At 38.9% G+C, this 288,358-nt stretch overlaps 1 protein-coding gene across 36 annotated transcripts; it reads left to right on the top strand.

Annotated features, from left to right (window-relative positions):
* The first annotated feature begins 64,576 nt into the window (after positions 1-64,576).
* On the top strand, positions 64,577-249,037 carry HIVEP2 (HIVEP zinc finger 2). Of its 36 annotated transcripts, XM_081294869.1 has the most exons (13): positions 66,175-66,274; positions 106,542-106,616; positions 125,285-125,418; positions 166,365-166,476; positions 184,437-184,667; positions 215,188-215,281; positions 223,904-223,948; positions 224,942-230,509; positions 231,684-231,838; positions 235,200-235,375; positions 238,966-239,067; positions 239,849-240,744; positions 246,556-249,037. In XM_081294869.1, exons 8-13 carry the CDS (start codon positions 225,326-225,328, stop codon positions 247,378-247,380), a joined length of 7,338 nt encoding a protein of 2,445 aa, XP_081150995.1. In that variant the 5' UTR covers positions 66,175-66,274; positions 106,542-106,616; positions 125,285-125,418; positions 166,365-166,476; positions 184,437-184,667; positions 215,188-215,281; positions 223,904-223,948; positions 224,942-225,325; the 3' UTR covers positions 247,381-249,037. The 36 variants fall into 36 exon arrangements, with proteins under 36 accessions (XP_081150960.1, XP_081150971.1, XP_081150961.1 ...); XM_081294834.1 differs by lacking the exons at positions 66,175-66,274; positions 125,285-125,418 and adding an exon at positions 64,577-65,423; XM_081294845.1 differs by lacking the exons at positions 66,175-66,274; positions 125,285-125,418 and adding an exon at positions 64,577-65,882.
* Positions 249,038-288,358: the final 39,321 nt, after the last annotated feature.

Below are 288,358 nucleotides of genomic sequence, written 5' to 3'. Positions count from 1 at the left end.
CCTGTCACTTCTTTTCTTGCTTTAAAGTAGTGACCTTAAGGTGGAGGCTGAGATTTCAGGTGGACCTCAGAGAGGGTGAGAAGATCTTTCGTCCATCAGGAAACTATCCGTGCATCAGCTTTGGTCATATTGATATTAAAAGAAATCTAGTGTATGCTTGAAACCACCTTGCTTTATTTTTCTACAGAGTACAGGACACAAAGAATAGACTCAATTGCAAATATTATATAACTATATTCATATACTTTAATTATAACAAGAATTAGATAAAATTGAAGGAAGTGTATATCTGATTACAGGACGTAAAGTACTAAGTCAATCCAGGGCTCAGATCTTGATTTGTAATTCTATCTTGAATAAAAATACCTAAGCTCCTTGGAGAGATGGCTAATACTAGGACAGGGACAAGAAACATACAAGACAAGCCTGGAGCACCGTACGGTATTATGAAATAAAGAAGTGCTCAAGAAAACAAAATAAAGATGGGAGTGTGTCAGAGGGATGCAGGAACCAACAGAAAGAGCTGCCAATGGCCAAGGCTGGAAAAATGTGAGCAAGGAAATTTTCATATTGATACACATACATGATTGAATAAATAACTAACCTTGAAAAAGAATTCCAAATAACTTACAGAGATACTGAATCCTCCAAGAGGTGAAGAATAACTTCCTGCCCTTACATATGTGCTGCTCATAGTGACTTCCTTCAAGGAGAACCTCATAAAAAGGAAGGGAAAAGTTACCTCGTGACCAACAGCTAATACATCGACATTGTCAATGTCATTTGATAGCATGTATCCTTGGTATAATGTTAAAAAGATGGTACTCCACCTCTACGTCCTTCCTCTCCTGAGTTCATAACTGCTGACAATCATGAAAAACAGAACATCGTACAAGTCCATGTTGAAGGAGATTCTTGACTAGTGTTCCTCACAACTGTCAAGGTCAACAAAAGAAACTGAGTCTTCAAAGCTGCCAGGGAACAATGATATCCTGGATGGGTTCTGGAACAGAACAATCGGTAAAAATCTAAGGATATTTGAATAAAGTATGGGCTTCAAATGATAATAACATATAAATATCGATTTATTAGCTGTGACTCATGTAGTATAATAATGTAAGATGTGAATAATGTGAGTGCAGGGATAAGGGAACCCTGTCTACCAGCTTTGAAACTTTCCTATAAATTTAAAACTATTTTAGAGTTGAAAGTTTAAAAATAAATTTCAAAAATAAAAATTTCAAAAAACAGTAGGCCAGGGCCTGTGCTGTACCACGGTGACAGAGTGCTTGCCTAGCAAGTGTGAGGCACTGGGTTCAATCCTTAGCATCACATAAAAATAAACAAAATAAAGTCATGCTGTCCATCTACAATTACAAAAAAAAAATTTGAAAATTAAAAAAATACTAGTATCAAAATAGGTATAAATCGTCATTCATAAGACTCAAATATTTCAACATGAAAACTAAAAAGTACACATAAAACTGTTTAAAACAAGATTAATGAAAATAACAAAAAAGGGGAAATTGGGGGAATATTAGAATAAAATAACAAATAGTCAAATGATGGCATATGAAGCAGTCATTTGATGATGTTGAAATTTTTTATTAGTTCATTTTAATTGTACCTAATATTAGGGTTCATTTTGACATAATTATATATGGCTAAAATATAATTTGCTCTAATTCAGTCCTTGATATTTTCCCTTTATCTCTTTTCTACTCTACTGATTTTTGTTCTACTTATTTATAGTTTTTTTTTAATTAGTCTCTTGAATATACATAAAGGTGAGATTCATTTATGTACAGGAGAAATTCTCTTCAGACTTCTCCCTCAATCCTCTTTCTCTACTCCAGTGATGATGATGTTGGAGGTTTTTTTGTTTTTTTGTTTGTTTGTTTTATATAGACACAACATAATGCCTTTATTTTTATGTGGTGCTGAGACAGGAACCCGGGTCCCACACATGCTAGGCGAGCACTCTACCACTGAGCCATAATCCCAGCCCTGATGTTGAAGTTTTAAAAGTTTAGTTGCTCAGGCAAATGCATGTGAAATACTATTGAATGAAAAAGATGATACCGAAATGTGTATGTAGTATGAACAACAAGTATATCACAAACACTTAATTAGAAAAATAGGCAAAGAACATAATTGGGCAAGACATCTTTTAATGACAAAGAAGATACATTTGAAAAGAGTTTATGTAATAATTCCAAATATGGGGCAACTGATACCATCCAACCTGGTTGTCGGGAGTATATTTTGTCCAAATATTTTGGAGGATTTTAGCATTATATTTAAAAAATTTTTCAAATAGGGTTGCAATATCATGCAAGCCCTGAGATGACAACCCCAAAGACAGTCAAAACCCTTCTTCCTGCCTTTCCTATATTGGGATATGGAAGTCTAAATTACTACCCACCAAACACGCTTGCAGTGAGAACTGTGGTACTGTGCTAGGAATGCGGGTAGCACCTTCCAGAATAAATGATAAAGACTCACAAGGAGAAAATTTTGGGGCTTTCCTCCTACTTTCGATCAGCAATACTAGCACAATAAGTATAAGTGCAGCAGCCGATTTGAAACACACAGGATGAAAACCAAATATGGAGAAAACTGGCTACCCAAAGATACAGTTGAACAACTCTATCAGCTTGACCATGATCTCAGTCTTCTTGTGGCATAAGACAAATAGGCCCTTTGCTTTTTAAAATTGATGTGCTCAAGTTTTCTGTTACAGCAGCCAGGTATAATTCCAATAGCTACAACAAATAGGGAAACAGAAGAGTTTAAGCTGGAGCAAATTTTCAGAGGCAGTATAGCAATATGTGACAAAAACTTTTGAAGTTCAATACATACATATTTCACCTATTGTGCATGTGCATACAAATTCATTATATGAATATGAATTTTTATTAATTTTATGTTTATAAGAAAAATAAACTACTTCATGTCCCAACAATATATTTATTTACATAAGGACTTTATAATATTTACATAAATATGGTGCAACCATCAAGAGAATAAAATACAGTCATGAAAATTGAAGTCATAATAGTTCACAGGGAAAATTTCATAATAAGCATAAGAAAGTGTTTTTTTCAAAGAAGTAGGAACCATCTGATATTGTAATAATATCAAAATTGTTAATTATAATTATTGCTTACTAACATAATTGTATAATAAAATTGATAAGATATAATTAGGTAAAAAGTATTACATTTATAAAATAATATAAAATAAAATTTATACGGGCAGAAAAATGTAGGAATTTTACAAACCAACATTAAATCATCAAAAATTTACTAACTTTAACAGTACTCTTAGTTTTTTTACTCTACATTTTTCATTTTTATATGATTTTAAAGACACTTACATGGACTGAGCCTGAGCTATAGGTTGGATGTTAAACATCTCCCAGTGGCCCATGTGTGGGTCCAATGCCCCACGTTGGAGGCTTAGTCTTGGGTTTGGAGCTCAGGTGCTCAGTGGAAGCTTTAAAGGGTGGGGCCTTAGGGAGATTTTAGGTCATTTAGGGCATACTCTGAAAAGGGATTGGAGGACCTTCCTCTCTTCTTTTTTTTTTTACTTCCTGTCCAGGAAATATGAATACTTTAGTTACTACTCACAGGTGGCTGCCACTATGTGCTGCCCCTACCCCGACAGAGGCCTAAAAGCAATGGTTCTGCCTGATTTTGGACTGAAACCTCCAAAATTGTGAACCCAGAGAAATGTTTATAGTTCAATAATTTCAGGTATTTGGTACAGTAATGGAAAGCTGACCAACATAAATTATTTTTTAAAGCAGAAAAAATCACAAATATCATTTTTAAAAATTTTAAACCATGCTTAAAATTCAGCCTGATATGAATGTAAAGTCAATCATATAACATTATTTTTAAAAATGGTCAGGCATAGAGTTACTTCAAACGAAGTCTCTGTCACTGTGAGATTAGAGTCCAGGAAGCTGTAATTTTGTGCAAGCATGAAGTGAGACCTTACACATGTTGTATTAACTTTCTTTGCTGTTCCATGGCATAGAGTGTTGGTAATGTTTCCATCCTAGTCCTTGGAATCTGAAAGTTTGAGTTCTAAATTAGAAATATTTACTTCTTTGACCATATGTCCACTGTCTCTCTACTCTTGGGAATTGTAGTTTCCTATATGGAAAAGGATACCTCTGGTCATGAAGTCTTCTGGGAAAAGGCGGCAGCCAGAGATGCTGAGCCTCTAGCCAGGAATGAACCGGGATGTGTTTCCCTTTCAGTTTCATGCACATCCCTCCCTCATCTCCACAACCTTCTGCAAGGCAGATAAGCAGCAGATGTGACCAGCTCTCACCTGAAGCCTTGGGGTAAACAGGCCAGCCGGATGAGGATAAATTGGTTTGCGGGCCACATGGAAGCAGCAGCTTTCAGAGTCAAGGATGACTCTGGGGTTGCAGTCTCAGGTAAAAATGTACCTGTTCAACATTCTGGAGGGGAACTCTTCCACTGCTTGAGTTCAAGGACAAGGTCTCCCAGGGTGAGAGCCTGCAGGGAGAGAAAATGACGGGCCACGTGGAAACCCAAGAAGAGACCCGCATCAGCACACTCTTATAGATCTCTTAGGTTTTCCCACTGCAAGAGGACTCGCCATCAGCACAATTCAGGCGCTTACTGAGTTCCTTATCCTGGGCAAGTCTGAGTTAACTCCAACCTGCCTGGGATAGGGATAGAGAGAGTCCTTCCACCTTTTTCTTTTCTCTTTTTCTTTTTCGTTTGTTTAAAGAAAACAGTTCAATAAAAACATTTCATCTAGAGAAAAGATGTGGAAATATACAAATGGATACAAGGTATTCCTAAAAAGATATGACTCTGAGCTTGCTCCCCCCCCCCCATTATCTCTGTCAATCTGGATGGAAAACTGTGGCAGTGTACACTGTCTGAAGATGTTTTCATTTCTACAAAATCCCGGAATTTATCCTAAGTATCTTCGTGATGTGGGCCAGTGTTAATCAACTTTCCAGGGGACAAAATACCTGAGATAAACAATTTAGAGGAGGAAAGGTTTGTTTGGCCTCATGATTTCAGTGCTTGGTCAGCTGGCTCCATTGCCTTGGACCTGAGGTGAGGCAGAGCATCATGGCAGAGGGGAGTGGCAGAGGAAATCTGCCAGCTCATGGCAGCCAGAAAGTGGGGGCTGGGGGTGGGGCAAGGCTGAGGACAAAATATAATGTTTCAGGGTATACCCCCAGTAAGCTACTTCCTCCAAATGCCCCCTCTCCCACAGTTTCCACCAGCTCCCACGAATGCCCTCAAATCAGAATCCTTAATGTATTGATCTCTTCATGAGGTCAGAACCTTCATAATCCAATTACTTACCAATGTCCCCACCTGGGAACATTGCTGTGGTGTTTGACACTTCATATTCAAACCATAGCAGCCACTTTCCAAGGATTATCTTCCCAGTTATACATACTAAGCATAATTTTCATTTTTGTGTTGAAAGATATGGAAATTATATTTGAAGACTGATGAATAACTCAGCACAATTATTCTGAAAACAGATTTTGCCAAATCACTAGGTGATAGTCATTTCTTTTAAATTATGACCAAGTCTTCTTTCTAGACTTTATAATGGAAAATATCTTTGCCCAGGTCCATTTCTCAGTGGAGAAGAGACTGGAGCGACTCTTGGATTCTCTCACAGGCAGAGGAGGTTGCACGTTAGCCAGGGCTCATCCACCTACCGTGCCTTCTAGAGGGTCACCTCTAGAAAATCGTCAGAGCAGGAAGTGGCTCCTTCACTGGCTACTGCACCTTGAGTCCCTTTCTGCTATGCACTGAGCTCTGAATATATGATTCAAATATTAGCTCTCTGGTGCTGTGTATGACCTGTCTGAGCCATTCTGTGGCATTCCTGCAAGACCTCACCTGACAGATTAACATCTCCTTGCCTGTCCCCATTGTCCCTTTTGACTTCAATATTAGTTTGACAAGGTGTAAACTACCAAGGGAGTATTTCAGCTGGTAAAACTGAAAGCCAACAATTTTTTACTTTGAATCCAATTGCTTGGATTGAAAAATAAAGCTTCTACATGTCTGTTGTGATCTTTCTAGGACCATCTACTATGCATACTGTTTCATAGACTGATATTGTAGAATTGATATAAATGGTACAAAATTAGTAGTTTTCATTAACATAACATTAAAGTATACTCTAATAAAAGAAAATAGAGCTCCAATGAGAAAGAGCTGATTCTAGGATTGTGACATACAAATTGCAAGATAAGTTTGGAATACTTGGAAAAATAAGGAGATACTCAAAAAAAGATGGGAATATGTCAAAAGAAAATTGGAATCAATTTGAAGAGGTTACTAATGGTGAAATCTGTGACAATTTGACCAAAAACAAATGATAATTATACTAGGTTAAAACCTATTGAATAAAATAAGTCACAAATCCATACTAACATAAATAGACAGTTAAAAAAATAAATGGTAAGAATGGAATGCTATTCCTCATAATAGAATTCCAACTAACAAATATAGAAGGAAGGGTGAAAATAGAAAGTAACCACATGGCAAACAGCACATTATTAATTTTTTTTAGGCAAGAATCATCCATGTATTGTAGAGTTCCTGGATGAAAATATGAGAAACAGGATTTTACATAGACTCAGAGTATCTCCCTACAAATCACTTTATTGATTACAACTGGAAAAATGGTGACTTTACAGAAAAGGATTCTGAAGACACCACCTTAACAAAGTTAAGTTTATCTCAGGTATCTTGTCCCCTTAATGGAAAGTTGATTAACACTGGCCCACATCATGAAGATACTTGGGTTAAATCCAAAATTAGCATCACCAGGAATAAGAAAAATCAGTAGCATGGCCTCTCCTGATATGTGGCACTCAAAAGAGCACATCGTTTCTTATTCCAAATAAATAGCCTTAATTTAATTATGAGAATATGTTCAATAACTAATGTGTGTGTGTGTATGTGTGTGTGTGTGTTGCTCGAGACTGAACATAAGGCCTTATGCATGCGAGGTGAGTACTCTACCAACTGAATTATATCCCCAGCCCAATAACTGTAAATTTAAGAATATTTATAAAAAATAACTGACCAATACTCTTCAAAAGTGACAATGACCTAAAAGACAAAGAGGGATTAGGGAACAGTTCCAGACTAAATCTGACTAAGAACACATGCCAGTTAAGTGCCACTTGTGATCAAAGAGACATGAGAGGAACAACTGATAAAAATTTGAATGTTTTGAAAATTGTACTAAGTAATTGTTAATTTCCTGAGTTTGATAATTTGGTAACATAAACTATTACTTGGGGAATCTGGCTAAAAATCTGGAGATTCTTTATTCCACAAATCTGAAATTATCTCAAAATGTAAAACTAAACAAATTTAAAATAACCATGCAAAATGAGTAGAAAATTAATTTTGCATTTCCCATTTCCCATAGAATTTGGAATACTTTTAGTAATCCTGTCATGCCGTAGCTTTATTTTTCAGATGAAGCAAAAGGACTAAGAAAGCTTAAATGACTTGCGATGGAGATTGCAGAGTTAGTACATGTTGACTTCAAGTTTGCTAAGGGACTGAATGTTCTTGTGTCCCCAAAATTCATGTTGAACCCTGATCTCCAATGTGATCGGACTCACACGTGGGCCTTTAGAAGGTGAGTAGGTCATGAGGGTGAGGCACTCATGAGGGGATTAGTGCACTTAAAAAGAGATCCAAGAGACCTCACATTCCCCTGTTACACCAAGGGAGGACACAGTGGAAAGATAGCAACTTTCTGAACCAGAGATTAGCCCACACCAGGTACGGAATCTGCTGGCACCTTTATCTTGGACTTCTAACCTCCAGAACTTTGAGAAATGTATTTCTGCTGTTCACAACTATTCAGTTTATAGAATTCTGTTATAGCAGGATGAACAGACTAAGACAAATTCCTTCTGACTTTAAGATTTAAAAGATAAGCGTACTTTAGAATTCATTACATCGTGTAATCATGTCATTATTACTTTCTTTAAAAAAATTCATCTTCATTGAAAAAGAGCTTGCATATAATAAATGCTATTTTAACTACCTTAAGGTTAAAATTTGGTGGGTTTAGGCATATATATGACAGTCTGTCACCCCCAAAAGTTCTCTCATGTATCTTCCCAGTCAGTGCCTGCTTTCTCCCAGCTGCAAGCAATCATGCTCTACTTTCTATCTCTTTGGATGAACTTGTCATTTAAAGGTCTCTTACACAATAATCATTTAGTTTATATTCTTTTGTAACTAGCTCCTCTTGCTCAGGATAATGTTTTTAGAGGTTGGTCCATGTTGATGTTTTCATCAGTAGCTGGTTACTTTTTATTCTACCCTTCCTTTTTATGTACATGCTACAATTTATTTATCCACTTCCTCACTGATGGGCATTTGAGTTATTTACAGTTTGAGTCATTATTAATAAAGCTACTCTAAGCATTCACATGCAGTTCTTTTTTGTGGAAATGTGTTTTGATTTCTTTTGTATAAATACCTTGGAATGGGATTGCTTGGTTTTATGGTAGGTGTGTGTTTATTTTTTGAGGAACTGTCACACTGTTCTCCACAAGGGTGTGCCACTTTATATTCCAAAAGCAATGAGTGAGAGTTCAGTTACTCTGCATCCTTACCCCCACCAAATTTAATCTATTTGGATGTGTATTTCAGGTGTTTGGAGAAGAATGCTTATTCTGCAGTTTTTGCAAGGATGAGTCTATAAATAAGTCAAGTAGGCTGTTGCATTGATCAAGTCTTTCCTGGTGATATCTATGTAGTTTTTTTTTGTGTGGGGGGGGTGTTGAGATTGGAGCATCGATAACTCCAACTAAGATGGTAGATTTTTCTACTTCTTTCAGTTTTGTGAGTTTTGTTTCAAGTATTTAAGATTGTTAGAGCATTCTGATAAACTGACTTACAGAATTTCCAGCAAAAGTATCTCTAGTTATTCTTTTATAGTTCATTTGTAAGTAATATGGTTGTTTTTCTCCTTTTTCTGATTTTTTTTCTTTTTATCACTGATCATTGGCAAGTTAACTATAAAGAGCTTTGGTATGTTTTATTCTTGTGTGTGTGTGTGTGTGTGTGTGTGTGTGTGTGTGTGTGTATGTGTGTGGTTTATCATGGAGTTTGTTGAAATTCTTGAATCTGGGTTTATAGTTTTGTTAAATTCACAAACTTTTTGTCCACTATTTCTTTAAGTAATATTACCCCTTCCTTAGGACTTGAAGTACACATGTGCTAGACTCCCTGATATTGGTTCACAGGTCACTGACGCATTATTCATTTTTTATTGCTTTATCAGAACCCATTGCAAAATATTTAAAACCAGTTGTTCATTTATTTTGTCCAGAGTTCTAGCTGTTTGGGGTGAAAGGTTGATTCTGGGAACTATTACTCCATCAAGGCTATATGCAAATGTCTACTATTCTTTTTGAGTCTTACAAAGTCATTGTTCCTTGAGCCCATTTTCTCCCAAATTGACCTGTGTTTTATAGTCTACATGGGGCTTTCTCCTTCACTTTTATGATTCAGTTCTTCAGTGAGAACTGAGATCATATCAAGCTAGTAAAATAAATAATAAATAAAATATAGAGGTACTCTCACAGTCAAAGTAGTATTAAATAAGCCTAAAAATGTGTTTCATCTTGGTTGCCCAATAGCCAAATTTTCCAGAAGGGAATGCTTTCATATTGTCAACTAGTATTTTATGAGTACCCATTAAACACTTTGAAGGAAAGAGCTAATTAAGTAAGATATGGTTTTGAACCACTTTGGGCTGCTAAGATTTCTAAGTTGTATCTAAAGATAACAACAGCCAAAGCAAGTAGACAACATACCATTATTCTGTGCCAGAAAAGGGTAATAATATATATTATGTCAGAGAATTGTGATCTTCATTGTGCTTATTTCAGTATGTGCTTGAAAATCATTTATAAATCCCCAGCGTCCTCAAGATAATTGGCATATGGACTCTTTAGTATCTGACTGCATCCTATTTTCCTGGATCTTTCTTTTAACTCACCTACACTGTCACTCCCTTGCTACCAACTAGAAGCACATCCTCATCTTCAGCTGATGAGCACTGACACATTACAATGACCCATCTCCTCTGGGCATCTTTTCCTGGTTCACTCAGATAGTTTGTTTCTTCCCCCTCGTTGCTTACATAGCAACTAGCACTTGTGTCTACCATGTTGTGTATTGGAAATCTTTTGATGAAGGCTGGAAACTTCTCCAGTTCAGACTTTTACCTCTAGGACATAATTCTGTAGCTGATGAATTTTTAGTTAGGTAATTAAAGTTTGCTGAAAAATCAATAAATTAATGGATGAGGGGATTAATCTAAAACGGCTTAATAAGAGACAAGGAATTTCAACCTTGGCTCAAACTTGAAGGATTTGCTACATATAAACTAGCGTGAGACAGAGAAGAATTAGGTAATGTTCTAGCAATCTAGCATTTTGGAGGAAGGAATTTAAAGAATCAATAATAATCATAAATGGCAATAATAATAGAATACATAAAGAAAAGAAAAACAGGCATCAATGAGGACAGGGAGCATTTTACTTGTGTCTCCACCTCATGGGGAATTACTTGGCTGGCTAAAGTATCTTTCCATGAAGAGTCGGTGTCATCAAGGGAACTTTTGTGGAACATGCAGAATTAAGGAACTTAGTTCTTATCATTGCAAGAAAAATAAAATGTTCAGAAATTTTATGTGGGCAAAGCATGAAAGAAATTATAGTAGAATCATTCTTTCTTTTTAAGTTGTTTTTTAATATTTTGGGACACCAAATATTCTGATGTGACTCAATAGAAGGCAACCTTAATTTTAAAAATACTGGTTTTATGCATGATCTCACTAGCCTATGAGATCTATAAATGATGGAACCCATAGAAGAAGAAAGAAGAATGATGGTTACCAGGGCTGAGTGGGGTGGAGGGAGGATTGAGGAAATGCTGGTAAAGAATTTGAAGTTTCACTTAGGAGGAAATAGGTCAAAATAGGTATTGTACAACGTGGAGACTAGAGTGAAAAACCATGTATTGTATTCTTGAAAATCATTAAAAGAGTAGATTCCAAGGGTTCTCAACACAAAAAAATGATAAGTATGTGAGGTAATGTGTGTGTTCATTAGCTCAACTTACCCATTTCACAATGTATATAAGTTTCCATACATAATATGGACAGGATAAAAATAAATGATGTTTGTCGATATAACAAATAATTAATTTTTTAAAAGCTATGAAAAAATGTAGGGCTAGTTTGTCCAAACAAAACTGGTTTTAAAAACAATATTTTCTTACTCTACTCACATCCTTAGTCACTTCTTCCATAAGCTGCCTACAGCTGAAAGGATAAAATTGTTATGCAGGAGAGTAATAAAAGGCATTCTCAGGAAACTAAGCAAGGCTCAAAAATTCAATAAAAATCTCTATTCATCTATGTGCCCTAATTCCTATATGACAACCCAGTAGGCCAAACAAAAAGCACAGTAGCATACAAATAGAAAAGTAACAGCATAAAATAAACATGTATAATAAATGCACTGATAAAACTAATTCTTCAGGAGGGAAGAGGAGATATTGACTGAGCAGGTTCTACTTTGGTCAAAAGGAAGAACTCGGGCAGTGCTCTACTGACATCAAATTAAGGTCTGTTTTCCACATCTTTTACAACAAGCTGTTCATATATTTCTTAAAATGTAAAAAGGGAAACCCACAATAACTTAATTATTATGTACTAATAGTTAATTTAATGAACACCCATGACACACCTTAAAAATCTATAAAAGCTTATCAGAAAAAGGTTTTAAAATATTTTATTGTAATTTCCCAGCATATTCAAATTTTTATTTCTCAATTCAAAGTATTGTTTCATATTGTCTAAATAAAAATATAAATCTTTCTAAACTATTTTAAAGTTAAAGATATCATAAAAAAAATAAAGGCACTCATTCCAATGGCTTCAGTATTTTGACTAGGATGTCAAGTCTTTTTAAAACTTTTTAATGTTTACAAGTAGAAACAAATTCAGTTATGGCAAGAATATTTATACCTATGTGTCTGTATAAGTGACAAAATTCCAAGTCTAATTGTATAAATGGAGTGTTGCATTACACAATTCTGCATTAAGAGCACTAGGGAAATGTTCTGATCTTTTACCAGTGATTGTCACCCTTTTTACATAATGTGACATCATGTCTTCTCAGAATTAGATGGGATTTCACCTGAAGTGAAAAAGCAGATGCATCTCGTCCTGAATGCCAGCATTAGACTGTTCCCTCTATTCATCAAATATGATAGAAATCATTGATTGTAAGTTTGTTGTCACTGAGCAGCAGAGAAAACCAGGACAAGATAAGGAAGGAGCCACAAGAAGGAAAGGAGCATCACATGGGAGTGACATAACCCCTAAGTGGCTTGTGTTCCCTTGAGCAAATCACACATGCCCTCGATTTTCAACTTCTGTGTGTAACATTTATGGCAGATCTTTAATGCTAAGATATCAATGGTACAAAATGCTCTAGTTTCTGCACACTAAAGACAAGCACACAGGACAATTCTCAAGTGTGATTGAAAGGTATATCTCTGGGTCGTTCATCTTTTTATAAGAGAGTTCAGTGAGATAGGCATCAGGCAGTGGGTTATAGGAGAATCCAAACGAATAAGATTCATTCTCTTTTCTTTGTATATATTTTATTTTTATATGGTGCTGGGGATCAAACCCAGTGCCTTCCACATGCAAAGTGAGCATTCCACCACTGAGCTACAACCCCAGCTCAAGACTCAGTCTCTCTTCTTAAGAAGGGATCTCTTGAGAGTAATCTCATACATTCAACAAGTACTTCTTTCTTCCAGGCATAGGACTATATTACTTGACTTTGTTACATCCTTAACAGGAACCCAGTGCTTAAGTTACTATTATCACAATGTTGATATTGAGGCAATAATTGAGGAAGGTCAATTGAGATGATAGCAGTCATTCCTTAAGTGTACAACCAATGGTTCAGAAAGCAGCAGCTCCTGACCCTGCACAATTGTAGCAGTATCCTTATTCGGGCATTGCAATACTTTAAGGCAGAACGTATAAGAACTAAGAGGTTCCTCCAGCAAAATGCTCAGCATTCCATGAGAAAGAAAAGACTTCCTCATTTCAATAACATTTAGTTGAATGTGATAAAGTAATGTCAGAACATTTTCAAATCAAAACATCTGGGTCAAAGTAGTTTCATACTAATCAGAAGAAAACTAGATGCAATGCACTGAAAGAACTGGGTTGAGTTTCCAGCAGGCAAGAGTTTGGGAACATGTACAAAATCTTAGATGTCATTGATTAGCTCCCAAATCCTGAGTCTAACAGAGGAAAGATTCTAAACCTTATCCGATAATAGGAGCAGAATTCTGTTTGACATCTGCAGATTAGTCATAACTGTACCTCTTTGCATTTTTAATGTTTTTGCCTCTATTTAAAATACCTCGCTTACTTAGAGCAACTAATATACAATTTATGCATTAATCTTATCCACCCAATAGAAACCGTATTTGCACCTGGAGAGTTTCCCAGTCTAACTTTCCTCTCCTAGGTCTTTCTCCTCTAAATAACCATACTTTTCTAAAAGAATAATTTTACATTTTCAGGAAAGTTACAAAGACATTACAAAGAATCCCTGTATGCCCTTCACTCAACTTCCTTCAAGGTTAACATCTTTTTTTTTCCTTCAGTGCTAGAAATCAAAACCAGAATCTTACTCAGGCTATGCAATTGTTCTACCACTGAGTTGCATCCCCAGTCCAAGGTTAACATCTTAAATAAGAGTGATATATTTGTTGAAACTAAGAAATTAACAATGACACAATACCATTAACTAAGTTATAGACTTATTTGATTTTGCTAGCTTTTTCCAATAATATTCTTTTCTGTTTCAGAATTTAATCCAGGATACTGCATTGCATTTAGTAATCATACATTCAAAATCTTGTATTATGATTTGCAACTCGTGTGTTGCTCTTTACCTTGTACTTGAGTAATTAGTTATACATCTGTCCATCTACTGTACTACCATCCCCTTGAAGGCAGGATTCACGGTAAGTCTATTTTGTCACTGTTAGGCTTTGCACTGATTGGATGCTTAACAGATATTTAGTAAGTTGTCATATATATTATAAGTTATTGATAATCATTTCTTCATTCTCCTGGATTTTCTTTGAACTCATTGGCCCTTCATTGACTGGCTGCTCTTCAATGTCCCCACTTCTAAATGTTTATGTGCCCAGGGCTCAGTCATTGTCTGAGCCACTTCTCTTTTCTTTCTCTGCTGTAGGTGAGAGCTAAGTGATCTCATCTAGTCCTGTGGCATTAAATACCTCCAGCATGTTAATGATTCCAAAATTGTGTCACTAGCCACAACTTCCCACCTAGTATATAGACTCATGTAGCAACCTCCTTCATAAATGGAAACTTGTATGTCTAATTCGTGTCTCAAAAGTAGGGCAGCCTGAATGCAGCCTCCGCTCCTCCCCTCCCCCTCAAGCCTGCTGCTCTAGCAGACATCCCTATCCCAGCATATACAGCTCTATTTACTCAGGTCAATCACCTGGGGGTCTCCTTATTTTATTATGTCTCATACCCCACATCTGCCCTTGTAGAAAACCTTGTTCAGAGGACTTTAATGTTTTGGATGATTTGTCCAAAGATCAGAGTGGCCTAAGCACTGGTCTCAAACCTAGGTTTTTTCCCCATTATCCCACAACTGCCTTGGGCATTAGAAGCCACAGCAAGAATTTAAGTTGGTACATATGGGTTCAGCTAGGAGCCTCAGGCAGAGGGGGTACTGGAGTAAGCCATTTATGTACCTAGTAGGTGAACAAAAGTAAGAGGACATAAACACCAGAAGGTGAAGCAAGATGGAAAATACTTAAGCTATTTAAACTGACTGGACAAGAAAAATGGAGACTAGATAATAACTGCAAGGCTTTGTGAACAGAGATCTCAATCAAGGCTCTTTTCCATATGGTAGTGCCCCCTTATCCCCAGAGGGTATGTTTCAAGACCCTCAGTGGATGCCTAAACCAGAGAGTAGTAAACCTTACATATATTATGTTTTTTATCCTATAAACAAATGTCTATAATAAAACTTAATTTATAAATCAGGAATAGTTAAAGATTAACAACAACTGCAATTTTAAAAATAGAAAAATTATAATACTATACTCTAATAAAAAGTTATGTGATGTGGTCTTTTTCTCTCCCTCACCAAAATATCTTATTGTATTGTACTTACCCTTCTTCTTATGATAATGTGAGATGATTCAATCCTTATATGATGAGATGAAATGAGGTGAATGCTATATACATTGTGATACACCCTTAGACTACTACCGGCTTCTTACTTGAATACAAGCACTGGGATACCCCTACAGTAGATTTGCTAATCAAGATGGTTGCTGAGTGACTAATGAACAGATCGTGTATACAGCGTGGATACTCTGGACAAAGGGATGATTTACATCCCAGGTAGGATGGAGTGGAATGACATGAGATTTCATTCTACGACTCAAAATGGCATGCAATTCAAAACTTAAAGTATTTATTTCTGGGATTTTTCCATTTAGTATTTTGGAATATGGTTGACAATGAGTAACTGAAACAGTGGATCATGGAAATGTGGACGAGGCAATTGTACATCCTGATATTCAATGATTTACTTGACAAATAGGTGGCAGGCACTGCCTTACTATGCTAGGTACAGTTCACACAGCAATGGAAAAGGAAATGAGGTTTACGTTCTCATGTTTTTACAGTTGAGCAACAGGAGATAGATAATAGACAAGTAAACAGAGAAAGAAAGAGTGTTTTTAGATAAAGATAAGTGTGATAAATAAGATGAGGTAATAGTGACTTAGAAGGCAAGGGAAGGCCACTCTGAGGAGACAGAATCTTAAAGATTGATGTGAGACCCTTCCCAATAAAATGATCAGCAAGTGCAAATGTAAAATACAAGATGACTTGGAATGTTGTAGGAAGACAAACCAGATCAGTGAGTTGAGTGTAGTAGGGGAGAATAGTGTGAGCTGAAATAAATGATGAAGGCAGGGGCCAGGTTGTAGAGGATCTCTGTGCCCTGGGAAGGCATTCGTCTTTATTTAAGGGGAGTGGGAGCCGTGATCTAATAGAATTTCATAAGGATTGTGTCTTGGCTTATTGATACTTTGTAACTTCAGTTGAAGATCTGGTTGAAGTGAGAATGAAGTGGATGAGGTGAATCTACACAATAACTGGCATATCTGACTGGAATAAATCTGAAAAGATAATGAGTCAGCCCTACTTCTCTTTCTGCGGGAGAGCATTTAGTCCCAGCAGAATTTTTTTCTTCATCCTTTTATCAGAACAAAAGGATTGGAACTTAAGAAAGTCTTTCTTTAGCTAAGGTGTTACCATTAGTAATGAAATTGCTGTTTCAGGCTAACATTAACTTTGTAAGTACTGGCAAATAAATAATTAGTACATATTTCTTAAATGGATGCATGGGAGTAGCTAGCTAGTAGTAGGGAAGGAACCACACTTTCTGTGTCTACCAGGAGAGTTAGAAGGTATCAGGGGAAGTGAGATACTGTGATTCAAAGTCCATCCTGAGCTGGTGGCAGCACACAGTATTTTTTTAAAAGATGTTGATGGATCTTTATTTTATTCATTTATTTATATGTGGTGCTGAGAATCAAACTCAGTGCCTCACACATGTTAGGCTACCACTGAGTCACAAACAACGCCAGCCCCAGCACACGGTATTCTTAATCTGCTACTTGGCTTCCCCCATTGTCCTCCTCTCCATTAACCCCCTAATAAAGTTAAAAAGTTAAAAATACCAATGTGTGCACAGGTACTCAATTTACACATTTGAATTCTGGGGAAAATAAATTTAGGAAGTGAATCAATTTAACAGAATTACTTCACTGCCACTTTAAAAATATTGCTTCACATTACTCAGATTTCAATATCCTAGTTTTCTCTTCAGTTTGTAATTACCATTAGGATTCTATCAACAACAGAGTTTTAGCCAAATATGCTACTGAATGCTGTGTTAAAAAAAAAAAAAACAATTGCAGATGGCAATCTACTTGGCAAATCTCTTCAATAAAAATAAAATAATAATAAAATAATTTAAATTGATTTGCTGGTCAGTCAGACAAACAAAGCAAAGGAGTTTTCCGTTTGTTTCTTATTTAGTGTTGGTCAATTGCGCACAAGCGAACTGGCAGGAGAGACTGCAGTATTTTCCGTTTTGTGAAGGTTGCCAAGTAGAGTCCATTTATTTCCAGGATAACCTTGAAAATGTTCTTCTAATTTTCAGCAGATACAGTTTGCTGGAAAAAAAATATATTTTTTTGTCCTTAATTGGGGTCTTTCATTGAAATAGCCTTCTTAACCTTGTTTCTTTTCAGAGATTAGTCTTTTTAATAGACCGTTGTAAGTCTTGGTTTCTATCACAGATCAGCATATGCAGAGTCACTTAATTCTATAGAGGATCTGATTTGGCAGGAAGGCAGCACCCTGATCTGAAATGCCCATTTAAAACATCACTGTCCACCCTTGTACGGGTGTTCTAGAAGCTCATTGGTCCTTTCCATAATTGTTTATCAAAGGATCCCCAAAGGGGACATGGACAAAGACTGTGTGAGAGAAGTATGTAAGAGGAATGAAACATCTGGGGTTGGTAAGGAGGAGCTCATACGTGACCACATTTAAACAAGGTCTGGTTGGAAGTTGAGTGTGTGGGTACATGCATGGGGACACGCATGTGCCTGTTGGTGGTGGAGTGCTTCAGTTTCGTGCATTTATCATTTCTTAGTCATAATGTGGAGTAGGCTTCTGAGAGAATACCATTCATTTGTTACCGAAGATTAGACTAATAGAACCATCATGGAGGTAACATGGGTATCGTTTGAGCAAATCTGTTACTGACTGAGCATTTTGAATTTTAACAGTAATCTTTATTAAACGTATTTGAAACTACCAAATTATCAATCTACACGTTGAATTTAATAATTTTAGTGATTGTAGGTAATGTATGGCTCTTTGAGCAATAAGCATCATGACCTATGTTTTGATTACAGTCAATTAGAGTCAATCCTTCCAACCACTTATTCTAGGCTGCGTGAATGTTACATTTCATATGGAAGTTTCTAGTAATAGCAAGAAAATCTTAAATGCATACCAAAAGCATTATTTATTTAGGGGGAGAAAAAAGCCAAACTGAAGTTTGTGGAAGAAAAATAAGTCAGCATTTAATGGATGGAACAGAGAGTGGAAACATCTGAGGGAACAGTAGGAAACTTTGTTCTGTTTTGAATGCCTCACCACTACTCATACCATCTGTCATGCATTTCTCATGAAATAAACAATTTTCAGAAATGTTTTGTCCAGGGAAGAGACATTTTGCATTTTATTGATCTATTTATCCTATGTGGACTAAAGGTAATAGCATTTAAGAAAATTGTCTTTGAAGGAGATTCTTTTATCCTAATAGCTAAGAGTTCTTTTATTTGAAAATATGTATGAAGGACACGAGACAGGGATGCATATTTTAATAGATAGATCAAATGGGAAATGTAGGGGGTGGCTTGGAGAGAAAAGAAGTGCTGCCAAGAGCAAACACTGAATTTCCTGCCGTTTTTATTTCCCAAAATCAGAGTGGCTGAGAAAGGGCAGGCAGAGAGCAGGAGCTGGGGGAAGGGAGAAGAAAGATGACTCTTCTCCACGGGGGGTCCCCTTCATACAATTTTTGAACTATGGCCACAATCTGGCAATATTTTTATGCCAGAGGAGAGATGACATTCTCCTCATTATTTACAGTTTTCGTACCATGTCTCCACTGATTGGAGAAGTCTCTCCCGAGGGTTCCATACGTGAACGTTGGCTTTTCTTAGTTCTCCTTTCCTTACGAGTTGAGGGCATTTCCCAGAATAGTCCAGTGACAACCTTCAATTTGACTGTTGGTGGCTTCATAGAATGTTTTTAACATCATATTTCTAGGATTCCCTCCTCCCCATTTCATGATCCCCCACCAGTTCTCCTCTTATTTCTTCTGTCCTACAAATGTTTTTTTTGTTTGTTTTTTTGTTTGTTTGTTTGTTTGTTTGTTTTTTCTCGAGGGGAAGAACATGAGTCATCTGGTGCTGGATACAGTCTTAGCTTCAGTGTAGCTCAGATTTCCCGGACAATTCCCTTAACCTCCTGTCCCTCCAGTTGTATGTTTGTTCCTCAGTGTCGTCGTAAGGGTTGAATGGGATAACGGATTTACATCATCTGGTTTGTATTAGGGAAATACTTGTTTCTTCCCTCCCCATACTTCTCTCCTTGTTGTCCCCATTCCTCTGTCCATCTTTCCTGACATGGCTTTACCCTTGGACCCTTCTTCCCCCTGATTTTACAGCACTGTCTCTGTCCTTTACATGAACAGAGACAACATCTGACAAGTTAGGGGCCTGCAGGCTGTTACACTGCGTGCAAAACAATTTTAAGGCTCCACAGTTTATATTTCATAGAGCAATAAAAAGGAGTAGGAATTAAGCCACCAGAACTATCCTGGCCTGACACTCGTGTCTTTTGACATTGACTTTATCTTTCATCTACACACTTCCCTATCTGCTGAGGTCCAGTGATAGTTCTTGCTCTCTTCCTTCACGCCTCCCCTGTGTCTGTCTGTGATTTCATTGTCCCTTTGACGTGTGTTAATTTTTTTTCCTCCCTCGTGACTACTCTCTAACTGGGTGTACACTGAGATTAATAGTGACTCTGGTTAAATGCAGTGATCCAGGGCAATCGTCCAATTGTTGACTGTCCCCCGAAAGTTTTTGGGCTAAAGGCTTGGTCCCTAGAGTGCTCTATTGAGAGGTTGTGGAAGCTTTAAGAGGTGGGACCTTGTGGGAGGTTTTTAGGTCACTGGGGGTATGCTCTAGAAGGGTACCCTGGGACCCTGGTCTCTTCCTATTTGCTCTCTTGCCTGGTTTGCAAAATGCGATGAGCTTTTGCTCTGCCACATGCTCCTGCCATGATATGCTAACTCATCAGAGGCCCAAAGAAATGGGACTGTTTCATCACAGACTGGAACTTTCACAACCTTGAGCCAAAGTAAGTTTTTTTATTTATAAGTTAATCATCTCGGTATTTTGTTATAGAAATGGGGACCTGACTAACATGTCTTGCATAGCTGATCTGTCTCCCTCTAGACTGGCAGTAGCACTAATTATCATGATTGGCACTAACCTGTTCTTCTGTGTCAGCCCTATTCCTTCACGCCTCACCCAATTCCTCTTCTTTGTATGTGGCTTAGCTTCAAATAATGGTGAATTTTTATCTAAAACACCTTTTGTAACCACTTCTTTTCTCTTTCTTATCAGGCACTAAAAGCATCCCCAAACTCTATCCATTTTCCTTGCTATTTGCTCCCTAGTCGTCTTCTTGGAAACTCCCATAGATCCTTCTAGTCTTTCCCCTCCCACATTTACTTATAATAGCAACTATAATTAAGTATTAAAATGCCTTTTTTAATTGTTACTACACTGTTCAGAAAATTTGTCTCTCAGTTGTCTGTTTCCTAAAGTTAGTGCCAAAACCAAGTTTCAAGGCTTCCCAGCCAGGAGAGCCCTGAGAACAAGCCCTGCTTGTTCTTCATTTTTCTTGGGATACACTTTTCCAGAAAGCATTCTACTTATGTAAAAAAGAATCTAGTACTGGACCCACTCCTCTGGATTCTCCTTGGCCAGTGGGAAAAGGTGTGGGAGCACACAGAATTATTAGAAATTGTAAAGGAGAAAGCAAATTTGTTTGTGGCGCTACATGATAATTGACGTCAAGGCACCAGCATGGTGACTAGCTTCTCTCAAAATCACAGAAATGTTTAGGGTTACTCAAAAGCACTAAGGTTATTAATTATTACTTTATGCAGGCAAGATAAAACCAGGCTCTGGCCAAAGGACAATAATGTAGGTTTCCATCTCTGCTTTTGTATCTCTGCTTTTTAACATCACTAAAGCCAAGTACTTGAAATCATATTTCCCACAAACACCATCTAGTGGCTTCCATTGCTGTTTGCTGTATTCTATTCAAGGAATGGTGACTTAGTGCTCACATTTCTAAACTTCTAATAGATGCAAATACCTACCCTGACATTTCCCTTGGCGTGTTCCACATAGTTTCTGCATTAGGACAAGACTAATTTGTCCATTTTCAACTAGCTTTCCTAAGTAGTGAGAGTCTCTCACCCGCCCCTCTCCCCACATAGATGCTCTCACTCACATCTCTCTAATACCCTTTCCTTTCAATATTTGTAGGGCACCATATTTGTTTCTTTTTTGTATTATGTTTGGAGTGTTGAAATCAGGTCATGCTCTTTAGTCCTGTAAAGACTTTAATCTACCCCACCTGCTATGCCAAGATTCGTTTTCCTAGGGCAGAGCTAGAAGTCCTGCTCTGAGACTGGAACTCTCTCCTTTCAGGATGGCATGAGTGGGGGTAGCCAGGGTCCTGCCCATATCCAGTGTTATGTCCTCAGTTCTAAATGAAACTTATGTTTTACAGTGACTCTGGCCTCTCATTTTTTAATTGGATCTTTACACTTGAAATACTCTACGTTCCTCCTGCCCTGCACCCTCAACTCAGTTTATTGAGACCCTACCTAGCTTTAAAAAAAAAAAATCCAGATAAAATTCCTTCTCCCCTGTGAGCCTTCAAAGCATTCTTTTAAAAATGGCTTCTTACTGCTTCGATTAATAATTATTTGTCTCCTGTGTTACAGAGAAATGTTATAGATAAATCTGCCAGGAGAGCTAATGTTTTATCTTACACTTAAAATCGTTTTCCCCTTACTTCAAGAATCTCCATCCATTAAATCTTCCCTTTTTATTAACTACAGGATTTGTTTTATTCTTTTCTAAAATGGTGATCAGGATATATTGGCATAGCTTTTAAGAAATGTTTTAAAGTAGATTAATGTATTGAGTTCACCTTGGCTCCCTAAGACGTGGAAGCTGGAAAGCAGGCAATGGTGGGGCTGGGGTTGTGGTTCAGTGGTAGAGCGCTTGCCTAGCACGCGTAAGGCACTGGGTTCGATCCTCAGCAACACATAAAAATGAAATAAAGATATTGTGTCCACCTACAACTAAAAAATAAATATTAAAAACAAAGAAAGTAGGGAACATGAGTGAGCAGTGTGTGATGATTGAATAAATATATTAAGATGATATACTTCAGGCTTGTTTCCTTTAATCCAGTCTCCACATCGTGGTCAGCATGATCTCTCATCAGCTCACCTTGCTTCTCAAGCCCTGGAAAGTCTTTCCATTACTCTTAGGATGTGTAAACCCTTAGAAGATCTTACCATGATCTGGTTCCTCTTTGCCTTTGTAGCTTCCACTCCATCCATCTCCTCACCTTCAACTTCTTTTTTCAATTTTTATGTGTTTGTGTGTGTGTATATATTAGTTGTAGATGGACACAATACCTTTGTTTCACTTATTCATCTTCTTTAAGTGGTGCTAAAGATCAAACCCAGTGCTCTACAAGTGCGAGGCAAGCACTCACTACTGAGCTACAATCCCAGCCCCCTCACCCTGAACTTCTTTTACCTCTTTGAAGAGTCCATATCCCTCTGGGCCTTTCTAAGTCCTGTTTCCTGGAAGGCATAACCTGCCTGCCCCTCTGCCACTGTCACTTCCCAGCAAATACCAACTCACCCTCGGAATCCAAGTTTAGAATCATGTCCTCTGCAAACTCCCTCCAACTATCCAGGACTATCATAGATGCCCTTGTGAGATTCTCCTAGAGCTCCTGTACTTCTCAAGAATGGATCTGTGTTGTTATTGCCCTTTTATCAATATGATTAGCTAATTAGATTAGCTCCAGGAGGGCAAGACTATGCCTGTCTTTGCATCTTGTATCCCAGCATACCCTAGGTCAGTGAGACCTAATTTCACACAAAGGAATGAATATTTTTGTATCATATCTGTATATGTGCTATATATTAAAGATATGAATTGTGTGTGTGTGTGTGTGTGTGTGTGTGTGTGTGTGTGTGTACAAGAGTTCTGGTGAGAGGATACTCCAGACCCTCAGCCCCAAAATATGCTGTAGACAGAGTATTCTCTAAGACCACCTCACTTACATCTTGTCTTATGATTCCCATCCTTCACTAATCTGTACAAAATGTCTTCCTGGTTCATTTCTGACTTCCTCCTTTAGAATTATTTTTAATACCACTATTCAACATTATTATTTGGTCACAGGGCATCCATTTTGCACATTATCCCAAGCAAATCTTGCTTTCAAATTTGTTTCAATTCAAAATAAACTAGACTTGTGTTGTTGCTGTTGTTTTACTTCTGCAAACTCTCTGAAGTCCGTCTGAAGTTCTGAGAAATCACTTATTTCCTCATAATCAGGAAAGGTGTGGAAGCTCTACCTGGGTGACTTCAGCACAGCCTATGTTGGTGTTCGTGTTGACTGTATGAAGAAAGACTTTCCATCACCAGCAGATACAAACTAAACAAGTAGCACAAAGTATTTTAAAATGTAAATAATGACTTATTTAGTGGCAGTGTTCAATGTTTTTCATTGATCTTCTGATCCATCAGCAAATAAACCTAGGACATGTTTGTCTTGATTCCTTTTTTTTTTTTTTTTTTTGGTACTGGGATTGAACCCAGGGGTGCTTAACCTCTGAGCCACATCCTCAGCCCTTTTTAAAATATTTTGTTTAGATACAGGGTGTTGCTAAATTGCTGAGGCTGGCTTTGAACTCATGATCCTCCTGCCTCAGCTTCTCAAGCTGCTGGGATTACAGGTGTGTGTGCACCACCAAGCCCAGCTTTGATTCTTACTTTATAGTGCTGGATGAAAGCTTTAAGGAACCATGCCACAGTATGCAGTATCAACTGGAGGCATGCAGACCTAGGTACCCAGCTCACATAACAGTGAGGTGCTGAGGCCAAAATACTTCCTCATTCTCATGGTCTAACTTACTACTTTGTCAACCACCTGCCAACACCTGGCTCTACCCCTGTGTCTCCGAAGTGTACTTGTATCTCTGGCTTCTTGCCCATCACTGCTACAGGCTCGTGATATATCTCTTGTGTTCTGGTTTGATAAGGTAGAAAGCACAACAAGATTATTTGATCTCTCTTAGTGGTGAAAGACCCTTTCTCATATGAGTTATTCTGGGATCTGTTGCCTTCCCAGGTCAGGCTTTGGAGGTACCAGTGTTGGCTGTTATCTTGAATGCCTATGATCCCTGTGGTAATGGAAACAACAAAATACTTGAATTTTTGCCAATGTCCTTACTCTACAATTAAAAGCATGTAATATAGAATTCACTGCACTTCACAGGAGTGATACTCCACCCTGAGTTTGAGCTGCAACTGAAAATATTTATGATCTCCTGTGCGAGTCTTCAACCTGTCGTGCCTTCTTTTGATGATAAATATTTTATAACATTCCTTTTATGATCTTGAAATAAAAGGGAGAGATAATATAATCTGTCTACACATCATTTCAAAAAAATCAATATACTACACAAATTTGAACAGAAAGGAAAATAATTGACAATAGGTGAGTATGAATTTCATGATAAAAATGCTTAGGAATTAGGATTCTAGAAGACATAATAATGTAGTCAGATGATTGTACCTATGCACCAAACCAACCTGTCACAACTAAAGGCAGATGGCTGGAGACATGTTTTATGTAGGTATTCCAATAGTGAGTCGTGCTGCTGTCAGAATGTAATTTTCAGAAAAATTGGTCAAGTCCAAACAAAACAAAATACAATCTCGAATGAGAAGGTTGGGAAGTGCTGTGTTGCTGTGTAAAATGGAAGCCACCTCTGGACTTGAACAGTATAAACAGGTTTTAAACTAAAACAAATATCTGTGGAACATTGAAAATTTATGTGGAATGCAAGACAATTCTTTATTGTCTGGCACTGGCTCATGTATTACAGGACATCTGGCATTCCTCAGCCAGTCTATGGATCCCATTAAAGCCAGGTGTTTCTTTATCACAGTGACAACCAAAAATTGTCCTCTCCCAGTTTCTCAAATGCCACCAAAGGGATGGTAGAGTCTAGTTGAGGACCACTGCCCCAATTAACCACCTGTCAGGGAATGTGGACAGAGAGAAAGAAGTGGCAGAGGCCGTGGAGGGTATGAACAGACATTTATTGGTACCTACTATGTTGCAATATCCACGAAGGAGTTTACATGTGCTTAAACTTCATCTCCAAATTGGCTTTCAAGGTAGGCAGCCTGGAGAGGTTCAGTCATTTACTAAAGGTCATACAGCCAGGAAGTAATAAGAGGAGTGGATTTGGATTCCATAGCTGGTAGCATTCTTGGCTCTCTGGCTGTACAGAAAATGAAGAAATGGTCAATACCACACACACAGTAGAGAGGCCCCTTCATGGAAATTTCAAGGGGGTTCCCAGCTGAGCCATGCCAGATGCATGAAAGCCCAGGCCAAGCAGAGAATGTCAATCAAGCTATTCACAGGCTCCAGCTGAGGGAGGTCCTGTCCACTGCTGTGCCTCAGAGTCTAAATCTTGGCCCGAGACCCAGCCCTGGAACAATGCCACTCTCTATGGGATTTTTTCTTTTTTTTCTTTTTCTTTTCCTTAAAAAAAAGAAAAATCATTGTTTTCCCTTTTATAATAGAAATAATAGATGCTAGTGTAAAACATTCCTCCAATCTAAAAATGTATAAAACGAGAAATGGAAATTCTGTCATCCCATCCCTCAAAAATAATTGTTGCTTGAATCCTTTTGGGTTTTTTTCCCCCTCTGTGCATAAAAATACTAATTTAAAATGAGATCACATTGTAAATACTGTTTTTAGCTTGCTATTTTTATTTAACAATATACTATGAGTTTTTATCCTTGTCAATATACAGAAGACTCTCTCTTTCCCTTATTTTCAATGGCTTCATAATGTAAAATGTTTTCGCACTAGGTCCATCAGGAAACATCCCCCAAGGCAAACAGACCACGGAAAGTTGGGCTTTTTTTTTTTTTTAAGATTTTTACCATCATACACAGTGCTATAATGGGCATCATTGGGCACATATCTTCATGCAAAGGTACATGTACTCCTGTAGTGTAAACTCTTAGAAATTGATTTGCCAAATTGCCCTCAGAAAGGTTCTACCATTTTACATTTGTACTAATGGTACTTGAAAATGTTAATTCCTCACACCTCAGCAAACTTGTAATTAACAATTCTTTCTTCTCTGTTGGTTTTGGAAAAACAATGCATGCTAACTATTTTTAAAATGCAGTAAAGCACAGGGAAAAGTAATAACCTTTTGAATTCACACCATTTAAAGATCCCCATTACAATCTTCTACTGTGGATCTCTAGCGGGACTCATGGTGCCACAGGGAACCTGTGAGTGTGACTTTTCTAGACACAGAATCTTTACAAATGTAATGAAGTTAAAGGTCTCAAGATAAGATCATTCCGGATTACAGTGGGTGGTGAATCCTATGACAAGTGTCATTACAAGAAAAAAGAGAAGACACAGAAGGAAGGTGGACACAGAACAGAGGCAGAGATGGAGCCATGCAGTAGTGGCCAAGCCTGCAAGGATGGCCAGCAGCCGCCAGTCGTGGGGAGAGGAGCACGGAACTGGTGCTCCCGCCCCACTTCTGCAAGGAAATGACTCTTCTGACACCTGGATTTTGAACTTCTGGCCTCCAGAGCTATAGGGAATACATTTATGCTCTGTTTTATGCCACCACGGTAATAATGTGGTAATTGTCTGCAACACCCTACAAAACCCACATCTCTCTGGGCATTTCTCTGTTCACATACACATGTACACTACCCAGCTTAACACCAAGAGGATCAATGTGCACATGATATTTTGCTTATAGCTTTTTTTTCATTCAACAATATATCCATGCTAATTACAAGAGAGCCATATAATCCACTTTTTAAAATTCAGATCAAAAATGTTTTAATGAGATCCCATTCGCATACCACAAAATTTACCAATTTAAAGCCTATGATTCAATGTATTGTATTTTAATCACAAGATTATGCAGCCATTACCTAAATCTAGAATATTTTTATTGTTTGTCCCCTGCCCCAAAAGAAACCCTGTACTCATTAGCAATTACTCCCCATATCTCTCTTCCCCAGCCTCTGGCTTCTACCAATCTATTTTATATCCCTATGGATTTGCCTATTCTGAACATTTTGTTTACATGACATCATACAATGCGTGGCCTTTTGTGACTGATTTTTATTTAACATAATATTCTGAAGACCCACTGAAGTTTAGCTTCAAGTATTTCATTCATTTTTTTCATGAATGGATAATATTCCATTGTATGGATATAGCACATTTTCTATCCATTCATAGTTAATGGCTATTTTGGTTATTTCCACTTTTGTATATTATGAACAACACTGTTATGAACATATGGGTATACCTTTTTGTGTGGACATGTTTTCCATTCTTTTTGGATATATACGTAGAAGTGGAACTGAGGATCATATGATAATTCTATGCTTCACTTTCTGAAGAACTATTTTCCACAGTGGCTGCATCATTTATCTTCCCACCAGAAATGTATGAGGCTTCCAATTTCTCACATCCTCATTGACACTTGTCATTTTCCAGTTTTTAAATCATCATAGTCACCCTAATGAGTATGAAGTGGCATCTCGTTTTGGTTTTGATTTGAATTTCTTTATGACTGATGATTGTGAGTACATAATTACTTTTAATGCTTCAGAATATTTAATTGTATGTGTGCACTATGATTTATTCCATAATTGATTTAAATGGTTCCCTACTGATAGGCATGTAGGATTTTTCAAAATCTTTTTGTCATCATAGATAATTTTCAATGTATCTATATACTTTGATCAATTAAGGAAGTTTCTTAGTGTAGACTCTTCTGATTAAGACTGCTAGTGAGAAAACATGCTCATTTTACTTTTTAGCCAAATAGTCCTTCTAAATGGTTTTGTTTATTTTCTGGTGGTTCAGGTTTCTCCCCAAGCTGGTTAACGTGAACTATGAAGCCAGGTATGAAGAAAAATTATATTTCCTTATTTATTTGAAATCCACTTAAATAAGACTCAGTGGTCTATCCTGATGTTAGGGAGGGTATTAAATTATTCCCTTTGCTATATTTTGAATGTGTGCCCCCAAAGTTAGTGAGTTGGAAACTTAATCCCCCAATTCATATAATAATGTTATTTAGATGTAGAGCCTTCAGGAGGTAAGTAGGATTAGATGAGGTTATGAGGGTGAGGCCCCCATGAAAGCACTAGTGGCTTTAGAAGAAGAGGAAGAAAGACCCAAGCTACATGCTTGCTTGTCTGGCTGTGTGTTACCCCCTGCCATGTTATCATCCGTGAGAAGGTCCTCACCGGAGCTGATGTCATGTTCTTGGACTTCCCAACATCCAACACCATAAGCCAAGTAAGCATATTATTTATAAATAACCTGGTCTTAGGTATTTTGTTATAGCAACAGAGAACAAACTGAGACACCCTGATTGGGGATCTCCACTAAACCTGTCCTTTACTCCAAGCCCACAAAGTCCCCAGTCTCAAAGTCTCAAAAAACCATGTCATGGAGCAAGGAGCTCCTTCCCACTTCCATCCACAAGCTACCACATAGATGCTATTTTATATAAGTTATTTGGTTGTTGATGATCATGCTATTTCCAAACAGTACTTAGGAATCTTTAAAGAGGTGTCAACTGGGGAAGGGTTTAGACACTACAGGATGCTGCTCCAGAGGAGGTCAATCAAGTCTGGGCTGCCTCATGACCCTTTCAAATTGAACTTTCTCCCTTCCCTCCATAAACTGATCCCTCTGCTTCTTTTTATCTCTCTCTCTCTCTCTCTCTCTCTCTCTCTCTCTCTTTCTCTCTCTCACCTCCCACCAGTCTATGAGCTGGCAGTGTGGCAGAGTATGGGCAGAGTATGTGCAAGTATATACACTGTGTGAATATGAATTGGTAAAAATTTAGGGAGGTCAACAAAAAAAAAATTCCCATATATATTTTAAATGTGCACTCACTCCAAAGATTTTTTTAAGGGGGAGGAGGGGGTGTTAGCAGAAACACTTAGTATAGCATATGCAAGGCCCTGGGTTCCCATCTCCAGCACCACACACACAAAACAAGTTTTGTTCTGATTTTATTGAGGTTTCTATTGTCTCCCATATTGATTATTAATTACTTTAATTTTGTGGATTTAATAGGTATTGGGTTAATGTCTATGTATTTTATTTAATGTGTTGATCATCCTTTCAAATTTCTATTATTCATTATTATTAAATTAAATTATCTTTTAATTTTACTTATCCATTTCTCAACAAGTGCTTGACATTTTCTTACTGATGTGTAGACACCTTTTCTTTTCTTTTGGAGACAGGGTTTCACAAGTTGCTCAGGGCTTTGCTAAGTTGCTGAAGCTGAACTTGAACTCCTCTTATCTCAGTCTCCTAAGTCTCTGGGATTACAGCCATGTGCCACTACACCCAGCCTGTGTAGATAGTTTTTAATAACAAAAATGTTCCACCCTTACACTGTATCATAAGTATTTTTTATTAGTCTTTATTTACTTGTCAACTTTTTAAAGGTTCTTTAAGTTTCTAATTTTTTATAATCAACTGTCAACACTGATTCCTTTTCAGTATTTGGACTTCCAAAGGTCACGACAAGTACTTTTTCATATGAAGAAATATTGTCCTAATTATTGTTTTAGCGCCACTATAACTTTTTTAATATTATTTATTATTCATGTATTAAAACTATCTGAATTGTGTGAGTGAGTGTGTGTGTGTGTGTGTGTGTGTGTGTGTGAGTGTGTTGCATGAGGAAAGAAAGCAATTATTTCCTATTTTGGCTATCAAATTTCACCAAAATTATTTATCAGTCAATCCATCAGTTATTTGCTGATTTCAATTGTTGTCCTTTCTACTCTATTATATTTTCTAATTTGTATTGCTGCCATATGCAATTAATTCTATGTATTTCCTTAATTTATAGCTATCTTACTAAACTCTAGTATTAATAAACAATCATCATTTTTTTGTTTTCCTATATTATAAAAATAATGTCATCATCAAAAAAAGATAGTTTTAACCCTCATATAAACTTCAATTAAATTTTATGGTTTTCTTCATATGCGCTTTACATGTTTCTTATTAAATTTATAATAGAATAGAATAGACGTGTGTGTGTGGATCTACTTTTCTTATTCTTTATTAGGAACTCTTGTTAATAAGAAATAATAAAGACGCATTTCCAGTGTTTCTGGTAACACCCCCTTTAAAAAAATCTTTGGAGTGAGTTCAAATTTAAAATATATATGGGATTTTTTTTTGTTGTCCTCCCTAAAGTTTTACCAATTCATATTCACACAGTGTATATAAGAATGTCTATTCCCTACTTGCATGCTAGGAAAAGGTCATAAAATGTAAAAATGCATCTAAGCATAAACCTAGTCTTTGAAAGAGTAAATCAGGTCATCCTGGCAATAGATTGGCCTATTTTTCTCCTGTTGCCAGGTTTTGCCTTCACTGTGTACCAGGTAAGGGCCCTATCCTAGCCATTCCTCTTGATTCACTAACTCGCCCCCACTTGCAGGAGATGGAGCTGGTGTGGTCAGTACAATACTGACCCAGTATGTGGAATACCTTCAGGATTAGTTCCCCAGAAACCAGGGCTGGAACTAAATTGTTTTAGTTCAGCTTTCTCCCTGATGTGACTAAAGGACCTGACCAGCACAATTATAGAAGAAGAAGAGTTTATTTGAGGGCTCACAGTTTCAGAGGTCTCAGTCCATAGAAGGCTGGCTCCATTTCTTGGGGCTTGAGGCTGAACATCATGGTGGAGTGTGTGGCAGAGGGAAGCAGCTCACATCATGGTGATCAAGAAGCAGAGAGAGAAATTCCAATCTCAAGATACAAAATATATACCCTATAGCCATGCCCCCAATGAACCACTTCCTCCAACCACACCCTACCTGCTTCCAGTTACCACTCAATTAATCCCATCAGAATCAATTCACTGATTAGTTTAAGACTCTCACAACTCAATCATTTCTCCTCTGAACTTTCTTGTATTGTTCCACACATGAGCTTTCAGGAGGCACCACATCTAAAACAAACATAAGTCAAAAGCACATGGTTAGAAGTATAGAAAATACTGTGTATGAATAATAAGAAGACCATGTGAATTACTGGATTCAAAATTTAAATCCCAGCACAGATCACTCCTGAGAATGTCAGGGTCTCTCTGACTTTCACCCAGTAACAAGTCTAGAGCTAGGATAGTGACTTGATTCTCCAGTCTTCAGAACACAGGCTCCTGTGACTCTCCCTAAAAGTAACTTTTTCCTGAAGCACCAAAATGGAGCCAGACACAGAGGCACATGCCTGTAATCCCAGAGACTTGGCTGGACTGAAGCAGAAACATGAGCTCCAGGCAAGCCTGGGAAACTCAGCAAAACCCTGTCTCAAAATAAAAAAATAAAAAGATATTGGGATGTAGCTCAGTGATAAAGTGCCTTTGGGTTCAGTCCCAGTACTAGCCCCCCAACACAAAAGAACCAAAATGGCACTCTAGTCATCCATCTTTCAGGTTGTAAGCAGCACATTGGAAGAAGAGGGGAAGAAGATGTGCAGAACGTGTGACAGTTGACGCCAATGGAAACTTGTTGGATGTGGGCACAGCACACTTTCACTTAAACCCCATTGGTCAGAACCTAGTTACTGGCTACCAAGTTGTGAGGGAGAATGCAGCCCTTCTTCGGTGCCTATGTAGAAATTCTTTTACTGTGAAAGAAGGGAAGAAAGATGATTATGGGTAATTTTTAGTTGCTGCCCTGAGAGTCCACAAAATTAGGTCATGAGTTGGGCTTTCCTTCAACCAACAAAGAAAGACATGTGAGTGAACAAATAAAATAAAGTCCTATCTCATGTCTGATTTGGGGTAAAATATTCAATGCAAGAATGGACTACAGAGGAATAGTTAATCAATTGCATGGGAAAGAGGAGATAGGGATGTGTCAGAGAAGAGAAGATGTTTTAACTAAGTCTTGACAGCTTTTTGCCAGGGGCTTTATAAGGAAGAACGTGAGGCTGTTGGACACCTAAAGCATAAATGAGTAAAATATGATGGTGTCTTCACAGATATGGATGCATTTCCATCTGAGTGGCAGGTGCAAGGAAAGTGGGTAGAACAGCAAGAAATGAGTCTGGAGAAGCAGGCAGGTACCATAAAAAGAATAGCCAGGTGTGCCTTACTTAGGAGCACAGACTTTGATCTCTAGGCAATATGGACCAGTCCTGTTTGCAGAATCACAAAATCAAATCTGAAACTTATTTTAAAGAGTATTTTTTTAAAATCATATAGAAGAGAAAGAGTTGAAGAAGTCTCTTATTTTTAGCCTGGATGTCTAGGGTGGATGGGGTATCAATCAGGATTCCCAAAGGGGGGGAAAACAGTACATTATCAAAGATAATCTCTTCAGTTAAAGTCAATAGATTATTGACTTTAAACACACAAGAGCAATGAAATACCTTTACAGCAAAACCCAGATTAGTGTTTATCTGTAACACTGGGTACAATAGCCTAGAAAAAAAACAACACAGAGTCCCGGCCATCATTGATGTTGACTATGAACTCTATAAGGGTTACAGAATAAGCAAATTTGGTGGTGAGAAAAGATTTGCTTGGCTTGAGACATGTTGAGAGAGAGGAGCTAACAGTACTATGGGAAGCCGGAATATTATACAGTGTTTACATATGTGTTCTGGGTTAGAAATTTAGATCAAATCACAAGTCGAGATGAAATTACACAGGATCAATATGGAAGGAATAGTTACAAATGCTCACTTATGTAATGAATAAAGTGATTGGGTCAGGGACTTATCGCAATAGGGAGTGGTGAGGACTATGGCAACAGGGGAGCAAATGCCCAATATGTATAGAGCAACCTCTATTTAGTTTAATAAATTAGTGCTTGTATAAATGTTGGTTGAGTTTGTCAGATCTTTCCATTTTTTTGGAAAGAACTTGGGAAATCCAAATGAACACATGCACAATTCTGATTTTAAGTACTGTTTTTTAAATTTGCCTGAAGGGTTCTCCAGCCCAAACTGAAGACATCTGTGGGTCCTACCCCGTGTGCAGGCCTCCACTTTGAAAACTCTGAAAAAGAATAAGTGAATGTAACAGATGGGTCTGTGAAAGTGTTTAAGGGCCAATAAGAGAAAATATCAACTGTATATAAAGAATAAAATGAGACCTTGAAGAATAAAATAAAATAAATGAGGCCTTGAAATATGTATGACAATTCGAAGTGCTCTGATTGGGTAAGTGCTGCCTGAAGGTCTCTGCATTAATGGCTCAGTCACCAACCTGTGGTGTAGTTGGGAGGTGGAAGTGTTAAGAGCTGTGGCCTGGTGTCAGGGGGTCAGGTCGCTGGGGCTTGCTTTCACAGGAGATATGGGATCCTGTCTCCTTCTCCTTCCTGCCTCCTCTCCCTGCTTCCTCGCTGCTATGAGGTGAGCAGATCTCCTCTACCACAGCCTCCTGCCATGATGTCCTGGGCTGCCACAGGCCCAGAGCAATAAGGCCAAGTGATCATGGACCGAAACCTGTGGAACCATAACCCCAAACACGTTTCCCCCCTTCACTTGATTGACTCAGGTATTTTTCAGTGGCAAAAAAACTAACCAGCACAGGAATTGATTGGCAGTCTGTGAGTTATTTTGCTAGTATGGTGGATGCAGAAGGTGAATTATCCGCGTTGAGGAAAGTTAAGATGGTTCTTTCAAGATTTTCCTTAGAAATAATTTTTTTCCCCATAAACACTGTAGTAACTCCTTCCCCTTAGCTCTTGAGAACACAGTGTGCATTTCCCACTCCTTTTGTGCTTATGTGCTCATGTTGAGGGAATATGTGATTCTATGTTCCTGGATTATTCTAGTCTTCCTGGTTCCTGAGATTTAAGGGGTGAAAATGAAAAAAAACAACAACAACAACAACAAAGAAGTCATAAATGAAATTTATTTTTAACAATAAATTATATGTAATTTTACACAAAGCAAATGCAAATAAAAATAATATATTGCTATGATTTGTGAATATTGCCCTAGGAAGAAATCATTGCAAATTTACATATTTGGTAAAAATAATAATATTTATACACAATTCTTATTCTTTTTAAGACTCTTGGACACCTCTGGAGAGCAACGGTTAATCAAAGACCAAGGATATTTCTGTCATCCATGCTTGTCAACTGATACCTAGAATCAATTAGGCCTTAGTCACACCTGCAGTCTATGTTTTACAACTAGAAAGAGGAACTAGTGTCCCATGTAATTTAAATTGTATTGTCTATGAATAAACAAGAAGTGCTGCCTCATATTGTGTATGTGTGTGTTTATGCACACACAGATGAAAACCTGTATTTCCTCATGGGTTTATGCCAATCTGCAGGACTCTGCAAGCAGTTTTCATGTTCCAAGCTGAATTCTTGGTGTCAATGGCAGCCAGAAGTGACTGTGCTAATCCTTAAGCAATGAATTTTTTTTTCCCCCCCACAGGAAAAACCTTTGGTTAAAGAGACTGGCCCTAATCAAAGGGCCAGTATGACAATTTGAAGTGCTCTGATTGGGTAAGTGCTGCCTGAAGGTCTCCGCATCAACGGCTCGGTCACCAACCTGTAGTGTAGTTGGGAGGTGGAAATGTTAAGAGCTGTGGCCTGGTGTCAGGGGGTCAAGTCGCTGGGGCGAAGTTGGCTGTTAAAGGAAAGAAGAAATGTCTGAGGCATATAGATAACCCTGCCTGGTAGTCTAGGTACCCTAACAAATTTCATGAAACATTTCACTAATTGTAAGATGAAGATGAGTTAACTTGCTTAAAATGCAAAGTCTCAAAAGGAAAAAAATAAAAGTGGTTATTCACTTTTTAGGGTTGCTTGGTTGGTTCTTCTCTTTATTGCATGCCGAGATAAACAGTTTTGAAAGGATGTCAGTCTGTTTGAAAGGAAGGTTGAGAAAAAAAGTGGCAATCATTCTGAGATAGGAGACCCTCCAGAGGAGGCAGAAGGCAGTGACCAGCTGAGCTGCTGCTATAGTTTAAATCTTAACTGACCCTCAAAGATCCTTCTATTAAAGGCTTGGTTCCTGGCCTGTGGTGCTTTCTGGAGATTGTGCAACTTTTAAGAGGCGGGGTTTATGGGAGAAAGTTAGATCATTAAGGGCATGCCTTTGAAGAGGATATTTGGATCTCAACCTCTTCCTTTCCCCTTCTTTTTCTTTCCTGCCACCATAAAGTGAGCAGTCTGTTCTACCATGCACTTCCTGCTATGATGTATTGCCTTGCCATAGGCCCACAAGCAGTAGGTCCATCTGACCATGGACCAAAATCTCCAAAGCAATCAGCCAAAATAAACCTTCCCTCTTTTTAACTTGACTTATCTCAGGTTTTGTTTTGTTTTGTTTCAGTACTGGAAAACTGACTAATATAACAGTGGACATAAAAACACCAGGTTCCTAGGGAATGGAATGTGGGATGGGGTGAAACAGAGGGTAGCAAAGACAACTTTCATTTACATCCAGTCCTACTGCCACTTGACTCCCCTTGTGATTGGCTGATGAATTTCTTTTCCTGGTGCCAATTTTGCTGGCATCTATGAGGGCTGGGTTGGGGAATGCTGAGGTTGGGCAAAGGGAGGGATGGATTCCAGCAAAGATGCTGGGCCAAAATGAGAATGAAGAAAATGAGGAAGGATCCAATTAAAATGTCTCACATTAGTTAAGAAACCATGGTAGAGGGGAGATGAATCATCAGACGACTGCCATGGAAATCACTTCTGATGTCTTCAGCTAGTGGAGAGGAATGTTTCTCACATTTGATTTTTCCATTTGGCTACACTTAAATTAACTCTGTGTGTGTATATGCATGTGTATACATATGTATATAATTGTCATCAGTAATAAAATCTAATTGCACAATTACTCTTACACAATGGCAACTTGACTTTAATTTGTTATTGATTATTTTGTGTGTGACCATAGTTGTGTTAGTTCTTGGATTTTGAATGTATTTTCCATAATTTTCATGGAAGAAGAGACGTTGAAAACCTGGTGCTCCATTATCTTCAATATTTTATATTCGCATAAAGATTTACAACTTTCTTTTTTGCATTGAACAATAGATCATATTTGAAAGAATATTTAACCTTTGTCTTAACACATTCCAAGGAGAAAGGCATCAGTATATATACTTACAGCACAAAAACTGAAGCTCAGAGAGGTAAATGATTAGCACTATACTCCCAGTATAGTGCTAACATCTGGAAGGCTCCAGCGTCAGGAAAGCCTACTTCTGTGCTTCAGGATCATTCTATCTCCAGAGGTAAGAACAGCTTCCTGCTTATATGCTGCTTGTGACTCTGTTTGGATACCTATTTCCATGAGCTATTGTTTAGAGAACTCAGAGGAGAGTATCATTAGTAGATGATAAGTAGTAGATTAGTAGGCAATTCAAATGTGAATACCACATAGAATGCCACATTAACATTATAACCATTAATTTAAAGGAATAAAGTAGAGGATCAGAGTCCTAAAGACTGTTTACGGGTCTTCCTATTAACTATGACTGAGTCCAAGCAAAACTTGGCTTCCTGTTTGTTTTGAAAGAGAAAAATTCTTATCACTCCCTTATAACTCTCTGTTTTGTTCTGAAGATGTAGTAAACTCTAACAAAGGAAAGTGTTAACTCAGTAGGACAGATAAAAATGGAGGGACCGTCAGACAGATACTCTAAAGAAGATGGATAATATTTGTGCATTGTTATTTTTCTTATGCTTCCCAGGGTATGCTAAAATTTTTGCAAGAAGTCAGGAGGTTTAGAAACCACACAGAGAAACATTCCTTGGAAAGGGGAACTCTTCAATGGTCTAAGATTACAGATCCTTGAATTGGAATGGTATGCAGTTGAGTTTTCCATTCACAGTTCCAGGAAAAAATGGGATTTTTCCCCCATTAAGAATACTGTTATTTAGTTATTTTGAAGTATGCAGTACATACATTTTTTTCCCCTAAAACCACTAGATTTCATAAGTAGCACATATTGGAGCATTGCAAACCTTCTGTATTGATTTTAGATCAGACCTGGGGCTCAGCTGCAGAAAAAAATTGCATTTCAAGTATAGAACAGAAGCTGAGGCATCTATCATATGGCTCATAAAGTACTTAAATTTACTATTTATTTCTTCAGAATGACTCAGCCATTCTTATTTATAATAACAAAATCTACACAACAACTGCCAATAAATGTTGGAAAGGCTGAATGTTCTAGATCCCACACAGTAATTATCCTACCTGACAGAACTTTTTTTGATTCTTGTAAGAAAGAGAAAGGTGCTTTAAAAGTTAAAAAAGAACTTAATTAAATAAAATATAATTAAAGTACTGCACATTAAGTCATTTTTTTCTCCCTATTGTCCAACTGTGAATCAAGCTATATGTAGGAGGCTGCTTAAATTCTATCTAAACGTCAGTTTTCATTCCCATAAAATAAGGAAAAAAGTCCAACCGAAAGCAAAAGTCTCTTTCAGCTGCAAATGAAAATGCTGAGCTCAAAATGCCAAAAGGATATTTTAAAAGAACGTAATGACACACATAGGTAAAAAATCTTGAGGTAGCCTGGCATCCGTGTGAGTAGACCCTGGTTCAAACAATGTCATTGGGACTCAGTCACCCTCTATGCCTTGATCTCACTTTCTTGAGTTCAACCCCACTCTCTGGAAAGCTCTCTTTCATGGGGCAAGATGGTCTCTAGCAACTCCAGGTGTATTAGCCTTTCATCACTGTGACAAAATACTAGAGATAAACAATTTAAAGGAAGAAGGATTTATTTTGATTCAAGGTTTCAGTCCATGGCCACTTGGCTCTGTTGTTTCTGGGCTGTGGTGAGGCAGAACATCATGGCAGGGAGCATGTTGCAGAGAAAAATTGCTTACCTCACAGTGGCCAGGAAGTGAAGAGAGGAGCAAGGGGTCAGGGTTCCAAGGATATACCTTCAAGGACACACTGCCCAGTGACCTACCTTCCTCTACTAGCCCTCACCTCCTAAAGTTTCCACCACCTCCCACTAATTCCAGCTAGCTGGGCTCCAACCTTTCAACCCACGAGCCTTTGTAGGACATTTCAGACCCAAAATATAATACCAGGCTTATGTCCACATAGCTTCAGAATGACGTCTACTTCTCAATCACTACATTAGTAGTTTAATCAATGACTACTAGTAGTAGTTATTGAACTAGTAGTTCAATAACAGGATTGACAGTGACTCCTGTTAGCATGACTTGGATCTCCATGTTTCTGAATTGCAGTAGATATAAGCTTCATTGCCAGGACTAGGACATAGCCCCACCCTCTAAGTTGGAGATGGAATCAGCTCCATCCAAACAGTAGGAATGTGAGGGTAAATATGGAGCAATAGCTCCCCATAGAAAATCTGGGTGTCATTATTGAAAAGTAAGAATATATCACTTTGTTATAAGGAAGGTGATTCATAGTAAGGTAGGGAGAGAGAACATGGGAGGAATAGACAAACTCTAGATAAGGCAGAGGGGTTAGAGGGGAAGGGAGGGGGCATGGGGTTAGAAATGATGGTGGAATGTGAAGGACATTATTATCCAAAGTACATGTCTGAAGACATGAATTGATATACTTTGTATATAACCAGAGATATGAAGATTGTGCTCTATATGTGTGATAAGAATTGTAATGCATTCCGCTGTCATATATTAAAAAATAATATATCACTTTGTATAAATGTCAGTTGTTATTTAATTAGAATATCTCCTAAAGACTTGATTTTTTTTCAATAATGATATTATTTTGGAACTTGAAACATCTGAGTTTTATATCTTTTGGGAATCTCCATTTCATCTTGACAAATTCTCCTCTATAGTCACTGTGGCGAATTCTCTTGCTGCTGATTGCACAAGAAAAGAACCACTAAGTATTATCTTCTGTGAAAACATCTGAATCCTCCTAAAAGAATTAAGCAAACCTTGGAATACAAATAACATAGCCTCTTAAGTGAGTAGAAGACAATGGCATAATCCTATTTTGCAATTACAGAATATGATCAGTGTTTATTCTGGAACAACAAGGCTATAAGGGAGCACAGATTTTGACTATTTTTATGGTACATTTATTAGTTAAGTGCTTACCTGACAACTAGCTCTCTGACTTTCAAGTGTTGTAGATACTGGCTAGAAGTTCATCAATCGTAGGTCCTATTGCTGGGCACAGATAGGTTCTAGATTTACCAGCTCCTTTGAATGGGGTTGAGACCACATGACTCTGACTGCTCAATGGAAAATGGGCAGAAGTAATAGGAGTCACTTTATTACCTTTAAAATTCCTTCCTTAATTCTTCAATCCTATCATTGTATGTGTTTTAGTTAGCTATTTCGTTGCTGTGATTAAAGACCCAACCAGAACAATTGTATAGGAGAAAAAACATTTATTTGAGGGCTCATGGTTTCAGAAGTCTTAGTCCATAGGAGGCCAACTCCATTTTTAAGGCTCATGGCGGAAGAGTGTGGCAGAAGAACTCAGCTTACATGACGATCAGGAAGCAGAGAGAGAGATTCCATTTGCCAGATAACAAATATATACCTCAAAGCCATACCCCCAATTCCCACATCCTCCAGCCAAACCCTACCACTTCAGTTACCACTCAGTTAATCCCTATTAGGGGATTAATTCACTGCTTGGGTTAAGGCTCTTACAACCCAATCATTTCTTCTCTGACACTTCTTACATTGTCTCACATGTGAGATTTTGGGGGATACCTTACATCCAAACCATAGCAGTATGTGACACCCTGCCTCTAAGATGGTAAATTTATAAGACTGTATGAGCCTGCATCTCTGAAACAGCAGGATATCTATCAAAAGGAACTCCCAGGTCCTCCTGGGAATGTTACAAAAGAGTAAACTTTTGTTGTATTAAGTCTCTGATTTTGGAGTTGCTCATTATGACCAAGTCTGGAAAAAATTAAATTTCACTAATTAGCATTACTTGGCAAGTAAGAATATACTTACATGAGTTGATGAGAGCAGCAAGTCATTCGGACTTCCCTAGACCTGAGAGGAAGATCTCCTTACTTTTCCTAACCAAAGGAAAAATAGCTGAAAAAAGAATTAACAAGTTTGAGTCCTTCACTTGTTTTGACCTGTATTGTATAGTTACTTCATGCCAAGTTTGTGTTAAATGCTTACTATGTGCCTACAGGCCCTTGAGCACAACAATGTCCTTAGACCCAGGCAAACTATCTTTCCCAATATATCTCTCAAACTTCCACTTCAATTCCCTGTCCCACTGAATACATCACTAGCTACCTAACTTCACAGGCCAAGACCTAGGAATCATTCTTGACTCCAAACTCTCTTTAAGTAGGTCCTATAGACTTTACTCTCACAACCTCCATTCAGTCCAAACCATCTACATTTATTACCAAGATTACTAAATTAGACTCATTCCTTGATCTCCTTATTCCAGGATTGGGTCTTACCACAAATTCACTTTGCAGTAGACTAATCTTTCTAAAATGCCAATCTAGGGGCTGGGGCTGGGGCTCAGCGGTAGAGCACTTGCCTAGCACGTGCAAGGCCCTGGGTTCAATCCTCAGCACTAAATAAAAATGAATAAATAAAATAAAGATTGTGTCCAACTACAACTAAAAAATAAATATAAAAAAAATAAAAAATAAAATGCCAATCTAATAATGTCAGCTTCATACTAAATGTCCTTGAGTATTTTCTCTGTTGCGCTCATCTCAGCCCAAACTCCATAGGACCCTTTATGATCAGGTTCTTTATTCCTTCTGTAGCTTATCTTTTGCCACTGCCCCCAATACAAAGAATCCAATCATTACCATGGGCAATTCTAATGTATCTGATTCATCCAAGATGGTATATTTGTTAAATTCATAGACACTAGAACATCAAAAGTAAGATGGATTGCCTTTTGATGATCCCCAATTCTTTCCCTGGACAATTTTTAACAGTTGTGGGGGCCTAAGGGAAAAGGCCCAATTACTATACATATAAACATTTAAAAGTTTTCACTAAACTACTAGTTAAGTAAAATATATCTTATCCTCCCATCTCACCAATATATTCACAACAACCTGTAAGGTTAGTCTTGAATTTTGAATCCTCTGTTTCTTCAGCTATATGGGAGTGGAGAAGTAGTATGAGGAGAGGTGGCCCTGATCAGAACTAGCTCTTAAGTATGTGTATGGACACTCAGCTCAAAATTTGGTCCACAATCTTTTAAAAGCACTTCTTTAGGCTTTCCTTACTCCTGGAAGCACACAAGTAGCATGATTTGTGCTCGAAGAATAGACACTCCAGAGGCCCACACAGTCACTTTGAGTGGTCCTGTACCATTTGGCCAGAGAAGTCCTTTCTCCTAGGTACTCACAGAATGATCTAGCAGTAGGGACTTCATGCTTTAGTAGAAAACATCTTGTTATTGCTAACAACTTCTTCCCTCACAGAGAGAGAAATAGTAGGAGAAGAGCCATATTTGAGCCAGTAAAGTAAGGGTCCAGTGGCGCTTTTTCCTGGACTAAGGACAGTGTCTGTCCCCACCTAAGGTAACCACTATCCTGATCCATATTAATAATTTACTTCTATTTTTACTTATTTAGTTTATTTCATATTTATGTAGTCCTGGAAGCATATCACTTATTTATAGTGTTCAAATCTTATAAAAACGATGTGCTGAAAGTATTCTTTGGGGACTTATTACATTTATCTACCTAGCTATAATTTTTATTTATTTATTTATGCATTTATTTATTTTGCTATCTCTTTCTAATATCCACCCATAATATGGTACAAAGCTGATGGGTCCTTCAATCTCAACACCATACAGTATTCCACTATTTTAAAGTTTATTGATGCATTCTCCTAACAATAGACATGTAGATTATTCTTGGATTTTTTGCTTTTTATAAAATAGCATTGCTACAAGTGTATCTGTATGTGTCCCCAGTTCACAAATGTGAGACTTCCTCTTTGGTATTCACCTAGGAGTGGTAGCTGGATATTTTCATTATGATTTCTTTATCTAATGAGTCACTTAAAAACATGTTTTTAAGTTCCAAATATGCAGAAGATTAGTATTTTTCATATTATCTTTTAACTTACTTGAGTTAGGGTTAGAGAATGTGATAAGTGTAATACCCATTCACAGAATCTTACTAAGGTTTACTTTTTGTCCAAATAGGTGATCAATGTCTATAAATGTTTCATGTGTAATTAAAAAGAATGCGTAGTTCTACTTCTTCTATACTACTATAACAAAATGCCTTAGGCTGACTAATTTATAAAGAGAACAAATTTATTTCTAACATTCCAGAAGATAGGAAGTCCAAGATTAAGATGCCTATAGATTTAGAATCTGACAAGGGCCCATTCCTCACTGATAGTGCATTATGTGTGTCTTTATTTATGAAAAGGACAGAGGAATCAAAGGACAAGGACCAAGTTAGATCCTTCCAGTGCTTTTATAAGGCACTAATCCATCAGTGAGGGCAGCAATAATTTCAACACTTCTCCAAAGCCCCATTTCTTACCACCACAATGGGGATTAAGTTTTAACATGAATTTTGGAGGGGACATATTCAGACCATACCAGGTATAATTCTATTTTGTTGGATACAAAATTTTATTTATTAATGGTGTTTTGAGATCATGTGTTTTGTTCAGAATTGACGGATTAGCATTTTTAAAAATTAGAGCAGTTTGACGAAATCACTCACTATGATCATGGTGCCATTTGCTCCCTTCTCAAGTTTTGAGGCTATTAAATTAGGTGTGTGGTAGTTAGAATTATTATAACTTCTTGTTGCATGGTTGGATAGACAGAGATCCTCTTTGATGCTAATGGTGCCTTTATTTTAAAATTGATTTTAGCTGATACACTTACAGCCACAAAAGCTTTCTTTTGGTTACCATTTGCCTTATTTTGTTCCATTCTATTATTACAATGTAGTGTATTAGATTTCATTACTATTCTCCTACTATTGTCCCTTCCATGTATTTTGTGAGCCCTTGTCATGTGACTTGGTTTAGCCAACAGAATGTTGGTAGACATAATGCAAACAGTGGCTTTAAACATGATTGAAAGGCTGGGCACATTCTCCTGTATTCCTGACTTTTACCATGATTAGAACCTGACTTCAGAAGCTACTGGTCCAAGAAAGACAGGAGGTGTTTAGAACAGACCCAGGCTTAGCCTACATTTGGAGTAAAATCCAGATAGACAAAATAAGCTGTATTACCTTATCTGCATCTGTATGACCCACAGATGCATAGGCAAGAATTTATATTTGCATGTCACTAAGATGATGTAGCTGCTTCACAGTAAAAGATGGCTGACATACTGTGTCTTTTGCTTTAAGTACATCTCTTACAGAAAACACATAACTATATATTTTTTTTAAATTGATTCAGGAAGTTTGATGGGTTTAATTCTTTTAGATTTGGTGGGATTGTTGGTATATTAATATCCACCAAGAGCTTTCATCAAGATATACTGATTACTGCTTTACTTTGGATTTTATCCTAAGCAAACCCCGAAATAAGGACTTGAGTGCAAGTTGTGAATTTGGGAGGTGACTACAGGAATGGAAAGACTGACAAAGTGAAGCTGGAAAAAAGAGCTATCTAAAAGAAGAAGGAGGAGTGGAGGAGAAGGGAATAAAGTGAAATAAGTGTGTGGCCACCACTCCGAATAAATGTAACATACTGTGGGGCATCCTTCCACTTGGAGATTTAAAAAGTAACTGCCAAGTCAATAGCTGCATATCAAGTATCCGAGGTTGTACTCATCTATTTAAGGAAAGATCCCATGTCCTGCATAGGAGTTATGATTGAAGCCATCCCTTGGTTACATTTCTAGCAGCACATTATAATCTACCATTCTCCACTTCCACCTGTCATGTTGCAGAGTCACAGTGCTGAGTTAAATAGAAACAGGAGGGAAAACATCCCTATATCCTATAAGTTTAGAGGACATTGTTAATATCTGCCTACCACCTAAAATGTGGTATTGCTTCCAATTTGCTTTTTTGGCTGAGAAGGCAGCAGTTTCAGGAGCTTCCACTTGTCCTTGTCTACAAGAACATCACTTGTCCCAAAGGTCAGGAAAACAGTAAGAGGGCTCTGTCAAAAGCTAAGTATATCCATCTTGTATCTACTCTCAGAGGCTGTGATAATGCGTGTAACTTATATAGATTGTGTCCCGGGACTCACTGTGAGATATATTTGGTCCAGTATTCCATTTGTACTCTGTTTATCCCCAAACTAACTGAGAACTATGATAATATTTGGGGACTTCTGATCCAACAGGAGGTTCTGGTACATTATTTAATTCTAGAGTTTCATCCTGAAGTTCATATTTCTAGATTCATTTCTTAGCCATATTAGATTAAGTCCTTTCTAAAGTAGATCCTGAGATTAAAATTGGAGTGCAGATGGTCCCAAGAAGAGTAAAGAGAAACTAGGGAGAAAAACAGGGTAGAAATGACAATAAAAGGTGTGTTGATGAGTATGTTAATGAGTGAGAAACTGGAGTTTAGTTCTGCTGGGAACCCTCTGAGAGTCTGTCTCAGTCACATCTTAGAACAGCTGTAATGAGGAACAAAAAAACTGGAGTATTATTTTATAACCCTGATCTCTTAGTAGTTGAAAGTTCCTCACTGGTGTGTGGACACTTAGGTAATCTGGTCCACCAGGTTGTGGATTGAACATGTTTTCACAGTTGTTCTTTAGGAAGAGAACACCCCCAATCACAGAAGAGCCACTGCTTAAGGTGGAGGTGGTAAGCCATTGGAGTATATAGGAATTGTTCACCAAAGCTGTGGGTGGAAACTGACAAACCTATCTTAAAATTCATGTAAAAATGCAAAGAATCTAGAATGCTCACAAGATATTTGAAAAAGAGCTAAGTTGAAGGACTAACACTTTCTGATTTACAATAACCAAAACAGGGTAGGTAGTACAGGCATCAAAAGAGATATACCAATGGAACAGAATAGAGAGTGCAAAAATAGACCAACATAAATAAAGACAACAGATCTTTGATAAAGGTGCAAATTCAATTTAGTGGTGACAAGAGTCTTTTCAATAAATGGTACTAGAACAACTGAATGCCCATATGTCAAAAAAAGAAAGTCAACTTGGATCCATACCCAGCACCATATTTTAAAAATTAACTGAAAATGGATCATAGATCTAAATGTAAAACCTAAAACGATTATATATCTAGAAGAACACACACACACACACACACACACACACACACTCACAGAAATATTCATGACCTTGGATTAAACAAAGATTTCTTAGATGACACCAAAAGTATTATCCATAAAAGAAAAAAATAATATATTTGTACTTTGTTAAAATTTAAAACTTCTCTTCAAAAAGGAAGGAAAGACAAACCTCTTGTAGACTTTATATCTGGTAAAGAATTTCTATCCATTATATATAAAGAAGTTTGAAAATTCAACAATAAAAGAAACTCAAATTTTTGAAAATGGAAACAAGATCTCAACAGACATTTACCAAAGGAAGTATTTGGACATCAAATAAGCATAGGAGAAGATGCTTGACATCATTAGTCATTAGAAAAATGCAAGTTAAAACCACAGTGTAATTCTATTGCATGCTATTATAAAGGAAATTAAAGGACTGACCATAGCAAGTGTTAACAAGGATGTGGTGGAACAGGAATTCTCTTAAACTGCTGATGGAATGTTTGGAAAACATTTTGGCAGTTTCTTAAAATGTTAAACATACACCAACCACATGGTCCAGCCATCTCACTCCTACATGTTTACTCAAGAAGGAAAAAAAAAAATCTATGCACCCAAAGATCCACACAAAATGTTCATAATAGCTTTATTTGTGAAAATCCAAAACTGCAAACAACTAAAGTGTTGACCAATAGGTTAGTGGAGATATATAAAATCAACAATAGAAAGAATTAACTATTGGTGCATGCAACAACACAAATCATTTTTTCTCCATTAAAAATAATTGAGAGCTTGTTAATATTCTATATTTCCTAACTTGTGGATAAAGACATCTCATGATAATGTGGTTATCATTTTGTGATGCTTACAGTTTCCACCAGGAGTTGGCAAACTTTTAATGTAAAGGGCTGGATAGTAACTATTTTAGGCTTTGTAGACCAGATGGTCTTAGTCACAAAGTATTCAACTGTGAACTTGTAGTACAAAAGCAGCCACAGACAATATGTAAATGAATGGGTGCAGCAGTGCGCCAACACAACTTTATCTGCAAAAACAGGTAGTGGCTGGTGTTGGCCCATAGATGTAATTTTCTGTCCTCTGGTTTAGACCATTGGTACTAGTGTTAGTCTTTCAACCTTTCTCTTATGTGAAATGTTGAATCTGGGTCCCATCAGCCATTTGCTTAATCCATTGATCCTGGAGTTCAGGGAACACATCACTGGAAGCAGCTATGTCTGTGGTGCCATGAAGCTTGAATATTCAGAGCTATCTGGGGGCTCCTGCAATGTCCATGAGCAGGTTCTTTGTCTCATAGGATGCTAAAAGTTCATGAGGGGTGTGAAAGATTGAACATAACTGCAAATTCTTTATTATTGCTCTTTCCATTATCTTCATGAAAAGATGGAGTTTATTTTTGGTCCCTTTGAGTCTGGGCTAATCCTTAAACCAAAAGAATATGATAGAAGTGCTGTTCTACCAGTTCTGGGCCTAAACCTTAAAAGGATCTTAGAAGCTTCTGATTTTTTACCCTTAGGTGCCCTAATCCAGATATCACATAGAGAACACAGGTGAAGATAGAGGCCTTGAGACTAGATGGAGAGAGAGAGAAGCCTAGCCATGTTACCACCCAAAGCTATTCTCAGCCTTTCAGTCATCCCTGCCAAAGTATCAGTGAAGCCCCAGCTAACATAACGTGGAACAGAAGAATTGCCTAGGTGATTCCAGTTAACCAAGATAATGAAATTGTTTTCAGCCACTAAGTTTAAGTGGCTGAAACAGGAGGTAAACAAGGAATGAGATTCTGTCAATGAAAAGATCGGTAGATTATTAGTTTAGTGATCCTCTGTGTAGATTTTGTGAGATGTCGATAGGTATGCATAAAATAAGAGTATAATGGTTTCCATGTTCAAATAAGATAAAAAACTTATTTTGTGAATCAAAATTTTATTTAAGTTAGACCTCCTCAGAGATTTTAACATGAACATTTAATAATAAACAATATGAAAACTCCAGGAGTAGAGGAACATAGAAGAGTTTGTAACTTTTTTTTTTTAAAGGTGCATTTATTTACCTCCAGAGGACTCAGAATTGCCAGAAGAGATAATGTCTAAGCTCTCTTCTGACCAAGAAGTAAAGTCTTGGAGATGCTGGACAAGATGTTTCTAAAGTGTATTTCTAGCTCCGCCGTGTTCTGATCTGGAACCCATTATAAAATGGTCTCCATCAGTACTATGAGATCTCTAATACAAGACGGAGAACAAACACATGAAGTTCTTGGTGGCTATCCAAACTTCTAACACAGCCTTCACCCCGGTCTTCTCATTATGGAGAAAGACTTCGGCTTTGAGCCACCTGAATACTTTGACTCTAAATCTTAATCAATGCCTCCAAATAAAAATATGTTAGGCAGTCCCCAGTCACTGAAGGTGAAATACAAAACAAACCCAAATTTTGAACTAGTGGGGTGAGACCTCAACAAAAACTATACTAACGAAACTTGTTTTCTCATATCTTTTTGTATCTGTCACATGATATCCTCCCTTCCAGGGGCTGGGGTTGTGGCTCAGTGGTACAGCGCTCGCCTAGCAAGTGCAAGGCACTGGGTTCAATCCTCAGCACCACATAAAAAAAATAAACAAATAAAATAAAGGTATTGTGTCCAACCAGAACTAAAAAAATATATATACATTAAAAAATTCCTCCTTCCAATGATTCTGACTCCTCAATTAAAAATAGGCTCAATGGTCTTTCTTTTTCTTAAACTAACTGAAACAGAAGTGAAAGAAACATAGCACTATCTACTGTCTTAATTGCTTTATTTGGATTCTCAGCACCCAACTCTTGAATTAGCTGCCTGCACAGTTTGTATTTCTCCTCTTTTTTTTTTCCTTTACTCCATAGTATACTGCAGTTTGGTCCCCTTCACTCATTCTTTCTCAGTTACTTTTAAAATGGCACCTTTCCCTAAGTGTTCACACTGAATCCTTTCAACTCTTTACCTACATAGAGTGTGACTGAGAGAAGAGAAGCTCCCAGGTCTAAAACTCTAGCCCATCTCCTCTCCTAAGCCCAATACCTGAACTCCAGGCCTATATTGCTAACAATCTCTTTCTGCCTAAATACTACAAAGTATAAAATAAACTTCCCCTAACCCCCAACAACATCATTTGTTCAAGCACTTATGGATTTAACCCATATTTGTTGAGCACCTATGCTAGATCAAGAGTTTTATGAAGCACTAGATTCCAACATGGGTCAGGACTCACCTTGAGGAGCTCATATTGTGGTCTAATGGTAGTGATTGACAAATAACCAAACAAGTATAGGGGAAAATACAAGTTTTCATGGGAGCACAGAGGAGGGACATGTAATCCAGCCTTGAGAGTGGTGATGAGGGCCCAGGGAGGATGGCATGGAACCTACCAATGATGAAAATGACCATGTTAAGTATTTAAGAATGGGTAGGGCATGTAATGGAGAAAGAGTGAGCACCCAGAAGGAGTACCAAGTGGGGGGACTCACAGCAAGGAGACTGAATCACACCCTCAGAACAGCAAGTCATTCCTATGACTGGATGGAGAAGGCTGGTGGGTGAGAAGCTTTGGGACAGCAGTGCAGACAGGGGAAGAGGGATCTTTACAGGATCCCAATTCACGGGCTCCTTCAGCACTGTGCAACAAGGATGTGCTTTGGTTTTGTCTTTTCCTTGTAGATGGAGTATTTTAAATGTGAATGCTATGTTTCTAATAAAGTTAAATAAGCCTTTACCTATGTTGGGGCATTTCTATTTTGGGATATTGACTCAAGAGAAGAGAAAACACATGACCACGCAAAGACTTACACAAGAACATTCAAAGTGGACTTATCCACAATAGCCCAAATGGAAATAACCCAACTGTCCATCAATAGGAGAATGAATAAACAAATTGTGGGATATTTGTTCAGTGAAATAGCTGTAATAAAACAAAACAAACCACCAATACAGACAACAACATGGGTGATCTTCAACCTCATGTTAAGCAAAATAAGACAGACACAAAAGTTTACTTACTCAGTGATTCCATTTAAATGAAGTCCAAGAACAGGCAAAATGTATTATGGTGATAGAATTCAGAAAACTATTGCTTTGGGAACGCAGGGTAGATGAGAAAAAGACTATTGGTGGGAAAGGGATAAAGAGAACTTTCTGGGGTGGTAGAAATATCCTGTCTTGTTTTAGATGATGGTACTTTGAAAACTCATTGAGCTGAACACTATGACATGTTCATTTTATTGTGTGGTAATTATACTTCAATTTTTTTAAATGCTAGAAAGAATGTTCTTTCAAGAATCTAAATGCAACAACATATTTTGGTTTGCCCTTACTAAAGCTATTCAAGCCTTAAAACACTGTACAATGAAATGTAATGTTTCTAAAACACATTTCTCAAGGCATAGAAGACAAAAGTAAGATGTGAAAAGGTTATTAAAAAAATTCGTAAGGCATTAAATACTTCATTTGAACTGCAGTTTGGATTTTTTATAACTTTTCAATTAAAAAAGTGAGAAATTAGTGATTACTGGTTTGGTTATATGTGAACTATGACTCTTTTGTCACCTATGAATAGATTTGTTAAAGAATTGAGAAAAAATTTAGATAAAATATATGAAAAATGTTAAAGAATTGAGAAAAAAATTTAGATAAAATTTATGAAAAATGTTAAAAGAGTTGATAAAAATTCAGATAAAATTTATTAAAAATGAAGAAAAAATGAGAGAAAAAACCATAGAAATTATTCTAGCACCAAGAATTAAATTATAGCAGAAATATTTTTCAGAGTATACAAAGAGTAATAATTCATAAAAAGGAAAATATAAAAATTGACTAAGCTCTCTATTGTTTATAATTCAATTAATGGAGAGGAATGCATCCTAAAATTCCCTGGAAATATTTTAAAATTTCTTTCAAATTTGATACACAATACTGACATTGACAGAGATAAAGATCAAACTAACAACAAACTAACAATATACTATTACAACAAGAACACTAATAATAAGCTGGTCAATGAATGTCATCAATGGAAAGAGTTCTTAAAATTATTTGTACACTAGAAAATTTTCTTATAGCTCTTATAAGAGCTATAGCTCATATACGAAACTTCACTGAGGTTTCTTTGCATTTGACACAAATCCTGAAAATTTACTTCTTAAAATTATTTATAGATTATGAACCAGAAAGGATATAAATTTTGATCCATCATACCAGAAGAATGACTGAATTAACATTCTTTTCTCTCAACAGAAAGGTGTAGAACAGAATTCTTGTGATGGGGTCAAAATCATGCTAATCAAAATGTAGGGCAAATAGAACCATAAGGCAGATCAGTAAATTAAATAGTAAAATAAAGTTTTCCCATAAATTTTATGATGTCTATCTTATATTTGCATTTTAATTTGTTGTGAGTACATTTCTCTTTGTAATAAATATTCACAATTGTTAATTGTGTATTGTTTTTTTCTTAAAATGCATCTCCAAAATCATATCTAGGCCCACTCTGCCTTCCTTCAGATTGTGTATTGCTTAAGGGAAGGGGCTGTGACCTTTCCTCTCTGTACCTGACAAAAAATAAGAACTTAACAAATATATTTGTAATTACATGGAGTGGGAACAAACAGTCTGATGCATATGGTGAAACTCTGGTGATGATGAAGCAGTACAGATACAACTGAATCTCAGAATAATATCTAATATCTAATAATATCTAATATCCTTTGACTTCTTGGGGTACCAGTCTGGCATACTCCAAGTTTTGATAAGGTATATCCAATCCAGCTTTCCTATAGTGTCCACCCCACTAAATACAGGAAGGACCCGGTGAAAATTAAAAATCAAATGTAGGATTTTCTATAACTTTCTGGTTCCTTTCTGGCTTCATAATATTTAGGGGCAGTACTACAAATGGATAATCTTTTGCTGTCTATTCTGAATAACATAATTACCTACCTTTGCATTGCAAATAATAATGAAAATAGTTTTAGAATAGAATGGAAATGATGAGTTCAATTCCAGTTTGCCAGGTGATCACAAGTTATTTGTTGTTACTCACAATCTGAAATAGAAATGGGAGAATGTCCAGGATATAGGTTTACCGAAGAAGCTGCCTGGTCAGGCTTTACCACCATTATTCCATCCAAACAGATGTGATCCTATTTTTAAAGACTTCTGGGAAAAGGGAGATTCCCTCACCTCCCTTAGCAACGCCTTCCCATGTTTGACAACACTTGCTGTCAGGGATGCCTGGCTGCAAGTTTTTTTTACATGTTTCTATGTACTGGTGTTTTTCTGTGTTCTCTTTTCCTCTTTTAGTACCATTTCATCCCCCTACTTCTTTGCCTTTTTCAGTTAATTTTGTTGGTAGCATTTTTTTTAAATTTGCAATTAAAAATGGAATTTGACATGACCCGAAACTAAAAATAAAACCAAATTTGTAGAATATTATTGGGATGGAAATGAGTTTTAACTTAGATTTTATACAAATAGTACAACAGGCATTTGACATTTTGTCTCTGTATCTGTGTCTATTATATATCTGTGACCTTGTATAAGATGAGAAAAAATATTTTGTTGAAGCACATTACATTGGGATTTTTCAATATTTAAGTATACTCATAATTTTGTTCTGATCTTGGATTTCTTCTTAATGCTCTCCCAATTGTCTGTATGTTTCTTATATTGGTAAATTCTCTATTAGTATGAAATTCTAACAGAGGTTAGAGAGCACTGAGCATATGGGGTAGAACACCTCTGTCATTTCTGTCCTGTTAGAGTGCTTGCCTCTGAATCCACCTGTATACCTCTGTAGCTGAACAATAAAGTTTAAACACCTAGTTGACCGTATCTCATATGAGAGATATACTGACAAGCTCCAAGAAAATTAAGTTATTTTGAAATAGTTCTTATTACTTAATTGCTAGAATCCTCATTGTCAGTGATTCATATAATTGGACTTCTTTCTTTTTGAGCTCTGTTACAATATAAGAACCTTCTGAAATCATAAGACTCGAATCAGATTCCCAGGTAAAGCACTGCTTTTCTAGTGAATGGCTGGAAATGGAGATAATGTATAAAGAGGATGACCATATATTCCAATGGGCCCTGGACTGTCTTGGTCCATGCCAACTGTTCAAATGTATGTATTTACAGCTTCCTCTTTACTCTCAAATATGTGGTTACCTTAGCATCCACCAAACAGGAAAATGATTACTAAGTGAAGCTGTGTAGAGTTGAAAATAGCTCTGGAGCCCTCAGACCAGAAGATGAATCCCTTCTCTCATATCTGTTGGCTGGGTGATCCTGGGCAGGTTAACTTCTGTTACTCTCAGCCTCCCAGTTGAAAAACACGGACTCTTTTGTCTTTTGAATACACCTAGTAATGATGCAGCCTTATTCTTGATGCTCCTGTTTTGCCCAGATCTGAACTATTCAAATTTACCAAGTTCAGATATTTTTCTACTCTAGAATTACTGTCTTCTTATTTGCATTTCATTTCCATTTTATTTTCTAAATTTCATGCTTTAAAATTCTCTTTCATTCCTGTTGTCTAAGTTCAGGCTACTGTAACAAAATACTATAGGTTGGGTGGCTAAACAACAGAAATTTCTCTCTCACAGTTCTGAAAATCGGAAGTCCAAAATCAGGGTGCCAATATTGACAGGTTCTAGTGCAGGCCTCTTTCCTGTTGCAGAGTGCTATTTCTTGTTGTATTTTCACATGATGGAAAGATAATGAGCTACTTCTCTGGCTTCTTCTTGCAAGGGTACTAATCCCATTCTTGAAGAGTCTACCCTCAAGTTTATGAATCTCCCAAAGATCTCACCTTTAAATATGAACATATATGGGTTTGGGGAGACACATTCAATCCATAATACTACCAATCTGTATAACTTTTTTTTCACTTTCATCTGTGTTACTGGCTGTTGTTCTCTCTGTGTTAATACTGTCCTTCCTCCCATATTTTCCATTTATTGAAAGAAGACTCATCTCGTATTTTTTGATAATCTAGCACAGTATGCAGAGCAATAAGGAACTGCCAGATTCATGTTGCTTCACTGAGCTAAGACTCCAGACCTGTACACTGTTCTCAGTTTCATTCTCAAATTATTCTGAGGATAAAAGGTGCTAAAATTATTGCCATCTTCTAAAGTGTGAAAAACAATTTTAAGAGGGATCCAAAGATTTTTGAAATGTGTAGGGATTACATCCTTCAGGATTGAAATCCAAAATAAAAACACTGATAGTGACAATTTCTGTGTGGCACAAACTAAGAAAATGAACCTGCCTTGAACTTGAAACTTCTGCAGGGCTGAGATCTATCTCCACGGTTCATTTGGTTCTTAGCCTTTTCGCCTGCCAATCAAGACACTTTGGAGAGTGCTTTTTTTGGCATATAAGCCCTGACTACTTGAAATGAGGCAGATATCACCAGTGCATTTCAGAGGCCAGACACCAGATGGTTATAATACATTTCAACTATTAGAAATTTGGATCAGAAAGCTAAAGGTGAAGGTCTTATCTCATTTATCAAATGATGTAAGTCATTATTAAATCAGGACAAACCAGCTACCATCTGAAGTCTAATTTGGTTGCTATTTTTAATGTATTCACCAGTTTGTTTGGCCAGGCAGGTTTATTTAATTGTGTATTGCGTGTCACATTCATTAAAAGCTCAGGGAGGGCTAGGAAATCACAGCTCCAAGTAAATGAAAACTTTTCTTCGTGTGCCAATTGAATGTTAGCATGCTCGAGTTACTTGATGAAATTATGTATTATTTAAAACAATTTTAAACAGGAAACCACAGGAAATTTTCCAGGTAAACTTAGTGAGCTTGGACAGCATGTGTGGGATTTGGAGATTACTTTTTTTCAGAATGAAAATGAACACATCTGGAGGCTCACCAAAAGAGAGAGTGGCCATGAGACAAATGTTTTCTTAAGACACTGATATCAGAAGAAGAAGAAAAAAAAAAACTTCAGTAGGCTAGGGCATCTGTACTGAGAAGTCATAATGTGTTTTGTACTGAGAGTGATGTCTTCAAGAACCTATAAGGGATAAAATATTGGTCACTCTGATACTGACTCTGGAAAGGAGAGATGACATGGTCAATTTGACATTGAGAATGTTTTACAGTGACCGCATCATTAGCCAGCTTCATCATTAGCAACATCATCATGGCTGGTACATTATTAAGTTTTTCCTATGTTCTAGGCACTAGTCTAAGAATTTCTGCTTTTCTTCATTTTATTCTCTCAGAATTTTTTTAATTTTATTTTTTCTATTTATTTATTTATTTATTTATTTATTTTAGAGTAGAAGGAATGCATTTTGACATATAGTACACAAATGGAGCACAGCTTCTCATTCTTCTGGCTATACATGGTTCAGAGTTACTCCACTAGTGTAATCAGATGTGTATATAGGGTAATAATGTCTGTCTCTTTCTACCATCCTTCCCATCTCCTCAGAAATTCTATGAGGTCTCTTATTATGCCCATTATAAAGGTGAGGACATTGAGGTCACATAGACTGGAGATGGAAGTAAGATAAGCACTTTGCTCAACTCTCAATTTGTAGATGAGAACACTTAGGCCCAGAGTTTAATATCTGCTCAGAGTAACATAAATAGTTAGTGGCTGACCACCACCAATATTTCTGTAAATAACCAGTAGATACAAAGTGCTTACTGTATGCAATCTAACCTTTATATAACACTATGAGACCAATACTACAGTCTCAATTTTTCCAGAAAATGAGGCTTCTAGAGATGTTGAAGTACTTAGACTAATGAGGGTCCTGGGATTTGAGCCCTGGCTTGTCACTAGACAGCCTAACAATATCAGCAGATTGTCTCTTATATAAGATCTTGTCTCCTCTCTATGCACTTTCCCCTGTCTCCTGTGGACTCTGACTTATGTCATAAACAACTGCATTTTAATCCACAACCTTATTGGATTTCATGTCAGAGAAAGCAGTTCATGAAATCCTGGAATTTCAAGAAAAAGAAAAAGCCAAAACAAGGGGCAGCCCCTTTTCAGTTCAGAAATACCAAAACAGTAAGAGACTTTCAGTATGCTAAAAAAATAAATAAATAAATCTGAATGATAAAGGAAATTGCTCAATCGAGTATCTTAATGCTTGCAGATATCCTGATACTGAAAATCATGAACATTTTCTTCATTTCTCCTTTGATTCAGGCTCATTGGGGGCATTTTGCAAACATTGTTATCATGTTTTTATAAACATGATAAACCTAGTGATGTAATCTCTTGTTGGAAACTTAAACCCAAATGTAGTTGTTTTGATTTTTTTCTCTTTGAATTTCACCCTTGCTATGAAATTTAATATTTCAAATCATGCATTATTTTACTGCTTTTTAAAATAATACATGGTTTATTTAATAAAGGGTGAGTGTTGAAGGTGCCAATTGGCTATTGGCTTCTATCATCTCTCTTAAGTTTATATATATGCATGTATCCGAAATAACGTTTAAATTGAGAAGCACACATGATATATGCTAAAAGATGATGAAGATATATCTAAGATTTTAGATACCCCTTTTTTTCTAGTTCCATATACCCAAATATTCCATTTTCTTTTTAAAAGAAAAACAATTTTAAAATGGGATTTTTAAGAGCAAAGTAAATTTGGGAGTTGCTTAATTAACATGGAGATGTGACTTGAACTTGTATCTCCCCATAAGAGAAAGGTACCCTTTATAGATATTCAGAAGGCTATTATTTTTACTCATCTACTCTGATAAGACAATGGATGTTCCAAGACAAGCTGGGGGTGGTAACTAAGGGCTTCATTTATCTGAAATTAGAAGTGTCCATAATGGGTTGGCAGGACTGTGGGCAGCATTGTGTGTTTCCCAGTTCTCTCTAATTAGCCATAAAAAATGTGAAGAATAGCACCCACATTATCCAGATTCTCTTTAGGGTTTGCTACCTTAAAAACTATTTTCCTTTTGTTACATTCAATATGTATAATTATGCCTTCAGAAAGTCCTCTGTTTTGGATTCTTCCATTGCTGACCTGCCACCCAGTTACATGTCACCCAACAGTCACTCCTTACTGACGTACTGAAGGTTGTTTCTGAGAAAAGCTTTTTAAAATTAATTAATAGGATATATCTAATAGATCGTTTTCATCCCCAACATCTGTCCCTTTCTTTGAAAACGACCTAGCCCATAAATTCATTTTCCTCTGGCTCCTGGTCGCCTCTTTCACATCTTCTCTCTGGACTTTCTCCTCCCTGTTCTGTACCTCCTTGTCCAGCCACACTGGCCTTTCAGTTCCTCATGGCACACAACTGCTTCTTGTCTCAGGGCTTTTGAGTTTTCAGTTCCCTCTTCCTGGGGCCCTCTTTCCCTGCTCTGCATCAGTCAGCTCTCAAACCAAAAGTCGACTCTGCCCTGCTCTACTTATTTCCTATCATTTACCTTATTTATTTTTCTTACCAGTTTTCACATTTTGAATTTGCCTTGTTGGCCCTCAGTTCCCCATTCAGTCCAGAGGCCTCATCTGCCTTCTCCCTGGTATTTCTAGGCACTCAGCATAGATAAGTTATGTGGGGTGGCCAGAACCCTGCCAGGGAAGTTTCCTGCTCAGAAGGTGTGAGAAAAAGAATCTGAAATAATTAGTAAAGAATAAGAGACACAGCCAGAAATTAGGTTTTAAGGGAGTGCCTGATAGGTCATCCAGTCCTCAAAGTTGCTGGCATGAACAACTAAGAAACAGCTCTGGTTCTTTATTTAAGGGAGAATACTCAAAGGCAGGGATAAGGTTTCAGTGGGAGGAGTCTTCCTTCTTGGTGTGGCAGAGGGTGTGGCAGGGGTCTTGCAGTAAACAAGTTGATTGGCATCTTGGCATACCACACCCATCTCAGAGAGGCTATGTGGTTCCAGTGGGTCACCCTATCTCCAGTGCAGTGCTGAACTTAGAGCCAGGTAGGAAGTAACATGTATTGGGCAGTCTCAAACCAGCAGGATTGCCTCTGGGAGTTCTTAGATACCAGACTTTCCTGCCTAATGGCTTCCAATGTCATTTTTAGTTCATGCACAGTTCATGATGGCTCCCAGCAATAAGTGTTTGCTCAAAATCCAAACTATGGAGATAGAAATTAGAATACAGATTGTCGCAGGAGTGTATTAACTGGAAAGGGGCACAAGGGAGCTTTCCAGGATGTTAAAAATATTCTCCATCTTCATCAGAGTAAGGACACACACGTATCAAAAATTAATTTAGTTGTATACTTCTGTTTGTCTACTTTAGAAACCTAAATAAAATTAGAAAGCAAAGCAAACAAACAAAATCAATATTGTTTTGTCAGTCCATGAAGCAGGAAACTCCATGCATGACATGTCATGAGCTTCAAACTACTGATGTTTGAGTTAGGCATCTCTAAATACTTGGCAAAAAAAAAAAAATCTTTTTTGGAAAATATGAAGGATAGATGTAAGTAAGATCAATAACAGATCAGGTTGTCTTCCCAAAGCCACATTTTTTTTTAATACAAATCTGTCTCAACTATGGCCTTTCTTATGTCATTACAAAAGAGTTTAGTTATAAGAGTCTCATATATTTCAGTGGCAGTGAGGTGGTTAATCCACAAAGCCCAGAAAAAAAGATAAGAAAGCCAGAATAAAATACTAACTTTAAAATTCAGTATTTATTCAACACAATACATCATTGGCACAACTCTCTGCTAGTTGCTCTCCATACTCCTGTCTAGGAGAAATGATTATGGAACAATGATGGATAAACTTGGAGGGCACTGGGGGAACATGGAACCTATATGTTTACTGGTACAGAAGTTTTGACAGATTCATCTACATATGCAAAAATGTCAGTGGGAAATGGCACACTGAGTATATAGTTCCTTTATGAAAAATCTTTTTTTAAAAAAAGTCATAAAACAAAAAATCAACTTGCTAATGTTGCTATATTCCATGAAAATCGCTGAGTAATTTTCAATATATGTAACCTTTTCAAATAATGAAATCTTAACTCTGTTCAACACAAAAGATTTTTAAATGATTTTAATTTTTTTGTGTGTGGAAGTCTTTCTAAAAAGGACATAAATTTCCTCTTCTTCTCATAAAAAAAAAAAGTGTACTACTGTAATACACCACCCTTGCTGAGATTTGGGTTGATGATGCTCATTGCCAATGGCATAGGATGATCTTAGTAGTTGCTCTGTCACTATTCCAGTAACAGCTAAGTGAACCGGCTCCTCTGTGCATCTCTAACTTTAGCATCTCCCTTCTCGCTGAGTGGTTTCCCTCTGGGTTTGAGATAATTCACTCCACTGGCATATCCTCTCTTTGATATAATGCTTTTAATTTTCTACCTTATTTTACATAAATTTTCTAGTGAAGAGCATAAATCATCGTACAAGCTTAATGACAACCATTTGATTTTTTTTTTTTTTCACCTCTTAGCTCAGGGTTCAAAGTAAAATGGAGATCAGACCAGTAGACAGCCTGGGAGTAGGCCATGTAACTGTTCTCAGAAATCCCAAAATTTTAATGAAGTATAAAAGACTTCATTGGTTAGATTCAAGAAACTCACAGTTTTTTCAAAATATTTTAAGGGTAATAATGAGAAACAACTTTTGTTTCTGAGCATATAGTATATCAAATTCATATTGCATAGGTTTAAGCCAAGATCTATCTATCTTTTGATCATCACCCAGTACTAGGCACTTACCTGGAAATACCAATTTCTTTGAAACTGGAAATTGATATTTTGCTCCAGGAAGATCTTGGAGGGATTGGAAGGTCCTTGATTAGCATAGTCCCTTCTTTTTCTCCTTTGTATTCCTGTTTCTTTCTGCTTCCTTTTTTCCTGTCTCTAATCAGTTGTTAAAAGCTCTGATTTTAGAGTTTTATGGTTGAGAAGACACTTGTCTTTATTTGGAGGCCCAGAGAGGGAACCCAAGTCTAGCTCAGGGTCAGACCTGGGACCTGTGTCCTCCAATGACAGAGTAGCCACCTGTTCCTAAGAAACATGGGTACTCAAAGGCACTGGGCAGAAGAATCCTTGGTGGTCAAAGATGTTGCTCTGGGGTTTGCCTCTCTGTCACTCCATCTTTCGACCATATTAGTCTGATGGATCTTTGGATCACTGTGTCTCACCTCCCGTAGAACCTCCTTATATTATCCCCAGTTCTATGTTTTGTTAAGATAAATCATGTTGAGTCCTAAAAGAGCTGTCACTATGGAAATCTAATAATCTAATAATGTCTCATGGAAAGTAATGAGTAATTAAGACCTTTAGTATAGATATCAAGAGCTTGCCATTATAGTTAATTTATAAGGGAAGATTTTTAAAGGTGCAAACCCTTAACCCAAATAGTAACTGTTAAGGGGAGGAATTTCAACTCTTTCAGGAGTTGAGAAAGGGTGAGGGAAGAGAGTAGAATGGAGGCGTGTGGTTATAAGTTGTTACTGTTTATTTTAAGCCTACATTTCCCTATATCAAAGGTGGCATTTCGGGCATTATTAATCCTGCACAAAATCTTATTCCCACTGGCTAGTTCTTAAAAGGTGACTTTTGCTTTTTAGTCTTCAAGAAGATTATCCATGATATATCATAGAACTCACCTTCTTCAGAATACAGATCTGATGTGAGCATACCTAAAGTATTCTCTAGAATGTGAGAAGCTAGTTTTACAAGCAGCTTGGTCTGTGAAATGTACAATGTCCTTTCATAAACTGTGGACAGGGATGGTCCCAAACTAAGCAGAAAATTTTCAAGGCTTTTTTTAAAATATTTTTTTTAGTTATACATGGGCAAAATATCTTTATTTTATTTATTTATTTGTTTCATTTTTATGAGGTGCTGAGGGCTTTACATGTGCCCATCTTCTGAAGCCATGAGGATAAGCACTTTATCTTTTAATCCTAACAGATGTCACCTTCAGTCTCAGTATGGCTCTGGCTGATGTGATGGTGCTTCATTACTACCACCTCCCTCCACTTCCCAACCAAAGGACATCAGAGTGGAATATATCCTGGTCTACATTATGATGCTTGGTCTTGTATTCAATGAATAATTCAACAGACAGGCACAGCTTTCCTCAAAATTCTTTTCAATTCATAGTAGAGACCTAGATATTCTTCACACCACAGGAAATCATGACACTGCTTGATTCTTCTCCATATACCAAAAACCAGAAAAACAAGAAGCATGGGAAATCCACCAGACAGGCAGTTCTAAGTTACTTTTTACTACAACCACAGGCTATATTCTGTGTATACATCAGGACCTCCAAGCAGGTAACACCTTTATTGTTGTACTTAACAGTACTATAAATCTATCTGAGAAAATGGTATATGCCAGTTAATTCATTTTACACAATTTTACAGAGGGATTTATTATAGCATTTTTATAAATAATTTGATCATAAGGCATCAGACACATCATCTTGACCAGCTGCCTAATTTTAAAAAAGTAGAGAAACCAAGGCCCAGAGAGTTAGAGACAAAGTAGACATCCATCCCCCAAGGCCATACAACTCCTTTTTTTGTATGACAGTTTCTTTCCTGAGTTCGTCCCCCCAGGTCCAGGCAAGACCTATCAAATCACCTGCCCCATGCCCAGTGAGTGGTTCATGTGTTAGGATATGGTAAGGCTGCCTTTAGAGAGAGGGTCTTCTTCTGCAAGAGTTGTTAATATAGAAAAACAGTAATGTGGGACGGCTGCCCAACACTCTGCAGAATGTTTGTCCAAGGGCAAAAGGAGCTAGAAAGGTAAGAAGAGCTGAAAGATGGAGAAAGACTTAACTAGTGTTAAGTCTTTTTAACTATTTGAGCATCAGTATCTCCTGAGTTGGAAGCTAATTCTTGATGTCTGGCTATGTGAGACAATGGAATTCCATTTTCCTCAATCTCATCAAAGTTGGGGATTTAACTGGAAAAGCCTTCAACTGTATGTACAATGTGTTTTGGTAATCAGTCCTCCTGCCTAAGTAGATAGTGCAGGCTCCAGGGCCTTGTGGTAGGTCTTGAGCTTTAGAACAACTAAGTATGGACTCTACTGTCAGTTAAAAACAGAGTCCTGGGCCCACAAATACTCAGATTCAGCAGGACTTTTTATCAAGTTTTCCCAGAGTGAGAGGCTATTCTGATCACCAGTGTCTTGAGGTTTATAAAAATTTCAGATCTTGGAATTCTAACTCAGCTGTTCCTTTTACCTGAAAAACTCTGTCCTCAAACATCTCCATGGTGAAAACTTTTCCTCTAAGCCTTCTGTCTTCTCAACAACTCCTACACTGACCTCCCTATTTAATACTGCAACATGCTATTTAGTTCCACTCAAATGTTTTATCCTACCCCGACCCTAATCTTTACCTTTCAAAGTCCTATACAAATGATTTTCCCTCTTGTTCCTCTACCTACCCTCCTCCCACTACAGTGCCAGTGCCAGTAAGACATGGTTAATCTGTTCACAGATATGTCCTAAGTGTCTTCAGCACATAGTAGGTACTTGACAAATGTTTTCTGAATGAAAGTGATTTCAATTCAAAGTGATTTTCTGAAAACACTCTGAAAAAACTCATACTTTCTTGTAGCCATTAATTATTTTACTTCTTCATAGCTCATAATCCAGATTACCAATTTATTCTCTTCCCTTTGAAACTGAGAAGTGGTAAAGATAAGTGATGGAAGTGCAGTTCTGCTTAGTTCCATATGATGACCCCATTGGATCAGCGGTGCCCTTACTCAGCGTCACTTCCCACAGGGTTTCATAGGGCAGCATGCACAGTTTTCTACCAATGCCAGTTGTGTTTGGGAGGGTTGTTTTTGGAAAAAGGAGTATTTCTGTTACTTTATTGTCCTTACGTGTAAGCAACTGAATAGTCACTAAATATGGATGGCATGTTTGGGATACAGACATAAAATATGTATTAAAAGGGAGATTTCCTTGGAGGGGAAAGGCACTGCAATCCTTCTGACAGATTTCCCAAAACAGCAGGCTAGTGGGACATATCACAGGAAGCAGCAGCTGCATCAGACAGTGCTTTCTAACAGGTGCATGGACATCTGACTCTGGAATAGCTGGCGTCCAATGGCTGAAATGGCTGCTTTGGAGGGGCAATGGCTCCCTGTCAACTCCAAGCAACTGTTAGGCACATCAGAGACAAGCAACAGTGGTGTATTTATTTAAAGATGTTGTCTCTTGGGCAGCAGAGGGATGTCACCTAGTTTACACATATTCAGATCCGTTTTTACTTCCTTTTAAAACTCAATCTAGGCTATGTTATTTAGATTTTAGTAATTTTTAAAACAAAGTAATAATTTAAAGAAGTGGCAAAGTTTGAATCCTGTTTTCAGGAATTCTCTTTGGCGGTAGATTCATATAATCAAAATTGATGTAGATTTGCTTTGCTTTTTTAATAAAAACATTTTAACTATCCAATTACTTGAATATTTCCATAGTCACGTTATACCTCCTCATCTCCTCTTTTAAGGAGGCTTTTAAGGTTTCAACTAATATTCATTCTGGTGAAGCAAACTGCTTACTTTATTTGCTCAGTTTCTGAGAGCATGGGCAGCTGCTGTGTGTGTTGAAGGGAAATTGGATTCTTAAAGAAACTGCTTAATCTTCTCTATTAAGCAATTAAATAAAATGGGCTCTGGGAGTATGTAGCAGGTGGGCTTGAAAGTGAAAAAACCTCGAAAATCACATTTGGAGTTTTAAATGAATGTTTAAAAAAGTAACCACACATATTTAAAAGAAGATGATAATTGGGGAGTCCCCCCCACCCCCGCAAGGGCTTCAAGTTAAGTCAACAAAGGATGAATATTAAAAAACCTGTATACAATAAAAGAAGTTGCCTAAGTGGAAGTAGGCCCCGAATTTAAATGGTTCCGATTTTTTTTCCCTTGAAAAATATCGATTAAAAAAAGGTATCGCCGTTTTGTTTTGGAGAGTCGTCCTTCACAGTAATGTTGCTAGTGCATGGGGATCCCCCAAATACCCTGATTATAGGTCGAAGCGAAACCAGAGGCGCTATTCTCCCAGTTGTTGAAGGGGCTGTCCTTGCTTTTGAATTGTATTCATTTTTAATGAAAGGGGAAAGGAATATTTTATATGTCTTGACATTTGGTTCCTTTCGGCGAATTCTGAAACTCGAGACGCAAAACATTCCGCAGTTATTGGTGAAATACCTGCCTTAAAAGCAGAACCACAGTTAATGTCTTTGGCTCGGAATTCCAGAGACTAATTTCCACCCCTCCCACGGAGTCACCTGCTCAGGGGGAACCCCGGCCAGAAAGCCGGGTCGCGCCAGGTCAAATCTTGCGCTTCTCTTGTTTACTCCGCCCGGGGCAGGGCGGCGGCGCGGCTGGGGGTTGGGAGCGGCGAGGGCTGCTACGGCCCGCGGCGCCCCGGGCGCCAGCTCCGCTTGGCGGGGCACAGCGGCTTGGGCACCCGGCAGGGGCGCCGCGTGGTCCCCGCCAGACTCGGAGACCACTTAGAGGAGGCACTCCGGCCGCCCGCTCAGCCCAGCAGCCGCTAATCGCTTTGGGGTACAGCGGCCTCCTGGGAACCTCCCTAGCGGGTGCACGGGAGTCCACAGGGAGGGTAACGGCCCAAGGGAACCCCGGTGTCCCCCGGGTGTCTCTGGGTGGGGGAGGAAGCCAGAACCCCGGGTCCCCCTCCTCGCTTGGGATTCCCTTCCCCCGCACGCACCGCTTTCCCAGGACTGGGTGTGATTTCACTCGGGTCTTTTCCGAGGAAAGGGAAGAGCGCGGCTGGTGGTAGCAGTTCGCCCCCAGCCCTAGGTCCCAGAGCCGCCCACCAGGAAACCTGCAGCTGCTCCGGGTGCTACAGCCCAAACCTATTTGAACATCCCAACATGGGCGGGTCGCGTTCCCCTAGCTGGGTGCGCCCAGGGCACCCAGGGGAGTGATCCCAGGGAAAGCAATTGAGGGGGATTTCGAGCGCATGAAAAGTTCGCGTTTCCTCGGGGACACGGAAAATGCTAGTGAAACACTTTGCAAAGCTCCAGAAACAGAGCCAGGAGTTATAGTTTCATTTTGTTTCTCTTGACCGATAAAATAGTAGAGCATGGGAGAGGCAAAGGATCAGGGGTACCTGGACAAAAATCTAAGGACAATACTAATTATATAATTCTGTTTGCTAGGAAAGCAGGGAACGCGTATATGTGAAATGGGGTAGATGGGAAGGGGTGGGAACGAAGGAGGTTTCCACATTCTTAAAGGAAATTCTCAGGCTTCTCAGCGCCCAAGTGTTTTTGCAAGACGTGCAGAGACCCGCTCTCCGGGGAGTTCCCCGCTCCCAACGAGCGGGAGCGCAGCGGCGAGCTTCCCGCGCCAAGTGGCAGTAGCCTGACCTCCCGGCCGCCTCCCTCCCGCTCGCCCAGCGCGCCGCACATCCCTCTCAGGTCGCCGGCTCCAGACTGGTTTTTCTGGTTCAGCCTCCCTCCCGGGGACGCGCTGGGGGATCCGATGACGTCGCTGGCTGAGTCTCTCCCTCTTCCTCCCTCCCCCCGCCTCTCCCCCGCCCGCCCTCGCCGCGCACTCCTCCTAGTAACTTCTGTTCGGGGAGGCGCTGCCAGGAATAACCCGGTGCGTCCACTGCCCGGGAGGGGAGGCGGCCGCTGCGGCTCCCGCACGCGGACAACTGCGGCCCGAGCCCCGCGGCTCCTGCCCCAGCCTGGCGGCCCCTGCCCCGGGCGGATCTTTGTATAGTGTCAGAAAAATAAATATAGGCAAGAGGAGCCTGGGCTGGCGGACGGGATCTCTTCCCTCCCTCCGCGCCCGCCCTCCCTCTGTCCTTAAGGAAATGCTACCAGACACCCCCCACCAGACACGCTCAGCCTTGGCGAGGAGCGGCCGCCGCGGCAGCGAGAACAAGGGCACCAGGGGGGTTTCCTCCCCTCCTCCTCTCCCTCCTCTTCCTCCTTCTCAGCGGTGACTTTCCAGGTGAGCGGCCACCGCGGCTGCGAGGATCCCCCTCGCTGGCTCGGGCTCGGTCGCCGTGTCGCACCCTCCTCTGGCCCCTGTCACCCAGCGGCAGCCGGGAGCTGACAGCCGCCCGAGGGGCTCGCGGCCCGGAGGCGGGCGGCCGGCGGGAGGCGGGCTGGAGGTGAGGGGGTGGAGAGCAGGAGAGCGGGGCGCCGCTGAGCGCTCTCTCTCCCCGGCGGCGGAGGAGGGTCTCCGCAAAAACATCTTCAGTGACTGTGGCACAAGTATTTGCCAAGTTGTGTCTTGGACGTTGAAGCTCCTCGGAGCCCGCAGTAACTTGGAGGGTCTCCTGGCTGGTTAACATTTTCCCTCCACGCCTCGACTCTGGGGTGCTGGGTGCAGCCCCGGGTGCGTGGAGGGCGGACCCGCTACTGGCAGAGAGCAGAGCGGCGGGAATCTAGGTCCCTCCTTGGCTCGGTAAGTGGCCTCGGCGCTGTGTTTTTCCTGTCTCCTTCAGCGTTAGAAGCTCGTTTCACTTTATACTGAAATCGCCGCCGCGGAACTCCGGCGCCCCCTCTTCGGCGCGCGCCCCCGGCCCCTTCCCGGCTTCCGAAGGGTGAGGGTCGGAGGGGGCGGGGATGGGAGAGACCTCGGGAGGGGGGTCCGGCGCGTTGGGAAATGCGGGGAATACCCTGGCCGAGGATCTATGCAGATGAGGGCAGGCTGCTTTGCGTAATGTCCTGGGGGGAGGGGGCCGCGCGGGAGCGCTGGAGGCAGGAATGTGCCTGGTTACTAATGAGGGACGTGCACCGGCGCGCACCGCCCGGCCACCGCTGCGGCTGCCGCGGCCGCCGGCGGCCCGTTGTCAGGTAGCGGGGGAGGGGGCCGGGGCGCGCTGCGCGGGTCGGGGGCGGCGCGGGCGGGCGGGCTGGCGGCGCAAGGGCCGGGCCGCCGGCCTGCGGCCGAGCGAGCGTGGGGAAGACTCTGGCTGTGGGCATTTCTGTGTCTCCTTTCTCCTCCCGAGCAAGGAAGGAAAGAGAGAAGGAAGGAAGGAAGCGAGGAAGGAGGGGACTGTCTCGATGGAAGGTTCAGGCGGAGGCGCCCTCGCCTTGCTGGTGCACCGGCCGCAGAGTGGCTCCAGCCGCCGCCGGCTGGACCCGGGCGCGCGGAGACGGGTGGGGGCGGTTTGCATGCGTGTTTGTCTGTGCGTCTGGCCGGGGACCGGGAAGGGACATGTGTGTTTGGGCTATGCACTGTGGGGAGCTGGGTCTGCGCCTTTATGTCTGTTCCCTGAAGTGGGTGGAACGTTGGCCCGTTCCGGGAATGTTCCATGACGTGGTGCAGCCACAGGAAGGGGGTTAACGAGGGGCTCTCTGCCGCGGCGGCTCTGCCGGTTGCTATCAAAGCAGATGTGCTGCTGCTGCTTCTCCACTGTCACCTCCCTTCACCCCCACCCCTTGCCTTTCCATTCTGTGTGCTGGTCCTGGTAGGGGTGAGACAGGAAAACACTGCGCTGTGTGTGCGAGTGTGTGTATGCGTGTGTGTGTGTGCTGTTGTGTGTGTGTGTTGTCTGTCGTACTGGGGGGGGGGGACTCCAGATCATCTCTGACACCCCAGCTGTTATCACAGATCCGTGCGCTTTATACGCATGTGCCTCCTGCGTCTTGTCCCTCTTACATAACACATCCAGTGCAGCAGAGGACGCGAGAAAATGCGACCCCAACCCTCCAAGCCCAAATTGTGAGGGGGACAGAAGGTCGGAAAGTGTTCCTGGGTGTTGTCCTTCAGGGACGTGGCTCACAGTGGGGAAAAAAAGGCAGAAGGAAAGGAGGTTTCTTCCAGTGGCTCCTCACTCAGACTCAAAGCATCTAACTAAAAAGGACTGCATGAACTAGTCCTCTCTAATGGGAAAGCTTTTTTACATGCTTCTTCGCCAGGGGGAAGTGGGCGCTTTAACCTCCTAGCTTCACAGAAGAGAAAGGGTCCTTAATAAGATGCTAGGAGGAGAACTGCAATAATGTGCGTTTGGGCGGGGGGCAGCAGGGACGGATTGGAGGAGACTGGAGGAATCTCCTGATAATAGGTTTCACCAGAAGCCTTAGGACACCTGTAATGGCTTAGAATTCACACAGGAAGCTGTGTGTGCAACTGACATTGCAAAACCCTTATTCTCTGCACAGTTATTTAGGCCTAAAACGAACGTAGGCTTGTTTCCGGTACTTTCATTATAATGGAAAATTTGAACTGATTTTCTCCTTCCTTTTCTGCCATTTTAAAAATAACTCAATTTATCTTAAAAAAAAATATTGGTGCTCTTCTTCCACCCCCATGGCTGGACTTCAATAATTTACAGGAGGACTGTGTTTTTCTGGCATCCTCAGAGTCCTAGTCAAGGGCTATTGATTTTTCTCTTCAATACAGTTGCTTCTTTTGCAGTGAATAATCAAGCCCAGAATTTACTTGAAATATTAATAAGATTCATTTTAATTAAATTTACAATGATCTGTCCTCCTTGAAAAAGGCCATTTAACTTTATTAGAAACATTTCCTTGTGTAATATTTGGTGATATTTGTCCTTGAGCCAAGCAAGTTATTTTAAATATTTGCATATATATATATGCAGATATATACATGGTACAATTTGTGAATGTCTGTTATTACGTCTTACAAGAATGCCACAGTAAAATCTTAAACAAATGGACTTTATAATAGTAGATTAGGTTTGGTTTTTAGGAGCTAGTCCATATAATTTATCAAAACAGAAATGTCCTTCATGTGAGTAAAGTGGATATCATTTTCAATGCTAAGAGAAAATTTCCATGGAATCCTGAAGAGTCATGATACCAGATTACAACTATACATTTTTATTTTGAGCTGAAAGGGATTTATCAATATCCACTTAATGACAGTGTGATTGGAGTGTCATAATCCCTTTTGACCACTAGTTTTGAAATATGCAGTTTATTTCTTATATTCAGAAAAACATTATATTACAATGGTGAATCTTTTGAAAATTGAGATAGTTGCTTGCTTTCAATATAGGTCAGGTATAAAACAGAATATACATTTTGGCATCTATATTTCTGTTACAGTGATTGTATTTTGTGACACTATTAGAGAATGCTTATATTTATATAAAGGTATTTAAGATTAAGTTGATATAAGATTGATTTGGAGACAATTTTGGGAGTGGTGTGTTAATGATATTACAAATTTAAAATTTAGCTGATGTTTTTTAAACTGTTAGATCCTTGTGGACTGTTTGGTAAAATACTATTAAAGTAGACTAAACATTTCTATATTTCTATGGAACATGGAATGTGAAAAACTTACTATGTGTGAGCTAGCACATAAGGAAAAAATGCTGTTTGACTATATTGCAAGATTAACCATCAGAATCTTTTGATTGATCAGTGTCCTTTTGCATGAGATGTGTTTACAAATGTCCTTGTTACTATGAAAACAAAACAGGACAGCATACATGCAGGCGTTCCCTGGGGAATAATGGTGCATGTGTCTGCTTGAGTTTTTGGCACTTTGACACTATTCAGAATACCAGGTTGAATCTTTTATGCTGACTCAATTTAAAATTAAGAATCTTATTTTAAAATGGCCAGTTTTTAAAAAGCAGAGCCAATTTCAGCAGCAACAAAAACAGCAAATACTCTTTTTTGTTGGTTTTAGACTTTTGAAGCAGCACCAATGATTTGCTGAAGTTCATTTAAAAGTTTTCAACACAGCAAAAGCAATTTTAAAGACCTATAGATAATATTGTTTGGCAGGGGCAAAAGTTTAATTCACTACGGCGTGAAATTATTGAATACCCTGTATGATAAATATTATAACAAGGGAAAAGTGGCTTAGATCAACCAGATTCATAGCTGTGGACCAAACAGGCTGCCAATCTGTTGATTAAAAAGGAGCAGTTTTCACAATGTAGTAATAGTATCAGCAGGACTCCCTTGGTCTATACATTAGTCCTGTAGGTGGAGAAATGGTTCACAGTTTAAAATTTCAATGATATGCTTCTAGTGTATGATATTATAGGTGAATTTGTCATGAGTTCATGTTTCGGCTAAACCTTTGGCAACTTTTAGAGTTATATTATAAAAGGGAGCAGAGGAAATTTGCTAACTCAACTTAGTGGACTTAAGATTTCTTGAGAAACTTTACACCACCCAGAGTATTTGGTTTGGCTTTAACCTGTACATAGGCAAAGTCTTCATTAATACTGTGTAAAACTTTGTTAATATTTCAAGTGGTGGCTGTACTGTGAAGTTGTAGGTGAATACAGAGGATTGAAGGAAAATGGGAGGGCTTCATGAAATTAAGGTTGTACATATTTGAGGGAAACTTTATGAGAAGTAATATTATTTTCTATTTGTTCCTGATATTTGATCATAATCAAAATTTTTGTTTCATATATGCTATTTATGACAACACAAAAAAGTTAAAAATCAATATTTGTAAGCTAGGAGATAGCTTTAAGAAATTTGGGAAAATATTTTAGTACTTTATTGTTGTGACACAACTTGGAAATCATAGTGTAAAAAAGGATACTGTGGGGCTGTGGCTGTGGCTCTGTAGTAGAGCGCCCACCTAGCATGTGTGAGGAGCTGTGTTCAATTCTCAGCACCACATAAAAATAAATAAATAAAATGGGGCTGGGGATGTGGCTCAAGCAGTAGCACACTTGCCTGGCATGCATGCGGCCCGGGTTCGATCGTCAGCACCACATACCAACAAAGATGTTGTGTCCGCCGAGAACTAAAAAATAAATATTAAAATTCTCATTCTCTCTCTCTAAAATAAATAAATAAATAAATAAAATGAAGGTATCGTGTCCAACTACAGCTTATATATATATATATATATATATATATATATATATATATATATACACACACATACATATATATATACACACACATATTATCCTTTTAAAAATATATACATATATATACATATATATTTTTTAAAAGAATACTATGTTTTTCTTGCTGTGTGCAATCTGTGGTGTGTTTGAGATGAACCATGGACACCAGCATTGGATTGACATAGGCCTATAACCTCTACATGACTATTCTGGAATAACACCAGAGCTGCCTGCCATGTGGGTCACTGTTATTCTGGCAAAGATGTTCCAATCTTAACACTCCTGTGATCCATCATTCATGCTATTATCTATTATAACATATGGCGTATTGTATAATTGTTCCTAACTGTAGATTTCCTATCTTAAAATTTGGGGTTCAACTATTTAGACCTATTTGAAGAAAGTGCTTTGAAGAGAAGAGATGAAAATGCTATTCATGTTTCTGAGAGTGATTCTGGCCAGAAAGCAGGTGGGATCTGTCTTACCACTTCTGGGTCACAGAATGGTTCAGTGTAGGATCTGGAATTAGTCAGGGTCCATGTCTTTGACTTGTCACTCCTATAATCTCAGTCCTCTTTTTTTTTTTTAACAACATTTATTTGTTTGTTTGTTTATTTATTTATTTAGTTTTACGTGGTTCTGAGGATCAAACCCAGTGCCTTGTACATGCCAGATGAGTGTGCCACCACTGAGCCACAACCCCAGCCCCTCAGTCTTCTTTTCATAATATGATGACAGGTGTCCCATTATCGTTGGTCAATACAATTTGTTCATCTAGTCATTCAGGAAGTATTTTCTATAGGTAAGGCCTTGTGCTAGGCACCAAGGGTAGAAGGATGACTCAAATCAGAAAAGGAGCTTATAATCTCATGAAGCTGACAGATATTAATCACACGATGAACCAATATATGTACAATATATGTTTTAAGTGCTATGGAAGAAACACAAAGAACTATATATAACTCCTGTCTGGGAGTGAAGAGTCAAGTAGAAAAAAGTGGGTAGAGAGAGGGAGAGCATTGTACAAGGGAATAATGCAAATACCTTAAGGTGGGGGAATGCACAGTGTTTCCAGGAGTTGAAAGCAAGCCAGTGGGACGGGAGGGCAGATAACCAGAGAGGTAATGCCAGATAAGGCTAGAACATGTGGGAAGGGCCTTGAAAGCAGGTTGACCATACAAATGATTATGTAGCTTGGCATAAACGGGTTGCTCTTGGCAAATCAAGACATATGTTGTCCCTATTTCTGGCCATGTTACAGCTTGATTTTTGCAGAGGGAATTTTGGAGAGTGGGGTCTAGAAGTTGCTTATGTATAACACGAGTCTGCACACTGCCTCCACATCAATTGCCACTGCCCCCGGGACATTTTTTTAAATATTTATTTTTTAGTTGTAGTTGAACACAATACCTTTATTTTATTTATTTTTATGTGATGCTGAGGATTGAACCCAGGGCCTCATCCATGCTAGGCAAGCACTCCACCTCTGAGCCACAAACCCAGCCCTGCCCTGGGACATTTTTAATGTTGCTGTGTGAGCTGACTTTAGTTTGATGGACTTACCCACAGGTTAGCTATTAGTATTTGCAGAGATATGTATGTACTTTTCTTATTCATTCATTCATTCATTCATTCATTCATTCTAATTTGTTATATATAATAGCAGAATGCATTTCAATTCATATTACACATATAGAACACAATTTTTCATGTCTCTGGATGTACACAAAGTAAAGTCACATCATTTGTATCTTCATACATGTGCTTAGAGTAAAGATGTCATTTCATCCCACCATCTTTCCTACCCCTAGGCCTCCTCCCTTTCCCTTTCTCACCTTTGCCCTATCTAAAGTTCGCTCAGTCCTCCCATGCCCTCCCCCTCGCCCCCATTATGGATCAGCATCCTCATATAAGAGAGGACTTTTGACATTTGGTTTTTTGGGATTGGCTTACTTCACTTAGTATAATATTCTCCAACTCCATCCATTTACCTGCAAATGCCATGATTTTACTATCCTTTGATGCTGAGTAATATTCTTTTGTGTATGTATACCACATTTTCTTTATTCATTCATCTACTGAAGGGCTTTTTATTTTTAAATATGTTTTAAAGATTTTTTTTAGTTGTACATGGACACCATGCCTTTATTTTATTTATTTATTTTTATGTGGTGCTGAGGATTGAACCTAGTACCTCAAACATGCTGGGCAAGCATACTACCACTGAGCTACAACCCCAGCCCTACTGAAAGGCTTTTTAAAAGAAGAAAAAGTAATTTAAATTAAAAAAAATACTTATTTGGGGTTCCAGCAAACTGAATTGGCCAGCATCATTGATTCAATTAATGAATAACTACCAATTGAGAAGTCTTTACAAGGTCGCTGTGTGAAGGAACCGATTAATCTTTGGAGCCCCACATGAGCTGGATCTATATGTTTCTAAACAACTAGTAAAAGAGTGAAACATTCAGTTCTCCAGATTATTTTTATATGGTTGCAAATATCAAGGTGTTTGGAGAAATTTAGATTTGAATTTTTACTTTCCTTATGATTAGGGGTCAGTGTAAGATGAAATCACATGATATGAAAGAGTAGAAAAAAAGGATTGTGGTAATAATATTCTTTTCCTTTGTCAACTGTATCATTTTATTAATTCATTTTCTGTCTTGTACTTTATATAATAATAAAATTAGAAAATTTAAGTGGCAGGGTCATTGCTATGTAGTGGCTCTAAGCTTGGGCTCGGTAGTCAAGAGTGACTGCAAGAGAAGATACAGGGCTTACAACTTACAAATGAGAACGCAGCATAAATGGAAGCTGGCTCTTTCTTTCCTTCCTTCCCTTTCTTCCTCCTTCCTTCCCTCCCTCCCTGCCTCCTTTTTCCTTCCTTTTTCAGCTGGAAAGTTTAGAGGGGCCTTATAGGAGAAAGCGATTTTTGATTGGAAACCTTGAAGGTTGAGTAAAACTGCATTAAGCAAAGAGAAGAGAGGGGCTCAGGATGCACTGAGCTGCAGTGATGAGGTATAGGGGCAGCGCCAAGGAGGGGAGGAGTACTGGTCTCCAATTCTGGGGAGCCTTAGAGCTCTGCTGAGAAAGCTGGGTTTCACTCAGTGATTTGGGGCAAAGAAGTAATACTGTGAAGTGTGTGTTTGGACAGATTAAAAGGGGTATAGGAGGTGGATATATTGTTGGTAAAGAGGTGGTCAGATTGCTATGGAAAGGAATGGAAGTTTACTTTGTTGCATGACAATGTGAATAGTTTTCTCTTGTTAATGGATGTGTTTTAAGCACCTTATAATGCAATAAATAAAGTGATTAAAATATTTTTTAAACACTGCCAAATATGTATGGCAGGTTTGAATAACATTTGAAGTAAAGGACAGCACTTTGACTATGTAATTATTTAATCCTGAAAATATTTATAAATACTTACAGGTGAAAGTGGACCATCAAACGCCAACTTATGAAAATGTTTATATTTAAAGTTACAGGGTATTAATACTTTTAGGTGTAAATACATGAGGAATTGATAGGTGATTCATTCAGTGGTTAATTAGAATACCATGTTTTAATCGATTCCCAGTTGCATCTAAATCAGGACAATGGACAGATAGTGGAGAACAGTGTATTTGACATGCACTACTTTTTTTGGCAAAGATTTATTTGGTGGTTTCGTTTTCTCTGAAAAGAAAGCAGATCATGAAGCTCTTATTTGCACTGTGGCAGATTCACTTGATTCCAGAAGCCCAGCAAAAAGGTGGGACTTTTCAAGTAGGCCTTAGGTGAACATAGACACACCCTCATTTATATTTGTTCAGGGATCCGTAAACGTGCATCTGTGTATAGGCATGCATGGGCTCACACAAGCATACACAAATCTTAGAAAAAAAATCGTGTTCATTGAGAGAAGATTTTGATGATTAAAATACAGCCTTAATTCTTATCTAGATAGTTGCTGAAAGTATTTCTCTCATAGTGGAGATTATGTCTAATTCTATATAAAGATGATTATAGGAAAGATAATTTAAATTGTAACTAGCTTTGTTCACTAAAATGCTAGATTCATTTGAAACAGCACTTTATTTCTTTTGGAAGCCAGACAACTAGTTTAATAGTGTACATATGAAACGCTAATTTGGCTTGTTAATTGGATGCAATTAAATTGAGGTTATTTTATACTGCTTAATTGTCTGAAAATTACATGTGTTGCCATGCCTGTGTAACTTGAGGCAAAAGCTGGGGGATATTGTGGGAATGGGGGTGGGAAGGACATAAGGTCTAATCGTGTCTTTGCAGTGAACTTTCTGTGAGAACTTGGAAGCAAGACTTTCAAGCTCCCTGGACCTCATTTGGAAATGGAAGAGACTGGAACAGATGGCTTCTAGAGCCTCTTCCAACTCATATTCTATCAGTTTATAAATTCTACTTTGTAGTTATAGAGAATTCAATGTCATTTTATTCTATAATTATGGTATTACCAGGATGAACGAAACACTTAAAAAAAATCAGCCCAGTGCCAATTTAGCAAATCCATTAGATGGTAAGGAATTGAGGTTTAAAGAGCACTTGCCCTGTGCCAGGCTCCATGGCAGACACTCTCACAAGCATTAGTTCTCTTAATGCCACTGCCTTACTGAGAAGATGTGGTTTTATTATCTTTATGTTTGCACCTAAGGAAACTGAGATTCTGAATGGTGAACTGATTTTTGCAGGGATGCTCTGATGGTCATCAGTAGAGCAGGATTTGAACATGGGGCTTTGAAGCCATTTCATGCAATATAAGCAACTATTTACATAACGCAATTATTTCAAAAATTAACAACAACAAAAATGCCGATCATTTTTAATCACTCTACAGTGAACCAAATATTTAGCCTAGGTGTGAAGAGCCTGGATTGGAAGCTGGAACAATGGAATTCCAGCTCCACTATCAGTCAGGAGGAATGTAGAAAAGTCACTTAACATCCCAGGGATTACAAAATGATGACAAATCTTGTGAACTTTTTACGAGAATGTGTGTACGGATCTCAGTGAGCACATAGTGAATGCTTAATACCTGGTAGTTGGATTATTATTAAGAAGAGATTAGACCAGAAGAACTTCAAGTGTTGTGACAGTAAGATATTACTTAAACATTTTCAAATGGTCCATCAAACTCTTGATTGAAGTGGTTTAAAAACAATGTCACAACGAACTTGGTTTTTGACAGTTGTTAACAAATGGGATTGCTGATTGCAATCTTGGATATTTCTCTTTTAGCTCAGCTACTGTGCTATACTGATGATGTGAACTAAATCCGCTGGTTCCAGAGGTTTTGGTCTCATTTAGGTCTAGGGCCTGAATTACCCAACTTGAACTGTATAAATCTTAAAAGCCAGATAACCAGTGTTCACCCATGGGGCCCTTGGACCCACTTAAAGAGTCTATTGCTTGCAGGACTGCAGACTTTAAAAATATTTCCTAATGAATAAATACTGATAGTTTGGGAAAGGTGCTCTTTTAGACAATGGGGATTTGTTAGTGGACAAAATAATAAAAGAAAACCTGTTGCCCTCATGGAGTTTACAGTCTAGTAGACTAATTCAGGAAAATCTAGTCACCATACTACTTTTTAAGTGTTTTCAGGAATCTCTGCTTTTGTACTGTGTCTCTCTTAACCCAAATGATGGTTGAAGAAACACCATAAGACTTACTGAATCACTACTGAAATAATCTATTTCATATATGTGTATGCACAAACACACTATTATTTCATAGTAAGGTAGTTTTTAAGGAGGTACTATTTTTTACATGACTAAATATTATAGCACTATTCTTTTTAGGTTTTTTTTTTTTTTTTTTTTTTTTGGGTACTGACTCACACCTGCTAGGCAAGTATTCTGCCATTGAAATATATCCACAGCCTTTTAAAATTTTGAGAACAGGGCCTTGCTAAGTTTATGAGGCTAGCCTCAAACTTGTGATCTTCCTGCTTTGGCTTCCTGAGTAGCTGGGATTATAGGTTTGGGTTATTGTGCTGGGATTAAAGGTTTTTTTTTTTTTTTTATGGTTCAGCTGTATGGTCCTTTATACCTGTAGATCAAGTCCTTGCATGGACAAGGAGAAAAAAAAAAAGATTAACAAATGACACATTTTATTATAAAATGCACTTATAAGCTTGTTGAAAGTGAGGAGGTTACCTCAGATTATGTTTGGAATTTTTTAATCCTCTTTAAATGAATTTTTCATTACTTTATTTACCGCTAATTTTTATTATAACATTTCTAGTGGATTAGGATGCTTGTACTTACATTAATGTGTGCTGAACACGGTGCATGACAGGCAGTGAGCACATTTGGATACTTGGTAAATGTTTAAAGTCATCATTCTTAAGACAGATGGGGTGTCCTCAGAGCCAAATGAAGGAAATCCTCAGTGGGCTAACGTCTTGGCTAGTCTTTGCCTCAGTGGCCAAGGTCCATCAGTCTGCTCACCCTTAAGTGCCTCTAGCCATTTTCAACTTTATAAAAAGTCCTCCAGAAAACAGCCTTCTCCCCTGCACACCCAGCTGTCACAAACCCCTCTACCAGCTATGGTCAGAGACTCCTTGGGCCCTCAACTTCCCGCCTGTTTTACAGCAAATGAACAGATGGAACCATCTTAAGGAATTTGAAAGTCCGATAGGCAAGTTTATAATTGAACTGGATTCTTATATATAGGAAGTTTTCCTTGGCCATATTTTTGGTTGGGATACTCTGAGAAGGAAGGTTGTGTGAAGGTGGCCATTGCTCTTGGGTGTGGGGAGGCCTTGAATAAATTCAGCATATAAAAGAGTATATTCCTTTCCTCCACTTAACTCCTGTGTCATGAAGGCAAAAAATGGAGGAGCGTAGGCTGGGGGTGAAACTGTACTGTCACGAAAGCTGGTGGTGAAATCCTGTCTTGGCTACTCGGCAGCGCCCCATGGGACAATCTGGATGGCTGGTCCAACACTCTGTGGATATAGGTCATGGGGAGTTCAGCTTCTAATTACCCATGGAACAATGATCAAACTTTATTTTTCTTTCTTTTCCTGATGCTTTCATTTGGAATAGTCTCAATTCCACTAAGCAAGGGGAAAATCTAAGTTATAAACACTCAATTTATTTTCTTGTCAGTAGCCATGTGTCAAAATTTATGTTGGGAGAAATACAGACTTTTTGGATAAAACGAGGATTTCGGATATCTGTTCTGCTCTTGAGATGATGTGCTCATTAAAGCCCATACACTTGTGCCACAGAGGTCACCAGAACCCACTTTAAACCCTGACCCTACTAGTTGACAGCTTGCCTCATTATTGATTTTCGAAATGATTCAGGCCAAGCGACTGTACCTGTTATATTTCATTGTTTCTTCATCTGTAAAAGTGAAGCATTGCTTGTAGCACTGCCCTACCTCCTGGGAACAGAACAGGGTAACAAGAGAATTGGAGTGGCTATTTTTAGTGTGTAAAATAACACTAAGTTTTGAGAATACTTAAGTTGTTGAAAAAAAATCTGATATGCAGGGATATATTTATGCAAGGGTTGGTAAAGTATTCTTGAGATAATTGATTGCTATTGATGTACTTTATTACAGGCATATGCAATTGTTTGTAGAAAGATAATGGTCAGCTGCTTTGCAGCTTGTGTATCTCCTGATGTGTTTGAATTTTTTTGTGGGTCATTAATGCATGTGTGTAATACAGTATTGAGCTAGTTATGTTATATTCAAGCAAAAGGAATAAAAAAAAAGGAATCTAAAGACATTTGTTTTCAGATGTGTAATCTGTTTACTTGTTCAGATGACCTCAGTTATATTGGAGATAAACTTGGTGCCCAATTTTAATAAAGTAAATCTTTAAAATGGCCAAGTGGCTGAGAATATTCTAAATGGACTTTTAAAATAAATCAACCTGACAGTATTGAGTATAGCAAATAATTGGATGCTAAGTGTGGAGATTAGATTTGCCAATGGACAAACTCCAAATTTGTTTAATCATCAGTTGATTTCTGGCTATGTTTGATGAGAATTTGCTAATGTTCAACATAATCATGCCTGAAAATGGTCACATTGGGTAGTAATAGTTGATTTGGAAAAGTTTTTTTTTATATCCATCTTAGCAAATAATTCTTGAATTTGTGTTATGAAGAAATTATGCTGATCATTTATCTTTCTTACATTCTTTTTTTTTTTTTTTTTTTTTTTTTTGCTTTGGTACTGAGGATTTGAATTCAGGGGCACTTGACCACTGAGCCACATCCCCAGCCCTATTTTGTATTTTATTTAGAGACAGGGTCTCACTGAGTTGCTTAGCATCTCACTTTTGCTGAGACCGGCTTTGAACTTGGGATCCTCCTGTCTCACCTCCCGAGCCTCTGGGATTAAAGGTGTGTGCTGCCACTGGCTTTCTCTTGTATTCTCTTATATTCTTATGGGTGACAAAGGATAAGAGCAATGGGAAGCAAAGGGAAGACAGTTTGAAATTAATAACAGATTTTCTGTGGCTTCAAAACCTGCTGTGATTACAGGAAGGCTTCTTACAGCCACAAGAGCAGACAGTGCCTCACAGTGTGTCTACCATTTATCATCTCCTTTGAGTCAGCTAGTTTTGATTTAAATTTCATAAGAAATTTTTACAAAATGCCACATAGTTGTGTGAATCAAGCTACTGTTCTCATTTATATTAGACATGTAAATAGCCCTAAAAAACTGAGGCAGAGAATGAGGTTTGGATGAAGGCACAGGATCCTGGGGTCCTTTGGGATCTGCAGATGGCTTCCTGTATTCAGTATAACTTTCCCTGATACCTCTTCCTAGTTGAGTTAGGCCTTGACATCATCAGGATCTCCTGAGAATTTCCTGAGAATTTTTACTTCTATTCACTGTGATTCGGTTTGTAATACTGCAATAATACTTACGTATTGCATCTCTTAAAGTGTAATTTGAATTATGCAATTAATGTCTTAGGTACAAGATCTAATGTGCTGATATAGATTTTTTCAACTGGTGGTAATATGAAATCTTGTATGGAATCCTAGGATTAGATAAAACCATTGGAGACATTTAATCTCCAGCTACGTGAGAAATCACTAGGGACAAATCACCCAGGACTGCTCTTTCTTAGGAAGGCCTATTCCCTTATCGGGCACTTGTGTTTATGAGCAGTTTAGTCCTCAACAGCTCCAAAACAAGTTGAATAATCCTTGTGCTGCATGACAGTCCTATGGTTATTTAAAGAGAGTAATCATGTTCACCTTACCTATTATTTTTTCCTGGCTAAATATTCCCAGTTCTCTCTGCTAGATCTCATTGGATGTCATTTTCATTTTCATTTTTATTAATTTCAGGGATCAGGTTGTTCATGTCTGAAATTTACTCCAGGCTATTGATTTTTATGAGTCCTCAAAAAATAAATTGCTCATTTACTCAGTTACTCTTGAGAAGAATCCTGTTACCAACTGGTTTAGAAATATTTTACAGTAAGTGCCTAATGGTGTTGGCTGAGACTTTGTAGACAGTATAACTAGAACAGCATTAGAATGTATAATAGTATAATACAGTATGATTTTAACATGTATAATTGAGATTCTGGTACATGTAAGATATATGGGAATATGCAATGTAATGCAATTATAAATAGAATATAAAATACAAAGCAGAGTGTTTCCCTATTCTCATCAAAACCTTTATGGTCTCCAATGTTGAAGAAAGAATTAAGGAAGGAAAACTATTTTTAAAATAGACAAGTGAAACCATAAGAGAGACATTTAAGAAGCATTAAAAGAGTTCAAAATCACCCCTGGCTGAGGAGATAGAGGTTTCTTGGCAAAAGGGGATGCTTCATGGGAGGCCTTGATTTTCACAGGCAAAGTGTACAAATACACCGGTGCCAGAGAATGTACAACGGTGTTTTTCAGAGGTGTGTCTGATTTGGGTTCAGCATAAAATGCATGTTAAGTGGATGCTGGTGAGAAAGTTAGAAACATGTGACACATTTTCTAGGAGCTTGCATTCCAGTTTAAAGAGTTTGTACCTAAAATGATCAGATGTACTATACTGCGCTGAGAATATGATCACTGAGTTTGGCCATTCTTTAATAATGAAATGAAACAAACAGGTAAAATAAAATGTGTTAAAATTTATATGCAGAAAATTCAATTGTATTGAAAAATAGCATCCCACATAAGACATGTTGGCTTTACATTAGCATATTATTATATATACCATCTTTGTCTTAGGAACTGAAAAATCTCAAAAGATAATAACTTTAAAGGTAAAGTAATGGACATATTGTCATATTAATACCTGTGCCACCTACATTTTCTAATTCCTATTTTTTGACCATATAAGTGACTATCACAATAAATTATCCTTTTCTTCAATTAGTAGTTTTCTGTTAATTAAAATGTGAACATAGAATGTTGGGAAATACTTCCATGCATGGACATCACTTGTAAGAATATCATCTGTATAGTACCACATACAGTAGAGTCTTGTTGCATCTTAATAAGAACTTTGAAGAGTATTCTTATTTGAGATCTTTATTGCTTTTAGTATTTATGAGAAAACTCTTCTGCTTTAATTTGCCTGCACAGATGGCTTATTAATCTACATAATGAATAGTAAGGGAGGTCATATTTAAGCGGGCACATGTGTCATAGAACAAGTGAACCTATAAAATTTGTATGCACAAACTGAGATTGGATGCTTGCAGGTTACTAAAACAAAGGTTATCATTTCCTGAGTAGGTACTTTGATTTTTGGAACTCTTCTTTTAATTGTAAAGAGAATTATCATATTTTTAAATTTAGCTTTAGTCACACTTTTAATCTTTGGGAAGTACCCAGGATTTTGTGAGGGACTACGAGAGAATGAAAGATACTGTGTTGTAAAAACAAAACAAAAACCAAAAATCAATTTATGCAGTTGGTTCATTTTCACTTTTACTTTAATGCATATGAGAACACGGATGTTTCAAAGACATGCATCGTTATAGGCCATTTGGGAACTTAGTACTATTTAAATTTTATTGAGGGCCTATATGAGGCCATTTTATTAATGGCCTATAATGAGGGCCTGTTCTGAAGTGTTCAGTATAGATGGAGACTGAAAAGGAGATGTGCTGTTAAACATTGGAGTACTTCAAACATATCTGAAGATTATGTCGACTTTACCTAGAGCCTGAAAGGCAGGTCCCAGGTGATTATACCTCATCTTATTATTTCTGAGAAGAAATGAACCGTTCTTGAACTACTTGGTGGTCTTGGGACTTAATTACAGGGCCTGTACTTTGTTCAGTTATCCAGTCCTGAAGGATCAAGGCACTTGTAATTTATGCTGAAGGCCACTTAATAAAGAGAAGGTTATAGTTTTGGGGTAGTTTGTGTAAGAAATAAGCCATTGGTTTTGGAAATACTGAACTACAATAGGGGCCTTAATGGAATTAGACTGTGAAGTATGTACAAAAGTAAGTTTTTAATGAAAGGGTAATTGTACATGTGTGTTCTCATATGTGTTTGCATGTAATGCACTTTTCTCTTCATTCCTGTACCTGTCTGCTCATTCATTGAGCTTTCTTCCTTTGTCTGTGCTTCAGCTCTTAGGCTTTGGTTTGGGAAAATACTGACTCTGGAACAAGGCCATTGTACCATAATTATAGAATAGGATGGGGACCTCAGAAAGAAAGATTTCTGATGGCATTATCATTGCATTTCTTGGGATCCAGGTTTTTGGAAAAACAACAAATGATTGGTGAATGTCCCTTGCTTATTGGAGAAGAATATTACTCAATTTGGATATTGTGAGAGGAGAGGAAGAATTCAGTATTCTTTTCTGAATGTTTTTAGAGAGGAGGCCAGCTTAAGAACCAAGTCAGCATGTCACCGTCTGGTCATTTCAAAGACTTGTCAATGTTTAAGAAAACGGAGAGACTCTTAAAGTCCTAGGATCTCAGACCCGAATGGCACAGTAACAATTAGCTGTTACTCTCATTTTCAAACTACACATTGAAATGAAACCAAGCCTGAACTAAATAATGAGTTTCAAAGTATTAACTTGGGAAACTTCAAGTCTCAATTCTTTTAATTAAATTAAATGCTAATATATCTTATTAGGTTGGAATTGTACATTATAAGCACTCTTACGATGTACTTTAAACCCCCAAATTGGAGCATTTAAATTGTTTCCCCTGTGGTTTCTAAAGAGAAAGTGTAAACTATGTTATTCTGGAGAACATCCTTTTATCCTAACAGTTTATTTGTTCTTTTTCATGATGTAATAGAGATGCATTTGAAAATAACACCAGGAAAATGAAGAACTCAAGAGTTTAGTATTCTGGCTCGGATTTTCAATTATGTAGTTATTCACAAGTTGATTTATTTTATTGTTATCATACTGGTCTTTATATCTTCAGTCTATACTAAACTTATGGTGGTACTGATTTCATTTGGCCTGTAATGAGGATCATAAAATAGGATAATTTTTAGCTATTCCTTTTGATCTTTCAAGTATCGCCATTGGCAATTAAATATAAACCAGAGAGCATGAACTTTGAGTAAAATCTTCATTGAGCTTGGACAGTATTTGGGCAGTCACTTGCAATGGTGTGTTAATTATACACCATTGACAGATGATTTGAAGGAGTAACTAAAAGTGAACTCTAATGAAAAGTACAAGAATTGCTGTGTACATGGAATAGGTAAAAGAATGGTACGATAGAAAAAAAGACATGAATAAAAGTTGGTGTGGGATCACTCAGGAGATAGAAAAGCCACCTTACAGTATTTCCTAGGACTGGACACATCTGAGTCACTTTCATCCTCAAGTCCTTTGACAGGTTGATAGATCTTACTTAAAAGGTACTGTACCCAAGCTAAGTAAATAATTTAGTTGGATGGATTCTTCCTTAGGCCTTTCCCAGGACTCACAGGCAGGCACTGGCTACGGTAGTAAAGGAGTGGTTTAGTTGAGAGTAGAGTTTAGGAATGGCAAGGATTTGGGATTATTATTATTATTTTCCAGTAAGATCAAAGGGAGCTCAGCTCAGGTCTTCACAATGCTGCTGGTTTTGAACTAAATGTAATGAGTTCTCTGAGCTGATTTCTTCACAAAATAAGGACAGAAATATGTGTGAAGTAAACGGAAAGCTTTCATATATTAAGTAGATTTAAAATATTATTCTGTTATACAGTATTTATTTGTGTTATTCAGATATTTAGGAAATAAGAACAGATTAAGTACTCATTGGTTTTGAATCACTTTCAAGGCAGCTCAGGTTACCTTTAATATAATTGCCTTAGGTAGTAAGTGACTGGATAGGACAGTTAACATTTATTAAGTTGTTAAGTCTTTTATGTACTTTTAACATAAAAAAATGCAGTAACCTTTTAAAAATAAAGCTTCTTTATCAAGGAGTAGACCTGGGTAATGAACTTCATGGAAGTGTCAAGATGATGATTTCTGTACTAATTCTTACATTCTGAACATTTATTGTGAATTTTTAGGTTGCAATCAGTGTACATTTTATGTTTTGTTATACTTACCCAATTTTTAAAATTCTTTGTTTTTTTAGAGCAGTTTTAGGTTCATAGCAAATTGAGTGGAAGAGATAAAGAATGATTCCGGTATGCTTTCAGCCTCCCCACCTTAGAAGTCTTGCACCAGAGTAGTACATTTGCTTATCATCCAAGAACCTTAAGGACACATCTTGATCACCCCAAGTACATAGCTTACATTACATAAAGCCCTAACTTTTAAGTCATGTCCTGTTGTGAAATGTTGCTTAGTTCAAATGTTAGAGATGTTAGAGCAACATAACATGAGTAACACTGGTTTACTATGAGAATCTATACTTTCTAACCACCTCTCTCTTCAGCAAACTGAAATGAAGCTATTTAACTTTTTAATTTCATAATGATTACCCAATACCTTATGGTTTTATTTCTAATTCCTATTAACCATAATTCATTGATTCTGTAGACCTACACAGAGTTATAATCTGGTTTGGGGTTAAAAAGTAAATGGAAGGCTGGAAATTTAGAATAAAGGAACTTCTAAAAAATATAAATAGGGTGGGGCTGGAGTTGTGGCTCAGCAGTAGAGCACTTGCCTCCTATGGGTGAGGCACTGGGTTCAATCCTCAACACCACATAAAAATAAGTAAACAAAGTAAAGTATTGTGTCCTTCTACAACTAAAAAGAATATTTAAAAGAATAAAAAAAATGGGCAACTTCTATTTTAAACATTCTAGCCAAATATTTTGTTGCTATTAAAGTGGACAAGTACAATAGTTTTAGGAGATTCTGTTTGTTGAGATAAGATTAATTCAGGTTTTAATAAACGAAAGAAATGTTTATGTCACGCAACGGGTGTTTTAATAATGAAAACATATAGAACATGCCTGGAATATGCTTTTAGAAACGTCTAAGGGGGTTTTCTCACTTTCTTTGACCACTGGAGCTGGGCGGGATAGAAATGTTCTCTTCCCTCTTCCCTCAGACAACGACTTGAGGAATCCACGGTGGAAAAGCAAGGGGAAAGCAAGGGGAAAACAATTGCAAGAGCATCTCTTAAGTGTTTTTTTACTTTTGATGATTTAAAAATAATCCTAGTGGAAATCGAGTCATCCTTTGGAAACCACATTGAAAATTCCGCGTAGAAACTTGCGCAGGGAAAGTGCTTCCTCCGGGCACTAGGAAACGCAGGCTTTTCCTCACTTGGGAGAGGAGCGGGTGGAGGCTGCGGCCACGGGGAGCTGCGGGGAGCGCGCGCGGCGCTCCCGCCCGGCGGCCCGGTGCGGCCTCAGGTGGCCGCGCCCGCGGTCTCGGAGCCGGGCGCGGGGAGGGCGTGCGGCCGGCCGAGGGGAGCCCTGGCCCTGGCCGCGCGCCGCCTGCCCTGCCCGCGGCTGAACTTTGGCCCGGGCCGCTGACACCCGAGGGAGTCTGAATGCAATGACGTCTCCGCTGGTTTCGGCTGCACAACAGGAAATGCTCTGGGCCTCCCCCTTCCTGCCCGGAGAAAGTGGGGCTCGCTGCTCCTGGCGGTCGGCCGAGACCTAGTTTCGCCTCCGCAGCGCCCGCTGCTCCAGGGCCTCTGGGGGCGCAGGGCTCAGGCTCTCCGGGGCACCCTGGTTGTGCAGTGGCTCTCTTGACAGCCGGGCCGGCCGCTGTGCGCGGAAGAGCCCGCGGGCCGGGTGGTAATTGGCCTTGGGAACCACATCCCTTGCACCTAGCTGAGGGGGAGGATGCCCAGGCAGGGGCCCCCCGGGCATCCGGTGTGTGGGGGGGCCTCTTGGAACGAGGCCCACAGTGCTGAATAATGCTGACCTCAGAGGGCCCGGGTTGTTTTCTCACTGCCTTGACCGAATATGCAGTCTGTCTTTGCACAAAGCCCTGACATGAAACCTCTCCTTTAACCCTCCTGCTAACTGCCACCTTTGAACTTTGTTGTGGAAACATACATAGCTGAGTGTTCAGTGCAAAACACAAGCATCATGCCCTTAAACACTTGTTTTAGTGTTTTTTTTCTCCTTTATTTCTTAAGGTAAGATGGTAAATTTTGTTTTAAAAGATAGTTTATCTTTTTTTTTTTTTTTTTTTGAACTTCAAGACAACTTGGTAGCCCTGGATTTATTATCCAGAAGTTGTAAATGGATTTTTACTCTCATTTTTTTTTTTTCTGTAGGAAGGCTTTTAAAAAATTGAAGACAAGCCAGTCAACACAAGCTTTTAAATAAAAAGTGTTTACATTTGCATTAATAATCTTTCAAGTTATATTTTAAAATTGATCTTCGCACTAGTAATCTATAATTTAGTAATGTGAATCTTGTGCGTCTCATATACTCGCAAGTATGATAAAGAGGAGGATCAGCCCAGTAGCCATTGTGATGATGTTCCTAGTTGACTGATGAATAGGCTTTGTAATGGTAGATTGTTCTTTTGGCCACACAGCCAAAAATGCCAAAGTTCACTGGGAGGTCTGCTAAGGTTTCTTATATCAAAGACTTGACGAAAATATTATTTAGTAATTCCTAGTAACCTCGAAAATTGTTCCATATCGAAACACACTGTGTTTACTGTGCTCAGGTAAAACTGAATCATGAAGCTGAATGCTCACCTAAGTTTTTGTAAGTGTTGCTTAAGTATTTTCCTTCAAAAGAAGCCTGATGTGATCATTAGATGTGTATAAACTACAATTGTTATTTCCCTTTGGAAACTTTCAGCTGATTTATGCAATAAGTGACTTTAAGGTTATTGGGATAGATTTGGAATAAGAGAGATTTTGAAATTATGTCTCCTTTCTTTTTGGGGGGTAGCTTTTTTTTCCCTTTGGTGGAATATGATCCTCCTTTTTCCGATCTGAATGTCATTCAAGATGCCCTAGCAAAGTTATTTAGTTATGAAATATACAAAAACTGTTGGTACAGATATTCTCAATGGCCCACATAAGGAAATAAAATTGTAGCTTCTTGGTATTATGTCAAAGAGAGCTAACTCCGTTATACTATATTAGTGTGTGTGTGTGTGTGTGTGTGTGTGTGTTTGTGTATGTGTGTGTGTGTGGTGTTGGACATGGAATTAGGGTCTCTGGGGCATGCTAGGCAAGTACTCTGCCACTGAGCTACACCCTTAGTACTCTTTAAATAGTTCAACAGATTCAGGAGCACACAGGATGAGATGAACAATGTTTTCTAAAACCAGAAAGCACTGTGTAATGCAATATTAATTTTCTGTATGATTCTTTTTTCCTTTCTTTCCCTCATCATGAAATTTTACAACAGATATATCTCTTTAAGTGGACAACTGTTTTAGGCCTTGTTGTATTTGGGTCTCTTGCACTGTGTCTGTTTGCTCTTTTTAAGATTTAAAACCGCTTCTAAATCCAGCTTGGCCACTTATAACACTGGCATTATGAAAGTATTTATTTAGTTGTATTATAACAGAGATCAATTACTCCAGATTTGTATTAACAATAATCCCCAGTTTTAATGCAGCATCTTGTTGGAGGTGCTAAGTAGGATCCGTAGACATATTAATTGAATCTCATAATCACCAGGAGATTAACATGGTGTTGTTATAATTCCATTGCATGAGGAGTACTTCTGGATTGCATAGAATTTGAGTTTTATAACATTTGGCCAAATCCAATACCTCATCTATCATCGTGGTCCAAACATAAGTGATTTGGTTCATTCATGAATTACAAAATACCTACTTTGGGAAATATCTGCTCTTGTGCTAGAATGTATTTTGTGCAGAAAAAATTTGGGCCTTTGTGGTAATTGAAACTACAGTTCTGATTAGGGTGGGTAGAAGAATGTTTTTTATCTCAGCTGAGAAGCTTGCATTTCTTGGAGGAAAATACTAAAATAAAAGTAATCCTTCCTTATGTCTTGGTATTGTAATTTGACATATGCTAATTTTTTTTAAAAAAGAATTAGTTGTTTACTGTCTCACTTTCCCAATGAATTGTACCCCACTAGGCAGAGTTTGTCCTGCCCTCAGTGAATTCCCAGTGCTTAGAACAGGGCCCCACCCGGAGCAGTTGTTTAGGGCACAGGTGCTGTGGAGGAGAGAGGAAACCACAGTCTCTCATTTTTCTGATCCTGTTTCATATTCCTGGGCCATACTTGTAGAATTCTCTTTTTGTTAAGTGGTTTAAATTCAGCCCAAATGAGATATTAAATTTAAAAAATGTAATGTAATATATATATATATATATTATATATATATTGTAATGTAATATTATATATATATTATATATTTTTTATATATATATAAAATAGGTGCTCAAAACACATCCATTAAATTGAAACATATTCAGAAAAGCAAGATATTTAGCAATATTGCAACCCTGGTGTTTTATTTACTACTGCAATAATTTGTAACCCCCTTTTCATCTAATGAGAGTGATTTTTTAAAAAGCTTGGTAACTTGCTGATTTACTAAAGAAGACATTTAATGAAACTAAAAGAGTAGTCACTTACAGTTGAGTAATTTTAACTAGTATCTAACCCCAAGACTCAACATAGCAGTTTGAGATCCAAAGGTGAAATGTGTATATGTATTTTTTCATTCATTTCCTCATAGAATCTTTGATACTGCAAGTGAGGTTTTCTGGAAATTGGGAGTATGAATGAAAAGGGCCTGGGTGTACCTTCAGTGACTAGTAAGGTGCTCAACCGGACTGGCTTCCCGGGCATGTGATCTGTGTATTCTCAAGAGCCCCAAGATCAAAGAGCCTGAGTTTGGTTTAATGCTCTGCTGTTACTGTCTTGAAATTTTAATTTTTTTTTTGGGGGGGGGGCTGCGGTTGTGGCTCAGTGGTAGAGTGCTTGCCTAGCACATGTGAAGTCCTGGGTTCAATCCTCAGCATCACATAAAGATATTGTATTCACCTACAACTAAAAAAATAAATAAATATTTTTAAATAAAAAAAAGAAAATTTAAATTTTTGAACAAAGAGTCTTTTACATTTTTGCTTTGCATTGGGTTCTGCACATTATGAGGCTGATCTTGGTATTCATTAAATATGTCTGACAAATTGACTATCTTGACTATAAAATTGGGAAGCCTAGATTTTTACTCCTGGAATTGGTTTGACAGTGAAGCTTAGTTTCCCTATTTTATTAAGGTGTAGCTAAATTAGAAACAGCCTGAGTGTTTGGGATCCATCTAGTAAAGTTTTTCAGCTAAGGGTTTAAGAATGAATGGGTGGGGATTTGAGGAATTCTAAATAGCTTAGCATGGCTCAAGTTTAAAGGACAAGTGAGAGGTCATGAAAAATGGGGATGTGGGCTGAGGCCAGTTCATGGAGACAGAGAGAGTCAGAGAGTCACCAAGAGAATCTTATTCTAGGAGCCAACAGAATCCAGAGTTTCCCTGAGGGGATTGTGTAGCCACACCAAGTAGAGCTGAAAGTGCTCTATAATTGGGAGCTAGCTGGCAATTATTTTTATCTGTCATTTGCTATTGAGTGTGAGTGACTATTATGCCCTCACTCTTGGTAAGTGGAGGGGAGACATTTAAATTAGACACAGAAATTTCTCACCAGAAGAGGATTAGGTTCTAGAATTTCGGAAGAAGTTTTACACCCCCCCCCACCACCACACGCACAACTTTGGATTAGGATAAACTGCTGGTTTGTGATTAGTTCCTGGGTACACTTATTTGTAATCTTTAGTAGGGATGGGGTGACACAGACTTATTATCATTGTCCCTTCAGAATCTGATGGAATTTTTAATTTATAATGATGATTCAAAAAAAAAATTAAGTGTCAGGCACTTTTCTAGGACTTTTATTTGTGTTAATTATTTTATCCTCACTTAATCATCTCATACCTTAAATTCTTTATCTTATGAGCAAAGGCTGTTAGACTCCTTAGTTAATGATGAAAAACCTGTAGAACAAAGAGGTTAAGTATCATGTTCAAAGTTAGATGGCTAGAACATTTTAGAATTTGTGTTTAAGTTCAGACAGTCTGAAGTCAAATCCAGTCTGAATTCAAAGCCCGGACTTCCCTTGTCTGTGACTACATCACCTGCTCCTTCTATGGCTCAGTACACATTTTCTGGATCAATGGTTAAAGAATGACTGAATTAGACGGAAAAGATAGCTTAACACCTTCTTTGTCCAGATTAGTAAATTTGAGTTTAAAAAATATTTTCTTCCTGTTGATGGTAGGCACCTTCTAGTTTTTTAAGGGAAGTTTATTTTCTATTATTACAAATAATAACCTGACTCCTAAATAAATATTTCTTAGAGGATACGATGTATTGGGAGTTTGTTTTCTGGTCGTTGGAGAATTGCCAAGTGAGTTCTTTCTTCTGGTGTGGGTCACCGGGTCTTAGTGGTTGGGGTGATGTTGGGGATACAAACCTGTTTTCTGGGTGGTTCAAGAGTGGCTCATCACTGGTACATAACAGAGTAAAGCTTTGAGCCATTCACTGACACATAGGACTGTGACCAAGGATGGAACCAAGTCCAGCTCCAAATGACATGGCCTTTGGAAGGCAGGACTTAGGAGATACCAAGAAAACTAAGTGACAAATAAGTAGCCCGATACAATAGAAGGGACATTATTCTTAAATTTGCAACTTTCTTTTTGGCTATAACTCTGTGACCTTATGTAGCAGCTATGCAAAATGGGGCTATGATAAGAATTATAGAGATGAAGTGAATTGTAAAGGAAGTATTTTGGAGGCTTATAGAAGGGTGGAACAACTGTGTTTTTACACCTAACAGAAGAACTTTACTTCATGAAACTAAATTTCCTACTATAATTATGCCCTTATGTCTAAGGCCATAAAAATGTCCTTAGAAATCTCTCTATTTTTATCCAGAATAGAGTGTTTTTTTTTAACTCCTTGCATATTTTGAACAGGTAATTAGTACAGGTCTGTCTTTCCCCCCACCCCTATCCCTTTCTCCCTTTCTCTTTTTTGGTACTAGGGACTGAATCCAGGGATGTTCTACCACTAAGTTACATTCCCAGATCTGCAGTCCTTTTTTATTCTTTTCATTTATTTCTTTAATTTTTTTAATGTTTATTTTTTAAGTTGTAGGTGGACACAATATTTTTATTTTACATTTATGTGGTGCTGAGGATTGAACCCAGTGCCTCGTGCATGCTAGGCAAGCGCTCTACCACTGAGCCACAACCCCAGCCTCTATTCTTTTTATTTTGAGACAGAGTTTTCTTAAGTTGCTGAGGCTGGCCTTGAATTTGTAGTCTTCCTGCCCCAGCCTCCTGAGTTGCTGGGATTATAGATTTGTGGTGTCCATTTCTGCCTCCTTTTGAGGATTAGATTCTTTGCTGTTTAATGTCAGTGTAGATTTGATATAGATTTACTTACAATTTATTAATATGACTTGAGAATAGCCACACTAAATGTGTAAGGAACAGTGAGATCTGTGTTAAGGTATCTTTTTTTTTTTTTTTTAATGAATTAATGTACAGTTACCAATACTTTAGAATGCTACTCTACTAGTGTTGACTTCTTCATGTTTATTACATTTTATTTCCTAAAAGTTAATACGTTTGCATATGGAATTTATTTGCAGAAGTCAAATGAGGATATTTATCAAAATGAGCCTTTAAGTAGAATGCTCATGAACAGTCCATATCATAAACTGCATTTATGATGTGTTTCATGAAGAACAATGTGATTCTAAAAAAAAAAAAAGCACAAAAGAAAGGCCTGTATATGAGACTACTGTGAATCTAGATTTGTACAGAAGATACTTGCAGAGTGTTGCTTATTGAACTTAAGCTATTAAGGTGCATTCCTAATCTATTTTGTGAGGATTCAGGAGGATTAATTCTTTAAAGTACAATTATGAATCAAATATTAAAATATATTGGGACTGGGGATGTGGCTCAAGCGGTAGCGCGCTCGCCTGGCATGTGTGCGGCCCGGGTTCAATCCTCAGCACCACATACAAACAAAGGTGTTGTGTCCGCCGAAAAAACTAAAAAATAAATATTAAAATTCTCTCTCTCTCTCTCTCTCTCTCTCTCTCTTTAAAAAAATATGAAGTGCTGAAATTGGTGAAGAAAACCACTTATATAAGGAAGAGAGCAGAAGAAAGGGCATTTAATAGTACTGTTCTCTAATTTTTCTTTTTTCCCCTTTATTTCAATTTTGTCTTTTCAAAAAAAAGGAAGTTGAAGCTGGATAAATCGGTACATACTCCCAGCTACTCAGGAGTCTGGGGCAGGAGGCTTGCCAAGTTCAAGGCTAACCTGGGCAATCTAGCAAGACCTCATCTCAAAATAAAAATATAAAGGATTGGGGATACAGCTCAGTGGTAGAGCACAGGTGAGGACTTGGGTTCAATCCCTAGTATTTGGTGGGGTCAGGGAAGAAGAGAGAGAGTTGAAGTGGCTTGCTTCAGAGATCTTTATAATTTTTGAGAGTTATTTTGAACTTGGGGGCACTTGACCACTGAGTCGCATCCCCAGCCTTATTTTGTATTTTATTTAGGACAGGAGCTGGCTTTGAACTCGCGATCCTCCTGAGCTGCTGGGATGAGAGGGTTTAAAAAATATACTGGAATTAAGAAAGTCATCGTGAGTGAATGAAAGTGTCTTTGAACTGGATAGACTAATGGGACATATGGGTAAGCTTTGAACTGATAGAGACATATCAATCACCATTAAGAAGGTGCTTTAAACATAAAATAAATTGTATGACTTAAAAGAAAAGTAATATGTGGGGAATTATATACTATGAAGAAATGCATGAAGGAGTTTACTATAAGTGTTTATATTAAAAAAGTTATCACAGAAATTACTTAATCTGAGATTCCAGGCTGTCTTAGTTGAATAGCTTTTATGCCATCTCTGTTTTCTAAATGATGTTAAGTGGTCAGTTTGCTCTCGCATAGGTTGGGCATGAGAAAAATACATTTCTATAGCTTCAGGCTCTTTTATTCTTTTATTCCACCTTGTGTTTATGTAATTGTATGAATGTGTCAGTTCCTTAGAATCCAGAGAACATTCTGTTGTGTATTGGTGAATAAGAAGTTGTCAGTGCTCTATTTTTACAGCTGCGCTCCAGGGTATCACTTTCTGAAGAGGTCAGCTGGGCATGACCTCATGGGCACGAGCCTCTGGGACAATTCTGAAAGAACCCCAGGCCTGCAGAGTTGAAAAGCCACTGCAGAGCATCTCAGTGGTGGGGTGGGGAGGCCCTGGGTCTGTGGATGTGGTCTGTCTCAGCAGCTGTATTCAAAACTAAATCCAAAGATGAGGGACGCAGTAGGATATAAAGCTGGAAGAAGCAGCTAGAAGGAAGCAGCATCCTCATCCGCAAAGATTCTGTGTGCTGTTGTGGTTTTAACATTGGGATTGTTTAATCATGAGAATAAACAGGAAGGTAAAGAGGAGGAGGTTGAAGGAAACAGGTATCGAGAAGGGAAGCAGGGGTCCTGGGGGCTGTTTCATTTCATTATTAACATTGTTCTTGTTAAAATTAGAAAACTTTTAAATTTATTTTTATTTTTAGTTTTTGGTTTGGAGAGAGTATGTGAAACCACATGAGAAATAGAATTTGTTCATCTGATACATGGATATGATATTTAGGGGTGTTCCTTAGCTTTGGAATTCCTTGTTCCAAGGTTTGAAGCAACTTTTGGGGGCAAATATCATTTGAACTGGGAGGTGAAGCTGGGATCCATGCAGGGCTTTAGAAACCTTACATATGACTTTGGTCTTCTCCTTAGAATGAATGGAAAGTCATAAAGGTTATCTAGGATTCTTTTTTTTTTTTTAAGAGAGAGAGAGAGAGAGAGAGAGAGAGGGGCGGGGGGAATTTTAATATTTATTTTTTAGTTCTCGGCGGACACAACATCTTTGTTTGTATGTGGTGCTGAGGATCGAACCCGGGGCGCATGCATGCCAGGCGAGCATGCTACCGCTTGAGCCACATCCCCAGCCCTATCTAGGATTCTTAATAAAATAAATAGCGGAATATTAGCATGTTCTCCTCATTTAGAAAAGATGTATTCAATTTTCTGTTTTCACGGTTCATATGAATAAAACCTGGTAATTTTGGAATTCACAAGCATGTAGAGTCATTAGTGTCTGTGCAGTGTGTAAGTTTTACCTGAAAGTCACTCATACATCTTGTTTCTGTAGAGGTGGCTCTTACTGTTCCCTTTTCAGTCCTTGCATCAAGATCTGCCCTGAAGAATATTTGACTGTTTCATTTTGTGGATGTGGTTCTTTTTATAAAAAATTATTAGTATATTCTGTTTCACATATCAAGTAGATCAATAATCCTGGAGAAGAAAGAATTAGTGAAAAACCAGCTGTACATCAGATATTAAATTGTTATAAACTTGTATTTACTAATATTTCAACTATTAGAATAAGAGTAGGAAGAAGTTTATATCAGCTAATCAGATTTGAAATTTTGAGTGACTGGAACTATTAACCATCTTAGAAGAAATGCATTTAAATCTAGTTATAGTACAGTGCCTATAATATTTATTGTACCTTTATTGTGCTGTAATAGAACCTTTTGGAAAAAGCTTTGGAAAAGTGGCTTTGAATTATCTGAGTGGACAAGTGTTCTAGTGTCAGGCAGGGAGTTGAACATGTGAGTCTGGAAGAGAGGATAGGTTGAAACAGGAATTTGGGAGCCATCAGTGTACAGGTTGTGTTTGAATTGGGGCAGACAAAAGGATATAAAGGGAGACATAGAGGGTGAGAAGAGGAAAGGTCTTGGGGCTGACCCTGGAGCAACTCCAACTTTTAAAGTCCTGGTAGGAGGGATTGAGGCCTCAAGAAGATTAAGAAAGGGTTAGAGAAGCACAGAAGTCAAGAGGGTCCAGTGTCACAGCAGCTAGGTGAGGAAGACATTTGTTTGTTTGCTGTGGCTTCTGTGATTAAGCACCACACATTAGGTGACTGAGGTCTCTATTGCCTCAGCCCTGGAGGCTCGAAATCTGAGATCAAGGTGTTGGCAGGGTTGGTTCCTTCTGAGAGTGGTGAGGGAGACTCTGTTCCAGGTTCTCTCCTAGCTTCTGGTGACAGCTGGCAATCCTTGGCATCCCCTGGCTCATCATCACTCTAATCTCTGCACCTGTCTTCACGTGACATTCTCCCTGTGGGTCCCTGTCTGCTTATAAGGACACCAATCTTGTTGGAGTAAGGGCCAATCTCACTGGAGTATTACATCATCTTAACTAATTACATCTGAGTGACCCTGTTTCCAAATAAGGTCATGTTTTGAGGTAGGATTAGGACTCCAACCTATCTTTTATGGGGAACACAATTCAGTGCATAATAAGAGGACTCAGATTCAATCCAAGAGGATTTCCCTCTTGTGTCCAGCCTTCCAGGGAAGGCAGGGCAATCAAGACAGAGTTCTGGTTCTCACACTTCGTTTAATACAAGGTAGGCAGTATTCTGTCTAGAGAGGTCCAGATCAGGTGCTTATGGTAGCTGAGAAGGTGATGGATGGGAATAGGAAGAATGCCAAATGGGAATAAGATGGGAAGAACATTTCTTAGAGGTGACATTTGAATTGGGCCTTGGTGGGTGGGGTTCAGGATTTAAATTTATGGAACATGAGGTAGAGAGGGCATTATGGGAGGGGAAAACCTGCTCAATGACTTGAAGTGGAGAAGTATTCACAGTGTTTTAAAAGCAGGAATCTGCTCTATGTCACTTACCTTGAAAGGAGCAGGCACTGCTGATTTCCCATTATGTAGAATGGATATCAGATGTGGGTAAGACAGGGAGCCTTTGGCAGAAATGAAGTTGGGCCCTACATTCAGTGGATTCAGTCAGTAGTTGTTTACTGAGGCCCTACTGTGTATTAGGCACTGTGCCAAGGGCTGGGGTTATGTCCAGTCACCCAGTTGCTGGTCTTGAAATCCTGGGTCCAGGAGATGCTCTTGCCTCAGCCTCCCTACTATCTCTGGTAGTTGGCACTATAGGCTAGCACCACTGTCCCAAGTATCAATCATCATATCAGCATACAACTTATGGGTAAAACTATAAGGATTTTCTCTTATGACTGTGACCATTTTCAGACTTGTTAATTTAATAATAGTAACTAATAGCAATCAAGCAGCTTACTCAGGAATAACCACTATGGTAAATTCTTTACCTAAATTAATCAGCCATTACCAAAACCTTATGATGTAGTTTCCCTCCATATTTCATAGACTCTAAGGTGCCGTAGGTTATAAGGTGGTACTGGATATACCTCTAGGAAAGAAATAAAAGACTTCCAATTAATTGAAAGATGCCATTGATAGACACATTTTGGTTTCAAAAATATGAAAAGATGCATGTGTGGGCTGGGGTTGTGGCTCAACAGTAGAGCACTCACCTAGTACATTCGAGACCCTGGAATTGATCCTCAGCACCACATATAAATAAATAAACAAACAAATAAATAAAGGTATTTAAAAAAAGAAAAGATGCATGTGTTCTAGATTTGGTGGACAACTTAAATTTTTGGCACATGGTAACTGGCTGACAGATGAGAAAATCTATGGTGCCGAGAAGGTAAATGAATAGTTTGTCCAAGATTACACATGGGTCCATGGTGCACCAGAGCCTGGTCTTCCCATTGCCCTCCACTGTGTACTGTGGATGCAAACTCTGAGCACATTGCAGCTGACTTTTTTTTTTAATGTATGTAGAGTCTGATAATGTTTTAGGGCTCCTGTCTGAAGTTTTGGGGTACATTATTGGAGGAAGAGGTGTGTGGAGATGTGCAACTTGTAACTGATGATTTGGCAGGTCAGGGACTCTCTTTTTAATCTAAAAAGATAACAATGGAGGAAGGCCATCAGGTGAGCCAAGAGATGGAGGCAAAGGTGAGCAGGGGCCAGAGCATGTGACTTTTCTTATGGAAAATGATGTGTCTTCAGCCCGTTTTAAGTTTCACTTCTGAAGACCACACTCAGCTCCCCCACCAGCCTTGCCCTAATCTTTATCTTGAATCTCTCGGTTGTCATCAGAGGTGCTGTTACTGTGTTGCTTGGTTTCATTTCCTGTGAAGTTCCCTTTCCTCTGGTCTAAGGTGGCCCTGTAGGTATCTCTAGCTTCCAAGGCTTGTGGGAAAGTGCCCAGATGCTTAGTGTAGAATGGGAAACTGCATTAAATTTGGCTGAATAAACAGTAAGTGGTGAGGTGCAGGCTAATTGCTTCTCTTCCTTGTAAACATTTTCCATCTTCATAGTGACATCCAGTGTATTTTTGATACATGGGGTTTTCCCCTCAAGTATTGTTTTTTTGAAAATCAGATATTGTTCATATTTCATATACTTTGAAACTATCCAAATGATCATATGAAGGAAACTTACCTTTTGAGTGGTCTGGAGGTAGTTCTCAGAGTCAAAGTGGAAGTTTTCCTTTGGGTCCTAAGGCTTGAGGTTGGAGGATGTTGTATATCCATGAGTGAATCAAACTGACACACACACATTTTTTTTTTTATTTTTCCTTTTTAAATACTGGGGATTGAACTCAGGAGTGCTTAACCACTGAGCAACATCACCAGCCCCTTTTTACTTTTTATTTTGAGACATAATCTTGCTAAGTTGCCGAGGCTAGTTTCAAACTGTGATCCGCCTATCTCAGCCTCCTGAGTCACTGGGATTATAGGAATGCGTCACCTATGCCCAGCTGACAAACCTTTTTTGAAAAGCTGGTATAAAGCTAAGCAAGCCACTGTGAGTACTGGATTGGTCACCTGCAGTTGTGAGGGGCCAGTCTCTGTGTGCTGGCTTTTGATGGTAAACAGTGCAGGCAATAATAGCCCAGCACTCTTCCAGTTGATGTCTGCTAAGTACATATTCACACTTTAAAAATAATTTGATTATTATTTTTTCCTTTTAGATATGCAGCAAAAACACCATTTCCATCTGAGCAGTAGAAATGATCACAACACCTTACCGTGCTTTCAACTCTTCTTACTTCTTCCCTTCTGTTAGATCTCTGGTCTTATTCTCTAGGTGTTCCCACTAGTAATGCATTCTACCCAGTAATCAGAACTATGGCCCATATTGGGGGAACTCAGTTTATTGTGTTAGGAAGGTGTGCTCAAATGTGACCCCGTAGGCTTTTATGGAGCCATCTGTAGGGGAGATGGAAGCATATGTATTTATGGAGCCAGGATTAAAACCACCATGGGAAGAGGTGTGATGAGCAGGAGGGGTTAAGGAGGAAGAAATGAATATCTTAGACAGTCTTGAGGAGGCTTGGGGTGGAAGGAACAGAAGTTTTATCACTCTAGTTAGCATGTCCTTAAAACTAGATACAAACAACAGTGGTTGTATATATTGGGATCTGCTCTCATATTTGTAGAAAGAATGACACTCCAGAGCAGTGCTTTCCAATTAGCCATCTGCAGTGATGGACAGGTCCTGTATCAGAGGTGGCCAATATGGGAGCCACTAATCACATGTGGTTTGGGAACACTAGAAATATAACTAGTGCAACTGAGCAACTAACTGTTAAATTTTATTCCCTGTTAATTGAAAAGTTAAATCTAAACAGTCACATGTGGCTAGTGGCTACAAAAGCCAGACAAAACGTGCATATCTGTAACCTGGTATTGATCCCAAATCATAGACACTTTGTTTGGCTTTTACTTTTTAATATATTTTGGCATAAATGGAGCATCTATGCACACCCTAAAGTGCAGTAAGTCATTAAGAAATGGTGATACCCCCACACCTCCTGCATATGTGTATGTACATGCACGCACAGATATGCAAATGCTTATATGCCCATGCACACACAGATGCACCTGTGTACGTACACACACACAGACACATACACACAAAGAAGTCTTTCCTCCCGACTTCTTGAAATGAAGGGAGGGAGAAATATGATGATTTTGGATGGCTTACTGTTTTGAAGGCCAGGTAATAAATTAGTGATTCTTCTACTGGGGACATATCAGGCTGAACAAAGAAAAGAAAAGTCCCTGATGGAAAGAAAGAACCATCTCTGCCCTCCAGAAGAACTCAGCCAGAGGGTCTTGGATGAGTCTTAGTTTCCTCCTCTATATACTGTGGATTACAGAATCTCCTATCTGCCCCAAAAGATAATATATATTTGGAAAAACTTCTTTTCAGGTTGGTCTTTCCAAACCAACATCACAGCTTTTTTATAATCCTGCAGGGCATTTCCTTTTCTCTTTGTGTTGACTGTGGTACCAAGAGCTATGATGATACATATTTTCCCCTTGATCTCAGATGTCTTCTGGCAATTGCCACATCTCTCCAAGACCCACTTTAAAAATATTTCCTTTTAAATTCTGACCCCAGTCTTGTTTTGGGAGTCTTCATTTTGAGTCCTAACTGCATTCTGCTCACGCTTTGACTCTGCCCTTCTCAGTGTGTGTGTGCCCTGGAGTCCCAAAATGTTTCATGTTCTTTTCATATGCCTGTGCTTTAACTTCCTGATTGGAATGCAAACTCCCTGGTAAGAGTCAGGCTTTAAACTTTATTTTCTTGATCTTTTTAAACTTAATTTTATTCAGTGTTTGCAGAGAGTGGTGCTCAGTCCATGTTGCATTATGATGGTTCAATGGAGAATGTGGGTCTTCATTAAGGCTGTTTGACTGTAAAGATCAGTGGTGTCAAGGTGTTTCATCTACAGCTGTTTATCAAGGTTTTTTTTTTTTTTAAATCAGATCCTCAAGCTTTATAAATGTGATTCTGTAGGTCTGAGATGGGATGCTGGAACCTTGTATTTTATGAAGCAAATCAGGAAATTCTGATGCGGTAATCTGAGGCCTGCTCTTTGAGAAATAATGGTCAATATATTAAGATACCATTTCTAAGGACTCAACATATAGAAGATTTCTCTGGCAGTAGGGATATTGCTTTTTAATAAGTATAATTTTTTTTAAATTTTCTTTTAAAAAGGGATTGTAGAAGAGGGAGGGACTTTTGTGGGTAAAACATTTGTTTAAATTATCTTCTTAAATGTATGCCAGGGTCACTTGGACATTAAAACTATCACATCAAAGAGAAGGAATTGATAGTGCATGGAATGATTTCTTCAAACCACAATGATAGAAAACACTTATTCAGCCTCCTCTCAGAGCTTGTTTGTCCTTATTTTAGTCTCAGTTTTAAACTAATCATCCCTGGAAAAAGGGAAATATACGGGAAGCATGTAGAAACAGTGCCACTGGTACAGGATGGCACACTGATTGCAAATGTAATAGCTGACATCCTGAAAGTGAAAAAGGAAATACATGAAGTATACAAATCAGAAATGAGATCTTAAAAGGCAGCATAAAAATGTAGACCAGGAGGGAAGCTGAAGAAGGAAGGGGGAAACAACTGCTGGAGGTATCCCTGAGAGCTACCCCAGTTGACAGTAGTGACTGATTGTCTTTCTTAGACCAACTCCATCCAATGCTGGATCCAGGGTTTCACGTAGTGCCTGGCTCATGGGAGAAGCCCCACAGGGTTCTCAAACTCTACATTAGTGAATTGAAACAAGGAATCAAATAAATAGGATTCTCTGGTCATTTATGTTCATGATAAGGACCCTGAGACATTTCTGATTAAAAAAAGAGGCAAGCAGTTTTTGCATTTTAGATCTATAGAAGCTCCAATGTTTTTGTGTGTGAAGGCTTAGTTGACATGCTTAGTACACTGTTCATTCTCAGATACTCTACTCTTTAACAAGTCTCTTCACCCCCTACCTTTTACATATTTAAATGGTTGAAGATGCTCGTGATATATTTTTCAGATTATACATGCCCATGGATGTGATATGTATTAAAATATTTTGACTCATCAACCAATATACAGCATACCAATGCACAATATATTTTAAAGTCTTCAAAAATATTCAGATAGATTTCTTATATAGGTAGATAGGAATCTATATGTATCAATTTGAAGATGTCTCCTTTCTATATAGCTAATGTAAAATCATATTTTATGTAGCTAATCACCCTCTAATAGATCATAATGGTGTCCCCGAAGCATGGAACATCTATTAAAATAGATATTTTAGCACGGGTACTAAGAGAATGCATATTATATGCTGGGCAGACACATGGGCTCTATAGAATAAAGAAAGCCATATTTTGATACCTCTAAATATATCTCTCTAGCTGCTTTACAAGTGTTTTAGATTTGTGATCTTTTAAACTTGCCCTTCGGTATACTTTCATTAACTGAAAAAGATTTCATTTTATTTTTTTCTTATAGGATGGGTCTTGCTTTGTTGCTCAGGCTGGCCTCAAACTCCTGAGCTTAAGAGATCATCCTGCCTCAGCTTCCCAAGTACCTGCGTGTGTGCCACTATGCCTGGCTAAAAAAAATATTTTTGATTTTATACAAAATGGATCAAAATGTATTTGGTTATTTTGTACTTTCTTTCAATTTTTAATTGGTTGTGCAGAACTTGGAGTTTATTTTTTTCAAGGGAAGGAAGGAAAAGATGAGGGGGAGTATTTCTTTGACAGTAACATCCTACAACTGAGCAGGTCCTCTCAACCCACTGGTTCTGAAAGCATGAAGTTATCAAAATTTACCTCTAGTTCTCAGATTGCTGTATTTTATTTTAGTCAAAATTATGCTCTCAAACTTTTCTAGTTCATGAATCATCACTTTCCCTTCCCAGTCATAAATACCTGCCACCAATGATTGAAGTACCTGATCTGATTTTGGCAGTGGGCTAGGAACCCTGTGGAAAGGTAGGTGAATCTCATGCCATTTATGTTCTCAGGGAGCCTAGAGACGAGTATTAGTGATGAGACTCAAGCACTCTAACCCATTATACTAGAAGACAGAATAGGAGAAAAATGAGGCATAAACCAAATGCAATGAAAGTTCAGAGAAAAAGATGGGGACCTGTTGCAGAAACCAAGAAGGAGTTTATGGAAGATGTGGGCCTTCAGGAGTGGTTAGCATCATTGGAAACAGAGATGGGGTTGGGAGATTGCACTCCTGGTGGAGATGATGTCATAGATGAAAATGGGATCACCTCATAAGGCTGTGTGAGAGTTGGATATTGCCAGACTATTGAGGGCACCACTCATGTGGACTGGATATAAATGGTGCCCCTGCAGTTGTGCAGCATAGTGGCCATGAATGAAAGCCAGGAGACGGGAACTGTGCATACGTTTGATCTGGAATCATATGCATCCAGGACTACTGGATCCATTGTGATGGATCTCGAATGAGACAAGTGAAGTTGCTGTATTTCTTTCATTGGGTTGTTAACCTAAAAGGCCTTTAAACCCACTCAAGTTTGAGTTTCTATGATTTCTCTAATTCAGCTGGTAACAGGGATCTGAGGAAGATAATTTTGAGCAATGGAGTGCCTCCAATTTTCAGAAGATAAGAATTATTAGTAATATATAAAGTGAGACAAATTGAGAAGTTACTAGACTTCAGATGTGTTTAAAGAGGTTCTGAGTCTTGAAGGCCATCCAAGTGAAGTTGGAATAATTTAGCAAACTGGTACTAGCCTACCCTCACCTTGATGCCATATTTACTGCTTCGGTGTCACACTGAGACCTCTGTACTCTGATTTTTCATTTGGCATTTTTATTCATAAGCTTCACAAAAAAACCAAAAGAACAAAAAACAAAACTCTGCTAAACAGAGCTACCAGCTTCCAACTTCTTTCTCCTTTTGTATCTTGTCTCCCTGTGTCATGAGCTTTTTGTGCTTTTGCAAATGGACTTTTTCTCTTGGTCCTGGGCGTGGGCTGTCTTCTGGCAGTGGTCCTATGGATGGCTTACTAATGATCATGGTGGTTTCCTTTGGGGTTTTGACCCTTCTTTAGCTCTTGGTTCATGAATTATGAGCCCCAGAAGGAGGTTAGCTAATAGGCTGTTGGAGCAGGACAGAGGCAAAGTAAGGAGGTCCAGATTACAGGGGTGAGTTCAGGTATTCATGAATTCATTCAGGTTTACGAAGTAGCGCTACTGAAGGTGGACACTGGATTCGGGTGGTGTTCCTCTCCCTCCCTGCTTTGTATTGCTGTGATCTTTCTGCCCCCAAATTCTCTAAACAGTTTAAGATTTCTTCACGACAGCTGATTCTCTCCAGGGGTAGCAGCAAGACCTCTGGTGGTGTTAGAAGGCGACAACCCTGGCATGGCAGCAGCTGGTTTTATTTTTGGTTTTTGTCAGGTGTTTGTAAGTTGAGAACTGCCTGTATTCAAACAATGTGATGTGGTGGTGTGTACTGGGCTCCTGCAGCAATGGTGGATGTGGTACAATTTAAAGGATAAAAATGAAGAGTCCTTAACATCACATTCTGCAGTAAGCTTTTAAAAAACCTGGGCCTGCATTCGTGGCTCAAAGAATATGGATGTACCATGGCTCATTCACAGTTGCATTTCATGTAAAAATCTGAGTTTTGCTTTGTTTTTGGAGATCTTACCACCAGCGAATTCTCTTGTGGAACATCACTGTTTTATGGTGGGGAGATGTTGGTGCATTTGGGAGATCTTATTTTGTGGCCTACCAGATTACTGTAATTCATTCGTTTTTGGAAGATTGTTTTCCCTTAAGTGGTTTTGAAGATAAACTGTTATACTGGAATATTATAAAATCAATGGGCAAAGAAAATTATCTCAGCAGCTATTAGGAAGATAGAGTTAGGTTAGTTTTAGTAAGTTATGAAATTGAGAAGAGACATGATCAATCAGCCCACTGTTACCCCAGGTTCAAGATACACAGGTTGTCCATGGTCATTTAACAGAGAAGTCATGGTGTGGGAATATCCAGTTGAATGTCTGATACACTTAGAAAAGATGAGAATGAATTTTGTGATAGAAGAAAACTAAGATGATAAATTACTCTCACAGAGTATCATAGGCCATGGTTTTATGCTGTAATGTCTATATAGGTAGCTATGTTCTCATTTGTTATCTTCTCTGGTGGAAACATTTTCCCCCTCTGATCATGCAATCATTTCCATTGGGTTGCCTTATTTTCTTTCAGAAAGAGCATATGTCCACACAGACTTATGATTTAGATCCGAGTACACCTGTGGAAAGTATTAATGGTACATGTGTGATAGTGTTTGGAATGAAATATCACATTCATCTCTAATTCTGGACCTACCATGTTTTTTTGAGTTTGATTTCCTGTCACACAGCATGATTTAAAAAGATATATTGTTCAACAACAAGATTTCAAAGGAAATAGTTAATATAAAGGAAAATATATGTGGCCCTGTAACTCTTTCTCTCTAGCATTGTTTTTCTCATGTTAATTACTAAGTTTTCCAGAAATGATTTTTAAAGAGAAGTGCCTAAAAGGGATGACTAGATCATTCTTGTGGACAATGACCGTAATAAGTGGAAGCAAATGTAGAATTGTGTCTTCAAATTCATTTACATAATTTCCCCCTTTTTCTTTTGGAGGGACCTGTCTAGTGCTACTTGAACTTCAGAGAGGACAAATTGGGTTTGTAAATCTGAAAACTGCTAGAAGTTCAAGTTTTGTATTGATACAGAGTTTCACATTTCTGTTTAGTCTGCAGTGAGTGAGCGCAGGGTCCCTTGCTCCTCATTCTGTCACTCAGTGCTGGCATTAGCTCTGTTCCCTAGAATTTACAGCTAGATGACTGATCACTCTTAGGAACACTTTCCATGGACTAAGTCTTCAGAGATTAATTGCAAATAGCAGATTCCTACCCAGGTATGCTTTAACGTTGGGACGTTTTTTTTCTTTTCACTTTGTTGTGTTTAAATAATCATCAGTAGGAGAGAAGAGTGATGGGAGAGAGATGGATACCGTGGACTCAAGAAGGTATCTTTGGTGATAACGCTTTCTTTAAAAATGAATCCAAAAGAGCATCATTGGAGTGTTGATTTTACCTTTTGGTTTTGTTTCACTCACCCTTGATATCAGCCATCAGAACCAGTGAGTGAATGATGGGAACTACTTGAGTCATTTGCCCACAGAATCTAGAGTCCATAAGAGTGAAGTCCCTGAGAGGACAGCCTGTAAGACTGAAGTATTATGTTTATTTCAGAATTCCTTGAATTTATTCTTGACAAGAAAGCTTTTGAGCCTGTAAATGATTATTCATGTTCTTGTTATTAAGAGACATAGATGAGAGTGGAGATAGTGGTTTAACGTCTACCTTCAATCAACAGCAAGCAAGGGCAGATCTTTTGAAAATCTGCTCTCTGACCTGAAAACAATTTTGTTTTCAAATCATTGTTTGAAGTGTTTTTTGAAGGCTCATTACATTTGTTGGAAAACAGTATTCCAGCAAGTTCAGTAAGCCCAAAGTTTTAAATTCTGTGTCTGGAATGGTGTCATGTTGTACAGTAGTAATTCTATAAATTATTTGTAATAAAGGTGAAAACACCAGAAAAAATATCTATCCATATATAATTCCCATTTTGACAAAGGGACACTGTTAGGCATTCCAAAGCAGCTTCAGTAGTTCAGCAGTTGAGATATTCTGCCCTCCCACCCACGCTCCCTCTCGACATCCTGTTTCATCACAAATATTTATCATTTTATTCATTAGTTCTCCACCTGCCTTGTGGCTGCTGTGGTTGCTTGCTGTCACTCAGCCAAGAGACTGGGGAATGCCTGTCCACAAGTAGCATGGTGCATCTGGGGCGGGGTGCTCAGAGTCCTGGGTGTTGTACTATTGGTGCCAGGCACTTGTTATGGAAATATACATACTGTTTGTGGTAAGAAGAAAACTCAAGTGTACAACATTTGAAGGTGTTTCTTTAAGGTCTTCTGGAAGTGTCAAAATAAAAGAAAAATTACTCCCAAAACAAAATTACCACTGAAAAGGTCAGTTTATTTGAGTGGCTGGTTAACAGAACTGAAGAATTTGGTTTGCATGAGAAGTCCAGTTAGTATTAATTAGCTACTCACTTTTAAAATATTAAATGCAATATGACATGTAATAGCACCACAGAGTACACCATGACAGAAGCCCTTTGTTTCATAAGGGTTAGAATTTTTTTTTAAAGTGGGGATTAAATTCAGGAAGCCTTAACCATTGAACCACATCCCCAGCCCATTTTATTTTTTATTTTCAGATGGTGTCTCAGTAAGTTACTTAGGGCCTGGCTAATTGGCTGAAGTTGACCTTGAACTTGCAATCTTCCTGCTTCAGCTTCCTGAATTGCTAGGATCACAAGTATGTGCCACCATGCTCAGCTTGGCATTTTTTTGAGTATTGACCAGAAATTTTGTAGACTGAGATTATGAGTTTCAGTGTAGAATACCACACAGGGGTGGCACCCATCTCATTGTGTTCTGTTGGAGGAATGTCATATCAACATGCCTTATTATCACAGTGACGTTAACTTGAGATCTTGGTTAAGGTGGAGTCTGCCAGGCTTTTCCATTGTAAAGTTATTACTTTTCTCTTATTGTTTCTGTATTCTGTTCATAAGGGGAGAAGACTTGTACTTCATTTCTCTCAGGGAGGGAATATCTACATGAATGATGGATTGATTTCAGTATGGACTCATGTATATTTAACTTATTCTTTGGGTTATCATCCAGTACTACCACCATTTATTTTGTTGCCCATGAACTACTTTCTACATTTTATTTTGCTGAGTGCTCTAGTATTACCTACAGTTTGGGGCAGCATGTATTACCCACCTGTTCTGCCTTGCCCTTCTCCATGCTTACACTCTCATATTTCAAACAGACAGATTCAGTTTTGTAGCTCTGGTTAACATTAGGGCCATTTTCATCGTCACATTTTAATGTATGCACTGTGGGAGGAGAAGTCATAATACAAAACTTCTTGTCAGCAGATTGGTGAATTTACCTGAGAAATTGAAAATCAAGATTATGAAAACGTGTGACTAGGACCAGAAGCAGATTTCCAGGTAGGAAATCAAAATCATTTTCTTTCACTCCTTTGCACTTGTTTTTACAGAATGCAAATTGTAATTTTCTTAGGAGATGTAAAATCCCCAAAGGAGGGACTGTATATGTACTGAGTTTGTGCTAGAAGTCACTTCATGTTCATTTTTGAAAGATTCTTTCATTTAATTCCCAATTGGTGGATGTCTGAGCTTTGAAATGTGATCCAAGTGGAATTTAAAGAAGTCTATCTATATTTGCAAAATTATTCTAGGTATGATTTTGATTCTCAACGCCTACTTGAAAAGTAATTATCAGAGTGTAATAATATTTAGTTTTATTATGTCAGAGAAAACAGCTATTATTTATGAGATGTTTTATGTGTTTCACAGTATATTTATTAAGTATGGATTGATTCATATTTTATATTTCTCATAAACTCCCCTCGATATGATAAGGTCATAAACACTCCCTGTTAGAAAAGGGAGGGTTGGGGAAGCTCACAAACACACATATATATATGTTCTCAAGTTTCGGCATATGGATGTAATAAAAACAAGCATCAGTTTGCCAGTAGCTTCCATTGTGGTAATCTGACAGGGAATAAGTTCAGAACATGAAGACAACTGCAAATCTGAAATATAAGTGGAGTTAATATTATGCAGAGATTCTTACCTCCATTAGAAGTAGAAAAGCCAGTGATCCTTCCATCTGAATTAACAGCGGGCGCAGCTCCATGGCAACACAAAGAACCTAGTCTGCCGAGGGTGTGCATACACAAATGCATTCAAAGCACTGGGTTGGGAGTGAGTGTGGGGGGAGCCCAGCCCTCCAAGTCTTGCCCACGCATTTTTATGTATTATAATCAGATCTTTGTGCCAGGAGGCTTGACAGGAGTTCATGTCAGCTGCCCTCTGGTCTCTCACATGAGCCAGCCTGGCTGCCATCACCCACCTCTCCTCTCTCCAGTGAAGAGCAAGAAAAGGCAATTCAAGAACGAAAATACAGGAAAACGCTCTTCTCCCCCTCTCTTCTCGGAATGTCAACGTGGTTTTTGCTTTTCTGTGTGTGTCTGGGGGGCTTTGTCGGCTGCTCTCCACAGGCTTATTCCAGGAAGAGCTGTTAAACTGGCCCTTTACCTGTGAAGTATAGGGGCTGGCGAAAACTGGAGTCAGTTTTCCCTCCCTGGGAAGGGGCACCTGCATAGGTCCCGTGCTGTGTTTTGAATTTTACTGAAGAGCCATGTGGCTGTGGAGTGACTGGTGAATTAAGCATTTGTGCCAACAGTTTCTGGGCCCTCTCACAACTCTCATACATCAAGGCTCTTCTCTCACTATGCATCACAGATATACCCATCTTCAGCAATCCTAGCACATCACCTCAGTAATCCTTTACTCACCCCAGCAATCCCATCATTCCATCCGGCAGTCCCAACACATCCACCCAGCAATCCCAGCACACTCACCCAGCAACCCCACCACACTCACCAGCAGTCTCAGCATGCTCTGCCAGTAATCCCAGCACACTCACAAGGCAATGTCATCACTTTCACCCAGTAATTCCAGCACATTCATCTCCCAATCCCAGGACACCCTACCCCAGCAATGCCACCACATTCATCTAGCTATCCCAGCACACTCACTCAGTAACCCCACCCTGTCCTTAGCTTAGTTTCTTCATCTACAAGTACCTGCATCCCTGCTTGACTATTTACATGTCTATGGTCCTGTTCTACATCTTAGAAATGATAGAATAATTCAGGAAACATTTATCTTTGCTGTGTTCCAGTTTAGCTGATCCAAGAGATAAATGTACTTTTGTTTTTTTTTTTTCCTCTCTTCTATTACTCTGAGAATATTCTTTGATAAGACATAAACCCCTCTTGTTTTACCCCAGAGTTTGAAGTTGATTATGAATGGTTATCTCCAGTAGATTCAGGGATATTCTGTGTGATATGACTCTTTATCTTTTTCGTTTCACTCTGAATCTTTATCACGCCGAACATCACAGATGGCTCTGGTGGTGGTGGAAGAGATTATCATGCAAGGCTGAAGAGATAGACAATGTTATGTTCTGGAGGACGCTTAAACTACAGCTCACTGCTCCTTCCAGCTCATACTTTGAGCTACTTTCTAGTTCACATAGGGAAATAATCCAGTCCTTCCCCATTGTTTCTGCTTGGAACATTCTCTTTGGATTTACTTTAAAAAATTATTTGCAATTAAGATTACCTGTACATATGGATAGTTTAACTCATTTACTTGTCCCAGTATTTTTTACTTAACTACTGTGTACAGGCCTGAGCTTACAAAAAAGAATCTGCCTCTAAGATCTAATTGTCTAGAAGTGAAGACTGCTCACTGAAAAAAAAAGAAAAGATAAAAATCCACACACAATATATATTGTGAAATGGCTATCTGAGATTTGAGAAGAATGCACTAGGCTTAGCTGTGTCATGAAAGCAGCACTCAGCTTTGCTTGAGAGGCTTGACAGAGGAGTAAATGCTTGAGCTGCATCTTGCAGGATGGGTGGGAATTTGAGAGACAGCATTGGGAAGGGCATTGAAGGAAGCTCAAGCCCTTGGCATACAGAGCCCGAAAGACATTGAAACAGCAAGGTGCTTTTGTGACTGGTAAATCTTCTCATGGTTGGATTACAGAGTGGGAGAAGGAGATGTGGAGGCACCAGGGGATGATCTGGAGCTCTTGGTGGGGACCAGGTCAAGCAGGGTATGCCATGCTGGTGTATTCGACATCTCTTCTATCAACAACAAGGAGAGCTGGGTTCAAATTTGCACGTTACAAAGATCTCCCAATCAAATTTGTGAGAATGAATTAGAGGAAAGCAAGCCTGGATTTGGGAGACAGGGTATACAGACAATTACAGTCATGTTCAAAAGACAATTAAAATAAAAGCTTGGACTCATGCTATCATACTGAGAATAGTGCTTGGGAAACAGTGCTGAGTGACCTATGGAGGGAGGGAGAGGGGTCTCAGGACTGCAGCTTGGGTAGAGATGGCAGTTCCCAGGATAAGGAAGGTGAGCAGGCCTTTGAGAAGAGCAGTAACCTGTATTTTGGATTTGTTGAGTTTATGGTCACGTGTATATGGAGATATATCTGGTTTTGGAATAAGACCTGAGTTTCAATTTTAGCTCTCCGGCTTCTTGCCTGTATATTTCTTTATTTTTATTTTATTTTTATTTTTATACTGGGAATTGAACACAGGGGCACTAGACCTCTGAGCCACATCCCCAGCCCTATTTTGTATTTGATTTAGAGACAGGGTCTCACTGAGTTGCTTAGTACCTCACTTTTGCTGAGGCTGGCTTGAAACCCTCAATCCTCCTGCCTCAGCCTCCCAAGCTGCTGGGATTACAGGCATGCACCACTGTGCCCGGCTTGCCTGTGTATTCTTATGTAAGTGGCTTTACTTCTGAGAACTTTGGTTTCCTGGTCTGTAAAGGTGCTGGTGGTGGTAGGGGTAATAATTATAACTTACAGGCTCTTCTTGATGGGTGAAAGAGATAATGTATATAAAGCTCCTGACTGTGATTTTCAAATAAAGGGCAGTTATTATCACGATAGTATCTTCAAACAGATATCAGGACCAGGATCTGGAAAATGCAGAGCTCAGAGTCAAGGGCATGAAAGAGACGGAGTCACAAGTTAGTTGGTGTCACTGAGATGCATGCTCATTCATTCAGAATCATTTAGCGAGAGCAGACACGTATCAGTGTCTGTGCGGGAACTAGGGAAGTCAAGAGGAAAAAGATAGCTCCCGGCCACAGGAGTCTTAGAGCCTGCAGGGTAAGACAAGAGAAGGCCATCAAGAGCTTTTTGAATAAGGAGAGGATCAGCAGCAAATTAATATATCCAATTGTGTGTGTTTGTGTGTGTGTGTGTGTGTGTGTGTGTGTGAGTGATATCACATGCATACAGAAAAGAATGTAGACAGTTTGATGAACTTTCAGAGACTGAACAAACAGATCCATGAAAAACCAGAACATTATCAGCATTCCAGAACCCTTCTCCTGCCCTTTTCCAGTCACAACAGAACCCAGGGGTAACCAGCCTCCTAACTTTCATGTCTATTAGCTTTGCCTGGTTTTGCACTTCATATGTATGGAACCATGTACTCTTTTCTCTTTTGGGTCTGACTTATTTCACTCAGTGGTGTGTTAGTGAGATCAGTGTGCACTGTGCCTAACAATCATTCATTCTCGTTATGGTACCGAACTTCTTGTATGATGTAACTTATTCATTCCACTGTGGATGAATTTGGATTGTTCTTGGTTTTGGCTGTGACAACCAGGGCTTCCATGGATATTAGAGTACATGTCTGCTGGGTGTGGCCTATGGTGGAATTACTGGATTGGGGACATGTGTGTATTCAGCTGTAGTAGTTTCTGCCACACAGAAAGTGGTTGTGAGAGCTTATATTGCTTCCAGCAGTGCACTAACTGGTCCCCCTGGTTGTGTATTTCCATATTCTCATTTCGGTCATTGGTGGTTATTTAGAGGGATAATCTTATCGTGTTAATTCTCATTTTTTTTTTTTTTTTGGTGGTTAATGACAGTGAGCCTCTTTCCATGTGTATTTTTGGCCACACACTAGATACTCCGTTTTATAAAATGCCTGGTAAAGTCTTTAGTCCTCTTTTCCATTGCATTGGGCTTTCTGCCCTTTTGCAAAATCAGTATTAAGCAATGAAAATTGTTACTGAGGACCTATTAAAACTATTCTGTCACTGGACTTAGAAGAATAATAGTCACACTTTGTGCCCTCATGAAGTTTATAATTTTGGCTGTTTAAAAAAAATTAGCTGTGCATAGGAGGAGTGAGATGATGAACAAAGGAAGAAATAGGGACCAGAGAGCACTTTCCTATTCATGTAAGCCCATTTATACTTGCTGATGAGGGAAAGGTAGATGACATAAAGAAAAGGTTGAGCAGAATCCTGGAGTGGCCAGGCTGCTCTGAGCTCTGGAGAGGCCTGACTGGAGCAGAAGAAGGTATTTTACTAAGAAATAGATGTAGAAATTATGCATTGAGGCAAAGTTTCCTTGAAAAGTTTGCTATTTTATTTTATTGTTTTTTTTTGTGAAACATAAGACAAATTCATTTGTTTGTGTAAAATGGATAATATGGATGAAATGGGTATATTTGGAATGGTATCTGCTCCTCCAGAAAAGTGTGCTGAGCAGAGCCTGTTGGAATGGTAGTGCCAGCGTGCAGAGGGCCGGACCAAAGTAGTTCAACCTTCATAGCAGGTGGTTTTTCCCTCAGCCACTTTGAGGAGGTGATACAGGAATGGAATGAGCAATGATCCAGCATGCATGGTTGTGGGGATGGGCATGCAAGGTGACAAATGAATTGGAAGGCTGACAAGTGAAAGGGTGAAATGGTTTACAGTGGGGTCTAGACTTTGGAGCAAAAGAAATCTGCAGGTGGAGGAAGAGGAGAGGAGGAGATGGAGAAGGGGTGCAAACTGTCAGAAGCAACGAGTTGAGAAGCTGAGCATCTCTGAGGTTGAAGAACATCCAACACAGCGTGAAGGTGAATGGTTAGGTGATGTGATAAGATTGACTACTGTAGCCTGCCATATTAATCCAAATAATCTGAACTCCCTGTCAGGTTTTATGGAAAAATCATCAAACATTTAAGCAAATAAACTCTCATGAAGGTCACATTTCAAATTTTAGCTTCTCTGTTACATTATTAGTAAATAAATATTTTTTATTAAGTGACGTCTTCTGAAGAAGTTCCATTAGAGTCTTTATCTCTAACATCAAACATTAGTTAGCTCAATAAGTGGTTTGGATAATGAGGGTTAATGGGAGGATCCAAATGGTCGGTTTTATGCTAGAATAAAACACTGAAAATAAAAATCTGTTGCTTTAGTAACCTCTGCTAAAACAGGTTGAGCAACTGCATTTGGAGTCCCCATTTATTCCACTCCCTGTTTTCTAGTTGTGTCTTCTTGTTGGCTATACATCTAAATACATAATAGAGAGTCTTAAAAATCTTTGGTTTAAAGTTCGTATAAAAATATCCTATTTTGTGTGACACTCTCCACTGAGGTCTAGAGAGTGAAGTTTATGTTTTCGTAACACTGGCATATACTCACTGATGAACGAAAAAGCCACCAGTAGGAAGAGTATCTATAGGAATTAACAGACTCAAAATTCAACAATTTATGTCAACATGTAGTAAAGTTACCTGGGCAATTTCCTGAAAAATGTAGATGTGGGAGTTGGGTCCTGGAAATGACCCTGTGGGCTGCCCTGGACTCAACTTCGAGAAGCCCACTGTGCAGCTTCACATTTTGGAAGATTGCTATGGCATGGGGCATCCCTCTGCCATCATCTTGACCAAAAAAACTGAGTAAATAAGAAGAAAGGGAAATAGAAGAGAGAGAAATGATGAGAAAATAAAGTTGAAGGTAGAAAAGAGGTAAGAATTTAAGTCTTGAAGAATTCTCTAGACGTCTTCATTATAGAAAGTAAATTCCAATGGGTGCTTGATAGAATCACACCAATTTTAAGATGGCAAATGAAAAAACAATGTGAAGTGTGTAAGATTACATCAAAGAAAATCAAAAGGAACTCTCTGTGAAAAGGAAAACAGCCTATAAATTCAAAATTTGAGTATTAAAATTAAAACATAATTCTAAGTTTTTTCCAACAATCTTTTAAATTGTACTTTGATGAACAGTATTACTTGTATAAGTTTTGGTAATGAAACAGGACTGTTATAAACCATTTAATAGGATTTTTTTTGTTTTTCTTCTGAATATCAACTCATGCCAATGAATCATCAAGGCAATCTTTAATTTCCAAGACTTTTCTTCGGCTCCTGGGATTGCTGTGAAAATTAGTTGAAGTCGGAGGATAGTGTCTGGCACTTAGTCAGTGATGACAGTGTAGTAGAACAGTGGTGAGCACCTGCTCTGGGTGCCAGAGACGCTGGGTTCAAATTATTGCTCTGATTCTCCTTTGCTCTGCACCCTTGAGCCACTTAAATTGATTCAGTTTCCTCATCTGTAAAATAAGAATAACAATGGTGTTTACCACCAGAGAATGTTGTTGCTTGGAATAAATTAGTCACTGTAAAGTACCTGAAATAGTGCAAAACACATTATGGATACTCAGTAAATGTTACACTGAAGTACAACTTGTATTGTCATATTCTCCAAAGTGCTTAGACAAAACAAAATGACTATCCAAAATATGGGAGTGTATATGAATATACAGTATATACACTATATAAGCATATGTACAATGTATGTTTATATATACTATATGTTTAAATATATAAATTTTATATATATAAAATTTTGTAAAGTTATAGTTCTCTTGAGCCTTATTTAGTTAAAATCATTGCACACCTACTTTTAAATGCAATAAAGTGCTTCAGGCCATTCATTGATGACTAAAACATGGCCGCTATCCTCTTGACCACTCACACTTTGGGAAGTTATCATAGCGGCTTGTCTTCCTTCGGTAAGACTTATGCTATATTGGAAAATAGCCTAGAAGTTAATTAAAACTTTATTTTTAAACACAAGTGAAAGATCATCTTTGAAATACAGAAGGGGATCCTAATAATTAATCCCCTATTGATATATTACTGAGCATAGCAAATCACACAAAACAAAGGCTGGTATTTTCCCAGAGCTTCCTATAGTAAAATGATTGGATCATAGATGCACTATTAGAAATGCTGTGTATTCAAGGGATGACTCTAGTATTTACTGATTAGGGGACTATGGGCCTTTGATTCAACCTATGCCTAGTTCCTTCACTGCTGAGTTGTCAGAAAGATTAAGCAAGCTATAGTTTGTGAACATGCTTTATGTACTATAAGATGTGCATTTGTGTATTTTTATCATGATTTATATAACAGCACTTGTGGAGTTCTGAGATCCATGGCTCAGAAACGAACACTTAGAAAAACGTGCTTTTAGTAAGATTACAGAGAACCTTATTATCTTCTGTAGAATTACCCCTGTCCTGATAATGATTAACTTGCTGCACAGATTAGACCAAAAGAAAAAAGAAATCCATAGCTGTCAGGTGAAACAGGGTTGGAGAGGTTAGGGCACTGACCTGCGGGCACATCGAACAACAGTGGAGGAGAAGTGGACCTCAGATTGTTCCTGCAGCTCCTCAGTTCAGTCTTCAAGCCGTTTCTCCGTGGAGAGGAAGGCGTGATGGCTTTGTTGAGAGGAAGGCGTGATGGCTTTGAAGTCAGACCTGAGTTAAGATCCCCGTCCTGTCTCTTACTAGCTGTTATTCATGCATGTGAGTCTCAGTTCCCTCGTCTGCAAAACAAGAGTTGAATCACTTGCTTGGCAAAGCGTGAGCAGTGGAGATGATGCCTGTAAAGTACCTGCTCAACAAGTGGTCACATGATTTTTCCTATGGTCATACATTGTCAGAATTCAAGGTAAATTGAATCACACACCTGCTGAATAGGAATACTAACACACCTGATATTAACAAACCGTTTCACTGAGGGGGCTCTTTGTGCCAGCTTCTGGCCCAGATACATATCTCTCTCTCTCTCTCTCTCTCTCACACACACACACACACACACACACACACACACACTGATCTCAATGGCTCACACAGTCTGATGCTTAGGACACCTCTGCTATTCCTCCTGGACCCAGGGAGTGTAACTAACTTGACCAAGGTCACCCAGCAAGATTACAGTGAAGCAGGTTTACAGACTTGGGCTTTTATAACTCCGGATCTTTCTTCCGTTGTTACTTACTGGATTATTCCTGCTCCTCCCTGACCAATATAGGGATGTGGGGTAGAGAATAAAAGGACTGATTGTTTCATGAGAATTTTCTTTTGAATGGGCTATTTGCTTTTGTATTTAGCCCCGTTCCTGCAGAAATATTGGAAGAGGCCTGCACCCATCATGTAATGTCTGAGGCTGAGCTCTTTTTTCCTTTTTTTGTTTGCAATGGAATAACTACTCTTCTTATGATGGTACCAAGCATTTAAATAGAATGATAACTGTAGAGCCCAGTCCTGGCACCATCTCCATCTCTAATCTCTGCTCCCTACTCAAGTAGCAGACTTGCACTGAGGACAGAGCCCTAGGCTTTGCCTGCTGTCTTTTTATACTTTAAACCAATAGGAGCCTGTGTTACTCAGCATTCTCATGTTTGAAACCAGCAATGCTCTATCACAGGATATGTGATTGATCCCTTTGAGCGGGCATTAAAATATTCACTCACATCTTCTCATTTACCGATTACATGCTTTTATGAACTGTGTTTTAATGAATGTAAGTATGTCACATCTGTCTTGTCATTGGTTTGTGTCCCATGTCAGGACATGTGTACATAGAACACAGTCCCTTTAAGAACCACTAGCCATCAGCAAAAATAACCAAGAGCAGCTCAGGTTACTGCCAGGCTCCAGAGACTCTTCAGGGGGTCAGGTTGCTTGTTTCTCTGGCTCCACAGCAGGGATGTAGGAAGAACTTTCTCTGTGCCCATGGAGGGTTTATGTGCAGATCTGTGCACATGTGTCCCCTCCTTTAGCTAAGTATCCTCAGATATGTCTTCTTCTGGGTTTATCCCAGAAAGTTTTCTTAGTTGGGCCACTTAAATTGCTTTAAATTAATTGTGACCGTGTCCCTGGACTTGGGTTCAAGAGCCTGTCTCTTCTCCCTGGGTTTTATACTATTTCTTTGAAGACTAAAAGTGAAAAAGATATGGGAACCCATCAAAACAAACAAGTATCTCCTATCCTCCAAGTGACAGTGTGGCAGTGCAGGGAGAAAAGGTCGTGTGAGGACACACCCTTTTCCCTGGACCCCTGCACTCAGGCCTGTCTCTGCTGGCCTTTCTTGTAGATGAATGTTTCAACTGGCTGGGCATAGCCAAGGGATCAAAGAACAAACGAGGCATAAACAGCTCCTAGAGCTCTCTAAACAAACAAAAAAATAGACTGGACTCCTTGATTAGGCCTATTTTTTCAGTTGTGGAGAAGCAGTGAGATATTATAAAAGGCATCACAGTGCAAGGAAAGGAACAAAAAAACCACAGCAAGGACCATCTGGGGCCTTGTCTCAGTGATGCTGCTTAATAGCAGAGTTGCAGAATAATAGAATTTTAATAGGCAAGGTGGGTATCTGTGAGTAACTTAAAGTCTCTCATTTTACCTAGAGGGAAGGTGAGGCTTCAGAGAGGTTGGGTAACTTACCTGAAGTTACTCAGCTGTTGGAAGTAGTAGGTCTGTACCTGCTGCCCAAGTACACAGATCATTCTACTCTGTAGTCATGAATCCAGTTGTCGCCAAGCCCCAGTTTCCTTATCTATAAGTGGGCATTGCACTATATTGTACACCTGCTTTATAAGGTATCACAAGGATCTGCTGAGTGTGGGTGAGAACGGTTTTAAAAACTATTAAAATTTTTATTAGTATTAAATTATATATACCCAAATATACGATGAGACGGAGGTAATGTCTAATATTTTGTTAAAATTCTTCTTGTGGGAACACATGGGCCAAATCTGGGTTTTCTTTTGGAGATGTGAAATTCCTAGAGTATTATGAGCTTTAGACTTAGAGCATTTAGCCTGATGGTTTGACCTGCTGGCCTTATTGTTACTTTTGCTTTTGTTGAAAGGTGAAAACAATAAAATTCTCAACCTGTGTTGGAATTGTCCTGAAGATAACTTTAAGACTATAGGTGAAAGTACTTTGTGAACTGAAAAACACAGAATGAAAGTGTACTGTCATTACCAAATAATTAAGGCCATGGACCTTGTCCACACAGCACATATGGTATAAATAAGGCAGCAAACTCCAACATTATCTCACATTAGTGTCAACTAAAAATTGTATGCTACAGGTAATGACTGTTATGGACTGATGAGTCTTATTGGAGTTTACAAGTGGAAGTGTAATCATTCTTGCAATTATTGTAAAATTGATCTTTCCCTACAGACATTTACCCAGATTGGCAAGACATATGCATGGTATTCTTCATATTCATAGGACATTATTTTCTGTAATAATATAGAAGGTGGAGATTTAAATGTTATTTTTATGGCTCTCAGTTATACCATTTGCACTAATATTATATGTCCGGCTTATCTCATTTGGTTATTATAGACTAAATAGTTGGGGGCTATAATTAATATTATCATTCAACAGATGGGAGGTCAAATGATTTTCTCTGCCCTCACAGAATACAGATGATGGAGCTGAGATTTGAAGCACAGAGCTGAGATTTGGCCCCCAGTCCTGTGCATTTGCCACTGCAGTCTTTCTGTTTTGTGTTGGGGTTTGTTTATTTCATTGGTGCAGTCATTCATTCAGCATGGATACTCTGTTGTATAGGGAGATATTTAGCTAGACTGTTTCAACTTGCAATGAACTTGTAGTTTTCGAGGACATACAGAGCAAGATAGGAGATGGACTATACTAACTGTGTAAAGGTACAGTGTCAGAGGAGCTCACCGAAGGAAGGAACTCCCTGTGGAACTTTGTCATATGATCTACTCATACTTTTGGGACTGAATCTCTTGGATGAAACAGCTTGTTCCATTGATAGGAAGAAGTCCTTTCTGCTACTGTTAGAGTTAATTTGCATACGGAGCAAAAACTACAGTCACATTTTAAGGATGTTAAAAAAGAAAAAGCCCAGAATTGTGCCGTAATCCTGAGACTAAAAGGGAAACTGATCTTGCAGTCTAAATATGATTTATCTGCACTTGGCTGGGTATGAGTAAACTAGGGACACACTTTCCCAGTTTTTTTTATATAGTTAGAACTTTAAAAGATTTATTATCATGATATTCTATTAGTGACATAGGAGATGAATTTAAATATGGCTTCTAGAAATCCTGATGTTGTAAAAAAGAGGCTTTTGTTTTGTTTTGTAATTTTGTCTTTTTGCAATATAACAAAAATATACCCTCACCCTTACCCCTAATCCTGTCCAGATAATTAAATATATGGTTTTAAATTTAGTGCCTATGTGATTCTGTTTTCTCCTGTTTCAAAAGATAAAAGCAATTGCTTTGTAAAATATATTTTGGTATTTCTCAATTTTAAGTAGTGCTTTGTCTAACCCCTTCATTGTAGTAGATAATGCAGGAAATTATCTCAGGGACTTAAATAACCTTAATGATAGCATAATTTCTAAACCAGGGTAGGGAAGTTCTATTTGAACAAGCATAAAACAAATGTTTTGCTGCTGTTAAATTTAACAGGCATGAAATTACTAGAAACAAACAGAGACAAAACAATAAAACAAACAAAAAACGAAACAAAACAAAAACCTCAGGAATGCTGATGGAAATAACTTCTTATGGAACTCAATCTGTGATCTCTGTTTGATAGTTAATATGTCTGTGCAATTTGAAGTAGTGTCTGCATTGGAGACTGTCACTATTTAAATTTGTCTGAGAATTCTCAATTTAGATTTGATCAGCATAGACCACCATGACGGAAAGCTGCCAATTTATGGAGTAGGGTGAAACCTCATTATTTCTGGGTGCCTTGGCTAATGTTGAGCTATTTAAAAAACACAAGCTGCTATAAAATCAGTGAAACCTTGTTGGTTTCTGTGTCAGTTAATATGTAGTATATTTTTTCCCCTTTGGAAAGAGGAATAGGTCTCATCTTTTTGATTTTTCCCCTTTCTTAAATTTTTCTTTTTTATTCATTAAAAAAATGAAATTTAAAAGAATGAAATAGGCTCTGTATTTAATTTGCTTTGCGATCTCACATTCTGTGTCAGGAACTAATGGTCGAGTTGTTAGGGATTGGGAACTGTAATATTCATGAGTACCATGATGGAATTGTATGCTTCTTCAAAGTTACTTTAGTATTTTTCATCTAGGGGGCGCCAGCAAACATTTCCGGTTAGATTCTTGGAAGTAGGCCACATACTGTTGACACATATGCACAAGAGAGAAACATGAACGCTTTGTGAAATCTTCATACTAAAAATAATTTTCAGCTGTATTTATAGCAGTGTTTTCAAACTTGAGGAAAGAGATAGAGAACCTACCAGCACAGGGGGGAAAAAAAAGTCTTATTCACTGTGGCTGGAGAGCTACCTTTCAGAATGAAGGCCTGAATAATCTCCTGGAGAGTTACAGGAATGTTGCTAAGAGATTTTTGCCAGTTGTGTAGGAGGATAGTTAATAACATTAAGTGCTGAAATAAACGATCGTGGAGAAATATCCTATGGCTGATAGTTAACTGGGAAAAAATGAGAATCTGTCCATCATTAGGAAAGGTTTGTAATGAAGCCTAACAAGTAGGGCCCTGCAAGCAGGAAGCGTTCAGGTTCTCAGGCAGAATTTTGGGTGCTATAACAGCCAGTTGCTTTCATTGTTCATGGAGCCGGCGCATTTGCTTAAAGGAAACTGGGAAGAGAATATTTTTAGATATTCAAATAGAAAAATTGTGCCAAAATCCAGCCTTTTCTGATCTGAAAGTTCTGTGAAGGACCTGCTTTGCGGGGTAGCTATGCATATGTTTTGAGTGGGAGGAAAATGAGAACAGATGACTTGAAAACTATTAAAATGGTTACACATGTAAAAAGTTAATTTCTTCCTCATAAAATTAAAAAATCCGAGAACCCAAGATTGCAGTCTGAGTTAACATCTTACTGGTTCAATTAAAATATTTGCCCATAATAAACTTCACTGATATTTTTTTGTTCATTCACTCACTTGTTTGTCAAACAATAACAGTGTCTGCCATGTATGAGATTCCATATGTAGTGTAGTACACACGATCATTATTCCTATAAATGATCTAACCACTTCAGGAAAAATATAACTGTATATACAGTGGACAAAATGTCAGTTTCTTTGGGGAAACTTATAATTAAGCTTTATTCTGCTTCAAAAACACGTTTTAAAAAGATATAGATGCAGAATTGCAATTCGTGTTATTTTTCTAACTTTTATTTGGAAAACAACTAAGGCTATATTTCTTTGGACTGATTCTGTATTGATGTGTGGGCACCATGTGTTAAAAAGAGGAATCGTTATCTGAAGATTATGTGGCATTTTATAAGATGGTTGATGATACTGTTTAGTGCTTATTAAGTTGAGCTAAAATTTACTAAACAACTTGTAATTGGGGGAGCTTATTTAAACCAGCTATTTGTGGTTATGTCTGTTGAGGAGCTTAAACTTCAACTCTCTCCAGCCACTTAACTGCAGCACATTGACTTCAGGTCTCTTGTAAGAAAGTCTAAATGTAGGCTGTTGAATAATCCCTTTGAGGGCCCTGTAGCTATTTTTATGCCTGGATATGCGTCACCAGTGGGTATTTTCTCTGGTGACTCGCTTACATCAGGTCTCCTACCATACATTCTATCAGTGAGTGACTTATGATTGATGGGAACCACGGCTGTTGTTTAGCTTTATCTGTGACCTCAGCGAATGGACAACAGGAATTTCCAGGCTGTTAAATTCCCTGAATGCTTGAAGACAGGGGCTCACGGTGTTGATCAAGGCAGGTAGCAAGTGATATTATTCACCAGCGATGACGGGGGAGGGACAGGAGAGGAAAGGGGAAGGAGAAGGAGGGGAAGGGAGGGGGAATTCCTTTTGTGAACAGTGCAATTCTGGCTCAGCTTGTTCCTTGTCTGTGGCTGTGTGTGGGGAAAGGTGCATTTCCGGGACCTGAGAAAGTAGATAGGGTAGTCAGAACCATGCTTTGGGCAGCGTGGAGTAACTCCAAGGCGTGGGCTGCAGAAGCTTTAATTAGTTAAGATCTTGTTTTTCAAAGGAGCTCGATTGATCCATGAGCAACTGAACTATTATGAGCATGTTTAAGAGTAGGGGTTTTAAATGTAAAGGTTCAGCATTCATAGTTATAGATAGGAATTCAGTGTTGTGTTGAATCTAGCTATGCTAGGGTATCTATCTGGAGTTAATTTTTTCCCTAAGTTAACCTGTACCTTACTCTAACAGTGCATTTGATTCTATGTGTGGAAATAAATTAAGTCTCTAATGCACAAGAATGTTTTCCTTTTTCTTCCTTTCCCTTACCTCTTTCTTACAAGTGCATAAGATTCTTGACCTCTCAGGAGATCAACAGCATTTTAGCAGTGATGTTCCTTTCTCCCAAACTTTTCCCTTAGTCTGAGTTTCCACCTCCTCCTCTGTATCTTTCCCTGGTGCTATTTTGCTTGCAAAAGTAATTCTTGACATCCTGCTGAGTTAAGGGAGACAAGGTTCCCTGCAGATGGGGTGAGGTGCCCATGTCAATCTAGGCAACCCTGTGTTTACAGGCTATCTTTTCAGTGATTTTTTTTAATGACAATTACACAAAATTAAAACACTCCTTTTAGTGTAATGCAATTACAACATTTACTCACTTAGGCAAAATTGGTTTTCTGATCTTTTAAGACTGTTTTCATTATGAAAAAAGCATTTATTGATTTTGCTTGCCAGTTTTATCCCCCCACCCCAAACAAGGGCATATTCTTTTAATGTAGCATATAACCAAGATTAATTTCCACCATAGCTATTTTCTTAATGGTTTGCCTACTAGGTTCCAAATTATAAGATTATCCCAGAGTCTAGTACCTTTAAACAGATGTGAGGGGTGAAAACCCCTTGTGAGAAATCTCTTTTATTCCTATCTGTTTTTCCATGTACAGTGCTATTAAGTGGACGTGGGCATTCATAACTATTTTTATAGCTTCATATCGAATGAGCTCACTTAATGGTAAAAACCTATCCCCTGTCAAGTCATATTGTTTCAATTTTAGACATTTAACATGAAGATGACTGAGAAAGTAAAATGAGTGTCACTGTAAACCTCCCCTACAAGAAAACTTGTCATTCTATTTGAAACTTGCTTCTTGAATAAGCAGGATGACTCACGACAATCAACTTATAATTTGAAATTTGTGAAACATTGAAATCCAGAGCTCTGTGAGTTTTGAGTCATTAATAGTTGAATGAATTAAGCCTTCATAAGGCATCCACTTAGAATGAAATCATCAAAATATGGGTGCAATCCATTGTTTATGTTTATTTCATTGGACCATGTGTGCCCAAGGCACCATTGGTGACTGACTTTGCTTCCCAAAGAGTAACATCATGTGAAAGATACATTTGGGGGTTAGCTCAGATGCCTCCATTCTACTTTGCCCTACATTGTGAGAGATATTATTAGAAGCTATAAAATTCTCCTTTTCTTTAAAATGTATGTATGGGCTTATGTGGAGGAGTTTGAGGGCAGAACCAAACTCCAAGGAGGGTTATGTATTCTTCATCAGAAATATATTTCACAGAAGATTATAGTTTGTGTGGGAGGCAAATAGCTGCTTGTCTATTGATTGCATTGTGCTTATTCCATGTAAGAGCTACTTGAGTGTAGGCAGGATAACCTCATTTTGATAATCTGATGACTGCTTCTGCTTGGAGAAGAGAATATAATTCCAAGGCCATGAGCTGGTGGGCAACAGTCATTGTTCTCTCTTTGGCAGAACTTAGCATGGAATCTGCTTTGGTATTTTTATAACTATATATGCAAATCTTTTCACCCAAACCTCCCCTCCCCCACCCATTTTCTCTCTCCATGTGTGGAGCTCTTTGTGATCTTCAAGACTGTGAAACTCCAAAGGTGTAAGATCTAATGATATCAGTGTATGATGATGTGTAAACTTAAGTCAGGGCAGAATGTTGGCTTGAAGTGAAGTCTTTTTGCTAAAGCAGATCCTGCACTGAGAGCAGATTCCACTGTGTACTTGGTTTCTATGGAGACACTTTTATTACCTATGGATGAGTGTAGTATGAGTGATTGATATATCAACATGGCTCAGAGCAGCTGATGGAGTTTCCTGGTTAATATGTGATCCTTGGATGGGAGTTTTGCTCAGGAGCAGAGCTCATAGATGCCCTGGTTTCCATCCCAGCACACATAATGCGTGTGTACACACACACACACACACACACACACACAGAGAGAGAGAGAGAGAGAGAGAGAGAGAGAGAGAGAAAGTTCTTTTCACCAAATTCTCATTTCTTATAGGGACTGATGAGAGTGATGCAAACATCTAAAACCATCCTGAAACATAGAGATAATATGACACTTCATTTTACTTTCTTTATAGGCATATTACCCCAGCACTGCAAAAAGAAAGAAAAAAAAAAAAAAACAGGAGGCCTCACAATTCCCTACAATTAGGATGATAACCAACTGACAGCATTAGAACAATTGAATGATCCACTTATAAAGCTTGTTCTGGGAATGTCTAAAATATTTTGTTTGGCAATGATTCTTATTACCTGTGTTCTAAGCCAGCGATTTGAGTTTTAAGATGCTTTATAGTTCACTGTGGTCACTATGAGGTTGAGGAATTGAGGCCTAATAAACAGATGGGCTTTATATTGGAGACTGCACATCGTATTGACAGCAGCTAAGGACAAGCTCTGCTCACTGGTGCTTATCTGCTGGCGCTTAGGAGCTGAAAGGCTCTGACCTCATATGTCTGATGTTGGGAGTGAGCTTGGTCACTCAGGGCAGAGTCCTCCTACTGCCCTGATAATGGTAAAATGCTCTGATAATTCGTTAGGGCCATGTCTGCGACTCTGTGTTGCCTGAATCCTCCTGTGACAGTGGCCCTCAGTGACTGATGTGCAGACCCACTGAGAGGTACTTGGATTCGTACAACAGGATGTCATCATTTGAGCCAGCAGGGCTAGAAGCTCATGCTGAGTGGTGGCTCCGAGGAAGCCTTTCACAGAGCAGGCGACTGGGAGCTCAGGGAGAGACACAAATCACTGGGTAGATAATAGTGCATAGAGATGAATATATTTTTAGTGGAAATATTTTATTCTACTCTTTTCACTTGAAAGAAGATAAATTTTCTATAAGAGAAAGGACTCTGTGTGTCTAAGTATCCTGAGAGCTGAAAGCAGAATGAAACTTGGGTCCGAGGATTTTTACCGAAGTTGTTCTTCTCGTTTCACTTAAGTTAGATGACATCTTCTAGCTGCCTCAAAGCTACAGGAAGGACAGAATTATTCTCTAATAACATGGGTATGGAATTCTTGCTGTCTCAAAGCAGGTTGCTGTGATTATCTACACTAATTTTGGAATTCACTTACTGCAGATTTTCATTTAAAAAACATTCTCCTTTCTATACCTTTAAGTTTTTTTTCCCCCCTGGATGTTAAAAAAAAAAATTCTTGACATGGAGATTTACAGATATTTAAATAATCAATTGCCCATAAATGCCTCATTTCCTATAAAATCATAGCCTGACCCCTGTGTGACTAGGTAAGGCCTTATCCAAAATTGGTTCCTTCTGTTATTTAGTTTTATATGTGTGGAGAGGTATTCATGAGGCCACATGACATAGTCCAATAAAGAATTTATCTTCCTCTGGAGGGAATAAGTTTAAGAAAGTCCAGGCATATATAGAGCCAACTATGAAAAAAGATCTAAGCCTTTTAACTATAAAACATAAGATAAAATTTTTTGTGGTTTTAGAAACTTGAGTCGGTGGGGAGTGAAATGTCTCAGGCTTAATCCACACTGAATGAGGGTGTGAAGGAGGACAGTAGTTTGTGCCCTAGTAGTTCAGGAGTGGGGATGGGGATCCCAAAAATAGAGAAAGAAAAGGGTAGAATTAGAGAAGAGATAATTCATTTTATATAACTTCTCTGTCCAGACAGGGTTGAGAGGGACCTGTGAATCTGATTGGGGGCATTGATAGATGGGAGGACCCATGGCAGAGTCCTGACGTTGGCTGCCCTTTGCCTGGACATGTGGTGAAATATAGTCAAAGCCCCAAGGGCTAAGCAGGTAAGATGGGGTGCAGTCTCAGTGCTGTGGCTCTGTGTCCCCCCTTGGTGGTGAAGTGATAGAGCAGACCTCACTCTTTCATGGGGAAGGCTCTCTCAAAGGAAGGGCACCAAATGCCTTCAATGTTGTAAAGCTCTCAGGCCCCAGAGAACCTGGACTTTTAAAGGCCAGTAGTGATCCCTGAGAAGAGAGGCTTCTTTGTCATCAATGTAGGACACGTTGGTGACTGTGTCTGGTGGCAAAAGCTTGCCTGTCAGTCCACTCAAGGTTCAACTGTCCCCACTGGGAAGGTCTGATTCCTTTCTGACTTTTGTTCTTTCTCATTAGAGTCTTCTTGTTGTTGTTTTTGGGGACAGGGGTCAGGCCTTGCCTCTTGGGTTAGGGTGCAAGTTGTGAGAAATCTTAGTGGGAGTGTTAATTTGGGTTCTGATAGAAATGATGGTTTGAAATACTTCCAGAGTCTCCTGTATTTGTTGGTGGGATCTCATCTGGGTGGGATGAGAGGATATAAGAGAACTGAGCTTAGGACCCTGGGAAGCATTCTGACTTTGGGGGAGAGAAATGAAATGGGATCTAGTAATGGAGAACAGTGTGAGGGGGTAGGTGGAGGCCAAGGAAAGTACAGTAAGAGGAGGGACAGCTTCCAGAGTTTCCGAATGTTTTTAGTTTCATTTATTCAAAATACAGTGAGGATATTCTGTGTGGGCTGGGTCGATTTGAGAGTGAACCAGACATGAAAATTCATGGGAAGTCTGAGGTCACTGTCCTTGCTGGGGCTGCAGCTTAACCTAGGGGAACAGAGAAAGCAGCGTGTGGGGTGAGGCATGTTTGGAGAGGGAGCGGGGGCAGTCAGTTGGAGGAGAAGAGACCGTGCAAGCCTGGTGAGGTGAGGGTGTTACTGACATGCCTATGTGGATCAGTGACCCTGGGACAGCTGAAGTCACAGTGCCTGGGATGGTTGAGATTAAGAGACCAGAATTCAATGTGAGTGCAAAGAGCCAGTCCAGCAGCTGTGAAGAAGTGAAAACACGGAGAGAAAGCCTTTAGCCAGTGCAGATGTGAGTTGGAGGCTGAAGGAAGGGAGAAGGTCCAGCTGGATAATGGGGTTAGGTTTGGAATATGGTTGAATTTGGTTGTGTGATGAGGTTTATCCTAACAGTAGTTAGTTGAATATCTATGTCTAATTTGTTATTGCCCCTTATGCTTAACATCCTGTTCTTCCTCAAAAAGATCTGCAACTGAACGTGTCAGTAGCATGGAAAGGTTCTATCCCATCGCACCTGTGGTCCACAGCCTCTTTGATGGCACTCCTGACTCAAATTGTTCTGCCTGTGGTCGGTTCCTCATTCCATTGCATGGTTCATCTTCTTAAAATACCATTTGTAATAGTTTACTGCAAAGAGCTATAAACTGCTCTGGCTGCCCATTGCCTACAGTTTAGGGGATATACTTCTCCATAAATTGAGAAATTGCCATTTTCTTAGGAATTTAAAATCCGACAGAACTCCCATGGTGGATGGATGTTGCTGTCTTAAGTTTATGAATGTCGTAATAGAGGAGCAGAAAGGTTAAATAGCAATGTCCAGGGCCCCAGGAGTTCACAAGCAGCAGAGTCAGGAACAGACAAAGTCTTTGGAGTTCTAGTCCAAGGTGCCTTTGACCATGACCTTATCTTACTTGAGGAGCCCATCTCCACTCTAACCCTGGAATTTCTGTCGTTGGCATGATGAGATGAAGTGCCTTCCGTCCCTTTCAGCCTCTACAGTCACTTTTCTGTCACTGCTCAGAAGTTGCGATCTAGGGCTGTCAGCTGAGACACATTTCCTGGCTGATTTTCCCTTAGATTGGGAAAAGCCTGTCTCCTGCCAGGACATCTGGGGAGGCACAGAAAACACTCTGTACTTCCCTGATGTCATCCTCAGCGCCTGCTTGTCTCATATGGAGCTTGGAGAGGGCTGTCACTGACTTCTCTTGGGTTTGTGGATGGCTTTTCACTGCTGCCAGGACTGCTCTTGCCCCCTTCAGCTGCTCTCTGGGACGGTGTGCCTCCGAAACAGGCTTTGAATTTTCTCCTAGAGGAACTCGGGATCCGAATAATACTTATTTCAAAATGTATTCTCAGTTGTTATATTAATGGACATAGAGATTTGTTAGCCACTCAGGCACGAATCGTTTTGGAAAGTACTGTATACAGAAGGATGCAGAACTGTACTTTGAAATACATGTTAAAATCAGGAACATTTGTTAGCAGTGCAATGATTAATGAGTCTGTGTTAACGTGATTTTAGAGAACACTCTGTTTCCATTACTTTCTCATTGTACTGAAGCCAACCAATATCATTTGGATTTTGACAGAGTTTTTTTTGGAGCTAGTTTACTGCATCAGAAGCTTAAATTATATATTAAAAAAATAAGCCTAACAATTGTCTAGACTATCAAGAATTGCCTCTATTTTTATAAAAATTGGTGAAGGAAAACTGACCATGAGGATGAGCTCAATAAGACACTGCTAGAGGGCTGTCCTGCTTTATGGGCTCCACATTAAGCCTCACACACAAAAAAATCAGCATCTGTTTGGAAATCGCGACTCCTGCATTTTAGTTGGGTTTACTGTGATTAAGGGGTGCATCCTTAAAACAATAAAAGCTAAGGAGGAATAGTTGCAATGCCTTCTCCAAGCCCTTGTTAGAATCCTCCTTGTTTCCCACTCCCTTGGAACAGCGTATTCCTTGGGAGGATAATAGCATAATTCTTTATGGGTAAGAGATACTTGGCTCTTAATTTTTGTAGCACTCTCATATGTTGGAATTGAAAGATCAAGTAAAGGTATGGGATAGGAGTACGAAGGACTCAATTACCAAACTGCATTTTTTCTTTTTCTTTAATGTGACTAAAAATGTAATGATATGCAACACAGTGGAATGAGATACAGTTTGGATTTTGGTAGCAAAACATTTTAGGGAGGCAACAAGATGTGTCAATTCTAAATGGTATCGAGTAGAAATTCCTGAAGTGAAATTTTAATTCCAAACTGTTGATGTCACATTGTTCACCTTCTAGGTAATTCAATTAAAAAATTTTTATTGGGCTTCTCATTGGAAATATTGACTTAATTAATGACTATGTTTTCCTCACTGGGCCTCCTTACAGTTAGCTGGCCAACTAATAAAAATGGAATGAAGAAGAAATGAAAAATAATTAGACATATATGTACTTTATGAGCTTGTTAGTACACATATTAAATAGGCATAATAAATTTAAGAATTGTTAAGACTAGCTTATATTTTATTCAAAGTATCATCAATAATTAAAGAAACCCACTAGTAATATATGATAATAAAGAAAAAAAACAAAAAAATATGGTAGATACTTTGGTAGCTATTGTTATTCTTCTTTAAAAGAGATGTTACAGGACCTATCTTATGATAGCTTTTCAAAAGTGCTTGGAGTTTTTGTATTTCCCCGCATTTTGTCCTACCCTGTTGAGTGACTTTTGATATCTGGGACACTCAGTTTGAAATCACTTTAACTTGCTGTGGTCTTGTGTGATTTTTAGAGGTGCTCTGTGGGCTGTTCACCTCCTTTCTTGCCCTCTTCACTCTGAGCACTTGGATATGTACTGCCTTAAATTGATCTTGCACACAGTCTATCAGGCTGATTTTACAATAACACCGTGCTTTTCGTATCCCTCTTTCCTGCTTGAAATTTTTCAGGGGTTCTTTATTGGACACAGGATGAGAGGCAACTTAGGGTCACTACAATCACACAGGAAGAGGCATCCAGAGACCTGCTTTTCAATTGCTTGGCATCCGGCCTGCTTTGTGACCCCTGCAACATCACTGCTCATCAAAATCTCAAATTTGCATATTGTTGCTAGCTGCCTGGAGTTCCTCTCTTCCTACATCTTCCCAGAGTCCGTGGTTGTTCTTCACCTTTGTCTTTGGAACAGTTGGCCATTTGCTTCATGAAATGCTTTTCCCATCTCCCAGGACACTCCACTTACCAGGCTTTTCCCCTGCCTTCCCCTAAGTGTTGCAATCTCCTACTTGTTTTGTCCTAAAGCTTCTTATCTTATTTATCTGAACTCACTTTCTAGCAAGTGTCAGATAAGCACGTGGTTTCAAATATCATCAATAGGTTGATCATTTTCAAAGTTTTATCTCCATAAATGGATCTTCCCCAGAGTTCCCAACTCCTGTGCTTACTAAATATGTGCACTCAGCTTTCTGATCAAAGTTGAGATAGCCAAAAGGGAACTGATGATGTCTCCTTGCTCAGCTCTGCTTCTCCACCCAACATCCCACTCTTGAGGACCATTCTTCCTCCTCGCTCTCGCCACAATTCCAGAATCCCTTCTTGATGCCATTCCTTCCTCTGGCCTCACATCCAGTGTAGTAAGTTCTTCTGACTCTCTCTCCAAAATAAATGGTAAGTGTCAGGTCTTCTTTCTGTCTCCTGTGCCATAGTCCCAGTGCAGGCTATCAGCTTGTGGCCTTGTCTGCTGCAGAAGTTGTTAACTAGCTTTCATGACTCCACACTCCCCAGGGAAGCCCAGTCAGTGTAAGTTATATAATACATTTCTTTGCCAAAAATTATTACTCTCAGAATAAAGTCCAAGCTATTCACTCCAGCCTACATGCCTCTGGCTTCTCTGGGCTCATCTCTCCCCACATACCCCAAATCCTCTTAGGTGCTGACCATCCTGGCTTTATTCTGTTTCTTAAACTTGGTAAACTTGTTCCTGACTTGGTCTTTGCACAAGTCTTGACTCAGATGTCATTTTGAACAGGCCATCTGTGACCAAGTTTGAGCCGAAAATTCTCCCTCTATCTCCAGTTCACCTTTTATCATATTCTTTTATTCATAGAAATGGAAATTAAAACCAGAGATGATCAGTTTAATGCTAGGTGTGTTTTTTTCATCTGTCTATCCGTGCCATGGACTTTCTAAGGTCACTGATAGGTTGTCATTCACCTCTGTACCTCAGGGCCTGGAAGAGTGGTTAGTGCATAGTGGGCTCTTGTAGGTATTGGTGGACTCATTCACCAGCTTGAACCTACTTTCCTTCTCTGTGAAAAAATGTGTCTGAGCTGGGTATAGTGTTGCACCCCTGTAATCCCAGCAGTTTGGGACGCTAAGGCAGTAGGATCACAAATTCAATGCCAGCCTCAGCAATTTAGCAAGGTCCTCATTAACTTAGTGAGACCATATCTCAAAACAACAAATAAAAAGTCTAGAGAATGGCTCAGTAGTTAAGTGCCCCTGGGTTCAATCCCTGTTATGGGATCCCTATCACCCAATCACCCCCCCCCTCCAAAAAGAACAAACAAACAACAACAACAACAAGGTGTCTGACAGGTGACCTCTGACACTCCCTTAGCTAGCGAGTTTGAATTTTTATCGCATCTCAGAGCTCTTGACCCAGTCCAGTTGACGTCCTTAATGCCTATAAATGGACCGTGTTTATTCAGGGCTGGAGGCCTTTGTTCATGGTCTTCCTTCCTGAGTGTCCTTCCTCTCTTCTTTGCTAGTCACATTCCTCAATTATTTTCTTTTTTCTCTTATTGTCTATATCTCTCTTAGAGGAATGTGATGGTTTTATGTATACATGTCCTGCCTGTCTTCCTAGATAGTCAGCTTTGGGGCTGTGAGTTATAGTAGTAACTCTTTTGAATCTGCATGTCAGCTATAGTGGTGCCAAGCATGTAGGACACCCTCAGTACATGCCTTGGACTTCAACAGTTAGTAATGTAAATGGAATAAAATAGATTTCTTAAAATGCAACCAAAGATAGGTATATCTTTACAACTGGAGGGGAAAAAATCCTGAAAATGGAAATTTAGAGTTATGATGATGTGGTGTTTTGCAAACAATTGTGAGCAAATTTACCAAATAAGTTTTTTTTTTCCCTTATAAAACAAATTCGCAGGTAGTTGAAGAAGGAAATGGGCAATATTTTTACTGTTAACTCAGGTGAAAGCTGGATTTGGGTTTTTAATTTGGTTCAGTGTGTTCAGGTATTTGGAATTTAGTGGAGCTCTATGAAAATATCCCGCCTACACATTTTGAATATCCTCTTCCTGCTTATCTTCAGAACAGCTTGGTTCTTTTAATAGCAAATGGCTGAGTGGAGGGGAGCCGTTTGTAGTGGGTAAACTTAAGTACAGTGTGTCCTCTCACTCTCAGCTGAAGTCATGCTAACTGCTCAGAGACTGTGCAACTGTGTTTTCTTTTTGATGTTGGTCAGAAGCCTGAAAACTCAGCATTTAAAAAGGACATTGCTCATTCCTTAGACCCTTAGAAGAATTACTGGTCAAGTTTAAAACATTCAGGAATTAGGAAACACCTCTTCTTTTTATAAATATGTTGATTTATTATCATCCGTTTTGGAGACTGCTCTGAAAGTTCCCATGGGCCAGGATAGGAAGAGCTAGTGTTGAGAAGGATCCCAGGCTTGTTTGGTCACGTAATAATGGGATCCTAATGTGATGTGATCATGCTGAATTTAGAATACGCAAATGATACATTTCTTTCAATCCAGAGTGACTGGAAAATGTGGGCTGAAAATTGAGGGGAACCATATATTCCATTCACGAATCAACTCATTTCAAGTAATTCCATTGAATGAACTAATTAAAAAAAAATTTAGGCACTTAGTAACTGAACTGTCTGTAAATTACTGGGAATAGCATTGTCATTCTAAATAATGCCAGTGATTGAATTGATGCTCAATCCATCCCAGAATTTACTGTTTTGAATAAACAATTTGGTTTCAAGCATTTGTTATGGTTTGGATATGAGGTATCTCCCAAAGGTTCCTGTGTTGACTCAGGGGATGACATGATCACATTATGAGAACCTACCACCAAATCATTTAATCCATTTGAGAGGTTAATCATTTGAATAGATTACTAGGTGGTAATTGTAGACCGGTAGGTAGGTTGTAGCTGGAGGAAATTGGTCATTGGAGGCATGCCTTGGGGTTAAATATTTTGTCCTTAACTCTTCCTACTTTCTCTCTCGGCTTCCTGGCTGCCATGATGTTCTGCCTCAGAACAAAGGACCTGGCTGACTACGGATTGAACCTCTGAAACCATTAACCCCAAATAAACTTTTCTTTCTCTAACATGTTCTTGTTGGGTATTTTCATCACAATGATTAAAAAAAAAAAAAAAAAACAAACAAACAAAAAAAAAAAAACCTGACTAACACAGCATCCATTTCTCTTGTAAAAGTCGAGAAAAAGAAAAAAAAATGCTTCTGCAAATACTATGTTTGGATTGGGGAGAATAGCTGTTGTTTTCCCTCGTTAGTGATGAGTTGATGCACAGGGAGTTGGGGACACTCACCAGGTGTTGAAAGCAGGCTATCTGTTCCAGGTTCCTGTGTAGCAACCTCTTGCTGGGGTCTCAGTTGTGTGGTGTCTGTACAAATTATTTGTTGTGTGATGCTTTAGAATTGGTAATGCAATTTCTTTCTGTTAGTGGGACACTGCTGGTATGGGTGATGTTCTTGTGACCTTGTTAGATGCCGTGGAGAATGAACACCTATAGATATTGGGACTGGGGACTCTGGGAATACAGAGAAACAGTAGACTAGGGGTGTCTCAGTCAAAAATTGTGGAAACCAGATGGAGAATTTATGAACTGATAAGAAACCCATTGCTACATGAAATCTTACTTCAACCCTTACCAGTAGTCTTGGCCACAAAAGGGCTAATTTCTATTACAGGAAAAGGGTTCTGTTTTAGTCAGGTGTTTTGTTTGTTTGTTTGTTTGTTTTTTTGCCACTGTGAGCAAAAGACCTGAGAAGAACAATTTTAGAGAAGAGAAGTTCATTTGACACTCATGGTTTCAGGGTCTCAATCTATAGATAACTTGTTTCAAATCCCTGGACCAGAGGTAAGGCAGAACGTCCTGGTAAAACTGCATGGCAGATGAAAGCAGCTCAGGACATGGAACCAGGAAGGAGAGAGAGAGAGAGAGAGAGAGAGAGAGAGAGAGAGAGAGAGAGAGAGAGCGAGCGCTAGCTCCCCTCACCACAAACTTAATATATACCCCAAAGGCACACCTCCAGTGACCCACCTCCTCCAGCCATACCCTACCTGCCTACAGTTACCACCCAGCCTATCAGGGGATTAACACACTGATTTGGTTAAGGTTCTCACAACCCAATCATTTCACCTCTCAACTTTCTTGCCTTGTCTCACACATGAGCTTGTAGGGATACCTCATATCTGAATCGTTACAGGTACTTATGTAGTTCGTACCTCTGTGTTTAGGTGAATCACAGTCTCCTCCCAGCTTTGGTATGGTAGGCTGACTTGGACTTTTTGTTTCTGTTTTTAGGTAAAGATGCGAGTGTCATTTAAATGAGGATAGACCCTGTGTATTCTGTGGTTTTCTTCCTGTTGAGCTCAGCCCCCCCCCCACCACCTCCCAGATGCATCAGCACCAACCATTTGCTTGTGCAGAGAAAGATGAAATTTATTTTAAAATAAACTGAGTTTGGAAGGTTCTATGAAATCACTGTCCATTTGGATTAGTTTGTGCAGCTGCTGCCATGCTTAGACATTGTTTGTGGTTGGTAATAACTGCTTAGGAAAGCTTATTGCTTTATGGAAGTGATTTCAAAGACTCATTGTTCCAGACATTGGACATCCCTGCGTTATTCATGTCTAAAGATACTTGGTCTAATACAGATTAATTACTAAACTCTCAGTGAATAATTAACCATTGACTTGTTCCCAAGTTATATACTCACTGGGTTAGAACTGCAGATAAGGAAGGTTATTCCTGGTTTCACAATGTCCCCATTGTTACCAACTTGTATGTGTGAGAGACATCAGCTGATACCTACGCACTGGTCCAGCTTCTCAATCAAACCACTTCCTGGGGTTTTCTCGGGTAATGGCAGTGATTCAGAAGATACCACAGTACTTTCTGAGGACTGCTCCCTGCGTGTTACTCCGGGTCTGAATGACCAGGAATCGTAGAGTTCAGAAGGAGCATTTTTGTTATGGTGTCTTTAAATCTTTCTTTCTTTTCTTTTCTTTTCTTTTCTTTTCTTTTCTTTTCTTTTCTTTTCTTTTCTTTTCTTTTCTTTTCTCCTTCCTTCCTTCCTTCCTTCCTTCCTTCCTTCCTTTCCTCAAACTTGTATTTTAGCTGAATCTAGGGTTGCTTATCTGTATGCTTTGAATAATATCTTTAAAAGACATTTACTTTATAGTAGTGGTTTGACAGCTTTATTTCCGTTACTTAACCAATCCATGCCTTGATTGAGTCTGCACCCTGCACAGATCCTATGTGAGGTCTGGGGAGACACAGACAAGCTAAGGAGTAGAGGTACATGCAAGGGCTGGTAGTAATTGGGGAGATGAGAGATAAAAATGGACAGGGGCCAAAAAGGGTGTTAAAGCAAACATATGCCATTGTGCTTTTATAAATATGTATTTCTGTGATTTTAGGTTCTGCGTGCAATCACTTAGTGTGTTCCATAGAGAAAATTTTGTATTTTTAAAACTTCATTTATAACATAAAAATGCAGGAAGTATTATTTTAGAAAGTTTTATTTTTTCTTAATTGTTCTCATTAAAAATAAAATATTTGCAAATTATTTTGAAATTACAAGGTATGTGTTCTTTTCTGGTCTTCTTCAGAAACTTCAGAATTATATTTTGGACCATAGAATAAGCAACTAACACAGTGCTTCAGTCTCTGTGGTTATCCTAACACTTGGCTTGCCTTTTTCCTTCCAATACTTGCAGATCTCATGCTAGATGTTCCGGTCTGATGAGATAATGCACATGGAAGCTTCCAGTATGTGGGAAGGTGTTATGAATTAGGTGTGTGTTGTTATTACCACGGTTACCACTGTTTTCATGAATCCATTGCTTTGCAGCATCCCACCAAACATACCTGGATCCCTTTGGCAATATCAGAGATGATTGTAAATATCTCAGTGGACAAGCCAAATTTTGTTCTAGAACTTCATGAAATTGGATTCTCCACTGAGCCCATTTTAGACAAAATGTTGATTTCCTTGGTCCTGCTAACAATGCCCCGAAGGGGAGAAGGTTGAGAATAGGTGATGGGGGTTATAAGGAAGGGGAAAGATTCATTTAACATATTTTTTAAAAAATATTTTTTAAAGATGTTGGTGAACCTTTATTTTATTCATTTTTTTAATATGTGGTGCTGAGATTCAAACCCAGTGCCTCACACATGCTAGGCAAGCACTCTACCCTCAGCCCTCATTTTATATATATTGCATGCTAATTGTGCCCAGCCAGCCTCATCACCTCCGCTAATATAGACAGTTGTCATTGTCCCTTATCTCTTGTGGCTTCTGAGGGTAGCTTGTGTTTAATCTCTGTGAATGGCCATTGCATATCAGTGTTCTGTGGGAGAAATTGCCCGTCTTTTCTGTCTGCTAGAAAGGAAGGTTATGAGCATTTCTTTAGTGGTTTAACACATATTGCGCAGGATTAGTGGTAGTAGTACATTTTTAACTCCAAGCCTTTTGGGTCACTGTGTCAATAATCTTAAAGTTAGTGAGCAAAATGACTACTATATGTAGAATCAAAATCTTGGTTTGGGTTAACTGAGTCTTCTGATGGTGATTCAAGTGCACATTTAAAAAAATTTTATTATTTTTTTCCTTATTTGTTTTATTGTGGATCTAATCCAGGGACACTTTACCACTGAACTGGCACTTTTTGTTATTTTTATTTTAAGACAGGGCTTCATTAAGTTGGTTAGGGCCTCACTAAGTTGCTGAGGCTTGCCTTGAACTGAGATAGGAGTCACCTATCTCAGCCTCCTAGGCTGCCAGGGTTACAGCATGCACCACTGCATTTGGCAAGTGCACATTTTTAAATGCTGCTGCTGATAAGATGGTTCTGTACTCTTTTTTTGTTTGTTTTGTAGGGTTTCTTTGAATTTTAAACAGCTTTAAAAGTTGGATTGTCCTGTTTGCTATTTTAAAAATATAAAACGTAGGAAGTAATCAGAGAAAATTCAAAGTACTTTTTCAGAATTTTTAAAATATTGAGAACAAAATTTAAGATTGGAAGAATTATATTATGTATGTCAATTTTAGTTTGTAAAGATTAAGTCGACTTTGGTATTATATATTTTTTTATTATTATTTTATTGTTGGTTGTTCAAAACATTACATAGTTCTTAATATACCATATTTCACAGATTGATTCGAGTGGTATTATATTTGACATATTATTTATATAAAATCATTTTCTATTTCAGTCAGAAATACATATATGTATTTGTATATATATATTTGTATATATAATATGTATTTGTTAAATGAATAAATTTATGTGCAATAAAATGTTGATTAAATTTGATACAATTTTTTATTTTTGTTATGTACTCCTTATTTTTCAGATAAAAGGTAGATAAAAGGCATGATACTTTTGACTTATTTTTTTAAAGGAGCATCTAAGCCAGAATTTCTCAACCTTGGCATTACTGATATTTGGTTCCAAGTAATTCCTTGTTGTGGGGGAGTTGTATTATGCAGTGTGGGATGCTGAGTGCATTCCTGGCCGGCCACCAAGTTAAAACTAGTAGTATTCCTTCATCCCAGTTGTGATAATCAAAGTATTTCCAGTCCTTGCCAAACGTCCCTGAGTGAGTAGAAACCATCCCTGACTGAGAACCACTGATCTAGAGTTTCAAACTTATGTTTAAATCTTCTTATCTAACTTATGAATATATTATTCTAAAAATTTGAATAGATGTTTGCAAGCACACCAAAAAGGAGAAAATGCCATATTTATAGAGGCAATGCTTATTAAAACAATTTTGGTTGAATTTTGGGGTGGGAATAAATGTTTTATGATTCTCGGTTACCATTAAAAAAAATCCCATTAGCCAGAATTCCAAACATTTTGATTAATATGTTGCTTCCTTTCTTTCATGTTAGATATATCCCTCAGATTCTGAATTAAATTATACTAGTAACCTGATAGTGTCAAGTAAATAGAAATACTGTTATGATTTAACATATTTTAAATGATTGCCCTGGTTAGAACATTCTGGATATTCCTCTTGCACATCCTGAGAAGTTTAATTGTCTCACAGATGGGTATGTGTCTTGATGAAGAAGGATTTGTGCCACTGGTGTGGAAGAATTTAGTTTTAGAAGTTCATGGGTAGACTTTTTGGTGGATGCTTTGACCCAATGAGGCAAATAGACCTACCTGGTTATTAACTGTTGTAAGGATATAGACATTTCACTTGGCCTAGGAATTAAGTGACTGCTCTTCAATATGTGTTTTGCTCATGAAAGAGTATTTTTTGTAGTTTTGAACCATGGGCTCAAGCGTTAGCCAATCAGAGGAAGGTACAGGCAGTATGGTAAGAGGAAGTATTTGTTCTGTTATTGTAGTACATGGCCTCTTGCCATCTTTGATAAAGGATTGAATATTGTGCACCCAAAGTCTGCTACCCTCTTGACCCTTCGTCAGTCATCAGCTGGACTGCGAGGCTGAGTGAACCAGAGCTCCGTAGGATAACCATTGTTCAACATTGTGTAACTCTCAAAAACGGAAATTACTGACACAGCAGTCTTGCAAGGTGATGTCTTTCTAGTTTTAAGATTATAGGCAGATGTTTCCTTTCTGTTGGGAATCTGAGCCAGAGTAGAAGTATAAAATGGTAATATAGAGGACTTGAAGTTGTGTTACTCAGAGATGGGTGACCAAGAATGTCGAAAGCTTCTTTTTATTTGCTGAAATAAGAACATGTGTGAAAATAAATGACCGATTCTAGCACAAAATTTCAAGAATTTCATATGGGACCCTATTAGTAATCATTTGTTATTGTTTAGAAATCTCTACAGTGCCTTCCAGCTCTTGCATACTATGCCACTTCTATTAATGCATGAATTATACTGAAAGCACATGTTTGTTCTCGTATCTGATGGCATATATGAACTCTTTCATCATATATCCTATTTTTTCTAACTAGCTCACGAAAACTTTATAAGCGCCTCATCTAATAGCCACAGATTTATGCCATCTAATCTCTGTATTTATGCCACTGTCTTAAACAAGTCATGTATCAGCCGCAGCTGTTGCTGACCAAAGTTGTCACAGAAGTGGGTGGAGGAAAAGTTAGAGATAATGTGTTCAGGTCTGTGTATCAAAAGCATATCTGTTGCAATCAATCTGTGATGATAACAACTGGCTTATGGAAGGCAAGTCAAGCCAGTTACTTCTTTTATCTTTGACCAAATGTACAGTAGGGTGGATGCCATAGTGATAAATACCACTGATAGTTAATATATAAAAACTGGCTGAATATGTATGATTGCCTGACTTGTATAAGAAACACTATTAATGTGTTGTGCTCATTAGCTTTGGCTAATTAGCTTTTGGCCTTTTTGAAAAGTTGTTAATACAAAACTTGATTTTTAATAGCGTGACAAGAAAAAAAAAGACACATGAGAATACAAAATAGCACAAGAGTATAATGTTTGTTTTCTGTTGTAAATGGGCAGTGATGCTTTTTCAATAGGCGTATTTTGATTTAAAATAATATTTACAGTCAGGCACATATCCAGTTGCTTATTGGAATAGTCCCACCATTCCACAGAGCAGGTTACATATCCTGGAGTCAGCACATCCCCACCCAAGATTTCTCATCACCCTCTGGATCTTGTTCTTCAACTTCTCTCATTCTCTTGAGTTACAATGGCTGAGAACTACAAGTGTCTATCAGAAAAATATAGCTGGATTTTTATTTTCTTTTTTAATTTAAAAAAAATAAAGATAGCTCAGGGAAAGGAAAATTGATTTTTAACATTAGAAAGGGATGATTAGCTACCTTGGGCTTAGTCTCCTTGCACCTCAACACTATTGCAATAAAAAGAATTCCTGATGTGGTCAAATCCAATTAGGGAGAGACCTGCCTTAAAGATAAAAGGAAAACCCTTTGCACAGCTCTATGTATTGATCCTCCTTCCAGTAATTCTCATTATCATTAACCTCTGGGTACATATTGCTTTTGGGATTGGTATAAATCCTGTCTTATGCAGAGAATTTCCCAGGCTAATTACTATGTCTTATAAACTTAAAATTAAAGATAGGCATTTTCATCTGGTTACACATACATAGAACTGAGCTGTTACCTCATTCTATAAGAAAACTTCAGAGCAGAAGTGGAATTTCAGGAACTGTTGATTGGTGGGAAATAACTGTGCAGCTGGGAGTCAGGGGAAGGAAGTTAGACACGGTTGTGTATTTCCTATGTGCCAATGATCATACTCAGTTATTTATTAATAGCTAACATCTATGGAACACTTAGTATGTGCCAGGCAGTGCTGCTGTTTGTGCATAACTTATTTTAGTTCTCCAAGCAGTTTTTGAGGTAGTTATGGATATTAGCTCCATTTTACGTTTGAGGAAACGAGGCCCAAGAAGAACAACTAACTTGGCCCACATTCTTGAGATCATCAGAGGCAGAGCCAGGATTAGAATACAGAAGGTCCGATTTACAGCATGCCCCTTGACCACAGCACAGGGTGCTGCCAATCTAATCTAATTTCCACTGTAGGTATATTCTTCATTTTACAAATTTTACAAATGAAGATATTGAACCCCAAAGAAGGTCACTTTGTCAAGATCACCCAGCTGGCCAATGGCAGAGGAAGAATTTGAACCAACGTCTGACTCTCAAAAGTCTGTGATTTTTTTTTTTTTAACTGCTGGAGGGGGTGGTCTTGGGAAGTCTTGATCCCCTTGTAAAAATGGCTAAGGTTATGAAGAAGCTTGGTTAGGTCATTACTACTTGGTCATAGGCAGTGGAGTTGTTTATTGAAGCATGGGAAGCCCCTTCTGGCTCAGCTCTATGCGATGGGAATCATCTGTCTTTGTCATCGTTACGGGCTGTGCTTCATTTCATTCTGTGTGCCTCTTCTCAATGTGCTGGGCTGTTCTATTCCTGTTTATAAATCTTTTAAGTGTGCACATTAAAAAAGTAATTAAATTGCCATTATAATTTATAGTATGCCTGAAGTCAATCACCTAATTAAACTTCTAGAGAGGAGAGGTGGTAAGTTCATATGCATTTATTAAGTATTACTGTATTAATTATGCAGGGATTTTGAACTCAGTAAAAGAAAAAAAGCAGTGATAATACTGTTCCTTAAAGTCTTTCTTTTTCTGCTCATCTCAGTTTAATAATTTGAGATCCTCATTATTTAGGAGCGTGACCCTAATGTCTTTTTTTTTTTGTTAACTTTTAATGAAATTAGAAATTTTCTGTCTTTCCCTCAGCATTTCTTAAAATGCTCCTAACAGCATTAGTGTGTATCATTCCACATCCTAACAGAATGAGCAATTAGAAGTACAGGAGAAAACAAAATATGAACTTCAGATTCTATCTGAGTTATAAAAATGGTAGCAGAGGAGATACTTGGACTCATTCAGAAAAGATTTGGTTTTCCTAGGGCAATAAGGGCCGTTACAAGACTTTTTCTTAGGGAATAAAAAACAATGACAACAAAAAAGAAATTCACGTGGCCAGACAAAATAGGCTGTAATAAAGCTGTAGTTGAGAGGAACTCTTATTGAACCATTTTTGAAGAGTCTGATTTTCAATTCCAAGCTCTAGCATAGACAGACAGACATAGATCACTTTTATTCCAGGAGAACTGACGACTCCGTCTTGTTCCAGCCCTGTGGGAGGTCACTGCAGTTTGTAATGAAGTTGGCTGTATTAATTCTTATGGGTTTGGGACTCTCAGGGCAAGGAAGATACTGAAGGACATAATTAAGCATCATCTTTGTGAGTGACAGACTCTGCACAGTGAGTTTTCCCTTTATTGTGTTTAGGATTTTTTTGTGTGTGTGAGTGTTTGGCGGGGTGGTGGTGGTGGTGGTGGTGGTGGAGGAGGATGAACTGAGGCTATAATTCTCAATGAGGAATTCTTTTTTTTTTTTTTTTAAGGCACTAGCGAACAGAGCAATGACATTTAACTTGAGTCATATAATGACAAACACATACCTAGAAGTTACTAAAGTGCTCAAAAAATGGTGAAATGAACAGGTGTCATGTGTAGATTTCAATTTTGTTTGCCCCTGTCTATGCATATACCATATGTTCAGCTTCTTGGAGAATTTCCATTCTTTTGCCTGGTCACGGAAGCTGAGTGGACCTGTCATGGACCTGAAGTGTCAATAATAGTGAAGGAGTTAAAACCTGGTTATCAGTTCCTTTGGAAAGATTCATTCTGAATGTAGCTGGGGTGCTGGGGAATACTGCTGTGGGAACAGCATCTCTTCTGCTCCCTATTTCTAGGTTACCTCTGGAGTCCTCGGTTGAGGAATCTCCAGGCTTTTGGGCAGACACGCTCCTTCAGGATGGTAGGGGTGGATGTGACCTTAGGATAAGAAGGGTGAGTGAAGTAGGATTTAAATTCCAGGATGCAGGACTGAGGGGAGAAAGAGAGGCTTAAGAAATACTCAGCCAGGTTCGAAGAGAGGAAAGAAAGGACATCGCGCCATTCTCCCCCAAGCTCTATTGCTGGTCTGGCTTATTGGGTGGCCTTTCCAAGAGAAGGGACAAAGATAAATCGTGCAGGTTTAATATGAAAATTACTAACACAAATATGTCCTCTTAATACAATCTTCATTTATAGCAGTATAAACATTTCTCCACACTGGAACCAAAGCTGCATAAAATAATGATGAGATTTAAATGAAAATTTTGCTTATGAGTGTGTTTTTTCAATATGACTTGAAACAGTGCTTAATGGAATGGGGAATTTCCTTTGAAAAGAAGTGCATCATATTCCCCATAAGACCCTAGCCCGTGTTAGAAATTGATAGAGGCCAGGGACCTCCAAATATGTGAGATGGAAGGCAGAGTTAGAGGGATGCGGCTATGAGATGTTCTGTTGTAAAAACTTTGAGTTGATATTTTTCAATTACTTTAAATCTGGCATGACATTTACTGTTGAATTTGACCTCTTTGGGGAAAGATTTTCTAAACTTAATATTTCCTTTTTATTTCTGAGAACTCAATTAAATCTCTAAAATGTATTCATTGCTTGGTATTTGCTATGTGCTATCTTTAAATTTTGTAATATTATATATTATATGCTTTTGATTCTCCAGAAAGTAATATTTCAGAAAAAAATTATTATATGCATAGTAACTAGTCGTAGTCATGAAAAGTTTAAAGAAGTCAATTAATGATTTTCAAAAAGATCCCAGGTTTTAAAATAAAAAAGCTTTATGTGTCTGAAACATTTGACAAGACAGAGAAAAATATTCGGCTTGCATTTAGCATTTATGTTAAGATAGCCCAAACTACTATAATTAGGAATTCATTTAACCAAAGAGGAGTTCTGCTGTAAGAGGTTTCATATGAAGTTATGTGGTGTATTATGAAGCTGTGAACAGAGACTCCGTAAGAAAAATATAACCAAATCTGTTCTTGTCATTTATATATCGAGTTTGCTACAGTAGCAAATCTATTATTATTTTCTTTTTAAAAACTGTTGAAAATAATAACAATTACTCGAGGAAGAAGTGACACTTTCCTTTTACATCTAGAACCCAGTAGAAGAAGTTGGTTTCATCCTTCCTTCTAATTATGTCAGTCAAATGAACATTTCCGTTATTAGCATTTCTTCTCTGTAATGGAGATTTCTATAGTGGGAAAAGAATGCAGGACTGCAAAAACATTCAGGTTAACAGTCTTAATCAAAATTGCTGGGTAGATGTATCACCCTGAATTTATTATCCTAAAATTTCTTAGAAAAGAATTTTAAGTTACAGTCTAAACACTTAAGTACTATGTTGTTGAGTTGGTTTTAATCATTACAGGAATCAATAGCTCTCAGGCTATTCCTCCCATCTTTATGCAGCTGTCCAGAATAGCCATCTGTTTTTGCAGGTGGACCAAATTCTAATCTCCAGTAGGGCTGCAGTGCTGTCCAGTCTGCTTACCATTTCTTTCTTAGGAGGCTACTTTGAAATGGAATCCTTTTCTACAGAAGTTCCACACACCGAGTTATGTCTATTTATAAATTGAAAGTGTGGGACTGACAACTTAGAACTTAGATGACATTAAATTGTTTAGAAGCAGAGGGCTAATTTTAAGAGCATTTATTTGGAGGCTTGCAAAGAAAATCAAACTTTTTTTTTTAAAAGTATTAAGCTTGGGACACTACTTTTTCATATTTATTACCTTTTAGCAACATCCTGATAAGAAAAAAAAAATGTGAGTATGTTTAAAAACAAAACCCCAAAACCTGTCAGTTTCCAGGGGCTATTCTACTTCAATCCAAGAAAACTTACAATTAAAAATTATTTTGTTGCCTTGTTATGTTGCTTATAGTTCATCCAGAGTTTTTGCAGCAGATCGATTCACCTAAGACATGACTTTTTTTTTTTTTTCTCTGTAGAAAAACTGTGGTTTACTAATGTCAGGCCTTTAGTACATGTGTCAAAGCCCCTCATTGTGAGTAAATTGCTTCTTATACATCAACTATGTGACTATTAATACTGTGGGGAGGCCATTTTAATTGATCTGTCAATGCATGGGGAAACACTTGCTCTTTCCTACTCAAATATAAGCAGTGTTTATTTACAAACATACAGAAGCAAAGAGGGCTTTTATTCTATTCAATATTTTCCTTTGTGAAAGGGGCTGAGCATTTGAAAATGCCAATTGCCTTTCCTTCATTTGTCGTTCATTAGTAGGGACTTCTTTTTCGGTGTTTTCAGTTATCTGATGTATGCATGGACCAAGTAGATTTTAACTTCTTTGAAAATAGAGCAAAGTCTTCTGTGAAAGGCTTTGACAACTTCTGTTTCTCATACTTCTCATTGCTAAATGAAGCACATAGGAATTGAAGAGGATTTTTCTCATTTTTAAAAAGTCTGTTTCTTGGGGCTGGGGTTGTGGCTTAGTGGCAGAGCACTTGCCTCGCACACATGAGGCACTGGGTTCGATCCTCAGCACCACATAAAAATAAATAAACAAAATAAAGATAGTTTTTAAAAAGTCTGTTTCTTACAAGTTGCAGAATTTGTTAGGAATAAAACCTACATACTACCAGTGATAAAGGTTACAATCATAAATAGCTTGCGGAGCTTTATATGAGCATACATAGAAGTAATTTTTAAATTCTGGAAACAGATGATAGATACTATACATTTATTTTTCTCACATCAGGGGCTCATGTAAGTTTTTATTTCTTTGGTTCTTAGTGTGAGTGGGAGTCACATGAAATCATTACATATATATTTAAGTGTGATTGTGGCTCAGATTTTCTTACACCTTTTACAGTTTGGAAAAGTGTAGAAGGTCTGAAGGGATAGAATTTTGCTTAATTTCTGTTTTCCCTGTTTTCTTTTAGAACTTCGAGGAGAAAAAAGTGTTTACATTTTCTCTACTGTGAACTTTAACCAAAATGTAGATTTTTAAATTTTGTTTAGAATTGATTATTTCTCTGCAGTGACTTTCAAATGGTATTACCTCAACTTCTTACATAGCAGTACAGCAGTAAGCATTTCATTTTCAACTTTCCTTTTAAAAAAATCATTTCTTTGGTCTCTGTTTCAACAAGTGTATGTGCATTGAGTCATCTTGTCTTGGCCTGGAGCATATATTATTGGTTAAGAAAATACCTGATTTTTCTTGTGGTAAACAGAAGTTATAGTATTGGTTAAAAAGTTATAGACAGGAACCTGTGTTTCGATTAGTGTCTGCACAGTTCCCTTTTCTATTTCTACAGTGTCTGTGCACTTCCTGGCCCCAAAGTAGGCAATCACAGGTGACTCCTGTAGCAGCATTTCCCCATGTTCATTGAGCACCTGTTAGGTGCCAGGTGTGTTGAGCACAGTCCTCCGTTTCCAGGGATTCTTGGTTTATAAGAAAAGCTGATATGAATAAACTGCAGGACAGGAGGTGAGTGTTTCCAGAGAGGTGTGCCAGAGGGTAGGAGGTGAAAGGAGATGCGATAGAAGAGACTTGCATAGTAGCTGAGGGGGAGCAGCCGTCTCAAGAGTTCTAGGCACTGTTGAAGGTGCTGGTGGCTTTCAGGGTGAACAGAAAAGAATTGGCTGGGTCAGAGCTTCTGTCCCATTGCTGAAGGGAGACCCATATTGTCCTTCCAATCACCAGTCTTGTGGGTGTGCCTGGTATCAGGAGGGCCTTGAGGAAGTGACATTAAGAGTGGAAACCGGAATGAAGTGACAGGTCAGGCAGCAGAAGCAGCCACACACATACATGTGGTGGACCCCTTGAAGGAGAGGAAATAACATTTCAAGGCGAGGCAGAGGGATGACTGAGTAGAGATAGAAATGAGATTTGTCAGAGATCTTGGTGCTTTAGGTCATGTCAAGACCATAAGATTTGATCTGTAGAGGGATGCTGCCCAAGCCTGTGCCGAGATCCCCTCTTTAGGGGGAATATCTCTCTTCCTTCCTTCCGGTCCTTTACTCTGTCTGCTGTCCCTGGAGTCAGCTACAGCGAGCAAGCAGGGAACCTTGCAGATCAGTGACCATGAGGCCATCAGGAGGCAGAGGCCCACCGCCCTGGGGCAGCTGCCTGGGATGGGGAAGCTCCACCCCAGTACCAGCCCCACCTGCCTGCAGCCCACAACTGCAGCCTGAAACTTCTCCCTTTCAGGTCTCAGCAAAGACCTAGGCTGGGGAGGGACAAATCTTCCCCCACCTCAAAATTAAACCCAGGGTTTTAATGTAAAGATGTCCCTGATTAGGTGTTTACAGCATCTAATCTTTAACAATTAAAGAGAAAAAGGTGTGGGTGGGGTAAAAAATAGCAATACCCACACTCTGAAGTTTTTGAGAAAAACAGGAAACTAATCTTTTTTAACCAGTGATGCCCAGAACTGGTTATTGCAAAGAAGGTTGTTTTTCTAATGCATTGTGGTCAGCACAGCTGTGCCAGAAGTAGATTTCTGCTCATTATGACAGGCGTCTGTGGATTTCTTTAGCTGACAAACCTATAGGCAGGCAAGCATAATTATCAGTGGTAACCTGGTCATTATGGCTGGATGGTGCTTGGAAAACAATTTGCACAAGTCCTGAAAGCCCGTGAGAACATACAAAATAAGAGCATTTGGCGAACATGCAGTTATTTCCAGGAGTTGTGAATGACCCGGACCTATGAACCATACAATAGCTTATTGTAGAAGAGCTGTTGGAGGTTCTGTCTTTATTACGATTTTTTTTTCCAAATTGCAAGACAACGTTTGATGGCAAGTGATGCTAAATGTTTTTTTTTTTTTCTTATCTAATGTGCTCATTAGCTCAAACTGCATTTTCTAATAATGTTTTAGACCTTCGTGTTTTACTGATACTTGCTGCCTGGTGGCAGTTAGATGATTTAAAAAGGAAAATTGAGGTCATGGAAATGTCTCTTGTCCTCAGAATCTCACAGATGCACCATCACTACTGCGTTTCTGAACAGCATAGGAAAAACGACCACAGAGGAGATGGTTTGGACAATTATTGACTAGACTTTTGTCCTTTTAGATAATGGAGAATGCTTCAGAAGCAAAGTGAAATACAGTAATCCCCTTGATCTGCCCTGTAGCCTTACCCGGAAGGCCAGCTTAGTGTCTGACTCGCCGCTGAGGTTTCCCCTCTACTTCCTGCTGTGGGTTCAGTGTCATGGGGGAGCCCCTGTAGCCCAGAAACCTCCCTTGAAGGCCATTTGTGTGTGTGTGTGTGTGTGTGTGTGTGTGTGTGTGTGTGTGATCTTTTTAAGGATAAAAAGGGGGCATTAGACTCTTGGAAGTTGAGTAATATAACCTAGATTTCATTGCTTATTTCATTTTCTGGTCGCCAAGCCAAGCATTTGGTTTGTGCATAGAAGGCTTTACGCTTGTCTGTTTGTATCGGACTTTACAGTTGTCTCTGTAATAAGTAAATTACTCACGCTTCTCTATTGTGAAGCTTGTTTTCAGTGCTTGATCCAGGCAGTGTGCCTGAGCTTAGCAATGCCCCCTCTCCAGCTGACTGCTGAGGCAGTTCCAAAAAAGGCAATCGTTACTGCTATTGATTTCCGTAGCACATCGGTCATGTTAGAGTTATTTGCAACGAGAGTGGTGTCAATTCCTTGCATCTGCCTTTTATGTAAAAGTACTGCACTGTATACAGAGTCTACAGTTTCTAGGTGACTGTAATGCTGTGAGTAAAAGGAGATGCTTTGTTTTCACTCTTCTCTGGAGATGGCTTTGGGAGGATCCTAGATTGGAAAGGGGAACAGTAGGCGGACCTGGGGGGTGGACAATAATATTCTCATTTTTTTTAACCCTTTGCTGTTTCTCAGTGAAAAGAGATGAAGGTACAGAGGCACCTGCCAGGATGTGGTAAGAGGTAATGAGATAATGGTTGTTAAGTACTCTCAAATACAGATGACAGATACTTCTAAAAGTGCCAGCTCTAACTGGAAAAAAAAAATCCAACAAACAAATCCAGCAAACAAACTTTTTTTTTTTTTAAATCAGAAACTCTTGACTTTTAAGTTCATATTAAAATTTGGTGTTTCAACTGGTAAAAGATAGCTCTGGGAAGTTGTAGTAATGTTGAAATGGTGGAAAAGTGGATTTTTATTACTTTCACTTCTTCTCCTTATATATGTCTCTGCTGTGGTCTGTTTTTTAATAAGTTTTCTGACTTGGGATTGAAAAATCTAAAGACTAGAGATATTATTAATTTTTTTCATAATATTAGAGACTGTGTATAATATTGACTCCATCCCTTCAAATAGATACACTAAGACTGAACAGAAGTATAGTACAAAAAACCTGGGGGGGGGGGTCATGAAAACAGTATCCGGTCTTATAATAGATTGGTGAGTCCGACTGCGCCAATAGATTGTTCCGGGTTGCTGAGAGGTTCCCTGCAATGAAGTTATAAATACAATAAGCATTTGTCCACTGGACCAAAGGTTCCTCAGATCTGTATAGTTGATCCTACTATTTTGTATATGTTTGTGATTTTTATAGGGAGACTCAGTGAAAACTCTCTGTACTGCCCTCCTGTCCTTCCTAATGGGCAGTTGGTGATCCGCAGGTGAGGCCTATCTGTGAGAAGGTTGTGGCTGAAAGGTCGTGTGTAACGAGCAGTCCTTCCTGTGCTGTGCACACACAAAGATTGTTCCCTGATTTCTCAGTCAGCATTTCTCATATCCCCTGGAGCTAAATGGAGACTTGGCCTATCTAGCTTGGGGCTAACTTTTGCCTTCATTCAAAAAAGTTTCTCTTGAGAGAGAGCTCACCAACTGGGTGGCTGCCCCTTGAAGTCCACAGACACCCATACCAGGAGGGTTCTGCAGCCTCACTTTTCTCCTTTCTTTGGAGCAGCCCCACCTCCCCTTACCATTCCGGAAGAAAACAGTCATGGCGGTGAGAACTGAATGGGAGTTGGGCCTGTGCCCAATTTTTTCTCTTCTAGTTGAGGAAAGAGAGGGCCAGAAAGAGGGGATGTTTCTTTCTTGGGTTATGGAGCCATTCATGACAGAGTGGACCTGGAGCCTGGGCGCTGATCAAGGGCCCTGCTTCCATTCTTTCTCATGCATATAACCCAGGAGGACCTTTCCAGGGGGAGACTATAGCTTTAATACTGGCTGACTGTGAGCATTTTGGGAGCTTGCTCCAGCTGGGTGAGGAATATGGCTGCTGTTTATGAACATGCTTAAGAAGCAGGATGTGGCACCTACAGCAGTGCTTACATTCATGTAGGAGGTCCTGTAGGACCCTGCCTGAGAAAACTTGAGTGGAGATTGAGTGATGTAGTCAGTCTACAGGATTTGATGTAGCCACTTGCCTGGGTACGCCAGGAGCAAAGTATCATGGACCAGAAGTTAGTGCGGCACAATTTCAATGCTACAGGGTTTCTCAACCTCAGCACAATTTGACATTTGGGTTAGGTAACTCTTTGTTGTAGAGGGATTGTCTTGTACCTTCTAGGATATTGAGTAGCATCCCTGGCCTGTACCTGCTAGATGACAGACAGTAACACAGCCCTTCCGGCTCCCAGACTTGACACCCAGAAATAACCCCAGACATTACTCATTGCCCCTTGGGGGACAAACTTGCCCCAGTTGAGAACCACTGCAGGCTAACAATAAATCTGAGTATCACACATCCACTAGCCTGAACCAAATTTTTATTAACAACACAAAGCTTGAATTTCAGAGGCCAGGGTAAGAAAGTAAGTGTTGTGGTTTAGATGTAAGTGTCCCCCAGAAGTTCACATGTGAGACAATGTAAGACAGTTTAGAAGTGAAATGATTGGGTTATGAGAGCCTTAATCCAAGTGGTGCATTAATCCACTGATATGGATTAACTAGGTGGCAACCCTAGGCAGATAGGGTATGGCTGGGGAATGTGGGTCATTGGGGTCTCTCTTTGGGGTATATATTTTGTCTATGGTGATGGGACCTTAGTCTTTGTGCTTCCTGATGGTCATGTCCTGAGCTGCTCTCATCTTCCATGGCCTCCTTCCATGATGTTCTGCATCACCTTGGGCCCAGACAAAGGGAATCATCCATCTATGGACTGAGAACTTTGAAACTGTGAGCCCTAAATAAGCTTTTTCTCTTTTAGAATTGTTCTTGTCAGGTCTGTTGGTCACAGTGGCAAAAAATAGTTGACTAAAACAGTAAGGATCTGGAGGGTTAAATTACTAAATAATAGAAGGAATGGATGTCAACCCCAACTAGAGGACTTCCCCTGCTGGCTTATGGCAAGAATTCCCTCTTCCTCCTGCCCTCAACTCGAGGACGCTGCCTTTTAAATGACATTCCTTACTTCTTGATTCTCGTACCCTTACCCTCTTTTTCTCTTTTGTTGCTGCAAATAACTGGACCAACTCTGCTGCCTCTGAAAAAGACTAAGTCACCGAGCGTCTTCCTGTGAATGCCCCTGGCTTGTGTAGGAAAGGCAGTTTCATACACCAATGACTCGGGTCCTCAGTTTGACTATTTGGCAGGAAGCTATGCCATCTAAGGTTGGTAGGTTTTGTGTTACTCTTGTTACACTGCCTTAGGCTAATTCTAAACCAGATTATGTAAGTTTTTGAAGCCTGGCCTGGGATGCCAACCACTATTTGTGACATTGATTCATTTCAAATAGAAGGCTTAAAGGCAAACTGTTGGAATGTGATTTTTTTTTTTAAATCACCAAGATGGGGTTGACATCCACTCTGTAATGGACTAGGAATGTCTACTATTTGGGACATAGAAGAACAGGATTAATAGTCCAGTTCACACCTGTTGTAAGTGAGGCCCTCCCCAAAGCCCCAAGGAGACCCTCTGGGCAGCCAGCTTAGAGTCCCCCATCCACTACACCTTCCCACTCTTTAAGTTCTACACTCAGACCAGCTGTGATTTGCTTTTCTGAAGTGGACAAAATAGGCATGTGTCAGTTTTGTTGGATTCCATTTGGACATACTCTTGTGTATGATCTTGGCCAAATGTAGTCTACCAAGATAGGAAAAGAATACCTTCATCTATGGATTGTGCTTACCAACTGAAAGAAGGCTAAGAAAGTACTTGAAATCTTAGCAGGTTCTAGAAAAAGAAAGACAAGCAGTATATATTGTACAAATTTGCAATTAAACTAAGGGGGTTTAATTAATTGAAAACTAAATACAAAAATTACTTATTCTTTGTTTCTATATCAAAATTTTGAAAGATAAGAATGTTTATCTTTTTAGACTGGGAGAGATTCAGAAGGACTACTACTTCAAGGACTGAGAGGGCCTTCCTGTTCTGATGATCTTTGATACTTTTTCCCTTTACCTCTGAGTTTGTGAAAGTTGTACAAATGGACACAGTAGATTGATAAATCTATTAAAGCTAGACTGAAAGAACTGTGGGCCAGTGACTTATTTGGAGAATTTTCTAGAACATCTTACTGATTTTTGATATTGGGTTCAGAATGTCCTGAGACATCTGAGAGTTGTTGAAATAAAGTATAGTCATGGTGGATTATTTTCATCACTTCTTCATGAGGCTTTCGATCATGAAAGGAGGGATATTTAAGCACCCCATATTCAAAGAGCATACAATTAGAAGAATGTTGCTTTTCTCAAACACTGTTATACAGCTTTCTGATTACATAGCATGCCTTTTGTTAGGACCCTGCCTGTTTCTTTTTATTCTCTATCTCTTTTGTTCTTTCTCCTTCTTGTCCTCCCTCCCTCCCTCCTCTCTCTCTCTCTCTCTCTCTCTCTCTCTCTCTCTCTCTCTCTCTCTCATTTGGTCCTGGAAATTGAACCCAAGGCTCATACATGCTGGGCAAATAGTCTCACTGAGCTACATCCCACCTATTTTTAATTTTTTTAAATTTTATTTTGAGACAGAGTAAGTTACCCAGGGTGGCCTTGAATTTATGATCCTCCTGCCTCAGCCTCCTGAGTCACTGGGATTACAGGCTTTAGCCTGGCTAACAATCTGTTTTCAGTGTCTGTCCTTCAATAGCCTGGGTTCCAGAGGGGTAAGAACCATGGTTCATAGCAGCAGAGATTTTTATGTTGAATGAATATTTAAACTGGGGGATTCATCATGAACATTTTTAAAGAAAAGTAAAACGCTGCTTTTTGATTGAAAAATAAAGACATTTCCCTGTGACAAAGTTAACAAGATTTGAAAGAATATCTTGATGTTTTTGTTTCTCTCTTAGAAATTGGTAACTTTTATTTAAGCAGAAGGAAATAGATTGTATTTTCTAGACATGGGAAGCATCGCGTGCCTTCCAAAATTAATGTAGTGGAACATGAGTATATAGAGTCTTCCCAACCTATCAGTTTTAGCCTTACTTGAGAGTAATCGACACGTTTTAGTGCCAGAGTAAATTAGGACAGTGGACGGGGTGAAACAATACTCTTGAGCTACATAAGAAAGATTTTGATTTTGTTGTCAAATTTAGAGCAATGACCTTCATGCTGAGTGTGAAATTGTTCCATCGTTGTGTCAGGACCTGGGGGGACCAGCTGCACCTTTTGCCACAGGGGCAGTAAGTAATCAGGAATGGTCCAATATGTTAAGCTTTCTTTAGTTTGGTGCTGGTGGTTCATTTGCCAGGTCAGCCTCATTAGGACTAGGTTTGAAAACTGTTACTGTAAGGTATTTGGAGTTCTTCGACCCAAGAGTCTTTCTAAATTGCCATCCTGTCTATATTTCCAAGAGCATAGGTTTAGAGTTAGACTCAAGGATTAAAAAACTATCTTTAGCTCTTACTGTGAGGCCATGGACAAGTTCCTGAAACCTATGAAGCCTAAGACCTCTGTAAGGGGGGGTTGGTAATAATTGCATCTGCCTCATAAAAGATTAAATGGGAAACACACATATATCACTTAACAGTTTCTGAAGCACAAGGACTGGGTGAGTGCTGGTTATTTTTATTTTTCTCTGATGATATTTCAAACTCCTTTGCTATTTCTGGACTTCATTTTCTTAAAGTTTTCAGTAGTAAGCTCAAACTTTCAAACTTGCTCTTTATGGAAATCAGAAGCAACCTTAACAGAATCCAGAATGCCAAAATGATCTGCTGTATCTTATGAAGAAATTAGATAATGCCTGGGGTATACGTGTATGTCTACATATGAAAGGGCCACAACCCTTTGTCTTGCTGAGGGCAGGTGGACTCCACTGTTGTACAGGATCCAAATCCTATGTCCAGATCTCATTTGTTTCAGACCTGTAGAAGTTGCTGCTGCTTCTTGTTGGGGTTATTTTCCCCTCTCCTCTCTTACTTTAGACATAAAAGCAAAAGGGACCCGGAAAACAATAAATTAAACTTGTAAAAGAAGTTTGAAAGTGCTTCGGTTATTCTTACATTCCCCCGAAACCAACCTTGTAAGTCATTTTCTGAGTTCTAACGAAGCATTTCTTTTCCTGAATTTTGCATCTCATGAATCAAACTGGGGTTTCAGTTCTAATCATATGACCTCTGTGACACGGACACTTTTCAGTTGGTGCAGCTTCTTGCTTACTCTTGTCAATGTGACTGTTTCCTTGTCACATGGTAACTTTCAGCATGAGAGCCACAGTGGGGTGTGACCCCAGCCTGAGCAGGATGAGTTAGTCTCTGGGTGCTGCAGTGTGAGAGGCCAGTGCCTTCTTTCAGGGTGCTTAGAAACTCTCTTGGTGCACTCACTGGTTTCTTGTTAATTGCCAGGTTTAGGAGTTTCCTCCTATCTTGATGGCTGAATTAAAGGTTTCAAAGTTTCTGAAATAGGGTAGTTTGGTCAGCCTCTGTTGTAAGCATTATCTCGCACAATTTAAACTTGGTTTTGATATTTTCCAATGGAATTTGTCATTATGGCATTGATTTAAATTCTCTTTAAAATAAGGGGTTCAAGTGGCTATCTGTAAAAAGTTTGGTTCAGCTTGAAAATTATCTGATGAAAGTTTACCCTGGCCTTTTGGTAGACTTATTTTTAAGATTTCCCATGTTGTGTGATTTCTTAGTAATTCCTTTTATAGCAGAACAGTGTAGTCCTGTGATTAAAGGCTCCCCAAGTCCATAAATCAATATTAGCGGTTAGCTAATTGTTGAGAATTTGAAGTTTTACTTAACACAATCAAGTCATAATTATCTCTCCACTGTGGTCAGAATTTAATCCAGTAAAATCTTGTTACAACCTTGTTGTTCCCCAGCCCCCGGTCTTTTTATTAAAGGTCTCTCAGTTTGGAAAATTTTAAAATGCTCAAGTGCCTTCCATCTTGAAAGCAAACTAACAAATGATGCAACCAATAACCCGGATGGCTTTTCCAGTTGCTAGAGTTCCTGTCTCAACTGCTCCATAGGCTTGATGGCTTTCTTGGGCATCTATCAGTAGCCTCATAAGTTGGAAATTCAATGAAATCTCTTAAGTCTTAGATCATTCAACCTGTTGTGGTCAAATAATTTACTTTTTTCCCCTCTGTTTAGTTCAGTGAAGCTGTGACCTAGTGGCCCCCACTCGGTGACTTTTCCCATAATTCAGCCCTTTGGCCTCTTACTGACCATAACTTTTCCTTTTCTGAGGGGGCAAGGAGTACTAAGGGGTTGAACTCACTGGAACTTTACAACTGGGCTACATCCCCAATTCTGTTTATATTATTTTGAGACAAGGCCTTGATAAATTGCTGAAGCTGGCCTTGAATTTACAGTCCTCATGTCTCAGCCTCCAGAGGGGCTGGGTTACAGGCATGCATCACCACAGCTGGCTGCCAACTTGATTTTCTTATTGTCTACCTGACAAATGTGTGCTGGTGACTCAAGATCCAAGTATCTCCACTCTTGGACCTTGCTTTGATACCTGCCCCTCTCCCTCCTACAGGCCTGACTATAACTGGTTCTATAGCACTTTCCGTACTTCCTCCAACCAGGTATTCTCTGAGTTAAAAAAATAAAATAAAATAAAGCAAAACTCATTGTACAACTTTGAATACAGCAGAGTGTCTGATGTGTCATAGTTGCCTGGTAAAAGCTGAATGGATTGACAGATGACAGAAATAACTAGTTACAGAGATTGAGATAGAAAACAAAAAAAAAATTATTTCACTGGGAAGGAGCATGTTAAGTGCTTAGATATTAAAAAGATACTTTTAATAGTTTTATATATTAAAAAAAAACCCAACCTTCAGACTTATGGATTAGATAAAGTCTCTGGGACTCTGGAAAAATCCCCTAGTTTCTTTCCTAGACTCAGGGCTGAGTTTGTGTTTTCACTTGGTTTGAATGGAAACCCATTCATGGAATCATGGCAGCAAGTGCAGCTGTTTGAGTGACTTTTCCAGATATTTCTAAGAGCATTTAAATGGAGAGAGCAGAACCCAATTATTTGCTTGTATTTAGACATAATTGTTTCCTAGGCACTTTCTTTCCATTTGTTTACATTTTCACGTGGGACTAGTGCATCAGGATAAGGGGATGACATGTACTCTTCCATCCATGTGGGCACAAAGTATTGAAAAATGCTAATTTCATTAATAGAGGCGGTACCCCTCCACACATAGGTGAGACTGCATGTGTGTGCTAGCCTTGGCCCTTAAAAGTAACCTCTAAGTGCACCACTAAGTTCATCCGTAGGTGCCAGTAGTTTTGTGGTAGCACATTGAAGTGCCATTAGGAAGGGATTCTAACCGGAATCCTCATGTTGTTGGGATTAGCTTCTAAGTACATGGAACAGGTATCCAGTTATCATGAGTTAATTCATGTAATATTTTTTAAAATGAGAAATCTCAGCAGCGAGGACTCAGCTGTGACTGCCCTGCATTTAAGATCCATTTCTCTGGGCGGCGATGCTGAACCGTTGCAGAGTTATGTTATGTAACTGTGTTTCCCTTTGGCATTCATAAAAATAAGAAGTGTGTTTCCTGAGCTCATCTCACAGTGAGCAAAAATTTTAAATACCTGAATAAAAATTCCATTTGGCCTTTTTAAAAAAAGTATTACCAGACTTCACATAGATTTGTAGTTTTGATGTGTTTTGGAGTCTGATACTGGCTTGGTAGTCTTTGATGAGAAACAACAAACAAAACATCCTGTTTTTATAATATTCAGCACAAATCCCAGGGGAATTATTACAGAAATAGCTAAGGTTCTTCCTATATCAGTCAGCACTGTTTTCATTTCCATTATTTAAGCTTTCTCTTCAAAGTCATTTTCAAAAGTGTGACTAAAACAAAATCGATCTGTGATCTGTGTCCGCAGGCTTGAAAGTCCTGCTAAGTGCTAATTGCCTGGGGTTTTTATCAAGGGTTTGAAGATAACTGAAGACCTACTACCAATGCCACAGTGACCATTTTAAATTGCAGATATTCGTGAAACTCTTGTTTTTGTTGTTTTGCTTCCATCATCTTTTGGAAACTTACTGGGATTACTTTCAGTGTTTGCTTATGTTCAAATCAGTGAAAATTGAATAGAAAAGAGATTTCTCAAGGGTTGTAATATGGCTTTAGGACTAGTGGAGGAGCCAGAATGATGATTCAGAAACTGAAAATAGCTCTACATTTTATGCAATCAAGTAAAACTCTGTACCTTGGCATTCCCCACACCGGATTAACAAGGAGTTGGAAGTTATTCCGCCCCCAGCATGCCATTAGGGATGACATGCTGGGCTATGACAAACTGCTGGCTTAATGGAGCATGTGCTGCTGGAAGTGTAGGCCTGCTGTACAGGGTGGATCTGAGTTGAGTGACCTCAACTCATATTCATTTCCTTGGGAAGGGAAGCCAACAAGACCCTCTCTGTTCTAGTGAGTGTTGGTGTAGTGTGGCTATTCACGTCGGAACCCAGGCCCTTTGGTGGCATAAGTGTGCCATATTTCTGCTTGATGCTTGCTTTGCCGGAAAGGGCATCACAACACTTCATCCATCACAGGTGGAGACCATGGAAGGGAGGGATTGATTTTTTTCCTTTGTCTTCTGCAGTTTTTTTCCCCCACCATTACTTGTTTTTTGCTTGTTTTTTGTTTGCAGAGAATTGGAAAATGAAGTGAGAGGATAAGATGGTTCCTGAGCTAACTCAATTTCTGTTCAGTAAGTGGGTAAACTGCTTTGGGTTGAACCTCCTGGGTCCAAAAGCTGAGTCATGTTTGTGATCCAGAGCTTGAAGCCTTACCTTAAGTCCTTGTTACCTAAAATGGTACTATTTGCTGTGCCCTGCCAAATCAATAAAGCTGTCAGGTTGTAATTGACATGTGATACAAAACTCTAATTGAACAGAATTGATGGAAAGTATCTGGGAGGACAGTAGCAATGGAACCATGAAGTTTGCATTTAAATGATCTTAATTACCCTGTAGACTTAAAGCCCTCTTAGAGTGAATGGAGAAGGCCACCTCTCTGTTAGCTGTGTTGTTTTGGGCAGAAGCCACCAGCTAGGATCCGATCAGAGTGCATTGACTAGCATCATGGTGTCCAGCTTTGCAGGCAGAGATTGGTGAATGTATCTCTCTCTCTCTCTCTCTCTCTCTCTCTCTCTCTCTCTCTCTCTCTCTTTTCTTCTTCTTCAAAGGAAATTAAACCACAGCCCTGATAGGAGAGGGTAAAATCTTTGAGAAGACCTCCCCAGTGCTTGGAATTTACAGACTCCACCATGGTCCTGTTCGCTATTGTCCTAAGGGCAACACACTCCCCTGCAGCTCTGGGGCGTCTTTGGCTGCCTGCCAGCCTCCCAGGGCCTCTGGCTTTGATGTGTGTTGCAGGCTGTCCTCGGGCCAGGCTGTTGTTGCCTGGCCTGGGCTTCACTCATGCTGGGTGCCAGGAGGGATGTCCTGTCTGCAGTGTAGTTTCGACAGCTCCAGTCCTGTAGCAGAGAGTGTCTGCCTTTGTGTCAGCCACAAGTGGCCGTCCCCAGCCGCTCTGTTTAGCTGTGCTGTCTTATGGTATTTGCAGAAGAAGGGTTTGCACCCAGCCTGTCCTCTGGGGGAGGGCCCCTCTGCCTTGGGGAAGACTCAGGCTCTGCCAGGTCTGCTGTCAGTCTAAAGGGCCTCCTTGGCCCAGCTCCCAGCCGACCCGACGAGTTAAACAGCTTCCTCTGGGGACATTGTATTGACCTTCATTTGATCTAAGCCTGGCAGCCTGTTAGTGAGGACATCAATTCTGGCTTGGAAAAATCTTTCTAAACTGAACCTTGTTTCCACCATGGTACCAGCATGTAGTTAGAAATTGGTGCTTTGCAAATTTAACTCTGTAACTTCTGGTGATTTCCTTTGGTAATTCTAAAAGCAGAGGGTGGGGGGGCAGCACATGAACACAAAGGGTGATAAGAAAAAATGGTATGATGACCTATAACTAGACAAAAGGTACATAATACATACCTTGGTGAGAGGCAGAGAGAGAGAACTTACCACTGATGATCTGTTTTCAGGCGAGCCAATGCAATTCATAGGAGGATTACAAGTTCAAGGCCAGCCTCAGCACTTTAGAGAGGCCCTGTCCCAAAATAAAAAATAATAAGGGCTGAGGATGTAGCTCCGTGGTTAAGAGATCCTGGGTTAAAACTCTGGTACTCCTCTAAAAAATTTGCTTCAGAAAACTGAAAGCAGTATCTGCTTCTAGTTCATATGACATAATACCTTGCACTATATCACATATAGGATTAGTAATAACATTTCCCGCAGAGGGGATTTTCTTGCCCTTGTTTTGGTAAATTCCCTTCCCAGGACACATCTCTTCACCAAGTTATTTATTTCTTTGTATTAATTCTTTAATGTTCCAAGAATTTGTTTGCTTTTGTTTTTTCAAAAAGCACATTCTTTTCATAAAGAGAGCACATTACATTTTTTTGGCAGTCTCCTGTGGAAACACTTATCAGCTGCTTTTTGCAGAGGATGCAGAGCTCAGTCTGCTCGACCCTATGACCTAGTTAGGGGAGGACACCTGAAAGGACTCGGAGTAGAAAGAGGAAGAGATTTGTAGAAGACAGACTTCATGGTCTTATTAGGGCATGCCTGTTTACATTCTCTTTCATGTTTTGCAATCATTCATGGGTGACACTTAATTATCATCCTCATATTTACATCTTTTTCTTCTCACTAATGATTGTTTGTGCATATTTGTATTGGATGGTGGCGGGCTGGGGGGACTCCATCAGAATACCACGAATACTGGGGCCTCTTAGCACAGCTGTCACAGTACGGCTATCTTGTAATGTTCAAGCCCCAATGTTTTGAAATTATGAATTTTTGCCATAAATTATTCCCCAAGTCTTGACTACTTTGGTTGGAACAGGAAGCACAGGGAGATTTGGTAGGACAGGAATATATTTGGGACAGTAGCTGTGCTAAATGATGGTCATGGATGAATTTGGTGGTTCCGAAGACTCAGTGATGGAACTGGAATCTGGTGAAATAACTTTGACTTGACTTCAGAATGCCAAATATCCTTATTCTCTTTTAAATGCTTCCCTTCCCTCTTGCAGCTTGCAGGTACCCATGCCCTCTATAATTTTCTTTAGTAAAAAAAAAGTTTTCTGATGTCTAGATGGACCTTGGGAATCTTCTCTTGCTTTCCTGTTTAATCTATTATGCAATATATTCAACATATTGTGGGTTGCAGGGAAAACTCTCAAAGGAAGTTAAAAAAAAACCCTAAGGTATAATTCATTAATACTTTGATTCTGTTTCTGGATATGTTTTCTTCTCATTGTCAGCCAGTGTGGGAGTTGAGGGTGTTGTGTGGTATGTGCCATACAAAAGTGTTTCATAGGAGAAAAAAAGTATTTATTTTTACAATAAAAGTAAGATCCAAACACTCTTAGGAACAGAAGATTATTAATTCTACTGCAGGAAAAAGTTATGGTTCTAATGCTCTTGAAGTTGTTAATCATTAAAAGCATATGTTAATCAAAGGCATACACATGCATAAACATATATACATGAATGGTAATTTTGTACTCCTAGGCTTAAGCCTAAAATGTCATTCATAGCACTGTTGCTGCTGCCAATAGAAGAAATTTGCATTAGACTACAGCAAGACTACCCATTCTTTACTGTTTGGGGATGGTTTTATAATCCCTTAATTTTAAACAAGGCTGGAGTTTCCCTTCCCCTGGTTAAAAGTGAACTCTGGTTAAAAGTTTCCCATGGGGCGGTGGTGCACATCTATAATCCCAGCAGTTTGGGAGACTGAGGCTGGAGGATCATGAGTTCAAAGCTAGCATCAGCAAAAGCAAGGCGCTAAGCAACTCAGTGAGACCCTGTCTCTAAATAAAATACAAAATAGGGCTGGGATGTGGCTCATGGGTCGAGTACACCTGAGTTCAATCCCTGGTACCAAAAATAAAACAGTTTCCCATGGTAATATCTAAGAGCACAAAGCCAAGTGGACTGCAGCTTTCTGTTATGGTAACTCCAGGTTGTCCCTTTATGGTTGCCCTTGGTGAAGTCCAGATCCTTCTCTGTCCTCTCAGCCCAGCCCTCACCCTGGGGCTGCCCACCTTCCTCTTGCCCTGCACAGACATTTGTAACTCCTCTATCCCCCATCGAACTTTTCCCGTTCTCAACTTCTATTATTCTTAGAATCCTTACCACACATTTTAGCATTTGGCACTTACTTTTTTAGAAACACGTTTTTGTGTGTTAGCTCAGGGGCTTGTGTCATGTACTTCTTAAAATTTCCTGTAACAACTAACGCTGCATCAGGTACCTGGCACATATTCTTAATTAGCTGATTATTTCTGTTGTCTGAAATCTTTCTTCTTCAAGTGTGGCCCTCACACCAGGGCATTGGCCTTACCTGGGAACTGTTAGGCTCCACCCAGACCTACAGAATCAGAATCCACCTATTAACAACCCCCCCCCCCCACCCCCGGTAAGTCAAACGCCTCTTGAAGTTCTAGGAAGCACTTTTGAGATCCCCATAGTGCTTGGGTCTCCCTGTTGCAAGTGTCTAATTTTGGGGGTTGAGGTATCTGGTTAATATCTGAGAACTGCTTGTCCTTACTGTGACTGTGGTGCCCACTTAGCCTTCAGTAGCATTGTCACATTTAGATGTGGCCTGGGTGCTCTGTGTTAAAGGCATCTGGACTGTATTTGTATTCAGATTCGAGACAACCAGGAGATCCAGATCAAAAGTATCTCTTTAAATAGCCTCTTTTAAAAGTCTTAAACTAAGAAGCAGAAAGTATGATTTCCTTTTCCTTAGTTACCTTCCCCCCCCCCCCACACACACACACTTGAAGTGCTTACACCCACTCAGCTTGCTATTTTGAACTCTGGGAAAGAAAATTTGTGGGCATCTTGCAGTCTTTCAAGAAATAAGGCTTAAATATTTGCCATATTTTCTACGTGTTTCTATCTTCAGGAAAATGGAGAAGCACATCATTTGTGCCTGTGCTCAACTTGACACCTAGTGTGACTTTCTGCAAGGGGACAAAACTCCGTTCCTGTCCTCATTGGTACCTTTACAGGGACAGTCAGCTCTTTCTTCTCCTTTTGTTCCTTCTATTTGGTCTCCCCCTCCCTTCCCTACCTTTTCATCAGTGTCTAGAATTCTTCATGCACAATGCAGTTTATAGGAAATAGAAGATTTCTTGTGCATACCTAAGTTCATTCAGTTCACTACGATAATAACATTGGATTAAGCTAATATGTACAACCAAATATAGACTATTTTCAGTCAAATTTAAGTTTAAAATATTTTATTGTATTTTAAGGAATTTACATTTATCCGTTTTTATCTACCTTTGATTGCACATCTATTTCACAGATAGCAAAATAGACATTGGCTGGGTAGAAAGAAAGGAGGAGGGTACTAGGTACGAGGTCTTCTAAGCCATTCTACTATGTCTTAAATGCACTAAGGGCTTTGTCATGTAAGGATCCACCAGAGAAATATGAGATATTGTTTTTTAGTGGTGATGTTGTTCACAGTTTATTTTTACTTTTGTTGATTTGGGGGTGTGGCTACATATGGAGGACAAATAATACACTTAGTTAAAAATGGGTGAGAATTTCACAAGTACACACATGCATGTAAGAGAATATCAAGAAACGTTTGAAAAAATAAAGAGATCAAGGAGTAAAACATTGCCAACTATAGATTCAAATTATTAGCAGTAGTTTGAACCTGAACACCAAGCTCATGTGATAATGTGCTGAGCACTACCTAACACAGTGCTAGTCACATTACATTTACTCAGTTTGGGTGAAAGTTCCATATTAAATGTGTAGATCAAGGTAACGAATCGAGGAGCCCAGAAACAGATCCATTAGGGTACATCCTACACAGGCAAAATAATAGAGCAAATTAATAGAAAGATGTGTGGAAAAGGATAGCTTTAGTAGATAGCATTGGGCATAATTTGAATTTGTCAATAATATTTGAATATGTACATCAGCTATATACTCAAATACATGCCAGATATATTAAATGGTTAAACAATAACTTTACAGAAACAATTAATAGAAAAGTGTGTGTGTGTGTGTACACATGAATAAATAAAGCACTCTTTAAAAGTTTAAGAAAAAGTTCAGTAAATGTAAAATCATGTGAGTAAATAACTATGGTCAACATTAAGATTTAAAAGGCAGCTGTGGGCTGGGTGCAGTGGTGCACACCTGTAATCCCAGTGATTTGGGAGGCTGAGGCAAGAGGATTGTGAGTTCAAAGCCAGCCTCAGCAATGATGAGGTGCCTTGCAACTCAGTGAGACCTTGTCTCTAAATATAATACAAAATAGGGCTGGGGATGTGGCTCAGTGGTCAGGTGCCCCTGGATTCAATCCCCAGTACCAACAAATAAATAAATAAATAAAATAAAGTAAAAAAAAAAAAAGCAGTTCTGAAGTACCATTTGTATTAAAATAAACCATCCAAATATTTTAGCCAGATCCAATGGTGAGGAAGTTTAGTGAAAGTGGAATGCTTATCTAATGCTGGTAGCATTATAGGAAATTTGAATCTCTTGATGTCATTATGGATACAAATATGAAGTCCAGAAAAATATTATTAAATTTGATTTAATAATTCTATGTTTGATAATACTATTTATTAGCATTGCAAATAAATAAAATTACATGAAACATTCCCATATGTAGGAATGATGAAGAAAATAACATGCGGTGTGGCATATTATGTGCTTAGTAAAAATTAGTACCATGCAAAATACATAGAAATGAAGAGTTTATTTATGAAATATATGAAAATATCACTATGCAGAATTACATGTGCTTTATGAAATTCTATGGGAAATATGCTTGCACTGGAGCAAATACTAGATCAAGATTTTTAAAAATGAGAATAATTCTATTTGAGTGATAGGATTAAGAGTATCCTTCTGGCTAAAAAAGTCTTCAGTTGTTATTTTTTTGTTTTTAGGGGAGATAACATGAGTATGCAAATAGCTATACTAACTCACCAGGGGCATGGCTTTTCAAATATTCAAATGGTACTTTGAAAACCTGATAAAATATTATTCTTGATTTCCTTTTTCTCCTTGGCCAGCTTTTTACTAGGTTTGTAAAGAGACCAGTTGACTGTAACAGTGATGAAGCGGGTGGAGCAGAGCATGTGGTTTGGGGGCTGTATTTTATCCTACTCTGTGGTCATTGTTGTCCCCCTTTCCTTTCTATCCTGAACTAAGAAGCCACTTTAATATAGATGGTGCTCAAGATGCTTGTGATACATAAGGCTGAATTTTTGTCTGTGGGAGGAGAGTGGCTCCAGGGTGTGGAGACTCACAGTGTGACAGTAGTTAGGAAATCTGCTTCTGGTAGCCAAAGCTGGGTGGACTTCTCAGTGTCAGTTTCATCCTCAATAAAAGGAGTGTGTTTGATGACCACTGTGGGTGATTCCGAGCAGACATGAATCACTTATTGCAGGGTGTCATTTCCTACCCTAAAGGGTTCCCCAAAGTGAACTTGCAGTGTTGCAACAGACCAGTCTACTAAATTGCTTCCAGGGAGTGTCCTGTAAACTTGGAGAGTGTGGTTCCTGTGTCCTACCAGGATAAATTACTTAGTTAGAGAAAGCCACGGAAGCCCAGCATTGTGGGTGCATGTGATTTATCATAACAAGTCAGTGAAATAGACCAGTTTGTTACCAGTGTGATTAAATATTACCTAATGCTAGATTACTCCATTGTTTAGACCATGTAACTTGAAATGCACAATTCAGATGTACTTAGATTTTTTTTTTGATGGCGCCCAAATACCATTGATTGAGCACTGCCCACCCACCCATCCCAGTGTGGACAGTAGGCAATAGAAACGAATTAAAGGGAAGGAAGTTTAGTCTCGACCTTTCATCAGGCTATAAAATTACTTTAGGTGTTGCCTTACTGTATAGTGAGGAAATCGTAAGCAATCTGCCATCAATGTCAGGTGTCATTGCTTATTTTTTACTTTTCTCAAGAAACGTTACGTTGTGTTTTATATACCTGAGGAGTACCTGATAAACAGTCTTTTGTGTGAGTCAGTAGTAGTCATTTAAGTGAATCACCTGTATGAGTGACTAATGTATTTTGTACATATGCTTTTGAACTTTGATATGAGCTGACCATACTACTGCTTTTAGGCACTTTATAAATGCTGAAAATTTCCTAAGTCATTTAAAACTATTGACCACACAGACAATCTTAAGTTTTGTGGAAATGAGAACATACTTGCTCCTGTGTAGTGAAAAGCCTTTTCACATATTAGGTTAATGACTGGCTACTCACAGAAATTTAAGACCTCTTATATGGCAAGAATTACATACTTAAAAAAAAAAAGAAAAAAACAGCAGTACTTTACCTAAGAAATAATGAACAAGGACCTAAAAAGGATGGTGGACCTAGATTTTTGTATGGGTCAGTCTCGCAGCGTACATTGAAAACTCAGAGGATATTTAAGGATCTTCAAAGTTCATTTTGTATCATGAGAGAAAGTGTCCTCACTTGCTTTTGCAAAGTGACTAACCAAAAGAAAAGTTGTTAAGTAGTCTACTAGTATTGGCAGATATTCAGAAATGGTATTATGAAGCATGCTATACTAACATTATTTGAAAAGCCTATGCAACTTTTCTGTAAAACTCCAGGAAAAATACAGCAAATTGGAAATTTCAGTCCATTGTTTAGGTTACTGTATTTGTTGATTCATTATGATTTAAAATAGCTAAAGGATGGGTTGTGGGTGCAGCTTAGTTGTAGAGCACTTGCTTAGCATGCACAAGGCCCTGTTTTCATACCCAGCACTACAAACCAATAAAATAAAATAATAACCAAAGCATATGTCATTTGTCTTGTCATACTAATAGCACAAACTCTGGAATAATAATTAAGACTATTTATTACAGAGGCCATACACATATGAGTTTCCTAAATAACTGCTTTTTGAATAGCAATGACTAGAATCCATGCATAGTTTTTCTTGGAAATTAGAATATATTTCCCATGACTACTATAACCTTTTTTTTTTTTTGAGCAAATACTAGAAGTGTGTAGCTGATTTATTTCAACCTTTATTTTTATAATACTGAGATTAACTATCAGCTAATTTCATGAATGTGTATAGTGAGATTGGGAAATTGGCAGTTCATGATGAATTCCAAATTGCTTAATTAAAAAAATCATGTATTTACGGCCTTGAAATTTATTTTCAAGCTTTCACTTGAATTTCATGTTCCACTTGAATGTTGTTGTGGTTGATATTCTGGGACTTTAAAATATTTGTAGGTTTTAACATACTAAGTCCACCCCAGGGAGTCCTGCTTCAGGAGTAGCTAGAAACTGTGTAATTTTCTATCTCACTCTTCTGCTCAGCCCCCCAGTGATTATTTTAGGATCTTTCCAGTTGGGGCATTGTTACTTTCTCTTGAATATCCTACGGAGATGAGATAGCAGTTTAACCTTTTAAATTCAGAAAAGGTGCTTCTACTGGTAAAATGAATAGAATAAAATGACAGCGTTTATAAACCATAACTAAGCTATTTGTGAGTGGTTACTGGAGCACATACATTCTGTGGAAGACAGGTATGATTGGAAATTCTTGCTTGTAAATTCTCTCCAGGACTGCTTGACCATTGTTATATTTAAGTGATTGATCTAGTTATTAGTTTCTAGAGCCAGGTGTTAATAGCTTTCAGGAACTGCAACCTACACATTTTCATTGTGTCAGTAACTTATAAGAATGAGGATGATTCCAGGGCAGTAATTTGCATCTTTTCCTCATGTCTGATTTTAAAATATCCTGATATTGTGTAGCTATAATTTCCATGAGCCAATCAGTATGGAAAATAAACTCTTTGTTCACTTTTTACTATTGCTTGAATGTTCATTTTATCCCAAACAGTAAAATTTAGTTTAGTTGACAGGTACTTTTGTTATTTTATAGTTTTAAGTAGCTCAGTAACTTAGGAAAAGATATAGTGACAGTCTTGATTTGATGTTTGGGTAGTTGGTGTAGGTTTTAAAGCTCCTCTGGTTTAAATGTTGTTTTTGTTTTTCCTTTTCTTGTTAGGTGGAGTCTTTGCATTTTTTAAAAGATGGTGGTAATCAGATCTACTTGAAAATTAAGTGAATTGATTTGATTGGAACACTCGTTTACCAGTTGTTTGACATTTGGCCACTAGGTAAGTTAAGACCAGTGCTTTCTGTGTGGTTTGAATTCCTAGTTCTAGGAAGGGTTTCTCAAGCACAGTATTCAGTAAACTTCCTGTGAAATTTTGATATTAATTATTTGAGGCCCTCAACACCTGTGGTAGATGTCTGTCTGGGGTGTTACCTAAATGAAAATATTTGTATGTCTTTATTGCAGTTTTGGAAATATTCTGATTTTAGCTGAACATTGAAAAATGTCATTTATGTTTTTAAATTGATTCTTTTATTTACTATTTATTGATTTATTTATTTGGGTGCTGGGGATTGAACCCTTGCACCTTGCACACGCTAGGCACAAGCTCTACCACTGAACTACATTCCTGGCCCCTTTTATTTATTATTTTAAGGATGATTTGCCTATGATCTTGAGGTGATGTGAGAATATCAGATTTGTACTTCCAGTGAGATTTTCCTGTGTAATCACATCTTCATCAGATTTGAATCTAAGGTACCATGAACTTTTTGAGTAAATTAGCATCTCACCTTATTCAACCATTCTTATTTATAGAAATTTTGGTTTCTGTGATAAGAACAGACATCTTTAAAACAATGCTTTTTTTATTCATACATTCTAGGTATACATAATATTGGAGTCCATTTTGACATAATTGTAAATGCATGGAATATATTTTGCTCCACTTCAGTTCGCAGTGCTTTCTCCCCCCACCCCACCCCCAGGAATAGACATCTTAAATAAGGACTTGGATCAGTTCAGCTCTCTTGTTACCCTGGATGCTGTGGAAAGCTCCTGAGGTACAGAACTCAGAACCAGGAGGAGTTCAAGCTTTTAGCAGATGATTGGTACTGCCAAGACAGAATTTAGTGGGAACAGGACTTTGGCTACTGTTAAAATGTCAGGATAGTAAAGCCTACTCTGTCAAACAGATTTTTGGCATCAGAAATCTAAATGATACTGATTTTAGGGCTTGGAAATTTTTTATTTTAACTCAGGAAAACTCATGCTTAAATTAACCCTTTATACTGTATACCGTAAGAGATGATTTGGAAAAAAAAAAAAAGTTTTCCTAATTTAGGTCGGAAGATTTGAGTTTGTGAAATTCTGTTTTTTTTTTTTTTCTTTCATGATTCTAAAATTGTGCAGCTTGTTACTTAATTTTTCTCCAAATAAACTGGAGCTATTTTAAAACCTGATGAGTGATAATGAATAAGATAGGAAAGTGTCTAATCATTTGGGGAGCCAACTTCCTTCCAAACCAAACCAACCAATAGCATCTGCTAAACTGTGAGCATCTTAAGTCTTGATGATATCAGATGGGGTTTCTGTGACAGTATTGTATAGTTAATGCAGGGCTCACAGCTGCCTTAGCTTGGTCTAAAATTATCCCCCTGGAGGCAACTGCCCTGGAACTTGATTTGTTAGTGTAGCTGTGAGCACCAGTGGGATTAGAAATATTGAGTGTGCTTTTCATTTTTCTTGTAAGGTTCATGATTCAATACTTATTTGTGACCAAAACTTTGAACTTTTCATAGTGCCATTTGGAAAAATTTAGGGTAATAATTAAAGGGATATAAAACCATTAGATTGAATTTTAAAAAAAATCAAAAAGAGAAATGGTTAAAAGTTTCAAAAGCAAGGGCTTCATTTCTTCGATAGCTGTATTAGATGTTAGAAGATACTCTGAACCACTAACTTAAATGTCTGCCATGTTTAGTTTTCTCTCTACACACCAGCTTGGCTTTTACAGTGATTCGAAAAGCATACTACAGTGTTAAATTTCAATTGGTGTCACCTGATTTAAATTATGGGCAAGGTAGACAGTTTTATGAGTGCCTCCTGAGAATGGACCTGGCCTGGACATTGAGTGCAGATGGCTCCCCTGCGCACTGCACTGAGCTTTGAGCTGCTCTGACTTCGTCGTCAGCTCACTGGCCACTCTGCTTTAACATACTTATTGTTCTGAGTTAAATGAGGTTGATACTTAATCCATAAGCATTTCATTGGTAAGCTTTTTCATGAAGTGAATGGAGCCTCTTGCCAACTTCATCAGTGAGCCTAGCCATCAGCCCACGTGAGGATATTTTTTTCCCCAAACAATAAAATTTTAAAATTTGCCCAATTTCTCTCACCACAAATTGGTACCAAATAGAAAATAGATTGTAAAAAAGGAAAATCCTCAACCATTAGAACGTTCTTTTTATGGTGTCTGTTGTGAGATCATAAATACAGAATATTTTATCTTTCTAGTAATGCACTTTTCATGTTCTGCTGTTTTTCTTTTAATGCTTTTGGCTGGTCTTGACATTGTTCATTTTAGGGTACTATTATTTGGAATCTGGTCCCTAACCATGTTCTCATATTTGAAATTCTCTCTGGTTGTAAATGTTTGAGAATTATGTAAGTGGTACTTATTGGGAAGGAAGGTAAAATCTGAGCTATAGACGTATAATCTCTTTGAAGTAAGAATCCCATATTCATTTGAGAGTATTGGGTTTCAAGGTAGTAATTAACTTGCTGAGAATTGCATACCAATTTACGGTTAGTAATTTTTGGTCAGAAATTATTGAGATCTTACTTGACACTAAAAAATCCAAAATACATAATTCTATTTTCAGTGGAAATTGCTGTATCTTGTGATTTCCTTGGACTCCTTGCTCATTCAGCCATCTCTTCTTTCTTTTCTGCTGTATCTTTATGTTTTTTTTTTTCTTGGTATCACTTTAGATCAGTTAGGAAAATAAGATGGAGGAAAACTTTTAGTAATTCTATTTGGACACATTTTAGCTGTCTTATAATGATTCGGTAAGAGTGCAGATTAGATCTGCTGTTACCTGTGTGTGTACTAGAACTACTCCTGCCATCAAAGGTAATTCAGGGTAGATCTTACAAGTGCTAAGTGTTGTAAGTAGCCATCAAAATGTTTCTTTTATGGAGGATCATTTTTATGGCTTTTCAGATGCATATAGTTCTTCTGTCTGTATTTTAATGTAAAAAATATAAGGGACCCATAAATGTGGAGGAGAGTGGCTATATTTATGTTTGAGTATTTACTAACTGGTGTGGAAACATGGACTCTGGGCCCTGGAGCTGCTTCTGTCTGCTTTTAGGAAGACTGCCCTTTCATTTGCTTTGCAGTCTATGTGAGTGGACCCCCATGGCTCTTAGCTTCTTGAGCTATGTGGTTTCATTTTTCCCAAACTATTTTTCTACGTTCTTGCATAAATTCCATTACATTCTTGACTTGGCCTGCAGTTTCCCATGCATTTCCCTTGACTATACCTTCATTCATTCGTGAATTCAACAAGGTATCCATTCATGTGTTTATCCGGCAGTCAGCAAGCACTAATTAAACCTAGAATGAGCAAAATGCAGTGTGTCTTGTGGCCATCTGAAACTGCAGCTGCAGGATGCTTTCTTACCATCTCGTGACATGTCCTTCTATCCATCCTTCCCATCTCCCTCCTTTGACTTGGCAGTGTAGGGCAGCTTGGGGTGGAGGCACCACTTGTTTTCCTCTCACTCATCAAACAAAACCAGGTGAAACCAGGTGATCATAGGATCATTGCTTTTATAATGCTGTGCATTAGCACTCTGGTAGTGGCCTACAAATGTACAAATATACAAATGGTGTCTCTGCACATTATCTCCTTTGAGAAAAATTACTATTATGTAGATATGACACACATTTTATTTTGTGTTATGAGGAAGTAGAGTCTTGGGGGGGAGGTGTTGCAGTTGAGTAATTTACTCAAAGTCACAGCCCTAAGTGAGTCACAGAGCTAGAATGGAACCCTGGCTCTTCCAACTTCAGACAGCATGTCACGATCACTGCGAGGTCACTGGTCTAGTTGACTGGTGGTTTCCAAATACTGGAGCCTGGTAAATGTGGTCACTCTATTCTGTTTAATATGATTCACATAAGGAAATGGAAGGCATACTGAACTTTGGAGAAGAGTTACATTTTAAAATCTTGGGAAGCTTGAGCAGGTCCAAAGTAGTACACTTAATGCTGTGCTGTAAGAATGCAAATTATCCAGCCCTCTGACAGGTATGACCTGCATTCCCTTGATCTGAGACACTCAGAACCTCTAGCAACATCCTTGTAGAATTAAGATCAGCTTCTCAAATCTGATTCTCATGGCGGTTGCAGTTTTTACCATAAATTTCTAAGTTGGCAATTGGACAGAATTCCCCACAAAGAGATTTTCATTTTATCTTTGTACTTAATACAGTGTTGACTTCTCATCCATGAATTCCCAAAAGATAAATTGCATTTTCTGCCTCACCTATTATTTGCATTATTGGTTAATGCACTTTACCAAGTCACACTCTGGTTACTTCTTTTCGTTCGGAGTTACCTTCGTATTTTATTTCATCTGCCTTCAGAATCCCTTTAACACTCCATATTTTTCTCATGTCACTTTTTACATGTATTTCTGTGCTTGCACTTTATGCAACTTAATTTATGTGAGGTTTTATCTCACATGCCATACTGTATGCTGCTCGAGGGCCAAAGTAGGTCTTTATTTTGTTGGTCTCCTCTTCAGCTTGAAAAAAATAATGATTAAAAAAATAGCGTATACTCAATAAATATTTGTTGGATTTAACAGAATATTTGGTTGTGGGTTTTCTTTGAAATTAATTTTGAAAATTGCTATCTGGCACATGTTTAATTTTAATTCCATTCGTGAGATGAATCAGCAAGTCTGATACTTATTAAATATCCAGAGTAGAGTCAGAAGAACCAATTCATAATTATTTGTAGTGTTTTTTTTTAATGCAAAAAGCTGTTCTTAAAGTAAAATAATAACTCTTCCTCACCAGACAAAACTAAAACCCCTGCCTTCCCCTGACTTGGCCATCGCAATAATAATAATTGTGCTCTGAAAAGATACAATGAGGTGAAATGAAACATGGCCAGTGAATGTGAAGGGCTCCTGGGGGTGCTGGTGTGGGTACAGTAGTGAGGCAGAGCCACTGTCTTGGGCTGCAGGATTCTGGGGCACATTTCCTTTGGCCCATGGTGGGAAGCTCTTACACAGTTTTGAACGGAACAGTGACACCATCCAAGCTGCACTTTTGGAAGCTGGATCTGCTGGGCTGTGTTGGGTGGTTTGGGGGTGGGGATGAGGGTGGCTGAGTGGGCACAGCAGACCCTGCGAGCAAGGAAACTACTTAGGATGCACTTACATGAATTCTGTCAAGAGCTGTCACCTCATGTTGTGCCCTTTACATCTCCTCCCACACTGACATCACAGACAAAGGCACTCAACCGGGGCTCAAGGAATTCTTTCTGACTTCACTTCCTCCCCTTCCCCTCCTTCCTCTGGTTTTGCATAATGGTGTCCCCTGTGACTGTGTTCAGCTCTAATTGTTTTCCTCAAGGTTCTCTACACACTTCCACAAGTCACTGCCTCTGGTAATTTTCCCTGGGTCCTCTGCATGCAAAGGCACCGTGCCCAGTCCTGTCCTTTGTTGGAAACTTGCCAGTTGGACCTGGGGTACCTTTTAACCCCTTGACTTGATCTGGTGAGAGATGTAGACCTGGTGAGAGATCAGTGTTGCCAGTGTGAGTTGCAGTGATAGCAAAAGGGACCCACCGGCCACAGACAACAGGAGGCAAAGTGCAAGGAAGCCAGGGAATTGCTGCCTGACTGGGGGTCTGGGGGGCTGTGTGTGTATGTTGTGTGTGCATGTGTCCATGCATGTAGGAAAGTGCCCACATTTGTGCACAGGCCCTGAGGATGGCGGGGCAGGAGGAAGCTGTCAGCTTTTGCCTAGGAGTGCAAAAATTTACTTTTAGTGGAAAAAGAGAGCTTCAGAGAGAAACCTGTTTAGGGAGTAGTGTGATGAATTTGATGGTACATCAGTACTGTTTGAAATAAAAGCCGATAAAAAGCACATACATATTTTTTAAAAGCACACATTTTGCTCTCCTTTTCTTTTTCCATGAGCGCTTCTAGTGGAAAAGAGGAATTCACTCGAAAATTTGAGTCGACTTGCCCTTTTCAAAGTTCTTTCAGCTTCCTCAGTATTTCCCAAGAATCTAGGACAGGTTTTCAGATTTTCTCAACCTTACCCCTACCCAAATCCCCCCAAGTTCACATCCTCAGGAACATGTGTACTTATCAGTGTAATCACAACAGCCAGAGGTGTGCCTTTCAGCCTTGTACAATAAAAACACGCAGGGAGACAGCTCTCTTTTCCTTTTGAGGAGCCTGATCACTGCCATCTCACGACTCACTGAAATAGCGCAGCAGAGGAACACTTTTTGGCAGGCTGCAACATCTAGGGAATGCGCAAACACTCGCGTTTCTCTTTCTCTCTGATGTATTAGACTGAGTCAGTCTAGCGCAGGCAAGCAGAGGGAGTTTTAATTGAGCACTCAAATTGAAAAAAAAAAGTACTAGCTGTTTGAATTTAAGGTTATTTTTACAAACTGTGGTATTTCTAACAAGAGAAAACCTTGGGTTCTTAAATTTGATGGTAGCAGTGATTTGGCGGGTTCCAGTAGAATCCACCCTTTCCTTCATCCATGGAGGAGTTTTTTAAATTTCAGAAGAGGTATTCTTGATTAAATCGGTTTAAGAGCATATAATGATACTGTAATCATCATTTGTCATTATCTTGTGTACTAATGATTAAAGTAAACGTTTAATAACTATAGGGCAGTAGATATATTTTAGATCTTGAGCCATAAAAAGATTTCCATTAACAGAATGTTTTGTGCACAAATAAATTATTCATGGACTGTAGCAGAGCTTGATTCTGTCATCAACCTTAAGTGGAAATTTTAAGAACACCAATCATCACAAACGCCAACACTCTGTTGGCTTGGGCTCTGATCCTTCTTACATGGAACTTGAGCTCGTTTGGATATTTGTAAAAGCTTTAGTTTGGTTAAATTCAATGAATATTTATGGCTGTTCTGCCATATGCAATTTTGCATTCGAGTGCTAGAGAGGAATACGGTGATGAATGCATCTGCATTTTGGCCTTCAAGTTGCTGATAAGCCCTAAAAGAGAGATAAGACTAGTGTATATCTGCTTGAATATAAGAAAGCTGGTAGTAGTGCCCCCAGAGAAGCCTATATAAAATGTTTCATGAAGGTAGAGGAGGAAAAAATAATCTTGTGGGTTTGTTGCGGGTGGGGGACTGGGGATCAGGAAGCATTTCCTGGGGAAACATGTAAAGATGGGCAAGATTTTGACCAGAGGAAAGAATGATATTCACATGGTAAAAGATGGGATGGATAATATTGGTGTGATTATAGAACAAAAAGTATCAGAGTATGTTTGGGATACAGCCTGAGTAAGTGAAGGGAAGATATTAGAGAAGAGAAGGGGAAGGTAGTCTAATCCAGAGAGTACAGAGGGCCTTGAATGTAAGTAGCACATCAGTCTGGTAAGTGTTAGAGAACCTTGACCCACCTTTGAGTTATGAAGTTATATTTTGGATGATTTTTAAAAAATTTTACCACAGATAGCATTGCAGAGAAGAATTGGCAACATTGGAGGTAGGTAAGTTAGGGAGCAGTAATAAAATCCTGATCTAGGATATTTGTAAAAGTTATACAAAAGAAGGGGAAGAAGGGAGAGAAACCATAGATGAATTTATCTATGGATTTTAGGATTGGCTATGAGGGGTGAGAAACAGGAAGGCAATAAGCGTCAATGGAATATCTGGAGTCAAATGTTTGAATCAGTCAATATTTATGGAAAGCCAGCCAGGTGCAAGACATTATGCTGGATTATGGAGGTATGTATTGAGAAAAACAAGATCAGTCCTGCTCCCAACTAGCTGAACATTTATTTGGGGACGTAGGATATATATATGTGTTTAACTAAAATTCAAAGTGGACTATGATCAGAACAATAGCAGGAGTTGAGCGAGGGGTGTGACTTGGGCACTGGAAACCAGGGGGACCTTTAGGAGAGAAGGCACTTCAGCTATAGAATTCCAGAGTATTTCAGCAGTCCAAAGTGTCACTGGAAAACGAAGACAGGCAAGACTCAGCGAGGATAAGGGAGGAGGAGCTTGTTAGAGAGAGGAGCTCTTCTTGAATGTCCACTGTTATGTCAGGCCCTGAGCTGGGAGCTCCATTTATATGGGAATTCTGTTCAGATTATGTGCAATTATAAAACAATCACCAACATTGGTATCTAATAAAGGGTTAATGGATTCTGCATTGGATCATGGGGACTCGAAGAGGTTTCAGTGTAGAAGTAAGGCTGGAAATGTTCTAAAACTTATTTTTTTTTTTATACTGAAGACATAATTAAATACATCAGTGAGCAAGAAGGCTGAGCTTTTTCTCTGTGATTTCTCCTTGTTGGGTAAAGTTTATGTAGATCTCCACATTCTGGCTGGTCTTAGAGGCCTCACTTGAGAATGTGCTAGTTCTGAGAAGTCTTTGCAAACTTTAAAATGCCGTCCCGATGTTGAACTCCTAGATTATTTTCTCACAGCAAAACCTTCTGCACTTGCTCCCAGCTTCCCGCCTCCTCCCTGCGTCTCCTTCCTCCTTCCTTGTGGGCACTCAGCTCATAATGGTGAGCGCCTTTGCCACACCCTCAGCTGAGGGTTGGGGAAGTCCTCGGGCTCTCCTTGGCTCCTGTCCCACATGGAAGGAGATTTCCATGGAGAACAATCTAGGGAAGTGCCTGTGTGCAAGCACGCACATGTGTGTGTGCGGATACACACACACACACTCTCTCTCTCTCACACACACACACACACACACACACACACACACACACACCAGTTCTTTTCCTGTCCTCAGGGGTATTTATGTGCCAGGAAGTAGACAAAACACACAGTCATGTACAGGCACATTGTGTTGCACCCAACCATTGGAAACAGGGCTGCAATGGAGCCAGAGTTAGAAGGGATACTATTATTTATTCAACCTGTAGAATAATAGGAGAATTTGTTGAAGAAATATTCAGAAGTGGCTTCATTAAGATGAATTAGCCTATGACTAGAGAATGTAAGGGATAAAATTTGTATTATGCCTATGCTTAGCTGATTTTTGTTACATGTTATTCTAGAAAACTGGGCATAATGAAAAATCATTCAGAGGTACCCATGTTATCATAAAGGGGTATTTTATATCATATCAAACTATCTTGTAAGAAATAATAATAATTTTAAAAAGTGGGAAGGAGTGGTATAATGGGGGACAAATGCTCCTTAATCCCACATGTGCACCAAGGTATGTAAACATGGTGAGTGAGCGTGTTTACAATCATTTATTCATTTATCCTTTTTATGAACATTTATTAAACCCTCCCTTTGTCCCAGGCTGGGGGCTGGGAAATATGAGAGGAGACATGTAAGATTTAGTTTTTTAATTTTTATTTTGTTTCAAACACTTAAATAAAATACATTCCTTCTTAGAGGAAACTAGCCAATATAAAAGTTTCCCTATTTTATAGTAGCAGCTTGTTTGAAAAATGCATTTATGAGATGACTATTGTATACAAATGTTCTTCCCCCATCATTCATGTCCTATCTTTTTTATTATTTTTTAGTTGTTGATGTACCTTCATTTTTTATTTATTTATATATGGTGCTTAGGATCAAACCCAGTGCTTCACACATGCTAGGCAAGTGCTCTGCCACTGAGCCACAACTCCAGCCCCCATGTCCTATCTCTTTGAACCCTAAAATGCATTCAACTTGTGAGAATTCAAAATAGCTCTTAGGTGAATGGGAGCGGGAATCCTCAGAGCTTTGGAGGAAGTCACCATGTGTTCTCAGCTTCACCTGTTGCATTGGGATTCCCTTTCCTTGAGAGTTGAGTTGGCAAGATGTTTTAGCAGGCTGCTTTCTGCCTCTTACCTGAAGCCCTGGGATAGATGGAGTCAGGGTTTGCTCCTGTGCACATGTAAATATCCCAGGAGATTTCCCAGTGCAGGGGCATCTCCCACCTTTGGGAACACTGGCAAGATCTTCTTAGCCAGTGATCAAGCTCAACAGTGTGGGGAGCTTGAGACTGGGAGACCTCACCCAGTCTCTTGGGGTTTATGACTATCTCTCTTCTTACCTCATTTTTGTAATTTTTTACTTTTCTTCCAAATGGCAACTGTGGATGACAGTTTTGGCCTGGCAAGATGTATCTGGTTTTTATTTTGGCTATTTCGTATTTCATGAGCCAACAATGTCTTCAACCCCTTCCCTTCTTTACTTTGCAGCACATATTTGGGAATAATTTTTCAAGTATAAAGTGCTACCAAGTTCACCTCTATTTTAAATAGTCAGAAATTAATATTGAACTAAGAGACCTATGGGACCTTTGTCACAGAACTGTTAAAGTTATTTTGTCCCTAAAGCAAATAAAGATACGTTTGTATGGCATTTGCATCAATGTCAATAAATTTCATTCTGCCAATTATAAATTTTGAGTTTTTGTATTTGATGAATATATTAATGTTTTTGTAGATTGATTAAAGTATTTTAGTTAAATTATATGTTAGTCTAGAATTATTTATAATATTTTAAGAATACCTTAACCCAAATTTGGAAATTTTGGGGGTTTTTTTGAGTTTCCCTTCTAAGACCCTCCTACCATGTACTGGGGATTAAGCCCAAAGGTTCTTGCATGCTGCAAGTGTTCCATCACTGAGCTACATCCCTATCTCTTTAAATAATTTTATTTTTTGGAACAGGGTCTTTCTTATTTGCCCAGGCTGGCCTCAAATTTGTATCCTCCTGCCTTAGCCTCCCGAAGAACTGGGATTACAGTTGTACACCATAACTGGAAGTCATTGTTGTTTGTTCTTTGATGAAGACAAAAGATTTTTGTGTAGGTGTGGCTTTTTTTAAATTATTGAGAGAAGAAAATTAATTTCACTGTGGTATTATTTTTCTTAATACTATATGTTTGTGCCATCATTGTCTTTGAAAACATTTGTCTTCTTACATCTTAAATCTGTTGCCTGGGAGAGATTGGGAACTGGTCTGGTATGTGCGTTCAGATTATTCATTTGCTCATTTTTTAATTCAGGATAGGGATTGGTCAGTTCCTTTTATTCTTTATTCCAATAAATGCAAGATAGAGTATTTTGAGCTGGATATGAATGGGAGGTACTGAACAACATATGTGAACTTATGGTTTAAAGTAGAAAACCACTACCTTTTCAGGAAATATATCACAGCATCAGTCTTATAACTTGCTAAATAATTAATTATAAAATTATTTTCAAAATAAGTAGAGCCATATGTGTGTTGTAAAATATGTGTGTTGTGAACCTTAACAGGTGATCGGAAGAAGACTTAATATTTTGGTTACTTAACTTTTCTGTAGGTATAGTAAAAATGGAGCTGTACACAGCCCTCATGTAAGCTTTTATTCTGATGCTATTTAAAAGTATACATAAAGGAAGTTTCTTCTAAATTAAGAACAGCAAGAGATATTTTAAGAAGCTAATTTCAGATACTGAAAAGGAACTTCTAAATCAGGCATGTTTTATATTTTTTGAAGAAATATTGTTTTCAAGAAGCATGCTATTATATACATCATATAAAATACAGATCTGTTCTCTTAGGACTTTGCTTAGATTACAAAAATGAGCTACTGCATGAAGATAATGTAATATTATTTTGAAGATACTTATTACTATATGTTAAACATTTATTAAAATTATAATTGTTCATTATTTTATTTTATATGTGCCATATTTTACATGCATATGTTTTGATGCACTTTGGAATTCTGATAAAAAATTAAATAAAAATAAATTAATTCCATTTTAAAGTTGGCACTGTGAATTATTCTTTAGAACAGATGCATGTTAGTTAACATTTTCTGCAGAACACATTTTCAGATCTTTTCACTCATGATAACATTATTACTCAAACCTTTTCTTAGATAAATTAGAGATTAGGTTTAGAAATATTATGTATTATTTCTGTACTATTAAAATTGGACATGTTGGAGTTTGTATATTTAGTAATGATATGTAAGATAACATGAGGCTGATTCTTGACAGTGCAATGGTGCTGTTTTGTTTTCTAACATTTTCAAAGCCTAGTAAGTAACTTCTAAATTGAATAATTTCCATGTCGTGGCAACAGTGTTAGTAGTTAGCAGTAGTGGGGAGGGAGCAGTGAGTAACTAGAAAAGCCATTGGTTGCAACGTCAGGAATCCAAGGTTCTTGCTTAGGGCCCCAGAATAGTTTTCAGACCTTGAGCAAGTAACTTGACCTTCCCCTATATCAGCACTCTTGATTTTGGGTGTATGTACACATATACATTTACACACATACATTTATGTGAAAAACTGGACTTCTGTGTATCTGCAAAATCTCTAAAATTCTTTCTCCGTACAGATTTTTAAACACAAGTTAATATGGATTATTGTCGGGTAGTTCCTTAATTCACATATCTAGGAAACATCCTTCCTCGAAACGTTCAAGTGTGAAAGGGACAACTCTCCTCAAAACATTTATGGTCCTCATCATGTAAATTGTTTTTTTTTTTTTTTTTTTTTTTTACATTTTTTTTATTGGTTGTTCACAACATTACAAAGCTCTTGACATATTATATTTCATACATTAGATTGAAGTGGGTTATGAACTCCCAATTTTACCCCAAATGCAGATTGCAGAATCACGTCAGTTACACATCCACAATTTCACATAATGCACTAATAGTAATTGTTGTATTCTGCTACCTTTCCTATCCCCTACTATCCCCCCTCTCATCATGTAAATTGTTGAAAAAAAAACTTGTGCTACAAGATTTATCTGTCAACTTTAAGGACTGGATTATGAGCAAAAATGCGAAAGGGGCTTTCTGAGCCTGCTTCATTCGCTGGGCCTCCGTTGTCCTTCCATCTACCAGGCCTTAACTTTAATAAGTCTGGTAGGGAAATGCCCAAGAGGTGTGGAGGTGGTGCAGAATATGGCATCCAGGAACCTTGGAGGCAGGAAGAAGACAGACCAGTGAGGAAAGAAAAGCCAAACTAAGTCAGTGGTTTTGCCTATAAACATGGACTTTATGGTGCTCAAATGCCTCCTTCTCACTACCAGGGTGTACTAACTAACGCCCACTAATAATCAACTATGGCTCTACATCTGGCTGAAAAGGGGCAGTAGATTCTCAGGCAGACAATGAAAGACATACCAATTGCTTCCCTGACCCCTTGAACTGGATCAGAGCATTGTGTTACATGACTACAGATATTCCCAACAAAGTTTATGGATAAGAGTAGAGGAAAGAAAAAAAAAACTGATGGAAATGCTTTCATGACCAACTTGGAGGAGAACTGGTTTTAATCCAAGCTTGGTTTGGACCTTAAGAACACACAACTAGGGAGAAAGTCATGGCGGCCAATATTTGTTGGGTCTATAGGGGAAGAGTTCAAATGAAGTCTCACAAACATTCTTAATTTGATCACAATGAAATCTTTATTTGTAAAGAACATGAAGTTGCCAGGCATTTTACCTGACTCTATTCAAGTTGCAAATATGATAGAAATACCTTTTCTGGCTCCTTTTTATTGTTTCTGAACAGTAATTAAATCTTCATTAAAAGAAGTATTTGAAACATCCGTTAGTGAATTGTATATGGGTCATGCCTGACAAGTTTGTTTACTTTCATTGTTTGTAGCTTTAAATTTCACACTGACTGTAGATTTTCTACTACTTTTGCTTTAGTGTGTGTCGGGAGGAGGTGTTTTTAGTTTCTGAACTTCAAAAGAGAAGATACAAATGCAAGACCTTGATTTACATTCATTTTTGACCTATAAGATTTACATGTAAGATGTAAATGTATTCAAAGTATACAAAATATCAATAGATTTTCATAAAAAATGTGAATTAGGATACTTCTCAAATTCCAAAAAAAAAAAAATTCAAAAGTTCTTTAATATCCAAAATTAAAAGACAAGTAAATCTATGTTATAATGAATGAACAAAATATCTAAATCAAAGATAAACAGCTTCAGCTTTTTTAATATATAATTTTTTGGAAATTTAATTAAGTGCTCTAATTTTGTGAAAGTAATTTATAGATTATAGAAAGTATTTATAGATTGAATGGAAAGTGTCAATTTAGATGTTAATGTAAAGAATTAGCATCATGCTTCCTGCCATTGACATCTTCACAAGTTTGAGACCAAGAAGAATTGTTGAATTGCAATTGGGTGTATGGGCACCGAGTATGATTGTTCCAAATACTGCACTAATTCATTAATAATTTTAGAACTACTGATTGGAGCACTAAAGGAAACAAGAAAAGCGATTCTTGGCATGACTATAGTCAAGAGTCTGTTGTGTTCATGTCATCCAAGAGCAAGGATTAGGCACTATGTTTTTTTCTTTAACTTAAATCTCTGCTTTCTTAAATCTCTGCTTTCTTAAATCTCTGCTTTCGAAATGGTATCTAATTCCACACTCTTCAGTGGCACTTCCCACAAACCAGCACAAACCAGGGCATTCAGCTTCACTCTTTTTTTGGGGGGGGAGGGGGTTTGGTGCAAAAGAGATTTGACTCAAGACTCCCTGGGGAGCAGGGTTTAGGGTTCTGGGACATCTACATACCAATAATGAAGGTGTTGTGTATTTTCCAATACATTTATTTTGTTGTCTTTGTGGTCTGTGGGCTTTCTAAAGCACAGGACCCAAGGCAAGAACCTTTCTAGTCTGGGTGTATGGGCACTGCTGCTCTGGGGCATCTGGGCATTGCGTTCTTGTTGTGGACACAATCTGCAGAGGCAGCAGAGGAGTTCCTTCCTGAGACACTAGGGGGAGCTGGCACAGGAAGGAAGAAATGGCAGATGGTGTTGTGACTGGCTGTCAGACTGCCTGTGGGCTCCTTAAGTCTCCCTTGCTGGAGTCCTAGAAATATTTGGTTGGGACTTTTCAAGGGGACTGGAGGTCCTGTGTGAGCAGGTGGGGCTGGAACAGGAGCTGTGGTTAATTGGTGTTAATGCCACTGCATATGTATTTGCCTGTAGGCTGGTGGTGCCTGGTAGTGTTTGAATCTCTCATTTCCAAGTCAATAAATGCTCCCTCCCTTGGAGCGAGCAGGGAGGACATGTCTATCCCTGTAAAACTGTTTTTCCCCACATGGCTGAAAGCACAGGCATAGTTTCATTTCTCCTTGCACATATTCTCTGTGGAGTGAAGCCCGGGATATAATCACTGATCTTAGAAAGTTGAAATTGTAAAGGGATTTATTTTTCACTTAGATTGGGGATCTTAACTACAGATGGACAGAATTCAGAGAATTTGGTTGAGGAAAAAAAAACGTTATTTTTCACCAATCTCTGAACTTCAGCATTGCTTTTATTTTCAACTTAGGCAACAAATGACAGTGATGACTTTCTCATCAATGGAAATCGCAGATAATTTCATATCACATTCCTACAGTGGCTAATACCTCAAGGTGTCTTTATGATTATGACTATTCAACATTATGGTCCCTATTAGACATAGGGTATAGCAAGTTACTGTCCACACATTTGCTTAAAGGATTTTTTTTTTTGAGATAACTGTATTTTATTATCACTGGTTTCCTTTATAATCTAATGTTTTTTATACACTTTAAAACATTGTGTTCTGGGGGGGGGTGGTTCACAGGCTTCATCAGACTGTAAAGAGGGTCACAGAAGTTTGAGAAACTCTGATTTTGATGCAATCCTGTATATTTTTGCAGAAAATAAGTCTTTAGAGCATGTGAGTTACTCAAAGTCTTATGGCAGAAGAGGAATTAAAAGCAGTGTCCTTCCTTCCCTCTGTAACCTTCTGGAACCCCAGCCCTGATCTTCGTGCCTGGGGAATGAGAACCTTTGTCTTCAGCCGAGCACTTTGGTTATGATGAAGGCCACATCCACTTCCCTCTTCCTTTGCCTTTTCTTGGCCTGTGGTGGCTTCTTTCCATCTCTTCTTTCCAGATCTGACAATGGTGGTGAGGTGTGATGACTCTGGCTGTATTCTCTCTGATGTCCCATAGCATTGTGAGACATGCTGTCAACAGAAGTCATAAGATACTGACCCTTGTGTGTCAGCTCTTCATTACTGTGGCAAAATACCTGAGATGAAACAACTCAATGGAGGAAAGGTTTCTTTTAGGTCATGGCTTCAGAGGTTTCTATCCCTGGTCAGCTGGCTCCATTGCTTTCAGGCCTGTGGCGAGGCAGTGCATTGTGACACAGAGTACGTGGTGGGGCAGAGCTGCTCAGCTCATGGTAGCAGGAAACAGAGGAAGGAGTCAGGGTCCCATATCCCTTCAAGGACATGTCCACAGTGACCTTCCTTCCTTCCACTAGGCTTACCTCCTTGTCACTGGGGACCAAACTTTTAGCAAATGGCCTTTGGGGGACGTTTAAGATACCAACTCTGAACCATGATTGCTTGATCCAGTTTCAGTGGCGGTGTTTATACCCTTGCATCCCTTTACCATCAGGGAAACCTTTCCACCTACTTGGTGGACTTTCTTAATTTCGGAACTCTCGTCACATTATTTCCCCCATATATGCCTGAAATACCAAAAGGAAAATCTAGAATTAATAGCTAACCTTTGTAGTTCACTTCCTGGTGTCATTTATAAGCACTATATAATTCCCGTAATGATTATGGCAATATTATTTTTATCCCCACTCTACAGATAAGAAAACTTAAGTACAGAGAGGTTAGGTAACTTGCCTGATGTTATTTACATATTTAATAAATGACAGAGGTGAAATTAAAAGCAGATATTCCTGCTCCAGAGCCCATATCCAGTTACTGCTGGAATGCTACATGCTACTATTGTTCAGTTTGTTTTTCTTTGGTTTTGGGAACGTGATGGATTTTTGGAAATTTTTTTTTTTTTAAACGTGGTTCTCCCCCTAGGTCTCGCAGAGCTGTCTCTGAAAGGTGTCATTTGGTTCAACATCTGTTCCGCTTTAGTCCCTTCCTTGTATGTATGCAGGCAATATGGGGGAAGGACAGACACGTTCTGACCCCAAACTTGAGTAGAGCTGCAAAGCGCCAGGTTCCAGTTGACTCTGTCTCCATTTCAAGGATGTGACAGCATCTTGATCTTTGCTTTCGAAGCCTTCCCACCGGCAACATCGGCAAGTTCGCTTTGAAAATATATATCTGGATTCTTGTGTTTTGAAAAAAAAGAAATGTTTGTTAGTGTTTCTGTTCTTGAACACTAGTTGACATTTTGCCAACTAGTTAAAAGTCTGCAAGACTGAGTGGTGGAGGAGCCAAGCTTGCTGTAACCGGTTACCCCAGATGGCCAGATTCTGTTGTGTACCAGTTAGAGACGCTCAGTGGTTGCGCACGGGGGTTCTGAGGTGCACTGTTCCACTTATTTTTGCCAGGCATGCACAACACATTATTTGATAGGGTGAGACAGATGGCATAGCTCAGCCTAAAATGATGAGGGAGGAAAGAAAGTGAAAAAAATAGAAAAAGGGCATTTGATTTTCTAATTCACATTTCGGAAGTGAATTTTAGCTCCTGTGATTGACTAATAAATGCAGTGTTGCTCTAAGACTTGAATCCATTAACGTCTGTTTGAACAGCTCTGAGTAATGGGCAGGAGGCAATCTTTTCCTTCATGGATGCTGTCCCAAACTTCGTGGGGTGTCCTCCAGATCTGAAATGGCTTGGGCCATTGGAAGACATCAGACAAAGATATGGAGTTTTCAGAGTAAGACAGACCGCCATCCATATACCAATCAACACAGAAAAGTCCTCAATTTTTTAAAAAACTGAAATATATATTTATACATGCAGATGTATAAATAACAGAGAGAAAGATGTATAAATAACAGAGAGAATGCGCCTGGTGAAGTAGCTGTGATAAAGACAATTAATCAGTCTTCGTACAGCTGCTTCCTGACATTTCTGCAAATTGTTATGGAAAAATTAATGAAGGTTAGATCAGTAATGGTTTCAAGCTTGGCCAGTGGAAAGTATGACAATGTTTCCATCAGCAATTAAATTGGGCTGCTTTCTTTTTTCTATAGGGGAAGTGGTATGATGTGTATTCTCCACAGGAAATGGAAAACGGCGGCTGAACTGTGTGCAGCACAGGTATGCTGGAGCCCCGGGAGTGCTCCAGCCAGCTCGCCTTGATTGACACCACAGATTTGCCTCTTCTGCCGGAAGGATTTTGCTGTGCAACACAGAGAAATCCTTCTTTTAAAAAGACAGTGAGAACGTTGGGATGCTGTTGAACGGCCATCTCAGAAATGCAGGTACACGATGCATCTAAACTTTGGGAGCCAAAAAAGTGGAACTTATGACAAACAGAAAGCGAAACTCACCTATCTAATTTTATTTTTCAAGCTGAAGTTTGTTCAGTGCAGGCCCCATTCACATCCTGTGTAACCCTGTGGGATTTTCCCCAGTATTAGTGAAAAATTTTCCCATAGGGTCACACAGGATGTGAATTAAAGTAAACACTTAACAGGCATGATGAAAAGGAAATTAGCTTTCTAAATGATCCTTTCACTGTTAACATCCTGAGTAGTTATTAGAAAGGTGGGTAAGGGTCACTTCAATGTCTCATTATCAAGTTGTTACATTATTAATAGAGTATATTAATCTTCTTCCTTATTGTATATGAAATGCATTTCCTTATGTATTAAACTGAATCTCATATATGTATTTTTTCCTTTTGGAAAAACAGTTAAAAGCCTAGCAAAACCCAGTGGATCCATGGTTCTTGGCTTCTTCAGAGAGAGAGGTTCATCGGCTCATTTGAGGCTTATAAAAGCTCCCAATCCTTTTTCCTGGAAGAATGCATGTGGATACAACATTCTGTATATGATTTTTTAAGTCTCACAAATCTCTTGTATGACATTGGAACCTGGGCATTTCTAAATGGGTTTTGAAAGCTTTTTACAGGCAGATAGAAAATTATAATCACAACCATAATATAATAACTTATTAAAAGTAAAGATTTTATAAGAGATACTTTTTAAGAAGCTTTAACTATAGCAATAATGATTCTTACTCTTTTCTACCTATAATACTCCTTGTCGTTGGGAGGGAGCTTGCGTATTGCACAGAACATACGAAGCAGTGCTTGAAGTCACTCTAGCTGTCCTGCCTCAGTCTTAGTATGTCTAAAATGGAGCCAACAATAAGATGATTCACTTGTGTCTGGAGAACAGTCGATGCTCCATATATATATATTCCTTCCCATCTTCCTTTCCCGCTTTGAAACTTAGTTTAATGTCACTTTCTGACACATCTTTTTGCAACTCCTCAAAGCAGATTTTTTTCCTGCTTTGTCTGTGGTGTTCCTCTATTGCTTCGTGTATGATTATTATTATTTTTCTTTTAAAATTGTGTTAGCATTCATTTTTTTTTTTTTTTACATCTGAAGGTGTGAACTTTGAGAATCTTATGCTTACTGGTAATGTTTTTTTTTTAAATATTTTTTTAGTTGTCAATAGACTTTATTTATATGTGGTGCTGAGAATCAAACCCAGTGCCTCCCACATGCTAGGCAAGCACTCTACCACTGAACCACAACACCAGCCCAACTGGTAATGTTTTATTTACCTCTGTGTTTGTTGTACACAGCAAAGTGCATGAGACACACAGGTACTTCCTATTTACTAAACCAGAAAGAATTGGCTAATAAACATTAGCTTATTAAATAATTTAAAATGAAATAATTTAGATTTGAGCTTGTGATTGTCACTGTTTTGTGACTGCTATTCATCTCCAAATGGCCAAAAGATCAGCATGCAGGTTAAATGAAATTAGTGAGAGAACAGAGCTTCCTTCTCAAAGTGTATCTTTTCTGGCTCTGACTACAACTGTAGAGTTCTAAACCTGAGACTTCATATTTTGGCTAGACTTTAGGCCGATTAATTACCAAGTGATTATTTTATGAAAGGTATTTTTAAATTTCTGTGATATCTTGACCAAAAAATATCTGAGTCTCAGAAGAAAATTTGGGCCCCTAAAATCTTAGTTTATATTTCAGTTTTAGAACCTGGGGTTAGAGGATAATTTGAAGGACATACTAACCTTCTTTTCTCTGAAGTCCTCACATGCCCTGGTTAGTACCATTTAACTCGAGTTGAACAAAAGTGTGCCCTGGCCTCAAGGAGCTGTCAACCAATATTCCACTCTCACCCACCCCCTCTCTCTTCCCTCTATATTCCCCGAAACTGTTACAATTTTTTTTATAGAAAACTCAAATAAAAATTTCTATAGAACCAGATTGTCTTAGTACTTGAACAACTTAATGGCAGTAGACCCCACCCCCTCCATGTTTAGGATTAAGAGCTTCTAAGAAGTAACTGATTTAGAGCCCGTTGGAGCTACAGGGAGCCAGGGAGGGCTTGGAAGAGGGAGATGCGCAGTTGGCTGGAGGAGGTCTTAGAGCAGATCTACTCTGGGGAGCAATAGCAATGTGCCAGCATGGTGAGAAAGGCAAATGCAGAGAGGTGGAAATGGTGTCTGGTGATCTGGGTGGGCCTTCAAGACAGAGGGAGAAGCCACCCTTCCCATTATGCAAATATGTGGAGTGACAAGAAACCCTGCGCGGAACACAGGGGAGGGGTGTTTGATGAGACCTGGCCTGTGGAAGGGACTTGAGTTGGGTTGATGCTCACAGGAGGAAATCTTCCAAGGATCCATGACTCAGAAGGTGTCCTAGTCGGAAAACAGTGCAGAGCTGTGCCGGATACCTCTGTTAAATGGCCCAAATAAACTCAGATTCGGTGTGTCCAGATCACACCTTACCTCCAAGACCTGCTCCTCCTCCTGCCTCTCCACTAAATCCCCACCCACTCCATCCTCATCTGAGCTGGAATCAGGAACCCCCTTTGACTCTTGCCTCACCTGGAGTCACTCTGATGCTTGTGACCTTCATGCTCCAGGACAAAACTCCAAGTCTTGGCCTCATTGTAAGAAGTGCATTATTATCTGGACCCACTTTTCAGTTTCTGCCTCGTTCCTCCAATCTGGCTATTATTCTTCACGAAACCTGCACTGTGATCATACCCGAGTTGATTCGTTCCCAGAACACACTCTGCTTCCTTGTGCTTCCTGAATCTACAGTCGCTATTTTCTCGGCATCTAACGTCCTTTTCCAATTTCTCTATTAGGTGCACTTCCACACACATTCGACACATAAAGGCCATCTCTGTTATGCAGTTTTTTCCTGCCTCCCCAGCCCTGTCCCCAGCACCCTTGGTCACCTCCTCATTACTCTTCCCATGTGTTCTCCCCAGTTGTTGTTATAAAAATGTTTTTCATTTGTCTGACCCTAGGCTATAGACACTAATGATTATATCTTATTTATCATGTTTCCAGGGACCAGCATGGACCTGCTAGTTAAGTCAATAAAGTAACAGGAGAAAGATTACAAAAAGAAAGTGAATATATGGCTTATTTAAATAATAGCAGAACTGCCAGTCTCGATGGTGCATGCCTGTAATCCCAGTAGCTCAGGAGGCTGAGGCAGGAGGATTGCAAGTTCAAAGCCAGCCTCAGCAAAAGCAAAGGACTAAGCAACTCAGGGAGACCCTGTCTCTAAATAAAATACAAAATTGGGCTGGGGATGTGGCTCCATGGTCAAGTGCCCCTGAGTTCAATCCCTGGTACCAAAAAGAAGAAAAAAAAATAGCAGAACTGGTGAGGCAAGCAGGTATAAATGTCTTATCATTTATAAGTTGAATTTAAATAATTTAACAATGTGCTACTTTTTATTCCACTGAAGGGGCAAAATAAAGGAAAGGTAATTATTATGGGGATCATCTGTTTATATTAAATAATGAAATCTTGAAGGTGAGTGATAGTTTCTAGAATCCAGAGTATTTAGCAAGGAAAACTGGAAGCTATAGATGACATGAAAGATTTTTCAGTTAGAAACCAGTTTGGAAAAACAAAGAATGTTTATCTTTGAAGGGAAATAAGCTCTCCTAATGATTTTGATTGTTTTAAAGTAATTATACTAAAAGTATTAAGAAGAATAGCCTTCCAATGGGTTTTTTATTATTACAAGTATGTGTTCACATATTTATGTGTATATATGTATGTGTGTGTACTTATGTATGTATGTATACATATACATATAGCTAGGTACTTAAAATGGAAGAGTCATAATTTTTATTAGTCCTCATTTAAGGCTCCATAGATAGCTCTATATAGGTCTTAGAAACAGTGTATATATCTATAAAGTAAGACAAATCAATAAAATCATACAACCTTATTAACAAAATAAACATTTTTTTAAATTTAAAGTCTTAAATTGATCTTCACCTATATAATGAATTTCAACCTCAGGACAACTGACCTTCTTTGAACTCTCAGACAATTATTAGTCTGATTTCTATCACTATAACAAAATTCCTGAGGTCAGGTACACTATAAAGAAAAGAGGTTTATTTAGCTCACAGTTTTGGAGGCTGGATGTTCAAGAGGTATTGTGCTGATTCTGGCAAGGGACCTGGTTACATCACATCATGACAGATGGCATCACAGTGAGAATACATGTGGAAGGAAGAAAGATCACATGGTGACACAGGAAGCCAAAGAGCCATAAAAGTTGCTCTCTTTTATAGCAACTCTCTCTTTCAGGAACTAATTGGAGTCCCACAAGACCTATGTTAATCACATCCAAGGGCAGTGCCCTTAATGATTTCCCCACTAGGTCCTACTTCTCAAAACTTTCACCACCTCTCACATTGCCCAGCTGAGGACAACTCACAGACCTCTGGGGGCACATGCAAACCATATCCCAACCATAGCAGACACAATTTTGGAATCATAGGCTTTGAGTAGGTGTTTTGTTTGTTTCCTTTTGGTTAGTTTCTATTGCTAATAGAAATAATAATAACCTTTTTAATAATAATACATAATAATAATTAAAAAATGATAATAACCTTTTCATCTGTGATGTGTAATCTGCCATTAGTACCTAATCTGCTGCCCAATGTAATTTTTGTCTCAGATTTTCAAGTTTTCTTCTCTAGAAGTTCAACTGAGTTCCTTTTGTAGGTGTTCCTAGTTTTTTAACATCTGGAATGCAGCTAAAATAACTTTGTTAAAATAACCTTTCTACTAATTCTGTGTCATTTCTGAGGTAGAAAATTAATTTTTCTTCTCTGTATGGAACAGATTTTTCTGCTTGTTTGTAGGCCTGATAATTTTAGCTGGTATAGCAGAATTTGACCTTATTGAGCACTAGAAACTTTTTAGAATTCTTAAAACTATGCTTAAACATTTTATTGGGGGCATAGTTAAGATTCTTGGAGATAGTTTGATCCCTCTTCCTGGTCCAACCAGTGCCTCATGCACTATGAGATCTTCTGCTCCATCTGTTGGAGAGGCACTATTCTTGGTACTCTGTCAACACCTGGCATGTGCTTTCAATACTTTCAGGTGGTTCTTCTCTGGCTGTATGTAGTGCCTCACATGCACATATATATTCAACTGATTGATATACAGTTGAGTGCTTTATCCTAGGGTCTTTGGCGTTCTCCCTGTGGAACGTTTTTCTCCCCGATCCTTGGCCCTGTGGTCTTTAGCTGTTCTGAGCTCCCTGGACTTCTGGCTCCAAGCCCTCTGTGCACAGAGACTGTGGTCTCTGCTGGGTTCTGTTTTCTGTGCATGGCCTGAAAGTTCTCTAGGTAGTATGGTAGGATGATTGTTGTGCACACCTCATTGCTTGCCTTCCTCCAGGGATCACTGCCTTTGTTCCTAGGTGGCTGGTCATCTCAAAAGCTGTTGTTTCATGTATATTATCTGTCTTTACAGTAGTTTTCAGGTGGGAAGGCAAATCTGGCTCTTGCTACACCATGGTGGTCTGTAGCTAAGTCTGGAACTATTTTGGTATTTATTTACTCATTTGTATAATATTCATTAGTCAGAAGAACTCAAGGTGCCATTTGAAATTGCTAAATAAAGGATTTAAATTAATGTACACACCTAACCCAGGGAGAGAAGTCAGTGAAATCTGTGTTGTGAGAATGTGTTAGAAAGTGTTTTCATCCCATGATATAAGTTTGGTTGGCTGTGCCTCTTGAACACCATTTAGGTATTTGTAAATACTTAAGCTGAAAGTTGTCTGATTTGAATTCAGACAACTTGAATTTGTGAGACTTCAAAATAATGGCCCTTTCTTCTCCTTATTCCCAGTCTGACATTCTTCAAAGCAGCCACATTGTGTGGTGGGGGAGGAGGAGAAATACTTGTGACATGCAAGAAATTTTAGCCATTGCACAAAATGATAGGGTTTAGAAGATGTAAATAGTGTGGTTTGGACAAATCCACCTACTTACTCCTATTTGTATAAAGCCAGGTTTCCTAAATTGATCTTAACTGATCATTTTGCTTTCACTAAGCTCTCTGTATCTGCAATGGAAGAGAGATCACAAGTGTTGTATTTTTAATGATCTATCTTCCAGTGCTTCTGAGATCATTCTGTGGTGGAATGCTGTCAGCACTCTCCGTCTCTCCACCAGGCCCTCCCTCCCTGTCCCATGTGTCCTGTCCTCCACCGCCCCCCCACCCCTGCCCCCAGGAAAACAGACATCTTCCGGAGAATTTCCTGACTTTCTTTGAACTGGGTGACTTTTGTTTACCCAGGAAGCTAGACACTAGATTCTTCTTTGGAGACTGTCACAAACACATTTCCACATTGCTTTTTCTCAGTGTGGCATACATATGCACTCCTTCCATTGCCTGGGAGGCATGGAGATGAGTGAGGAAGGATTCCTGAGAGACAGTGCTCTTATCGACCCACTTTAAATATTTAATGTTGTGAAAACATCCTCTTTCCTCCTCCCTCATTTTTTAAAAAATTCTCCTCAGAACACCATGGAAAGGAAATCAGATTGAAGACAGATCATGTAACCTTTCCTATTGTGCCATATTTTGCATGTTTTCCTATCAACTCGATATGTTACCTGTATATTGCTTCATATTTTTATTATTCTTCCTGGCAGCATGACACATAATTTTTAGCCCCAAAGATGTGAACTATGCCTGTATGATGTTATTGAATTAACTTTTTCAATTTGCTATTTAAAAAAAAAAGAACAGTAAAATGAAAAAAAGTACTTATATACGTATATGATTTGAAAAAAATATACATTTCAACATTGACTTTTACCTGTCTCCTTAGTCATTATAATTGCTGCCACTATACAGCAATACCCAATTTCCAGGAACTCTGTTTGGTGCCTGATTTGCATAATCGCTGGCCCTCACAACACCCTGCAGGGTCAGTATTGTTATCCCCATGGGAGGTGTGAGGAAATCAGCCAGCAGAGGGTCAGTGATTTATTTAAGATCACAGCCTTAGTAAGAAGCAGAGCTGATGTTCCAGACTGAGGCCTCTTGGCTGTAAAGCCAGGCTCAGTTCCATTCCCCTAAGAGATTAGCAACCTCTCCTGGTTTTGCTAGCAATGATGATTGTAGTTAGTAGATAAAACATCAGAATCTTAGCTAAGTAACTCTAAAATAAAATGCTTACTAGAAAACCTTTATTGAGAGCCAACTGTGTGCCAGATAGTGCTCTGAAGATGACAGATGACAGAGACAAGCAGAGCGGACTCCTCTGAGCTGAGGAGAGGCTGAGGGAGCAGAGTTGTGCAGCAGTGTGCTCAGCCTGTGTCTGAAGGGCACATGTGCAGGGTCAGGAGGGAGGACCCTGACTGTATGGGCAGTGGGTTGAGCAGAGTGTTCTCAGAAGGCTTCTCCAGGAAGATGTGGTGCCAGAGTTGAGTCCTGAGGGAGGATAGGTGATGACCTTGACCATCTCTGGCAAAACTTCTAACTAGAGACCCTGCCTCTGTCTAAGGTAAAGCTAAGCCCATTCTGCTTACCAACTCTTCATACCTCAGGTTTATCCCTTAAATGTATTAAGCTGACCATGATGTACATTCACCACCTCCTGTCAAATCTACCATAATCCTTTTTTTTAATATTTATCTTAAGCATATAATCTATGAAAGATCTTGTACTAGGATTTGTGTGGGTTACTAAGACCAATATAGTTCAGTCTTTAAAAGAGTTTTCCATTTAATAAGAAAAAGGAGAAATATATCCAGATGTTTATGGAAGAAATGAACATGCAAAGAGTTTCAGAATAAAACAGAAATGCACATTGATGAGGGAATGATCACTACTAGCTGAGAAATTCACAACGTCCATTCATACATCTATCCATTCAGCTATCCATCCAGCCATCCAGCTATCCAGCTATCCATCCATCCAACTATCCATCCACCTCATGCAACAGATGTATACAGAACATTTATTGTGTTCCAGGTTTTATAGCTGGTACATGAACTGGTTCTTCTGTCCAGTTAGGTTTCAATAGCTCATGATAGAGGTAGTAAGGAAGGTGTGCCAGGCAGAGCTTGTGGCCTGATCAAAGGCGTAAGGATGGGAGAGATTAGTATGCTTGAGAACTGTGACTAAGCTCTTTTTCTACAGCTTAGCATATTGGAGTAGTTGCAGTGGAAGTTGAGTTAGATGGACAGTAAAGAGTTGATTCCAGAGGATCATAGTGGTAGATCTGGGTTTTGGAACATGATCGATTGCGGGTGGGGTGAAAGTTTCAGAGCAATAAAATAATGAGATCAGAGATGTACCTTTAGGAACCTCATTTGAGTGAGGGAAGATCCTGAAAGTCAGGAGATGCTCTGAAGCTGAACACTAGCTGGTCAGTTTGCCTAAGACTTGGTCCCATGGGTTTTGGAATCCTGGACTTCATGGCTGCTCTTCTTCAGCCAGTGCTCTTCTGGTCTGTGCAGAGCCTCTTTCCTAGGAGTCACTTGGCACTAGTTCTACAGCCTCCCCCCACCAATAGTCCTGCAAAGCTTTTGGCTCCTGGATAGTTTTGGTTCATTAAAATTATGACCATGATACAACTCTCTGTAATTACAGGTTGAAGACATTATTCTATAGCAAATACAAGTTAGGGCTTCTTCTTAGAACATGGGTAACCAGCTATGGCTATGAAATATTCTTTTCCTTATGACAGTGTTTCTGTGGAAAACAAAATGAATAGTTTACATCATTTCAACGTACAGGGACTTTTCCAGGCCTACATTCAGCCACAGTTTTACACCCTGTCTGTCTTCTGATAACACACACACCCCACTTCAATCCAGCCATAGGAGACACTCTGCCTCTGAGACATCTTCATCTGGATGGTTGGTTGGCCACAATGCAAACTAAATATGGAGTGTTCTCAGGGCATGCAAACTGAGGTTCATATTTACTTAAATTAAGCATGAAGGGCATGTTGGCCTCAGCTGACCTTTCTAGGCTTATGGTTCTGAGGTCTTCATACAAAACTATGGAGTATTAGTCAAGCTGACTGTTTGCCTACGGCTTAGTCTTCCACAGGCCAGGGTTATTGGTGCATTGTTCCACCTCTCTGGGTGGCCTGGCCCTTTAATCCCTGCCTTTAATACTCTTCTAACTCAGTCTTCCAAGGTATATCTAATATCACTATCCTCTGGGGAGCCCTCCCTGATTCCTCCAACCAAAGATACACACTGTCCTCTTTAATTATTCTTGTAGTACTCATCACAGAGGGTTAAGAGCAGGGGCATTGCAGTGGGGTGTGCCTGGTTCCAGCTCCAGCTCCTCATAACCTGTGTGACACTGGATAATTACATAATCACTACAAAACTTACCTTAAAAAATGGGAGTCATACCATTTACCTCAGGGTTGTTTTGATGGTTAAATGAGATAATGTATGCAAAAAGCTAAGCGTAAGATTGTCACATGTATGTGTCCAGAAAGTTAATTATTTTTGTTTCTCTTTTCTGGGAGTAAATTCTGAGGTCAAGCATCATATCTTGTTTATCTTTGTGAGTCCCTCCCCAAAACCAGCTCAGGAGCTATTGCAATGCCTTGAATATAGCAAATATTCCATATTTATATTTCTTTTAGGAAGGAGATAATGGATTGCTAAATTGGAGAATTAACTGCCCATAAAGATGATATATGAAAACAGTGACCTCATATTCTGGTTTGCCAAGGACAGTTCCAGTAGTGTCTGTGTTCTGAAAAGCTCCTCCCCCAGGAACGGTAGAAGATTTCTTCCTGTAAAACTCTGCCCTACTTGGCAAGCCCTGCAGAATAGCAAACGAAGGCAGGATCCCGTGGCCTGTCTGCCCCTCTTTTCTACCATGAGGAAGAGCAAGCTCTGTGAAAAGGTCCCTGTGTTCTGTGGGAGAGACCTGGCTTTTTACCACGGGGCTCTGGGGGGCTGGTTGGAATGTCAGGGTGGGGATCAATCCAGAAGCTCCCTGGCCCTCTGTTGGAAGCATAGGGCCTGCTGTGCACAGCAGCTGGCTAGGAGGAGTGGCCCAGGGTCATGTACCTTGCACTCCTGGCCCCTTGGGTTCTGTAAGGACACCTGTTGGCCTTACCAACCCACCTGATTACTCACTCCTGTGCTTACATGGCATCCTGTCTTTTAGTTACCTGGTGTGTGCTTCACCTCATATTGATGTATGAATACTCATGCTCTCTGCTATGCAAAGTGACATTCTTTGGTGCAATGCTAAGGGATTGTGTTGATTATTTCTTTTTTTATGTTCATTTTCTTATTTTTTCAGACAAGGGCTAATATTTTGATGGTCATACCCCACGGAGTCCAATTTAAAGATTGGATGTTCCCCATTCATTTTTTAAAGTCTATTCAGAATAATTATCTAGCACTTTTTCTTTAGGAATTTTTGCAAGCAGAGGTGGAATGGCCAAATACTCAGGAAGAAGCCCTTAGTGGACCACCCTGTTTTCTTAAAGGATGTCAGCTTTGTCCCCCTCACCATCTCTTATAACTATGGAGTCTGTATTTCACTGATGCGCTCGTGTGTCTACAGACCCCAGCACTTACACCATAGAACAACTTTTAGCATCTTATTTTTTGCTTAATACCTTAGCAAAAGTCAGTTGAGAGAAATAGAGTGTCCATTTGTTCCCCCAGGCAGGGGTCATTGGGGATCTCTGTGTTGGTTCAGTACAGTTTCTTCTTGAATCCACATTAAGGCAAGATGTTCATTGTTCACCTGGCTCTTGGACACATCCTCCTTCCTGTCTTAGCCACTGCACACTTCATTACCTTCCTGGGCCCTGAAGGGACTAGAGTTGTGGACTTCGATGATAACGAGAGCATGAACTTGTTGTCGCGTATACCTTCCAAACCCCTGCCTTTATGAGGACATCAACCTGCTTTAACACAGATATAATTATTTTTTCTGAAACTGAGTGGAGCTGGCCATGCCGTGCCATGTGTAATATTCATTTATAATTATTCACACGTCCTTTGAGCTCTTCACCACCAAGGCGTGATTGTTGAAGCTGTGAGCAAATTCTTTCAATTAAAATGCATCCATGTTGGATAAAAATAAATTGGTATTGTGCTTCCATGGCAATTAAAGTTTGAACTGGAGTTTGCTACCCTGTGTCATCGTACGTTTGCTTGTAAACCTCAAAAATAATTTAAGGAGGTTGTGAAAACAGGTATGTAGATTTCGATATTCATACTTAGGGGATCCTGCAGCTTAGAAGTTGGAATCCTTAATGAGTTCAACAGGTTTGTAGAAAAAGGAGAAAATTTGGTTCCTTGCCTGCTCTCCCATCCTCCCAACCCTCAGGAATCAGGGGTGCATGAATATGCCAGCTGTCAAGAAGAGAGGTTCCCTCTCTGTGATGCCAGGAAAGTATTTGTGGCCCTTGAATGTAGGAAGAGAAGAATCGCTTCATTATCCTCCCTGTTTTGCTCTGTCCTGGATTTTGCTGCACACCCATCGGTGACGTTAACAGGGTATATTTTCAGTGCAAGCATCTGTGCTCACTTGAATTTAGGCAGGATGTCTTTGTGTCCCGAGTTGTGTGTGTGTGTGTGTGTGTGTGTGTGTGTCTACTTGTAGGGTTTCTTTTTCCTCAGTATTGGTTGTAGATATGACAGATACAGACAGCAGTTGCTTCACAGTTAATCCCAGGCCTTCGTGCCCACGGAGTGTAGGTGAAGTCTTTTTTTACCCATTTCTTCAACTAATTATATGCCTTGCCTGTGCAACTGTAATTATTTCTCCAGCATCTGCGAAACCTATGTCATTTCTCTTTTAAAATATAGTCAGAAAAATAGCAGAAATAAATCTATTTTGAGAGTTTGTGGTAGAGCCAACTCCAGTGAAAGAAAAGAGATCCTCAGGGTTGGAGCCTGAACCCTGAACCGTTCTAGCACCTGGAGCTTCCAGGTGATGACGGAATAGTGGCTCAGGCCCTTGGTGCCCCACTAAAACTTCCACTTGCACATGATAGATCTCTTTTTGTGAGAATTAAATACACTGACAGTCTTGACTTGGTCAATGGAGACATTTTTTTAAAAAAAATAAAAATTTATTTACTATAGGGTTTGCTGTGGTACCCTTAAAAGATCCTACAATCATTGTTGGTATACTGATTGAATTTACATAAAACAAAAATTCTAAATGTCTTTTTCACCCATGCACTTGATCAGTCTTTAAACTCAGTTGACTTTAAACAACATAGATATTAAAGCATCAGAATCAGAGTTTTATGCTGTCAAGTCTAACCTAGCTATGTGACATGTGACAGGACTTTTCATCTTAGTGTTATAAAAATGTAAAATTCTAAAGCAAGTTACACAGCAAGTAGACTGGGTCATGCTCTTTCTACCTCTTCTTTGTGTATTGCCAGTGAATTCTGTCTCCTCTCTCATTCCCTTATTAGAGGGTGATTCTTTTTTTGGAAACTTTAGGCTTTGATGCTGATGCATTCCATTTGGTGATATCCTTTTTTTATCCTTAAAATTGGGCTTGGGTATGTTAGGAAAAGGGAGGCAAGCATTGAACTGTGAAATTAAGTGAGTTAGATCTGTGAACAATGTTCTGCATACAGTAATATTCTTGTTTTCCCTCTATTACTTCATGGTCAAGACCACAACTTGTCAATTTTCTAAGCTGGTTCATTTGTATGTCAGGAAACATCTTGGAAGTTTTTAGTGTGTGTGTCACCAAGCCGGCTGTTCTCCCCACCTGTGTCCCATCCTTCCTGGGCTTACACTTAGACCACAGTTCCCAGGCTCTCCTGCAGTTAGAGAAGTCATGTGGCCAAGTGGGTGAAAGTCTTGCATGCAACTTCCTTTCCTGACTCCTAAACCTCCACAGTTGACCCTCCCCATTTTCTTCTTCTGCCAGCTTGAGGCCTTGATGGTGTGCATAGTCCTTGTTACAGATGGTGAAGCCATAAGCTTGAAGGATCCTAGTTTTTTAAATTATGTCCAGAGTGGAACCACCCATTTGTTAGGATACACATTTGGATTTTGTTATAGCAGCTAGCAGTGCATTAACAATTACAGACAGAATCCTTGTCCCAAGAGCCTCCTATTCTATTATGAGAGGGATGCTAAGTGGGAAGAGTGACTAGGTGATGTCTGTCCTGTGGGATTATAGGAGAGGAGAGGGCCTGGGGAAGGCTTCAGGGAGGCGGGTATACTTAGACTTAAAGATGAGTTGGAACAAACCAGGAAGTCCTCAGAGCCTTGAAAGATCTCAATCCCAAGTTAGTACTTAAGTTATGGCATAGAAGGCCTGTGATGGAACATCTCTAAAACTGATTGAGAAGGGCCTTGGAGTTAATATCCATATCATAATATCTAGTGATTGCTATTTTAATATTATTTTCCTTTACAGCTGTGCGTCACTTAATGTCAGAACACATTTATGGAGAAGTACGTCATTAGGCAATTTTGTTGTTTTGCAAACATTACAGAGTGTAGTTACCCAAACTAAAACTCTGCCACGTCAGTCCATGATACAGTCTTATGGGACCATTGTCATATATGCAGCCCGTCATTGACTGAACGCAATGTATGACTGTATGGAGATTCATTTAATTCTTAAAGTAACCCAGGAAAGCAGCAGAGCAGGAATGATTGTGCTTATTTGATAGATGGAGAAGCCAAGGCTCACTAAGGTAAAGTGACTTATCCAAGGGTACATAATCAGGAGATGAGAGGTGCTGTGGATCAGAGGAAATATTAAGGATTCTGGAGTAAAAGAGAATTAACTTAGAATTCCATCTCTGGCTCTTACTGCCTCTGTGACCTCTAGCCTTCTCAAGTAAAAATTCAACAAGACAAAGCATTTTTAAATGTGCTGGCAATTGCTTTAACCCAGTGTTCTTTTCTTGCTATCACAGCATCTGTTACCTATAGCTTTGCCTCAGTGGGTTCCTGTGTTACCACGGTTTTTGGATATAGCCACTGTGTAGTCTCAAAGTTGGTGAGACCCCAGGGAATGTCCTCTGCCTTCTGATTAATACAGACATCAGAGCAGAATGAAATGGGCAAGCAAAGTGGTGTCTCCCTACCCCCCCACCCCCGCCCCACCAGTGCTTCTCCCTGAGCTGATCCAAGTGCATAGCTCTCCCCATGCCACCCAGGGAGGTGACTCCTGCAAGATTCAGTCTATTCAAAATGTAGAGGATTCTATGTAATTATCATTATGTAACTAGTCTTTGTCAAGCAATGCCATTATTTGCCCATTAACATCAAGAAGCAACAAAAGATAAAATGATGATTCCTCTACAGCTATTGTCGGGTGCAGAACAACTTCCAGAGCCATTTGGATTAGCCCAGAGAGAAACATGACCCTCAAACACAAGGATATCTCCAGTCAGAAAATCTAATCAGACTTTAAAAAAAAAATTATTTCCACAGATACAAATACTGTCCATGTATTTAGTGGGGATTCCTCTTCTGAAATAGCCTCAATTTTGTCATTTTTATTCTGTTTACCATCCCTTAGAATGTTAAAAGGAAGCCATTTCTGAGATGTCATCCCTCAATTTTAAATTTTGATCTCTCAGCAAATCCAAATCTTTCTCATCCATTAGATACCTTTCATTCTAAGGAGAGAATGTATTCTTTGTCAGTTTTCCTATATGAATTCACTCATTATGATCCGTGATCCACTGTGCCTTTTTTTTGTGTCTGAGCATATGGGCATATGTAAAAATGGAGGCTAAATACTTAGAAATTTGAGCTTGGAAAGGAATCAGATGTTTCCTAGGGACGCATCCATCAAGCGAAGAAGCTGTCTGCCAGTTAGAGTCTCACCTTATTAAACTTGAATTCTGTGTGTCTCAGGGTAGAGGCGGAGGTGCTTAATAAGTGTTAATAATGACTAATATCATATCACAGATGTTAATTGAATGTTGATAAGTATCTAAAAATTGCAGTAATAGAGACACACTCCAGCAGCCAAAAGCAGTGGTTTCTCTTCTTAGGATTGAATTCCTCAGACATTTGTGAGTGATGAAGAAAGCTTTTTCACACTGGTCAAATGCAGACATTTTCAGTAATTTTTATTTTTTATTTTTTTGCTGCTACACAGCTCTGCTGCAACCCAGACACCGAGTCCAAAGTAAAGGAAAATATTTGCTGCTTAATCTAATTTCTGGGAAAGTTGTTGGGGGAAAAAATAGGGTTTTTAACATTCTGAGAAGAAATAGGCTTTAGTAACTTAGTAATTTCCTGGATTTGAAAAGATTCTGTGATTTGTTGATGTTAAGTGAAGTCTATGTGGATTTTCGTTCATAAGTGAACAAGGTGAAATTCAGACTCTTCAGTGATGCTGGGCATCTGTGGCAGGCGTGGTGCTTGTGTAGTTGTTCCTTGCAAGGGACTGTTTTCACTCAGTAGCTGGATCTTAGCCCAGAGGCTTCCCTGCCTTCTGATGTCACCAGTTTGCTATTCTTCCGCCTTGAACTTTAATCACAGTTTCACATTGCATTTTAGAAGTTAGTTGACAGAACTCTGGTGTTTGAGACTCAGTCGTGTTTTGGGGGAAAAATGTTTTCCATGAGTGTTATTTTTTCAAATAATTCATTGACTTGGAAGCTACCAATGACAGACCAGAATTGGACTTTTAGTCTTAATTCTATAGGATCGGAGGAAACAAGGAAGAGATGTCTGTCAGTTCTTCCAGGGAAAGATGATGTCTGATGATTTCCCTGCCCTCTTGGTGTTTCAGGCTCTTGTAGAAGAACGACCCTTCTGAAATTGACAAGAGCCATATGCCTATCTGTCCTTTAGGGATGCCCAGGTGGTGCTGTGGACTCCTCTGTGCTTCTCCTGGGCTACACTTAGGACCAGAACCACGCTTTCTTGATGACAAGCTGAGAAATAAGTTACAGTTTTTAGTTAGTCATTCTGTTATAAAAAAAAAAAAAATAAAATAAAAAACCTCCCCAGCAGAAATTTTTATAACACTGATTGATGTTCTGTTTAATAATTTCTACTTTATGAAATATAATGAAAATTTGCCTTTTAAATATTTTCATGATTTAAATTACACTTGCATGAGACAAAGTCTATAGATAGAAACATATTTTACGTGTGCTTATGTACGGGCAAAATCAAATAACCGTTTTCGACTAATTAGATGTACCTGTTTTTCTTAGAACTCAAATAATAAAAGTCAAGTACCTACTTTGGCAAATTTAATGTTACCTCTTATCATAGCTATTAATGTGAGAAATTTAACAGATATTATGTAAATAAAAATGCCAATATTTATTTATTGGTTCATATTACTTATTCAGAATAGTGGGTTTTATTGTGGCATATTCGCAAATGCAGAGAACTTAATTTGATCATTTGCACTCCCCGGTGCTTCCTCTCTCCTCTCCCCTTCTGCTCTCATCCCCTTCCTCTACCTAATGGTCTCTTTTCTAAAGAATGCCAATAGTTTATGACATTTAACCAGTGGCAACTCTTATCCTGAGTGATTTACATGTGGCATCTCATTTAATACTCGTTATAACCTTCTGGCATAAAAACTATAGTTGTCCTCATTCATGATGAGGAAACAGATGCTGGGAGGGTCAGTAATTTAACCAAGATCTCAGAGTTGGTGAATGATACATTAAGGTTAAGAAGCAGTTCTGTTTTAATTCCACTGTTCACATGTTTCATCACCATGACCCCAGCTTCATGGGATCACCCTTGGCTCTGAACAGTCAGGAGCAGAATTGCTTTTCGTTTGCAAGGGTGGATTGGGCAGAAAATTGCAATCCGGTGGAGAGACAGTACAAACTTATTATTCCAGGGCTTCTTGCCTTCTAAGATCTAAAAAGATGCAAACATCATCCCAAGCTATTTTCACCAAGGTCTTCTAACTCGGGTGTTTGTTGGATATCTTTGATAGCAAGAAACAGAGAACCTGCCCAGTTTTCTAAAGCAGAAAATAGAAATGTTGTTGGCTCCTGATCTCAACAGTCCAGGGCAGTGTGCTTTCAGCCAAGTCTTATCCAAAGCCTTCAGGGCCTTTCTTTTGTTGAGCTTCTTTATTCTGTCCCCTCAGTGGTGCCATCAGGCTGGCTTCCTTCACAGTAGGTGCAATGACAATAGAGATTCTTGACCTTCTCCTATCACCACACAAGCCCAAGGGGAGAGAATTTCCTGTGGCTTCCCTGACTGAATGTCTTCCTCCATGTTTGACAGGCACTAGCTACTGTTACCTAGAAGATTAAGTCAGCAGTGTTTACACCATTCTGCCCCGGCATGAAATTGCTATGTTAATAGTGAATCAAAGGATTTTCCAGACATGGGTGTACATACTATTTGGACACACCAGGCGTATATGTACACAATGGGAAAACAGTTACTTCGGTTTCGGTTTGGGGTGATATTGAGTGTGATTCATTCACCGTTTTGTGCCTGTATTAACTTAAAGTCCTAATTACTGGGTCCTTGAGGAAACTATTTCAGATTTATTGCTTTTGATGAGTTACAGCTATTTTCTTTGTTCTATGTAAGAAAGGGTTATGAAATAATTTAGAACTGAATTATTTTAATTCTATCTGAATTCACTTGTGTAGATAAAGTTTAATTAATTCCTTAAAAAATTGAAAATAGGGCTGGGGATGGGACTCAGTAGTAGAGTACTTGCTTAGCAGTTGCGAGGCCCTGGGTGGTGGAATCCCCAAGACTGAAAAAAATAAAAGAAACTTTACAGAACTTGTAAGTATTAGGTTGATGTTAAAGTGACTGCAATTTAATGAGTATAAGTTTGCTGAGTATAAGTTTGCTGAGTATAAGTTAGTGAGTATAAGTTTGCTGATGGGTGTGTACAGAAGGTTTTGGCTGACCTTGGTTAGCCATGGCATAGTCACATTAGTCTATTGTATAAAAGCTTTCAGACTGTTTACTGTGTTGATAGACTTAGGGCTCTCAAGGAAGCAGGAAGTATTAGTTAGGAATCAGGCCTTTGAATTTCTTCTGTTTTGCTTTCATCAGTCAGCAAGAACACTGCTCTGTTCATTAGTAGCAAAGACAACAATATGCATTAGGAGATTTGAAACTACTTTAACTGTTTTTTGGCTATTTAATATTGACAAGCCACTTTCACATGTCATCTCAATTTTGACTCACAGACAGAGTGGTGTCAAAGTGGGGCCAGCACCTTTATAATTACAATTTTACATAATAGGATACTCAGCCCAAAGTAAGAGATTCAGCTAGAGTTGATCCAGAGCAGAGCGACCTCTCTGTCATGTGGTCCATGCCAACAGCCTTGTGCTGGGAAACAGGAGGCCAAGGCAGAGAGCACTGCGGGTGTGATCTTTGAGAAATTACTCTAACAGTTTCTTACCCTTTCTGAGCCTCAGTTTCTTCATGTTCTTTTCACATTAGAAATATATTATGAGGCTGAGATGATAAGCTTTGAACACACAAGGCATTATTAAGATGTTTTTCTTTATATTATATTGCTTGTAATCTATTAAAAGAAATATTATAATCTACTTGTTCAAATAGCTTACACCCATATAAAAATCAGGGAGCAGATGCTGCAATAATATTAGTTTTGGCACCTTGTCTTAATCCCTCAATGAAACCATAGCAAGCCTGATATATATTAGACATTATATTAAATTATTAAGTACTTCATTTGGTCATATTCTTTGTGTTTTATTTACTTGTTTTACTTATTTTTCTCTATTTCTGCTTGTTTTGAAGAGAATCTATAGTAGTGAAGTTTTTTTGTTTGTTTTTTGTTTGTTTGTTTGTTTTGGTGCTGGGGGTACAACCCAAGACCTCATGCATGCTAGGCAAGTGCTCTGCCACAGAGCTACCACCTAGGTCCTAAAAATTCTTAATAAGATTGCTTCAAGCAAATTATTTTCCCTTCAGTGATAGATGAGAAAGAATGAAAGTGAGATTTCACATTACATCAGTTAATGTGGATTCACTGAATATTGTGTGAATTGAAACCATTTGTGGGCCTGCAGATATTGGCTAGCTGCTTTTAAAGCTGAAACCAACGCATTTTTAAAATTTATTATAATTTTTCAGGGTGAATAATTTCCGGCTGTATTGTTTAAATTATGTTCTTAAAATTAATTACATAGGTGTGAAGAACATAGAAACTAAGGCAATATGCCCATATTAGATATTGGTTGATGTTGACTGAAATCCAAATTAGGAATTCTAAACACATATTCTCTGTTTTGATTTACTTGAAAAGAAAGGTCAAATTAAATCACATGTAATTGGTTAATCAAAATGACATTGAAAATGGTTTTCAGGTCCTTTCTTTACTTCATTGTTTAAAATCTCAGTAATGCTTCAAATAATAGCTAATGCTTATGCCTTAAAAAGGAGAGGTTGATTTAAAACTTGAAATGCTTCCCAATTAAATGTATTAAAAACTTATTAATGTCTATGCTTTTAAATCTGATTTTTAACCCCATGGATATTCAGCAAACACAAAATCTTCATCCAAACCCTTCAGTATACTGCACCAGATTTGTATGTAGGATCTGCCAGTGTAAGTTATCTGTGTCCAAGAATATGTCAGATACATTTACCATGTCTCCAACTGAGCTTTGACAGTAGCTGGAAATTTGACCATGTCTCAAAGATAATATAATTTGACCGCATTATTTCCATATTATTCGTATGCAATTTCTTAGAGAAAAAAATAATTAGTGTTTCTATTGTTTTGTTCCATGTACCTTTTCTGTAGCATTTGCAAAATCTTTTCTTAGAATCAGTGTAGTTGAAGGCTGGAGGAAAAGACAAATATTCAGAGAGTTTCTATTACTTTTTTATGTACCTGAAACCAATTAGTTTTCACAGTTGTGCTGTCCAAACATGATTGAAATACACAAATAAGTTCAGTTTTGGAAATAGTTCCTAGCTGCATTTATTATGTTCTTTGTGATAATCCCTGTTTTTGAGATGTGTGTATATGTACATATTTAGTGTGAGTCTGAAACAATGGGAAATGAAGGTAGAAATAATACTTGAAAGTAGAAATAATGTTAATAACTAAAACATACTTAGAAAGGTTAGCTAATTCTGGGCTGGGGATATATCTCAGTTGGTAGAGTGCTTGCCTTGCATGCACAAGGCCCTGGGTTCGATCCCTAGCACCACAACAACAAAAACAAAAACAAAAAAAAACCTTAGCTACTTTCTACAAAAAGGAGGGAAGAAAAGATCATAGCTCTCTAGCTGTCAACTTAAAAATAGGCTTAAAATGGAGTGTCTATAAATCTGGTTTATGTAAAAATAAATTTCTTCCTGAAATTGAGACCTGATAGATGGTTCCTTTCTAATTGTTAAATAAACACCTTACTTTGCCTTCCATGACAAACAATGCATACTTCCGTAATCAGTGTGCTGCAAAAACAAATATGTCACAGAATCATAATCAATTCCCTTTGGTAAGTTATTGATTTAAACACTGAAATACACACATCAATTATCTAAAACACTAAAAAGTGAATATTTGAGCCATCAATAAATATTTATTAAATGCCTATAGAATGAAGCACAATATGATTTTTTAAAAAAAATATTTTTAGTTGTACATAGACGCATACCTTTTTTCTATTTATTTGTTTTTATGTGGTTCTGAGGATTGAACCCTGTGCTGGGCAAGCGTTCTACCACTGAGCCACAACCCCAACCCCAACCCCAGTATGATTATTGCATTATTCCATTTTAGATAATTATACAGAATTATGATTTATGATATCATTAATCACTGCATTTTATTACAGAATTCTTCTTTGATCCCATTATCTTTTAAAAATCAATTTACGGAGTAACTACTGTGTTCGCTTTCTGTTGTTGTGAAAAGAATAGCTGAGAAAAATAACTTAAAGAAGGGGAGATTTATTTTGGCTCCTGTGCTTGGAGGTTTCAGTTCTGTGTCAGCTGGCTGCATTGCTTTGGGCCCAAGGTGGGGCAGAATATCGTGGCAGAAGGACGTGAGGGAGGAAAGCTATCAGCTCACGCTGCCCAGGAGGTAAGGAGGGAGAGGGAGAGCAGAGAAAGAGGAGACACAAAGCGAAGAAGGAGTTGAGGACAAGATATACCCTTCCAGGTCACACCCTTAGTGATCTACTTTCTCCAGCCAAGCCCCATCTCCTAGAGTTTCCACCACCTCCCAATAGTCTATTCGATTATGAACCTATCAGTGGATTAACCCATAGATGAGATCAGAGCCCTCATGATACATTCACTTCCCCAAATTCCCACCTTTGTACATTGCTGTCTGGAGACCAATCCTTTAATATATGCACTTTTGAGAAACATTCTAGATCTGAACTATAAAACCTACCATGCCAGACATCCAGGTTGTAATGGGAGAAATTAACATTTCATCTTTTGAGTGAAAAGGGGAGGATCAGAAAGGTTAATTCCTTGTCTGAGAGCACACAGTGAAACCATGATAAATTGTCAATCCTGAGAAACTTTTATGTAGAGATTTTCCTGGCTGTGAAGGAAGTCAACCAAGGCTCCTCCCTCATGCCCTCCCCCATGGATGCAGTGGGTACATCGTGGTTCTAAGACTCAGGGGCTTAGGTTGGGACCAGGCTGGGCTTGAGGGAGCCTGAGGAAGCCCTTTTCCTCAGAGCAGTTGCCTCACACTCTAGGTTGGCCATATACCTCGGTAGCATTGGGGTCACCAAGACCCAGGCTAAGTCTCTCAGGGTAGTGGCAACCTATAATAACAAGAACACTTAAACACTTGCCTCTGCCACTCTGCTAAGTGCTTAGAGCTCACTGAATTCTCACAACTGGATGAGGGAGTTGATATTTGACATCATTACTTTCCTTGACGCCAAGATTCCTGTGGACCTATAGCTAGTGAGCGCTTCGTCTGTGATTCGAAGCTGGGCAGTTTAAATGCCTCACACACCACACCATTCTGTGCTTCTAGAATCTCAGCCATAAGTTTAGTGTATTCTCAGAATCCAAAGTGTAGGAATATTCATGTCCAACCCTAAAGGATGGCTTTTAGTGTCTTGAGGGCCACTTGTGACAGCATATGCTTTGCTGGTTGGCACCTTCTCTGGGGCAAAGGTAAAAGTCTGTGGCTATGTTGCCTCAGATGCCTTAATTTCTAATCCAAAAGCCGCCTTTCCTTCCCTCTGGATGGCAATGACCTTCAAATCTATAGAGCTGACATAAATATACATAGAACCAGCATCAAATCTCACAGGCCTTTAGCAATGAAAATAAAACACTGTAGTCAAGCAGGAGTCTAGGGAAATAAGTGAAAAATTGGGGAGATCAAGCTAAATTAATATTTTTGGTTTACATTTTGAGTGATGAGGATAGAGGAAATTGAAAGGAAGGGGAAAATAAAAGCACAGGAAAATCAGGAAGATTTATTACAAACAAGAAAGCAAAAATGATTTTTTTTTTTTTTCGAGACAGCATCTCACTGTGTTGCCCAGGCTGACCGTGAACTCCAGGACTCAAGTGATCCTCACCACTCAGGCTCCCAAGTAAATGGAGGACAGGTGTGCACCACCATACACAAGATACTCTTTTAAAATGGCTTGATAAGAAATCATTTTCTTATTAAGGCTGTTCCATGCATTCGTTGCTCAGGACGGGTGATTGTTGAAACTCATCAAGTCCTCAACCACCTCTATACATCCCCCGTCCCTTGGACAACCTACTCTTCTATTTTTCTGAGATAAGAATATCTTAATGAAACTCCTGAGTTGTTTTTTTTTTTCTCTCCATATGAAAGGTTAACCATGCTTCCTTCCCTCCAGTCTGAAGCATAAAAGCTTCCCATTCTTTATTCCTCAGCTGACCCTTTTTAATCTATGCTTTTGAGCTCCCTTTTCTTTCCTGGTTTTCCAAGAGTTTATGCCATTAATTATCTTGCCACTTGTATTTTCTTTCTCCCTTTGCATTAGGTCTCAAAACAAACTTCCTCTTGATCTGGATTCTTTATCAGCTTACACACTTGCAGAAGTTGGTCTAAAAGGGAATGGAAAGAGCTGGGATTGAAGTTTGAGCTTTTTAGAGCGTTCCTTTATGATTGTGTCCATTGTCTGCTCCAGTCACAGACGGCTGCCATTGTCCAAGTTCTTTTGCCTTCTGCCACCATGGCTCCTTCTCAACCACAACTCCTGTAGCCTCCTTCTGCCTGATGACATAGTCACACAGCCTGTTTCCCAGCCTCCCTTGCTCTTGTCTATTGCATGATGGTATGTTCACATAAAATGCCTTTTCTCTGCATCTGTACCTGCCATATCAAACCTTCCTGCGAGAACTAGCATGATGTATCTTAAGTGCAGCATTACCAAGCGATCTCTGGTTCTGTGTGTGCATGATATTATTTTATGCCTCTGTTGCTTTTACGGTTTATTGTTTATGTGTTTTTCTTACCCATAGATGGTAGGCTCTTTGAAGGCAGGAATCCTGTCTTATTTATCCTGCATTCCACATATGTGCATTATTCTTAATTTGTATTTGAAGTTTTTAAAATTGAAGTCATGAATACATTGTGGTTCTCTTTTGGTAAATAAGACCGTAATGCTGGATTCAAACTCAGATGAAATTTAAAACTGCATCCCAGTGATACTTTATATCATTATATGAGTATATGGAAGTTTTGGGAAAAAGTGTAATTTGAGTTAAGTGGGCCAGCAGATGGAAATCTGAATTGTATGGAATTTGCCCGATAAGATCTTTTAAAGACCCTGCTTCAAACAAGTTTTTCTAACCTTAACTTTGTAGGCAATGATATATTTTAAGATGAGCCTGAAAAAATTAAGACCATTTAGAGATTGTCAAAGTGCCAATGACTACCTAAATAGTCAGGTAGCACATGCAATTATAAAGTTTTTCTGGTTATTTCCTTTGGGTAAAGCATGGCTTCCATTTAGGTCACTCACCTCTGTCTCTCTTACCTGGTTCTTGAATCCCTTTTTGATCAAATGGTTTCTTAAACTCTGATAACTACTGATGTTTTGGTTATTTGCTTGATAACTACTGATGTTCTGGTTATTTGCTATGTGCAATGGTCGCATATATCTATTTCTAAAGACCTGAGGGATGGGATCTGATTGCCTTCTACACCTCATAGGTCTTAGAGCAGTGTTCAATCAGGGATGGTTCTTTGATTCCTGAGGTTGTTTATCTCTGCACTGGCAGGAGAACCAATTTCCTCAGTCTCTGGATGAATCACCAAGAGAGGAAACATAATTGATACTTTCAGCAGTATAGTTAGTAGATTTAGGTAAGACCAATCTGACTGGATTGCACATGTCCTAAGCCTTGCATTGATTCTCTTTGAGGGATCTTTATTGTATGTAGACCTAGTATAAGGAGACTAAAGACAGTTTATTTCCATCACATCTGAGAATCATCTGTAGCAATTTAATGAGATGCAATTTAAGTTTTCAGCTATCCTTTCTTTGCTATGGTATTTCTTCTATTGTTAGGGGACATTTTCCTTGAGAGATGGATTTTCTTTGGGCAGGATCAGCATGTTTTGGAGTACTTATGAATGCAGCACACATTTCATAATTTAATTTCTCCATTCTCTGTCTTTACATAATCCACAATTAACCTTGGTCTTTCTTTTTGCTAGTCTTGTCACACTCAGGAGTAAAAAAGAAAACTGAAGAAGGAACTATGACATTATTTTTGTGTACCAGTAGCAACCAAATAGTAAACATAAGCACCAGAAAAGATAAAACTTGAGAAAACAATACATTGGAGTTATGACTTTGTTGTGCCAATCTTCTCACTGTGGTATGCTGTCAAATAAACCTCCTTTGGTTTCATCCCTATTCTTCCAAATATTTAGTTTAAGAGTAAATATTTAAGATGAGGAAGTAGTTATTTACCTACCATACTAAGATTAAGGGGTAGCATAGACGGAATTGAAAGGAAAGGAAAGCAAAAGAAAAACAGGATGACGTATCAAAAATTAGAAGGCAAAAAATGATTTTGTTTTTTGAAATGGTGGGTATCATTATGTTGCCCAGGCTGGCCTTGAACTTCTGGGCTCAAACAATCCCCCCTCTTAGCCTCCCAAGTAACTGGGAACTATAAGCATTCACCACCTTGTTACTAAGAGAATTTTAAATTGTATTAAACATCATCAACTTAGCCCTGCCCTTTTGCCAAAGCAATGTAGTACACCCCATTCTGCTAAAGCACCTGGGGAGATGAGATTTTCTTATATACAGCCTGCTGGGGAAATTTGCAATTATGAACCCAGAAGCTTAGCTCCAATGGCTGTGGATGAAGGGACTGTCCTTGCTTTTGGGAAGGTAATCTCATGACTCTACTTAAAATATAAACTTTAAAAGTTTTTAATGTTGTTATTATTATAAGAGCATAAGAATCTTGATAACAAAAAACATCTGATGCTAAAAATTGCTCATGTATTAAGTCATTGCTTTGTTTGGGGAATACTAACTAATGTACCATTTGAAAACTTGGATTGTTTGACACCAAATTTTGCTAACATTTATTTATTTTGGAAAGAACATGAAGTTTTCTTTTAATTCATATTTATCTTCTGTAAAAAAATGGTAAATAATTCAAGGGAGCATTAGTGTTTCGCTATTGTTAACTTCTGTCTCTTTAAAGTACAGATTATAAATGTCTTTATTTATTAAAAGTTCAAGGTCATTTATTCTTCAGGTTTCATTCATTCACTCATGCAGTTGGTTTCTGTGATAGGACCAGACTTATAAATGTTAATAAGAGGAAGTAACATGAACAGAGGAAAAGAACTGACTTAGAAGATTGAAGACCTAAGCTATGGTCCAGAACTATCCTGATGTGCTATGGGTCCCTAAGCAAGCATTTGACTTCTCTGGTTCTCACCTTTTTCATCATTAGCAGAATTCCATTTTTAAATTCTTTCACAGTTATGAAATACTCCCTCTAATTTACAATAAACTCAAAAAATTAAATGGTGACTGAAGTTCATAGTTATTTATTTGCTTCCAAAACAAATTAGCTTGATATATGACTTATTTGATGCCAAATATGTGTTCAAGAAACCAAACCTCAGTAATAACTCTGATGTTGGGAAACATGGCATGTGTCTGAGGACACATGTGGAGAGAGCTGGCATTGCCAAGACCAGGGGAGCAGAGCCAGGATGCAGAATGGGGCTGGAGGGCACTATACAATCCCGAATCATCAAAGAAAGATCACATTATGTTCAGTGGGCTGTGATTAACTCAAGTAGATGGCTAATGTACTTTTGAACATATAATCACTAGCAGATGTAAAGCAAAAACTATTGTCTTCCTGGTCTTTACTTAACCTTAAAGTTGGATTAACTAGAACACCTTACTTTCAAGCATCCTGAAGAACCCAATGTTCCAGCACATGAAAATAAAGTAGATACCACTATAGAGAAACCAAATGACAGCCTTATACATTTATTTCATCTGACAGTATATTTATCTCTATAGCTAATGTTGAAAACTGTCTACTTTTGGATATTAGTGTGTGTAGTTTTTTTTTTTTTTTTTTTTTTTTTTTTTTTTTTAGAAATTTGGCTCAGTGTAACTGCATCCGTAAAGCCTTTTCTAACTCTGTAGGTAGGATCCTGCCTTGTGCTATGTTTATGTTCATGTCAAAACACCTTGTTGGCTTTATTTATTCACACAAGTCTCACTCTTAACTCTTAAATACTGTGCTTGACTTTTCCTTTCTTGTATTTTGTAAATTTAGCCTGTTTTTAGCATGTAGTAGGCATTCAATAAATATCTAAAAGTGTCATAAAATAGTCATAACCCTAACTAAGGAAGCCTGGGTAACAATCAGTAGTGTACATGTACTTGCTTTTTATGTTGTTTTTAGTAGTTTTAAATTATCCAGTACTTTGTCTTTTCTGCGTTCCAGAAAAAACAGCAGTAGACCAAAGGAATCATTTGAAAAAATGTTTTTTGTGGTTCTGGGGATCAAACCCAGGGCCTCATGGAGGCTAGGTGAACACTGAACCACTGAGCTACACCTCCAGCTTCTAAAATTTGTTAAATTAACAAACAATTGTACATGTTTATGGGAGACATTATGATATTTCCAAACATGTGTCTATTGCCATTTCTAGAAGCAGAACCCCACACAAAATGGCAGAGTTCCCTAGTGTGCATTCATTTGCCCAGACTCCTCTTGTGAAAACTCAAGGGGAGACCCTCTTCCCATGTACCATCTTGACTATTCCAACCCTTCTGCTCTGTCTCAGTAATAAACTATCCCATGTTCCAAAGTCCCCACTTTTCCCCTTCCCTATTCATATCTCTTTAACCTTTTCTCTTCTTCTGTACATTCCAACCCCATCCCCAAGTCCTCTCTTCATATTGAAACTCTTTATAAAAGTATGATCATCACATTGGTCAGAGTGTGTGTGTGTAGGTGTGTGTGTGTGTGTGTGTGTGTGTGTGTATGTGCATGCTTCCTGTACAAGCCTGCCCTCACCTGCCCTCTCTAGCACCTTCAGTCTCCTCTTACTTGGCCAGTCTTGTCACTGCAAAGTGGAACAATGGGCCATTAGAGCCTTTTTTGGTTGCTATTGTTTTGATAGAGGGGAAAGATGTATCTCTACAAAAGGCTTGTGAAATTGATGGTGTGTGTCTTCAACATCCATTTCTCTTTTAGTGCACTTCTTCCATCTTTAGCCACTACTTTTGAATCTTCTCTGCTCTATACTATGAAACTAAAGTGCAATGTCCCTTCTCTAATGGCCAAAGAGCATCATCCACTCTTTCAAACATGTCATGCTCACCACTGCCCTTAACTGAGACACATGGGTGTCATGTCTTCTTTCCAAGTCTGGTTTATTGTTTTTTCCTAGAGTTTATGCAAAGAATATTATTTTTATTGTGATAACTCTCATCTAACGTATAAATGTGGGTAGGTAAGGTGTGTCTGGAGAAGTGGGGAGTGAAGTGGGGGAGGCATGCCTTTGGGAATGATACACTCTGTCCCTGGATCCTCCCATCCTCCCTCTGCTTCCTGACTGCCATGAGCTGAGCCCTTTCACAGTGATGCTCCACCATGTAGTCATCAGATGATGGATCCAACCTCTGAAACTCTAAGCTCAAAATAAACCCTTCTTCCTCTAAGTCATTTTTATTTTGGTCACAGAGAGGAAACCCTAACTAATAACCTTGGCATTAGATATTTATTATTGGATATTCATAGGTTATTATCACTAAGCTAATCAAGAGTCAGATCAAATAATAGGTAGAAGATAGATGATTAAAAATATCTTTGTTGGTAAGATTGTTCATTTCCACTGTCTGCTATTCCATATTATTTTAAAACAAGTTATGACTTAATGGCTTAATATGCCTCTTAGGTGAATCTTGAAAGAAGCTAGAGTTTCACTGGGCAACTGCTCAAGCGATATAAGTACCTTCTATTGCCAACAAATATAGATCATAATTTTAGGAGAAGGACCTTTGCTTTAAAAAAATCACACTAATTATGTGGAAGCTACTATAAAGTAAAAGATATTGCATGACATTATTATTGATACTTTTTTATATTTCACAACAAAATCAGACTTTATTAAGAGGTCACAAATTTTAAGCCATGCAAATTTAAGTCTGTTGAACAACTTTCAAAATTCTCTTATTGGGCGAAAAGGGGAATCTCCAATAATCTAAAATTTCAGAGGTAGAAGAATGTCATGAAAGGAGTTGTTCCCATTTCCAGTAGCCATTGTCCAAGAAAGTAAGATTGGAAATGAAGAGTGAGAACTGCAAACATTGCCCCAGTCTCAACTGGTGTGGCAGAGGTGTCCTACACCCTGGTCCATGGAGGCTATTGGCAGGAATGATCATCTACTCTTGGTACTGACCTAACAGAGAATTAACCATTTCTTTCCCTTCTTGCCACCTAGTTCAATGACTATGGGATTACCAGTCATATGCAATCACTGCATACTACAAGGTTTTTTCCCCTTATCAATAGCTGTTTCTTTATATTCTTGGCCCATTTATGTCTTGTGGGAATTTTGTTTGGAATGCAAAATAGCTCAGTGATTGATTGATTGATTGATTTTGAAGGATGACATGTTTTACTTAGCTTAGGTGGTATTACCAAGGTGCAGTTTTAATTTTTCCTCTAGAAGCACTTTTACTTTATTTTTTAAAAAAGAGATATTTGATGTGTTAAAATACAAACGCAGTTAATTATCTTAGACAACCTCGTATCCTTTTTATTGGAGACCATCACTATTCCTCCACCATGTTCTTTGGTGTTGATGGAACTTTTAATTTGGAGAAGAGTGGAGCTTGTCAGGTGTCTCTGTGACTTCTAGTAAATGGCTGTTTTGAGGCAAGAAGAACAAAGTTTTAAAAAGAAAATAAACCCAGCATTTGCTTAATAATTTGCCCTTTGCAGTAACAGAATCTTATCTGACCACCCACATTCATCTGGTTGCTGACGTGATTCTTGCTTCAATTGCAGAAGCTATTTTGGCTCCTTTTGTGTCTTTTGAGGAACCGAGTGGGCCTACATGATTCATGTCTCCAAGTGCACAGGGTGTCCCAAAGCCCTACTTCAGGGATGTGTAGAGAAGAGGAGGAATATGAAAACAGACTACTTCCTTTTAGCACTTCAAATGCCTCTCTGAAGTGATCCTAAGGGAAGGCAAATTTTAACTGTCATGTCTTAATACTTTAGTTCTTCTGACAAGGGTTTTGGAAATAACTTGTCAGGAATCAGAAGCAATCTCTTTTAAAAACAACAAATATACAATAAAACTATTTAGGGGTAGCATAGTACAGTTTTATTGAGGGGGGCTTTAAATTAAGAACTAAGTTGTCTTCAGATGGTTGATTGATTAAACTACTTGGATTAAGTAGTTTGATCTTCAATGCACTTCTTTGCATTAGACATGGATAAATATTAATTCCAGATATGAGAAAGTCCTTCTCTTCATTAGTTAACAGTTTGTGGAGATTCAGGATTTTGTTTTATTTAGTTTTGGACTTTTCATTAAGAAATTAATTTTAGCATAAAACATAACTGCTGAAAAAAAAAGAATGTACTACAAGGTGTTCTGAGAATCTTACTGTGAAGTTTTGTTGCTGATGCTCCAGATGAAGCTATGTATGAATCTCAGCATTAAGGTAGAAGAGTGAGCAGGGACAGCAGTGGTATAATTTCTAGTTCCAAGACATTAAGTTTTAACTCCAGCATTATTTTTATCATTGTATCCATTCTTGCTGTTACAGGAAATTCCCCTTTAATACAACTATTTATGCAAAACATTTACAGTATGTTAAAAGAAAGGAAATTTTTCCTTGAAAAAAAAAACATGCTTGGGAGATATAGTCCCAAATTTTCTTTCCTAAAGGCAGTAGGTTTTGGGGGGTGAAGAGTAAGCATGCCTGATAAATTCATTACAAGTGTCATCATCATTTAAATCTTCTTATTCATCCTTCAGATCCCCAGAAGTTGTGCATTTGTTCCATGGAGAGAGTTGACATCTTGGAAATCAAAGACGGTTGTGATGCAGTTTATTGATATGAGGATAACAGGTTAATAACTAAAATTCATTGTTTTTTTTTCTGTTGTTTTTACATTTAACTTAAGGCAGTTTTGCTCTACCATGAACTCATATAAACTGATTTTGTCAACAAATCAGGGAGGAAATAGTGCATGTTCTATTCAGAGAGGAAAACATGAAAGTTTGGTTTTACTTTGTTTTTCACAATAGAACAGTTTTAATCAGAGCCTTCTTAACCTTCTGTCATTGGAGAAAATTTCTTTCTGGCTGAGTTTATTTCCATGTGAAATTTTGCTTAGTAAATCCTAAGTAATCCTTACCATAATAACTTTGGATATGATGGGAAAATAGGCCCCAAGAAAAGTGCAATCAGTTGTAAAACGTTATAAAGAAATTTATGACGAAATATTAAAAGCAGCATGTTATAATCAAAATGTCATAAATGTCTTGATTAAATTTGCAAACTCTACAAAGCTCAGTAATGATGTCCGAATCGCAGCCCATGTGGAAAAATACAGTTCAGTGTTCCATTAGGGCTTTAAATATCAAATTAGATTTTGAGTGTGTCACATTAGAGGGTGATCATCACAGTGTTTGTGCTTTTCTCTAAAAGTTCTCGGAACTGTTTGGCAGAGTTTCACATAATAGACAGTATTTATTCTCCTATTGGCAACTTGCTCGTTTTAGGAAGAACTGAGGTGGTTAAGGGGGATTTTTATTAAAAGAAGCATTTATAATGAATTTGGCTCTCAGGAAGGTGCCTTTTAAAAATCATCCTGTGGAAATAAGTCTGTATTCAGTTGGATGCTGGCACCAGGCACACTTTTTTGGTAAGGTCCCTTTTCCGTCCTCCGGTGTCCTCTGAGCCCGTGTGCTCTGGGCAGTGGTGAGCCTGCGTGTCCCAGTGAGTGGTGGGGCTCTTAGTATTGAGCCAGAGATATCCTGACACACTCCTGTTCTTCTCAAAATATTTTATAACTGGGCTGGGGTTATGAATCAGCGGTAGGGTACTTGCCTAGAATGTGTGAGGCACTGGGTTTGATTCTCATAAAAAGTACAGGTCCATAAAAAATTTTTATAACTGGGCTGAGGATGTGGCTCAAGCGGTAACGCACTCGCCTGGCATGCGCGGGGCACTGGGTTCAATCCTCAGCACCACATAAAAATAAAATAAAGATGTTGTGTCCACCAAAAACTAAAAAATAAATATTAAAAAATTCTCTCTCTGTCTCTCTTAAAAAAAATTTTATAACTGACCCATAGGTCATTTGGAAGAATATATTCAAAATGTCATTTGATACATATTATCATAAGGCATATATTTTGTTTGTAATATCACCAGATTCTTCAAATAACTGACCAAACAACCATTTTAATTTCAAGAAATGCCTTATTATTCAAATATTGCAAGGAAGGGAGGCAAGTTCACCAGTGAGTTTATTCCATTATTATTTAGGATGTTATTATTTAATGCTCCCTTAACTTTTGCCACCAGTCAAGTAATGATTAATTTCCTGTGGTAAAGGCTCCCCCACCCCCACCCCCGAGATAGTGTTTTTCTAAGGAAAAGATCCCAGATTGACAACCCTGGATACTGTGGATCTTTATTTGCCTGCAGAGCAAACCTGCCTCACTGCCAGTCCCACCCAGCTGCTATCCTGATCCCTGCAGGAGGCTGCTCCTGGGCCCTCCCTTCTGGCCCCTCTCCAAGGAAATGATTTAGCTGGGTACCATATTTATTTGAGTGGTGTTATCAAGAGTGGTCAAAGGAGAGGGCTCCCTTTTAGAAATAGGCAGTTTTTCCATGAAGGATCATTTCCTTTTCTTCTGCTCCAGTCCTTGAATTGTATTACCCCTGAACTAGATCTTTTTCAAGACTACTGACCTCTGAGAAAGATGGTGAGACTGCTAGACATTGCCTGACTTTACCACTGCAAGACACCCATGGGCTATAACACCATCCGTGGGAAACCCAAAAGTCATCGCCTTGAGTTTTATCCTCATAGCACTAAAAAATATTAGGGAAAAATTTTAATGTGAATGTGAAGCTGTGTTTGGAATACTGCTCCTTTGCTGGCAATGGGTGCCAAAAATGACTTTGCGTGGGTTTGATTACCATAAAAAGAAATCCCAGTGAATAAAATGATAACTCCTTTCTTTTCACATGAGAATTGCTCTCATATTCCATTTTTTAAACATATAAGTCAATTGGAAAAAAATGGGATTTGCTTTTGACATACTGAGAATCTGAAAAATGAATTGAGTTGATATGATCATAGAGAAATAACTTAGGTGTAATTAACCACATTACTGCAGAAAGTAGATGTATATTGAGAAAATTAAAATTGTGGAATATACAGTGGTTTATTTGGTGATTTGTGATAATATCCTGAGGACCATGAAATATCTCTTCAGTGATCCATTTAATGTAGAATTTCTTCTCTAATCCACTTACAAAAATGTTTTCCCGTCTATAAGTATTTTCATACATTTTAATAATAAAGCACAAACTCTTTTTTTGTCATTTTTAGAAGAATTAGGTAACTTAGTAAAAGTGTCACTTAGCAAAAAAAAAAAAAAGATATTATTGTAAAACCTGAGATTAAACTTCGAAAGCCTTATGTTTTCACGGTGAATTTCTTTTCCTTTAAATTGAGGAGAGCAGCAGAGACACTTGAACACGCCCCAATCCTGCCTGGGTTTAAAGAAAGAGACACAGAATACACAGTAATAGATCTATGATGCACATGATTTCTATTGCAGATATTTTTTTTCAGTTTCCAAGATAAAGCAACTGTATATAAGCGGTCAATAGAAATAGCCCACATTTATAGTGGTTTATGAATAGGTTCGATAAATTCCCAAAAGGACCCATCGACTCATTTTCTCTCCCACATACCTTTCTCTATATGTCTCTGAAACTCCAAGGAAGGAAGTGGTTTTTATGGGTAGCATTTAGGTGAAGGTTGCCCAATGGTAGTGTTACTGAGAAAAATGCATCTTTGGATATATTTAAAGCCTAATGTAAATGGTTCATGTGAAGTGAAAATGATATCCTGCTCCCTAGCATGATTCTTAGAGGCTGTTTTCAGAGGAATGTGGATCCCAGGGGTTCCCATACTTCTGGGACCTCCAGATGGAAAGCTATTCCTGAAAGACCCAGGAGGAGGAATCACTGTCTGCAATGTCATCTAGTTTCCCGAGTCAGTGGTGGGACATCACAGGTAGACTTTTCTTAGAAATTCTACTTGACTTCAATTTCAAAGGAAGAGGGTTTTCTGACAAAAGCTATTTGCATAACTGAGTTTTATTTATTTACTTATTTTTTACAAGGATTCAATTTTGAATCTTACAGGTTTTCTGGATAATCAATGCTGTTATGGTATAAGATAATCTTATGTTCATCTTAGAAAACTGGTTTTTAAGAAAACATTGCATAGGGCTTTTCCTGATTAGCTTTCTTCTAAAACTTAAAGCCAACAACAATTAGCTTAATGTTCTAGATAAGTTTTGTTCTGACAAGTAGATTTCTGCTTTTGAAAGTCACATAAGTCAGTTTTCTTCATTTACTGGTCCATTCTCTGACAGGAAGATATTGTTGTCTTTGAATTTTATTTGGTGCATCTTTATTACTCAATGGGTGAGAAGTGTGTGTGTTCAGTCTGTGGTGTAATGGATTTAGTTTATTACTGTAACACATACATTAAAACATCTGATTTATAAAGGTATTACCGCATGGCTAAATGAAAACATTATATTCTGTTTAACCATTTATTCAATATATTATTCTAGTCTTGTTTTAAAATAAAATTCTATGCCCTTATTTAACTTGAAGTTTCTCTAAACAAAATTATACATAGTGTCAACCAAAAGATAGGAAGTGGGATATATATATATATATATACACACATATACATATATATTTCAGGCCTAGGGATTGAGTCCAGGGTCATTCTAACACTGAGATACATCATCTCTAGCCCTTATTTTTAATTTTTTTGAAATTAAGAGACAGGGTCTTGCTAAGTTGCCCAGGCTGGCCTTGAATCTGCAATCCTCATAACTCAGCTTCCCTGGTAGGTGGGATTACCAACTACTATACCACCATGCCTGGTGATTTTCAACCAAAGGAAAATAGTTTCTTATGAGAATTTATCATCTGCTCACAAGGAGTTGTCCAGTTGGTGCTTTCCTTATGCACATATGCTTTGAACATTATTTAAATTATGAACTTTTTTGATTTCTAGGAAGTGGCATTTGGAGGCCACTCCAAAATTCTTATGCAATCCTCAGCACCTTAAAAGTCAAGGCATTTCAAATGTTGACATTAAATGAAATTATCTATAGGACAATATGATTGAAGATGTATTATTTTAAGTTGTCATGAGACAGGGGAGGATGGAGATGAGACTTCCTAGGCTCAGAGATCAGCCCCACTTGGGTTAAATTCTGGTTCTGACACAGCCTCCCCAAGCATCATCCTCAAGGGTCACTTGGGTGCAATGATACCTCTCACCCAGGACTGTGTTGAGGACCAAGTGTTGAACACAGAGCAAATGTATAGCACATAATAGCCATTATTGTTACCATGGGTTGGGTGCCCCTAACCAGACATTCTTGAAACCGGAGTGTTTTGGATTTTGAATTTTTCAGATTCTGGAATATTTGTATATATGTTATACCTCAGGAAAGGGACCAAGTTTAAACATGAAATTCATTTGTGTTTCATATACAGCCTATTCACATACCTTGGGGTATTTTTTTTTTTTTGTACCATGGATTAAACCCAGGGGCACTTACCCACTTAGATAACATACCCAGCCTTTTCTCAAAATCATTGTTATTTACTATTTATTTTGAGATAGGGTCTTGCTAAATTGTTCAGAGCCTCACTAACTTGCTGAGGCTGGCTTTGAGCTTGCAATCCTCCCGCCTCAGCCTCTTGAGCCATTGGGATTATAGCATGCACTACTGTGCCCAGCCCTTTGGGGCCAATTTTATATAATATTTTCTTTGTGTCTGTGTTTTGGCTGCAACCTGTCCCATGAGGTTAGGTGTGGAATTTCCCACCTGTGGGGAATCATTGACAAGGCATCAAGATGATTCTCAAAGAGTTTCAGATTTCAGAGCATTTAAAATTTTGAATTTTCCAATGAGTGATGCTTAGCTTTCATTAGCACTTAAACTACATACCCAGATCAATATGGGAATAAAATAGTAAACCTGAAAAGTAACTTAGAAATTATTGTGTTCAAGACCCGAGTCCTAATTGAGAACTCGGTGTTTTTTTTTTGTTTGTTTGTTTGTTTTGTTTTTGTTTTTTTTAATCAGGAATATACTCCTTCCACTTTAAAGGATGTTATTCACCTCCAAAAGTCCAGCAAAAATCATGTCCATGTGAACTCTAGATATTTCATTAATTAAACACAAATTCCACCACATTAGGCTCAGTATTGTCTTTTTTTCTTGTTACTTTGTTTCTGGAGTTGACAGATTAAATTTGCATTGGAATATTATGAGGCCATCACTCTTCAACCAGAGGCATGCTGAGAAAAATCTCTATTGGGGAAAATCTAAAACTCCAGAAGTGAAACTTTAGCAAATTGAAATTAATTCTTTGTGATTTTATTTTTTCAACAACTGCTCTACAATCTATTGTGCCTCGTAGGTCCTAGCAGAGGGAACTTTTGCTTACAGATGTCTTGCCACAGATATCTGGGAGCTACTGATTTCTCACCCAGAAGACTCAGGGTTCCTGTGGGAATGCCCATTGCTCTTCCCTCCCTCACTGTCATGTTAGGGAGCAAACCTGCCATAGAAATAAGAGCAAGTGTTGACTGTTTGGGGATCTGCACTGAATCTGCATGGTGCCATCCTTTTATTAACCAGTTTTTACTCTCAACTTTTTAATATCTAGAGAATTAGAACTAGGCAAATCACATTTGGGAAAAAAAAAAGATCTTTTGATAGTCTTATATCTTAGAAGCAATTTCTGTGACTTTTAAAATTTTTCAGTTAATTTTGTTTTAATTGACACATAAAACAAGAATTCTACGTATTAATGGAGTAGTCTGCAATGTTTCAGTGTGTATATACGTGTGTAACGTTGCAATCAGGTTATACATTTGCCAGTTCTCTATAATGAAAACTTTCAAAATCCTAATAGCTTTTTGAAATATGCAGTACTTCATCATTATCTGTAGTCACCCTACTATACAAAAGCATACAAAATTTCTTTCTTGTATCCTGTGTTAACAGTCATTGATCACCTTGCCCTTTTCTCCCCAGCCCCTGTTAACCACCATTCTACTCTTGACTTCTGTGAGATACATGTTTTTGCTTTCCACATATGAGTGAGATCATGTGGTACTTTTCTTTCTGTGTTCGGCTTATTTCATTTACTATAGTAATCTCCAGTTCCATTCATGATGTAGCGGGGACAAAATTCCATTCCTTTTTTGGCTATGTACTATTCCATTGTGTACCACAGTTTCTTTTATATTCACCAGTTGGTAAACACTCTGTTTCTATTTTTTGGCTCTTGTGAATAGGGTTGTAGTGAACTTGGAAGTGCAGAGGTTTCTTTGACATACTGATTTCATTTCCTTTGGATATATACCCAGTATTGGTATTGTTCAATCATATGGTAGTTCTACTTTCAGTTTTTGAGGAACTTCATACTCTTACTAATTAGCAGTCCTACCAGTAGTGTGCAAGGGCTTCCTTTTTCCCTATATCCTTATCAGCACTTGTTATCTTTAGTTTTTTTTTTAAATAGTAGACATTCTTGCTGGGTTGAGGTGTTCTCATTGTGTTTTGTATTTTAATTTTCATGATGGTTAGTCACGTTGAGCATTTTTCATATAACTGTTGGCTATTTGTATGGCTTTTCCATACAAGTAGTTGGATTGTTTTTCTGCTATGGATATTCTGGAATTCCTTATCTAGACTGGAAGTCATCCTTGTCAGGTGTATTGCTTGAAAATACATTTTCCCACTTTGTAAATGTATCTTCACTCTGTTCATTTGTTTCCTTCATTGTGCAGAAGCTTTTTAATTTGATACAATCCCATTAACCTATTTTTGCCTTTGTTTTTTGTGCTTTGGGCATCCTTCTCCAAAAAAGTCTTGTCCATTCCAGTGTCTTGAACTATTTCCCTGATATTTCCCTCCAGTATTTTCATAACTTCAGGTCTTATGTTTAAGTCATTTTCAATTGATTTTTACAACTGGTGAGAGGTTGTAGTCTAGATCCATTCTTCTGCCCGTGGATATCAAGTTTATCCAGCACCATGTATTAAAAAGACCATCCTTTTTCCCTTCTGTATTCTTAAGACTTTTGTCAAAACCCTATGTGCTGGCAAGGGGGGCTGAAGCAGAAGGATCGTGGGTTCAAAGCCAGCCTCAGCAACTTAGTGAGGCAGTGAGACCTTGTCCCTAAATAAAATACAAAATAGGGCTGGGAGTTGGCTCAGTGATCAAGTTTCCCTCAGTTCAATCCCTGGCATCCTCCCCCTCAAAAAAACTCCAAAAATTTATGTGCTATTGATGTGTGGGTTCACTTCTGGGCTCCCCTTTTTCTTCATTGGTCTCTGTGTTGCATGCACACTAATACTATTCTGCTTTACCAACCCACAGCTTTGTTATGTATTTTGAACTCACATAGTGTTTGCCTCTTTGTCTCGTTCCTTTTGCTCAAAATGGCTTTTAGCTATTCTGTCTTTTTTGTGTTTCCATATAAACTATAAACTTTAGGTTTACTTTTTCTATTTCTGTGGAGAATGTCACAGAACAAGAGGGATTGCATTGCACCTGCAGACTGCTTTGAGTAGTATGTTCAGTTTAATACTATTGATTCTTCCAATCCATGAACATGGACTATCTTTCCAAGTTTTTGTATCTCTTTAATTTCCTTCATCCACATTTTACATTTTATAATATTTATTGTAGAGAGCTTTCACCCCTTTGGTTAAATTTATTCCTAGTTCTTGATTTCCATTTCAGATAATTCACCGTTGGTATAGAACTACTATGGCTTTTTAATTATTTTTTTTTCTCTTTGGATAAGATTCTGAGCCCACAGTGAAGAAAGCACTGATTGTGGTTACTTTTCTTGCTGAATATGAGCTTACTGTTCCAAGATAGTGCATCTAAAACAGTCCCTGGTGTTTTTTTTTTTTTTTTTTTTTTTTTTTTTTTTTTTTTTTTTTTTTAGTAATTGGATACTTTCTTTTTTTTTATTTTTTATTTTTATTGGTTGTTCACAACGTTACAAAGCTCTTGACATATCATACTTCATACATTAGACTGAAGTGGGTTATGAACTCCCAATTTTACCCCAAATGCAGATTGCAGAGTCACATCGGTTACACATCCACAATTTTACATAATGCCCTATTGGTAATTGTTGTACTCTGCTCCCTTTCCTATCCCCCACTATCCCCCCTCCCCTCCCCTCCCTTTTACTCTCTCTACCCCATCTACTGTAATCCATCTCCCTCCTTATTTATTTTCCCCTTCCCCACCCAGCCTAGGGTACATAATATTGTGTGTCTTTTATATAATGAACTGGAAATTGGAGTTTGTATTTCCATATAGCAATATCATGGTGTAATATAACAAGTTTTCCTAACTGCATTTGTTTTGTTCCCAGGAAGCGTCAGGACAATCATGCCCATGAGAACTCTAAACCATTCAGGTAATCATTTCAGTCTTTAAACTATCCCCAAAATAGACTTTGCTTTCCATTTTATGAAGGTTTTATTATTGTTTTGTTTAGATGCACTCCTCTGCCTTTTCCAGAGTTCTGAGGTAATCTTTGATTCTTCCATCCTTGATCTAGCCCTCCTAACCCATGTTATTATGTCATATAGGTATGTTATATTAATATGGCACATAGGATATTTTATACTAATATATTTTATAAAACCATAAAACAGGTTTTGTATATTTATGATTATACATTTTAGGATAATATGTACTATATATTATGCACTATAATACATACAAGTATATGTTTTATAATAAACTATAAAATAGATCTCTTTTTAGAGATAGGTAATACACTTTCTCATGCAAGCCTTAAAACTTGGTTAGGAATAGTGTAAATTTTTTTAATGAAACTTTTAAAAAATCTTATAATTTCTTAAATAAAAGCTATCAAGAGTTATAGCTCAGTGGTGGAGCTCTTGCCTTGCACATGTGAGGTACTGCGTTCAATTCTCAGCACCACATACACATAAATAAATAAAATAAAGGTATTGTGTTCATCCACAACTAAAATAATATACATAAGTTTTCCTTCAAATGTTATTTTCTTTCTCTTCTATTGATTGAACCCAGACCTCTTGCATGCTAAGCACACACTGTACCACTGAGCTACACTTCCATTCTTCATTCTAAGTAAATTTAAGGAGCATTTATAAAAGGGTGACCAAAATTCAAACATGAGAGAGAGATGAATGCTCCTGACATAATGCTAAATTTGAAATTAACATCCTTTAATTGTGAAATTAATGTAACAGCTATAAAAATTAATTCATTGGAATGAATAACATTTTTAAATTGTCTACTTTCGGGATGATTATTGAGGATTGGTTTTGGTTTCTTATTTGATGGCTGTTATAACAATCTCTCTCTCTCTCTCTCTCTCTCTCTCTCTCTCTCTCTCTCTCTCTCTTTTTCCCTTCAGGCCATTTTATCTTAGAGAAACTGGCAATTGAACTTTGCTATAGTTGATGGGCAAAATTTCTTCCAGACTATTAATCATCCTAGTTTCATCCTAGTTGAAAACATTCAGATGCCATAAGAAATCTTTGTAGATTTGCACTTAGCTTTTGGATGGACGTTTCTATGATGGAGAGAACTGTGTTATAGCCTGGTACAAGGACATACCCATCTGATGCCTATTGACTACGGTGTAGGTGTGGGAGGTTCCAAAGAGAAGGGGCAGTCAGCAAGCTTGCAGACACTCTGGAACATGGGAGCGCCCAAGCTTTAAAAAGCACAGCATTGAGACACTCCATGAGTCTGCACGGTTTCAGGCAAACTAGCACTTAAGACCTGGCACAACAAAATGGACACTGGGGACACAGCTCTAGGACAAAAAGCTACCTCAAGGTCTGGAGAAACTGATAAAGCATCAGGTAGATGGAGACAGGAACAATCGGCTATTATTAAGATGAGCACTTTTGGCAGTCAAGAAGGACAGCGGCAACCACAAATTGATCCTGAGCAGATTGGAAATACAGCATCAGCACAGCTGTTTGGTTCTGGGAAGCTGGCCTCACCCAGCGAATCAGTGCAGCAAGTCACAGAGAAGCAATACCCACCGCACCGTCCAAGTCTCTACTCATGCCAACATTCACTGTCTTTCCCTCAGCACTCATTGCCACAGGGGGTCATGCACAGCGGCAAGCCACACCAGAGCCTAGAAGGCCCCCCCTGGCTTTTCCCTGGCCCTTTGTCATCGGTCGCCTCCGAGGACTTATTTCCTTTTCCTATACATGGCCACAGTGGTGGTTTTCCTAGAAAAAAGATTTCAAGCCTGAACCCTGCTTATAGCCAATACTCCCAGAAAAGTCTCGAACAGGCAGAAGATGCTCACAAGAAAGAGCACAAACCCAAAAAGCCCGGCAAATACATTTGCCCTTACTGCAGCAGAGCATGTGCCAAACCAAGCGTTCTGAAAAAACACATCAGGTCCCACACTGGTGAGCGGCCATATCCATGTATACCTTGTGGTTTCTCTTTCAAGACAAAGAGCAATTTGTACAAGCACAGGAAGTCACATGCCCATGCAATTAAGGCAGGATTAGTACCTTTCACAGAGTCGGCTGTCTCTAAATTGGACTTGGAGGCTGGTTTTATTGATGTAGAAGCAGAAATACATTCGGATGGTGAACAGAGTACAGACACAGATGAGGAGAGCTCTTTGTTTGCTGAGACTTCTGACAAAATGAGCCCCGGCCCACCCATCCCCTTGGATATTGCTAGCAGAGGTGGCTACCATGGGTCCTTAGAAGAGTCTTTGGGAGGTCCAATGAAGGTGCCGATTTTGATTATCCCCAAAAGTGGAATTCCGCTACCTAACGAAAGCTCTCAGTATATTGGCTCTGATATGCTACCAAACCCATCTTTAAATACTAAGGCTGATGACTCTCATACAGTTAAACAGAAACTTGCACTAAGACTGTCAGAGAAAAAAGGACAAGATTCTGAGCCATCTCTCAACCTTCTGAGCCCGCACAGTAAAGGAAGCACTGATTCAGGTTACTTTTCTCGCTCAGAAAGTGCAGAGCAGCAAATAAGCCCTCCCAACACCAATGCAAAGTCTTATGAAGAAATCATCTTTGGAAAATACTGTCGGCTTAGTCCAAGGAATACACTCAGTGTTACACCCACAGGTCAGGAGCGCGCCACCATGGGACGGAAGGGCATCATGGAACCATTACCTCATGTAAACACCAGGTTAGACGTCAAGATGTTTGAAGATCCAGTCTCGCAGCTGATCCCCAGCAAGGGGGAAGTGGAACCCAGTCAAACAAGCCTGCTGAAGTCCACGAAATTCAACAGCGAGTCCAGGCTACCCCACACTATTCCGTCATCGGTCAGGAATGAAGGAAAACTGTATCCTGCAAATTTCCCAGTCAGCAACCCAGTTCTCTTAGAAGCTCCTGTAGACTCTTCCCCGCTTATTAGAAGCAACTCGATGCCAACTTCTTCAGCAACTAATTTAAGTATTCCTCCTTCTTTGAGAGGAAGCCACTCATTTGATGAAAGGATGACAGGGTCCGATGATGTGTTCTACCCGGGCACTGTGGGCATACCCCCTCAGCGCATGCTAAGAAGACAAGCGGCGTTCGAGCTGCCATCAGTCCAGGAAGGGCACATGGAGGCTGAGCACCCTGGCAGGGTGTCCAAGAGTCTCACCAGCTCATCCCTCAAGGAAAAGAAACTGGTTCCTGGGGACAGGGTTGGGTATGACTATGATACCTGCCGGAAACCCTATAAGAAGTGGGAAGACCCTGAAACACCAAAGCAAAGCTACAGGGACATTTCCTGCTTCAGTTCTTTAAAACATGGAGAATATTTTATGGATTCCTCGGTGCCAGTGCAGGGAGTGCCAACCATGTTTGGAACCACATGTGAAAACAGAAAACGCCGGAAAGAGAAGAGTGTAGGAGATGAGGAGGACACCCCCATGATTTGCAGCAGCGTGGTCAGTACTCCCATGAGCATCATGGCTTCAGAATATGACCCCAAACTGCACATGCAGGAGGGAGTGAGGAGCGGATTTCCCATGGCTGGACTCGAGAACCCTTCACTGGGTCACCCTGAGCGCTTTGACCCGGGTCGACCCCAACTGCACTCTGGAAGTCCCTCCCTGGGATCAGAGGATTCCCTTTCAGCCACTGATCCTGACAAGATGTCAGACCCAGGGGGCAGGAAACCGCCTGGCAATGTGATTTCCGTGATTCAGCACACGAACTCGCTGAGCAGGCCCAATTCCTTTGAAAGGTCCGAGTCAGCTGAACTTGGGACTTGTACACAGGACAAAGCCTCTTCCCCATCCGAGACAGGTGACAGTGAGGTTCCGGAAGCCCCTGTGAGCCCAGAGTGGGCACCCCCTGGGTATAATGCAGAAAGCGGGGGGAAGCCAGCCCCGACCCCGCAGGTGCCACAGCCGTCCTATCACGCACAGCCTCGGTTGGTTCGCCAGCACAACATCCAGGTCCCTGAGATTCGAGTCACCGAGGAGCCTGATAAACCAGAGAAGGAGAAAGAAGCCCAGAGTAAAGAGCCGGAAAAGCCAGTGGAGGAATTCCAGTGGCCCCAGAGGAGCGAGACCCTTTCTCAGCTCCCTGCAGAGAAGTTGCCACCCAAAAAGAAGCGCCTGCGACTGGCAGATATGGAGCACTCCTCCGGGGAGTCCAGCTTTGAATCCACAGGCACCGGCCTCTCTCGCAGCCCCAGTCAAGAAAGCAACTTGTCCCACAGCTCCAGTTTTTCCATGTCCTTCGAAAGAGAGGAAACCGTTAAGTTTACTGCCCCTCCCAAGCAGGATGAGTTTGGGAAGCATTCCGAGTTTTTGACCGTCCCTGCTGGTTCTTACTCATTGTCTGTTCCGGGCCATCACCACCAGAAAGAGATGCGACGCTGCTCCTCAGAACAGATGCCTTGTCCTCACCCAACGGAAGTCCCCGAGGTTCGGAGTAAATCATTTGATTATGGGAATCTGTCCCATGCCCCTGTGGCGGGAACATCAGCCTCAACCTTATCCCCCTCCCGGGAGAGGAAGAAATGCTTTTTGGTGCGGCAGGCTTCCTTCAGTGGCTCCCCAGAAATCGCCCAAGGTGAGGCCGGCGTGGACCCAAGCGTCAAACAGGAGCAGATGGAGCAGCTGCACGCTGGCCTCAGGGCCGCATGGCACCACGTGCCATCCTCTGTGCTTCCGCCTCTTCCGCCAGATGATCCAGGGAAGCAGGTGGTGGGTCCTTGTGCCCAGTTGAGCTCAGGACCACTCCACCTGGCCCAACAACAGATCATGCACATGGACAGTCAGGAATCTTTGAGAAACCCCTTGATTCAGCCTACATCCTACATGACAAGCAAGCACTTGCCCGAACAGCCACACTTATTTCCACATCAAGAGACTATTCCATTTTCTCCGATCCAGAATGCCTTGTTTCAGTTTCAGTACCCCACCGTCTGTATGGTTCATTTACCGGCTCAGCAACCTCCCTGGTGGCAGGCACATTTCCCCCATCCCTTTGCTCCTCATCCTCAGAAGAGCTACAGCAAACCTTCTTTCCAGGCAGAAATTCATTCTAACTATCCCTTAGAGCACATTGGTGAACACACTGGGAAGAAGTCTGCTGATTATGCACACACAAAAGAGCAAACTTACCCTTGTTATTCAGGAACATCAGGGCTACACTCAAAGAACCTTCCTCCAAAGTTTCCTTCGGACCCGAGCAGTAAGTCAACTGATACTCCCTCTGAACAGGTTCTTCAGGAAGATTTCGGGTCTGCAAATACTGGTCCTTTGCAATCCCTACCAGGCACCGTGGTTCCTGTTCGGATCCAGACCCACGTTCCGTCCTATGGAAGTGTCATGTACACAAGCATTTCTCAGATCCTTGGGCAGAACAGCCCTGCAATTGTCATATGCAAAGTTGATGAGAATATGACCCAAAGAACACTGGTAACCAATGCAGCCATGCAAGGGATAGGGTTCAATATTGCCCAGGTGCTTGGGCAGCATGTGGACTTGGAAAAATACCCCCTTTGGAAAGTACCTCAGACCTTGCCCCTTGGCTTAGAATCTTCCATCCCCTTGTGTTTACCTTCCACCTCAGACAGCGCCTCCTCCCTTGGAGGCAGCAAGCGGATGCTCTCTCCAGCCAGCAGCTTGGAGCTCTTCATGGAAACGAAGCAGCAGAAACGGGTCAAAGAAGAAAAGATGTATGGGCAGATAGTGGAGGAGCTCAGTGCTGTGGAGTTGACCAACTCCGACATCAAGAAGGACCTCTCCCGCCCCCAGAAGCCCCAGTTGGTCCGGCAAGGGTGTGCTTCTGAGCCAAAGGACGGCTCCCAGTCGAGGTCATCGTCCTTCTCCTCTCTGTCGCCCTCTTCATCTCAAGACCATCCAGCTGTCGGCGGCCCCTCAAGGGAGCCATTCCCGCCCAGCAGGGAGATGCTCTCTGGTTCCAGGGCCCCCGCTCCTGGGCAGAAGTCCAGCGGGCCTTCAGAAAGCAGAGATTCTTCAGATGAATTAGACATTGATGAGACCGCATCGGACATGAGCATGAGCCCTCAGAGTTCTTCACTGCCAACTGGAGACAGTCAGCAGGAAGAGGAAGGGAAGGGCCAGAAGCTACCTGTTGGCATGCTGGTCCACATGGCCTCTGGCCCCAGTGGAAACGTGGCAAACTCGACTCTTCTTTTCACTGATGTGGCAGATTTCCAGCAGATTCTTCAGTTCCCCAGTCTGCGGACAACTACTACTGTGAGTTGGTGCTTCTTGAATTATACAAAACCCAATTTTGTGCAACAGGCCACTTTCAAATCCTCAGTTTATGCTTCATGGTGCATTAGTTCCTGCAACCCAAACCCATCAGGTTTGAACACCAAGACCACGCTGGCTCTTCTGAGGTCCAAGCAAAAAATCACTGCAGAAATTTATACTCTGGCTGCTATGCACAGGCCTGGAACCGGCAAGCTGACATCATCCAGTGCTTGGAAACAGTTTGCACAGGTAATGGATGCTGTTTTAGAGAGCACTTGTGCTGTGAGTCTGATTGCTGAGCAGAATGTGCACAGGGAAAGACAGAAGGCCTAAAAATGCTAGTGAAATTAAGATCAGATTTGGGGCAGCAACACTGGCCTTATCCAGAGGTAGAAAAGCCACTGGCTGTACTTGGACCTCAGGGCCCTTGAGAAAGTCTCAAAGAAGGAAAATATCTCCTTTATTCAGATGCTGTGAATTCTCCCTCCAGGACTAATTTCTGTGGGTCCTTTTCCCTTCCTAGTGTTTGTTAGTGACTTTGCTGATCTGCTTTACTTTAGATGTGAAGAATTCTGGGAGTTGTGATTTGGGGCTGTAAAGTGGGGAGTGGATGCTGAAAAGAGATTGGGAAGTAGGCGTGAAAGGGGTTAGAACTGAAGGTGGCAGATGCAGAGGGCTTGTTCTCTCTGGCAATGCTTGTCACTAAAATCTGGGTTTTTTTTTTTTTTTTTTTTTTTTTTTTTTTTTTGGTACTGGGGATTGAACCCAGGGATGCTTAACCACTGAGCCACATCCCCAGCCCTTTTTAGTTTGAAATGAGGTCTTCTGAAGTGGCTTAGGGCCTCACTAAGCTGCTGAGGCTAGCTTTGAACTTGCCATCCTCCTGCCTCAGCCTCCCCAGCTACAGGGATTTCTGTCTCTCTTTCAAAATTTACTTTCCTAAGTTATTGGATGGTTTGTTCCTATAGAAACACTTGAATGCCTTACATATAAAACTATAAAAAATATAAAAGCAGGCATTTTGTAATTTGTGGTAAATTAATAATGCAGCAAATAGAGGATTTAAGAATATATTTTCACTTCTGTCAGTTACTCTTTTTCTTCAATGACTTTTGAGATGACTCCCTTAATATAGGATTTTCTAATTGCTACTTCAAAACAAGTCTCTTTTAAGTCTTTATTAGTGTTGCACAGAATAAGTGCTAGCCATGTGTGTGTGTGTGCTCTCACAATGTTGGGTTTATTTGGTGGAAACTGCCATTCTTCTTCCACTTTATCCCTAGTGTCCCTTGTTTTATGTATCCAGCCCTGTCCTTTTAGCATGGCATTTAGGCTTATTTGAGAGATGATGGGAAAGTGGGAGGTATGGACAACTGTGTCATAGAAAAAAAGCATGCAAAATTATTCTCTTTCTGTCCTACAGATGAAACCGGATGCAACCTTTTTATTTGGTAGCAAGCTAGAAAGGAAACTAGTGGGAAATATATTAAAAGAAAGAGGGAAAGGAGAGCTTCATGGAGATAAAGATATTGGATCCAAGCAAACTGAGCCAATCCGAATTAAAATCTTTGAAGGAGGGTAAGGAAACCTAAGTGCAAATGCAAAATGTTCAGCTGTAAGTCAAAGCAAAGGGCCCTGTATGTCTGTATGCAAAAAATAGCATCTGCCCTGAGTGGGAGCTCAAAGCCAGCCCCATTTCCAGTTGCACTTCTGAAGTCTGGCTGAAAATAGGCAGTGAGCACTTTCAGGGCTTGCTTTTAATGGACATATCCCTGATATTTATGGGTTGAGTCTTTGTCTTCAATTTTCACATCTCTAATTTAATATGAAATCTTCTAAATTGGCAGACGCTTGGTGTCATTTAAGTTCATACATTCTTTTCTAGCTTTAGGGGCATTTGTGTTATTAATGGACATTTTTATTCTGTGCTTACAAAAATGAAACTGGGTATACTCATAGAATCCTAGAAACTAATTCATTTGTTTTCTTATATATTATCTAAGCTCCAGACTTTCATGGGATTTCACCAGTTCTATCAGGGTCTTTTTTCTGTTCTGGGATCCAAGTGAGGGTGCCACTACATTCAGTTGTCCCCTATCTTCTCTGGTCTGTGACAGTTTCTCTGTATTGAGGAATTTCTTTTTGAATGTTGAGCTCTAAACCAACTGAACTCAAGTAATAAGTTTCAATGATTTTGTTATCTTCATGATTAAGAAAAAGTACATATATATGTACTATCTAGTTTTAGATATTGAGATATATATATATATATATATATATATATATATATATATATATATATCTTCAGTCCAGTCCCATGAAGGGAAAACCCAGAATTATACTTTCAATTTTCAGAAATTTTGAAGTACTTCAACCACATATGGGGGATTATGATGTAATTAGCCTTATCTCTCCAACAGATCTGTAATTTACATATTTTCGTGAGCATGAGTTCATTCCAATTATATTTGAAAGACAAAATAATTTGTTTGGCTGTAAAGCATTTGACTGTTCAGTGAGATAAAACATCAGTCTCTCACATGGTTTTTCCAGGTTGGAGACGGATTGTTGTAGTTGATTCTCCCTTAGATTTTGCCCTATTTGGATGGCTGATGTTTTCACCACTAAAACCACAGTTAAATGTAGTCACGAGCCCTCATCTTTTAACATAAATGAGAGAAATATAAATTTTCTTTTTCCTCAGAGACTTTAAAGTCCCTTAACCTCAATCAACATGTATATGCAGCAGTATTCTTCCAAACACTGTCCTCAGATCACTAGATTAGCACCACCCTCGAAGTTACTGGCTGCGCTGAGAACCCACCTCCACTACCCAGGACAGTGGAAGGGTGTATGTGAGCATTGTATTGCTGTGTTTCCATGATCCAAATGGGTTGGTTCCATATTTCACTTCCCCCTCCTTTCCTTGCCCCATGTTATCAGCGAGGGTCCTACATTCCTTCACCTGTGAACCAGTTTCTACCTGGTAGTAACCAGGAGTTCATTCCAAACAGTGTGTTACCACCTCTTTATTTCTTGCAAAGGTGATAACTTAAAAGGGGGGAACAAAAGGTATCACTGACCAGATTTTCTAAGTGTATATGTTTCTTATGTTACCTAATTGGTTAGTTAAATAATTTAGTTAAACATATATTTTAATTATTTTTTCAAAAACCATTAAATATCCTATCAAGTAGATTCAAATGTGTACAGAACTGTTTAAAGGTAAATATTTTATTGGTACAGATTCTTCTAATATACCCTTATATAGGATTTTAATGTAATTGCATTCTGGAAGCAAGTTAATCAGCTAAGATTTTGAAGATAAATTATATTATTTGGAGATAAAGTGCATTTCTTAGCAACTATGATGATGGATTACAGTAAGGTTGAAGTATCATTTCTTGAAGAAAATTTCTGTTAAATTGTTTTATTCTATACCCCTTAAGCAATGTCATCTAGTTAGGTACAGAAAGTAGTAAAATTGAAAGGTGAAAGATACTTTGCATCTTTTGGTTTGTTCTACTTTATTACAACATACAATGTGAAATAAAAGATAAACTTTAAGAATTTTGAAAAACAAGTTTAAATGCAATTTCTTGTAAGGAGCAAAATGCATAAAAATTGATTATTCATATTTTTTATTCTACTTACCTCTTATCCCAATTGAAGCTTATCAAAGTGTACATAATGCTAAGATTAAATAACATCCATAGCAAAGTTGATATTTAAGAGTGTGAATGGATTTTTTTCCTTAAAAAATCTTTCAATGAATTGGACAATTAAAGCTGAACTCTCTTTTATTCCTCTTGATGGATTCGCTAGGATGAAATAGCAGTTTATAATCCTCGTGAGACTATATAAAACTGTAAATCTAGTTCCTTTAAGTAAATGTACAGTGAATAAAGCATTTTGCATGTCCATTTACCTTTAGACATTAAAAAAAAAATACCTGGAAAAAAAAACTTTGCATAATGACATTAGAACCACAATTCTAAACTAGCTGTGATTTAAGAGGTAATGCTGTTTGTTGAATTATTCAGTAGAACTGCTCTCTATTGTCTATCATGTGTTTTTGTGTTCTAAACAAAATGGGTGGTAGAGCATTGGATGTGTTTCTTCCCTTTATTATCCAAATAAATATCTAAGATTGCTCACCTGTCTGATTTGGTTGAAGTAGATGACCTCAGATATCCTTTCAGAGCTCTCTGTGAAATCCTTCTGGAAATACATGCAAATTTTATTAAAAATAGAATCTCTAGTTTTCGTTATGCAACAGTACCTTCAAGAAGCCAGTTGAAATTTAAACTCCACGTTAGTACAGTTTCATGGTCCCTGGGAAGAGCAGATCAAATCTGCAGACAACAGTTGGTGAGCTGAGCTCAGCCTGTGTACACTAGAGATTTCTGATGTACTCTGGTGCCAGGATTGTAAAAATAGAGTAGAATCTTGCAATGAAGAATTCTATTATCAGTTATACTTCTTTTAGCAAATGTAAAGCCGTGTGTGCACATGTACATTTTACATGATGTAATGTTAACTCAAGATGCATGATGATTCTACTATATTCATATGCTTTTTGGATATTCCTTGACTGAAGGCTATACTAAAATCCAAAGCAATAAGGCACAGGTATGCACCTCTTTGGAGCTTCTGGAAGCCCCCAAATTTATAGACCCTGTGTCTATAAATTAACATTTAATAGCAGAGCCAATTCCATTTTGAATTCCATATAGAATTACATTTGTTTATAGCGCTGAATCTGTTATCAAGTTCTTCCAGGTATTTTACTGCATACATTTCCCAGGCTTTGTAGAAGTAAAATTGAATAATTGTAAAATACCCTCAATAAAAGCTTTCCATGTAGTGCTTAGCTTTTAGTTTGATATATAACATGCTAAGAGTATTTGAATACACTTGATTCCCCTTTTGTAAACAGGTATAAGTCAAATGAAGATTATGTATATGTCAGAGGACGTGGACGTGGAAAGTATATTTGTGAGGAATGTGGGATTCGCTGTAAGAAGCCAAGCATGCTCAAAAAACACATCCGCACTCATACTGATGTTCGGCCTTACGTATGCAAGTTATGTAACTTCGCCTTCAAAACGAAAGGTACAAATCTGATTTTGTGGGGAGGAAGAAATACTTTTCTGATGATGGCTTAGGACTCTGAATACTGTTTTGTAACTCCCATTTATCAAGAGTAAGATGGCTTTGTGAAAATATGACTGCATGAAATGTATTTTGTCCCTCCTGTTGGTGATCAGAGGATGCATGTGAGACTGTGAGGCTCCTTTTATGACTAATTAAGAGCTTTAGACTTAGGTCCAGGCCTGTTGTCTCTGAAGGAAGTGGCTAAGAATTGCCTGGGTAGCTATTACTTCATGCTGGAAATGTTATGTGGTCTAGATAATACTCACACCAGTATTGAAATTATGCAGGGAGATGATACATGCAGAGGCAATTGAAAAGCAAAGCAGCAGCTGGAAAGAAAACATGTGCCCATGTTCAGTTTCAAGATTATAAATAATGTAGAGATCCACAGACTCCCAGGTGGGCCCCTCTATCAGTTACATTAATTATGCATAGAAATCTAATAGCTTCCACTCTGTATATTTATCAGCACAGAGACAATTTCTTACTCTAAGGCCACAACTTTTCATCTCAGAAAACTAGGACTTGCCTTGAAATAATATTTTTATTTCAATTTTTAAAAATCTGTTTTAACAAGTAGATTCGTATAAACATGTTTTACTCAGGAAGATTGCTTCAGTTGTATTTCCATCATTTTAAAAAATCATGAAAATGTGTATAAGCCTGATGCTCTCAAAAAAGAGACAGTAGAAAATTAAAGGTTGCTTAATTTATATTTTCATTTTTAAATTTATGGTTGCTTGATTTTTGTATATGGAAACATGTTTTACTTTATGTCTAACTTATCTTGTAGACACCCCCCCATCAACCTCATATCATCTACAATTTCTTAATGTTTCAAATTTGCCTATTGAGTTATCTACTCCAATATCCATCAAAAAAGATAAATATCAAATCAAATAAAATGTACCATTTCCTCTTACAGCCCCCAATCCTAAATTGTTATTATTGATTTGGCAGAAGTGAAAATGTATAGCCTCTCCACATATTTGTTTCTTCTTTATTAAAAATGTATTTATGCTACAGGTATGTCTTATTTGAAGGTGACAAAAAGGAGATCATTCATTTATACTTCAAAAGAAATAAACATAAGATCCTTTAAATAGTATCCACCTTTGCAAAATCAAACCTTTATTTAGAGCTTTACTGAGAGATTCCCCCAGGGATTAGAAAATGAAAACATTAATTTGGGGACATACCGCAAGTTCACTAGACATTGTAAATGACATGTCTTTGTTGGGCATATGAGTTGTTGCAGGCATACATTAGTTGTGTGAAAACTGGTGAGGAAATGACACATTTCTAGATATTTCCAAACATCAAATTAAATCTGGCTCTGAACTCTCATCCCAGAGTTTTAGTAAGAAATTATTCATTCCTGGTCATTAATGGAGTTTTCTTACCCTTTGAGAGTGTGCAAACATCTCAGAACCTTAGAGTTGAGCAAAGCACCCTGGGAAACCCCACCAGTTTTTGCTCTGTCTGAGTGCCTGCTTTTCCAAACCATGTCATCATCACTGTCATTGTTGTCTGAACACAGATGAAACCCAGTTGTTGGGACAATTCCTTCTCCTTGCCTCTGCCACTCTCTCCCCGTCCCTGCCCTGATCCACTCCTTCAGAAGTTCAGCAAACCAAAGACAGGTTGGGATCCTTTCAGATTCTTATTTTAGCTGCAATCTTGCTCTGAAGAAGGGAGCCCAAAGTTCAATTACCTCCTTCGAATGCCTGGAGAGGAAATATAGTAGAAGAGACACATTAAAATCAAATACAGTCATCCTTCAGCACCTGGGGAGATTAATTCTAGGATCCCCACAGGTACTAACCTCCAATAATGCTCAAGTCCCTTACATAAAATTAAAATGATATAATATTTGCATATAACTCATGCACATCTTCCTGTATACTTCAAATCATTTCTAGGTTACTTATAATACTTAATGCAATGTAGATGCCATGTAAACTGTTATTTTATTATATTGTTTAGGGAATAGTGATAAGAAGAAAGTTCATACATGTTTATTATAGATAGAATTTTTTTCAAATATCCTTGATACTTGAGTGGTTGAATCCACAGATGCAGAGGGCTGACTGTAAGTTATCTCACCACATTAGCATCCATATTTAAAAACATACATGGTATACTTAGCCTCTGGTAGATGCTGATGATTTCCATTGAGTTCATTAATTGACAGGTTTAAGAATTGAAATGTCTGTTAAAAGTTTTGAGCTCTTTAAAACTTCTCGATACGGTGTTTTTTATAAGAAGAGCAATGAGTGCCTGGAAATATTTATGTTTAGAGTTATCAAAATCATACATAAAATTCATAGATATGGAAGCAGCAGGTAAATTGTAAAATAGTAAACAGTGGTATCCCAGCTTAGAATTATGACTTTTAACATTAATAGTAATCTAAAAACGCCCAAAATGAGGATGAACTATTTCATCAAAGTGAAATAGTTTCCACCTAGATTTCAGGGAACCTACTCTTAAAAATGAAGCATTTGTCATTACGTACATATATTAGTACATACATTGGTACATTGCTAAAGCATTATCAAAAGGCACAGATAATAATATAGCTAATTTCATCAAAGTGGACCCCTTATATCTGAATTGGTTACTGGATTCTTTTTTGATAAGTTGTATGTCATATAATTATATATATATGTATGTGTGTATTTGTTCTTTGTCTTCCATAGATCTTGGGTCAAGGGTGATTGGAGAAGTGTTTTTCATATTTTCTCATATTCCATATAGAAATTATTTAAGTCCAGAGAGAGAGAGAGTGATAGAGATGTGTATATACACACATGTACACATAAGTATGTAGATATATAATTATACGTAGATCTTTATAATATATTCAACTCGAAACCTTTCTTTTTTCTTAGAATGGTGGAAATCTCAATCTAAATAAAAAGGGCATGCTGCTGCTCCAGAAGTTCAGAAACTGCTAATGCAAAGTTCACTAACATACGCCAGCCAGAATGATGCTAAATGCCAGCAATAATGCTCCCTATAAGGAGTTAGCTAAGCAGGTGTATGTATCTTTGAACCCACATACATGGTTGACTGGCATAAGAGTTTGTGTATTTTTTCTTTGACTGATGAGGATCCTTGAAGGATCAGTGCCAGAAGGCCTGGAGTCCATTGAGTGTGCCGAGTGTATTTCCTTCTGAGGTTTTTCCCATCTGTGTGATTTAGCTTATGTCACCTGTCCATGTGAAGTCCTGGGAGCCTGGCCTTTTTGGTAAAAGTTAGGTCCCTTCTCAGGCAGGAAAGCCTCAGATCCCCAATCTTGCTCCTCTTGGGAAGACGTGATCCTGGATTTCTGTACTTCTTCTAGGATAAACAAAACCTGAGATTGGGCCAAACCTTTCAGGGACTGGTATCTTCAGAAATTGTTCTGAAGGTTGAAGCAAGAGGCAGTCCATAGAAACAAATCTATGTTTTCCCAAATAAGTTCATTTCACATTGTATTTTGGAGTGATCATCACATTTAGGTAACGGATCAATTTCTTTCTTTCTTTGGCTGTGTGTTTTAGGAAACCTAACAAAACATATGAAATCTAAAGCACACATGAAAAAATGCCTGGAGTTGGGAGTCTCGATGACATCAGTAGATGATACAGAAACTGAGGAAGCAGGTATGTCATAATTTGACCGACTGACCCCCCTCACTGCGCTCACCGATGCTCTAAGGCTGAGGTGATAAAATAAAAACATTTTAAAAAACTGATTGCCTTTCATTTTAATAAACACTAAATATAGACAATAAATCTGACATATTGAATTGCTTAAAACCTGATGAGGAGAAAGAAAAGCATTTCAGTTGTGACTCTTGATGGGGGGGAAAAAGGCCTTACTGTGAACATACTTCTGTCTAGAACTCTGAAGGACATATATTGCAGGTGATTTTTGATAGTGATTTAAATGTTATAATGCTTTCTGGAAAATTCAAAAAGCATTCTAATGTGTTGTTATTCCATTAAAATAAAATCAAGTAGAAAAAAAATTCCATCATTAGCCTCAATAGGGAACTTGGGGGTGGGTGAAGCCTCCTGAGATGCACCAATTGTCTGAAAGTTTTCACCTGAATCTGGAGGGACAGGTTGTTCTTTTCCTCGAGCATCATCAGTAACAACTTATCTGTACCCATTTGTTGAGGGTTTTCTATGAGCAGGGTGATGTCTGAGATGTAAGGTACTACTCAGGAGTACTGATTGTAGGATAAGGATAAAACCAAAGTGATACATAGAAATGCCAGAGCCGGTGGATGGTCAAGAAAGTACCCCGTGAGAGTTACATCAGAGACATCACTGTCTCTGATAGCCAGAGAGCTAAGCAAAGCTTTTGGAAAGAGATAAATAAGCTCCTAACTTGGTCATGTGGACCTTGGTCTCTGATGTCTTTGCTCAATTGTTTCAGAAAATATGGAAGATTTGCACAAAGCAGCTGAGAAGCATAGCATGTCCAGCATTTCAACTGATCACCAGTTCTCAGATGCTGAGGAATCAGATGGTGAGGATGGAGATGATAATGATGACGACGATGATGATGATGATGACTTTGATGACCAGGGAGATTTGACACCGAAAACAAGATCAAGAAGCACCAGTCCTCAGCCTCCTCGATTCTCCTCCTTGCCTGTGAATGTCGGTGCAGTACCCCATGGGGTGCCTTCTGATAGCTCCCTGGGGCATTCTTCACTGATCAGCTATTTGGTTACTTTGCCAAGTATTCAGGTGACTCAACTCATGACACCCAGTGACTCGTGCGAAGATACTCAGATGACAGAATATCAGAGACTATTCCAGAGCAAAAGTACAGACTCAGAAGCAGACAAGGACAGGCTGGACATCCCCAGTTCTATGGACGAGGAGTGCATGCTGTCCTCAGAGCCAAGCTCCTCCCCAAGGGACTTCTCTCCTTCCAGCCGCCATTCCTCACCAGGCTATGATTCTTCCCCCTGTCGAGATAACTCACCAAAGAGGTATCTGATACCCAAAGGAGATTTATCACCCAGAAGACATTTATCACCTAGGAGAGACCTGTCACCCATGAGGCATCTGTCACCAAGAAAGGAAGCTGCATTGAGGAGAGAGATGTCCCAAAGAGATGTTTCACCAAGAAGGCATCTGTCCCCCAGAAGGCCACTGTCTCCAGGGAAGGACATCGCAGCAAGAAGAGACCTCTCTCCCAGAAGAGAGAGAAGATACATGACCACCATAAGAGCACCATCTCCCAGAAGGGCTTTATATCATAACCCCCCATTATCCATGGGGCAGTATTTGCAAGCAGAGCCAATTGTATTGGGGCCTCCTGTAAGTATATCTGGTTTTCTCTTCCTAGTATACAAGATGTAGCACAGTGGAGCCTCCTGATGCCATGCTAATATGGCATTTATTAAAACATGATATAGACTTGGTTGCTGAGAACAGCAGAAAACATTTTTGTCATGAGCTGTTGTCAGGAATCTGACTATGGCATTGCTCCAAGTGCAGTAGTGCATCAGAGCAGTAGTGCATTTCCGGCCAGGAATGGGTGAGGCCTTTTGAAGGCTTTCTAAGCTGAACTAATTACAGACATGAGCTGAAACCTTTTCATGAATTAAAAAAAAAAAAAAAGGTGAAGCCATTGGAATGGTTGACTGCATAGCTAGACACTCACAGGGACTTATAGGTGTCAGGGATCTGCACTCTCCACCAGGTAAGGACTCTGATTGATCATCATCCTTGGTTTTCAAAACTTTTTTTTCCTATTAAACTCCTTACCTTGCCCAATGGGAGTGGACATGTGAAACTTGTCAGGCACTGGAGAGAGAGTGCAGATCCAAGAGAATGGGAAGTCAGGAGAGCCAAGGGAGAGATTTCTAGCACAGGCCCTTATTATAAACTGAAGAACAGCAGCAGTTTTAATGCAATGCATAGATAAACCCCTCTTCTGCCTGGTTCCCTGGCGTGGCAGACAGTGATGTCTCTTTCTGCTATGTGAAGGATATGAAAATGAACTTAGCATAGACAGAGACATGGTGTCTTTAGAGACCTTTTTTTTTTTTTTTTTTTTTTTTTTTTTTGCTTTAAGCGTGTTTTTTAGTTTCCTGGTCCCTACTCTTTGTTGTATTCTTGGCTCAGGATTTCTCTTCTTCCCAGCCAGTAGAAACACTGCCAAACCCCAGCTCATCTCATCCCTGCCCTGGTGGCCAGTTTCCTCCCTGTCTTCACTTTCTGCCACCCTGAATCATAACACAAGCTCAGGTTGTCATTTTTAAACTCTAGGGAAGCTCCCTCCTGCACTCCACTCCACAGGCCCCCTCAACAACCTCTTTTCAAAGCCTGGGTGCCATCTTCTTCATGGTACAAATACTGCAGAGACATGCACAGCCATCAGGAAGTCATTTATTCGCCAAGCCCATAAATTAGCAAGCTAAGAAAAAGAGCTACATTTCTACAGGTTTTGTATCTTGGCAAGAGTGGAAAGGAGGGATCTTCTTCAGTTTAGGCCAATGCAGCATGAATAGAGAGCAGTAAATCCCTCGCATTGTGGGATGGCAGGTCTGGGGCTGGTGTCAAATGCTGTCTCTGATAGAGACACAATCCTGCTGGCAGGGTGCAGTAGAGGAGCTTTGTCCTGCCATCCCCTGCTGTTCTTGTTCCAGCATTGGCCACGTGCATTGAGACCATGCCTGTGGAAGGCTGTGGAGCCTATTGAGTGAACTGCCGTCATAAAAAGCAAGCTGGTAGTGCACGCACACTGTGGTTATTAAAAAAAAAAAAATGGCAGCCCACGATCAACACTCAGGCAAAGGAATTGAAGGAGTGGATCAAGGGAATTCATCTGATTTTTAAATACGTGCTCAAAAAGGTGTTTTCGGAAGGAGACTGGTTTTATTGGCTGTTGATTTTGACCCAGATTTTCAGTATTTGTTTCTTTTGCTTCATTTTTTTTTAAAAAATCAACTCACCTAAATATTAAGTCGAGTTGTTAAACTTGACCATTGATGAAGGTTTTGGTCTATTGCCTAGTTAATTCTCATTAGAGATGGATAGCCTACTGCATGTGTGTGTGTGTGTGTGTGTGTGTGTGTGTGTGTGTGTGTGAGTGTGTGTAGTGATACATTTATTGAGGTGAAGATTAAGAAAGAAAAGTGATTCAGATCCATAAGATTATGAGGTATTAGCCTTGAGACATGGACCAGAGATGTAAAACTGGATGTCACAAGCATGTAAAGCCAAGCTTACAAAACAGGCAAGGGAAGCCATGATAGTGAATATAATCAAATAAAGGGGGGTTTATATCATATTAAAAAGACAGGCAAAAAGGACACAGGACTTCCAATTTCGTAAGCTGTCTTAGTCTATTTTCTGCTGCTCTGACTAGATATCACAGACTAGGTAATTTGCAAAGAACAGAGGATTATTTGGCTCATGGTTCTGGATGCACAGAGGTTCCAGGGCAAGGTGCCAGGGTCTGCTCAGCATCTGGTGAGGGCCTTCTTGCTGCAACATAGCATGGTAGAGGATGGTGCACAGTGAGATAGAACATGCTTACTAACTTGGGTCTCTCTTCCTCTTTTTATAAAGCCACTGATATAGTCATGGAAGCCCCACCCTCATGATCTCATCTAATTTCTTAAAATTTTTTTTTTGGTTATACATGATACTAGAATATACTTTGATATATTTATGCAAGCATAGATTATATCTTACAATGAGGAATAGACCTGAGAATCCTCCGTCAAGCAGAAATAGTGGTCCCCATAATTTCTCATTTTATGCTTTCTCACCTTTTTAAGGGACAGAGGAGAACAAGATTCCTGTGGCCAGAGCAAAATAGACCTGATAATACTGGGAGAAGTATTTCTTCTGATTGCTGTGTTAGATAAAGGCTTCACCTTCTTTCATAATTATGAAATATCTATGGAATAATAGAAAAAATAATCCCCTTTAATGAACATTCTGTTAGTCATGCCTTTTCTTTTGCTTAACATTGCTAGAAGCCTCAGGGGGCAGTGACTATGGCATGAAGGGACCTTGGAGCCCAGTGTGTCATACTGATTCTTGCTTGGTGTGGACTTACAGACTCAGGGGCAGATTGAGAGGACATATGATACATGCCACCGATATTCCTACCACCTTGCCATTTTTGCCCTAACTCCTTCTGGTTAGTTTTCAGTTTTAGAGAAATGGGAGTAAAAGTGAAGAGTCTTTTATACATTCATTCAGTAAATATTTTTGAGGATCTATCATGTGTGACTCAAGGATGGAATAATGTTATAGTTTCTAACCTTAACTCTTTTTTTAAATCAAATACATTTTCTTTTCCATCCTCAAGTTTTGGTAGATAAATGACAAAGAAAAATTAAGGAAGGAAGCAAGAAAGTAAAGAAGGAAATAAGGAAGGGAGAATGAGAGAAAAATAAAAGTGTGTGATACAGATGAACATCGTGTCCAGTGAAACAGTCACCATCCAGTGTCTCCCTCGTTGTCTGTGTGACCTTGGGCAAGTCACTTCGCCTCTTGGCCACCATTATATATCTGTCTGTGACAGCCAGGGAGGTGGACTGTGCGGACTTCTATTCCAGGAAGAACGTTCCATTTAGCTGTAAGGAATGAAGTGAGCTGACAGCCTCCTTCTGTTAGCACTTCAGGACACTTGGCAGGTTTCAAGTCAAGGTCACTTCCCTGCAGCACCCCTCACCCCACCACCAGTGACCACAGATCAGTCACCTCTCCCTTTGCATTTGCTTGAGATACCCTCCTGCTCACTGCTGCCCCCAAGGAAGCACTTGCTCTTCTATCTCTTTCCTAGTCTTCCAGAGGGACCCTGATGACACACTGTGGAAAAGATGAATGAGAGAGTGTATGGAAAATGGTGATAAAGCTATGTGTACTCTAGGTCTCTAATAAGCATACATACATGTATGCATACACACACACACACACACACACACACACACACACACACACCTAGCATAATCCACAGTTGAATTCAATGATCATTTTTCCCTGACAGGGTTTTTCCTCTTGAGATTTAAATAGGATGGGGGTTTTTCTCAACATTGTGATAAGGTCCAAATTGCAAATTAATAGGATTGCAAATGGAGTAAAAATCAAAGTAGAGAAAAACATACATTAGGCTAATTTGTTTGGAGGGTGCAGGAGAGTAAAATGGGAAGAGAAGGATGTGTGGAAGTGCTGCACACCACGTGGAGCAAGGGAGACGGTGACATGGTGGAAATTCTATGTGTACACTCACTTCTATGGTTGCTATCATCTCAATTCTGACCAGGGCAGCTCTGAATTGGAAACTTTTATTATTAAGACAAGATCTTATTGGAATTAGAACATACCAGATGTATTCTAGTTTTAGAAGACAGATCATCACTCGCTTGGTCAGCCTGGAGTTGGGGATCTCAAATAGGGTGGTGTAGTGGCACGTCTCTCTCACTGTCCTCTGCCAGCCCCTTCCCCAAGGGCCCCAGTTCCGCACTCTGACAAGGTGGGTGCACTGGGTGACACAGAAGAGCAGCCAAAAGTAAAATGGAAAAACAACCACATTCCAATTTATTTTAAACTTTTAAATCTTTGGAAAGTGTGATGAAAAGAAAATTTATTTCATTATCTTGAAAGACTATTATCATAGGTATGTATGTTTCTTCTATCTTAACTGCCATTTGGTGAAGGAGACATCTCCTTTTCTAAACCAGAGCAAAGGCAAGAGAGATTTTGTGTGTATTTGCATTTAAATGATTCTTTCTTGTACTATAAAATTCCTACTTTCCATAGCTTATGAGGTCCTGGTGATTACAGGGTTGATGATTACACCATTTCACCTGCATATCCAGAAGAAGTCATTTGTTTCTAGCTTGAATAAGGTGTAGCCGACAGCAGACTAAATGCCAAGCATGGCACAGAGTTGCGGAGGTAATGCATAATTTATAGTTCCTGAGCCAGTCTCACAATCTAAATAGAACGAGATGAGTCCTTAGTGGTATAGAGCATTCCTTGAGTTTTAGACCGACGCTTCCTTGAAATGAATTAGAATTTTTTTGATCTCTCTCCTGCATTACTACCACACTTGATAGGTTTATTTCTATCTTCAGTTCTCAAAACAAACAGTGGAGCTCCCTTTTAAATGATAGTCCATTAACGGAATGAATCACAGTAATTAAAATCTGATAATCTCATCAAAACCTGATAATAGGACAGTCTGAGCTGTATTTGGGTACAGAAACTTATTTAGAAAATAAGTTCTTCATTTTCAGGACTGTGAAGAGGAAATATGGAATTTTGTACCTAAGTTTTAAATGTCTTTAGTTCATTAAAGACATTTAAGTGAAAATAACATCAACAAAGGATTTAAGACACAATCAGCTTTGGTTCCTAGCTATGTTTTTGAGTATAGATACTTAACTGTCTGAAATAGTTAGGGTTAACAACTTCTTGGATGTGTAGTTTCCTTACAGAATTGCCATAGATGTAAGATTTAAATAGCCTTGATTTCGGAAGGCTATTTTTTGCAGAGGCTGGTCTTCTACACTGAACATCTCTTGAGCAAGAAATTAGTGCTTTAGACCAACACCTTGTTCACTGGAGAAAGTAGTCTGAGTCTTCCCCATCGGCTTGTTATCCTTTCTGTGAGAAATTTTTTAAAAAGCCAATTTTCAGCTTGTCACTCTTAATTATACACATCAACCCTAAGAGAAATCTTAAAAATCAGCCCACTATATAAACAGATGGCACTTTTTAAAAAATTTCCTATTGAATTTAAAACAGTTATTAGTTTTTTGTTTTCGTTTTTGTTTTTGGCTTGGTAATTTTTTTTTCTGGTGACTATCCATTATCTTTTTAAATTCTCTCTTATGAAGAATACAGAGCTAAAATGTATCTCTGTTCCCAATGAAAAATACTGAATACTTCATCACCTTGCTGTTGAAAAACAAAAGTAACTTTTCACAGGCTGACACCTTCATTCAGGGACCAGAAAGGAGAAATCTGTTTTGTTTTGAAAAATGAGAAGTTGACAGTTGTGTAGTGCATTGTGGCCTGGGCATGAGTTAAAGAAGTATAGACTTGACCCAAGAAAGGAGAGTGGTTGCATGTGAATTGTATGTTCTTTGTTTTCCTGTGCAGAACTTAAGAAGAGGATTACCTCAGGTTCCTTACTTCAGTCTCTATGGAGACCAAGAAGGTGCTTATGAACATCAAGGCTCCAGCCTTTTCCCTGAGGGTCCTACTGACTATGTCTTCAGTCATCTTCCACTCCACTCTCAGCAGCAAGTGCGAGCTCCTATCCCCATGGTGCCAGTTGGTGGGATCCAAATGGTTCACTCCATACCCCCGGCCCTTTCTGGTTTACATCCTCCACCTACATTGCCTCTGCCAATGGAGGGCCCTGAGGAGAAGAAAGGGGCGCCCGGGGAGCCCTTCCCCAAGGATCCCTATATTCTCTCCAGGCAGCAGGAGAAGCGCGCGCCTCACGTTTTGCAGTCATCTGGTCTACCGAGCACTCCCTCCTCGCCTCAGCTACTGAAGAAACAGAGCACTTCGGAAGACAGCCTAAATGCAACAGAGCAGGAACAGGAGGAGAACATACAGACTTGTACAAAAGCCATTGCCTCTCTCCGGATTGCCACCGAAGAGGCTGCTCTGCTTGGGGCTGATCAGCCAGCCCGGGTGCAGGAGCCCCTCCAAAAACCCTTGGAAAGTGCACATGTTGGCATTAGACACTTTAGCGGGCCTGAGCCAGGTCAGCCCTGTACCTCAGCTGCCCACACTGACTTGCATGATGGTGAAAAGGACAATTTTGGTACATCACAGACTGCATTGGCTCACTCCACGTTTCACAGCCAGAGTCCTGTGGATGAGAAACGGTTGGACTTCCACAGCAGCAAGGAGTTCTCTTCAAGCACAGAGGAAGGCCACAAGCCTTCATCAGGGAAGAGTCAGCTACATTGATCTAAGATGCATGGAGACTTTCATTTCCACATGGCCCTCTTTTATTGTTTTTGTTTTCGTTTTTCTAGAAATAGAAGTAATCGAGTTTATAGCATGCCTGTCCTAAGTTACGGTAGTTTGCTATTATATATACTTTTGTTATTTCAAAAGAATTAGGTAAATTACCAAGTCATCATGAGCCTGACCAAAACAAAATTTGAAATTAACCTATTGGGTCTGGTACTTTTAAAATTGTACAGATGTTTGTGCCTTTTCTTTACTTTGCTTATATTCTTATAAGCATTTTTTAGCAGTAATTTGTACATATTTTAGAATTTGTGTATCTGCTTTGTAATAAATGTAATTTCTTTCCTTTTTTGGACACTTGGATCTAAATGATGTAAAGCAAAACAGCATCAATATATATGTGAGGTTGCACTAAAACATATTTTTATATGATAAAAACTGAACAGCTTTTATGTACAGCTCTGATTCTGTAATACTAATATTTATTTACTTTGTTTCATAAATTGTACATTTTTTCTTAATGTTGTGGATTGCTTTTCTATGTGAAGCATGGGATTTACTGTTGCGTAACTAGAACAACAATGTACATTGTAAACAAGATATTTAAACTAGAGTACCTTATTCTGCACTTATGCATTAGTTACAAAAAAAAAAAAAAGATAAAGGATGTATCAGTCAGTTCTTAACTCTTGTAAATTTTTTTTGTCTCTTGTTTGCCGGATTGACTATAACTTAAGTGCTGATTGTGATTTTAAACTGATAGTACCGTAAAGCATTAAAGTAAACAATGTGCTATTGTGAGTTTTTTCAAAGCTTTATAAAACAGTTATAAATAATATTAAAAGTATTTGGTCTTATGTGAACATGTTGATCTATATACTCATCTAAAAATATGGGAAAACATTCCGCCCCATGTAAATATGTACAAGTGCATCACTGGTACAATTTTATGTAACTCAGTTGGACACTAGGTTGCCACAGACCTATGCTAGGGTGTCTTTAAAAATTAAAGTGACAAAGCACATGGGACTGTGTAGAGCTTGGTTATCGGCCGGCCCGGTGGCTTGGCAGGCAGTGCTGTGCGCTGCCCTTGGAGAAGACCTGGGCTTAGAGATCTCCCTGGTCCTTGCTGCACAGGATGGTGACTGAAGTAAGGCTACACAGAGGGGCCACACTTGGACGCCCAGGAATCGATGCGCAAGCTGGGAAGGGGGTGGAGACCTCTCCCCATCTCTTCCCGTCAGCCTGACCACAAGGTAACAGGGTTAACATCTATCTGCATTAGGCGAAGTCACCTTCCCCTTTGTGTAGGGGAAAAGTGTCACACTCCTGGCTATCTCAGGGGGAACGTTGAAAAAAAGATTTCAAGGGAAAATGACCTGAGGGGGCATGATATCTTTTGTATAGAACATTCAGAATGGTTTTGATTAGTGTTGAAGATGGGAAGAGCCTTTGTAGGTCCCAAAGAACAGAGCGGAGGGAGGGGGTACAGCAACATGTGCACCCACATGCACGCGTGTGTGCACGCACACACACACAATCTGGGTTACCTTTGTGCTACATAGTGGATTATAATTCTGTGAAACCAAGTTTGTATATTGAATTACATTAAGGAGTGTTCTTTAAAAAGAGAAATAAATGTACAATTACATGCTTGAGGTGTCTAATTCTTATGTGTTTTACATTTTAATTTCTCCATTTTGTTTCTAAAGGAATTTTGATGCTGCTGACATACCATCTGTGCTTTTAATTGCTCGGCTCCGCCCACCCTGTGGCATGCCGAGTATGGATGCTTTTAACAAGTGAGAGGACAATCTTTGGCTTCCATTGGTCATCTGAGTAGGACAGATAGTGGTCACCAAAGTGAGGGCTCTGGGAATGGATACATCTATCCTAAGCCTGGCCTGAGCTGCACACACCACATCAGAATAAAGCAAATTATTTTCCTTTCTGTCGCTCAGCATGAAGACTTACCAGAAATGACACTGAATAAAACTTGCCTTTTCTTTTTCTTTTTTCATTTATTTATTTATTTATTTTGCTTTTCTGCTGGAGTGACTAAAGTAAAAACAAAAACGACCCTGAAATACACCATAAAGTAACCACACATCACCTTTCTTTTATTATGAAGAATAGAATCCTTTTCTTTATAAAAGCAGAAGCTCATTAAAGGTCAAAATCTCAAATCGGTAGATTTACAACTTACCTATATCATTTTATGAGTCAGACTGACTTTTTAAACTATGTTTTACAAAGGTGAATTAAAGGTCAACACAACCAGCCTGCCTAGTATCTCTTAACAAGAAGAATCCTTGATGAAGTAGGGCAGTTTGTGTCTTAGTCTTCATTGACACTTGCGTGTCTGTGATTCCCAGCCACAGGAACTCACCCTTCCTCCTTTGTCTAATCCATCACTCATGAATTCACTCATTCATTCATAAAAAGTTTTGAGTGCCTGCTATGAACCAATAGATACTGGGCTCTTAGAATCACCCAGGAATATTTCTGCAATCTCCAAGTAAATAGGAGAGACACGTACATGAGCTCGTGTGTATAATACAATGTTAGTGCTGAGGTAATTGTACATTCGGCATTTTGTAATTACATTCATCCTGCTGAGAATGGGAAGAAGGAGGCTTCATTCTGGAGGCATGGAACACAGCCTCAGAACAATACATTAGCTAACTAAATCAACCCAAATTTCCATCACCTACCTTACGACAGTGTCCTGCATGCTCGGTGTATAGTACTGAACAAAACAGATAAAGTCCTTGCCTTCATGGAGTCTATTTTCTAGTGGGGAGGGCATTAAATAAAAGAGGTGGGAATGCACCTGTTAAATGACCCAGAATGTGTGAAATATGTAAATGCAAAACCAAAATAAAAACACATGGAGCTGGCTCCCAGGGCATATGACTTGATGGTACATGATTAAGGTAGAAAGGAACAGCAAACTCCAGTTTCCCAATCCAGCCTGTAATAAATGGGGAGCCAAGAAAGGATTGAGAGAAGAGAGTGACTTTTCTCTGGTTGTTGATGTTATTATAATTATTATCCTTTAGGGGAAAAACCCCACCATGTGGCATTCTGAAGATAATGGGTAAGAGGGAGAGAGTTTGGAAGCAGGGTGGCCAGCTAGGAGAATGACAAAGTGACATCATTTTCATGGACATAAAAACAGCAACAACAGATGCAGCAGGACTGCAAAAAGAAGTAACAGTTTCACTAGACAAAGAGGAACCGATAATAGCTAGAGTGCCTTGGTATTGTGGGTGAAAGACACGATGAGTTTTTAAGGTGGGCAATAGAAGGAGAGGGGGGTGATTAACCCACAAAAGACAGTGAATTTGTACAATATGCAGGTAAAGAAATGAGCTGCCCTTAGCAGTTCACAACAAAAGGCAGGAGTTTGGTTTGCCAGTGCTCGTCATGCAGAGAGAGCTGAAGTAAATGAAATCCCTGGGGAACTGCAGATAGTGGAAGAGGAAGTTTGAGGACTTTGAAAGGTGGATCAGGGATATTAGAAGTAGGAAGTATATATTTGCAAGGACATCTCATTATTTGCACTGAATGCTAGGGATACACAATTTTGTGACTTATTTGAAAACCCAATTATCATCATAAATTCTCTCTGATAATTTTCAAAAATGCAAACCTTAAGAACATCTTTTTTTTTTCTTTTTGAAAAAAAAATTAGCCAACATTCTTTGTGGAATTATTTAGCAATAGTATTTACTTAGTAGCATGATGGTAGCCTTCTTATGAAACAATTAATTAGAGATTTTTACACTAACCTGTCATTCACAAGTGTCTTCAAAGTCTAGGGTTCAGGGAAGTTGCATAAAGTTTTCAAAGCGCCACATGGGGTTCACTGAAGAACCAAGGCTAAAACAGAAAAACACCCCAACTCTCTTTCCAGATTTGCTCAGAGAACAAACAGTTCCCAGTCATTTATGTTCCTCTCACTTAGATCTACATTATGAGCACAACAATTTACAGTGGAATTTTCTAGGGCTGAATAAGCTCAGAATAACACAAGCAACACAAAGCCCATTTCTGCCCTAGATAGCTAAGGTGGTTGGTAATTTAGAATATATCACTAAACACAGTTGCATCTACCTTGTCACAGTAGATCCCCCACCCACAACACACCCAGGGGCTGCTTGGCTTCATACAGTACATGATGAGTTCCCTGTGCTTTCTGAGTTGGGAGAAACAGGGTTACCTGTACTTTACAGGCAGTAAATAAATTAGGGTTGGCCATGCGGTAGTACCAAAGGAAATGACAGAAGTCATTTTATTTGGCATTGAAATGTGCCTGAAGATTAACAAAGATAAGGTGCTGACCTTTGATTTTCTAGAACTCTCTGTGGATCACTTTATATATGTATGCCTATTGCTTAGCAAAAACTAGGGTCACCTTCCCAAATAATGCTAGTCATAAAAACAAATTTAATCAACAGATTTTCTCTCCATTCACTAAGTGCCTGCCTGCTATATATTTCAGAGTCAGCAATTGATCCCCGGCATGTTTATACTTTGAGAAGATTTCAAGTTTTGTTAACTTATTGAAATCCAAATATAATAAATACACAGTATGATATGAATAAAATTTAATTTCAGAAAAGCAAAAATAGGATGTTTAATAGTGATACATTTTTCATTTCATTAAAAATCATGTTCATGAAAAAAAGTATTTTAAAATAAAAAATTTCTACTAAAGATGCCTAAATATCTAAATGATCAGGTCATATTCTCCAAGGCAAAATGAAAAGGTGCAGCAGTTTTGTGAAAAATTAAGAGAGAAAAAGTAAGAAAGATCCAATGGGTGCAAAGCGAGGGGATCACCTGAGCAACTGCTGGCTTCCATGCCCCAACAGGAGGTGTGACGGCAGGGGGCTGGGGCCCTTTACTTGAATTGCCAGCAAAAGCTGAAAGAAGTCTGTGTCCTCACAGGTCTTGCTCATTAACAGCCAAATGTCCAGCTCTGGAAGGTCAAGAGGCAAGTGGTGCGATTCACTAAGTACATCTTGCATATCTCCACTCCCAGGGAGACTGTGTTTTGAGTTCTATGTCCTACTGTAAGATACCAACATTCAATTCTAGGAATAACGTGTTTCAAGATTTGAAGGTAGGAGGTAGTGTTAGATTTTGCAGACTCAAAATAGTTATCCTTGAGTTACCATCTTATCATTGTACCATGAAGGAAAAACTACACAGACACACACAGACACACACACACACACACACACACACACACACACACATATTGCACATGGTCAAGGACCTAGGCTTTCAATGAAGACAGCATTCCAATACAAAAGCATTTTTAGGCATAATGATAAGTAATACGTGCTCACCTTGTTTTTGTGTTTGTTTTATTTTCTTGCAGTGCTGGGGATTGAGCCTGGGGCCTTGTGCATACTAGACAAGTGTTCTACCCTTGAGCTACACCTCCAGCCCACTGGCCTTGTTTTGAGTGCTTTCATCTATTTGTTCATTTAGCATCACAAAATTGAGAGAAGTAATTTCATGAAGTTAATACACCTACTAAGTGGGCAAGTGGGCAGTTACATTTTGAAGCAGTAAAGACCAACAGAAGTTTCAGCTTTGATAAAAATTGTTCTATATCTGGGCTTTCTGATACAAAATATCCTCTAGCAACATGCAGCTATTGGCAGTTGAAATACGGTGCATGTGACTTAAAAAAAACTGGATTTTTTCATTTTAATTCTATTTAATTTAAACTTCAGCAGCCACATGTAGCTATTAGCTATTGAGTAGGAAAGCCACTGCAAAAGCTGTGAGCGACAAGAGACAGGTTAAGCGAGAAATGAGAGACAGAGACCAGGCAGAGATACACACGAGAGTTTATTTGTCAGAATTGACAAATGAAGGCCATTTCGCTGTAGCGGAGAGAGGCAAAGCAGGCTTGGGTTCCGGGACTTTTATGGGGCAGACTCAGGAATCAGAGCTGGGCGGGTCCTAATGTGGGTGGTTAGGTGTTGGGTTGGTATGAGGGAGTGGTGAGCCTTTCTCAGAAATTTGGGCAGGAAAGAGAAACTTTGTTCCTTAAAATGGCAGCTGTCACTTAAGATGGCCATCCAGATGAAAAGAAAGGACCTTATACTCAAGAAGGTGATAATTCAAATGTGTTAGGGATTTCAGGTAAGAGCTAGCATTCCTACTACTCAGCTATCCAGGTTCTTACTTGAGAAAGAGAGTGTTCACACAGGAACACAGGGAGACTGGGAAGGAAGTGATATGCCCTACTGACCCTCCTTCCAGTCACATGCAGCCAAAGTCTTAGGTTAACACTGATTAGAGAACATCTTGATCGCCATTCTGAAATAAAGTTGCATCACTTCTATATAAGTCTAAGTCTTGAAGTATCTTGGAGGGAACCCTAGACATTCCTAAAACTAAAGAGATATAGCATATAGCATGTAGATAGATGTCATTTAGGTGATAGATACTCATTATTTCATTTATGAAAGGAATAATAATTCTCATCTTGCAGATCACTAAAGAATGGTAAGAAAAGAACTGTAACTTATATGAATTGCCCACAATTACCCAGCTCAGTTTCAAACCCAGGTCTGCCTCATTCCAGAATCATCTATTCTGTTATTACATTATTTGTTTGATATTCATTTATAGCTGCAAGCTTTAAAAGGAAATCCATCATCCGTTCAAAAATATATATTGACAGAGCCCTCTGCACTGAGATGGACAGTAGGCAAGAATGCCACAGAGCCAGAGAGCAAAATGATAGCACTTCAGCTTGAATAAAGAAATCATTGCAAAGTGAACATGGATTTGAGACTATTACCTGTAAGAAGGGATTTCCAATCTAAGCTGAAAGTGGCTGCAGGTGTCAGAGGCATGAGGGTACCAGGTACATGCAGAACATAAAAGGGGTCATGAGCCCAGGGAAATCTCTGGAAAGTTCCCATGGCAAGTGAGAACAGAACATGTTGGGGTAAAATAGGACAAGTTCTGCCCAGAAAGAGTACAGATGAGGTTGAGAGGCCAGAAGAGGGATACTAAGAGATGTAGCTGCCAGATTAAAAAAGATCAGATCTTGCAGGATCTTGAAAATCATTTTTAGAAATTTAAACTTTAGCCTAATAGCTATTTGACAATTAGAAGACGGTAGGTAGAAAAGTGGTGTAACAGGATTTGTGGTTTAGTGAGTTAAAGGACCTTAATATAGATTACACCATCCAATACAAGAACTACCTGGGGCCATGGACAACTTGAAATGTAGCTAGTCCATATTGACATGTTGACGATCTACTTAATTTTTCACCATGACAACATGTCGTAAAATTATTTTGGATACATATTTTAATACAATTTAACATTATATTAAAATTAATTTAGCATGTTGCTTTAAAAATATAATTGTACCAAAAAATTTACAGTTGCAGATGTGGTGGCTTGCATTGTATTTCTATTGGATGGTGCTTGTGATATAATAGATCTTATGGCAATAGCCACCTGGTTGAGCTTTAGACAATAAGCTCAACCAGGTGGCTATTGCCATAAAAGTGGCCTGAAATAATGTAGTAGTGACTAAGATGAAGGAAAACAGATAGATTTGAAATACATGGTGGAGGTAGAATTGATGGGCTGATGGGTATTATTGTTAGGCTCTTGGAAGAGAGAAGAGCCATGGATATGGGTTCAAGATGATACCTTTCCACAATAATGTTAAATCCTGGGGAGGGGCAGGTTTTGGAGAGCTGAGATCAGTTTGCTAACTGTCTTTGTGAGTGTGAAGGGTCTATAGGATGTCTGAAATTTCCAGGGAGCACTTGGATCTGTGGTTCTCCTGAACCTGTATCAATAACAATACCCTATACAATTTAAATCTGTCATATGCCAAACATTTATTATCTCACTTAATCCTTATATGTACTAGTTGATAATAATATGCTCACACTGTCTTCCTTGATTTTTGTTGCTTTATAGGAGTGATTCACAATCTCATCAAATTTAATGAATCCCCTTTCTTAGTGCATATTTTACAATGCTCCTTTGATATAATTTGTCAACACATAAAATTTCCAAAATTTCAATACAATACTCTAATTGTATATAAAGATGAAATGACAAGAAAGAAAATCATATCTATTTATTTAATAGTTAGATGGTCTTTATTGCAGCTAAAGATTAGAATAAAAATGTAATGAAGAAATTAAGTATTTGCATCTCTTCATGGATTGCCAGAAATATGACAATTACATACTCACGTGCCAATCTATTGTATGAGAAGCTCATGTACCACAAGTAACATTTGTCATAAGGACATGATTTTCTGAAATGGTAAAAAGAACAAACAAAAAATACTTGGAAAGTTTCAAGCAAAACAAACTACAACATTTTCTCCATTTACATAGTACATTCCCTCATAGGAAATTTAGTCTGCACTCAGTTCTCCTGTAATGCTTGTTTTAAATTTCATTCCAGTGCAATTGATGTAGGAAAGCGTAACACGTTTACGTATGCATGGCTTTTTTATTGATAAACTCTAGGGGAAGGTAGAAAACAGCCCTCAGCTAAAGGAGCCATGTGGGAATACACCAACGCGCGCGCGCACACACACACACACACACACACACACACACACTCCAGGCCTGTGCTGGCCACCTCATTTCAGCACAGGCATTGCACGCTGCACCTTGATGTACATGGTGGGTGGTGGTAAAACTTTCCATCCAGTTTCAGATAATTCTTCTCCACCCTTTCACAATAGTTCACAAACTGTAGCTCTTCCCGTTGCCCACTGCCACTAGCAAACTTTAGGTCTTTCTCAAGCCGAGTGCTGTGTTAATTGTAGTACTTGTGTATTTCTTAACCATTTAATGCGTGTAAAACCACACAGCCATTTTCACTGATGTCTCTTCTTTTTCTGCATGTGCTGCTGAGGAAATTTTTGAGTAGTTTCCTAACTTATTTTCAGCCATATGGTTTTTACCACAGAGTTTTACATAGCACAATGATGTTTTTTTGAATACTCAGGTATTCTTATAGCAAAAATGACATATTAAAATCTACTTGGGAATCAACAAAAGAGGTGAAAGACCTCTTTAATGAAAACTAAAGAACACTAAATAAAGAAATTGAAGAAGACCTTAGAAGATGGAAAGATCTCCCATGCTCTTGGATAGGAAAAGTTAATATTGTCAAAATGGCCATACTACTCAAAGCTCTATACAGATTCAACACGATTCCAATTAAAATTCCAATGTCATTCCTTATAGAAATAGAAAAAGCAATCATGAAACTTATTTGGAAAAATAAGAGCCCCAGAATAGCCAAAGTAATCCTTAGCAAGAAGAGTGAAGCAGGAGGCATTACAATACCAGACCTTAAACTATACTACAAAGCTATAGTAAGAAAAACAACATGGTTTTGGCACCAAAATAAAAATGTAAACCAATGGCACAGAATAGAAGACACAGAGACAAACTCACATAAATGCAGTTATCTCATACTAGACAGAGGTGCCAAAAACATATAGTGGAGAAAAGATAGCCTCTTCAACAAATGGTGCTGGGAGAACTAGAAATCCATAGGCAGAAAAATGAAAATAAAACCCTATCTCTCACCATGCACAAAACTCAACTCAAGATGGATCAAGGACCTAGAAATTAGACCAGAGACCCTGCACCTAATAGAGGAAAGAGTAGGCCCAAATCTTCATCATGTTGGACTAGGCCCAACTTCCTTAACAAGACTCCTAAAGTGCAAGAAATAAAATCAAGAATTAATAAATGGGAGAGATCAAACTAAAAAGCTTCTTTTCAGCAAAAGAAACAATCAATGAGATGAACAGAGAGCCTATATTTGGGGGAAAATTTTTTCCACACACACAACAGATAGGGCACTAATCTCTAGGATATATAAAGAACTCAAAAAATTTAACACCAAAAAAAAAAAAAAACCCAATCAGTAAGTGGGCTAAGGATCTGAACAGACACTTCTCAGAAGAAGATATACATTCAATCAACAAATATATGAAAAAATGATCAACATATCTAGTAATTAGAGAAATGCAAATCAAAACTACACTAAGATTTCATCTCATGCCAGTCAAAATGGCAGTTATCAATAATACAGAAAACAAAAATGTTAGTGAGGATGTGGGGAAAAAGGCACATTCATACATTGCTGGTGGGACTGCAAATTGGTGCAACCAATCTGGAAAGCAGTATGGAGATTCCTTAGAAAACTTGGAATGGGACCCCATTTGACCCAGCAATCCCACTCTTCTGTCTATACCCAAATGATGTAAAACTAGTATACTATTGTAACACAGCCACATCAGTGTTCATAGCAGCACAATTCACAATAGTTAAACTGTGGAAGCACCTTAGATGCTCTTCAGTAGATAAATGGATAAAGAAATTGTGGTATACATACACAATGGAATGTTACTCAGAATTAAAATAGAATAAAATCATGGCATTTTCAGGTAAATGGATGCAGGTGGAGAATATCCTACTAAATGAAGTAAGCAAATCCCAAAAAATCCAAAGCCTGCATGTTCTTCTGATAAATGGGTGCTGATCCATAATAGGGAGTCGGGAGGCATGTGAAAAATGGAGGAACTTTGGGCAAAGGGGAGGGAATGTAGGGCAGGTGCATGGGGGCAGGAAAGATGGTGGAATGAGATGGACATCATTACCCTAGGTACATGTATGACTGCACATATGGTGTGACGCTACATTATGTACAACCATAGAAATGTCAAGTTGTGCTGCAATTGTGTACAATGAATCATAATGCATTCGGCTGTCATATACACCTAATTAAAATTAATTAATTAATTTAAAAATCTATGCATCCCCAATTTGTCTTTATAATCAGAGTTAAACTCTAGGTTCACAAAAATATAAATGGGGTTTTCATTTTCATCAGTGTCTTGTCCTGAGGGACTTTCAAATAGTATAAAACTCTTCTGCATGTTGCTAGAACACCAACATTCTAGAACTCTACTTACTAAATGCCAGCCCTGCAATCCTGACACCAATCAAAAAGACTCAGTAAATTCCCAAAATACCCTGGCTGGGGGTGATATTGACACAGTTGAGAACTACCAGTCTGTTTGAAGCTGGAGGAAGTAGATCAAGATAAATAGAAATCAGTCAGTCAGAAATGCATTTGTTACTCCTAAAAGGCTCATCTTTAATATAGAATCAAATATTCTGAATGCTATTTCTAAGAAAATATGTCAAAGCACTTGATTTTTATAAGCATATCCTGAATGAAACTGCTGACACATAAATATATCCATAGTGTGTTAAGACTGCTACATTTTAGCTTAAAAATAATGATGGTAGAACGGTTTTATTTCTACTATTTGCTACTATGACTAAGATGATCAGGTTTAAGTCCATGTAAGACAGACACCAAGCTCACTACTGTTTTGGTATACCACTCTAGCTCCTGCAGTCTAACCATTATCATCTTTATTTAATTATAGTAGCATGAAGGATTTGTAAAACTTACCAACATGCAAATGTTGCTTTTACACACACAGATCTTTGAATGAACTTCATGATAACTATATATTTTAGATTTTTTATATATTCATAATAATAGATTTGTAATAACTATATCGTTTCATTCCCTTCATAAACCTAACTGAATGCTCAAGGGTACTCTTTTTTCCTATCACCAGTTGAATTAAGTGCATTTGTTATAATCTCATTCAATTTATGCAAGAAGTGTGGGTTATTGTAATTGCAAATTTAAATCTTAGACCAACTTATGAAATATGAGTGCCAGAGAAGGCTTACATCTATGGCTGAGTTAACTATGTTGGAAGGACCTTAATAGGGAAGAGGTATTAGGAAAATAGCCATTTAATTATGTGTGGGAAATTAGAAAAATATAATAAAAATGAAAAGAAATTCTACCCCACAACTGATTCTTAAATGTCTATAAGTTCTCATTCCTCTTTAAAGTAGAATTGGAATTTAGGCAATGTGTCTTTCTGGACTGTAATTAAGTTGCCTTACTGCCAGAATGGTTCTCAAATTATATATCCACCCTCAAAGGTAGGGGTGTTCTATACTACCTCAAAAGATGGCAAACATATGCATTGAAAAAATTTTAAGTTAAAAATAAAAATAAAAATATTTTTAAAATACTAGGTGTCAATTTTCATGATTCTTTTGCTTTTAAAAATTAACCAACCATTAGTTCTGATTGCACTGTGTGAGATGACTTTCACCAGGTGTCCATGGCATTTCTAGAATCTGGGGCAGGAGAGCTAAACTACGACAACTAAAAATGGGATATTCACGAATAAGGCAAATTACATAGACATTTATTTTCCTTTGTGGCTTTGGATCCAGTATAAATGATTATTATAAATAAGAATAATTTATCTGTCCTATCTTCTGAAGAAAAAAACAAAACAAAACAAAATCTAAGGAAAATTCCAAAATGAATACTTATTAACTGTTTTCTCCTCCAACCTTCTCTGTCTCCACATTAATCATCTTTTACATGAGATGGATAGAGGAGATTAATGAGTTGCACCTCAACTTAAATTGAAAACATCACCACGGAAACCTTCTTTTCACATTCTTTAACCATGACTGAGATCTCAGAATTAAAATAACTATTTTGAGGCCAACCAGTAACTATAAACACCAATATAAACAAATCCTGTCCGGTGAGGAAGGATGACAAGAATGAGCAGGAATGGTATTTTGGAATGTTGATTTATTTATTCCAAATTTATGCCAGGAAAGCCTCCCCCTCCCCCTTCTAGGCATACCGTAGGCCATATAACATTTTGGATTTAGACATGTTTAGGATAATCGACATCAGGCCCACCCCTATCTACTTACTACCTATAAAGTTCCAGGAAAAAATCTTTTTTCTGTTTCCTTGGTTAAATATGATTTACAAATTCTTGAAGAGAGGGAGATTCTGAGAGGTATTGGATGTCCCCAAAGCCAGACCTTCCACATCTCTCCAATCTTCCTCCTTCCATCAAAATGCTGCTTTGCTTCCAGATTCACAGGACTCTGCAGCTCGGGGTGTGGTGACAAGCGACAGGATTTGGATTTGGAGGTGAGGCACTTTTTGCAAACATTGGTCCACAATTGTCTGTACTCCTTAAAAGACTAGTAAAAGCTGTTGTCCTTGACACTATCAGATGAGATCTCTTTTTACTAACTCTTGCTATCTAGTGGATTTTTTTTTATTTAAATAGAAATATTGCTGCTTGTCTTTGTGACCTCACTTTTAAGTCAAGGTTAGGCAGAGCATGGTAATAGGGCACATGAGCCTCCTCAGCCCCTTCCCACTCCTTTGGCAGCATTGATAATCAGAGGTGGTCCTCTTTCTCAAGAGGCAGCTCACGTATTGTCAGTGAGCAGAGAGGCCCAGGAACCAAACTACACTGAGTCAAATGTGAGCTTTGCTACTTCCTAAGATGGTGGCCTTGGGGCAGTTAGGGAAGCTTACTGCTGGAACAAATAGTCCCAACACTTCAACGACCTGGTACCCAACAGTACATTACTCACTCTTGAGAGATTCTCATACTCAGCAGGTATCTCCCCTGTCAGAGATGATTTAGAGCAGGGCTTGGTACACTGGGCCCTATGAGCTGCATTAGGTCTGTTGCACTTTTTTGGGTACAATCAATGAGTTAGGGATGTTTTTTAAAAAATTTTTAAGTAATATTTTAAACAGTGATATAAGTATCTAAATAATATCTTCACTTCTGCTCTGGGCTGCTTAAAGTCTACTTACTATTTGGAATTTTATAGAGTCTGCTGTTAATTTAGTGACTTATATTTCATCTACCTTATGGTTTTGTCATCTTCACAGGAAACTTCCATTGTTCATGTAGAGTACATAGGGTGGCAGGCTGGAAGCACAGCGCATCATTTTCCTCTGTGTTCTGGTAGAATGGACACACCCAACTGCCTTCCAGGAAGCAAGAGGTGGGATGAATATCCAGTTAGCTAGATGGTGTTGCTGCAGAACCCTTAACTTCTATGCATCTCAGTTTCAACCTGAGTAAAGTGGGAATAAGAAGGATTTCAAAGAGGATCAAATGAGTCGTGTGTATAAAGTGCTTAGAACAGGCTGGAAGATGCACTATAGGAATCTCTCTCTTCCTGCTGGCTAGGAATCTAGATATACATCTGGACACCCATTCTCTCTCATCCCCACATAGCCAATCATAGTATACTATCAGTGGACCACCCAATATCCCTTAGATGTACCCTCTCTTTTCGAGTATGTCACTGTTTTAAAATATAGATTTTTGAAGTAAGCCAATCCCCAAAAACCAAATGCTGAATGTTTTCATTGATATAAGGAGGCTGATTCATAGTGGGATAGGGAGCAGGAGCATGGGAGGAATAGAGGAACTCTAGATAGAGCAGAGAGGTGGGAGGGGAAGAGAGGGGGCATGGGGTTATTATGATGGTGGAATGTGATGATCATTATTATCCAAAGTACATGTATGAAGACACGAATTGGTGTGAATATACTTTGTATACAATCAGATATATGAAAAATTATGCTCTATATATGTAATAAGAATTGTAATGCATTCTGCTGTTATATATAAATTAAAAAATAAAATAAAGTAAAATATAGATTTTATTATGATTCAAATATGGTGAGGTAAACAGATCAGAAGATAACTGCCACTGAAAAGATAGTTGTTTTTCACAGATCCCAAGAAGAAGGGCATGCCCTACTATGGGAACCACACAGAGATGCACCCGGATTGAACAAGAGGCAGATGGAATGAGGGGGAAACATGGGCAAAAGTTTATATTGTGGTTTCTATGGGAAGAAAAGAGCAAGGCTAGAAAATTGGCTGCTTTGAATAATCTCAGTGGGCTGTGCCGCTTAGGGGCTGCCTCTACTAGTCTGGTTTTGAGACCTAGAGGTGATTAAAGCAGGTGGACAGTGGTCTGCAGAGTAAGAAGGAGCTTGATAAAGATGGCAGTTGGGGGTAGGGCCTCTGAATTGGTTGATTTGCATCTGGAAGGCACACTTGCAGGCCAGGGTTTGCTATCTCTAGGAATAGATTAACTCTGGCAAGGGTGGTTCCTCCAGGGTCAGCAGAGCCTCATGGGATGTGAGCATAGAGCACAGAGGACAGAGTAAAGACCTAGTAAGGCAGACACTGCCTCTCCACAGGATTGCTTAGGGTGGCCTTCTAACTGCTGTTCTTTCTCTCTCTCTCTCTCTCTCTCTCTCTCTCTCTCTCTCTCTCTCTCTCTCAGCTTGTGATCAAGCTTCTCCACAAGCACAGTGACTTTTTGAAGGCCTACATTTGATTGTGTCATCAGCCAGCTTCCAGCTCTGCAAATGTTTCCCAATTCCCTTAGGAAAAAGATCACAGTCCTTCTCTGGCTGCAGGGTTCTAGTGTGTCCTGCAGGGTCCCATTTCTTCCACTCTGCTCTTCCCTTCACTCTCCGGGAAGCTCAGTTTCTGCTCTGTGCCTTACTCTTACACCAGCTGGGCTTTGCACCTGCTTTGTTTTCCGCCTGGGAGGATCTTCCTGCTCTGCATTCTCTCCCCCTCTCTATTTAACATGTGCTTCAGATTTCAGTCCAGATTCCCTTGCTCAGCAAAACTTGCAGGACCCCTACATTGTGTGATGCTTGGGTGGAGAGGGGTAAAGCTGATAAATACCCACCTCTGAGGTCTGGCTATATGAGTCCAAATCCCACTCCATCGTTTCTCCTTGATGGACCTTGAATAAGTTATTGAAATTCCTTAGAATTCATTTTCTCCTCCCATAGCATAGGGATAACATTAGAAACATTTTATTGAGTGTGTTGTTAGAATTAAATAAGATAATATATATTTAATGCATAATCGTTTCTAAGACTTAAATGTTTGACATTATTAATATTTCTTATAAAGTTTCAGAATTCTTTGCAACCTAGATTTTAGGAAGCTACTAGCAATTAGTCAGGATTCAAATTGAGAACATTTTCATATCTCTGATTAGGAGAATGGCTTAATTATTATCAATCACTTCAGAAGGTTAATATAAGCTAATTAATAATTTAAGTACTGTTATAGAAATGGCATTTGCTCACCGTGGAGACCAAAGTTTATATGCTTATTTACCAAGGCACATACTATCATCTTTTTTTATTGACCAAGGTTTCTACATCTGGGTAACATAGTACAGAGGAAATAATTAACAACTGATATATGTTGGAAACAAATCTAAGGGCATGATTAGTAATTTGTTATTTCTCTCCCTTTTAAATGTCATTTTGATCCCTGAACTCTTTCTGATAAAGCCTTACTTTTTCAGAGTAAAGAGTGAGGATAAATGAACACATTCATAGACAAAGATTGGATGGATCAGAGGATGATTGGCCTGGAGGTGATGGGAGGACTTGGCTACAAAGGACCCTGAGGGAATTTTGGGGGGTGATAGGATTGCCCCTTATCTTGGTGGTTGTGGTGGTTACAGACTGCATGCCTTTGTTAGCGCTCATAGAGTTGTACCCTAAAGAGGTGACGTTTACTTCATACAAGTTATACCAAAGTTAAAAAAAAAAAAAGGGATTTGATTGCTAATTCTTTTTCCTTTTAAGTTTAGGAAATGTTAGAGATGAAATTTTATTTTGCGTGAGTGAAGAGGTCAAGAATAATGCATTTGGACATTCATGAGACAGTGACCCAATGAAATTTAAGTATAAAAATTAATAACAAAATTGTTCAGTTACATTTAAGCACACATTGTTCTTGCCTTGGAGATAGAGTACAGCATGCCAGAGATTAGGGTAAAAATGGTATCCAAAGAGGAACTTTCAGAGTTTGCAATTTCGCCTAAATGCACTGATTCATTTTTAATAATTTATTTTATTTTTTTTTTGTAAAAATGGCAAGTGTACCCTTCCATAGTATAATTGCTGCAATATTATGATGGTGTATGAAAGTGCAAATTGGGCTATCGCATCACAGGAACATGCAAGCTTTCAACACCAAAAATGACTTACAGCCTGCTAATTAAATCTTGCTGCAAATGAGATTTCATTCTTATTTTTATGGGTAAAAAGTGATTTATTGTATTTGCTCGGCTCACATCCCTAGTGAATGCAAAGAGAGATGCCTTCTGTGGTGACATATGGTTCATGGAAAGAATGAGGCATCAAGTGAACCAGAGGTGCAAAAACCCCAAAGCCCCAAGCCCCCCAAACGGAACAAAACAAATACCAAGAAGGTGGCCACTATCCTGAGGCAGGTGCCGCCATTGCTATTTCTAACCCAGTCCTTATTGCCTCCGACTAGCATGAGTTCTTTTTGTAGTTTAAAAAAAATATATAATACTAGTGGAAAACCATCCATCCCTCTTTTTTTTTTTCCTTTTGGAGTGACCTGCTTTTGAACTACTGATTGGTTATATTCTGCATTTATTAAACTCTTTTGAGTCCTTTACTATTTTTTTTTAAATATTGTACTAGATATTTGGAATGCAGGGAACTATTCCCAGCACATTTTCTTATTTCTATGTTCATTGGATTTTTCACATTATCTAGGTCAATCTAGTTCAGGTCATCAGAATTACTTGGGGGAAAAAAAAATCTCTTTTCATCAATCAGTAGTACTTCTTTTAATTCCTTTATAAGACTACTCCTAATATCATATATAAAATTCCTACCACAAAATAGAAAAGCCTAGTATATGGGGAAGCACAAACAGCAAACAGATTAAGTAGTTTGGTTCGAAAGCTCAGAGGATGTAGGCACATTTATCCATTAACTAAAAATATTTCTTTAGGACTTATCATATGCCAAGTAATGTTTTCGATGCTGGAGCTATGGCAGTAAACAGGATGGATGAAGTGCTGGCTTTTCCTTATGAAATTCGTATCTGAGTGGGTATAACAGACAAGGAAAGAATAAACATGGTAAGTCCAGAGAACAAACTGAAATAGAAAAGACATCTGACCACAAGAAATAGTGATCACAGGAAGATGGGAGGAGCATTGAGACAGACATACAAGCCTGAAGGGTCTGGGATGGCAATGAACTTGGCACAGTCCAGGAGCAGAAAGCATACAGGGTGAGTGAGGGTTCTATGTGGAAGGTTTATTAACCAGTTTTTAGTTATGGTAACAAAGTACCTGAAGCAGCCTTCTTCAGAAAAGAGATTTATTTAGCTCACACTTTTAAGATTGGAAGGCCCAATTCATTCATTCCCTGGTAAGTCAGGTGGTTTGTGTCGCATCATGGTGGGGGCATGTGCGAAAACAAGTGGTCTCATCTTGAACGAGAATTAGAGAGAGGAGCCAGGCTGACTCCTTTTTATAATCACCCTCTCTCTAGAAATACCTTAATCTCTTCAGAGGGCAATGTCCCACGTGACCTACCTCCATCTAGTCTCACCTCTCAGTGTTCCACACCATTTCCCTGTACTGCCACCGTGGGAATCAAGCCTCCAGCATATGAGTCTTGGTGGGGGGGGGGGGGCACTTAAACTTTATGCAAACCATAGTGGGAGGTGGGTGGAACCAGCTGAGATGAGATGTAGGCAGCAGCTAGGCCACTTGCAGCAATGTAGGCTGAGTGAAGAAAGTCAGATTCATTTTTGGTAAGTGGAAAACATTTGTAGTACTTTTAGCAGGACAGTGATAAACTTTTTAAAAAGTTTTCATTTGAAAAAAAATTCGAACTTAAAAGAAAACTTAGGTGAGAAGCAAAAAGGTTTATGTTCATCTCCTTTACTCAGATTCACCTCATTATTAACCTTTTACCTAATTAGCATCATGATTTACTACCTCTAAAACTTTTCTTAGTCTCTACCATTTGAAAGTACATTGCATGCAGCACAGCTCAAACTCTAAACATATCAATATGTATTTTCTAATAAAATGGCTATTTCTGTAGGTGAGGGTTAATTTTATGTGTTGACTTGGCCACAGAGTGTCCATATATTTGTATAAAAATTATTCTGGATGTTTCTGTGAGAGTGTTTTGGGATGAGATCAACATTGAAATCAGTAGATTAAGTAAAGGAGATCATCCTTCCTGGAGAGAGTGGGCCTCATCCAATCAGGTGAAGGTCTGAATATCGTTAAAAGCCTGACATTCCCAAGTAGGAGAGAATTCTTCCTGGCTGAAGGTTTCGAACTTAGAGATCTCCTATTGTTTTGTTGATGGACTCAGACTGAAGCATCTGCTCTTCGTGGGTCACAAGACTGCCGGCCTTTTGGTTGAAACTCACCCTCAGCTCTGCTGGGTATCCATCTTGCTGACTTACCCTGCAGATCGTGGGTCTCGCCAGCCTTCATACTCACACAAGCCAGTTCTTTATCCTTTTCTGTATGTATATGCATCCCACTCCTTCTGTTTCTCTGGGGAACTTTGACTAATAAACCTCACCTACCAACAGACCAGTTATTAATGTAAGTAAAATTGAGCAATAACGTAGTACTTTTATCCAAACTACATTCTTCATTTTAACAATGAAGTCAATAATGCCTTTGATAATTTTTTTTTTCTCTTCTAGAGCAGAAGCTAGTCTATAGTCACATACTGCATTTGATTTTTATGTCTCTTGCTATTCTTTCATCTGGAACAATCTCTCAGCTTTCTGTCTTGTTTTTATGACTAGTCATGGTCATGCAGCATCCTCCCCCCCTCCATCCCCACCCTTGCCGTGACCTTCCTAATAGAATGATTCTCACTTGGGGTTTGTCAAATTTTCCATTGTTATTTGATTCAGGTTATGCATTCTGGGGAGAAATAACGTGGTGCGGATGTTTGTCCTTCTCAGGGACCCCCCTAGAGGTACACTCACAGTGTCTTCAGCTTTGTGCACCTTATAGTTATTATTTGCTCCCTGCTACAAATGAGTAACTTGCAAGTATCCTGGTCCTTGGCAGAACTGACTCCCTGGATTTAGCACCTATTAATGACCCTCGCTTAATTGAATGTTTACTAGACAATTACAGCTGATTTTTCATCAGTATTCCTGCCTTGTTGACAACATTCTGCTGTAAACAAGAGTCTTCCCTTGCCCCTATTTTCCATTTCATTAGTTAATATTGGTAGGAATGTGTGGGTTTGTATTTTTTAACTGCTTACGATTAATTACTTACTCTAATTACTTTATTTCCAAAATTGTCATGGTAAGACCTCCTTTACACTGTTTCCTGTGGTCCTTGTGACAAGTTCCCATCATTTTGGGGTGGGGAAGGTATTTCTTTAATTTTTTACATAAAGGGGTGTTTCCATGTCTTAGTGCACATCTGTATCACAGCACTGGAAATAGCCATTGATCTCTAAGAGTCTGATGGCGTTTAGTGGAGCCTGGTGTCAGAATTCAACATCCAAGTGAGAGGTGTGTTCATTTTTGTCACTAAGCATGTTTCATTCACTTCTGGGTTCTTTCAATAAATAAAGCCAGGAAACATGGTGTGTGCGTGTCCCTGGCCACATGTGTGTGAGGTGCGAACATACCCACAAACACTGAGAAATCACGGTTCCCATGTCAATACTTCAATTCCAACCCATCCTCTCAAGATGTATTGGAGTTTCCTAGAGGAACAGAATCATCAGGACATATGATCCTAAAAGGGCAAATTATTAGATTGGCTTATATAACCAGAAGCTGCATGGTCCACAATGGCCATCCAGCTTCTGGTTATATAAGGTCTGCAGGTCTGCAGGCTGGAGAGCTGGAGGAACCAGAGGCTGCACAGTTCAAAATGCTGAGGCCTCAAAACAAGAGGGTCAACAATGTTATCCCAGTCCAAGACCAAAGGCTTCTGGAAACTCCCTGGAGAATCACTGGCAAGGGGATGCTTTGGAAGAGTGAAGGAGCAAGAGTCTGATACCCTGAGGTGATTGCAGCAGAAATCAAGAACCCCCTCAGGAAGCATGGAGCTTGCATCTGCTGCTGCTTCCCTGGTCTTTCAACTTTTGTTCCATCAAAGCCTCCAACCCATTGGATGGTGCTGCCCAGGCTTAGGGACGGTCTCCACTTCAGTTTGCTATCCCACATGGCAATCATTCTTAGACACACCGGACACCCTCAAGTTGACCATTCAAATTAACCATTGTATAGGAGTTTTTCTTGCCCTCAGTGAGATAATAATAGGATGTTTAAAGGTCCTTCTGGCTACTTTGCAGACAGTGTACTGTCAGGTAGGTGAGTACAGAAGCCGGGACACAGCTTCTCAGCCATTGCAGGAAGAAATGATGATGACTTGGGGAGGGTGACAATTGTTGAGAAATGGTCATTGTCCTAGTTTTAAAATCTAGATTGCACTGATTAATGTTACTCTTTTCTTCCTACTTAACAACCAATAAAAAAAAAAAGAAAAAAAATGATAGAATTAAAAAAAAAATCTAGATTGCAAGGACAGGCCATGTCGTGTGAGAAAAGGATTAAAAACCCTAAATTATGCCTGGAGCTTAAATGGGAGCTACATGTTCAATTCAACTGGCAGAATTTTTAGTGGAGCTGATCTGATACTTTCAAAGAACTGAAAAATGTCTTTTTTTTTCCCCAGTGGATTCCCTGCAGGATGTGGAGTGAGCACTTGTTTGCAAAGAGCAGTGAGGTCCTCACAAACCCAGGGTCTTCCATTAGGAAAATATTTTTAAAGTCAAACATTAAAAAAAAAAAAAAAAAACTTCCGTTGGTCACTTTGGGAAAGTGTTCAGGACACAGAAACCATAGATAGGGGACTGTGCATGGAGGGAAATATGCAGATGACCCCCTATGAACAAGTCCTGGGAACTAAGGATGAAAACCAGTCTGCTTTTCAAGCATTCCTCCATTTTAAAGAACTCAGGGACATCAGCACACTCAATGCACATTCCAAGCAATGACAAAAGAAAAAAAAAAAAGGCAGGAATTGCAAACCGACTCTTAAAACAGCTATGTACTGACTGTGCCATTATGAAATGACAGACTGACCATCCATCAAGAGATAATCACTTTCATGTTTTCTTCTGGCTGGGTTAATAAAACAGGTGTTTTCTACACCAAAGTTATCTTTGTGTGCTTTTTGGTGTGTTTAGCTTTTGTTTTCTGCTTTTATTTCTATTGATCATCTGAAGCATTTTAATATTCCTCTGCTGGGATTATTCATGTCTCTTTGTATTACATGGGTGTTTACCCTCAGATTTCCTCTTTCACATCCTCACACCTTCCCATGTCCTTACACACTAACTCAAAACAAACACAAGCTTCCAGAATGCAGATCTCAACACTTATTCTTTTGCTTGACCTTATTGCTTATCTCCTGCTTTGCTTCAGGGTGGAGCTGTGTTTCAAGTCACATAAAGAAAAATGATCAATAATTTATCTAGTGATTTATCTGATCCTCTGAGCAATTTCAAGGCTGTCAGATCCATATTTGCATTTTGATACAGACCAAACAACACAGCTTGATCTGCTTCATTTACTATGTCTATTGTTTCCATGAATGAAATCCCACAGCAATGTCTAGATATGTACTAGACACAAGCTTATCCGTATATCCACATGATTTCCTATGTCAAGTCCACCAAAGAATCTCAGCTGTCCAAGTTTCCTAAGTCCTGATGGGCAGTTCCAGTGGGTATTGCCACTGTAGGGATAGCTTCCCATCTGTCTTTCTAGGGCTGCCATGCTCTGCACCTAGTGCAAAATCCCCATGGTCTGTCTAAAAACTCCGAATAGCATGGAACCTCCCTTATCTTGAGCACTCAGGGGCTTATGGAAACAGCACTTCCTGCATTACACAAAGAGGAAGCACAGTGAATATGATTTATTTAAGACATTTCATACCGTAGCTTGTGCATCACTAAATCCTCAGACAGTCTGCATGGCTGTTGATCTCTGCTCATTGAAGCATTCAGGTCTGCAAGGCTCTCACCAAGAAAATGTAAAGGAAAGATCTTTAGCGGGGTAAACAGATGCTGATGTGCCCACCTTCAATCACTGGAGAAGCTGATCAGGGGTTGTGATATGAAGAGGAAGTCGAGGCAAAGGAAACAACACAGAACTTGCAGCCAATTGTTTTAAAACTGCAAAGTCTGTGGGAATATGAGTTCTTACTTATTTTCCCACCATAGCTTTGTTCCCTGACTACTTCCCTCATTACCCCTGCCATGGGATGAAACGTTTAAAACTTCATGAGGTGAGAGATTTTAATATGCATTCTAAGAGAATGCTATTAAACAGATCAAAATTTAAAACTTCAGACCCCAAATGTCCTGCAGGTGTAGGAGTGAAAAATAAGGCTCTTATATTGGGGGAAGGGGACTGTCATTTACAACATGAATCCATTTTTCCTTAGTATTCCATTAGCAATTTCCTGATAGCAGTTCTGAGTGAGGTGTTACCTGGAATTCTGCCAAATCAGTCTTAGGCAATTTGTGACAATGACTTTAGGTCATAGTCCCAAACTGTTGGCAGGTGTTCTGGGCTTGCCCTTACTCAGGAAGCCCAAGTTAATCCAGCTTGGTACAATTCTTTTCTGTTTAGTTCCTGAAGATTCTTTTATATACTCCTGAACCAGAAAAATTAGTTAGCACAAGTTCATGCACTCAAATCCCCCCAGTGTGTCAATTTCTGTGAGCTGTGGGAATTTTTTGAGAATTCTTCCCATATACCCTTTTCAGTGCATTGGTGAAAATCAAGGGGAGGTGTTGTATAACAGCTTATTATCAGGAGTTAACTGGCCTCAATGTAGTGTTTCTGTGTTCTTCTGCTTGGGCTGATAATAAAGAAAAACACCATGCCATGCACTGGATGGCTTAAATGATAGACATTTATTTCTCATAGTCCTGGATGCTGGGTAGTTCAAGATTAAGGAGCCACTACATTCAATTCCTGATGAAGACCCTCTTCCTGGCTTGTAGAGGGCCACCCACTTTCTCTCTGTATTCTCACAACAGCATAAGAGCCCTAATCTCTCTTCCTTCGTGAGGTCCCCACCCTCATCTAACCTAATTATCTCCCAACGTTCTTATTTCTAAATACCATCACATTGGAGGTTAGGGCTTTGCCATATGATTTATTTTTTTTGGCAGGGGGCAGGGGAGAAGGAGGACACACTTCAGTTTATAGCACTGTACAAATTCTGGAAGAAGCCTCATCGAGGGTTGGATAAAATAATTTGACAAAAGCAGTGTCTGCCATTGGGGAAAGTAACCACCCTCGGTAGTTATGCTTGCAAGAATTTCAAAAGCAATAGAACATTCTATTGATTGTGTCTGAGAAGGTGGCTGGAACTTCCTCAGCATCGGGAGTATTCATCCAAAGCCCAATGGCAAAAGATGCTTTTTCCCCAGAAGCAGCATGTGTGACTCTCTTCACAGACTATTCAGCCCATGAGACACCTCTAAGAGTGCCCTTGTTTCAGAGGTGGGGACCCAGGAGAAGGGATGCTCATCCCTGGGGCGCTGGCCTTCCCTCCTGCTTGGCTACATGTTCTCTGATGGTCTCAGTACATCGTCAATTAGTGCTGGGGCTGCCTTCCTAGCTACAACACTGGCTCCCGCTTCTGTCTCCTTTCTTATTCCCAAATGGATGCCACCCTCCAAGCTCCAACTAGCCTCTGTCCACCACTGTCTGAAGTAGTGATCAAGAGCATCAAAAATCATCTAAAAAAGACACTGCTTACCCAATACTTCTAATACACCTGGGGTCTTCATATGGTGATATCCCCACTTTAGATTGTAATATAGCTGAGCCCTACTCAAAATTCTGAGTTATTTTCCTCCAGTTACTAAATAAACACTGAGTTATACCTTCACTTCAATATAGCTTTATTGGGCTGCCCACCCTCCTCCATGCTTGCTACCATTGCAAATGATGAGATCATCTGCCTTGCGCATCTTTCATGATCAACTGCCATCTTCAGCAAATGTGACATTTCTGTATAGGGTTTTGTGGCCCTAAACCCTTACAGATCAAGTACTGGGGAGAAATAAGGAAGTTATATATCTTTTCAAAAGAATTTTATTTTTTATTAACATCCAGATAAGGTCATTAGCTCACTTCTCTGAGGACTTCTGCTCAGAGGACTGTTGAGTTGAACTGATAACACATGAAATAATAATTATAGCAAGTCTCACAAAAAACACCCAAGAATGTGAAATAACCTAGAAATGTGCAGGAATCTGTCCCTTGTCTGATATTAATGGAACAACAGAAATTCATACTCCATGTTTCTGTCCTGCTGCCTGACCAGATTCTTTAATTTTTCACTCATGAGAATGTCTTTTTCTCATATAAAAAATATGGATCTGAGAAAAATGTTGACTAAGAAAATACTGCAGTAAATGAGAGCTATGATAAATTCAATAAGGTTTTCAAATGCATTTGTTTTTTATCAGTGGCAAGATCATCCAGATACGTCTGAAAAATGATAGCACATGCGAGTGAGATATTTTATTCAAACTACAGGCTAAGATGGGCACAGTAGCACTTAATAAATATTTGTTGATGAGATTATCCTTATTACACTATCCTATCTGTCCTGTTCAAACAAACTATTTACCATTAATTTAAAATACAATAAGATTCATAAAACATGTAAATCACTCAGAAAAATTCTAAAGTTCATGTTTTCTTTTATCTTTAAATCTATTTGAACGTTTTTTTGATATCCTGGAGTATAAGTGGATGGCCTCAAATGACCCCTGGAATATTTAACAAATGGCTCCATAACTGGGGAAATTTTGCTTTCTAGAAGTTGTTCATTGTGAGGAAGTAGAGACCAGATAGTGGTCCTTGAACTTTCTCTTCACCCTGGAACCTTCTATTCAAGGTCAGGGTTAGTCAGAAACTCCATATACAAGCCACATCCCAGTAGGAGACACCAGTTAAGGAAATGGACAGGGGTCCCAACTCTTCTCCTGGGGCAGTCTCTGAAGGATTTCAGTGATCCTGGGGCTTCCCAGAACACATTGACCACAGGACCAGGAATTGGGCTGTTCCCAGTTCTCTAAACCCTGGATAAATGATCTTTTATGAATCAGTTCCCTGGTTCTCAATTTCCTTGCCCGTTAAGCGAGGAGAACAGGTGTTTTTTCAGACATGTTCTATGTCCTAGACTCCTCCACCTGGGCTTGTACTCTGGCTTTCTGTCAGCTTTGTTTCCATCCCCTAAGAGGCTGAGCTTCCCCTCAAAGCAGGGACTGTCCCTGGTGAGATGATGTCACTGTGTTCCTGGGGGTGTGGGGCACCCAAGGGCTGCATGTGGTCTCACTGTTCTGTGTCTATCGCAGGAGGAAGCAACTGAGAAGGAGCCTGGAGCCTGAGACTCTGCTTTGTGGAAGCCAGAAGCCATGCTGGAGCCTTGGGAGAAGAAAGGGACCACCTGACAAGCTCCCTTCAGAATCATGACCATGGAGCCAATGGGTAGAGCTTTTGTCTCATCTGGCTCCTCAGCCACCTTTTGTCTATCTGCCCCCACCCCAATTCCTCCTACATCCAAATCTTTTCCCGTCTGGCACCTGTGAGCAATCTAGAGCGAGGATACAACTCTCTATCCTGCAGAGGAGCTGCCTGGGAGCCGGATTCTTAATTGTAATGATAATAATAATTTTAATATATTCCATATGCCAATCATTACTCCAAGACTGTTCACACAGGTGAACATTATAAAACTCACTGCTACTTTCATCCTCACTTGACAAAGAAACTGAGATGTACAAAGGTTAACTAGGTCCCCTAAAGTCACAATGTTAGGTATTATTAGTTTCTCAATTGTTAAGAAGCCATTGGGCTCTATTTGTAAGGCTTAGGAATAAATAGTTGACTCAAATGGTGATTGGATGCTGAAACTGAATCAGACAACACATGAAATTCTGATATTACTGGATCTGGATGTGTAATATGCACTCAATATACATTAGGTATTATTAGTTTCCCAGATGATAAGAAACACACTGAGCTGAAACCATTGGGCTCTATTTGTAAGGCTTATGCTGTGGTTACCTTATGCACAGGTAAGGTTGGCGATGTAAGTCAGACAAAACCAGCTGTCCATTAAAATGCTTTGTGCATAGTGTTGGTGATGGAGATACATTCTTTCAGAAGTTTATACCTGAATTTGTTGCTCTGAGGCTACATACTCTGAGTAATAAAGAAGAGGTCAGAGCTGGTAACAGAATTGGATGCTGTATTGCAACTGGTTTTCAACATATTCCCCTGAAGAGAAGGAAAGAAAGAGTCCTGAAAACTTTAGATTGTCACAACCCATCCTGCAGTCTGGGGAAAAATGAGCTCTCTGGGTTCCAACAGACCTCCTTTATATCAAAACTAGTTTAGAAGTCATTTTTATGCAATGTATTTTATGACAGCACCTCTAAGCAGTTTATTTCAAAACTTGCTGTAAGATTATTTTATTCAAAACTCATTTTTATTCCAGGCATTCATGAAGGGGGAATAAAAAAAACTTCTTTAAATAACCATATTATTATTGCTCTTTTCATTAATAGAAATAACAAGAACACCACCACGCAATAAACAAAATATTTTTCATGTATTCTCTTGTTGATATTCATGACAATCATGTGAAGAAGTAGAGCAAATCCATCAGAAAACTAACTTTGTTTTCTTGACATCTCCAAAGTATTAAATCTTCACTTTGGGCTCCTGTGTGTGTGTGTGTGTGTGTGTGTGTGTGTGTGCGCGCGCGCTCACGAAATGTCGGGACCATTCACGACATTTTGCTACTTCCTTTTATTTTTGGACACTTGACCTTTGAGTCTCCTCCTGTCCTCTTTCCTCCCACTGTAATCATTTTAGTTAAAGCTTCCATCACTTGCTATCTCATATCTTACAACACCCTCCAAAAGATCTTTGGCTCAGGTCAAAACAGATTGTCACTCATTGCTGTCAAAATCCTGTTCAGCCTTCAAAGGTTCAGATGCAACTTCTAAGAAACTTATCAAATTCCTCCAACAAAATTAACGCCCTTGTCACTCAACTCTCATTGCCTTTTATTTAAAGAACTTTTCATGTTAATATACAGTACGTGTTGCTTTAATCATACCTGTGAATATACCTGTCTGCATAATCAGAGGAAAGCCCTCTGAAGGTAGAAGCTCTGGTTTCACCAGGTGTGCAACTGCTTTTCTCCTAGTCCAGACTTTCCACTCAGTAATATTGCACCACTGAAAGGATTAAAAAGCTCTTTCAAATAAAGTGCTCTTGAGCAGTTCATTACATTTTTAGTATCAGCTACTCTTATTATGTGATGCCAGCAAGGTTTTCAATGTCAGTTATTCAGTAAGTACCTTTGGTTTGTTCACTTGTTTTACACTAAGATCATTTTATCGGTCCAAGCAGCAGAAACCCTCCTTTCCCCAAAATTTCTGCTTGGTTCCCATGGAAATCTACTTGTAGAGAAAATATTGAATCCAAAAATGTTCTAGATGTTTACAGAAATATTTAGAAGAAATAAGGAAGCTGAATCTGAATTGAGGCAATTTCACTCATGGGCCTCCTCACATTAAGCAGGCTGTGGTTAACTTGGAAAGTTGTTAAGGGTCATACTTAGAGAATTGAGATTTGAAAAATGGGGTCAATGAAGAGAGGGTAATGGAATGTCAAATCTGCCTTTTAAAACTCTGCTTTAGAGAGCATTGGTTGTGGTTTTTAAGTTGTATGTAGGAAATTTCAAGAGGTGTTGACTTTAACAAAAACAAAATGAAGAATTACTTGGTAATTGGCAGAGTAAAAGTATAAGAAAGCACTGCTTGAAAATTGGTTGAGAAGCTTACTAGGATGAAATCTTAAGTCTCTAATCTTCCCTCTGAACTATGTAATTAATGTTCAATTCACCTGTTGAATCACTATAATCAGATGCCCAAGAGACATCTTCCGTGTAGCAGGTCCATTGTTAAATGCAAAAACAAAACAAACAACACAGGGGACCAAAGCAACACACATTGTGTGTTCTGTTTTGCACATGGAAACAGAGGAAATAAGAATGTATTTATACATACACGAATGCATATATACACTTGTATCAATTTGCCCATTTTCCAAAAAGAACCAGAGAATAGATGATAAAAATGTTTAACCTAACCAGGTACATGGAATGAGATAAAGAGGACTGGGATAGGAGTGAGATTTCTCTGATGGCTTTGATTCTTACATGATATAAAGGTTTGTATATTATCAAAAAATAAAATTGAAGTTAAGAGTGTAAAAGGAAGATACACCTTAAAAAACAACTGTATATCAGATTTATAACAAAATCATATAGAAAAAATATATAGAAAAACATAATCAAAATTACTTTTTAACACAATACTCTGGTGTACAATTTATGTAGGAAATGTCTTAAAGACAATAATAATTGTAAAAAAATCAAAAAGCAAATTTGAACTAGTAGGTTTATTGTGGTTGTGATGTTGATGTAATTATACTGAAATTATTTTATAAGTACAGAATGAATAAATATGATGTTGGTCTTCTGGAAACTGTTAGTCTTACTTTAGTAAAAGGGAGGTTGTAAATATGATACAAGGAAGAAGAGAAGAATGCTATTGGGTTTGAATTCAAGGTATCAGTATGAAGCTGAGCATGGTGACACACATCTGTAATCCCAGTGGCTGGGGAGGTTGAGGCAGGAAGATCATGAGTTCAAAGACAACCCCACCAAAAGCAAGGTGCTAAGCAACTTTGTGAGACCCTGTCTGTAAATAAAATATAAAATAAGGCTAGGGATGTGGCTTAGTGGCTGAGGGCCCCTAAGTTCAATCCCTGGTACCCCCCAAAACAAAACAAAACAAAATATATCAGTATGAAGTAATGATTTATAAACTTTATTTTTCTATTGATTCACAGAGAGGACAGAAATGGCAGAGTCTGGGTATGGGACTAAGAAGGCACAAAATGAATCTGAAGTATTTAGTTGTGTCAAAAACTAAATAAAGGTAATCAAATACTGAGGAGGACTTAAAAGAAATAGGAGGAGTTTTACTTTCATTGATGTTGAAAGACTTCCTCCTTTAAACAACTAAAAACTGAGCAAAAAAATATGATACAATATTATTTTGATATTGGATGAAAGATACCAAAGAATTGTTCCTGAGAAAAGAAAAATAATGAACTTAGCCCTTGGGCAGACCCAGTTTACTGGCTAAAGGAAGTTTTCAGGCTATTATATCAGGAGGGTGTTATGATTTGGTTCTTAAATGTCCCCCAAACGCTCATGTGTTAAAGGTTTGCCACCAAAATCGGTTCTCAGCTGATGGTGCTCTTGGGAGGTAGTGGAAACTGTAGGAGGTGGGGCCTAGTCTGAGGCAGTGAAGCCATTGGGAGCATGCCTTTGAGAGGTAAATTGGTACCATAGCCAAGGGCACTATAGCCAAAACCATAGGTTTCCTGGCCACCATGGGGTGGGCAGCTCTGTTCCACCACACTCCCTCACATGATGTTCAGCCTCACAACAGGCCTAAAGCAACAAAGCCCAGGAAACATGGACTGAAACTTCTGAAACCCTGAACCAAAATAAATATTTTTTCAGAGATGAAATGATTAGATTATGAGAGGTGTGACCTAATCAGTGGATTAATCCATTGAGATGGATTATCTCAACAAAACCTATAGGCAGGTAGGGTGTGGCTTGAGGAAGTAGGTCTCTGGGGGTGGGTGCTTTGGGGGTTCCTATTTTGTTCCTGGTAAGCAGAGCTCTCTCTGCTTCCTGGTTGTTATGTTCTGAACTGCTTTTCTCTGCAATGCCCTTCCACCATGATGTTCTGCTCTAATTAGGGCCCAGAGTTATGGAGTGAGCTGACCATAGACTAAACCTCTGAAATGATGAGCCAAAATAAACTTTTCCTTCTCTATGTTGTCCTTTTCTTTTGGTCACAGTGAGAGAAAAGCTAATTAAAATAGACAATGTTCAAAGGAATACAACAGTATATATAGCACTGAGCAGGTAAAACCACAATGTCCAACATGAATAAAAAATGACTAGCTACACAAAGAAATCATACACTATAACCTAGAGTTAGGAGAAAAAGCAATCAATAGAAATTTATCCCAAAATGACTTCGATGATGGAACTTACATAGACCTTCAAACACTACTATAAATATGTCTGGTATCCACCAGAAGGTAAAGGAAAACATAAATGTAATGAAGAGAGAAGTGGAAGATATAAAATGGCCAAATTCTAAAGATGAAAAATATAATATCTAAAATAGAAAACACACTAGATGGTATTAATACCTGATTATATAATGCAAAAGAAATCATCATATAAAGACAGAAAAGTACCAACTAATAAAATGAGTTTTAGAAAAGTGCTGAAAAAAGGAAAAGAATGTGACACAGAGGAGAGAAAGAAGGAGGAGGAAAGAAGCAGAGTAGAAGAAGGAAAAGAAGAAGTCAAAACACACACAACAATGACAATACAGTTCTATGAGTTACTTGACAATAGCAAGCAGTATAATATATATTATGTAACTGAACTCTGAGAAGGAAGAAACCAGAAGAAACATCTAAAGAAATAGTGGTAAAATTTCCCTAATTTGATTTATTAAAAAGCCTATAAATAAGCTCACAGATGGAAGAAGCTCAACAAAAACCCAAAGACCAAAATAAACCACACCAGAGAATATCATCATTCCATTGATGAAGCCAGTGCTAAAGGAAAAAATATTTAAAGTGACTAAAAATAAAAACATACATTATTTTTAAAAATATTTAGTTTTTTATTGTAGTTGGACACAAGACATTTATTTTATTTATTTATTTTTATGTGGTGCCAAGGATAGAACTCAGGGCCTCGCACATGCTAGGCAAGTGCTCTACCACTGAGCCAGAACCCTAACCCCAAACCATCCCTTATTAACAGAGAAACAAAGGTAAGAAAGACATTAGATTTCTTGTCAGAAACTATGTAAGCCTAAGGGCAAGGAATAGAAACCATTAAAATACTGAAAGAAAAAACTAATAAAGTCCCCCTAAAATTCTATACCCAGCAATAATAACTTTCAAATATTAATTAAATCAGAAACTTTTTGACATTGAAAACCCAGGAGAATTCACCACCAGCCAGTTTACACTAGAAGAATGTTGAATGAAGATCTCTTGTATAGGCAAAATTCCAGGTTAACTTTTGGATTTACCTAAAGCAATGAAGTGTACTAAAAATTGGAAAATATGTGAGTAAAGAAAACTTTTCCTGTTTTTATTTGCTACAATTGACTGATTGAAGCAAAAATAATTCTTACTGTGTTTATAATACATACAGAGATAAATTGTACACTGATAATGGCACAAAGGGCTAGCAGGGGGGTGTTTGAAAGCATATTGCATGAAGTTATTTACTATTTGTAAAGCAGTATCATGTTATTTGAAAGTAGACTGTGATAAATTACAGGATCATGTTGTAAACCCCAAATCAACCACTAACAAACAAAACAAAAATAGCTAACGTTTCACAGAAATCCCTATTAAAGGAGTTTCTATTGACCACAGTTTCAAAACTGAACACCAATAAGAATAATTAAAGTAATGGCACATTGCTTTAGAAGGATTTCAGTTTAGAAGAAGAGAGAGATAGAGATAGAGATAGAGAGAGAGAGAGAGAGAGAGAGAGAGAGAGGAGAGAGAGGAAAAGAGGAAATGAATGAGAAAAAGGGGAAGTCTTATTTATGTATTTTGGTATTTTACAAATTATTTTACAATTAATCCATGTGGAAAGAATTAGGAACAATGGAATTTTTAAATAATCACTTTTGTAAACCTCAATGAATAAATGATGATAAGTGAATAAATGATCCTTACAAAGATAATTAATAGATGAGAGAACCACTGCTTTAAAGGTTTTGGAAGAACTGAATTCGTAAAGTTTCAAATTTTTAGCGAACTGAATATTTATTATTTATTAATCAAAAAGGGAATAATTTTGTTTTGAATGGAGAGATCTGGCAGAAACTACTCTACACAAGTAATCAAACTTATTTTCAACCAGAAAGTGGACAAATTTGCCTTATGTGCCACTGGGTGAGATATAAGGGGAACCATCCATCAAATATGTAGTATTCTTGCTACACTTTTGAAATCCAAATCTCATCAAGAGAAATCAGTGGGGAGAATTCAGCGCGTGGAACATTCTCTAGCAACTGTCCTGAATTAATAATACAAAGTGTTCATATAAAGACAACAATAAACACCTTCAAAAAATACATAGAGTTGTTGGTGCTAGGGGTGGGACCCAGGTTTTTGTGCATCCTCGACAAGTGCTACAGCCTAAACCAAGGTGTTAAAAGAGGCTAAATAGATATGACCCCAAATGCAATGTGGGCACCTTGATTGGGACACTGAGGCTCTCCACGTACAAACAGCCTGTCACATCACAAGCGAGAGAGAAGCAGAAACAGGAAAGCTGGCTGTGCTCCCAGTCATGGACACCTTACTCTTTATTAGCATCCATAGGTCTTCACAAAACCCCAAACTTAGCTTAAAGAGGAACATTTTAAATAGCAGTTTCAAGAAATGTGATGTTCCCAATTCCCTCTTCATTTCTTTGTTTGACCAGATTTTCAAGGAGCTGGTTTATCTTAGATCACAGAAGAGATAGGTGATTATTCCACCCAAATGGGAAATGAGAGGTCAATAGAGGCACTCTTTAGACCGAAAAATAGAACCAGAATATGAAGTCGCAGTCTTGCCCTCCAGAGCTCCACTTGTAGGCATCTAATTTTTAGAGACCAGAAGGAAGGTAGTTAATGTGAAACCGAGAAAGCATTAACACAAGAAGCAGAACATTTAACAGGAACGAAATGTATCTGTAACCCCTGTCTCCATATTTAGCACAGCTACCATCCATCACTTGCCAAGGAAGGCATGAAAAGCATCGGGTTAGTGTTGAAAGGAGAAAAATGTGAGGGGCATACTTGGGAGTGAGGCTTGCAAGTGGGAAGCAGCGAGGAGCTATATATTGTACCTGAGCTCCAGCGCTCTGGTGCCAGCTTCAAAAACGGATTGGAGAATAAGAGCTAAATTTTTAACATAAGCTGAAGCCTTTTGAAGTGTGAGTGAATGAAATGAGATGTGTGAACATGCACAGAACCAGTCCTTCTGTTCCTCCAAGGAAGCTCCCTGCCTGCAGATCCTCAGATACCCGCAAAGGAATAGACCTTTCGAATGAGGACACGCTGTGGGGTTCCCTGTCTGAACAATGTGGGGCACTAAGGAGATGTCATTCTAGTCTCTGGCCAGTTTTAGATCTCAAGTGATGGGGCTTCCTCGAGTCCATGATGGAGCAGCCTGGGCTGTCAGGGATATATCTCGACATCCCCGGCTCGTTCACAGTGTGGCTGTATCTGTGAAACACATTTGGCTCCTTGTCACCTCTTGATGGTTGCCTGCCATTCTCAGCATTACTGCAGAGCTCAAAAAGCTGACGCTGGCACCCTGCAAGCTTTGCCTGTGGGGGCTTCAGTTGGACTAAAATCTCCTCTTGGAAATTCATTTCCCAGGGGATCCAAATTGGAAGCCAAGTTGCTAGATGCAGAATCATCCCAGTTCTCCAGGATTTGGGCATTCTGAGTAATTCTGATGAGAAGTGCGTGCACAGAGCATAAGCATATGGGGAAGAAAGCTCTGTGTGTTTAGGAAATGGGAACACTCAATTCTTGTATGTGCAGTGACTGATCCAAATGTTAATAGCTGTTTCTTCCTGAAATTCAGTGCCCCAATTCTTCTTTCATACACCACTCCTTTAATGTAATGTTTCCTTTGTTCACTCATTAAGATGTTGAACATAGTACTTTTAAATTCTGGTTATGCTGCCATGTGACTTTTCTTAAATAATATCTTCTGTGCTCCAGTTATTTTTCTATTCAGAGTTCTAGCAACCATAACCCCAATGCCACCCATTCCCATTAGAGACCATTCTGCTTTGGAGATATGGAAACGAACACTTGCCTTGCTGCTAGTGCTATGTGTGTGATGAATGATACAGGGGCCAGATTTCACAATTGCTGACTCCTGGAATGATGATCATCCCATTGCCTTACCTCCTCAGAGGAGCTCTTACAACACACGTATGCATGCATACACACAAACACACACACACACACACACACACACACACACACACACAGCCCTTCAGTGAGCTCCTGCAAACTAAAAAGGGTAAACATAGATATCAAGGGTGCAATCATATCTGTGGGAGGAGGATTATTTCCTGTTCTCCTGCTTCCCAATGAACTTTTGCTGTTGGGGGCATCTTTTGAGACTGGGGGGCACAAGAGGTCCACCAGGAATCTGAGCAGCCCCATTCTGAACCAGGTTGCCAAGACAAAACAGTGATTTTACCTGGAAGTTTTGAACAGTGTGGGGCTCCATGTGGAAGTTCAGCTGGTGATGGGAAATGTTGCTGTACCAAAAAGAAAGGCAATTTGGAGGCTGACAGCAGATGAAGAGTGGGAATCCCCCCAAAGAGTGGGACAGTATCATCTGAGCATTCACCAGAATAAGCAGAGATGTCTGGAGCTTCTTTTGGCGATTGGTCCTGCCCTGAGCAGCTGCCAACTTTGGAAAAATCAAAGGGTTAAAAGAGGGTTCAGTTAATAAGAAAAAATCGGTTACCAGAGGGGCTCCTTTCTCTTTACAGGCAGATAGAGGCTGTGAGAAGCAGCTAGAAGGATTCCAGGAGGCATCTGGGAATTTCCTTTGCCTACTCATGGTAGGGACAGATGTGTGTATACTCAGTGAGACGCTGGAGTGCTTGTGATGGATGGGCTGTAAAGGCAGCAGCTCCTAGACGTGACCCAGGAGTTGGGAGAGTTCAGTGGTTGCAGGTGCAGTCATCTACTGAGAATAGAATGCCCTTGGGCATGAGGTGTCAAGGGTTGGGGTCCAGCAGACATATGCTCCTCCTTGTAGGGTTCCGCAGTGACACTCAGCTCTCAGGAGGGCAGTTTGTTTGGACAGGGAGCTATTTGACCTAATTGAGACGTAGTAATCTTCCTTTCCCTCTCATTTCTCCTTCTGCATTCTTTGGGTTCTTTCAATACCTCTGATTCAGTGATTCTTGACTTTGCTGTATATGAAAAAGCTTTACAACATTGAAAAACTACTGATATTGAAGTCCTTCCTGCAAAAATTCTTACTTAATTCCTCTGGGTCAACCTGGGCATAAGCATCCCCAGATAATTTTAACATGTGCCCTTGATGGAAAGCTCCTCCTCACTCAGCCTATAAACAAAATGCAGATTTAAAACTCTGAAGAACCCTGCACAGCTCAATTCTGCAGTGTGTATGTGCACATAATCGAAGGATTCTGGCCAGAGACCATTTGAATTGACTTCAGCAGCTTTCTTCTGGACTTTTCTTGCCTTGATTTAGTTCACATTCTGCTTATGAGCTTGGTTCCATCTCTATGAAACAATATCACATATTAAAATGGCTCTGAATTCTGCTAGTGTCTGAGATCATCTCCACCATGATGTTCATGGGAAACTTCTTTAAAGGTCCATTTAGAGATTTTTGTTTGTTTAGTTTTGCAGTGCTGTGGTTTGAACACATGGCCTCATGCATGCTAGGTAAGTGCTATACCATTGAAAAGGACTTTAAGGGCTGTTTAAGATTCATGTTGCCTCTTTAGGCTGTGAGAATTGCATGCTGTAGTTTATCAAATGTATCCAGAAAGAATTTTTGTTAACCAAGATTTCAACCATTTTCTTAGTCTCTGATTTCCCTGAGATTTCCTGGGACACATTCAAGGATGGAACAATTCCACAGCCACATTATCATTTGCCATTTAAACCCTGGGTTATCATCAAGGCATATCCTAATCTCGAATGCATGCAACAAAAACACAAACATTGCCTTGTTTCACTTTATCCCTGCTGTGGGGTAAATAGAAAATGTACACAGGGGAATCAAGCAAACCTAGTTTTAGTCCCATTTCCAGATCAATAGCTATGTGACTACGGGACACTCTTCATTTTGCATGATTTACTTATTTGTAAAATAAGAAGATTGGACTAAAATTTCTGGTTTTCAATCTTTTCTTTCTCTTTAAAGGAAGAGCAACCTTCCTTTCAGAGCATGCTTGCTACAAAAGTTAACATGTAAAACTGATGGCCAGTAAGTTCAAGTGATGTGGGACTTAGAGGGGGCACAGTGACCTCTCGGTTTCCTTCGTTTCCTCCCTCTATAGCTACTCTACCTTTAGAGGGATTCTTTAGAATTACTATGACAAGTGGAAGATCTAAAATATATGGACCAATTAGCCAGGGTATATTCTGTCATTCCATGTTCTGAATACACATATGTGCACATATGAACATAGGAGATAACATGGACATACATGCACATGCACATTGAGCAATGGGCTCAAGAGGTATCAGATAGGGTTAGACCAGGAGAGATCAGGACTTGCAAAGGAGACATATACAATGGGGCAGTGGGAGAAAGAGGTTCTTGGGAGTGCATTGTACATACTTATGGGGACCGTAGGAGAGGACTGCAGGAGAGAACCACAGGGTTTGTTAACTATCAGGTGCTTGATAGTCCAAAGGCTCAACTCTTTGTAGCAGAGGGCATTCCAATGATGATGACTTCAAGAATGAAATTCTGGGTCTTCAAGAAAGTTTCATGAAGAAACAAGCTGTAGATAGCTGGGGTTACTCAGGAAGCTCATCATATTCAGTGGAAGTACTTATAGTTCTTTGGAAATGCCATGCCCTACGCCCCTACGTCCCAGACAGGCTGGGAATTTCTACACCAATTATGTATCCCTTTATAGCCAGAAATAAAAAATAGCATGTCTCATCATTTTACTGGACCTCCCAGATATTTCCATAACTCTAAATGCTTACCTCAGAGGCAGGTGTTTAGTTATCAACTGATATATTTGTCTCAAAAAAGATTTTATGGAATTTTCCTTTGCCTCATACAAATGCTCATTCAAATTCAGAAGGGATTTCAAAAAATAAGGAAATGGGGGTTAAACATGCATCTCCTTAAAATGGACATACTAACTTTAAGGAGAAAAGCTTGCTGAATCTTAGATATATCTTCTATTTCTGGATCAAATGAAGACACCATGATTTCTCTACTCTTGTTAGAGAAAAAAAGAGGGCTTTACATTTTCTAAGTAAAATCAAAAGCCACTTTTAGACTCAATCTTTCAGAAATTTCATATTAATCATGCTTTCTAGTCTGCAAGGTGACCTGTGCCTTTCACGTGATGAAATCATTGATAGCTGGTGTCATTCAAATAAGTGAGTTGGTAGTCATCAGTGTCCAACACAGTGCCTGGCACCCATAAAACAACAATCCAACAAACCAATAGGTTTCATGCCAACAACAACAGTCTTGAAGTCTTGCCAGTTAGGGTCTGAGTTGAAATCGAAAAAACCTGGCCTGCCAGGATGGAACAAGATGTTGACTTAAGAGTATGACTTGAAGTCATGCTGGATCCAGGGACCTGAGTGAATTCTCACTGTTGAGTGCTGCTGCAGTATGGAGGTGGTAGGGTGGGCACCATTGTTTTTGGTATTTTTTTCTGAGTCTTGAGAAGATAGGAGGGTAATTGATGACTTCCTATTGGGCCATTGAGGCCACTTAACTACCATCAGCCACTGTGGAATCAGAGGGGATGGGTATGAGTAAGTTAGGTGTAGCTGATTAAGGGTAAGGAATAAGATACATGGGAACACAGGATAGGGTAGAAGGCTAACTTGATGCTAATTCCTAGCAGTTGTTTTTGCCCATAGTCTTCATAGTTTGTTGAAGGAAGTTCTTGTTCTTAATGTTTGAGAAGATACAAAAGCAATGGTGGAGATGACTCCAACCCTCATATAGCATATAAATGAGGGGAGGCAATGGAGCACATCTGAAATGACTGATGAGCATGTTTAAACATGCAGTCTGTGGTGGTACATCTCCTAACTAGCATTCCAATTTTGGTTTGACTGTGGTATCAGCAGAATATTTGGTGAAATGGATCATAATTTCATCTTGCACTTTGAGGAGTCCCTGTTAAATACATTGTTGTGGGTAAGTAGGAGACACTTATTTTTCTCAAGGAAAAAAAAATATAAAAGCTTGATCCATTTATTACCTCTTCAGAGAAATGCTGCAAAGACTTCTACTAACTTAAAACATGGGCGACCCTACCTCTCACAGGAGCTCATAAGAAGTCAAGTCCCTGCCACTGCCTGTGGGAATCTATAGGTCTGCTGCAAATCATAGGGACACAAAATATAGTTCAAAGACTAGCAGCATTAACATAGCCCTGGAGCTGGGAGCTCATATAAATGCAGGTGACCACCCTGGCAATCCTTGCTTCTCTGGAGGGAGTTGCTTAAGTATCTGTGTTTTGGAAAGATCTTCCAAAAATTCTTAACACAATTAAGACTGTGAAAATACTGTTACAGATAGCAAAAAGTTGATCGTGAATCAATTTCTGGCATATACATATTTTAAAATCCAATTTACCTATCTTTGTTTCTTAGTAAGAATGTTTAGTCTTTTACATTTATTGTAATAACTGATTTATTTACATTTACATCAACTGTTTTATCTTACTTATTTTCTGTTTTATCTTTCTACACTATGTTTTTTTTTCTTTTGCTTGTAATTTTTTTTTTCTGGATGAATCAACAATTGCTAGACACCATTTTTACTTTTAATAAACTTTCCTTTTAATATTCTTCTGCTTTACATTTAATCATTGAAGTTTATACCCTTGATATGTGAATACCTAACGCAAATGAATATTTTTATCATCTTTCTAACAATACAACATTTTTGCAACATTTTATCTGCAGTTACTTCCTTTCACCTTTTGGTTATCATCTTTTTCCATTTTAATTTATGTATATTTTGTACCCTACAAGACATGTTATTATTAACTGAACAGGTAGTATTTATTTATTTATTTATTTAGTGGTGCTGGGGAATGAACCCAGGGCCTTGTGCATGCGAGGCAAACACTCTACCGACTGAGCTATATCCCCAGCTCCAGTATTTATTTATTTGTATTTGGCCAAATACTTTACCCTTCCTTTGTTCTTTATCTTTCTTGTGTTTCTTTATTTCAAACTATTGTCACTTGATTTTTTTTGTATGAATCATCTTTTAATATTTCTTCTATGTGATTTGTTGTAACAAATTCTTTCAGTTTTTCCCTAGAAATATTTTATTTTTCCTTTACTATAGAAAGATATATTCTCTGTACAGAATTTTAGCAGATGATCACTTTCTTCTAGCACTTTAAATATATCATTGTATTAGCTTTTGATTTCATGTTTGTTGAGAAGTCAGCTGTATGCTGGAAGCCGTAGCACATGCCTGTAATCCCAGCTTCTGGGGAGGTTGAGGCTGGAGGATCGTGAGTTCAAAGCCAACCTCAGCAAAAATGAGGTGCTAAAAACTCAGTGAGATTCTGTCTCTAAAATGAAATGCAAAATAGGGCTGGGGATGTTGCTAAGTGGTTGAGTGACCCTGAATTCAATCCAGTACAAAGAAAAAAAAAAGAGAGAGAGAGAGGGAGAGCAGTCAGTTGTCAATTTCACTGGTCCTTCGTAAATATTGTTTCCTTTTTATCTAGAAAACTTTTTTTAAAATATTTTTTTAGTTGTAGTTGGACATAATACCTTTATTCCATTCATTTTTTAATCTATTTTTTTTCTTTTTGTTTTGATGCAGTAAATTATACCTACTCTAAAATTTGCCATTTTAACCATTTTTCATTGTAGGACTAATTGGAATTAACTACATTTTTTACTATTGTTAAGCTATCCCCATCACCTATTTCCAAAACTTTTCCACCACCAGAAACAAACACTCCAGACCATTAAGTAATAACTTCCCATGACACCCCCTCAGTCACTGGTAACCTCATTTTCTATTTTCTGTCTCTGTGATTTTGCCTATTCTGTACATTCATATAAATTTAATTATGCAATATTTACTCTTTTGTCATTGACTTTTACTCAGCGTAATGTTTTCAAGACA

The sequence above is a fragment of the Spermophilus citellus genome (genome assembly GCF_964194105.1).
Source record: "Spermophilus citellus genome assembly, chromosome: 5".
In the NCBI taxonomy this organism is placed as follows: domain Eukaryota; kingdom Metazoa; phylum Chordata; class Mammalia; order Rodentia; family Sciuridae; genus Spermophilus; species Spermophilus citellus.
This window is presented reverse-complemented; position numbering and strand designations above follow the sequence as displayed.

Bases quoted from the DNA above. Each gene is read 5' to 3' on its own strand.
- HIVEP2 (XM_081294863.1), top strand. From the start codon at position 225,326: ATGGACACTGGGGACACAGCTCTAGGACAAAAAGCTACCTCAAGGTCT. The intron at 231,839-235,199 runs GTAAGGAAACCT...TTTTGTAAACAG, and splicing joins ATTAAAATCTTTGAAGGAGG to GTATAAGTCAAATGAAGATT. The intron at 239,068-239,848 runs GTATGTCATAAT...CAATTGTTTCAG, and splicing joins TACAGAAACTGAGGAAGCAG to AAAATATGGAAGATTTGCAC.